General features: G+C 44.3%; 1 protein-coding gene and 3 non-coding genes across 4 annotated transcripts; 2 read left to right on the forward strand and 2 right to left on the reverse strand.

Annotated features, from left to right (window-relative positions):
- Positions 1–3356: 3356 nt before the first annotated feature.
- Positions 3357–3494, reverse strand: LOC114806815. Its single transcript, XR_003754873.1, has one exon. It is a non-coding gene; the product is annotated as a small nucleolar RNA SNORA7 (small nucleolar RNA).
- A 15791-nt stretch (positions 3495–19285) lies between these two features.
- On the forward strand, positions 19286–196699 carry GRIP2 (glutamate receptor interacting protein 2). The gene is made up of 27 exons (XM_039910260.1): positions 19286–19349; positions 21354–21589; positions 22014–22202; positions 24191–24336; positions 38482–38537; positions 88053–88133; positions 97388–97523; positions 99077–99222; positions 104116–104202; positions 104456–104531; positions 105896–106041; positions 115469–115616; positions 116095–116264; positions 126140–126265; positions 126734–126886; positions 129245–129431; positions 136377–136522; positions 139948–140028; positions 150911–150977; positions 151370–151515; positions 151831–151975; positions 166567–166706; positions 172258–172411; positions 174908–175028; positions 193336–193575; positions 195904–196050; positions 196422–196699. Exons 1-27 carry the CDS (start codon positions 19286–19288, stop codon positions 196611–196613), a joined length of 3726 nt encoding a protein of 1241 aa, XP_039766194.1. The 3' UTR covers positions 196614–196699.
- LOC114806885 lies at positions 38623–38760 on the forward strand. Its single transcript, XR_003754940.1, has one exon. It is a non-coding gene; the product is annotated as a small nucleolar RNA SNORA7 (small nucleolar RNA).
- On the reverse strand, positions 85112–85249 carry LOC114806719. The gene has a single exon (XR_003754781.1). It is a non-coding gene; the product is annotated as a small nucleolar RNA SNORA7 (small nucleolar RNA).
- Positions 196700–210078: the final 13379 nt, after the last annotated feature.

Consider the following 210078-nt stretch of genomic DNA (forward strand, 5'->3'; position numbering starts at 1 on the left):
TCACAGTCTTCATCCCCATTTTACAGATGAGGTCACTGAGGCACAGAAAAGTGAAGTGACTTGCCCACAGTCACACAGCTGACAAGTGGCAGAGCTGGGTTTCGAACCCATGACCTCTGACTCCCAAGCCCGGGCTCTTTCCACTGAGCCACGCTGCACTTACTGTGTGCAGAGCACTGTACTAAGCTCTTTGGTGAATATGATGCATGCAATAAACAGACACATCCTTTCCCCTAATGAGCTTACATGTGCAGAGCAATGTACTAAACACTATGGAGGATACAGTGCAATAGAGTTGGTAAACCCAATCCCTGCCTGCAAGGAATTTACAGTCTAGCTCATATGTTACAAACTCACTTTCAGTACAGCTAGTGAGTCAAAAAGTAGCATTCAAACCACTAAGAAGGCTAAATATCAACTTCCTGAATAATAAAGAATTGTGGAAGGCACTGTATTAACATAGTCACAGCAGCCCTAATAGATTTAAAAAGTCCCGCTACAACTACCAAAATGAACAGCATATTTTTTATGGTATTTGTTAAGTGCTTACACTGTGCCAGGCACTGTACTAAGCACTGGGGTAGATACAAACTAATCTGGTTGGACAGAGTCCCTGTCCCACATGAGGCTCACAATCTTAAACCCCATTTTACATATATGGTAACTGAGGCACAGAAAAGTGAAGTGACCTGCCCAAGGTTACCCAGCAGAGAAGTGGCAGAGCTGTAATTAGAATCCAGGTCCTTCTGACTGCCAGGCCCGTGCTCTATCCGCTAGGATACACTTCTTCTGTATGGTCACTTCTCTGAAACACTGTCTATCAAGCAGCCATCAAAAGGATGGATTTGGCGAAGAGACATCATTAAGCCTAATTTGATGAAAATGACTTCGAGATTCAAAAGAACAAAGCACTTGCACCAAACCAAGAAATGCGTCAACATTTCTGACATGGAGAAAACATCAGAGAGTGCTCTCCTAGAGCAAAGGCTTTGTGAAAATAGGGATATAAGGAAGCAGAGTTGAAAACAGATTCTGGGTTTTCAGCAGTACAGATGCCTTATCTAGTTCCAGGGAGCTGACTTGTGTATATGGTTTGTGAGGTCATCTAGGTCCTGGCCAAGGGTTCTGATGCTCAGTTGTGCAGGTGAAAGGGATAAGCATTTTACATTTTCACTTGGCTTTCCCACTGATTTGAAGGCTCCCCTGGGAGAGCATTAAGAAGCAAGCTGCTCTCTAGGCTGCATTTAGCCAGAAATAAACTATGATGACTAGAATCAATTAATCAATTACATTTATTGAGCACTTACTGTATACAGAGACTTGTACTAAGCACTTAGCACTGTTTTTGGCTTTCTCAAGAGCTTAATCTTCCCCTTTATGAAAATAATATCTGTCAGTCAACATAATACTGTATTAGGAGCTTTGAGGTTCACCATTAGGCACCTTTGGTTTTAAGACACTCAATCAGCTCTCTATCGCCTAATTAGCCTCGCTCCTCAACCTCTACAACCCAACTCTTGCACTTCTCTCCCTTAAAGCCAAACTTCTCACTGAATCTTGGTCTCGTCTCTTTGGCTATGTATCCTCCAGACATTCCTCCTGCCTGAAACTGTGATTTATGGATATTTGAAATTTGCTCTACCCTCAACCCCACAGCACCTAAGTATATATCTTTAAATCATGTATTGTAAGTTATTTATTTATATTGATGTCTGTCTTCCCCTCTGGACTGTAACCTCCTTGTGGGCAGGGAACTTGTCTGCCAACTCTGTTGTATTATATTCACACAAGGGCTTAGTACAGTGCTCTGCACACAGTAAGTTCAGTAATTACCATTGATGATGATGATCTGTAATTAATTTTAATGTTTGCTTCCCTGACTAGATTGTAAGCTTCTACAGGGCAAGGATCTCTACACACAGTAAGTGTTCGCTCAATAAATACCGCTGATTGATTGACAAGTGAGATAATTAAGAATTTAACAAAATCTAGATTATTCAGAAAACAACTCCGGTGACCAGGGAAAAATGGGGGCTTGGGACCTAATTTTCCATTCTCTCTAAATATCACTAAGATAAACTCCCTGCTTTGAGAGCAGATCCAGTTAATTGTTCAGTCACTAACCAATTAAACCAAGTAACTATGTAAAAAAAGTTGAAGTTGGCACGGTTAACATGAACCCATGGATAGTGCTTAGGGACTTTGAGAAAAGTTAGTTCATTATTGGGTGAGACCCAATTACATTTCTATTTTTGAAGCTAATTGTTGACCTCCTATTGCCTTACACTTCCTTTCCTTAATGAGTGTCTATGGGGCTTTTAAGCACATGGATTCCTTGGTTGCCAGACATTATGACACAATCACCAGCAAAATCTCTTGTTCAAATGCTAAGCTCTACTAGACTAATAAAGCCTACAAGCTTTGCTTGTAGAAATAAGCAGTAATAGTACACCTATATTTAGTAATTGCTCTTCAAACTTGTAACGTAAAAATATTACAGAATCCTAAATCACAAAGATTCCAGGAACCCTACCGTAAGATTCAGAAAGAATTTTTGTATGTGCATACACCAGTGAACATCGCTTTCCCTTCTGGGTCTCCTATGCAATCTGTACCCTTTAAGCACTCTGATTTTCACCCCACCCCCAGCCCCACAACACCTATGTACATAGCTGTTTAGAGAAGCAGCATGGCTTAGTGGTTAAAGCACAGGCCTGAGAGTCAGAAGGCTCTGCCACTTGTCTGCTGTGTGACCTTGGGCAAGTCATTTAACTTTTCTGTGCTGTGTTAACTGAGATTACCTCATCTGTAAATTGGGGATTAAGATTGTGAGCCCTCTGTGAGACATGGACTGTGTCTAACCTGATTACTTTGTATCTCATACCATGCTTAGAAAGTGCCTGGAATGTATTAAGCGCTTAACAAATACCATAAAAAAACAGCCTTATACTCTGCTGCTTCTTTTAAATATGATTATCCCTCCTCTTTCTTGTTCTTTAAACAAGCATTTTAAAGGCCCTTCCTTTTTCATTGTCAACTCAGTCCTGCAGGGCAACCTTACCTTAGTTTTCCCTGCAGGGAAACAGTTGATTCCCAGGAGGGAAGTTAATTACAAAATCCAGGATTCAGTCTTGTCTTACGCCGTCAGGTCGTTTCTGACCCATAGCAACACCACAGATACATCTTTCCCAGAATGCCCAGCTCTCCATCTGCAATCGTTCTGGTAGTCTATCCATAGAGTTTTCTTGGTAAAAATACAGAAGTGGTTTACCACTGCTTCCTTTCATGCAGTAAAACCTGAGTCTCCGCCCTCGACTCTCTCCCATGCCGCTGCTGCCCAGCATGGGTTACTTTTGACTTTTAGCAGATTGCCTTCCACTCACCAGCCACTGCCCAAGCTAGGAATGGAATGGGTATGCCTCTGCTTGACTCTCCCTCCTGTAGCTGAGACTGGTAGAGTACTGGAAGCTCTCCAGGTGCAACCCTGAGAGGGGACAGGATTCAGTACCTCCTCTGTTTCACTTGTCTACCAGGACTTGTTGCTGCCAATTTTCAATACACACACACACACACACTCATACGCTTACTCCACCCATTGAAAAACATTAGCACTAGCTGTCGAGGCTAGGATTTGGACCCTCAAATTGATTGTCTCTCATAGGAGAATGTGTCAAGGAAACTGAGGGCCCCTTGATTTACACTTCTGAAAAACCTCCCTCCAAATCATGGTAGATCTGCTGCAAATAGAGGGAGAACTTGATTCTGGGGTCAATGTTCTGCTGTCCAACTTTGTGTGCAATTTGGTAATTGGTACACAAAGTCTGAGGTAATGGAAGGGTTGCCAAGTGGGTGCTGTCCAACCTTTTCACACCCACCAGCTTCCCTGAAAGCTGTGTAGCAGCTGAGAGGCATCCCCTGTGTGCAGCTAAATAAAGGCTGTGCTATTTCAACCTCATCCAAGCCCTTCCCCAGGAAAGAGTTAATTATAATGCTTTCCTTCCTCAAAGGTGGCTGGGTGTTGTCATCAGAGCCATAATTATTCATGCTAATTGTCTATTTCGAGAGCAGAGAGAGATGAACAGAGAAAAAACTCCAGCCTCTTTTTGAGTGGGTACAGAGTTAGTCCCCAACCAGGCAGACTAGAGGCATGGAGACAGAGCCCTGAGAAGATGGAAGGTTCACCCTGAACTGCAGAGTGGCTGCAGTCGGGTAAGAAGATCCTCCTGTCAGGTAAACATTCCGCCATCGAGAAGGAACATGCACTTCTTACAGACTATCCTCTGCTGGAGGGCTCTAAAAGGTAATGTCTCTGCTCTGCCTGCTTGGAAACTTAATTGATTGGGTTTCTTTTATGAGGGATCCTGGTGGGCTTCAGAACAGATGGTGATGTTACAGACTTTTATAGAACCTGCTCTACTACACAAGCTCAACTTGCCTTCTTTAAGATTCTTGTGTTATTTGCCAATTGGGAACCTTTTAGGACTTCGATTGCCTGAATATTAATACACTGTTTGAGCTGATGTGAAGGGAGTATGTATCCAGGCTGTTCTTTTCTTTTCTCAGAGAAGTGTGGCTTGAGGACATAATGGTAATAACTGTGGCATTTGTTTGGTGCTTACTATGACCAAACACTGTACTAAACACTGGACTAGATACAAGATAATGTGGTTGGACACAGTCCCTGACCCACAGAGGGCTCACAGTCTAAGGAGGAGGGAGAACAGGTATTGAATCTCCATTTTACAGATGAAGAAACTGAGTCACAGAGAATTTAAGAGACTTGCCCAAGGGCACACAGCAGGCAAGTGGCAATGCCTAGATTGGAACCCAGGTCCTGTGACTCCCAGGCCCCTGCTCTTTCCATTAGGTCATGCTGCTTCTCAGGGATCTAGGGTGGGAAGTTGTTTGGAACCCTGCTGAAGGAAGTGTCTGGCAACGAGGAGAGATGATGAAATGTAAATGGGAGTCAGGAGGTCTTGGACTGCAGTGGATTCTATCTTCTGTCCATTATCCAATCATGGCTCGGTAGCAGGATGTCAATTTTAAAGGTGCCAATGAAGTATTGACCCTCTCTTCCTTCCAGAGGTTTATATATTATCCATTATTATTTATCTTTGGGTTATCTTGCTAAAAGCTAGCTATCATCCTCTCTGTATTCTAATGTATATTGCTTCAAAAAAAAATATCCCCTGCCCAATATTTCAGAGTACTAGGAAAAGTGGCTCACTGAGAGCCCCTTAGTAAGCCATTATCCATGTTCAAGGGCCAGAGGTGGTTTACTCCTAATCCATGTCTCAATTCATTAGTAAAAGGGACACATTGGTCATCACTGATCAAGTACGGCAGACCTGAGATTCTCCTAATTTATTAATTCAGGAGGCTGTTTGCTCCTGGTGATTTTGGATTTGTTTGCTTTCATTACAGCACCAAGACAGCTGGAAGGCAGTTATTAGACAGAGAAATCAAACTGACAAGTGTGAGAAAGGGTGATTTGCAGTGCAAGGACTTCAAATGAAGTTTGGTGCAAATAGAGCGCATCTCTTAGATGCTCTGAAGCCATCAGATAGTTTTGCTGAGGAAAGTCCCTTGGCTGAGAGCCAAATGAATCTTATGTCCATGAACACTCCAGTCAGAGCCAGGCAATGCTGCTACTGTCTTGGTTAATCAATCAGTCGTATTGATTAAGTGCTTACTGGGTGCAGAGCACTGGACTTAGTCTTGATTAAGTGCCTATGAGGTAGATAGGGCAACTTGATTTGAGTTGTGAAGCTATGTAATCATGTTCCACCTGGATGAGACATCAAACTTAAGTCCCAGAGGAATCTAAGGAGAGCAAGGAGCTTTCCACTGAGGTAGTGTAGGACATCCATCCTGAGATTCTAAAGCTCTCCCCAGAGACCCGTATTGACCCAATGGCAAGGTGAGGTTTCAGGCCCTGAGGGGTGGGGGGCGATCAATGTAGTCATTTAAAAATAGAATTTGGAGAAGAGGTGCAGGGGGCACCCATGGCAATCAGGGAGAGGGAGAAAGTTGATCGTGATGATGATGAAGTCTCCTTTAGAAAATGATGGATGAGTCTGCGTCCCCATTTTCAGGACTGAGAGCTTGCTTGAAGGAATTGGTTACAGTGATGATGGTTTGCACAGTGCCACCCACACTCTGTCATCCCTGCCGGGTTTGTCCTTACCAGGACAGACAGTTCTGTTAACAGAGAAGTAGCAAGCAGGGGTGACACACATTGTGAAATGCACTGCAAAGGATTTTTAGGAGCAGGACCCATTTATGGTTGAAGTGAACACAGCATAGTGCAGGTTCAGCCCCTGGCCCTGGCTGTCACAATCCACTAGATTGTATGCTTGATGGCAGGGAGCATGTCTACCAACTCCATTATATTCTACTCTCCTAAGTGCTTAGTACAGTGCTCTGTACATAATAAGTGCTCAGTAAATATCATCAATTGATGAATGGATTGATTGACTGATTCTGTGATCTTTGAAAAGAACATGGAAACATTCCCCTTTCTGCCAGGGAGGGAAAAGAGGGATCCAATAAAGGCAGGGAAGTGTTCTTGTATCCACCCCGGTACTTAAAATAGTGCTTGGTAAATAGACAGTGCTTAAAAATATAAATGTAATAATAATTATGATAATAATAATAATCTAGGCTGATCAAGTTGATCCAGTCCTTCAGGACCATTATTTGTGAGAGCCAAAAGATCCCAGGTAGCTCAGAAACCACAGCTGAGCCACCCCCATCCTCTACCTTCCCTACCAGAAAGGGAATTCCTTTTACATTCACATAATGTCCAGTGTGCAGAATTTTCCTGGGTAGGATTTTCCTTGCTATTGGCCAACTGGCTTTTCCTGAACAGTTTTTAGCTCATTCCTCACAGGGTACAGCTCAGGTACGACCTTATTGAAAAGTTCTGACCCCATAGCCATTTTGCAAAATGCTAGCAAACCACAATGGTGAAAATAGCTGATGAATTGAGTCTTCTTTGGAGAATGATCAATAAAGCCTTGGTCTTAAGACTGCACAAAGGAATGGATTACAATGCCAGGCCAGAGATAAAAGCTGTTCCCTCCTACTCTTGGACCCCTCCATCTCCACCCAGTACAGCACTGTGGTAACAGACGCCTTCCCTCCCTCTCTCAAAGGTCCCCCTACCAGTATACTCCATGCACTCTGGGTCAGGGAAAAAAGCTGTTCCCATTCACCCTCGCACTCCTCCATCCCCACCAAGACTTTGAATTTTGTGTATTTGTTTGCACTGTACCTTAATGTTTCATCATTCCTGATATGTGTCTCTCCAATCTCTTCTTCCCATTTAAATTCTTATACTCTGAGCCCTCCAAGGGACAAGGACTGTGTCTAATCCCCACCTGTGTATTCTCTCCCAGTGCTTAGTACAGTGCTCTGCACACAGTAAGCACATAACATATGCTATTGCTACTACTAGAAGTGGTTTACACAGCGCCACTCATTCTCTTTTGTGGCTGTCGTAAGGATGCCTGCTGGGGCACAGAGTGCCCCAAGCAAGTAGGTGAGCAGGGGAACAGCACATTGTGAAGGGCACAGGGAGGTTTGTGTGTGTGTGTGTGTGTGTGTGTGTGTGCAGAACCCATTTACAGCTGAAATGACCATGGGATAGTGTGAATGCTGTGTGTCTTAGCTTCATAATCAAGCAGCCTTGGGATGCTGAGGTCTTCACCACCCAGGTTAGCAGCTTTATTTTTCAGGTTTCATGCTGAGCCTGTCCACCTTGTAGAACAGCCTAAATGATTCTTCATTTGGAAACCTTCACCACTGATATCCTAGCCCTAGAAGCCATTTCCCTCCTTGCAAAGCCTAGCTTAGGACCCAGGTTTCCTGATTACTAAGAACATGTTCTTTCCACTGGACCAGCAGCTGGGCTAGTGGAAATTTCTAAACAAAGAGACTGCATTTTCAGCCAATTTGCTGCTCGTTGGGAACAGAGCAATATCGATTTGGCCAAATGATAGGCATACACCAGATGACATTTAAAGCCCTATCTTCATGGGACTGCATATCAATTTTGTCTGACAGTGAGAATTGATTTCCAAACAGATCCTTGCACTTCAGCAAGAACTTTTGGTTACTGAATTGGGCAGCATCCCACCACAGAGCTCAAACTCACTGTGCTTCCCACAGTAGCCTCTTTTACCATGAGGCCTTGTTCATTCTTATTTCTTCTTTCCCCAAACTCAGGTCCTGAGCTGGATTTCAGGACTTATAATAATAATGATGATGGTATTCGTTAAGTGTTTACTATCTACCAAGCACGTAGTGGAAGCCATTTATAATAGTATGCTGATTCTTTGTTGGTGGTTTAAAAGGTGATTGCAGGAGGACTGATTTCTCCTCGCTCTTTTATTTGACAATAAAACGAATGCACGGGGGCTATATCTCTGCATAAGACTGATAGCGATCTTTAAAAAGACATCTATAAACCAGCCCGCTGTCAAATGAAAGATCACACTGCTCCCTAGTGGTTTTCTCTGAAAAGTAAGAAAGATTTGGTGATACTGGATTTAAACTTTTAAAGTGCTCTGGATAAAGTTTTGACCTGCCTAAGAGTCATAAAAAATTTAAAACGATGTAATAAGTGGGACATAGATTTCCCCTTTTCTCCCAAAGACTGTTCTGGGTTTACTTCTGGGCTGGAAGAAATTTTAGCTTTGACTTCTTTCACTGACATTTTGTTTGACAAGGCAAAAATCTATTCAAAAGACATATTTTTTATTCTTTTCCAAGTTTTCTTCAAACGGTTGAGTTCTATTGATATTTCTCTTTCAGAGGAGATTGGTTTTATTATCTGTATTGAGACCAATTCTACATCCTAGTACAAAGCTAAGAAATTCTCTTCAAAGCGTTTGGTAGGTTGCACTTAAAATTTGCTGTCTGCTGGTGCTCTTTAGCTATGGACTTCCTCTGTGCATCTTAATGAGATTTATTATTCCTTCAACCTTTGATTTGCTGTTTTCTTAAGGGAAGATTTAGGCAACCAGGAATAAAATAGAATCAGGTATTACCAGAGAATAAATCATAATGGAATGGAAAGGAGCGATGTCCAGAGGTTCCCAGGAAAATAGATACTGCAGACCTTGTGCTGGGGCATGGAGATAGGACCCATTTTAACTAAGTCACACTTGTAGGTGTAACAGTTTCCTCTGACCACATCACCAAAGCAAAGTTGGGCGGAGAGCCTGTTGTTAATAAAGCATCTTGTTCCTTCCAAAAATGCCTTTTCTCCTATGCACTATTCTGGGAAAGTTATTTTGGCATCCCCATATGAACCCCAAGGAGAATAACTCTGTTATATTGTACTCTCCCAAGCACTTAGTACAGTGGTCTGCTGAGAGTAAGTGTTCAATACCTATGATTAATTAAAACCCACACACCTGCCCTGCCCAGGATAATCTACCCCACTCTGCCCATCCACTTCCTTGACTACTAAACCAGAGAGCAGTGCTGGTTCCTCCTACACAACATTTTGGAAATCTACCCCTTCCTTTCCAACATGCTGGTCGAGACACTTGTCATAACCTGGCTTGACTACTGCATCAATTTCCCTGCTGACTTCCCTGCCCTCTGGCCTATATTTCCACTCTCCTGCCTGGATCATTTTTCTAAAATCTGATTGAATGAATGAATAAGTAAAATGCTGTTCTGCACGTAGCTGCCCATTCCTCTCCACATCAAGCAGAAACTCCTGGCCAAAGGCTTTAAGGCACTCAGCACTTTCCTTTCTATTTATCTACTTGCTTTTCCCAGTCATCCAATGAATCTGTGGTATTTATTGAGCACTTTCCTTGTGCAGAGTACTGTATTAAGTGCTTGGAAGAGTACATTGCAAAGGAGTTGGTACATACATTCCCTGCTCAAAAGAAATTTACGGTCTAGAGGGGGACACAGACATTAACTTAAATAAAATAAATTACAGATATATATATAAGAGCCATGGGTCTTAGGGTGGGGTGGATAAAGGATACAAATCCAAGTACAGTGGGAAGCAGCATGGCATAGTGGATAGAGCACGGGCCTGCAAGTCAGATGGTCATGGGCTATAATCCCAGATCCGCCACTTGTCTGCTGTGTGGCCTTGGGGAAGTCACTTCACTTCTCTATGCTTCAGTTACCTCATCTGTGAAATGGGGATTAAGATGGTGAGCCCCATGTGAGACAGGGACTGTGTCCAACCTGATTTGCGTGTATCCATCCCAGCCTTAGTACAGTGCTTGGTACAGAGTAAGTACTTAACAAATACTTATTTTTTTTTTTAAGTTCAAGGGTGATGCAAAAGGGAGACAGAGCAGGGAAAATGAGGGCTTAGTCGGGGAAGGCCTTTTGAAGGAGATGTGATTTTAATCAATTTTAATTAGGCTCTGAAGGTGGGAAGAGTGGTGGTCTGTTGGATATAAAGGGGGAGGGAGTTTCGCTACACCACAGGTCTCTTTGTAGCTCTCAAATTTACCTACTTATTGAGCCTTATATTTGTCTCTCCTGCTGCCAATCTCTTTCTTGTGCCCTTCCTTCTTCCTGGAACTCCCTCCTCATTCACATTCAACATACCAACATGTTTCCCAAATGTAAACCCTTCTAAAATCTAGAATCTAAAATCTAAAATCTCTGTAGACTGTAAGCTCCTTGTTTGCAGGGAATATGTCTACTAACTGTTATATTGTACTCTCTCAAGTGCTTAGTACAGTGCTCTGCACATGGTAAGTGCTCAATAAATATGATTGATCGATTGATTGATTAAAATCACAGCTCCTCCACGAGGCCTTCTCTGATTAATTTTAAATTTTCTCACCTTATGTCTTCCCTACTACCACTTCAGCACTTCTGCACCACCTAAGTATTTTAGTACTTACAACCTCCAGTAGCAGTAATGGATGAATAGTTATACTCTATTAATGTCTGTCCCCACTTCAATCTGTTCTTCACTCTGCTGCCCCGATCATTTTTCTAAAAGGAGGTACAGCCCATATATCCCCACCCCTCAAGAATCTCCAGGGGTTGCCTATCCAACTCTGCATCAAACAGAATAACCACTCAATCAGCTCTCCCCCATCTAACCTTACCTCTCCAATTTCCTACCACATCCCAGCCTGCACACACTGCACCTCTAACACCAACTTATGTGGTGTTCCTCTATCTCATCTATCATGCCACTGACCCCTCACCCCTATTCTGACTCTGACCTGGTACTCCCTCCCCCTTCATATATGCCAGACTATCACTTTCCCCACCTTCAGAGCCTTATAAAAAACATATCTCCTCCAAGAGGCCTTCCCTCACTAAGCCCTCATCACTCCTACTCCCTCTCCCTTCTGCATCACCAATGCACTGGGATCTGTACCCTTTAAGCACTCAATATTTACCCCAAACTCAGTCCCACAGCACCTTTGTTCATAATTGTAATTTATTTTAAACTCTGTCTCGCCTTCTAGACTCTAAGCTCCTTGTGGGCAGGGAGCATGTCTACCAACTTTGTTGCATTGTACTCTTCCAAGCACTTAGTACAGTGCTCTGCACACAGTAAGCACTCAATAAATATCATTGATTAATTTTTTAATGGTATTTGTTAAGTGCTTACTATGGGCCAGTGCTGGGGTAGATACAAGCTAATCAGGCTGGACACAATCCCTGTCCCACATGGACTGACAATCTTAATCCCCATTTTACAGATGAGGTAACTGAGGCACAGAGAAATGGAGTGACTCGCCCAAGATTACACAACAGACGAGTGGTGGAGCCAGGATTAGAACCCAGGTCCTTCCGACTACTGGGGCCATGCTCTATCCACTAGGCGACTGCTTCTGTAATTGATTGATGATTAATTCCTCCTATCTGTTTTTTTCTTTTAGTGTCTGTGTTTCCCACTAGATTGTAAACTCCTTGAGATTAGAGATCATCATATATTCAATTCCATTCTACTCTCCCAAGTGTTGAGTACTGTGTGCCAGACACACGGTAGGTTTTCAACTTTGCTGACTGCTTGACTGACCTTGCTGTTCACCCTAGCATAATATCCTGGCCTCCCGGGCTTCCAGAATGTGGCCTGATTTTATCCTAATCCTCAGGTCTCCTCCTAAGGTAAAAAATAGGTTCATGGTTTAAAGTGATTTTACTTACAGACCACTGGTGAATATCAGAAGCAGCTCTGGGTTTGGAGACTCCGGTGAAGAGGCCAGAATCACCTCTATTTTCATAGACAACTGTATAAGTGGTCAGTGATTGGGTTACACAGAAACAATAAAGCAGTCTTTCTGTCAATATCTAGGGCCCTGTAAGCACAGATCACCTGCAGTGGAGCGGACTCATCCCCTCCACCTCCCGACTGACACCTCCCCATGCCCCTCTTGGTCACCTCCCACCCCTTCATCCATCTGCCGATACACCCCTCCATCTCAGTGGCCCCACTCCCCCATATCCATCAACCTGGCCCCGGACTCACCAGCATAAAGAGATGAAACTGAATATTTTCTAGTCTGTTCAGAAGGCTCATGTGGAAAAGAGTTTGCTTATCTTAATGGGGGTATAAGGGAAAAGGTCACCACTTGTTCTGCAAACTTGTAGTTTAAGAGCATTTCAGTAGGTCACCAAGCTCAAAAACTTGCCAGATCTTGAATGGAGTTTGGCTCATTTCCCACTGTTTCATATCTGTGACAGCTGCACTTGATCTCTGTTTTCTTTTAAACTAGCTGCATCACAAGAGGGCAGAGGGTATTGGTCCTCCCATTATCCTTTAGAATGTCAGCATCAGATCAGAGTGGTGTTCTCTTTTTCTCTGAGCTTACTCTTTGGGTTTTGGTCAGCAAGGGCAGACTCCTGTGATAGGTTGACTGTGGAGTGGTTGCCTGGGGGCCCTGTCCTGAAAGAAGCCATTGCCTAATTAAGAAGTGAAGAGTGAATTTAACCCCATGGAAGCACTGTGGCCTGGAAGGCTTATGCCACTTATGTGGTCAAGGAGAAAATCTCTGGTGACAAAATGATGTGATGATGTAATGTTGATGGTGTTATCTTTAAAAGAGAGGAAGAGAAAGCTTTTAAGTGGCTGTTGATATGCCATAAGAATAAAATAAAAATTAATGGTGGTATTTGTTAAGCGCTTACTCTGTGCAAAGCACTGTTCTAAGCGCTAGGGGATACAAGGAGATCAGGTTATCCCACATGGGGCTCACAGTTTTAATCCCCATTTTACAGATGAGGTAACTGAGGCACAGAGAAGTTAAGTGACTTGCCCAAAGTCACACAACTGGCAAGCGGCAGAGCCGGGCTTCGAACCCATGAACTCTGACTCCTAAGCCCGGGCTCTTCCCACTGTGCCATGCTGCTTCTCTGACAATAGCTTTATATATATGTATATTATAATATAAATCATTATTATTACATACAGTTGTCCTTTGTGTTCAAAGAAGACACCACTGATGGTGAAGTTCACTTTTGAGTGTGTGAGTGGTGGGAAAGACCAATGTGGGATCCATGGTCCAAGTCAAATTGAGCATGCAATTTTGTTATTGTTCTTTCTTTAGGTTTGCAGAGCCTAATGCGGTTTTCCTTTGTCCTCATCCTTGTCTCTCTCTTTCTGTGTGAAGCTTTGGATAAAAGAGCCACTCCCTCCTTGATGGCAGTGCTCCATATTGGTCTAGTCTCAATGACTGACTCGCAGTATGCAGCTGGAGTGCAGCATGCTCTGAGGCTTTGTTTGACCATGTACTTAAAATGCTTCCCTCTGCCCTCGTTTCTTTCACTTTCCCAGTTTCAGCTCTCCATTCGGCAGCTCTTTGGGTATTCTGCCATTACTCATTCTTCTCACATGTCCCACTAAGTGTAGCTGTGTTAGGTGAGTATAGCATCGATACTCAGAGTCTGACTTTATTCCAATCAATCAATCAATCAGTGGCAATCATTTCATGCTGTGTGCAGAACGCTGCCCTGGGGGTTTAGGAAAATACAGTTCCATAGTTAGTAGACATGATCCCTGCCCTCAAGGAGAATACAATCTCTTCATTTTTTGTGATCTTATCTTTTTTATGGTATCCATTAAACACTTACTATGTACCAGGCACTGTACTAAGCACTGGGTAGATACAAGTTAATCAGGTTGAACACAATCTCTGTCCTACATAGAGCTCACAGTCTTAATCCCCATTAAGTTACAGATGAGGTAACTGAGGCACAGAGAAGTTGTGACTTGCCCTTGGTCACATAGCAGTCAAGTGTTGGAGCTGGGATTAGAATCTCCATCCTTCTTCCTGCCAATCCCGTGATCTATTTCCTTGGCCACACTAGTGTGGCCCGTAAGTGAGGCTGGGGGGAGCTGCTCACGGAGCTGAGAGTGGCATCTGTACGTGGTCCAGGTCTCGCAGCCAGACAGAAGGTTGGAAAAAACAAATCCTGTCGGTTCTACTTTCACAACATGACTAAAGTTTACCCTTTCCTCTCCATCCAAACTGCTACTATTCTGATCCAACCACTTATCCTATCCCACCATCAGCCTCCTTGCTGACCTCCCTGCCTCCTATCTGTCCCTACTCCAGTCCATACCTCATTCTGCCTTCCGGATCATTTTTTCAAAAAAATGGTTCAATCCACATCTCCCCACTCCTCAAGAGTTTCCAGTGGCTGCCCATCAACTTCTGCATTACGCAGAAGTCCTTATCATCAGCTTTAAAGCACTTAAGCAGCTCTCCCCATTCTACCTTTCTTAGCCAATTTTCTGCTGTACACACTTTGCATCTCTAATGCCAACTTACTCACTTTATTTCTATCTCGTCTATCTTGATGCCGACCCTTACCCATGTCCTCCTTCTTGCCTGGAACTCCCTCCCCCTCCATATATGACAGATGACCACTCTTTCCACCTTCAAAACCTTATTAAAATCACATCTCCAAGAGGATTTCCCCAACTGAGCCCTCATTTCCCCTACTCTCTCTCCCTTATGTACCACCCTTGCATTTGGATTTATGCCCTTTAAACATTTGGATATTTCACCCCACCCTCAGCTAGACAGCACTTACGTTTTGTCTCATTTTATGCGGTCGAGTCATCTCCAGCCCATAGTGCTTATGTACCTATCATTTTAATGTCTGTTTCCGCTAAACTGTAAACTCCCTGATGGCAGGGAATGTGCCTTCAAATGCTTGCCACAGTGCTGTGCACACAGTAGGGACTCAAATTCCATTGATTGACTGACTGCAAAGAGCTGGTAGAAATCTGTTCCGGGAATTCTGTGAGGTAATAGCTTTCTTGAACCTAATGTTCAAGATTAGTGTATTTCAATAGCAATGGATGTAGGTCGAGTGTTCTCTGTGATATAAAATCTTGGTCTAGAGGACCTCTAAAATGTCCTTCAGCCTGAGGGTGATTCATTTGGGAAGAACAAATGCTCCTTGTGTCATTTGGTTGGCTTCTTTGGAGATGCCAATCTCAAGAAATCCAATCCAGGAAAAAGAGCAGTAATTCCTGTACCATATTGTGATGATGAGGATGAATTCTTCTGTTGAAAATGATGGGTGAGCCTGTTTAGACAGTGAGCCCCATGTGGGACAGGGGCTGTGTCTAACCTGATTATCTTGTGTCTACCCTAACATTAGAACAGTGCCTGGCACGTGGTCAGTGCTCAACAAATGCTGTTATCATCATCATGAGCCTTGGAACTAGCTTCGGGACCAACAATAATAATAATAATAACAATCATGATATTTGTTTAGTACTTACTATGTGCCTGGCACTGTACTAAGCACTGAGGTGGATACAAGCAAATCGAGTTGGACACAGTCCCTGTCCCCTGTGAGGCTCACAATATCAATCCCCATTATACAGATGAGGTAACTGAGGCACAGAGAAATGAAGTGACATGCCCAAGGTCAATCTGCAGGCAAGGGGTAGACTGGGATTAGACCCATGACCTTCTGACTCCCAGGTCTGTGCTCTATCCAGCACGCCATGCTACTTCAAAAACCTATATGAAGGGACTGATTATAGTGATAGCAGATTGTGCTGTGCCATCTGCAGTATTTCATCCCTGCCAGCCATCCCTGCTGTGTGACCTTGGGCAAGCCGCATAACTTCTCTGTGCTTCAGTTACCTCGTCTGTAAAATGGGGATTAAGACTGTGAGCCCTACGTGGGACAACCTGATTACCATGTATCTACCTTAGCGCTTAGAACAGTGCTCGGCACATAGTAAGCGCTTAACAAATACCATAATTATTATTATTATTATTTTCCTACTGGGATGCAGAGTGCAGTGAGGAAGTAAGTGAGCAGAGGAACAGCCCATTGAGGAATTTTGTGTACAAAATGTATTTTATTGTAAACTGAACTTTCTGTGCCTAGCACAGAATAATCACCTAATAAGCTTCCTTTTGAGCTTGGATTCATAGAAATACAATCACTCCATCATATTTATTGAGGGCTTCCTGTGTTCTGTATACTGTAGTAAATGCTTGGGAGAGTACAATATAGCAGAGTTGTGTTCCCTGCCCACAATGAGCTTACAGTTTAGAGGAGGATACAGACATTAATTTAATAAATAAATTACAGATATATACATAAGTGGTGTGAGGCTGAGGGAGTGGTGAACCAAAGGTGCAAATCCAAGTATGAAGGTGACACAGAAGGGAATGGGAGAAGAGCCACTGAGGGCTATATATTTTTATTACCCTATTTATTTGGTTAATGAGGTGTACATCCCCTTGATTCTATTTATTGCTATTAAGTTGTCTTGTTTTCGTCCGTCTGTCTCCTGTGATTAGACTGTAAGCCCGTCAAGGGGCAGGGATTGTCTCTATCTGTTGCCGAATTGTACATTACAAGCACTTAGTACAGTGCTCTGCACATAGTAAGTGCTTAATAAATAATAATAATAATAATAATAATAATAATAATATTGGTATTTGTTAAGCGCTTACTATGTGCAGAGCACTGTTCTAAGCGCTGGGGGAGATACAGGGTCATCAGGTCGTCCCGCGTGAGACTCACAGTTAATCCCCATTTTACAGATGAGGTCACTGAGGCACAGAGAAGTTAAGTGACTTGCCCACAGTCACACAGCTGACAAGTGGCAGAGCTGGGAGTCGAACCCATGACCTCTGACTCCGAAGCCCAGGCTCTTTCCACTGCGCCACGCTGCTTCCCAATACGAATGAATGAATGAATGAATGAATGAATGAATGAAAGGCCTCATACAGGATGGGATGTTCCATTTATTTCCCAAAAATAAATGTCAAGAACATAGCAAGTCATGTCAATGAACCTAAATAGCCATTGGAAAGGAATCAAGTAAATGATGACGATGGTATTTGTTAAGTGCTTACTATGTGCCAGGCACTGTACTAAGCACTGGAAAGTCTCCATTGTTTTCCTGAGCAAGTGTCTCACTAAGATCTTCATTCTGCCACTTTTCTGCTGTGTGACCTCGGATAAGTCACTTAACTTCTCTGTGCCTCACTTACCTTATCTGTAAAATGGTTAAGACCGTGAGCCCCACGTGGATAACCTGATTACCTTGTATCTACCTGTCCCAAGGTGACCCTGGGGTACCGACCATCTCAAGGTCAAATGCTATCTCGTGACCTCCTGAGTCAGCAGGCAGAACTCAGAAGTGAGGGTGGGACACCACCCCCACAACTGAAACGGCCAGATTGACAGCCCAAGCTGGGAATACAGAAGGTGCCCCTCGCCCCCGGTCCAATCAAATTAGGAATGGAGGAGGGGGGAAGCAGAGATTGGATAAACTGAGGCCGGAAGCTGAAATGGCCTAAGGCCACACACAGGTGATAAATACCTGCCACCTCTAACCTTCTGTGCAGAGGAATGGGACTTGCAGCAGCTGGCTGCAGGTCGCCTTTGTCCAGAGCGTGAGAAGGCCGCTCTGCCTGCACCAAGTGAGGAACCGTGGGATGGGTGAGTGTCCCATCCTGCTGAGTGCTCGTGGGGTTGGAAGCCAGATGCTTCACCATGGGTATGTAATGTTTAAATGGATTTGATGTCTAAGTGGGTGCCTCTCCAGTGGGATGTGATTATGGTGAGAGCTAGCCGCCTCACCAAGTGTGAGTAGCACATAAGTGGATATGATGCCTAAGTGGGTGCCTCCCGAGTGGGACGTGAACAGGATGGGAGCTAGCTGCCTCACCAAGTGTGAGGAAAACATAAATGGGTAACACATAACTGGGTTTAATGCATAAGTGTATGTAACTCATAAGTGTATGTGACTCATAAGTATATGTAACTCATTAGTGTTTAACACATAAGTGTATTTAACGCAAAGGTGGATTCCTCCTGGGTGGGGCACGCACATGGTGGGAGCCAGCCGCTTCACCACGTTGTGAGTAAATCACAAGTGGGCTCGGGTGGCAAGCCACATGCGAGTAACATACCAGTGTATTCCTCCCATTAGGGAAGCTTTAACACCATATTTCTCCCAAAAAGGGAAGGCCGATTTGTCGCGTCTAAATAGCTAATTAAATCAATGCGCCCCATGGAATAAATTTTATGCAAACTCAGATTTTTTGTCCCCGGCCTCTCTCTCTCTCTCTCTCGCCGCGCCAATTCCAAAAGAACCTGTCCCCGGTGACGGGTGACACTACCCTTGCAGTTAGACAAGTGCTTGGCACATAGCGCTTAACAAGTAACATTCTTCTTATTATTATTATGTGGGACAGTGACTATGTCCAACCTGATTAGCTTGTATCGATCCCAGTGCTCTGTACAGTGCCTGGCAAATAGTAAGTCTTAACAAATGCCACAGTTATTATTATTATTATTACTGTTATTTGTCTTGAGGCTTCCAATAGTTGGCCTCAGAGCTCTGATATCTGTACCTTCCCATCACCCCTTCTGACTTTTCTAATTTCTCAAGAGCTGATGTTCTGGAGAAGGTGGAGAAGAGGAGCGTCGTTGAGGGGTTAGTTTAATCTCTAAACCAGGAGATGAAGGGTTAGGGAAGTAGCAGTACCCAATACCTTGGTACCCTGAAGCCAGTTCAGTCTTGGGCCACCCCCCAGGCAGTCCACTTCAGGCATCACTCTAGAGTGTCTATGAACAGTTCAGCCCTGCATCAGAATTTCATGGTTATCAATCCTAACTGTTGGTATAGCTACTATCATTACCCAATCAGCTTCAAGCTTGGTTTCTGTGGCAGGCCTTTAATCTGCATTAATGTTAACTTTTCCAAGAGTAAAATAGAGAAGAGGTTCTAGCCAGTCTGTGTGATTTCCAAACCACTGTGCTATGAGAGACTTGTAGGACAAGAATGGGGATCATGGAAGCTGGCCTGCTGGCTTTTTGGCAGGGGAGGGTTGGCCTTATTGTAGCAGGTAAACCTTCAGTGTAGTGTGGAATATTAGGATTGTCTGACTGAGTGCACCCCTTCTTCTCTTTCATTCCTTTTCCCCCCTTCTCCCATGCAACACGTAACACTTTCTTTTTTTCCATCTTAATAAAATTAGCCACATAGGGATTCAGGAATCTGGTAGAAAACTCCTGTGCAATTAGCGAATGTCTTGTATTGTGACACCTCTATTATTAAACTGTCATAAATGCAGGGCTATTACTTTGCTGTCTACTCAAATGTCCCTCCCTTTCTCTTTTACCGTTCCCCTCCCCTGATCCCAAAAACCTGCTTGAATCATCAGAATTTCCAACCTGTTCTGCTTTGGGGAAAATCATTTAGATGGGAACATTTCCCAAAATGCGCCAGCTTAGGGACAGAGCCCAGAGTCACCTGAAGGAATTACATTTATTTTCTTTGTGCATTACTGTGGGGAACTCATTAGAGGCAGAGCTCGGGACTTTGACAATTTCACTGATTATTTTACTTCACAAGGACTGGCTACTGGAAACAGACTCAGACCCGTGATCTATGAAAGTCAAGAAGAGTTCTGCTTTCCAGGGGGCAACAGCCTCTTGACACTGAATAGCAGAGAAAAACCATGCCTGTTGATGAGCAGGTGGTCTTAGAGCCTAGCGCCTGAACTGAACAAGGAAGAGAGTGTATATTTCTGCCAGGGCTCTGGGAGATTAGATACTTATTGTTAATTCAGTTAAAAGTGTCAGAATCTTCCCTGGTCATGCGAGACAAGATAGAAGCATGAGAAAGCTCAACCAAGAACTAAGGTATGACTCTAATTGCAAGGTACTCTCTCCTGGGTTGTCAGACTGGTGAGATGTATCAGACAAGCTACTCCTCAGCCAGCAGTGAGCAGTCTTGGAGGGACTGGCATAGTTCTTTGCCAGAGGCCCCAACATTGGCATGGTCCCAGTTCGACTCTCCATCCCAAGGTTTATCATGCAGCCCTATCAGGCCCCCACCTGCAGGGCATCTGCATTGAAAGTGGACGAAGAGTTCTCTTAGACTGAGAACCCCCGAGGGACAGGGACCGTATCTATTTCCCACCCATGTATTCTCTCCCAGAGCTGAGTATAGTCCTCTGTATACAATAAGTGCTTAGTGAATACACTCGCTACTACTCAGGTCCTGCCCTTGGCCCATTCAATTGAGGCTCTCTTATGAACCTATCCCTACTGCCAATTCCTGATTGCCCATGGCTGGTCCTGACTTCTGCCTGTTTCATCTAATGCCTATCTTGATTCCTTTGCGTCTTCCCCTGGCCTTGACCTCCACCTGTTGGCCCTGGCCCCTGCTTTGCCTGCGGCCTGCCCGGGCTTTGGCCCACCAGGGTCAAGTCAGACCAGTCTGATTCTGGGTCTCGGACTGACCTGGCCCTAAGCTGTGCCGCAGATGCTGCGTTCCATCCATGCCTCTCTACCCAGCTAATGGAGGGGAAGAAATAAATGGGGAACTGAGGATCCCTAAAAGGAAAGCCCCATTTCCTCATCTCGCCTCCTCCCCCTACCAAAGCAGGCTCATCGCTCTGCTTCCCCCAGGGTTCTCCTCCAGGCTTGTCAGAAGATTGATTCTGTCAGCATTTCAGGAAAGAGGAGACTAGAAGAGACAGGAATCCCTCTACTCCCTTCTCCTCTTCTCACATCCTCTAGGCTGTCCCCTTTCTGCTAAAGGTTCTGCAAGCTAAATACATATTAAAAAGTGATGAGAAACAAAATATATTTAGCTTCATGATAACAAAGCAATGCCAATATGAAACAATAAGGAAAAAATACTAATTACAGTTTTTATCTGCAGGAACTTTGGCCTTGTTCACTGGCAAGACAGTAGAAAATGGCACTAATGTTTGAAATGGCTACCAGTCAAGGCAGGAAATTACCCTCCCCAGCTCCCATTGCTTTCTTGTCCCCTCTTCCCCAGGCTCCCCTCGCCCTCCATTATGTTTTGGGTATTTTTGACTTTTATCTCTGGACAGCTGCTGCCACTGCTCCTTCTATCACAGCCACCATTATCTGGCAACACCTGTCCTCCGGGATCACAAAGTTGGGGGCGCTGGATGGGCAGAGATGGGGAAAGGCAGATGATGATGATGGAGGGGTTGCTGCCTTGAACCTTCTTCCCTGTGAACCTCCTCCTTCTCGACCACCTGCCTTCTCCCTGTGTCACCCCCGTTCATCCCCAGGACCAGGTGACAAAAATGCAGCAAGCTGGGTAAGACATTTCTCCTTTATAATAATAATAATAATGTTGGTATTTGTTAAGCGCTTACTATGTGCAGAGCACTGTTCTAAGTGCTGGGGTATATACAGGGTTATCAGGTTGCCCCACATGAGGCTCACAGTCTTAATCCCCATTTTACAGATGAGGGAACTGAGGCACAGAGAAGTTAAGTGACTTGCCCACAGTCACAAAGCTGACAGGTGGCAGAGCTGGGATTCGAACCCATGACCCCTGACTCCCAAGCCTGGGCTCTTTCCACTGAGCCACACTACTTCTTTATGTGTTCCATCTCTGGCCTAATCTAGAAAAGAGGGTTTCTGGGGAAGCATGGTTCTTCTGATCCTGACTTCCTGGTGGTGGGGTGCAGAGTTTGGGCTTTTTATCGTTTTGGGGCTTTCTGAGTTTTCTACCTCAGTCCTTCACTATCTACACGTGCCATTTCCACATCATATTGCTTCTGATCAAGAAGCTGAATGATGAGAACAGTTTTCATCCAGAAAAGATGGCACCACTCATAGCCCTTGTGCTGACTAGATGTGGAATTACTATCACAGCCTTGGACAAAGCTGTGTGGCTGGGTGAAGGCTGGTTTGGGTTCATGGAGGTGGGTCCTGGATGCCTCTTGTTTCAGACAGGAGGGATGTAGGCAGTTACTGGGTCTAGTCCTTCAAAATCTTCCCCAGGGTTAGAAGTGACTGTCTGGTGCCGCACACGGCTCTGATGTTCCTGCTGCTTTTGAGCTCTGATGTGTTTGTATGAGAAACAGTTACTGAATTGACTCACATTGGTTGTCTCCACCCCATAATCATCCCCTTCCTGATTTTTGAGAAGGAAATAAAAGATGATTTTGTAAGCAGTGATAGTAGCCTGTGCCATGGTTGCAAGAAGATTAGGGGTCAGAATGCTGGTGGATACAGGTGCAGACCAAGGGAGATTTTTTGAAATATGGACATTCAATAGAGTAGGAGAAGGAATAGGATTAGAATGCCATGGACACAGGCATGCAGATGCATGCAGATTCCTGGGTATTGAGAGCAGGTCTAGATACAGGGTCAGGGAGGTGAGCAAACTTCAGGGTAGGAAAAGGAGAGAGGAGGGAGTGGTTACACAGGGACTGTCGTCAAACGGCAGGGACTGTCTCTATCTGTTGCCGACTTGTTCATTCCAAGCACTTAGTACAGTGCTCTGCATATAGTAAGCGCTCAATAAATACTATAAATAAATACTATTGAATAATTCGTTGAGTGTTGTACTATTTATTGTATTAAGGACTTGAGAGAGTGCAGTAGAAGTTAGAGACAGTCACATGTGTTTTCTTTTCATTTCCTTCTCCCTTCTTTTATCCTCTTTTTTTTTCTTCTTTTTTCTCCTCTGCCTCTTAATTCCTTGGGTAATAAGCCCCTTTCCTGTTTACACATCACAAAAAATATGCAAACAAAGGGACAATTATGTGAGTAATGTAAATATTTTGGGTAGCTGTTGCTGCTGTGGATGTTGTTCTTTGTTAGGTTTTTCATTTCTTGTTTTCCTAGTTTCCCCCCTGGTTTTTGCAAGAAAGTGTAAAAGAGCCCTCCCCACCATCCTGACTCTTACCAAATTACCGTATCATACTCAAAGATAGCTAAGAAATGGTGGGGCATAGAGAGGGATGGAATGACTTAGAGGTTTTAGGGGCTGCAGCCCCAAGCCCTGGGATAAAATGGGCGTTGGCCACCACCTAAAGATATGCGATCCTACCTGCCACCACTTCAGACAGCAGTTATCTGCCTCCTGATCCTGCCAACATAGACACCACTTGGAACATTACGAAGATGGCGCCAGAATCCAGCCTTCCCAAGATGTCCACCACACGTGCAATGTCAGAGGGGCATGGAACCATATTGGAGCTGACCTGCAGTCCCTGCCATCCAACTTCTCCCCACCTACTCCCTCTGATACTGAGCATGGATGGCAGCTATCTTCAATTTCAGGATAGTTGGTGAAAAAGCCAAGAGCTGAGGTGACGGAGACTGTGTAGGACCATGCATATGGAGCTCAGCTCTCGTACCCCTGCACCGCTGTTCCCACTATCCACCTCCAGTCATGGCCTGGAACTCTCTAGCCACCACTTCCCAGAATCACCATGCTGGGACTGCAGCTGCCTCCCTGTGGCAGGGAAAACATTCTGCAGCTCCAGATTCAAAACTGCCCATCTGTTCTCCACCCATTCACAGAAAGCTGAATTAACCCCAAAAGAAAAGTCAGTGAGCCAGAAATTAGCTCATAAACCTTTCTCGAACATCCTGAAAGATAAGTCATTTTCAATTAAAGCTTTTTTGGTAGAAATAATTTACCAACTAGCCTCTTCCCCTTTTAACCAGTCTCATCAATCCTTTCACTGTTTCACAACTTCTTTCTAAGCTTAAATTCAAACTGGTTGCCTAAAACTATGCTTTCTGTTATGTGACTTCACACTCTACAGGATTCTATGCATTTGCATTGATATCAGAAGTTCCTTCAGTGGTACTTGGAGAATAGAAGTGCAGAGTGGCTTGATCATGCCATCCTCAAGGACCCTCACCCATTCAGCCGTGCTGAATCCTTTCATTTCAGTCTTCTATTTTTAGTTTTACTTGCAGCAATCTTGATAGACCAGGGAGTTCTTATGAGGAGCTACCCAAGGGTGTGGATGACCTCGCCCTCTCCTGCTACAGCCACTGCAATTATTCAGTGGGGACTCCATGTGGAGCTTTCCCCATGTAGGAATGTGGCTAAACAATATTGCCGAAGGAAAATTGTTCTCCAAATACACTTGTCTTTTGTCAATACCTGCACCTAATCTTTAGAGGCCTTCCATTCAAGCTCTAGTTAGGCCTGTGCCTTTTAAACTTAAGATTGCATCAAATGCTGTTTCTCAGTTTTCTTCCCATTGTGTTGATTTGCCAGTACGGAATTCGAATTACATCTGTCTCTGCATGAATTTTCAACTTCATCACAAGAATGCCAAACACTCTCTTCATTTCAGGGGCAGGGGTGGAAAAGTGGGTTAAAAATATCCATCGAATACTTCATATATGCAGTAGCTTATTTAATATTTTGGAGGAAAGCATCTGTCAAATGGCACCAGACTTTATAGCAGCTTCATTAAGTAGAATCTGAATGATCCCACTGAAAACCCCAGCAAATAAAATTCATCTTCATTCATATGCAGGTCAGCAGTGTTTTGAAAAAGAATAGGAAAGCAAAGCATCATGGCTGAAACTATGCAAATATATGTGAATGTGTCCCTTCATCTTTTACTAATGCATTCTTAACAATGTTACTTTGCTGAAAAGCCACTACACACACAATGCCTATTTGAGTGTAATGCCCTGAGTCACTTATCTGTTTGATTTAGCAGCACATTTCTGGGAAGTGTAAAAGTTTCTGGAGAGAGCTAGAGGTTTGTCTGATGTGGGGAGAGAGTTCCAAGCTGGGAGAACAACCTGGGAAGCAGTGTGGCCTAATGGCACAGGCCTGAGAGTCAGAGGACCTGGGTTCTAATCCTGGTGCCGCCACTTGTCCATTGTGTGACCTTGAGCAAGTCACTTAATTTCTCTGTGCTTTAGTTTCCTCTTCTGTAAAATGGGGATTATGACTGTGAGCCCCATGTGGGCCAGGGACTGTGTTCAACCCGATTATCTCGTATCTACCCCGGCACTTAGTACAGTGCCTGCCACATAATGTTGGTATTTGTTAAGTGCTTACTATGTGCCGAACACTGTTCTAAGCCCTGGGGTAGACACAGGGGAATCAGGTTGTCCCACGTGGGGCTCACAGTCTTAATCCCCATTTTACAGATGAGGTAACTGAGGCACCGAGAAGTTGTGACTTGCCCAAAGTCACACAGCTGACAAGTGGCCAATCTGGGATTCGAACCCATGACCTCTGACTCCAAAGCCCGTGCTCTTTCCACTGAGCCATGCTGCTTCTCGAAAGGGGATTAAGACTGTGAGCTCCATGTGGGACAGGGACTGTATCCAACTAGATTTGCTTGTATTGATCCCAGCACTTAGTACAGTGCCTGGCATATAGTAAGCACTTAAAATATACCACAAGTATTATTATTATTATCATTATGAGGGAGGGTAAGGGGGCAAGAGAGTCGAGAGTGAGGGACAGCCAGAAGATTGGCTTGGGAGGAGCAAAGACAGTGTGTGTGAGAATTGTGGATGAAGAGAACAGGTATGTAGGATAGGGGCATGGTAGTGCAGAGCCTTGGAGCCAATCATGAATAGTTTTTGCTTGATATGGAGGGAAATAGGAAGCCAATGGAGGTTTTTGGGGAGTGCTAAGTGACACTGGAAGAAGATAATTCGTTTAGCAGTGTTTCCTGGATTTAGTTGTTAGAAAGTCACTGGTGCAGCATGGCCTAGTGGATAGAGCACGGGCCTGAGAGTCAGAAGGGCCTGGGTTCTAATCCCAGCTTTGCCACTTGTCTGCTCTGTGCCCTTGGGCAAGTCACTTCTCTGTGCCTCAGTTACCTCATCTGACAAAAGGGGATTAAGACTGTGAGCTCCATGTGGAACAGGGACTGTATCCAACCAGATTTGCTTCTATTTATCCCAGCACTTAGTACAGTGCCTGGCACATAGTAGGCACTTAATAAATACCATTACTTTATTTATTTGGGGTTTTTGGTGACCTCAGTGAGTGATGACTTAGTGGAGTGAAGGGGTCAAAAACCTTCTTGACTGCAGTGGGTCAAGTGGAGTGCTGGTATAGAGGAAGTGAAAACCTTGGGTGTGCACAATCTATCTAAGGAGTTTGGACAGGAATGTAGGATAATAGCTACCTAAAGAAGGCTCCTTATCCTTTAAAGGAGATTTGAGCATGTTTGATGACAGCGAGGAGTGAGAGGTTGAATATAGTGGTGTTTTTAGAAGGCAAGAGGGGAATGGAGTCAGTGGCATAAGTAGAAGGGGTGAATTTAGAAGCGGATGGGAGATCTCCTCTTGAGAGTCAGCTGGGAAGGAACAAAAAGAGGAGGAGGAGTGAAGAAGCGATGAAAGACTTTGGGTCACTTCCCACCTAAGATTGTCTATTTCACCAGCAAAACAGTTGGCAAGAGCATCAAGGACAGGGTGGAAAGGTGGTGGGAGTCCAAGGGGCTTCAAGAGAGAGTTAAGGACTCGAAGAGCTGGTAGAGGTTTTGGTGTGAGAGTCAAGGGAGGAATAGAAGAGTTTGGCAAGCAGAAGTGAGAGCTCAATTATTCCAGAAGATAATTTGGCAGATGTTGGCCCAGTGTCTGGATTTCTGCCAGCTGCACAAGTGCAAGAGTGGAGGAAATAGACTGTCGGGGTGATCCAAAGTTGGGGTTTGATGATGCAAGAACAGTGAAGTGGCAGAGCATGGAGGAAGTTGAGTTGGGTGGAAAGGGTAGAGGTAAGGGCATCGAGAAATGGAAGAGTTGGTAGAGGACCCAGGACGGGTGTGATCATCTGAGCCAAGTGGAGGGGATCCAGAGTCCAGAAATCATGATGAGGGGTGAGGACTAAATTTGGAGGAGAGAAAATGTGGTGTGCTGGAAAGTGAGAACTGGCAAGGTTGGAGATGGAGCAATGTCTGGAGATGATGAAATCCAGCATTTGTCTGTGCTGATGCTTGGCTGAGGTGGGGTTTAGTAAAAGATCAGCAGAGTTCAAAAATGAAGGGAAGAGGCTGGCCAGAGGATCAGGAGGCTCATCAATATGGAGGTTCAAGTCCCCGAGGAGTAGATATAAGAGTAGGAAATAAGAGTAGGAAGGAGAGAAAGACATCAAAATCAGTCAAAAATGCAAAGGGGGGACCAGAAGGGTGGTAAGTAGTAGCTGCAGTGGGTGCAAGAGGCACTCCCTTTATTGTGAGACTTAATTCCCCTTGTAATAGCCCCTCTCCTATTTAGAGTTACAAAACTGATATAAAAGTTGACACTCACAAATTACTCACAAATTATGTGAGTAAATATGGTATTTTATTACAGGTTCTATGCTTCCAAACTGGGTGCACTTCACCATCCCTTTCCATCATGCATTATCACTAATTCCCATACCTTGTGTTCAAAGGATAGAAGTATACTTGCTTAAATTGTTAATTACATTTTCCTTTTCTTTTCGTTCCTTTCTTCTCTTTAGTTTTTCTTACTGCATGAGTATTTTTTTCAGAGCTTTCTTCAGTCATTGTCTTGTCTTATGCTGTCGTCATCTCTGACCCATAGTGACACCGTGGGCGTATCTCTCTCAGGACACCCCACCTCCATCTGCAAACGTTCTGGTAGTGTACCCGTAGCAGGTTTTTTTGGGTAAAAGTACAGAAATGGTTTATCATTGCCTTCTTCTGAGCAGTAAACTTGACTCTCCGTCCTCGACTCTCTCCCATGCCACTGTTGCCCAGCACACGTGAGTTTTGACTTGTAACAGATTGCCTTCCATTCGCTAGCCACTGCCAAGCTAGGAATGGAATGGGAATGCCTCTTTTTGAATCTTCCTCCCATAGTTGAGACTGGTAGAGTACTGGAAACTCTCTAGGAGCGATCCTGAGAGGGGTTTCAATCTTTACTATTTGATAAATGAATAATTCATTAGATACAACATCAAAATTGGTTGGATATGATATTCAATGCATTTCAACAAGGGTGTGCTCTGAAATTGTGGACAAAGTTTTTAAGCCAACAATGATCGTATTCATTCTTCTCCTTTGGAATATAGAGTCAGTCCCTCTTTGCTCCTTCTCTTCTGCTTCAAAAACACCCAAGGCTCCCCCCTATTAAAAAAGCCATCCCATCCCATGACTCCACTGTAAACTCCAACTATCTTTCCATTTCCCAGATCCCAATCCTGTCCAAACTCTTTGAACTGTATATAATGAAGTGGTATACTCAAGCTGCCTTCGTTTTCTCTTAACCAACTCTCTTTTCAATCCCCTATGAACCCCTCATGTGATTTCCAGATTTAATAGGCTCTACTTTATCATCATCGATGGCATTTATTGAAAACTTACTGTGTGCAGAGCACTGTACTAAGCACTTGGGAAAGTACAATGCAACAGCTTTGTTAGACACATTCCCTGCCCACAACAAGATTACAGTCTAGAGGAAAAATGGTAATTAAAAGTAGTTATGTGACACTATTGGCCAAGACTTTCTTTGAGAAACACTATCTCACCTTGGTTACTGACATTGGGATGCAGAGGGTTGGGTGGCAGTCATCAAAGCCTGAGGATGGTAAATTCAAAACATAGAGAAGGGAACATTTTTCCACATAACATGTGGTAAGCCCCTTTAATTCATCATCATCATCATCATCATCATCATCATCAATGGTATTTATCGAGTGCTTACTGAGTGCAGAGCACTGTACTAAGTGCTTAGGAGAGTACAGGACAACAGAGTTGGAAGACATGGTCCCTGCCCATAAGGAGTTTAGGAAATTCTGCAGACAGAAAATACCAGTAGGTTCAAGAGGAGCTCAGATCAATTCATGGAGAGGCAATCTATAATTGTTTACTAGAGGAAAAGTTAAGGATATAGAGAGGAACAATTAGAGATTTTAGCTGTCACTCCTGAAGGCAGGAATAATGTCTACCAACTCTATTATACTCTCCCAAGTGATTAGCACAGTGCTCTGCCTAAAGTAAATGCTCAGTAAATACCAGTGATTGATTGAAGGACAGCCATCTTGCTGTTCCTCTGGGTATCGAGTTACCACAGTCATAGGCAACATACTGGGCTGGATGGACCAATGTCTGTCTCCTCCTCTAGATTGTAAACTCCTTGAGGGCAGGGAACATGTCTATCAACTCTGTTATATTGTATTCTGCCAAGCGCTTAGTATGATGTTTTGCACACAGTAAACAACATGGTTTAGCAGCATGGTCTAGTGGATAGAGCACAAGCTTGGGAGTCAAAAGGTTCTGGGTTCTAATCCCAGCTCTGCCACTTGTTTTCTGTGTGACCTTGGGCAAGTCACTTCACTATTATGTGCCTCAGTTATCTCATCTGCAAAATGGGGATTAAGACAGTGTGCACCATGGGGAATAAGTACTGGGTCCAATCTGATTACCTTGTACCTACCCCAGTGCTTAGGAAAGTGCCTGGCACATAGTAAGTACTTAACAAATACCATAAAAAAGAAAACTCCTCACTCTTGGCTTCAAAGCTCTCCATTACCTTGCCCCCTCCTACCTCACCTCCCTTCTCTCCTTCTACAGCCCACCCTGTATGCTCCACTTCTCTGCCGCTAACCTCCTCATGGTCCCCCTTTTGTGCCTGTCCCGCCATCGACCCCTGTCCCACATCCTACCGCTGACCTGGAATGCCCTCCCTCCTCACATCCACCAAACTACCTCTCTTCCCCTCTTCAAAGCTCTACTGAGAGCTCACCCCTCCAGGAGGCCTTCCCAGACTGAGCCCTCCCTTTCCCTCTGCTCCTCCTCCCCTCCCCATTCCCCCTTCTCCCACCCTCTGCTCTTCCAACTTCCCCTCCCTACAGCACTGTGCATATTTGTATATATTATTTATTACTCTATTTTGTTAATATCTATATATTTATGATTCTATTTATCTTGATAATATTTATGCCAGACTACTTGTTTTGTTCTGTTTTGTTTTGTTGTCTGTCTCCCCCGTTTAGACTGTGAGCCCATTGTTGGCCAGGGATTGTCCCTATCTGTTGCCGTATTGTACATTCCAAGTGCTTAGTACAGTGCTCTGCACATAGTAAGCGCTCAATAAATAAGATTGAATGAATAAATGAATGAAAACACTTAAATAAAATTGATTGATTGATCAATTAATCTAGTAATTGCATGCCCTATGTTCTTATGCATGGCACCATGGCTTCCCTTTTTTGATGCCGTTTCTCCCTGCTGGGTTGATGCTACTTTGCTCCTTCACACTGAGTTGCCTGTCTGGCAATGCAACTCCTGTGCTGCTGCTTCTCCTCTGCATGCTATACCCATGGGTCCTAATGACATGGGAAAATTAGGAGAAGTAGATTTAAGAGGGAAAATGAGTGATTGAGTGTTAGAAACGTGAAGTTTTAGGAGCCAGTGAGACATCCAAATGGAGGCGTTTTGTAGGCAAAATGAGGTGTGGGATTTAAGGTTAGATGAGAGGGTTACTTGAAGGATGAGTGTCATTTTGAACTATGACCCATCTGTCAGACCAAGTCTTTCAAGAAGAGCCGATAAGGTGCTGGGGAACCCAGAACAGGGCTTTGTGAAATTAAGAGCTGCAAGGTGGAGAGAGCCAGTAAATTGTGAAAGAGCATTCGAAGAGGTAGGAGGAGATCCAGTTGAGTACCATGTCAGCACATGCAAGTCCTAACAGTGTTTCAGGGCGAAGGAAGTGGTCTGTGGTGCCAATGGCAGCCTAGAGGTCAAGGAGGATTAGGACAGAGTGGCGGCCATAGAATTTGGCTATAAAGAAGTCATTGGTAATAATTGTGGTATTTAATAATTGTGGTATTTGTTAAGTGCTTACTATGTGCCAGGCACTGTACTAAGCACCAGGATGGATACAAGCAAATCGGGTTGGACACAGTTTCTTTCCCATATGGGGCTCACAGACTCAATCCCCATTTTACAGATGAGGTAACTAAGGCCCAGAGAAATGAAGTGACTTGCTCAAGGTCACACAGCAGGCAAGTGGCGGATCAAGATTAGAACCCATGACCTCCTGACTCCCAGGCCCGGGCTCTATCCACTATACCATGCTGCTTCTCTAACCTCAGACTTCAGAGTGCAATCTCAATGGAGTGAAGGGATGGAAAACCCAATTGCTTTCTCTCAGCCTGTGTCTTTCTGAAATTCCATTTGGTGCAATCTCTCAATTATTCCATTATTCAGTGAAGCTGTTTGGTTTTGTTGCTTTGTAAATTTGCGACCAAACTTTACAAACTTTACAAGTGAGCCTTGTCCCACGTTTGAAAACTTGGGTCCCTCCTCCCCACAGCCATTTCTAGCCTAGCTGTCTTCCAGTGTGACAAACAGACAGGGGCCATGGAAAATTTCAGAGGGGTATTGCTTTCCCATAGCCATTGGCACCTCTCTCAGCCACAAGCCCACAAGGCTCCTAGCCCTCTGGCCACTGTGTTACAGTCCCCTCCCCCTACCACCTAGTCCCTTATCACTCAGGCTCCGAGAAGGGAGAGTTTTTCTCCTCCTTGGTTCCACATCACAGTATCCCAGCCCACACCAGCCTTTCTATGATTGTTCATGAGCAGGCAATTTTTTTAAAAAATAACTTGCATTTGCTTCTTTCCTTCTCTTTGAAAGCATATAAAGGTAAATACACTGAATTATCTAGAGAACAAAGACCCAATCTGTTCCAAACAGAGCTTGCAATTTAGTCTGATCTTAATCTTCCTTAATGAACAAAACTTCCAGGCTGCATGGAAAACCTGTAAATGTTAATTAAGAGACCACTTTCATGTTCCCATGGGTAAGAAGTAAGAAAGCTTTATTTGATAAGGGCAACACCACAAGTCAACAGTAATCAAGTTTTGAGCTTCTTTTTCTTTGAAGTAACTAGAAGTGCAATCTTCTGTAGTTGTATGCTTGATATATGTTTCAATACATGTGTTTTTAATTTTCCAATTCGAAGAATGATTTATTTTTAGGATGACTCTCTCCAAGGTAAATGGATGTCCACATTACTTAAAACCCGTGTTTTCCCCTAGAACATTAGTTTTCAATCTAAGAGCTTTTCCTGAAATAGCTGGGAATTTCTGAGATCTGGCTTTGGTATCCTTTGGGGAAAATCTTTATAGCATCCCATTTTCAAACTAGCAACCTTGGTATAAAATTAGGGAAACCAGGTAGCTAATGGATTATTCTATTCCTAATGACCTTCAGAGAAGAGATGCCCCAACCTTCCTTGGTAACTAAGATCAGCATCTAGTTCAGATGTTCCCTGTTGGCCTGATTGGTTTATATTTAAGCTCGTTTCCTGTTATCCCAACTTCAGTCATCAGGGATATTTACCTTTCTCTGTATAAGAACCTTCCATATTCCTGAAATTTAATCTGTTATTAAATTGCCCTTTAGCCTTCTCTTTTCCTTCTCTTTTTCTCATTCCTGTGTTTCATCATTTTCATCATTGAGCCCCCAATCACTTCCTGCTTAAATATGGAACCCAAATCACCCTCTTGTTAATCCTTCCCTCTGCTAGTGAGGAACCCCAGTGCAAAGGAATGAAAAGCAGCATGACAATGAAAAGTGCACAGTCTTGGGAGTCAGAGGACTTGGTTTCTAATCCTGGCTCTGCCACTTGTCTGCTGTGTGACCTTGGGCAAGCCACTTAGCTTCTCTGTGCCTCATTCACCTCAACTGTAAAATAGGGATTAAGACTGTGAGCCCCACGTGGGACAACCTGATTACCTTGTATCTACCCTAGCACTTAAAACAGCGGTCGGTACATAGTAAGCACTTAACAAATACCATAATTATTATTACTGAAAGAGTGAGTCATGGGGACTGTGCGCCCAATGTGGGCAGGGATTGTCTCTATTTGTTGCTGAATTGTACTTCCCAAGCACTTAGTATGGTGCTCTGCACACAGTAAGCGCTCAGTAAATATGATTGAATGAATGAATGAATGACTGATGGGATCTCAGACAAGCAGGCCTCACAAGCAATGCAAACTGAACATTTCAGGAAAAGTTGGTCCAGCAATCAATAAATGGGATTCTTGAGTGCTTACTGTGTGCAGAGCACTTGGAAGAGTACAGTTCCAAAGAGTTGGAGGACACAATCCCTGCCCACAAGGAACTTACAGTCCGACTCCATTAGGAGTCTGAACTAATCAAGGAGTCTCATCTATGCTTCATGTGACTTTTCGTTCAGACTAGTTCAGTCCTTTGGCATTTCAGGATAGCAGTCACTGCAGGGGAAGGTAGCTTTGTCAAGTGGAAAAGGCATGGGGCTGGGAGTTAAAAGAGATGGGTTCTAGTCCTGGCTCTGCCCCTGGCCTGTTGTGTGATCTTGGGCCAGTTGTTTTATGTCTCTGACCCTCAAGTTCCTCATTTGTATAATGGCGATAATAATAATAATTATTATTTGTATAGTACTTGTTAAGTGCTTACTGTGTGCCAAGCACTGTTCTATGCGCTGGGATTGATGCAAGGTAATCAGGTTGTCCCACGTGGGGCTCACAGTCTTAATCCCCATTTTACAGATGAGGTAACTAACTGAGCCCCACAAAAGTTAAGCGGCTTGCCCAAAGTCACAGAGCTGACACGTGGCGGAGCGGGGTTTAGAACCCACAATCTCTGACTCCCAAGCCCATGCTCTTTCCACTAAGCCACGCTGCTTAGATATACCTGCCTCACCCTATCTCAAAAGGATGTTGTGAGATTAAAATGAAATAATTGAAGTAGAAGCTCATTGGAAATTTGAAACTGCTGTACAAAATACAGTGTATTATTATGGCCTGGTGGTTTGGAGCTTGGGTTCTTTGAAGAACACCTTTTTTGGTCACAGTGACTCAAGTTGGTTATAGTGTGACATCACAATGGTGTGCATTTTCTAAAGAAGCATGTGCTTGGCCTCCAGGTCCTCACTGATTTGATCACCCCTACAGACTGCTCCATCCCCTGTCTGGAGTTCCTCTGTGAGGCAGCTCTTCCCTAAGATCAGAGGAGCTGGGAAGACAAGGGGGAAAGCCCAGATTGCACCTCAGCAGTCTGTCAGAGGTAGCAAGAGTGCAGAATCTCCCTAAGGAAAGAATCATGCTGCACTGTCCCTGGCTCTGGACTCTAAACCAGGCTGGACTGGGGCTCCTTCTGGGAAACTGATGATGCTTTTTTACATTGTGGTTCACCACTCTGACCTGGACTGGTGTCCCTCACTGCTGATGTCCTGCTGAATCTTTCTCCTGAATATCTCTCAGAAATGCACCCTTTTTTCTTCTTCAGTCTTTTATCCACAGACTCTTACCAGACCCAAATAACTCATGCCTTATTTACTGCACAGTTTCTTTGCTGAAATCTATGTCTCCATCCAATTCCCCCTCAGGTTCTCCATGAGCTTTGCTCTGAATATGTTTCTTCTACAGAAACTTACACTGACTCCCACTTGATGTTCACTTTATGTTAAAACTTCCGCTTTCCCTGTCAAAGTCATCACAAGTGGATAATCTCTCCCCCGCTTTCCAAACTGAACTGGTCCCTGTCCCACGCAGGGCTCACAATCTAGGTAATATCTGCCCACAGTACCTGTTTGCCAAATCATATCTCATCCCTCCAAAATGCTACAAAAACTCTACCACCTTCATGAAACCATCCTACATTAACCTCGCTGACTCCAAGCAATCCAGTCCCTCCAGGAAATCTTTAGCACTTTCACTAATCCGGACTCCGCCACTTGTCTGCTGTGTGACCTTGGGCAAGTCACTTAATTACTCTGTGTCTAAAGTTCCCTCATCCTGAAAATGGGGATTAAGTTTGTGAGCCCTATGTGAGACAGGGACTGTGTCCAACTTAATAATCTTGTATCAACCCCAGCGCTTAGAACAGTGCCTGGCACATAGTAAGCTCTTAACAAATACCATAATCATAATAATCTCTGTAATTATGTTTATATGCATCTTCTGCTTAGGCACTTGGGTTTATCTTCCTTATTAACAGTGGTGAATTTATATTTCTTCTGCTTTCCCCAGTAGTTGTAGTAGTTATTGTTCTTCATATTCAAAGAAGATTCCATGGATGGTGTAAGAGAAGCAGCATGGCTTAGTGGAAAGAGCACGGGCTTGGGAGTCAGAGGACATGGGTTCTAATCCCACCTCCACCACTTGTCAGATGTGTGGCCTCGGGCAAGTCACTTAACTTCTCTGTGCCTCAATTAACTCATCTGTAAAATGGGGATTACAAGTGTGAGCCCCACATGGGACAAGCTGATTACCCTGTATCTACCCCAGCACTTAAAACAGTGCTTAACACATAGTAGGTGCTTAACAAATACCATTAAAAAAAGATTACCTATGGGTGGGATGGTGGCTGAAAGGGTCCATATGGTTCTGCTAGTTGTGATCTCACCATGCATGGTCTTGTTCCTTATTGTACTGACATGTTTACTGTTGGACTGAGGTTTTTAAATGGCTGGAATTCATGGACTGAATTTTGTACTTCCTTTTTAAACCCCAGAGTGCTTAGTAGAGTGCTGCGCACTGTGCGGAAGAATGATTTTAATAAATGAGGACTGTTTGATTGGCTGACTTTTTATTTTACACTGGGCTACTCCGATGAGATGGAAAGATGAAACTGCTATTTTTATTCCCTTTGTTTTCACAACTTTCCTCTTCTTTTTTAACTCTCAGTTGTTTTAAATGCTTTCATGAGATATTTTATTCCATCTACACCCTGTTTTGAAGCAAAGAGCAAAATTTTAGTAAATGAAGAAGCATACCTCTGCTTCTTGACTCTGAAAGGTTGTATGCCAAAGAGAAAGGGACCTCTCTGTTTCATCTGAAGATAGACTTTCAAAGAGTTTGTTTACAGGTGATTTCAAGATGGCTGGACTGCTTACCCCAGAGTTCAAATATGATTGATGTGTTGTGATCGTATTTACTGAGCACTTACTGTGAGGAGAGCACTGTACTTAGCACTTTGAGAGAGTACAATATAACAGAATTGGTAGACAGGTTCCCTGACCACAGTGAGCTTACAGTGTAGAGGGGGGAGACAAACATTAATTTAAATAAAGAAATTAGGGATATGTACATAAATGCTGTGGGGCAGAGGGAGGGGTTGATAAGGGTGCAAACCCAAGTTCAAGGGTGATGCAGAAGGGAGTGGGATAAGAGGAAATAAGGAAATAAGTCAGAGAAGGCCTCTTAGAGGAGATGTGCTTTTAATAAGACTTTGAAGGTGAGGAGAGTGATCATCTGTCAGATGCAAGATGAAAAAGAAGGAACAGCTTTGTTTGTTATTTTGGAAATTCGTCCAATCTGCGTAGATTGATTCTTCATACTCATTTTGTATGGTAACCTTATATTTTGGTGTCATGTTATATCCTTTCTGGCTTCTTAGTTTGTCTCATGTGTGGTGTCATTTTTTTTCTTACATGGAGTAGATACAAGCTGTTCACTTCTGTAGTAAAATATTGTCACCAGAAACCTCAAACATGAATAGCGTTTATATGCACTGGCTTGGATACATAATGAAAATGCCTGTAATCTGCCATAGTCCTTCACTATGACATTTACACATTTTTGGATAGGGGTGTCTTCAGTGGCCAGCAATTTTAATGATCACCCTTTTTACTTTTGTGTTATATTCTTAAAAGCCTCCGGTGGATGGAGCTGGGAAAGAATTTATTTTTTGTCTCTATGCCATGAAGTTGTAGAGAAGCAGTGTGGCTTAGTGGAAAGAGCCCGGGCTTGGGAGTCAGAGGTCATGGGTTCTAATCCTGGCTCTGCCACTTGTCAGCTGTGTGACCTTGGGTAAGTCACTTAACTTCTCTGTGCCTCAGTTACCTCATCTGTAAAATGAGGATGAAGACTGTGAGCCCTACGTGGGACAACCTGATCACCTTGTATCTACCCCAGCGCTTAGAACAGTGCTTTATACATAGTAAGTGCTTAACAAATACCAACATTATTATTATTAGTCTTAGCAGTATTCATTGAGCACCCACTTGGTGCAGTGTGCTGTATTAGATGCTTGGGAAGTACAGAGTAAAGATGTGACATGTTTCCTGCTCACAAGGAGCTTACACTCTAACAGGGGAGACCGACACAAAAATATTTATGAGACTGGACAAAATAAATATACTGAGCAGATAGAACTGACTTCTTAACCTCTTCTGACCCACTCTCTACCCCCAAAATGTCCCTTAAGACCTAAACAGGGAACTGTTGCTGCTCCCACTGTACAGTCCCACTTGACTGTAATCTTGACCTCATTCCCTACAAGAGAAGGTCCTGGGTTCTAATCCTGGCTCCATCACATGTATGCTTTGTGACCTTGGGCAAGTCATTTATCTTCTCTGGGCCTCAGCTCCCTCATCTGTAAAATGGAGATTGAGAGTATGAGCCCTATGTGGGAGAGGGACTGTGTCCAACCTGATTATCTTGTGCTTAATACAGTGATTGGCACATAATAAGTGCCTAATGAATATTATTACTCTTATGAACAGCCATATCATTAATCCCTTTGACAAAGCTGTCTAGTTGATTCTGGAAATATTACTTGCCAAGTGTCCCTAGGATACTGTTAGTGCAGTGGTTTCCATATGGGGTATTCAAACAAACTGATGTGACTCAAGGACCCCTATATTTTGCCCTGAGAATTTTGGGACACCATCATCTCTGACTTCACATGAACTTCCAGTGCGTAAGGAGCAAAAAGGGAGAAGTAGAGTGCTTCCTATCCTAACCAACAATGACATGGACACATTACTAGAATCTTTCCCATCCACCAAAAATGAGCACATATGGTGACTCTCCCAATCTATCATGTCCTGATTCCCCTGTCCCTAGACAGGTGGACCTTTTGGGGCAGGATGGGCAGCCATAGCTCACCCTATCTACCCTTTGAAGCTAGGTGGTGGCCCGCAGAACTAGAACAGCCAAGATGCCATCTTCATTTCCCAAGCCCAAATTCCAAACCTTGTAGGGACTCTAAGAGAGAGGCAGGACACTCTCTGGGCAGTGGGATTTAACTAGTGTCTCTCATTAGTTTCATCGGGCTCCAGGACCAAACTGTGTGCTCCTCTCCCTCCAGCCCTGGAACCCAGCATATGCTGAGGGAGTAAATTGGGGGCTCACCAGGGCTGGAACAAAGACTCTTCTCTTCTGGCCTGGCTCCAGAGCCTGGTGAGTTTGTTTTGCAACAGGGGCCAGATAAAGCAGGAAGAAATTTTCCTTCTCTTTATTCTTCACCTACAGGCTCCTGGACCAACAGGAAGCTCTTTGGGCCCTTACAGGAAGTAAGGTGACCAGATGTAAGTGGGACAGTCCTAAAGTTCCAGGGTCAAGCCCAATAATTCAATCAATCGATGCTATTTATTGAGTGCTTAATCTATACAACTCCTCTGAGGGTCGCACCTGGAAAGTTTCCAGTATTCTACCAGTCTCGGCTAGGGGAGGGGAAGTCAAGCAGACACATACCCATTCCATTCCTAGCTTGGGCAGTGACTAGTGAGTGGAAGGCAGTCTGCTACAAGTCAAAACTCACCCATGCTGGGCGGCAGCAACATGGGAGAGAGTCAAGGGCAGAGACTTGTGTTTACTGCATGGAAGGCGGCAATGGTAAACCACTTCCATATTTTTACCAAGAAAAGTGTATGGATACACTACCAGAACGATTGCAAATGGAGAGCGGGGCATTCTGGGAGAGATGTGTCCATGGTGTCGCTATGAGTCAGAAAAGACTTGTCTGCATAAGATAAGACAAATCTATGCAAAGCACTGTACTAAGCATTTGGGGGAGTACAATAGAGTGCATGATCCCTGCCCTCAAGGAGACAGACGTCAAAATAAATTATGGAGAGAGGAAGCAACAGAGTATAAGGATATGTACTTAAGTGCTGTGGGGGTGGGAAGTGTGAATATCAGCGTGCTTAGGGGTATGGAATCAAGCTCTTAGGGGTATGGAATCAAGCTCACTGGCAATGGCTAAGGTAGAATAGGGAGGGGAGATGAGAATTTAGTTCGGGAAGGTGCCCTGGAAGAGATGTGATTTCAGTAGGGGAGACTGGTGGTCTGTTGGATATGAATGGTGAAAAGGTTCCATCCCACTTCCCGGTTTAGATTCTTCAGAACATAGTCACACCTAAGTGAACCTAAAGGGAAACGAGAGTCAGCTGAAATGTGTGTATATATCAGCTTATGGGAAGAGGTTGCATAGTATGACCAAGACGATAGAGCACGGGCCTGAGAGTCAGAAGGATGTGAGTTCTAATCTAATCCACATATGTGCTGTGTGACCTTGGACAAGTCACTTAACTTCTCTGTGCCTCAGTTACCTTATCTGTAAAATGGAGATTAAGATTGTGAGTCCCATGTGTGACAGGGACTGTGTCTAACCTGATCCATCCTAGTGCTTAGAATAGTGCTTGACACATAGTAGATGTTTAATAAATACCAACATTGTCATCATTATTATTATTATTATTAATAAAGAAAGAGATGAATGCCCGTGCTTTGACAGGGGAGGAAGTGGGGATGAGGAAGGAAAAGCAGGGTGAAGTGTTTTCCTGAATTTGAGACCCTATGGGTCCAGTTCATAGGGCTACTTTTTTTGCCCACTCTACTTCTTTCTATCTTGATGTTCACCTTCTTCCTTCCCTCTTTTTCTTTGTCTCTTTCTTTTTGATTTCTTCTCTTTTTGGATACACATTTCTGCCTCTCTACCTGTTTCTTTCCTACCCTTTGGGTCCTGCTTTCTGTACCACTTTGAGTTTTCAAGTGTCTGGTATCTTAACTGAGGGCTAGGATCAGGACTTCTGCCCTCCCAGAAGCTATGTGGATGCCCGCCTCCTAGATGCCACATCCCCCTAAAGCCCCACCCCAAGTTAATTGCTGTGCTCAAAACAAAAGTTGGCACCCATACCTGGGGTGTGTACTTCACGAATACTGTAAAAAAACTACAAAGGAAATAATGCTTCCTTTGTTTTCCTCTAGTCCTGATGTCTGATTCTCATGTGAACTTGGTTTTCAACTTGGTTCTGAAGAGAGACACAAGCTAAGCAGCATGGTCTAATGGAAAGTGCACAGAACTGGGTCAGGAAAAGTGGGTTTTAATCCCAGCCCCATCACCTGCTGCTTGTGTGCCTTGGGTAGGTCACTTAATGTCTCTGTGCCTCAGTTTCTTGATCTGTAAAGTGGGGATAAAATACCTGTTCTCCCTCCCTCTTAAACTGCGAGCCTTGTGTGGGGCAGGGAACGTGTGCAGTTGGATTGGCACATACTAAGAACTGAACTAAACACCACAATTATTACTATTATCATTATTCTGGAAGAGGTTTATCTAAATAGTAAGGAAGCAACTGGCCTTTAGACGAGTTTGCAGTTTCATTTTGTATGTGGGTGTGGAGAGAGAGAGAGAGGGAGCAGGCTGCCTTGACAGCAGCTTGACATTGCCTTGAAAGGTACTAGAAGCTCTGCAAACTGTTGCCAAAGTGGAGAAAGCGTGTGTGTGGAGGAAACCAAGCAAAACGGCTGCAGTTGCCGCCACTGCCAGCTCTCCAAATGCTACTCGGCTCGGAGCTTTCCATCAAGCCGTGTTGACGCCCTGCCAGGACAGTATCCAGTTGCAAGAGTGCTTTATAAGGGGCGACAGGGGCGAGGAAGGACACCCAGAAAGACATTCCCCTCCCCTGTCTCCTTTGGGTGGGGGTGAAAGAGGAATTCAACCCTGTAAATTCATTCCAGAGAAGGGGGCACTCTCTGGGATGTTACTGCTATAGAAGCGTTTGACTCACTGGTTGGGATGGCAAGTATGCAGCAGGATCCAGTTGCTGTCCTGACAGCTGTTCTTTCTAATCATTCCTTTCCTAACTTTGGGAGCCTGCAGCCTGCCAGCCCTCTACTCTCACAGGTCTGGGGAATATTTGTCTTACCTTTGAGTTAAATAGCTAAGGATCTCTTCTGCTGAAAGTTAAGCCTGGTTTTTCTCTTTTTAGTCCCTGGTGAGTCAGGACACAATGTCTCTCAGTGCTGGTGCACACTATCCACATTTAGAAGAAGAGAGTGCCTGGGGGCAGTGAAGCCCTCTCTCCCAGCCAAGTCAATAGGACTTTATCCCCTTCAAGTAGAAGAGTACATTCCCTTGAATCCCTGCTCTCTCTGAGGAGGAGTACATTCCCTTGAATCCCTGCTCTCTCCGAGGATTGCTGAAAGTGAGATCCCTTTAAAGTGATTTCAGTGTTTCCAGAAAGAGGGAGAGAAAAAGAGATAGAGAGAGGGATAAAGAGAGAAAGACACACAGAGAGAGAAATCGAACTGGGATTGCAAATAGCCGAATACCTTGATAGAAAATCACAGACATGCTCTGTGGACTGAAAAAGGATTTGCAGCCAGATTTGGGTGAGTGATCTTACACATTTTCCCATTTTTTTCCATCTCTGGTTTACTCTGGTTTGACTTTTCCAGTGAGATTTTTTTTTTTTCATTCAGTGACAAGTGTAACAGAGGACTCTTTCCCTTCTGACTCCTTATTGTTTGATTTGGAATCTTGTCTTTGGCTTTAAGATGTAAAATTGGATCTTTCCCCGGGGGCAAAAGGGGGAAGAAGATAACTGGAGCTGTCTAATCACTGAAAAACCTTCTCTGTCTGAGGTAGCTGCTTTCCAGAGATCCACTAAAATAACATGGAGTTTGTAGCATTTTGCAAATGACTGCTATGATGCTATGTGCGGTGGTCTTTATTTCCTAGGACATCTCCCACCTGAAAACCCCCTTTTAACTGTCTCCTTATTGTTATTTGCTCATGTTTTCCTGCACCTTGATTTTCAGGTGCCCGGGGCATGACTTTTGGAAGGGAAGAGGCTGTCACAGACTGTGGGAAGGAAGGAACAGTGGTATCTACTCTATTTTTTAAGGCTCCCTAGCTCATGTTCGCGCCTCATAGGTCTAAATGAAACTCTGCTTGCTGCAGTGGCTTTAGGGGCATGTGGGATTTTTTCAAAATGGAATTAGCCAAGGTGACAAACCCAGCTTGGGGATGGGAGGAAGGACTGTAAAATGAAATAGAGGGAGAAGGGTGGGAGGAAACAAAAACTACTCTTTTCACAGGAACAGAAATCAGAAAAGCTTAGAAGGCCATTTTGGAGATGAATGGTATCTTTTCCTTCCTTGGGTGGAAAGTTGGCAATGTGGTAGTTAAGGATCTTTTCGTAGTAATAATAATGACAATTGTGGTATTTGTTAAGCGTTTACTATGTGTCAAGCGATATACTCAGCAATGGGGTAGATACCAGATAATCAGGTCCCACATGGGGCTCACTGTGTCTAAGTATGAGGAAAAGAGGTAATGAATCCCCATTTTTCAGATGAGGGAACTGAGGCACTGAAAAGCAAAATGACTTGCTCAGGGTCACAGAGCAGACAAATGACAGGGCTGGCATTAGAACCCAGGACCTCTAATTCCCAGGCCTGAGCTCTTTTTAATAGGCCACACTGCTTCTCCAACAGACCCGATGTTTGCTTTGCTATGCTCCTGCTTTTTCCTCTCTTTTTTCATATCACATAATACACCTCCAACCTTGAGCATTTGAATATGAATGGAGTACAGCCCAGGAATCATTCTAGAAAATTTGTGCTCTCCCGGAAATGAATCCCTCATGGTGCTGCTTTCTAGGAAGGGATAATAGATTACATTGAGGCTGGTGAATTTTGCTTTTGGGGAAGACTGGGGCCCTGGAAGCAGGATCCCCATATACCAGATGTCTGCATCCTATCCAAACATTTAGAACAATTGGCCTCCTATGGAGAAAACAGGATGTTTCAGAGACACTCCAAGAAGGGTGAAAGGGAAGTATATTTAAAGGGCTGCTTTCCCTATTGGAAAGCATGCTGGAAAATTAACCCCCAGTTTGATGAGCCCAGGGAGCCGGAGAAGTCTATTCAAAAAAAGATCCAGTAGAGGCCCCTCCAAAATAATTTAGGCTATTTTGTAGGGACTCAGGTGGCTGATTTATGGATTGGCATTCCTGACCAGTGAACCGGGGTACTGTTCCCTTACTCTGTAAAGCTCACTTTTAGCAGAGTTTTGAAGGAGAGAGGAGACATTATTGGTCAAGAGATGGGGGAAGAGCATCTAACATTTAGCATGTGGATTTGATCCAGGGGTTCACAGAAGCTCTCACACACAGTACACGGTGCACACAGTAAGCACAGAGTAAGCGCACATAGTAAGCGCTCGATAAATACGATTGAATGAATGAGTACTGAGCCCAGAGGGCCATATATAAAAATAATGGTAATAATAATTGTGGTATTTGTTAAGCACTTACTATGTTCCTTACACTGGGGTAAATACAAGGTAATCAGGTTGGCTATAGTCCCTGTCCCACATGGTGTGCACAGTCTTAATCCCCACTTTACAGATGAGGCTACTGAGGCACAGAGAAGGTAAGTGATTTGTCCAGGGTCCCACAGCAGACATGTGGCAGAGCTGGGATTAGAACCCACCTCCTCTGACTCCCAAGCCTGTGCTTTGTCCACTAGGCCACCCTGCTTCCTGTGTTTTCCAGTCTCCAGGACAAGTCCTTAGATGTCCTGCTGCCACCTAAAACTTAATGTTCTTGAAGCTAAACTCATCTTCACCTTCCTCAAACCCTCACCTTCAACCAGTCAATCGATGGGATTGATTGAGTTCTTACTCTGTGCAGATCCCTCTGCTAAGCAGTTGCATGTCTACAGAGGTGGTAGACATTCCCTGCCCATAAAGAGCTTATTGATCTCTTCCCAACATCTTCCTGACAATCACTGGCCTCACTATCCACAAATGCCTCATACCCAAAAGCCCAGAGTAGTCTCTGATTCCCTGCTCTCATTCATCATCTACATTCAATTTGTCAGTAATATTTCCTGGTTCCATCCTTTCCTTTCCAGTGCAGCACCCCATACCACTTCATTCCGGGACTACTGAAACAGCTTCCTGCTCATTTCCCTTATTCCAGACTTGCTTCCAACCCATTTACCCTTCAACCTTATCATCTTCCCCACAGCATTTTCCCTGACATTCCCCAGATTCTACAGTGACTTCCTTTTCTTATTCCTCACCAATAGGAAATCCTATGCATAGACTTTTACCCCCACTCCCTATGATTTTCCTCATTTTGAGCACTATGCTCTAGCTTATTGGCCTCTAATCAACTCCCTCAGCTCTGGGACATTACTTATGCCCCCTCCCCTTGCCTCTTATCCAACGATTCTTCCTTCTTTCAAAACTCTCTGAAAACTTCCTAATGCTTATTTGTGACCCTGTAAAATGGCTGATATATCTTTGTCTTATGTGCTTTTTTATTTAGGTATATGCCTCTGTTAGTTGAACTTTCACTTGTGTATTTGTGTTCATCCCCTTTTTCTCATTAGATTGCAAAATGTTCAAGACAGCATCCAGGATCTTCTCCTCCCTTTGTAATCACCTATAGTGACTGTTCAAGGCTTTTGCCCACTGTGACTAGCAAGATTTTCTATTGATCCTCTCGCATCACTATCGCTTGGAGGTTGGGGGGAGGGGGTGGGGTTGGTAATAGCATGAGAGTCTCTTCCATTTTTGGTGCCCCAACCCCTGAACAAGGGAGACCCTGATAAGAGAGAACATCCTATCTCTTCCTGACTCATTTTCAAGGCTATTGGCAGCTTGGAATAGATGGGTCCCTTGCCTTGCCTAGAATCCTGCCCCACAAAGCCTGACTCTACTTGCCTTGGAAATCACCCACAATGAAGCCAAAGAGAGAAAAAGTCATTGGAACCCAAGTCCTTTCATGCCATAAAGAGATGGGAGGAAGGGAGAGTTGAAGGCAGTAGTGTCTTTCTTAGCCTGGACTTAAGGAGTTGGGTATCTAAACAAGACAAGAGGCAAAGACCCTGCCTGCAGCTAGGTATAGAGGCAGTTGATGTTCAAAGTACCATTCATTCATTCATTCAATAGTATTTATTGAGAGCTTACTATGGGCAGAACACTGTACTAAGCGCTTGGAATATACAATTCGGCTATTGTACAATACAGTACAATATACCAGGGGAATAGCCCCAACACTGTAAACTACTAGAGGGCAGACACCATGTATTCTATTTTTATTGAACTCTCCCAAATACCTAATATATTACTCTGCACATAGGAGGGGCTTAACAAATTCTGTTGATGATGACAATGATTGACTTTCTCTTCATGAGCCCAAACAAAAGGATTTCCAGTTGCCAACAGGAATATTGACTCTTTTCAGTGAAATCAGGATCTAGGCCAGGGTTTCATTTGAGCCAGCAGCATGGCCTACTGGAAAGAGCATAGAGCTGGGAGTCAGGACTCCTGGGTTCTAATCCTGAGTGTGCTACTTGTCTGTGTTACCTTGGGCAAGTCACTTCCCTTCTCTTGGCCTCAGTTCCTCATCTGTAAAATGGGGATGAGGACCGTGAGCCCCATATGAGACGGATACTGCATCCAACCTGATTATCTTGTATCTACCATGGTGCTTAGTACAGTGACTGGCACATAATAGGAACTTAACAAATACCATTGAAAAAAAAAAGAAACTCTGAAGAGAAGCACCCAGAAAGCTAGCAAAATCCACTGCTCCATCGACAGATATCTCCTATCCCCTCTCAAAAGTGATGGGCCTTTTGGGAGAACTGAATTGGCAATCTTTTGAAAATGGCCACTTTCGTGGCCCAAGAAATGCCTCAAAGCATATGTACTGATGAGTCTTGTCCTCAAACTTCCAAGAAATTCCAAGTTGTTTATAACTAATGCCCTTCCCATATCCTTATATCAAACTTCTCTTTTTCCCAAACAAAATCAGTTTGTGGTCAGCACATAAACTCATTCTTTCCAATGGTAATGCAGACTTTCAGAATGCTACTTATGGAGAAGGGTCTCCTTGTTCATCCTCTACATCTGTTAAGCAAACTGAAATGCATCTCTACCTTCTTTTTTTTTCCTAAGAAGATCTTTCTTCCCACCAAAACTGGAGATTCTAGTCTGTTGGGGGCTAGTGCAATTCAGAACATGGAACTGTTACTCCTAATGTAAGAATCAAGACAGAATTGGAAATGTAAGAAACAAGTAGAATTTGTGGCAATTTTACACTGGCATTGTAATTCTATATTGGCAGATCCTCCATGGGAGCCAGGACTGGTGAGGAAAGGATACAATAGGAAGAATGATGTATGTTGATTTGTCTCTTAAACCACAACACCTGTTCTCTCCTAAGCTGTTGAATCTCCTTCTAACTCTTAAACATTTCTAAATCAGTGCTGGATTTGAGTGAGTGCAGTTGTAAGTTTTACATTCCCTCTGTTATCTCCTTATGAGTTCTCTTTCTGCACCATAACATAGCAGAAAAGATTTACAGCTTCACATAGTAATATGAAATGTAATCAACGATGCAAGAGAAAGTGGTGGTTGCACGACACAGTTAAACTGAAAGTTTCTGAGTCACAAGAACCAAGAATCATAAAAAAATGACTTTCTTCCTACAGTGAGATTGCATTGGTTACCCAGACTTTACCCATAAATTATTTAATCTACTGTGTGCAGTCTTGGTGATGATAAAAGGTTGACATTATAAAAAAATAGAAATTTAAAGAGAGTTGGGTAGGTGCAGCTACTTTGTAATTCTTTGGGGCCTCTTAGGCACAAAAGGTACTGATGGTTATGTGGGAGGAAGTATTGAGTCAGAGCAAAGGTATGGGGCAGGGACTAGAGATTATAGTTTTACAGTAGTTTGTTATTTCTTGGGGTGTGTATTAAGGGTATGATTTTACAGCCAGACAATTGCTGAGATTGGGCCTTCTGAATCTGCCCAGAGGTAGATGTCATTGTCTTTTGTAATAATAAGAATAGTTGTTGGATTTGTTAAGCACTTAGTATGTGCCAGGCACTGTTCTAAATGCTGGGGTAGATAGAAGATAATTGGGTTGGACATAGTCCCTGTCCCTCATAGGGCTTGCCGTCTTAATCCCCATTTTACAGCTGAGGTAACAGACACAGAGAAGTAAAGTGACTTGCCCAAGGTCACACATCAGACAAGTGGTGGAGTTGGGAGTAGAACCCAGATCCTTCTGATTCCCAAGACCGTGCTCTGTCCACCAGGCTCTGTCCACTAGGCCATGCTCCTCCTGTTGTGATGCTGTGCTGCACCCTGAAACAACCGCTTGCTTGCAGGTGCCCTGCTCTGCTAGAGCACGAGCCTTGGAGTCAGAAGGTTGAGGGTTCTATTCTGTCTGCCACTTGTTTGCTGTGTGACGTTGAGCAAGTCACTCCTCTTCTCTGTGCCTCAGCAACCTCATCTGTAAAATGGAGATTGAGACTGTGAGCCCCACATGGGACAGAGCCTGTGTCCAATTCAATTTGTATGCACCCACCCCGGTGCTCAGTACAGTTCCTGGCACATAGTAAGTACTTAACAAATACCATTATTATTATTATCATTATTATTAGTCTTCTGCTGACTCGTCTGTCTAGATTGTCAAAAGAAAACTCTATTGTTTCTGATCGTGTTGTTGCTGATTTTTAGTTTTTCATTTCTTGGTTTTGCTTTTCCACTGTTTTTCACGAGGAAGGAAAGGATCTCCCCTCACCATCCCCCAGACCTTTACCAAGCCATTCCATGTGTCATGCTAAATGATGGGTTCTAATATAAATAACTGTAATACTTGTTAAGCACTTACTGTGTTCTTCAGGAATCTGTCCAGAAGTATTATGGAGAGAATCTGGACAGCAATAAAGAGCAGTAAGATACTCTGGGCTCTAGACGGTAAGCTTGTTGTGAGCAGTCAATGTGTCTGTTTATTGTTAAATTGTATTCTCCCAAAAGCTTGCATGACTATAATGGACAGGAAATGGTATTATGTATGAGATACTATTGTTTCGGTTTTGAGTATTTCCATTACAACTTTCTCTCATTTGGAAAGCCAATGATAGAATTGGTAATTATGGGCTGATTTTCAAATACCAGTGTTATTAAGCTTCCTGATCCCTTGAGGTTCAATGACTTCTTTGCATGTTTTAGTATTAATGCTCACCTGCATATTACAATCTGCCAGTTTGTGAGATTTTGGAGCTATGATGATATCTACTACTAATAATAATTATTATGGTATTTGTTAAGCACTTACTATGTGCCAAGCACTGTTTTAAGCACTGGGGTTGATACAAGGTTGTCCCACGTGGGGCTCACAGTCTTATTCCCCATTTTACAGATGAGGTAACTGAGGCACAGAGAAGTTAAGTGACTTGTCCAAAGTCACACAGCAGACAAGGGGCGGAGCCGGGATTAGAATCCATGACCTCTGACTCCCAAACCTGGGCTCTTTCCACTAAGCCATGCTGCTTCTCATTAGATATCTAGATATCTAGATCCTTATAGAATTTTGCTTTTTCTTTAGTGTTATTTTAAATTGATTGTTGAAGCCTACATACTAATGATGGTAGAAAAATACTTTAGAAGAAGGTGTAGAGTTCTCAGTTGCAGACTTTGACCTCTGAAAAGATTTGAAAGTTCAGAGAATAGGACTGTCTAATTGCAAACCCAACACCTGTTACAGGTGATATAATGGATAGCGCACTGAGCTGGGAGTCAGAAGGACATGGGTTCTTATCCCGGATCTGCCACTTGTCTGCTGTGTGACCTTGGGCAAGTCACTCCACTTCTCTGTGCCTCAGTTACCTCATCTGTAAAATGGGGATAGAGACTGTTAGCCCCACATGGGACAGGGACTATGTCCAACTCAATTCGTCTGTATCCATGCCAGTGCCTAGTACAGTGCCTGGTACACAGTAAGAACGTAACAAGTATCAAAATTATTATTATTATTATGTTGCAGTGAAAAGAGGAGGACTTCTAATCCTCCTCAACCTCTCAGCTGTGTTCACCACTGTGAACCACCCCCTTCTCCTGGAAACATTATCTAACATTGGCTCACTGACACTGTCCTCTCCTGGTTCTCCTCCTCTCTCTCTGGCTGCTCATCCTCAGTCTTTCTCACAGGTTCCTTCTCTGCCTCCCACCTTCTAACTGTGGGAGTCCCTCAAGGCTTATTTCTGAGTTCCCTTCTATTTCTATCTACAACCACTCCCTTGGGGAACTCATTCACTCCCACAGCTTCAACTACCATCTCTATGTGGATGATTCATAAATCTACATCTCCATCCCTGGACTCTCTCCTTTTTTGCAGTCTCATGTTTCTTCCTGACTTCAGGACATCTTGACTTGAATATCCCCCTGAGACCTCAAACTTAACATGTCCAAAACTAAACTCCTCATCTTCCCACTCAAACCCTGTCCTTCTCCTGACTTTCCCATCACTGTAGACAGCACCACCATCCTTCCTGTCTCGCAAGCCCATTATCTTGGCATTATCCTCGACTCATCTCTCACAATCAACCCACATATTCAATCTGTTACCAAATCCTGTCAATTCAACCTTCATGACATCACTAAAATCCACCCTTTCCTCTCCATCCAAACTGCAACTACGCTGATCCAAATACTCGTCATATCCCACCTTGATGATTCCTTCTGCCTCCTCACTGACCTCCCTACTTTCTGTCTCTTCTCGCTCCAGTCCATACTTCACCCTGCTGCATGGATCATTTTCCTTAAAAACACTCATTCCTCTAAAATTAGGATTTCCTAAAAATTCCATGCCTCAAGAATTTCCGGTGGTTGCCCATCCACCTCCACATTAAAAAGAAACTCCTTACCATTGACTTTAAAGCATTCAATCACCTTCCCCCTGCCTATCTTACTTCACTGATTTCCTACTACAACTGCTCACTTAACTCCTCTCACGCCATCCTATTGACTAAACCTCTGACCTCTGACCACATCCTCCCTCTGGCCTGGAATTCCCTTCCCCTTCATTTCTGACAGATCACCACTCTCCCCACCTTCAAATCAATCAATCAATCAATCATATTTATTAAGCACTTACTTTGTACAGAACACTGTTCTAAATGCTTGGCAAAGTATGATATAATAGAGTTGGTATTCCCTGCCCACAGGAGTTTACAGTCTAGAGGACTTGTTAAAGCCTTATTAAAAGCAAATCTCTTTCAACTGGCCTTCCCTAACTAATTCCTCATTTCTCCTACCCCATCTCCTTTCTGTCTCACCCTTGTATTTGGATTTGTACCCTTTAAGCCCTTGATATTCACCCCATCCTCAGCCCCACAGCACTTATGTACATATCTATAATTCATTTTAATGTCTGTCTCCCCCTCTACACTGCAAGCTCCCTGTGGACAGGGAACGTGTCTACCAACTCTGTTTTATTGTACTCTCTCAAGTGCTTAGAACAGTGTGCTGTCTGGTTGATCAAACAGTCGTATTCATTGAGCACTGTACTAAGCAATTGGGAGAGTACAGTACAGTAAAAGAGTTAGCAGACACATTCCCTGCCCACAGTAAGTTTACAGTCTAGAGGGGGAGACAAACATTAATATAAATAAGTAGTATATACAGTCAGCACTCAATAAATTCAACTGATTGATTGATTGACTGCCCAGAAGTAGGTGTACCAGCAGGCACCCCCTCACCCTGCCAAACACACACACACGCATATACATACACACACAAACATACACACCTACATACATCGGCAGTCATAGCGCATTTCAGATAATATGTGAGGTGAACAGTTTCTTTAAGGTGCAATATCAGCAGCGGCAGCAGTTCAGGGTTGATTACAGATGTAAAAGTGCTCAGCTCCAGTTGGAAGTGATATCTGTGTTAAAAGGGACATGGTGTGGGAATGAAATGGCTCTGGAATAATCAGGGTGGGTCAAGGGTCCCCCTAGAAAAAAGTGTTCTAGGTTCAGGGGTTCAAATGGGCTTCTGCCTGATGGAGCGCTTCATGCAGGTGCCGTGCAATGAGGTAACTTCTCTGTTCCTCAGTTTCCTCGACTTTTTTATGGACTTGGTTAAGTGCTTACCTTGTGCCAGGCACTGTACTAAACGCTGGTGGAGATACACACTAATGAGGTTGGACATAGTCCCTGCCCAACATGAGGCTCACAGTCTTAATCTCCATTTTATGGATAAGGCAAGTGAGGCACAGAGAAGTGAAGTGACTTGCCCAAGGTCACACAGCAGACAAGTGGCAGAACCAGGATTAGAACCCAGGTCCTTCTGACTCCCAGGCCTGTGCTCTATCCACTAGGCAAAGCTACTTTTCAACTGTAAGATGGGGGTTTGATACCTGTTCTCCCTCCTGCTTAGACTGTGAGTCATCTGGGACAGAGACTGTGTCCAAGCAGATTAACTTGTATCCACCCCAGCGTTTAAAACAGTGCATGGCACATAGTAAGTACTGAACAAATACCATAATAGTCAACTCAGGTATTACAGGGCCTGGAAAATGGAGTCTCTTCAATGCTGCACCTCCAAACCCTGCTAAATTAAGACTTGGGATTTAATGGAAATAGTGTCACAAATTGACTCTTGGGGACTGAACGCTTAAGAGTCAATCATTATTCAATGGATGGTGTCATTACCCCCAACAAATTCTTCCCCTGAGCTATGGCACTGTGGAAACCATCTATACCTCCAAATGGCATCACTAGAAAACCTTCTCTTTCATCAGGGCAGGGCAACTGCTCTGTAATAAATAGCACCCACTTTCCATTTGACATTTAGGCCTTTTTCCCGTGGCTGTCAATTTCCTTGAATCCATTGAAGTTGGAATGAAAGTGTGTTTTTTTTAATTTTGCTTTTAATTGCATCTTGAGTTTAATTGTAATGGCATAGAGGCAGAAGGCTTTGGAATAGTCCCTTAGTTGTGAGCTTTTTGCTGTGCTTAATTGATTGGATTGAGACAGGAAATGCCTAATGAAAGATAATTTATGTACCCGATAGTAGAAAGGTAATTACTAGTAAGTTAGGTAATGCTGGAAATTTCCTTTACAAAATACCTGCTGCTCCTACTTAGGAAATTGGTCAGGTAAGGACCTTCTATGCGGCTGTGAGACACTGAATTTAGGAGCAGTTTTTTGGTTTGCAGCTGTGACTGCCATTTGCGATGTCTATTGTGTTTTTTAACCCTGCCTCTTCGAATCAATTTGTTAAAAGCCTTGCTCAAGCAGAACCACTCCATTACTGCTTGCTGAGTACTAGGCTGTTTGTCTACCACTCATTCCTCCCAGCTTTCTACATCCGTGCCATATTGTTGTAGATTATGCTGGAATTTGCCTTTAAAAGCTTTCTTCTGGCTACTCAGCTCGGGGTTACCCAACTTTAGCTGTCTTATATAGCAGATGTTTAGGTATCCTGCTATCACCCACGTGAAAGTGAAGACATCCAAGTGGAAAGATGGAGGTGTTAAATCTAATTTTATTAAATGTCAAGTCTAATTTTTCTACCAGGGTTACTGATTTTGAAGATGGTGCTATTAGAACATTAGTAGTGATGATGGATTATTCTGAAGTTGGAAGTATTTTCCGCTGGTGTTGGATTACTCTGAATTATCCCTGTGTTGTTAATGAGGCTACAAATCCGAGTTGAATAAAAAGAAAATCAATGATTCAGTTTGGAGAAATTTTGGGAGTCTTGGGGGAAGAATGCCAAACCTAGCTGACCAATATCTAGGCAGGAAAATCCTAGAAATCAGTTTTACCAGAAGAGCCCTAGGGGAAAGAGAAGATAGCAAGTTTTCAGCATGGAAGGATAGCAAAAAAATAGGTCAGTGCTGTACTGGCTCTGGGAATAAGACTCATGCTCAGAGGAGCAGCATGGTCTAGTGGTTAGAGCACAGGTGTGGGAGTCAAAAGGTCATGGGTTCTAATCCTGGCTCCACCACTTATCTGCTGTGTGACCTTGGGCAGGTCACTTCACTTCTCTGTGCCTAAATTCCCTCATCTGTAAAATGAGGATCAAGATTGTGAGCCCTTTGTAGGACAGGGAGTGTGTCCAACCTGAATATCTTGTATCTACCCCAGCACTTAGAACAGTGCCTTGCACATAGTAAGCGCTTAACAAATGCCATAATTATTATGACCAGAACAAGAGTGGTGGTTGTCAACCCCTAACATTGGTGAGTGGGACTGGCACACTAAAATACCAAGCTCAGCTTTGAGGATCTAGTCGACCAAAGAAAACAGCAAATCACTGGGGGAAAAATACAATTAAAAACTCTAGATCAGGGATCTCCCCCAAATGAAGCCCTGATTTTGGGGAGAGACTAAAGTTTCCTGGGTGGAGAAGTCTCCCCAGAAAAGTGTTGAAAATCTGGCTATTCCAAGAAAATTCCACAGGGTGACAGCTTGCAGCTTCAAGTCTGGGAAGGAGCATTTAACTGAACAATCGAATGGACCCTATCTGTGAAGCACTGCATTCTTTACAGGCATCCAAAGGCCAACAGATATGAAAAACCAACCTGAAATTAGGGCTGGCATCATTGGTCAAACTGTTTGCTGGTTAAAATGCAGCTGTGTGATTTGTGAATTTTTTTTTTCCTTCACTTAGGGGCAGAGGGACATACAGGACTCCTTTCCCATTTTATCTTGCTACTTCCTTATATGGGTTGAAGAACAAGTTCATGTCATTGGTCGGCAACATATAAATGAGAGTTGGTTTTGCTGCTCCCCCTGCAGCTGTCCAGACTGAAGTTGGCCTGTGAAGTTTGAAAATCCAGGGAAAATCATTCTCCCATGGACTGTGAGTAATAGTAGTAGGAATGTACCTGTTATATTGTTATATGTATTCTCCCAAGCACTTAGTACAGTGCTTTGCACACAGTAAGAACTCAATAAAATATGATTGATTAATTGAATAGTAGTAATAATACTGAGGTTCTTACTGTGCGCAGAACACTGTACCAAGCACTGCAAGAGAAGACATAGGTGAGAATTAGAAATGGTCCATGTCCCTTTGAGGGTTCACAATCTACTGTGTATGCTCTGGTATTCTGTTCCTCCTCCTCCTCTATTGCTTTCTGGTTACTTTTAAGAAAATAAGATTGTTCTCAACCTTAGAAGGGACTGTTTACCTTGGGCTTTTCTTCTGATCTTGAGATGAATGCACTTTCAGATAATTTTATTTAGAGACAAGTAAAATCTCTTAACTGGAAGTATAAAAGCTATTTCCTTTTCCTCCATTCCAGTTCCATCCCCCCTTGCCATATCTCACCCTCCCCCATCTCTCAGTTTTTTGTAATCTTTTTCTCTCTCCATACTGTATTTTTGCTCAGGGACCTGGTAATTACATGCTGAGAGATGAAGGTTTTTCAAAAAACATCTTTCCTAGCAATTTTCAGCTGGAAATTTGGATAAAAAACTGGGAGATATTTTTATCCACATGTTTTTCAGCAATGGGCAATTATGAGGTTTTTCCATCAGTCAATTCATCCTATAAAAATTTGCTTCAGAGGAAAATTCATTTCCTAACAGTTGTCGATGCCAGTGCCTCTGGCAGATGCAGAAATTGAAAAAAAATGGGGAGTGAAAATTAAAATTGGGTCGAAAATTGTGCTGAACACCTGGTATCCATGAAAGGGTTGGGTCTTTTCCCTTTTGAATTTCCTGGGAATGTTATTGAGGTACATCCAATTCTAAGGAAACCCACCTAGCCATTGCTAGAGTCTCATTTTGTGCGTTTTTCAAATGACATGGAAAAGGTGACATTGATCACCATTCCCTCCCAGGAGGTTTTCTAGTTGCTAGTTTAAAACACTATGTTTAAATCCAACTGTTAAAATCCACTTAGAGCCAATTTGATCTAATGTCTCTACTTAGACCTGGAGCAAGGCTGTTACTCATGGAGACAAGATGGTGAACCAAAACCAATCATGCATGGCGTAGTGGACATAGCCCGGGCCTGGGAGTCAGAAGGTCATGGTTTCTAATCCCAGCTCCGCCATTTGTCTGCTATGTGACCTTGGGCAGGTCACACTCCCAACCTGCTGTCTCTCCCCACTTCGATCTATACTTCACTCCTCTCCCTGGATTATCTTTCTACAGAAACGCTCTGGGCATGTCACGCCCCTACTCAAAAATCTCCAGTGGTTGCCTATCAATCTTTGTATTAAGCAAAAACTCCTCACTATGGGCTTCAAAGGTCTCCATCACCTTGTCCCCTCCTACCTCAACTCCCGTCTCTCCTTCCACAGCCCAGCACCGCAGACTCTGCTCCTCTGCTGCTAACTTCCTCACTGTGCCTCTTTCTCTCCTGTCCTGCTGACGACCCCTGGCCCACGTCCTACCTCTGGCCTGGAATGCCCTCCCTCCTCACAGCCTGCCACACTAGCTCACTTCGCCCCTTCAGAGACCTATTGAAAGCTCACCTCCTCCAGAAGGCCATCCCAGACTGAGCCCCCCCCTTTTCCTCTGCTCCTCCTCCCCTCCCCATCGCCCTACTCTCTCCTCTGGTCTACCCCCTCCCCCGCCCCAAAGCACCTATGTATATATATACATATTTATTATTCTATTTATTTTATTAATGCTGTATATATATCTATAATTCTCTTTATTTATATTGATGCTATTGATGCCTGTCCACTTGCTTTGCTTTGTTTTGTTGTCTGTCTCCCCCTTCTAGACTGTGAGCCCATTTGGGTAGGGATAGTCTCTATTTGTTGCCGAATTGTACTTTCCAAGCGCTCAGTACAGTGCTTTGCACAGAGTAAGTGCTCAATAACTATGATCGAATAAATGAACTTCACTTTTCTGTGCCTCAGTTCCTTCATCTGTAAAATGGGGATTGAGACTGTGAGCCCCACGTGGGACAAGGGACTGTATCCAATCCGATTTGCTTGATTCCACCCCAGCGCTTAGAACAGTGCCTGGCACATAATAAGCAGTAAACAAATACCATCATTATTATTATTAGTTATTGAGCACTTACTGTGTGCAGAGCCCAATACTAAGCGCTAGACCTGTGAGCTCATTGTGGACAGGGAATGTGTCTGTTTATTGTTATATTGCATTCTCCCAAGTGCTTAGTACATTGCTTTTCACACAGTAAGCAATCCATAAATATAATTAACTAAAAGATAGCCATTAGAGCCCTCTGTGCCTTCCCAACTGAATGACAAAAGCATTCAGAGAGAGGATTCAGTTCTGCTGCTTCTGCTCCCTCCTGCTGCTTCTTATTAAAACTGCAAGCTCTGAATTCTAATCCTGGCTCCACCAGTTGTCTGCTGTGTGACCTTGGGAAATCACTTCACTTCTCTGGGCATCAGTTCCCTTATCTGTAAAATGGGGATGTAATAATAATAATAATAATAATATTAGTAATAATCAGCATGACACTTGTTGAATACCTACTATGTGCCAAGCACTGTTTTAAGCACTGGAGTAGACCCAAGTTAATCAAGTTGGACACAGTCCCTCTCCCACATGGGACTCATAATCTAAGAAGGAGGGAGTAGGTTTTAATCTCCATTGACCAGATGAGGTAACCGAGTCACAGAGAAGTTAAGTGACTTGCCTAAGGTCACACAGCAGGCCAGTGGCTGAGCAAGGATTAAAACCCAAGTCCTAGGTGCTCTTTCCACTAGGTCATTCTGCCTCTTCTCAGACTGTGAGTCCTATGTGGGACTGGGACTGCGTCCAACCCAATTATCTTGTATATACCCCAGTGCTTGGTACAGTGCTTGGCACATAGTAAACACTGAACAAAGACAAAATTATTATTATTCAAAAACGAATAAGCCAGAAATCCACCATTTTAGTTCTTTTTTGCCTTGATCAGAAACTTTCAGACATTGCCAGAGACTTGTAATGAACAAGGCTGAGGAACCTTCCTCCCTATAGCCCCTGGAGAGTCGATACCCAAGAGAGGAGCTAATCAGGTTAACTGGCCTAGGACTCAAGCCTCAAGGAACTCCAAAGAGCTGCTGCTGTGCAGGGTGGGGAGAGAAAAGTAGCATACCCAAGTCACTAATGATAATGGTAATGAAAATTGTGGCATTTCTTAAATGCATACTGTATTCTAAGCAGTGTACTAAGTGCTAGGGTAGATACAAGATAATCAGGATGGACACAGTCCCTGTCCCCCATGGGACTCAGGCTAAGTAGAAGGGAGAACAGGCATTTAATCCCTATTGTACATTGAGAAGCAGCGTGGCACAAGAAGCAGTGTGGCGCAGTGGAAAGAGCACGGGCTTGGGAGTCAGAAGTCATGGGTTCGAACCTCCACTCTGCCACTCCTCAGCTGTGTGACTATGGGCAAGTCACTTAACTTCTCTGTTTCTCAGTTACCTCACCTGTAAAATGGGGATGAAGACTGTGAACCTCATGTGGGACAACCTGATGACCCTGTATCTACCCCAGTGCTTAGAACAGTGCTCTGCACATAGTAAGCGCTTAATACCAACATTATTATTATTATATGAGGGAAATTGTGGCACAGAGGAAAGTAAATGACTTGTCCAAGGTCACACAGCAGCCAAATGGCAGATCTGGGATTAGAAGCCAGATCCTCTGATGCCCAGACCCATGCTCTTTCTACTAGGTCCTGCTGCTTCTAGTTCACCTTTGCTTCCTTCTCTCCTCCCTTCTCCATGAGGCAGCAGCTCTCCAGATTCCTATTTGCCAAAAGGGGCAGGGTCTCTCAGCCAGAGTTGTTTAGTGTCCTGCTGAGAGGGAAGGGGCAAGAAGAGAGCACTGGCAGTGGCAATTCCTTGTGATTCTCTCCATGGAATGACATCGATTAGCAGGGAGAAATTTAAAAGCTGAACTCCCACCTTTAATATTTCCTTCCAACCCCATATCCAGGGCAGTCCTAAACCAAGCCAGTCATCCGGGGTCCCAAACATCTCGGATCCTGGCCAAAAAGGTATAAGCAATAACAGGTTTGTTTTACAAATGTTAGTTTACAGGATGATCATTTGGATTCCTAGACCCTCTCAGCCTTCAGCTACATCACCTGGTTTATCCAGTTGATTTCAAAAGGATCTGGATTATTTGGTCATTCCCTAACTAAACAACCGGAGCATCCATTTGCAAAGAGCATTCTTATTTTGTAATGATCCAGCTGTTTCAAGTGGGTCAAGAGGAAAAGGGTACAACAATGGAGACGTGGCAATTTCAGGGGTGAGAAGTCCATTGTTTTGGAGCCACCAGCTTTATTTTTTAAAGAAACTTTGTGAAAATTTAGTGTTCAGCTTTTTTCCCTTCTAGGCTGCAAAGTGGCACTCATTCTTGAAAATTGTCTGAAAACAGAGCATCAGCTGTAGATTTCATAAAATAGATGATAAGTTTCCAGGATTTAACCTAATTTGCATTTGATAAAACAGCTGTTAATTTTAGGATTGCCTATACTCTGTACTAAAGACATTAACTATTGCACAGTTGATGGAACTCACTGTTTTTCATTTTATTAACACATAACCATCTTGTTGAATTTAAATTAAGTGCATATTTGGGAACCATAATCTGAAGCATTATACTTAATGGGGTGTGTTTGGGACTGGTAAAAGTATACTGTAAATACCATGTAAGACTTCCTCTCACTTGACACAGTAGCTTTAAAAGTCTGAGCTAAAGCCATATTTTAAATTCCTAGGCCAAGGACTACCTGGAAGCTATTTGACCCTTTCTTGATCTTTTCAGGTTCAATAACAGTAAATATCTGTCTGTCTGTGCCTTTGGGCATGATCATAATCAAGCTTGAGGAAAATGAGTTCAATTTTATGTAATACAAACAACTTTGAGCAATGTGTGGTTCATTGCCAAAATAGGACTTGAAGCCAAAAGCCAACCAAGAACTAGTTGCAAGTGTATATTGAGGGCCAACTTTGGGTAAAGGCCTGAATTGGGCACTGTGAGGATTCATGAGGAAGTAATTAAGATCTGCTCCTTGTCTTCAAGGAGCTGACATTCTAGAGAGGGGAGGGAGGGAGAAAAGGAGAGGGGAAGGGAAGGAAGGAAAGAAACAAATGGAAAACTTGCAAAAATTCATATCAAAGTTTAACTCCCCTCAAAAATGAATAATCAACAAGAACACAGCAAAAAACGAACATCCCTATCAACTTTCTAAGGGAGGGCTTGGCATTCTTTTTGGAAAGAAGAGCCATACGAAATGAACCTTTGAGCAGTTGACTGAAAAAGCAAATCATAGCATTTAAACACACTTTAACGTGGTTTACTTTATTGTGTAGGTTCAATTATGAAATAATAATTTAAAGTTAATATTGTACTTGCATGCCCTTTTTCTGGTGATACTTCTGTTGTTGCATCAGTTCAGCGCTTAGAACAGTGCTTTGCACATAGTAAGCGCTTAACAAATGCCATCATTATTATTTAAATGTCTTTCACCCCCTGTCTTACCTTCTGTTCTGGCTCCCACTCCCCTTTTCTTTCCCTGCACCTTCCCCAGTCCTGAGCTCATCCAGAGGTGGTATGAACTCCCACAGTGAGGTGCGGTAGGAGGAGAAGCTCTGGGGAGTGACCCAGCTAAGTAGAGGGTCCTTGACCGTGGGGCAGGGTGAGTTGAGACACCCGTGACCTTGACCTATCCATCAGGTCTCCTAGACAGATAATTCTAAATTTCACTCGGTCATGAAAGCTAGTCACAATGTTACAGGAAGGATCTAATGCTACTACATAGTTGGCTAACGAGAAATTTTTTCATTTTGAAGGGAAAACATAAATTGAGTAGGGTTCAGGAGATGGCATTTCTGGTATTTTTATTGGGCTGTCCAAGAGCCCGGAGCTGGAAAGGAAATGAGCATAACGCTTACCATAAAATGTCAATTATTAAGGGAGTCCTTTGTGTTGGGTAGTATGCATTCATCTGCCTAAATGGTCTTACCGAGAAAGAGAGCTGATCTGTGTGGCCTTGTAGTCTGGAGTCTTACTTTTATTTTTGCCCTTCTTCACACCTTTGTAGCCATACACATTATTGCTCTTCACTTTCTTATATTCCACCCTCTCACAAAGAAATACAAGCTGGTTTTAGTATGATCCAAAGAGATGTCCTGATCCCCAGCACCATCCTCATCAGTTAAGAATTATTGATCGCTCCCTGGATACTTCCATGTTGGATATGTGAAAACAAATAAGTTGTACTTCTGTGGAGCCATGCCTTGTCATTTTTATGTTTGCTTTAGTAGCAAATGTCTACTGTGAACTACTTCCACCAAGGGGATAGAAATGATTCTAGTTTTGGGGCCATCCTGACTGCAAAAATGGTAGACTCCTCTTCTGGCTCTTTAATCTCACCTCTCCATGCTAGCTTTTCTATTGGCCAGAAATCCTCATGGGTCATTTTTTAAAATGCTTCTTGTGCAAATACTTTCTTGAAATCAGAATCCACCTAAAGAAATGTTTGTTTTCGTGGCTTTGGTTTCGTCCCCAGGATGTAACTTCTAGCGAAACTACCCTAACTGCTGTACGTCTCACAGGGTCATGACTGTGTCCCATGGGCATTGTGGAATCTGGAGATCTTGAGCTCTGAAAAGCAAACTCCTTGAGAGCAGGGATCGTGTCTACGTACTCTATTGTACTCTCCCAACTTCTTAGTACAGTGTTTTGTGCACAGTAAACACTAAATACATTCCACTGACTGATTGATTGATAGTCACCTCAGCAAGCGGCAGGCTATGTGAACAAGGTGTTATCCTCAACTTCACCTGGGAACTCACTCTAATCTACTCGCTCTACTCACCCGGCCCGCCTACTCACTTGTTGGATTCAGTGCCCCCAGCGGGTACATGACAGGTAGAGATGAGAGAGTGTGAGTGGCACGGAGTAAACTGCTGTCCTTATAATCAGTGTCTTGGTGCAGATTCTCTGGTCTAAAGTCTCTGTGACTGAACTGAGGCGCAGCCATCATTTAAGACAAGAGATTCTTTCAAAATCTCATGCAGTTCCTTTTCTTCCACTCCCTTCTGCTCCCTGACTTGCTCCCTTTCTTCATCTGCCTTCTCAGCCCCACACCCCTTGTGTACATATCTGTAATTTATTTATTTATATTAATGTCCATCTCCCCTTCTAAACTGCAAACTCACTGTGGGCAGGGAATGTGCCTGTTATATTGTTGTGTTGTACTCTCCCAAGCACTTAGTACAGTGCCTTGCACACGGTAAGCACTCAATAAATTTGATTGATGGATTGATTTGTAGAAGAGCCATAAAGAGCTTGAGTTCCTTGTAAGCCCTCAGTGGAGTCATGGAATGAAAAAGATTGAGAACCAGGGCGTTGAACTCTAAATTTTTATTTGTTTTGGTTTCTTCACCTCCCATTTTATGAAGCCTCCACACCATAAGCATACCTACAAGAGAGTTTTGATCAGATAACTCATGTCTGATCTTTGATTTTCATTACATCTGCTGTTGACAGACGGGGTATTGGTGACCAGGAGCAGGAACACATAGTATCTCAGGCAGCTGTGATTACATTGTCCTTAGTGAGTTTGATTTCCTATTAGTATCCGTTTTGGCGGTGCGGATGTGTGTTGTTCGGACACAAACACCTTTCCCCTTAATTAAAAAAAATAACATCACATATAACTTTCCTTGGAATATTTTGCAGCTGACTCATTTGGTCTGTTGTTCCCAGACAATTTTGTGTTTTAAATAATAATCTAAATATAAACCATTTTTGCTTCATAGCTGTGACTTGGCGAATCCAGAGGGTTACCCAGAAACTAGTATTAGGCTGCTCAGCAACCTGATAACACTGCAGGCAATTTAGACAACTGAGATCAATGACTCTGAACATTAGGGTTGGGCCCAGAAGACCTTAGGGGAATGATTTTTGGCCCCTTCTGCCCTGCAGAGGTGGTAAGAGAATCTTTCCTGGCACCAGGAAGCTCAAGGACCTTGAGCCATTCCAAGATCCCCAGTGGGGATTAAATGGAACAGCATCCTTGGAATTCATGGAATCTCCGGTAGGGATTCCTAGAAGCTTGTAGATTAGAGACTCTAAACACTCTAGACTATAAGCTCGTTGTGGGCAGGGAACATGCCTACCAACTCTGTTATATTGTACTCTCCCAAGCATTCAAAATATTATTGATTGCCAAGAGGCACACACTCTAACTGCCATTGGCCCACACATTGGAAATCTCCATGCCACTGGCCTCCATGGCCCAGGTAGGGTATCTAAATTGGGTAATAATAGTAGTAGTTTCACTGGTATTTATTGAACACCCACTGGATGATACACATTATTCAAAGCCCCAAACCTATTCTCTTGAGCTCTTTGAGTGAAGGAACTTTCATTCAAATGGGGAAGACAGATATAAAACTATTTACAAATGGGGTAATTCATTCATTCGATCATATATATTCACCACTTACTGTGTGCAGAGCACTGTACTAAGTGCCTGGGGAATACACTACAGCAATAAATGGACACATTCCCTACCCAAAATGAGCTTACAGTCTAGAGTGGGGGAGGCAAATATTAATATGAATAAATAAATTACAAACATGTACATAAGTGTTGTGGGGCTGTGAGGGGAGAAGAACTAAGGGAGAAAGTCAAAACAGTGTAGAAGGGAGTGGAAGAAGAGGAAAGGGGGGCTTTAGTCAGGGAAGGCCTCTTGGAAGAGATGTGACTTCAATCATGCTTTGAACTGCGGGAGAGTAATTGTCTGTTGTATTTGAGGAAGGAGGGCATTCCAGGCCAGAGGCAGGATGTGGGCAAGGGGTTGGCGGCGAGATAGAAAAGACTGAGGCACAGTGAGAAGGTTAGCATTAGAGAAGCGAAGTATGCAGGTGGTGCTATAGTACGAGAGTATCAAGGTGAGGTACGAGGGGGCGAGGAGATTGAGAGCTTTAAAGCCAATGGTGAGGAGTTTTTGTTTGATGTGGCGGTAGATGGGCAACCACTCGAGTTTTTTGTAGAGTGGGGAGAAGAAGAAAAATTATCTGGGCAGCCGAGTGAAGTAAGGATTGGAGTGGGAAGAGGCAGGAGGCTGGGAGGTCAGCAAGGAGGCTGATACAGTAATCAAGGTGGGATAGGGTGAATGATTGTATTAACTTGGTAGCAGTTTGGATGGAGAGGAAAGGGCAGGTTTTAGTGATGTTGTGAAGGAGGTACTGACAGGATTTAGTGATGGATTGAATATGTGGGTTGAATGAGAGAGAGGAGTCAAGGATAACACCAAGGTTACGGGCTTGTGAGACAGGAAGGATGGTGGTGCATTTACACTGATGGGAAAGTCAGGAGGAGGAGAGGATTTGGGTAGGAAGATAAGGAGTTCTATTTTGGACATATTAAGCTTGAGGGGATGGGTGGATATCCAAGTAGAGATGTCTTGAAAGCAAGAAGAAAAGTGAGACTGCAGAATGGGAGAGAGATCAGGGCTGAAGATGTAGATTTGGGTATCATTCACATAGAGGTGGTAGTTGAAGCCATGGAAGCAAATGAGTTCCCCGAGGGAGTGGGTATAAATAGAGAATAGAAAGGGACCCAGAACTGAATCCTAGGGGCCCTCACAGTTGGTTGGGAGGCAGTGGAGGAGATGCTAAGGAGACTGAGAATGCATGGCCAGAGAGATAAGAGGAGAACCAGGAGAGGACAGTGATAATGTTTCCAGGAGAAGGGGGTGGTCAACAGTGTCAAAGGCAGCTGACTGGTTGAGGAAAATTAGGGTGGAGTAGAGGCCCTTGGATTTGTCAAGAAGTAGGTGGCGAGGTCACCGGGGGCAAGGGACAGGGGAGGCAGGGGACCAGGGACCTGAAAAGGGAGTTAAATATCTGGAAGAACTGGTGAGGGCAATTGGCATGGGTGTCAATAAGCGTGGAGAAATAATTTTGCCAGACAGAGGAAAGGGCAGAGTTAAAGCACGCAAGGATAAACTTGAAATGGACAAAGTTGGCCTGATATTTAGATTTCCATCAGCAGCACTCTGTGGCTTGTTTGCAAGAGCGAAGGAGGCAGAGTGTGCAGGTGATCCAGGGCTGTGGGTTAGTGGTACGAGGTCAACGAAGGGATAGGGGAGTAACTTAGTTGAGTTCAGTAGAGAGCGTGGTGTTGAGAGAGTCACTTTGGTCATCAAGTTTGGGTGTGGAGGCTAAGTGGGGCACGATGAGTTGAGAAAATTGAATGGGGTCAAAAGGTCGGAGGTCACTGTGGGGTATTCATTCATTCATTCAATAGTATTTATTGAGCGCTTACTATGTGCAGAGCACTGTACTAAGCGCTTGGAATGTACAAATCGATAACAGATAGAGACAGTCATGGCCCTATGACGGGCTTACAATCTAATCGGGGGAGAAAGACAAGAACAATAGCAATAAATAGACTCAAGGGGATGAACATCTCATTAAGACAATAGCAAATAAATAGAATCAAGGTGATGTACATTTCATTAACAAAATAAATAGGGTAATGAAAATATTTACAGTTGAGCAGACGAGTACAATGCTGAAGGGATGGGAAGGGAGAGGGGGAGGAACAGAGGGAAAGGGGGGAAAAGAGGGTTTAGCTGCAGAGAGGTGAAGTGGGGCGTAGAGGGAGCATAGGAAAAAGGGGGGAGCTCAGTCTGGGAAGGCCTCTTGGAGGAGGTGAGCTTTAAATAGGGTTTTGAAGAGAGGAAGAGAATTAGTTTGGCGGAGGTGAGGAGGGAAGGCATTCCAGGACCGCGGGAGGACGAGGCCCAGGGGTCGACGGCAGGATAGGTGAGAACGGGGGACGGTGAGGAGGTGGGCAGCAGAGGAGCGGATCGTGCGGGGTGGGTAGTGGAAAGAGATAGGGAGGAGAGGTAGGAGGGGGCAAGGTGATGGAGAGCCTTGAAGCCTAGAGTGAGAAGTTTTTGTTTTGTGCAGAGGTTGATAGGCAACCATTGGAGGTTTTTAAGAAGGGGAGTGAAATGCCCAGAGCGTTTCTGCAGGAAGATGAGTAGTAGTAGTAGTAGTAGAAGTATGTATTTATGGGGAGGATGTATGTGAGAGAGGAGACAGGTGAGAAGGTTGCGGTCAGTTAGAGGGATTTCAGAGTTGGTGAGGGTATAGACTGTTCATTGAGATGATGAGATGGAGTTTCTGTCCAGGTTAGTGAGGGGGTGGAGCAGTAGATCAGTGGAGTTGAGGACTAATGGGAGGTGGTCAGCAGAAGGGTCATCAGGAACATCTATGTGGCTATTTGAAGTCCCCAAGGATCAAAGAAGGAGAGAAGGAATTTGAGAAAGGGATCAAAATGGTTAAAGATGTTGGAGGGGGAACCTAGGGGGTGGTAGATGACAGTGATTAGAATCTGGAGTCGGTGGTAGAGGTGGTTGATGTGGGATTCAAAGGATGTCGTTAAGTTACACTACCTGCCCAATATAACATACACAGCATTCATTCATTCATTCATTCATTCATATTTATTGAGCGCTTACTATGTGCAGAGCACTGTACTAAGCACTTGGAATGTACAAATTGGCAACAGATAGAGTCCCTGCCCATTGACAGGCTTACAGTCTAATTGGGGGAGACAGACAAAAACAATAGCAATAAATAGATTCAAGGGGATGTACATCTCATTAAAACAATAGCAATGAGTAGAATCAAGGGGATGTACATCTCATTAACAAAATAAATAGGGTAATAAAAAATATATACAAAGGAGCAGATGAGCACAGTGCTGAGGGGAGGGGAAGGGAGAGGGGGAGGAGCAGAGGGAAAGGAGGGGAAAAGGGGGCTTAGCTGAGGGGAGGTGAAGCGGGGGGGTAGAGGGGCAACAGAGGAAGCAGAGGGAAAAGGGGAAGCTCAATCTGGGAAGGCCTCTTGGAGGAGGTGAGCTCTAAGTAGGGCTTTGAAGAGGGGAAGAGAATTAGTTCGGTGGAGGTGAGGGGGGAGGGCATTCCAGGACAGTGGGAGGATGTGGCCCAGGGGTCGATGGCAGGATAGGTGAGAATGGGGGACGGTGAGGAGGTGGGCAGCAGAAGAGCAGAGCGTGCGGGGTGGGCAGTAGAAAGAGAGAAGGGAGGAGAGGTAGGAGGGGGCAAGGTGATGGAGAGCCTTGTAGCCTCGAGTGAGAAGTTTTTGTTTTGTGCGGAGGTTGATAGGCAACCACTGGAGGTTTTTAAGAAGGGGAGTGACATGCCCAGAGCGTTTCTGCAGGAAGATGAGCCGGGCAGCAGAGTGAAGAATAGACTGGACCGGGGAGAGACAGGAGGAAGGGAAATCAGAGAGAAGGCTGACACAATAATCCAGCCTGGATACTATGAGAGCCTGTACCAGTAAGATAGCCGTTTGGGTGGAAAGGGCAGATCTTGGCGATATTATAAAGGTGAGACCGGCAGGTCTTGGTGACAGATTGGATGTGAGGTGTAAATGAGAGAGCCGAGTCAAAGATGACTCCAAGGTTGCGGGCCTGAGAGACGGGAAGGATGGTGGTACCACCCACAGTGATAGGGAAGTCAGGAAGGGGACAGAGCTTGGGAGGGAAGATGAGGAGCTCAGTTTTGGATATGTTGAGTTTTAGGTGGCAGGCAGACATCCAGGTAGATGTCCTGGAGGCAGGAGGACATACGAGCCTGAAGGGAGGGGGAGAGGACAGGGGCAGAGATGTAGATCTGTGTGTCATCTGCATAGAGATGATAGTTGAAGCCGTGAATGCGAATGAGCTCACCAAGGGAGTGAGTGTACATGGAGAACAGAAGAGGGCCAAGAAACTGACCCTTGAGGAACCCCAACAGTTAGAGGATGGGAGGGGAATGAGGAGCCTGTGAAGGAGACCGATAATGAACGGCCAGAAAGATAAGAGGAGAACCAAGAGAGGATGGAGCCCGTGAAGCCAAGGTAAGATAAGGTATGGAGGAGAAGGGGATGGTCAACAGTATCAAAGGCAGCTGAGAGGTCAAGGAGGATTAGGATAGAGTAGGAGCCATTGGATTTGGCAAGAAGGAGGTCATGGGTGACCTTTGAGAGAGCAGTCTCGGGAGAGTGGAGGGGATGGAAGCCAGATTGGAGCGGGTCCAGGAGAAAACTGGAGTTAAGGAATTCTAGGCAGCGAGTGTAGATGGCTCGTTCTAGGAGCTTGGAGAGGAAGGGTAGTAGGGAGATAGGGCGATAACTGGAAGGGGAAGTGGGGTTGAGGGAGGGTTTTTTAGGATGGGGGAGACATGGGCATGTTTGAAGGCAGAGGGGAAGAAGCCATTGGAGAGTGAGTGGTTAAAGATAGAAGTTAAGGAGGGGAGGAGGGAAGGGGCGATGTTTTTTAGGATCTCCTCTGAGGATACTGCTGGGAAGGATGGGAAAGTAGGGGAGAGGGTTGCGGGAGGAGGCAGAAGGGGGTGGGGTGACTTTGGGGAGCTCAGACCTGATTGTGTTAATTTTCGTGATGAAGTAAGTGGCCAGATCGTAGGGGGTGAGGGATGGGGGAGGGGGCGGAACAGGGGGCCTGAGGAGAGAATTAAAGGTCCGGAACAATTGGTGGGGGTGACGGGCATGGGTGTCGATGAGGGAAGAAAAGAAATTTTGCCTGGCGGAGGAGAGGGCAGAGTTAAGGCAGGAAAGGATAAATTTCAAATGGATAAGGTTGGCTTGGTGCTTGGACCTTCTCCAGCAGCACTCAGCAGCTCGAGTATAGGAGCGTAGGAGGCGGACAGAGGCAGTGACCCAGGGCTGTGGGTTAGTGGAGCGAGAGTGGCAGAGGGAAAGGGGGGCAAGAGAGTTGAGATGAGTAGAGAGGGTGAAGTTGAGAGCGGTAACCTGATCATCGAGAGTGGGAAGAGAGGACGGGGGGCAAGGGGGGGAGATATGCTTTTGGAGAGATGGGTGGGATCAAGAGAGCGGAGGTCTTTGTGGGGGAGTAGTACAGATTCGCAGGGGAAGAGAGTGTGAGAGAGGAGGCAGGTGAGAAGGTTATGGTCTGAGAGAGGGATTTCAGAGTTGGTGAGGGAGGAGATAGTGCAGCGGTAGGAGATGACGAGATTGAGAGTCTGACCGAGTTGGTGAGTGGGTGAGGTGTGGTGGAACAGTAGGTTGGCAGAGTCGAGGAGAGATAGCAGGCGGGTGGCAGAGGAGTCACTGGGTACATCCATGTGGATGTTGAAATATCCGAGGATCAGAGTGGGCAGAGAGGAGGAGTGATGGAAGATGAGAAAGGGGTCAAGGTGGTTGAAGAAGTCGGAGGTGGGACCAGGAGGGCGGTAGATGATGGCTACAAGTATCTGGAGGGGATGGTAGAGGCTAATGATATGGGCTTCAAAGGATGGGAAAGAGAGGGAAGGAGGAGGAGGGATAGTGCGGAAGCGGCATCAGGGTGAGAGAAGGAAGCTGACGCCTCCTCCCTTTCTGGTGAGTCTGGGGGAGTGGGAGAAGGAGAGGCCTCCGCTGGAGAGAGCAGCGACGGAGACCGTGTCTTCAGGAGTGAGCCAGGTCTCCATAAGGGCGAGGAGGAGGAGAGAGAGCGCGGGTAAGGGGTCATGACATTAGGGAGGAGGGACCATTTTGTTTTTCCCCATCGTAGGGAAGTCAAATGTCTGAAGCTGGCCCTGGACACACACCCAAATACATAAATCACTCACCTTGATGATCTCCCAAATCAGCCCCAGTAGCAGTGGAAAGACAAGGCCCCTCCCTGCTAGTACTCAGTTCAGTGCTCTTTGCACAGTAAGCGCTCAATAAATACCTTTGACTGATTGATTAGTGCCATTGTGTGCTGGAGCCAGGCTTGCTGCCACTTGAATCAGTGATATTTATCGAGCACTAACTGTAAAGAGCACTGCAATCAGTATTTGGGACAGTACGGGACAAATTGAGTTGGTAGACAGGATTCCTCCCCTCAAAGAACTTCCACCACTTTTCAACTCCCAGGGCCAGAGGCTTCACTTAGAACCCCACTCTGGATCAGGTTGCAGAAGCATTACTGTGGAAGAAGCAATCACAGGAACTTGGGGGGGGCGGTTCCCTCCACTCTTCTTTATCTGATGCTTTTATGGCCCTACTCTGGGTTCCTTATGTGCAAACAGGACAGAAGGGAATGTCAGTGCTACATTGGTCTTTTCAGCCACACTGTCAGTAGCATTAGCTTTGAAAATGAAGGGTATGTATACATAAATAGAAAGGGCTGGCTGTCTTAGAATAGAGGTTTGGCCATTATCACAAGACTGAGGGAGAAAACAGCTTCTATGAGTATCAAATGCAAAAGAGCTGCAAGGAACCTTCTCTATGTATACACTCTGTGGAAAATATTGTTAATACATCCATAGAATACCAGGCTGATTTATCGATTGGGCCATAGAGGAAGCTGTTCAGAACAGCACCATCACAGCTGATGGTCAGATGCTCTCCCAGGCCCTCCATGAGCACACCAATGAAAAACTCACCATAAGGAGCATCTTGGAACGTGATGGCCAACACTCTTGCCCATTGTTTTTTTTAATGGTATTTATTAAGTGCTTATTGTCTGCTAGGCATTGTAATCAGGTTAGACACAGTCCATGTCTCACATGGGGCTCAGTCTTAACCCCCATTTTACAGATGAGGAGACTGAGGCACAGAGAAGCCCAAGGTCACACAGCAGACAAGTGGCAGAGCCGGTGTTAGAACCCTGGTCTTTTTGACTTCCAGCTCCATTCTCGATCCACTAGGCCACGCTGCTTCTCTCAGATATCTATCATCCATTTATATGTGATATATATTTATTTTCCCACTTGGCTATTTTTAATTTCCCCAATATTTTATCTTTTATTTTTATCTTCTCCTGGTATTCCAACTATTTCCCTAAATTATCTCATTTCCATTAGCTATTTTATTTTGCCTCATGTGTTTATTGAACATCATCCAACTTTTATGTCGGTATTATAATACCAGAACAGTTGGTATTATAATTGATTATATGCTTCTATTTTTGCTTTTCAGTTTATTTCTCTTTTTTACAATTGTCTTATTAACCCAATAATTCTCCAAGGTGATTCTAGCCACTGCAGATAGCAAAACGTACAGTATTGTAAGAGCTAATCATTACATGTATATAGTATGGAAAAACACTGGAGGTCAACCAATCAGTGCTTTCTGCATGCAGTGCATGTACTAAATCCTTGGGAGAATACAATATGATAGAGTTGGCAGACCTGATCCCCACCCACAAGGAGCTTAGTCTAGAAAAGGAGCATATGTTCTAGGGGATAGTCTACAGTCTAGGTCCTGGGATCACCCACTCGCATGGATGAAATCTCATTATCAGTAGCATCATCTCTGGTCAGAAAAACAGATGCACTCATGGGCTCACACACAAAAAAAACACTAGACTGTGTCCAACCTGATTAGCTTGTATCTACCCCATCGCTTAGTTCAGTGCCTGGTACATAGTAAGCACTTAACCAATAAGATTTTTAGAAGAACAAAACCAAAAACTTCTTCTAGACCCAAGGCTCCCTAAAGCAAAGTTCACCCCCTCTCATGATCCCCAGGGCTCAGACCTTATCTACAAGAAGAAACCTCTCACTCTAATGCTGCAGCAATGGCAGTGGAAATCAAAGTAAGAAAGTAAGGAATAGCATGGCCTAGTGGAAAGAGCACGGTCTTCGGAGTCAGAGGACTTGCTGAGTGTCCCTGGGCAAGTCACTTAACTTCTCCATGTCTCAGTTTCCTCAACCGTAAAATGGATATTAAATGCCTGTTATCCCTCTTCCTTAGACTGTGAGTCCCATGTGGGACAGGGACTGTGTCCGACCTAATTGACTTGTATCTACCCCAGTGCTTTGAACAGTACTCGACACATAGTAAGTGCTTAACAAATAGAACAAAAAAGGGGGAGAAGTAGAAGAGGCAAGTTGATGGGATGATCAGGGTGAGTCCCCCTGATGCCATAGCGGGTGGTAGGTCCTAAGCAGCTGCCTTTCTTGCCCAAATGATGAAGAAGCCTTAGATAGTGTGTGCACGCACCAACTCCTTTCCATCTTTACTGATTTGCCTACTATCCTCACTGTTTTGCATATAGGGAACTTGAAAATAGCCTCCATTTCTACCCATTACCTCTGTTCAGTATTCCCTTCATCATTACTAAGGTGGAAAAGACCACTTATTAAAAACAAAAACAAAAAAACCCAGTTGAAATCAGGGAACATGTAGTGAAAAAAAAATCCAGGCCCAGTGGCAAAATGATAGTGCTTTCCTCTTCGGAAGATGTTTAAGCTATAACTTTTCGAATGGCCTTCAGAATATCTAAGGTGAATTATGTCAGATTCCCTGCCCAGAATACTTTCAAAATAGCAATTCCCTGGATAATTCAACCATTTTTTTCTGGTTAATAAATACCAAATTGGAGAATTCACTCGCACCTGGGGAATTTGGTAGCTCTGAGGTAAAAATTTCACTCTGGAGGATTTTTGCTACCTCACTCTCCTTGACAGAGTACCTATAGCTATACTCCCTACCAGTTTGGCTGTTTGGCCAATGCAGTTGTCTTATCAGGTAGCAGTCTGGTAACACACTAACTCACATTGCTTTTGTGGTTTTATTACTATTAAGGCTAGGGAATGAAATTTAGAGACACAAATTAAGTCCAGAAGCCAGTCATTTGCAGTGCAAAGGGGCATAACCTTGTTATTATACAAGCTGGCAAGTAGTTTCGCCTGTGGCTGATAGGCAAGCAATTGGATAATGCACTATAAAATCACCACTTCAGATGCCATCTACAGTAATGTGTTTCAAAATGAGGGTTGTTTTTTTTAAAGTGTAGTATTTAGTTGAGGGAGCTATATATTTTATTGATCCAGTTCTAGGGTGTAAAACAGCAGGTCTTGCTGAAATACTTGGGAATTGCTAGGACACAGTTGATGTGGAAAGAAAAGAAATGAAGAAAAGGCATTACAAGTAAAAGAAGACACAACGTACGTGTGTGTGTGTAGGCATGCATGCGTGCATGTCTGTAAGAAAGGATGAAATAGATAACCAATTACTGGATAATACATGAAAATGCAAAATATATTTAGTCATTCATTTAATCATGTTTACTGAGCACTTTGTGTGCAGAGCACTGTACTAAGCGCTTGGGAGAGTACAATACAACAATAAACCAGCACATTCCTTGTCTAAAATAAGCTTACAGTCTAGAGGGTGGGGAGACAGAAACTAATATAAATATAAATAAATAAATTACAGATATATGCATAAGTGCTGTGGGACTGAGATTGGGGGAGAACAAAGGGATCAAGTCAGGGTGATGTAGAAGGGAGTGGGAGAAAAGAAAAGGGAGGTTTAATCAGGGAAGGCTTTTGGAGGAGATATGCCTTCAATAAGGCCTTGAAGGAGGGGAGAGTAATTGTCAGATTTGAGGAGGGAGGACATTCCAGGCCAGAGGAAAGATGTGGGTGAGGGGTCGGCGGCAAGATAGACGAGATTGAGGCACAATGAGAAGGTTAGCATTAGATGAGAGAAGTGTGCAGGTTAGGCTGTAGTAGGAGAGTAGCAAGGTGAGGTAGGAGGGAACAAGGTGATTGAGTGCTTTGAGGCCAATAGTGAGGAGTTTTTGTTTGATGTGGAGGTGGATGGGCAACCACTGGAGGTTTTGAGGAGTGGGGTTAGATGTCCTGAACGTTTTTGTAGAAAAATGATCCAGGAAGCAGAGTGAAGTATGGAATGGAGTGGGGAGAGGCAGGAGGTTGGGAGGTCAGAAAGGAGGCTGATGCAGTAATCCAGTCGGGATAGGATGAGTGATTGTACTAACGTAGTAGCAGTTTGGATGGAGCAGAAAGGGCGGGTCTTGAGGAGGGATCAACAAGATTTAGTGATGGACTGCGTATGTGGGTTGAATGAGAGAGAGGAGTAAAGCCCAAGGTTATGGGCTTGTGAGACAGGAAGTATGTGGTGCATCTACAGTGATGGAAAATCAGATGGAGGACAGGGTTTGAGTGGGAAGATAAGGAGTTCTCTTTTGGACATGTTAAGTTTGAGGTGACAGGAAGACATTCAAGAAGAGATATCTTGAAGGCAGGAGGAAATGCGAGACTGTAGAGTGGGAGAGATCAGGACTGGAGATGTTTTTGGTCACCTTATTTCACACCACCCAGTTTACAGCCAGAGGGGCCATGATAAGGCAGTTGAGGCATTGTTAGGCATTTATAGTCCATTCCCACAAACTCAGTAGACCCATAAAGCCCCCCAAGCATGCCCACAACTAAGTTAATTGAGGGATGTTCTCTGAAGGACTTTTACACCCTAATAGCATTTGCTACTCCTCTCAGGGTCACAACCGGAGAGTTTCCAGTACACTACCAGTCTCGACTACAGGAGGGAGAGTCAGGCAGGAGCAGAAGTCATTCCATTCCTAGCCTGGGCAGTGGTTAGCGAGTGGAAGGCAATCTGCTACAAGTCAAAACTCACCCTATCAGAAGACTTGCTCCCTCCTTTCTTCCCTCCCTGACCACCAGCTCCAACTGGTCACTTTCCAATGGCTTCTTCCTCACTGCTTTCACACCTGCCTATGTCTCTCCTATCCTAAAATACCCTCCCCGACCCCATGGCATTAAACAGAAACTCCTTACCATTGGCTTTGAAACATTCAATCACCTTACCCCCTCCTACCTTACCTCATTTAAATCCATAGTTTATAAATATGAGTTTCACAGGCTTATCTGAGACTTCAGAAATTTCTACCCTATTCCACTGATCCAAACATCCAAATTTGATCAAACTACTAGAACCAGTAACTATAAAGTCCCGAGGCAAGGTTGGTAAATTTGGGGGTACGTCAGACAGCATTGTAAACAGAGTTTTCATAGTATAGTATAGTACAGCAAAGTATAGTATAGCTTACTATAACCCAGACCACAAACTTTGCTCCTCTAAAGCCCACCTATTCACTGTACTTTGATCAAATCTATCTTATTGCCAACCTCTTGTCCACATTCTCCCTCTAGCCTGAAACTCCCTCCCCTAATATATATGGCAGACCACCTCTCTCCCCACCTTCAAAGACTTATTAAAATCACATCTCTTCCAAGAGGCCTTCCCTGACTAAGTCTTCATTTCCCCTACTCCCTCTCCCTTCTGCGTTGCCTTTATATTTGGATCTTTACCCTTTAAGCATTTGATACTCACCTCAAGTTCAGCCCCTGAGGACTTACATACATAAGCAGCATGGCTTAGTGAAAAGAGCAGGGGCTTGGGAGTCAGAGGACGTGGGTTCTAATCCCGACTCTGCCACTTGTTTGTTATGTGACGTTGGACAAGCCACTTAACTTCTCTGTGCCTCAGTGACCTTATCTGCATAATGGGGATTAAGACTGTGAGCCCCATGTGGACAACCTGATTATCTTGTATCTACCCCGGTGCTTAGAACAGTGTTTGACATATAGTAAGCACTTAACAAATACGATAATAAATAATATCAATAATTTATTTTAATGTCTGTCTCCCCATCTAGACTGTAAACTCCTTGTGGGTGGGGAATTCTTCTACCAACTCTGCTGCATTGTACTCTCCTAAGCATTTACTACAGTGCTCTGCACACAGTAAGCATTCATTAAATGCCATTGACTGATTGATGGGGCATTCTGCTTGTCTAACTGCAATTATCTTTTCTTATCATAAAGAATGAAATCTGTTTTAAATAATGTGTATATGTGTAAAATGAGTTTTTGGTGCAATGAGCTAAACACAGCATCTAGAATAATAAATTGAAATTGTACTGCAATAGCCCAAAGCAGAAGTGAAATCCTCACTTAAGTCTCAACAGGAATCCATACTCTTTTTCCGCTTGCTGCTGTACTTTTTGCATCTTTAACACACTGCAGAACCATCAACTCTATAGGGACTTATTGGCTAGAAGGAGAGAAAATAATTTAAAAGATTAGAGGACAAATAGAGTTGACAGGGGAGGCAAAATCAAATCCCTGTTTGGTCATCTTGACCAAACAACTGTTAAAATGAAGACTATGATCATCCAAACATCTGGAAAAATTGGAGAGAAGAATGATTTAGGCTCTTGGAGAAAGATGTGACTGAAGAAATGAAGAGAATTAAACAAAGGAACATTTAGGCTGATAGCAGGAAACCTTGGGTGGAAATTTTTATGGACTCATATAATCTCTCCAGAAAGAACTAGCGGAAGCCCATCACTGTTTTTTACTTTTGACTAGGCAAAGGACAAAGAATAGAGTGCAAGGAAGAATTCCACATTAGCATCAAGAGATTCATTATCAGATTCAGTGGGCTTTTTGGGGAGGTGAGAGGTGGTGTTGGTTTTTTAAATTTTATTATTGTTAAATTCAATATTCAGCCTTGTAACAGTTAAATCGAATGCTGTAGGATCTTGTGAAAAGAACCTTCATGCAAGTTGGTATGTTTGAGCTCCTGAATCTGACTCTAACCTCTTCCCCATTCCATCATTTGACTGGGAGGTTTACTGACCATTGATTCTGCCTGGATTTTAGGGGTGGAAAGTCTTGGTGACTTCCTCAGTAATCCCCTCACCTCCTCCCCAGTCCCCTAAGCCTAAGGAAACCCCATGATGTCAAAATGACATTCTACAAAGGCTTGACCCTGTGTTGGTTTGGGATGACATCTCCCCAAGTCCCCTCCCCTGCGCCCCTGGGCCCCCTTCTTCTCTTGTCTTGTCCTCCCCAACCTTGCGGCCCTCCTGAGGGGTCTCAGCAATAGGCCTTGGAATGGACATGGGCCTATCCCCGATCATATTTTAGGGGTGTGTGAGCCCCCAGAGGGACAAGGACTATATTTAATTCCCACCAGTTTAAGTAATTGTGGTATTTCTTAAGCACTTTACTATAATTTAATATTTTAATATATTACTACCACTACTATTACGTTGGACTTGGCTCCAGGATGGCACAGTTGATGGGATCATGGAAGGGAGCTGAGTGCTCCATAACAGTGCATATTAAACATCCTTTAGGGATGAATGGTTTAGATAATCGCCTCCCTGGAAGGAGGAGCCTGGACCTATCAAGGCTTCTTTAAGCCCTAGCATTCTGTTGTTTGTATGTATCTTCAATTAAGTGGTCACCATTCTTAAGTTAACCGAGTGACTTTCAAATGTTTTGTTCCCTTGACCCCACTGCCATACCCTTCCTCCATAAACAAGCAGGATTTCAGTATTATTGAGGAGAGCACAGCAGTATCATCTAGCAGCAGGAATTTTGATTAAGTGCCTACTGTATGCAGACCACCATAGTAAACATTGGAGAAAAATTAGTCACAGTCCCTGGCCCACAAAGGGGCTAAACATCTAATAAGATTGGAGAGAGGGGACTGTGACAGATACTTAAAGGAACAATGAAACAGTAACAGCATGAAAATAATACAAGCCACAAAGGCAATGATAAATACAAGAGGAATAGGGTATTGTGGCTAAAAGAACTTCAGGCTCCTCTTGCCTCAGAGAATTTCAGGCACGGCTGCCTCCAACCACCCTCATAGCCTTCCCAATGCTCCCCAAATCAACAAGGCATGTTGCCCCTGCTTCCTCAACCTCCTGACATCTCTCCTTTGTTAGGCAGAGGAGAGACAAGAGTTACAGGTAGGGATTGATGCATTAGTTTGGATACTTGACATATGTGGACACAAGAAACCCTACTAATGTTGCATTTTTTTTTATAGCATTTGTTAAGTGCATACTTTCTGCCAGGTATTGTACTAAGTGCTGGGGTAGATAATAATAATACTATTGGTATTTGTTAAGCACCTACTATGTGCCAAGCACTGTTCTAAGCTCTGGGGTAGATACAAGGTAGTCAGGTTGTCCCACTTAGGGCTCACAGTCTTCATCCCCATTTTGCAGATGAGGTAACTGAGGCACATAGAAGGTAAGTGCTTTGCCCAAGGTCACACAACTGACAAGCAGCAGAGCCGGGATTAGAACCCATGACCTCTGGAATCCCAAGCCCGTGGTCTTTCCACTAAGCCACGATCAGGATGGACACAGTCCATCTCCCACGTGGGGCTCACAGTCTTAATCCCCATTTTACAGATGAGGTAATTGAGGCAAAGAGAAGTGAAGTGACTTGCCCACTAAATCACTGGGGTATGTTCTCAGTTTTGTTAACCCCCCTCCTCAAATACTCTGACTTACTTTCACCTGCTGCACTTTGCTTCCTGGTTGGAGAGGCCCGTGCTCTATGTTCTAGGCCATGCTGCTTCTCCAGAAAGCCATCCCTGACCAATCGCTGATCTCTCCATCCTATTTTCCCTCTCTCATGCATCACTTATGCTCTTGAGTCCATACTTGCTAAGCGTTAAATACTCACCCCACCCACAAAGCACTTAGGTATGTATCCAAGCAGCATGACCTAGAGACCTAGTGGAAAGAGCAAGGGCCTGGGAGTCAGACGACCTGGGTTCTAATCCTGGATCCTCCAGTTGCCTGCTCTGTGAGCTTGGGCAAGTCACTTCTCTTCTCTGTACCTCAGTTCCTTCATCTGCAAAATGGGGATTTAACACCTGTTCTCCCTCCTACTTAGACTGTGAGCCCATGTGCGACCTAATTATCTTGTACTTGCCCTAGGGCTTAGGACAGTGCTTAGGACAAAGTAAGCACTTAACAAATACCACAATTATTATCCTTATACTCAGTTGCTTCCCTTACCTGTAATGCATTTTAATGTCTGTCTCCACTGCTCCTTGAGGGCAGGATTTTTGTCAATTTACTCTACTGTACTCCATCAGGCTTAGAGTACAGTGCTCTGCACACTCAATAAATACTGCTGATTGATTGATTCAAATACTCCTCTTCCTCCTCTCCAACCATGGAACACCTGTTACAACAGGATCAATTACTCTTCTCTGGGGCAGCCTGCCCATTCACAAACAGTTTTCCGGTTCAGGCGCCCAGAAATAACCCCCTGCTATGGCTGTTGCCTCCAGGACACCTATTTTGAAACAAGCCTGGGGACGCCGCTCTTATCCTTAGTCAACCTTCTTACAGGGTTTCTCCCTCTGTAATCTCTTTACTAAGAAGTAACAATTGCCACAAAAATACAAATTGTCAATTCTATGGTGTTTCCAGTGACAATGTATGGATCCAAAAGCTGGACAGTGAAAAAACAGGATAGTAAGACCATCGACACTTTTGAAATGTGGTGTTGGAGAAGGCTTTTGTTTATACCATGGGCTGCCCTAAAAACAAGGAAATGGGTTTGGGAGCAAATTAAGCCAAGGTGGTCTTTGGAAGGCCAAATGACAACTTAGATTAGCAAATTTTGGACACATCATTGGGAGGATTAATTGTCTGGAGAAGACACTAATACTAGGAAAAGTCCAGGGAAAACATGGAAGAGGCAGACCAGCAGCTAGATGGATAGAAACCATAACAACGATAATAGAAGAACCAATAATAAGGCTATGGATTATGGCAGAAAATAGTACTTTCTGGAGAAAATATATTCATAGTCGCCACGAATCGGAAACAACTCGACAGCATTTGAAAATAATAATAATACCTACCCATTACCCATCTCAAGAATATCTATTTCACCCTGAAGCACCTGAGGCCATATTTCCCCTCCCTAGGACATATCTGTGTCCCAGCACCAACTCTCACTTCCCATCAGCACACGTTTCCCCTGAGATAGACTTCTTTCTCTTGTGGATCTTCTTTTCTTCTGGTCATTCCAGTAAATGTCTTTGAGCTACAGCTTCTTTCAAATAAACATGTACTGACCATCAACTGTGTGCTCAATGTGGTAAGAGACAAGGCAGAGCTTCGTACTAAAAGGAAAAAGTCAGCTCTATGGTCGTGGGTCTGTCCCTCTCCAACCTGGAAGCAAAGTGCAGTAGGTAAAAGTAAGTCATAGTATTTGAGGAGGTGGTGGTTAACAAAGCTGGGAACATACCCCAGTGATTCCGGAATTCAGGTGAGGGCAGGAAATGACAGAAGGTCACTTGGACTTGGAATGAAAGTCAGGCAATTCCTCTCTTCTCTTATAGAGGATGTTGTGGCAGCATGGGGCCCAATATTATACAGACATCTAGGATGAGATGTGTAGGGTGGATGGGCTAGTGCCTACCTACAAGGATGACAAAAGCACAGTGGGTACTCCCCTGAGGGATGATTTAAAAAAAACAAAACTAAGTCTAGCAAGACAGTTTACACACATGTCTAGCCTTCCTGAGGGCTACCAAACTACCAATCATCTTGAGCACAAAAAAAGTGATTAATTTGCTCCATATCTCTCTGTTTAGGTTTAAATGGATCCCACTCCTAGAATAGTAATTGTGGTATTTCTTAAACACTTTACTATGTATCAGGCACTGTACTAAGTGCTAGGGTGAATGCAAGCAAATCGGGTTGGACAGAGTCCCTGTCCCACTTGGGGTTCACAGTCTCCATCCCCATTTTACAGATGAAGTAACTAAGGCTCAGAGAAGTGAAGTAACTTCCCCAAGGTCACACAGCAGACAAGTGGCCGAGGTAGAATTAGAACTCATGACCTGCTGACTCCCAGGTGCATACTCTATCCCCTATGTCATACTCCCCAGCTCTTAGTACATTACTGGGCACACAGTAAGCTCTTAACAAATGTGACTACTACTACTATTATGACTTCTACGTCGGGAGGCGGGCCTGGCAACCTCTCCCTAGGGGCTATGGAGGCACTGCATGCCTGAGGATGAGGGGCTTGGCCCGATGGCCTGCCTCGACCTCCCCGGCGAGAATATCCTGAATTTTCTCTGCTTCGGGTAGCTCTGACCAGCTCCTACCACAGACACAGGTTTGAGGGCGGTGGTCCCCTCGAAGGCCCTCTTCTGCCTCTGTTTATCCATCTGTCCGGGGCCCTCCTACCATTTATGCTTTCCCAAGCATTTAGTACAGTGCTCTGCACACAGTAAGCACTGAATAAATACAATTGACTGAATGCACGAGTCCCATTCTTTACTAAGTCATCATTGTCCGCCACCCCCAAGCCCAGGCCTGATCCAGCAGCCAACTCTGCCACTCTCTCATTCAGCTGTATTTATTGAGTGCTTACTGTGTGCAGAGCACTGTACTAAGCGCTTGGGAGAGTGCAATACAACAATAAACAGACACATTTCCTGCCCACAACGAGTTATGCCAGGGGACCCCAGGAAGGAGAGCACTGGGCCTTTCCTCAGGTTCGCCTCTCTACAAGGCAGCCAGATCCTTCTGCCCAAACCCATATCCTCCTTCCCTGTTCCCGGCCCAAGGGGCACCAGCATCCCTTACCCAAAAGGAGGTGCCCCAGCTCGGGGCATCACTGGACCTCGACCTCTAATCATGTAGCAGAGCAACCGCACCCGCCCGCATGTGGTTTCCCCTCAAGCCGGGGCCTCATAGGAGCCTCTAGACCAGAGAGATCATTTTTTCCTCCATTAATTTGAAAATAGTAACGCCTTATGTGAAGCTCCTGAATATCACGTAAATGGGGGATCTTGTGAAATTTTTACACCTTCTCTTTAACTGCAGAATTTATCTTCCAGGAAAATGACCTTTCATTCATTCATTCAATAGTATTTATTGAGCACTTACTATGTGCAGAGCACTGTACTAAGTGCTTGGAATGTACAAATCAGCAACAGATAGAGACAGTCCCTGCCCTTTGATGGGCTTACAGTCTAATCGGGGGAGACAGGCAGACAAGAAAATGGCAATAAATAGAGTCAAGGGGAAGAACATCTCATTAAAACAATGGCAAATAAATAGAATCAGGGTGATGTACATCTCATTAAACAAAATAAATAGGGTGATGAAGATATATACAGTTGAGCGGACGAGTACAGTGCTGAGGGGGTGGGACGGGAGGGGGGGAGGAGGAGAGGGAAAGGGGGGAGAAGAGGGTTTAGCTGTGTAGAGGTGAAGGGGGGGGTAGATGGAGCAGAGGGAAAAGGGGGGAGCTCAGTCTGAGAAGGCCTCTTGGAGGAGGTGAGCTTTAAGTAGGGATTTGAAGAGGGGAAGAGAATTAGATTGTCAGAGGTGAGGAGGGAGGGCATTCCAGGACCGCGGGAGGACGTGGCCTAGGGGTCGACGGCGGGTTAGGCGAGACCGAGGGACGGTGAGGAAGTGGGTGGCAGAGGAGCGGAGCGTGTGGGGTGGGCAATAGAAAGAGAGAAGGGAGGAGAGGTAGGAAGGGGCAAGGTGATGGAGAGCCTTGAAGCCTAGAGGGAGAAGTTTTTGTTTTGAGCGGAGGTTGATAGGCAAACACTGGAGGTTTTTAAGAAGGGGAGTGACATGCCCAGAGCGTTTCTGCAGGAAGATGAGCTGGGCAGCAGAGTGAAGAATAGACTGGAGCAGGGTGAGAGAGGAGGAAGGGAGATCAGAGAGAAGGCTGACACAGTAGTCTAGCCGGGATATTAGGAGAGCCGGTAGCAGTAAGGTAGCCATTTGGGTGGAGAGGAAAGGGCAGATCTTGGTGATATGATAAAGGTGAGACCGGCAGGTCTTGGTAATGGATCGGATGTGTGGGGTGAACGAGAGAGATGAGTCAAAGATGACGCCGAGGTTGCGGGCCTGAGAGACGGGAAGGATGGTCGTACCATCCACGGTGATAGGGAAGTCTGGGAGAGGACAGGGCTTGGGAGGGAAGATGAGGAGCTCAGTTTTGGATATGTTGAGTTTTAGGTGGTGGGCAGACATCCAGATAGAGACGTTCTGGAGGCAGGAGGAGATACGAGCCTGAAGGGTTGGGGAGAGGAGAGGTGCAGCATGGCTCAGTGGAAAGAGCCCGGGCTTTGGAGTCAGAGGTCATGGGTTCGAATTCCGGCTCGGCCACTTGTCAGCTGTGTGACTTTGGGCAAGTCACTTAACTTCTCGGTGCCTCAGTTACCTCATCTGTAAAATGGGGATTAAGACTGTGAGCCCCATGTGGGACCACCTGATTCCCCTGTGTCTACCCCAGCGCTTAGAACAGTGCTTGGCACATAGTAAGCGCTTAACAAATACCAACATTATTATTATTATTATTGTTATTATTATTATTATTATTAGATCTCTGATTCAGCCTCACAAAGAGTTTTAGTTTTCAATAAATGTTTAATATCTGAGTTTGAGCTGTGAATCTGGTTCTTTTGCATTTTCATGATTTGTTGCCATGGCAATTTTCTTCCATTACCTGGTGATATATGACTGGCTCGCCCACTCTTAGTGATGTATCTCTGCTCACTGTCTCCTTACTTATCCATTCTTCTCCCTCTAAACCCCAGTTTGTACTCTTCAGTTCTCCCAAGCTAATCTTCTCAATGTTCTTCTCTCCATACTCCTATCTCCAACCCATTGCTCAAGTACTTTCCTCTGCTCAGAACTTTGCCCCCATTAAAAAATACCAAAACGAGTCCTGCCCATCTTCAGAGTTTTCCTAACTTCCTTCAGGTGGGATTTCTCAATTTAGCCTCATCTCCTTGATAATTTTTTTTAAAAAACTTTTGCCTACTTTTATTTTTAGCAGTTGCATTGATGCCCTTACTCTTGGTCCAATTTTGTATCTTCTCAATTCTTCCACCTCTCCAATAGACAGTAACTCTTCCGAAGTAAGGGTACATCTTTTATATTCCCAAGAGTCTGGTACACCGTGCTGCAAACACGTAGGCAGGCAATAAATACAGTTCATGATGATGATAGTGTAACAGCCTGAATTTAATAGAGTGAAAGAGACAATGACCATTCATTCTGATAGGTCTACAGAAATGAAAAAGTAATACAGGTATTGGTGAGCTAGACACATAGGGAATATAGATGATTCTTACAATATGTTGAAATATGTGTTCTAATACAACAGTGAGGACAAACTAGAAAGTGAAACTTACCAGACTTGAATTTGACAATCTTCTTGCTTTGGAGAGCCATAACAGGTTGGCAGTTATGGCTATCCTGTTGGCTAGGCCGTTGGTGGTCTGTTATGGCTGCCCCTCTCTAGCCCCTCCCTCCTCCTGCCCCTTCTTCAACTCGCTCATCTTTCCCACCAGTATCTCAAGAGCAGATCTCCCTTCTCTAAAAATCAACCCCTCCACCTGCGCCTCCAACTTCATCCCTTCGCATCTTATCAAAGGGATTACCCCTTCCTTTCTTCCCTCCCTGATCTCCATCTTCAACTGTTTGCTTTCCAATTGCTTCTTCCTTGCTACTTTCAAATATGCTCATGTCACCCCATCCCTTGACCCCAGAGCTCTCTCCAGTTATCGCCCCATCTCCCTCCTACCATTCCTACTAATTCCTTGAGCGAGTTGTCTATCCCCACTGTCTCCACTTCCTCTCCTCCAATTCTCTCCTTCACCCCCTCCAAATCTGGCATCAGCTCATTCACCCCACACATCCAATCCATCACCAAAACCTTCCGGTCTCACCTTCACCACATTGCCGAGATCCACCCTTTCGTCTCCATCCAAACTGCTACCTTGCTGGTACAATCTCTGATAATATCCTGATTGGATTATTGCATCAGCCTCCTTTCTGATCTTCCATCCTCCTGTCTCTCCACACTTCAGTCTATACTTCATTCTGCTGCCCAGATTATCTTTCTACAGAAACGCTCTGGGCATGTCACTCCCCTCCTCAAAAACCTGCAGTTGTAGCCTATCAACCTTCACATGAAGCAAAAACTCTTCACTATTGGCTTCAAAACTCTCCATCCCCTTGTCACCTCCTACCTCACCTCCCTTCTCTCCTTCTACAGCCCACCCAATACACTCCTCTCCTCTGCCACTAACCTCCTCACTGTGCCTCGTTCTCACCTGTCCCGCCATCAAGCCCTGGCCCACATCCTACTCACTGACCTGGAATGCCCTCCCTCTTCACATCCGCCAAACTAACTCTCTTCCCCTCTTCAAAGCCCTACTGAGAGTTCACCTCCTCCAGGAGGCCTTCCCAGACTGAGTCCTCCCTTTCCTCTGCCCCTCCTCCCCTCCCCATCACCCCTACTCCCTCCCTCTGCTCTATCCCCTTGCCCTCCCCACAGCACTTGTGTATATTTGTATATATTATTTATTACTCTATTGTATTAATGATGTGTATATATCTATGATTCTGTTTATCTATTTTGATGGTACTGATGCCTATCTACTTGTTTTGCTTTGCTGTCTGTCTCCCCCTTTTGGACTGTGAGCCTGTTGTTGGGCAGGGATTATCTCTGTTGCCTAATTGTACATTCCAAGTGCTTAGTACAGTGCTCTACACATAGTAAGTGCTCAATAGATATGATTGAATGAATGAATGAACTAAGCCCTCATTTCCTCTTCTACCCAGCCTCTCTGGGTCATCTTTGCACTTGGATTTGCACCTTTTATTCACTCCTCCCTTAGTCCCACAGCACTTAAGTACCTATCCATAATTAATTAATTAACTTTTCATTTTACTGTCTGTATCTCCCTCTAGACTCTAAGCTTGCTGTGGGCAGGGAATGTGTCTACCACTCTGTTTTATTGTACTCTCCCTAGCACTTAATACAGTGCAAAATACACAGTGCTCAGTAAATATGATTGATTATTAGGAATATGGTAAGAGGGGAATGTACTCCTTTCCTTATGATATTTATTTTGCTTACTATGTGCCAGGCTAAGCTCTAGGTAGATACAAGCTAATCAAGTTGGACACAGTCCCTGTCCCACGTGGGGCTCAGAGTCTTAATTCCCATTTTACAGATGAGTTAACTGAGGCACAGAAGAGTGAAGTGATTTGCACAAGGTCACACAGCAGACAAGTGACAGAGCTGGGATTAGAACCCAGGTCCTGACTCTCAAACCCAGGTCCTTCTGACTCCCAAACCCCTATCTACTAGTCCACCCTGCTTCTCTACTCCTGCCCTACAATCAAAAGACATGGGCTTTCTTAGCAAGTGCTTGTCTTATGCTGTCGATTTGTCTCCGACCCATAACGACGCCATGGACACATCTCTCCCAGAATGCCCCACTTCTGTCTGCAATCATTTTGGTAGTGTATCCAAAGAGTTTTCTTGATAAACATCCAGAAGTGTGTTACTATTGCCTCCTTTCGCACAGTAAAACAGAATCTCTGCTCTCAGCTCTCTCCCTCACCATTGCTGCCCAGCACAGGTGACTTTTGACTTGTAACAGATCGCCTTCCAATCGCTAGCCACTGCCCAAGCTAGGAATGGAATGAGTATGCCTCTGCTTGACCCTCCCTCCCATAATCGAGACTGGTAGAGTACTGGAAACTCTCCAGGTGCGACCCTGAGAGGGATAGCAAATGCTATTAGGGTGTAAAACTATTTCAGATACCATCCCTTAATTAACTCACTTGTGGGCATGCTTGGCAGGGCTTGGTATGTCTACTGAGCTTGTGGGAATGGACTGTAAATGCCTAGCTACTAATGCCTCAACTGCCTTGTCATGGCCCCTCTGGCTGTAAACTGGGTGGTGTGAAATAAGGTGACAAAAAACCTGGTCATTTAGGAAGGATAGAAGTGGGACCAACAGGGGCCAGGGGTTTGGGGATCAGATTATGGGGAACCATTAATTAATGGTATTTATTGAGTGCTTACTGTGTGTAGAGCACTGTACTAAGTGCCCGGGAGAGTACAATACAATAGAATCCATAGACATGTCCCCCCAACCACAAGGAACTTACAGTTTAGAGAGGGAGACAGACATAAAAACAAAGTACAGATGTGTACACAAGTGCTGTGGGACTGAGGGTAGGGTGAAAATCAGAGTGGCTCTTTCACAGCAATAGACCTATCAGAATGCATGAAACTTGAAAGTTGAAATGTAGAAGCAGTGTGGCTTAGCGGAAAGAGCACGGGCTTGGGAGTCAGAGGTCATGAGTTTGAATCTTGGCTCCTCCACTTAGCTGTGTGACTTTGGGCAAGTCACTTTACTTCTCTGGGCCTCAGTAACCTCATCTGTAAAATGGGGATTAGGACTATAAACTCCACATGGGACAACCTGATAACCTTGTATCTCCCCCAGCGCTTAGAACAATGCTTGGCACACAGTAAGTGCTTAGCAAATACCATCCTTATCATTATTATTATTACAGCCTGCCTACCGTGTGCAGCATGGTATACCAGGCCCTTGGGAATATAAAAGATGTGCCCCTATTCTGGAAGAGTTTATCGTGCACTGGAGAGGTGGACATGAATTGCAAGGATACAATTGGATCAAGAGTAAGGGCATAAGTACAATTAGTGGACAGAGCATGGGCCTGGGAATCAGAAGGATCTAGGTTCTAATCCCGGCTCTGCCACTTGTTTCCTGTGTGACCTTGGGCATGTTGCTTCACTTCTCTGTGCCTCAGTTATCTCATCTATAAAATGGGGATTAAGAACATGAGCCCCATATGGCATATGGACTGTGTCCAACCTTATATCTACCCCAGCTCTTAGAACAGTGCCTAGCACAGAGTGAGCACTCAACAAATACTATAAAAAAGTACTCGAGAGCATACAGATCCAACTGCTTAGGCAATGCAGTAGGTAAAGAGAATAGGGGGAAAGAGGGCTCAATCAGGTTCAATCAGGGAAGGCCTCCTGGAGGAAGTGTGACTTTAATTACACTTTGAATGTCGGGGGGAATGCTGGTCTGTCATATATGGACATTATATTAAAAACTACACCGAGTGGCTCTTAACGGCCAGTGTTAGTGATAAGGCGGTGGCGTTAAAAGAACTATAATTGTTGTAACAATATTTATTAAACAAAGCTCAGTACTAATTGTTGGGAAAGAATACATATTGAGAATTGGACATGACTCTGGCTCCAAAAGGGCTCACAATCAAACAATAAAATGGGGAGAGGGGACTGGCGATAGACCCATAAGAAATGATAAAATGATATAAAGACAGAAACAACTAAAAGAAAAAGGTAATAAATATAATCAGAGCAATAAAGTACTGTGGCTACAGGAGCAGGGTTTCAGGCTCTTCACGACTCAGGCTCCAAAATCCCCAGTTGCGGTCTTCCCAATGTTTTATGTTTTACAGAAACACTCTCTCCTTTAGAAAAGAAAGCAGAGTGGCCTAATGGGAAGAGCATAGGCCTGGAAGTCAGGGGTCCTGAGTTCCAAACCTGGTTCTGCCACTTGGCTTCTGTGTGTCCTTGGGCAAGTCAGTTAACCTCCCTGTGCCTCAGTTTCCTCGTCTGTAAAATGGGGATTAAATTCTGATCCCTCTGACTTGGACTGTGAGCCACATATAGGACAGGGACTGGGTCTAACTGGATTATCTTCCATCTTCACCAGCACTTAATACAATGCCTGGCACATACTATGTGCTTCACAAGTACAGTTAAAACATGCAGTGCTCTTGAAATCCCCAGTTGCCTGGATACTGAAAGAAAATAAATTAGTGGGTTATTTTTTCTCAGCTGGTGAGTAGACCATAAAGATGAAAGAGTCTGATGAACATATTCTTCTCCTCTAAGATAATAACATATAGCAAAAAAACAAATAATTTTCTGCTCTCGTTGGGTTTAAACCAGGGGGGAGGCAGGTCTCTTTTTATAGCTACCCTTTTTTCTAGTCATTTAAAAATTTTTTATTTAAATTTTCATTTTAAAGTTAACTTTTGCTGTGTAGAGAGGAACCCTGCTCTCTATTTTGGATTGTAGCAGAAGATGTGGCAAGAAAATGTGACTTTGAAATCATAAGATCTACAAAAATAGGCAATTTAATTCAAGTATTATGATTTAGTGCCCTGTTGTATCCCAATGTATTTCCAGAGTCTGTGAGTTTCCTTGCAAGCACCAAGGGTTTAAAATTTTGAAGTTGATATCACAGCTTGCTCTCATCTTAGAGGTTCCACCCTGTTATAGGGAAATGGGAATTTGCTCTATTTTGGAAGATTATTATGTAAGGAACTAAATCTGTTAAATGCCCCATCTCTGTCCCTCAAATGGTGACAATCTAACTTGAAAAAACTTTTGGAAAAAAACAACTATTCAGTGCTAAAGTAGAGAGATGGGGCAAGGTAGACCCAAATATGAGAAGGAGCCATGGAGAATAATTAAAATGACTTTTAACATCTCTTTTCCACTTTATCCCTACAGATGATGGCCCTTATTCAAAGGGGAGCAAAGACTCTGGTGGGCTCGATACGTCTCTGGTTTGCCGAAGACAAAGTATTCCAGGTAAATATTCCTGTCATTCTCATTCTCCTCTTTCACTTCCCTTGTCATCTATGTATTTTTTATATTTTTCTCATCCTCATTTTCATTTGGATTTTCAGTTGTATTTTCTGCTATTTCATCCTGATACAGTTGAGCTACTTTCTTCTAAACACACTCTCGGTCTGTCTGTCTCCCCCTGCAGATTGTTTGAGATTGTCCCACATTTCCTCCCGCCTTCAGGGCTTCCCTATTTGGATATCCTGCTGATGCCTCAAATTAAATATGCCCAAAACAGACCCCCTCATCATCCCACCCAAACACAGTCTTCCCCAAGAATTCCCCATCACTGTAGACAGCACTGTAAATAATACCACTACCTTCCCTGTCTAACAAGCCCATAATCTTGGCACTATCCTCGACTCATCTCACTCGTTCATTCAATCACATTTATTGAACACTTACTATGTGCAGAGCATTGTACTAAGCACTTGGGAGAGTACAATATAACAATTAAGACACATTCCCTGCCCACAACAAGCATACAGTTTAGAGGGGGAGGCAGAAATTAATACAAATAAATAATTACACATATGTACAAGTGCTGTGGGTCTGATAGTGGAGATAAATAAAGTGAGCAAGTCTGGGTGACACAGAAGGAAGTGGGAGAAGATGAAAGGAGGGCTTAGTGTGTTGAGTGATAGAGAGGAGTCAAGGATGAACCAAGATTATGAGCTTGTGAGACAGGAAGGTTGGTAGGTGCCGTCTACAGTGATGGCCTTTTTCTTTTGGCTGTTTCTGCAAAAGTTCTTGTATTCCTTTTTTTAATGCTAGGTGAGTAGAAGCTTCCTTGATGACCTCCCTGCCTCCTGTCTCTCCCCTCTCCAGTTCTTACTTCACTCTGCTGTCTGGATCATTTTTCTAAAAAAGAATTCAGTCCACATCTCCCGGCTCCTCAGGAACCTCTACTGGTTGCCTATCTACCACCACGTCAAGCAGCAACTCCTTACCATTGACTTTAAAGCACTCAATGAGCTCACCCCCTCCTATCTTCCCTCACTGATTTCCTACTACCACCCAGCACATTTGCTTTGCTCCTCTATTGCCAACCTACTCACTGTACCTAGATCTCATCTATCTTGCTGTCTACCAATGTGTACATCCTCCATCTGGCCTGAATCTCCTTCCCCCTTCAAATCTAGCAGACCATCACAGTTGCCTTTAAGACTTTAAAGACTTAATCACATCTCCTCCAAGAGGCCTTCCCTGACTAAGCCCTAATTTACCTCTCCCTCTCCCTTCTATATTGCCTTTGCATTTGGATCAGTGTAATTTAATCACTTGAGATTCATTCCACCCTTAGTCCCACAGCACTGATGTGCATATCCTTAATTTATTTTAATGTTGGCCTCCCCATCTAGACTGGAACATGTCTACCAACTCTATCGCATTGTTCTACCAAGCGCTTAGTACAGGGCTTTGCACACAGCAAGTGGTCAATAAACACTATTGATTCATCGATTGATCGAACGCTCCTTGAAAGCAGGCTCCTTGAAAGTATGTTGTATGTGCCCAAGAAGTTAATACAGTGCTTTACGCTCAGAAGATGCTCACTAAATTCCACCATTCATTCATTTAATAGTATTTATTGAGTGCTTACTATGTGCAGAGCACTGTACTAAGTGCTTGGAATGTACAAATTGGCAACAGATAGAGACAGTCCCTGCCCATTGACGGGCTTACAGTCTAATTGGGGGAGACAGACAGACAAAGACAATAGCAATGAATAGAATCAAGGGGATGTACATCTCATTAACAAAATAAATAGGGTAATGAAAATATATACAAATGAGCAGACGAGTACAGTGCTGAGGGGGTGGGAAGGGAGGGGGGAGGAGGAGAGGGAAAGGGGGGAGAAGAGGGTTTAGCTGTGTAGAGGTGAAGGGGGGGGTAGATGGAGCAGAGGGAAAAGGGGGGAGCTCAGTCTGAGAAGGCCTCTTGGAGGAGGTGAGCTTTAAGTAGGGATTTGAAGAGGGGAAGAGAATTAGATTGTTAGAGGTGAGGAGGGAGGGCATTCCAGGACCGCGGGAGGACGTGGCCCAGGGGTTGACGGCGGGATAGGCAAGACCGAGGGACGGTGAGGAAGTGGGTGGCAGAGGAGCGGAGCGTGTGGGGTGGGCAATAGAAAGAGAGAAGGGAGGAGAGGTAGGAAGGGGCAAGGTGATGGAGAGCCTTAAAGCCTAGAGTGAGAAGTTTTTGTTTTGAGTGGAGGTTGATAGGCAAACACTGGAGGTTTTTAAGAAGGGGAGTGACATGCCCAGAGCGTTTCTGCAGGAAGATGAGCTGGGCAGCAGAGTGAAGAATAGACTGGAGCAGGGCGAGAGAGGAGGAAGGGAGATCAGAGAGAAGGCTGACACAGTAGTCTAGCCGGGATATTACGAGAGCCGGTAGCAGTAACATAGCCGTTTGGGTGGAGAGGAAAGGGCAGATCTTGGTGATATTATAAAGGTGAGACCGGCAGGTCTTGGTAATGGATCGGATGTGTGGGGTGAACGAGAGAGATGAGTCAAAGATGACACCGAGGTTGTGGGCCTGAGAGACGGGAAGGATGGTCGTACCATCCACGGTGATAGGGAAGTCTGGGAGAGGACAGGGCTTGGGAGGGAAGATGAGGAGCTCAGTTTTGGATATGTTGAATTTTAGGTGGTGGGCAGACATCCAGATAGAGACGTTCTGGAGGCAGGAGGAGATACGAGCCTGAAGGGAGGGGGAGAGGAGAGGGGCAGAGATGTAGATCTGTGTGTCATCTGCATAGAGATGATAGTTGAAGCCGTGAATGCGAATGAGTTCACCAAGGGAGTGAGTGTACATGGAGAACAGAAGAGGGCCAAGAAACTGACCCTTGAGGAACCCCAACAGTTAGAGGATGGGAGGGGGATGAGGAGCCTGTGAAGGAGACCGATAATGAACGGCCAGAAAGATAAGAGGAGAACCAGGAGAAGACGGAGCCCGTGAAGCCAAGGTGAGATAAGGTATGGAGGAGAAGGGGATGGTCAACAGTATCAAAGGCAGCTGAGAGGTCAAGGAGGATTAGGATAGAGTAGGAGCCATTGGATTTGGCAAGAAGGAGGTCATGGGTGATACAGAAGACCTGAGTTCTACTCCCAACTTTGCCACTTGCCTGCTGTGTGACTTTGGACAATTCACTTAACTTCTCTGAGCCTCAGTTTCCTCACCTGTAAAATGGGGATTCTCCCTCTTCTTTAGAGTGTAAGTCCCATGTGGGACAGGGACTATGTCTGACTGGATTATCTTGTACTGACCCCAGTGTTTAGTACAGTGGTGGGTGCATGGTAAGCACTCAACAAATACCACTATAACAATGATAATGATAATAATAGCCACTATTATTGTTATCATTATTATTATTACTCTTAATAATAATAATGATAATGGTATTTGTTAAGCACTTACTATGTGCCAAGCACTGTTCTAAGCGCTGGGGTAGATGCAAGGTTGTCCCACATAGGGCTCACAGTGTTAATTCCCATTTTACAGATGAGGTAACTGAGGCACAGAGAAATTAAGTGGCTTGCCCAAAGTCACACAGCAGACAAGTGGGGGAGGCGGGATTAGAACCCACGTCCTCTGACTCCCAAGCCCATGCTCTTGCCACTAAGCCACACTGCTTCTCTTCTTCCCCTGCCTCTTTCCTCTGTTGAGGCCACTGCTTCTGTTGCTAAAAATGGCCCTGGATGAGTTAAGGTGAGGAGCACATGCACAGAGGCAGGGGTTTGCCTATGTTCCATGGAAATGGGAGGGAGAAACCTTGATTTATAGTCTGTCCCACTGCAAGTTCTGTTGGACTATAAACTCCTGGAGGGCAGGAATTATGTCTACCAGCTACGTCATACTTTCCCAAGTGCTTAATAAGGTGTTGTGAATAAAGTAACTGCTCATTAAATACCAACAATTGGTCAATTTATCAATTGACTTGGGAACGCATCCTTGCTTCCGTGTCCATAGATTTGCCAGAGCCTTAATCTGATTTTGCCAATATGTGATACTATAATAATAATATTAATTATGCTATTTGTTAAGTGCTTACTATGTACCAAGCACTGTGGTGGATGAAAATCGGGTTAGGCATAGTCCCTGTCCCACATGGGGCTCACACTTTTAAGCCCCATTTTACAGATGAGGTAACTGAGGCCCAGAGAAGTGAAGTGACTTGCCTAAGGTCACACAACAGACAAGTGGCAGAGTCAGGATTAGAACCCATGACCTTCTGTTCCCCAGGCCCGTGCTCTATCCACTATGCCATGCTGCTTCTCATCATAGTAAGATGGAGAATCGGGTTGTGTTTAAAATGGATGACAAACATACTGTTCTCTGGGAGAACAATTGCATCAAGAGTGTGCACTCTGACTACCCCTAAAATGGCCCAAAAGTTCGAGAGCTGCAAGGCTGTGATTGCAGCAGTCACCACTGCCACTCATTTCAGATGTTATGACACTGGGGGTCATCCAAACCGCTACCTTGTTCATACAGTCTCTCATCATATCCTGACTGGATTACTGCATCAGCATCCTTTCTGATCTCCCAACTTCCTGCCTCTCCCCACTTCAGTCTATACTTCACTCTGCTGCCTGGCTTATCTTTTCTACAGAAACGCTCTGGGCATGTCACCCCCCTCCTCATAAATCTCCAGTGGTTGCCTATCAAGCTTTGTATCAAGCAAAACCTCCTCACTATTGGCTTTAAAGCTCTCCATCACCTTGCCCCTCCTACCTCACCTCCCTTCTTTCCTTCTACAGCCCAGCCCACACACTCCGCTCCTCTGCCGCTAACCTCACTGTGCCTTGTTCTTACCTGTCCCGCCATCGACCCCTGGCCCATGTCCTACCTCTGGCCTATAATGTCCTCCCTCCTCACATCCACCAAACTAGCTGACTTCCCCTCTTCAAAGCCCTACTGAAAACTCACCTCCTCCAGGAGGCCTTCCCAGACTGAGCCCCCCTTTTCCTTTGCTCCTCCTCCCTTCCCCACCACCCCTACTCCCTCCTTCTGCTCTACCTCCCTCCCCCACCCCACAGCATCTGTGTATATATTATTATATTTATTTTATTAACAATGTGTATTATATCTATAATTCTATTTATTTATTTTAATGCTATTGATGCCTGTCTACTTGTTTTGATTGTCTGTCTCCCCCCTTCTAGACTTTGAGCCTGTTGTTGGGTAGGGATTGTCTCTATCTGTAGCCGAATTGTATTTTCCAAACAGTTAGTACAGTGCTCTGCACACAGTAAGTGCTCAATAAATATGGTTGAATGAATGAATGGATGCAATTTCTTCTGTTGCAACCCAACCTGGGAGGTAATGGCAGTTGTGGTGGAACAGAGAGGAGAAAGAGGAAAGAATAGTGCTAGATGGTGATTTAGTAAACAAATCCCCTATCTTTTCCTCTTTCCCTTCCCTTCCTCCTTCTTTCCTCCAGCTCCACTTTTCTCCCTGTCTTTTTCTCTCATGCTTTTCCATCTCTCCTTTCCTTCTCTCCTTCTCCCCATCTCTCTATGTCTCTCTGTGCCCCCCACCCCCTTTTGGCACCCACTCTTCAGTCTTAATTCCTGAAGTCCTCCCCTTCATCCTTGGGAGACCAGAAATTTGGACAGCTTTCCTTTGAAACTCTGACAAAGAGCATACTGTTATAATCATTATTTAAATGAATAAAACAAAACTTTTTAAAAAGGTGATGCGTCATGAGTAAATCCCTGCTTAGTTTTAGTGTTTTAGAGACAACCCAAAATTCATTTTACCAAACATTGCCAGCAGTGGGTTTCTCCTTGATTCCCAAAGATGAATGGACTTGCTATAGGGGTCTTTATTTTAAATGCTTATCAAGGACTGAAATAAAGAACCATTGAGATACTAATCATCTCCCCTTGTGACACCATCTGTGCTGTTCAGTAGGCCCTTTGATGGTGAGAATTTGCAAGATGGCATATCATTTAGAACAGCAGGGGATGGCGTCAAGTCTCTGGCACTGCTTACCAGTTCTGGATTTGTGAATTTCATGCAAAGTTACTATACTTGGCGATTGACCAAAACTATTGGGCTTAAAGACCGAGATCATCCTACAGATACTTACCGAGAAGCGGTGATGTGCTAGTTAAGTGGGGCAGGGAGAGAAAGGGAGAAGGAAACAGTTGAAATTAAGCAACTTCAAATTGAATTTTCCAAGTCAACACACTTTCCTACTTACATTCTGCACACAGGAAAGCTCCGAGTGGAACAGGTACTATGAAATGAAGAGTTGGCCTGGAGAGTCTTATAAAGGAATGTGTGTGTGTGTGTGTGTGTGTGTGTGTGTGTGTGTGTGTGTGTGAATCAAAAACATTAGGGTATTCAAATTGAGCAGATGGGCTATTTGATTAGTTATGTTGTCAAATGGCACTGAATAGCTTTCTTGGAAAGCAGAGTAGGCAAATGGATGGAAGAGCTATATTGGAATAAATAATTGACCAGGTTTCCTGCAGTCCTGGACTAGAATGCAAAGCATACATAAAGTTTAGAAAGTATCCTGTTAAAAAAAGTCTTTGAGAGCTTGATGTATCAGTCCATCCAGATTTATAAACAATTGACTGTTTCCCTGATAGAGAAGTGAGATTTAGTCTATAGCAGCCTTGCTGAGACTCAGCGTGAGGTGCTAGTTGAAATGCATTGCTGATGTCCAAAGTCAATGTCATCTACTTTTTTCTTGTCTCCCACGTAAAGTAATTTTGTTCTTAGCATAAGGTGTAGGCTTGTTTTCTTTGTAAGTGAATTTACTGCACATAGAAAACTAGATTCACACTTTTGGCTGATGGCAGTCATAAATACAAGTAGGTGATTAGCAGGCTGTATATATTCAGCCCCCAACCTACTTCATTTTGACCTGCCCCAGTGCTGGCCATCAGGTTGCAAGTTCTTGATTATCTGGAACCATTTTTGAAGCCTTTTCTATCTTCTTCAGGTTTTATAAGCATTTGATTTCTAACCTCTTACTTTTGGGGTCGGAAAGGCTGAGGCCCAAGAAATCTCTACTTGGATGTCCTACCTACACCTCGAACTTAATGTGTCCAAAACAGAACTCCTCATCTTCCCACCCAAACCCTGTACTCCCCCTGATTTTCCCATCACTGTGGACAATACCACCATCCTTCCTGTCTCACAAGCCCGTAACTTTGTCATGATCCTTGATTAATCTCCTTCATTCAAACTACAAATTCTGCTATCAAACTCTGTTAGTCCTACCTTCACAACATCACTAAAATCCACCCTTTCCTCTCCATCCAAACTGCTACTAAGCTGATCCACTTAACATATTCCACCTTGACTACTGTATCTGCCTCATTCATTCATTCAATTGTATTTAATGAGCGCTTACTGTGTTCAGAGCACTGTACTAAGTGCTTGGGAGAGGACAATACAATTAACAGATGTATTCCCTGCCCATAACAAGCTTACAGTCGGGGGGGGGGGGGGGGGGGGGGAGAGAAAGACATTAATATAAAATTACAGGTATGTACATAAGTGCTGTGGGACTGGGAGGGGAGAAGAACAAAGGGAGCAAGTCAGGGTGATGCAGAAGGGAGTGGGAGAAGAGGAAAGGGGGAGCTTAGTCAGGAGGAGATGTGCCTTCACTAAGACTTTTGGGAGGGAGAGGGGGAGTAATTGTCTGTAGGATTTGAAGAGGGAGGGCGTTCCAGGCCAGAGGCAGGATGTGGGCAAGGGGCCGGTGGCGAGAGAGGCGAGATCAAGGCACATTGAGAAGGTTAGCATTAGAGGAGCCAAATGTGCAGGGTGAGTTGTAATAGGAAAGAAGTGAGGCGAGATAGGAGGGGGCAAGGTGATGGGGTGCTTTAAAGCCAATAGTAAGGAGTTTTTATTTGATGTGGAGGTGGATGGGCAACCACTGGAGTTTTGTGAGGAGTGGGGTTACATGTCCTGAATCTTTTTTTAGAAAAATGATCCAGGCAGCAGAGTGAAATATGGACTGGAGTGGGGCAAGGCAGGAGGCTGGGAGATCAGCAAGGAGACTGATGCAGTAATCTAGATGGGATAAGATGAGCGATTGTATCAACATAGTAGCAGTTTGGATGGAGAAGAAAGGGCAGATTTTAATGATGCTGTGAAAGTGGAATCGTCATGATTTAGTGATGGATGGAATATGTGGGTTGAATGAGAGAGAGGAGTCAAGGATAGCACCACAGGTTATGGACTTGTGAGACAGGAAGGATGGTGGTGCCATCTACAGTGATGGGAAAGTAAGGGGGAGGACAGGGTTTGGGTGGGAAGATAAGGCGTTCTGTTTTGGACATGTTAATCTTCAGATAATGGGAGGACATCCAAGTAGAGATGTCCTGAAGGCAAGAGGAAATGTGAGACTGCAGAGTGGGAGAGATATAAGGACTGGAGATGTAGATTTGGGTTTCATCTGCACAGAGGTGGTAGACCTCTTCACCAATCTCCCTGCTTCCTGTCTCTGCCTACTCTAGTCCATACTTCACTCGGCTGCCCAGATCATTTTTCTAAAAAAAAAAATTCAGTCCACATCTCCCCCTTCTTCAAGAACATCCAGTGGTTGCCTATCAAACAAACTCCTTACCACTGACTTTAAAGCACTCAAACACCTTACCCCCTCCTATCTTACTTTGCTGATTTCCTACTATATGTAAGCCTAGCCAGAACCAAGATTAATACACTTCTAATTGAGATAGCTAAGGTCCCAAGTGAGATGCTCTAAGTGCACAGAGGTGACATAACTAGCTTAGCTGTTTAAACTAACTAATGATAACTGTGGCATTTATTAAGCACTTCCTATGCACCAGTCTAGGGTAGATACAAGATAACCAGGTCAGACACAGTCCTTGTCCCACAGTGGAAAACAGGTATTGAATAATTCCCATTTTCCAGCTGAGGAAACTGAGACCCAGAGACATTAAGTGACTTGCCCAAGGTCACACAGCAGGCAAGTGAAGAACCCATTTCCCCTGACTCCCCGGCCTGTGTTTGTTCCACTAGGCAATGCTGTTTCTCTGCTCTCCCTCTGCCTCTCCACTCTGTTCCCTTGAAAACAGGCTAGTAAGGCATTTTCCCCCAGGGAGTTGTCCTTATCAGGGCATTGAGTCTTGCCTCGCTAGTTGCAGGGTCAAATTCTTCCAACTCTCATGATTTCTATTCTTGGTTCAAGTGAAATGTTCCATTCACAGAGCAAAATAACTTTTTATTTGCAGAGGAATTCAGAGGGGTCACCATCGTGGAGCTGCTAAAGAAAGAGGGAAGCACTTTGGGATTAACAATATCTGGTGGGACTGATAAAGATGGAAAACCAAGAGTTTCTAATCTGAGGCCTGGAGGGCTGGCTGCAAGGTGAGAAATTTGGTTCAAATGGGGTTGGAGAGGAGGGTGTGGTTAGGCAGAGGAGGTGGAAAGAGTAGAAAAATGTAAAACACAATAAAATTGTAGTTTCAAAGCAGAAGAGTTAAAAAAGGAAATTATGTCAAGTGCTGAGTGGATTTTCTTTATTTCATCTGACCAATTTTGAAGAAGTCTGAGTAGCATAGATCTGAGAACTACTGGAATTTTTGCAAAGAGCACAAAGTGCTGTTCTCTTCCATTCTGTACTACCCTTGGGAAGGAGATATTACCATTCCCAGTTTACAGGTGAGCAGGCCTTTATTTGTGCTGGGGTTTTCTGGGATTTAGCCTGGGGACCTTGGAGCAGAATTCTGGAGGCCACAAAAATTCTAGAGGCCTTCCCCCGTCTAGATTGTGAGCTCACTGTAGGCAGGGACTGTCACTCTTTATTGCTGTATTGTACTTTCCCCAGCATTTAGTACAGTGCTCTGCACACAGTAAGTGCTCAATAAATATGATTGAATGAATTAATGAGAAAGTATGAGAATGGAGAGAAATGTTGGGGAGGGGCAGAGGGGTTTGTTAGAAGGGGCCTGGGGCCATTGTTGACAAGGCTAACAGGCACTCCTTGGGATCTTAGAGGAACAGATAAGGAGGTGTGAGAGAGTTGCAGCCTCTCAGTCAGAAAGAAGACACAGTTTCTGCTTTTCAAGCCATGTCCCTTTCCCTCCCTTCCTTCATTTTCTTGAACTTGATCTCAGTTCAAGAGACCACTAAAAGAGGCTAACCAATCATGAGCTGGTGGCAGGATCTGGGTCCTGCTGCTAGAAAGAAAAGATCAAAATTGACCACCTAGTTTACCTCCTTGAGTACTGTGCCTAAACCACGCCAGATGAGAGTAATCTTATCCAATCAAGAAAAATCAGCACATTCCCTACAAGCCCAGGGCCTTAAAGAAATGAGACAGTGTAATAGAAATTTCATAAATCCTGCCTCTACTTTCTATATCCTTTGTTGTTATTGTTGTTGTCGTAATGGTATTTGTTAATTGCTTACTGTGTGCCAAGCACTGTACTAAGCACTGGGGTGGATACAAGATAATCAGGTTGACACAGTCCCCATCCACAAGGGGCGCATAGTCTAAGTAGAAAGGACAGCAGGTATGGAACCTCTATTTTGCAGATGAGGAAACTGAGGCACAGAGAAGTTAAGTAACCTGCCTAAGGTCTCACAGCAGACAAGAGGTGGAGCTGTGATTAGAACCCAGGTCCTCTGAGTCCCAAGCCTGCACTCTTTCCTCTAGGCTACACTGCATGGTACTGGGAAACAATGAAAGTATCTGTGCACATATGTTTTGTGCTGAAAATTTGGGGGAATCTACAAACCTGGGTAGGCTGAGGCTTTAATGATTTCTAGAGAAGATGTTACTACTCCACCCACTTGACAATTTTCTCCTTCCTCTATCCACCCCCCCCCCAACAATTTCATATGGATTAAATGATTAAACCATAGGTACCCATTGATATTCCATCTTTCCTGAATTCTTTTTTGCTATTGCTACGCAGAAGTGACCAACTCAACGTGGGTGATTACATCAAGTCCGTGAATGGGATTAACCTGACAAAATTGCGCCATGATGAGATCATCAGCCTGCTGAAGAACGTTGGGGAGAGAGTGGTGCTGGAGGTGGAGTATGAACTGCCGCCATCTGGTGGGTGTCTTTGAAATAGAACTGTTCTTGAATATCCAGGGACTTGAGCGGCAGTTGCAGTTACTCGGGTTTTTTTGGTTTTTTTGGCCTTCAGCAACTGAGACTTCTTTCTGGGGCAGTACTGCACCCTCATTTCAGTCATCTGTGAAGTTGAGGTGACAGGTTTTCCATTACTTCTTCAAAACACTTCATTCATCCCTACCAGCGGCTTTAAGGTACTCTGTCAGTTCTCTCCTCTTACTTTTCCACTCTTTTCTCCCACTCCACCACAGCTTGCACTCTTTATTCGTCTTGAGCTCACCTTCTCAGTGTGCCTTGTTTTCCACTCTCTTTTCCCTGACCGCCTTGCTCAAGGCCCTTCCTCCTGCCTGGAACTCCCTTCCTTGCAAATTTACCAGACCACAGCTTCAGAGCCCTTTTGAAATCCCACCTTTGCCAGGAGTCCTCCCCTGATTAATTTTTCTTCACCCCAGTCACACCCTCCCAACGACCAATTCAGCACTTTTGTACCACCTCTAAATTTATGTACTCACAACCGCCCATACCACTTCAATACTTATGGACTTGCATACTTTACTCCCAAAGAACTGTCTCTAGAGACTGTGAGCTCACTGTGGGCAGGAAACGTGTCTGTTTATTCTTATACTGGTACTCTCTCAAGTGCTTAGTTCAGTGCTTTGCACACAATAAGCGCTCAGTAAATATGATCGAATGAGTGAATGAAGCTGCATACTTCTTTTTCCATTTTTTTCTCCTAACTAATTATTTTTTGTCTTTCTCTCTCAAAAGATTGTAAGCTCTTCAGTGTGGGGACCATCTCATCTACTGTTTTCTCCTGAGCACTGAGTATAGTGCTCTGCACACAGTTGGTGCTCAATCAATACTATCGTTTGATTGGCTGTCTATTTTCCATCCAGTGTAATGGGGAAGACCCCACTCACTAACACCCATAATGCTGCAGCCTTATAGTTATTATAGTAGTTAAGTGCTTATAATGGGTCAAGTTCTGGTCTAAACATCAGGGTAGAGGTAGATACAAGATAGTTAAATCAAATACAGAACTGTTCCACCCAAGGCTCATAAACTGCATGCAAAGTACAATACATCCCCCTCAGAGGACGCTTGATAAGTATCATTATTACTACTCGGGCATAGGAAGAGCAAGTTATCACATCCCCATTTTACAGATGAATGAACTGAGGCCCAGAGAGATTAAGTGATTTGTCCATGGTCAAACACCAGACAAATGAAAGAGCTGGGACTAAAACCCAAGTCTCTTCACTTCCAGGCCCATGCTCTTTCTACTAAGACACACTGCCCTTGGATCTGGACAGCAATTCAATAGGCTGCTCTAGAGGAGATGGCAGCCTGATGAAAGAAAGATATTTTAGGAGCAACCTCCTAACTGGCTTGTCACCCTTTCTCTTCCCTACCTACACACGCACACACACTGAATTTTCATAGGTTAACTCTGAGTGTGTTTTATAGAGAGGTACATTCAAAATTTTAATTGTATGAGAAATAGTGTTTGGTGCATTTCCACTCCATTCCAGAGAGGAGGGGTTTAGAGCTACACTCATCTCTTCTATAACAGTGGGGTTAAGTTCCCGACAACCCTACGTTAAGGAAAACTCATATTACAGCACGTACACCTTGATCAGCACTGGGCACATGTGTAAAACCATTTCTTCTGATATCTCATCACATTTTATCCAGAGAGACACACAATGTCACGAGAATACAAGTGTAATGAAAGCACATTTTATGGACGAGCCGAGTGTATGAAGACCTGGGAAACTTTGGAAAAGAAACACAGGCCTGGAAGTCAGAAGGACCTGGATTCTAATCCCAGTTCCACCATTGGTCTGGTGTGTGACCTTGGGTGCTTGCTTCACTTTTCCGTGCCTCAGATCCCTCATCTGTAAAATGGGGATTAAGACTGTGAGCCCCATGTGGGACAGCGTGGCGCATTGGAAAGAGCACGGGCTTTGGAGTCAGGGCTCATGAGTTCAAATCCCAGCTCTGCCACTTGTCAGCTGTGTGACTGTGGGCAAGTCACTTAACTTCTCTGTGCCTCAGTTCCCTCATCTGTAAAATGGGGATTAAGATTGTGAGCCCCACGTGGGACAACCTGATTCCCCTGTGTCTACCCCAGCGCTTAGAACAGTGCTCTGCACATAGTAAGCGCTTAACAAATACCAACATAGACTGAGTCCAACCTAATTATCTTGCATCTACCCCAGCCCTTAGTACAGTGCCTGACACATAGTGAGCACTTAACTAATGACATTAAAAAAACCCAAAAAAAACCCTCTGGTGGTAAAGATGGAATTTGTACAGGATGGACAGGCAAAATCTGAACCAAGATTTTAAATGGAAAACTCAGGGAAAGAAGGTTAATGTGGAAAAGCACAAGACCCATAGTGACCCTTCTGGGATGGAGGATCAAAAGAGTCCAGGAGAGTCCAGAATCCAAAGAGCAATTAAGTAAAAGCCCAAATATAGAAATGTTGCTACACTAAAGCCAGAAGCCTAAAAACCGCATGTATGGATCCATCAGTCAGGCAATCGGTAGTCTTTCCTGAGTGCTTATTATGTGCAGAAGACTGTACTAAGTGCTTGGGAGAGTACAATATAACAGAGTTGGCAGACATTTCCTGCCCACAAAGAACATACAGTCTAGAGAACTAGATTGGAATGACTGATGGCTAGTGAGGACTTGGACATAATTGGCATCTATGAGACTTGGTGGAGAAAATCAGTGGGAGATAGTGCTTCCTAGCAATCAACTCCATCAGAAAGACTGGGATGGGTACATGGGAGAGGGTGTGTGACTCCAAATATAAAGACATTCATTCATTCATTCAATAGTATTTATTGAGCGCTTCATATGTGCTTACTATGTGCAGAGCACTGTACTAAGCGCTTGGAATGAACAAATCGGTAACAGATAGAGACAGTCCCTGCCCTATGACGGGATTACAGTCTAGTCGGGAGCAATACAATCAGTGACAACATAAGAATATCACTTGGTAAGAGGAATGGATAAAAATTCCAACCTTAAATAACAAGATCACAGAAGGAGTGTTCTATAGAGTACATGGCCTTGGTTAGGAATGTGTTCAGAAAATGTTATCTGGATTGGTCTGTAAAACTAGGGCAAATAATAATAGTGGGAGACCTCAGTGACCCTCATATAGATTGGCTGTATAATCAACCCTAAGGAAGAGAAGTGGAGGGTAGGAAACTGTTGTTTCTGGAACAGCTAGTCGTAGAATCAACGATGTAGAGAAGGACCTGATCCAGGAGGAATATGGAAGAAAGCCACTCTGCAACAGAGACCACAGATCCTAGTTAAATTTACTATTCTTGCTGTGGGGGAGGGGGAACCCACCTCCCCTTAACCAACACAGCAATATAGCATTTTAGAAACAGAAACTCAGAAGAAACAGGTTAGCGAGACAAAACTCTGCATAACAATATTACACGGATCTGTCCTTTCTTCTCCTTTCAAATAGCCAACACCCTGATTCAAACTCTCATCAGCTCCTGCCTCAACCTCCTCATTGATTTTCCTGTCTCTAATCTGTCCCCTCTTCAGTCTACCTGACACTCTCCGACTTGGATTAGCTTTCGACTTCAAAGCACTCTACCAGCAATCTCCTTTCTATGTATCCTCCGTCTTTACCCTCTACTCCCCAGCCAGCACTCCTTGCTATTCCTCCCGTTACCTTCTTAACATGTCTTGCTCTCAAATCCTGTTCCTCCACTCCATTACTCATATGCTTCCCCCGTCTGTGCTCCGTCTCCCTTCAAACCCACTAAACTCTTAAAACTTATGTAAAATAGCCATCCCTAGAATTTAGCTTCATAGCAGTTCATGTACTGGATTCTTAATTTTCCATTCTCTGCTACCACTTGCATCTGTTTCTTCACACTGGTCCAATTACTTATAAATACTTCTGTACTGTAAGTTCCTTGAGGGCAGAGACTATGTGCTTTTTAATCTGTTTTATTCTTTCAAAATATCACCAACAGAAAGCTGGCTAGGGGTTCAGTGGGTCCCCTTGAGGCCCCAGGGTAAAAGTACACTCAGAGATGAAAAGGAGGTAGTCAGTGAATTCTTCAGGGGTTTTTTTAAGCAGGCAGGTCAGAAGATCTGGGTCAGATTGTGATGAACCCCCAGCACATTTTAGACCAAATTGATCATCTAAATGTAAAGCAATCACCAGGATCAGTTGGCATCCCCAAAAGAAGTTCTGAAGGAAGGTACGGAACTCCTGGCACAAGTGCATAGCCTATTATTACAAATTTCCACTGGACTAGAGGACTTTGCAGATAGTTTCTTTTAAGAAGACACAATCCCTAATGGATACATATGGAAGAATGATGCATAGTTCCATTTAAAATAGACCTAAATTTTTTCAGTCTTTCTTCACACAGAAGCTGCCCCAACCCTTTTCCCTTCTTGAACTTCCTGCAGATCCAAGATGCAACACCTAGGATTGCATGCCACATTCAAGTTTTATATAGAGGCAAAACTGCTGCATACAAACAGGTTCCTGCTGCCAGATGAACGAACTTCCCTAATGCTCTAACAACATTCTAACCAAAACGCACAGTTAAAACACAGATGGCAGAACTGAGTGTAACTGAACTCTTTTATAAAGAAGATACTTACTGTTAGGGTATGAATATTGGGGAAAAGAGGGGACAGGGATGTTGGAGAAAAGTAGCTGCAAAGACAAATTACTTTAAAATTCTAAATTCTGCTGTTATAGGCAAATGATTCATCTAAGTTGATGTGATCTAACTTGGCTTAATCAGGCACCTTCTGAAGTGTTTCTTTTCAAGCCCAAAGGAATGACAATAGCTTTCTTGTTTCTTCCACAGCACCGGAAAGCAGTTCAGGAATTATTCCCAAAACCATAGATGTTTCCCTGTTCAAGGAAGGCAATAGCTTTGGCTTTGTCCTTAGAGGTCAGTGCCGGTCAATGATCTTCTTTGTCACTACTCGGGTAAATTCCTATTTGTTTGGAGAGGGAGTTAGGGGAAATTCTTTGTACCAATAAACCAGTTGTTTAAATGTGCTTCTGACTGGGTTTTCCATTTGTTTGAGGGTGGCAATGGGATTAGGAGGGTGTGGGAAGACACAGTAGTGGTAGAGGAGAATAAAGAGGGAGAAGAAGAAGAAGAAAGAAAAACTCATAGATTTTATTGGGCGTTGTTACAGGAGGAGCACATGACCACTGGCCCAAATCCAGACCATTAGTCCTCACCTATGTGCGACCAGGGGGCCCAGCGGACAGGTAATCTTCCTGTTTTTACCTACTTGACTAAAGAAATCCAATCACAGCCAAGTTCAGCCAATGTAAATTTCCTGACAAGGTCCTTATGGAACCTTCTGGCAATCAAATACCCATGAGAGTTTAAGGAGCAAGTCAGCCTGAAGGTTGGCCCAGACCAGACACACCACTGTAGGCCCTCCTAGAGGGAAGATTTTATGGGGCAAAAGCATGCCAACCTCCTACCTCTTTGCTTTGCTTCCATCCTTTGATCCATAGTTCTGGCTTTAATGTAGAGCCCTGGTGTTGGGGCAGGTGTGCGTGTTTGTGTGTGTGTGTGTCCATGCAGCTGTGTTTAGTGACTCTGGGGGCATCTCCAGAATTTGCCCTAACCTTGGATCATGACTACCTTACCCTTAGATGCCCTTTCATGGAATGGGATAACGTCTGCCCTGCCCAGAAAGATGGCTTTACTAAGGCCGTTAGAATTGTTTGGGTAAGAGGAGATTCCTTCAATATCCTGGAAGCCTAGATGTCATTTCAGGATCATTCATATCCCTGATTGAACATGATGGGCAGCCAGCCACCAAATCTTTCCAGTAGAAGCTCTGACTGGATAAAATGTGCTTTTCACATTCAAGTTCCAAGAATGGAGAAAGGGCTGACTGCTCTTCTGAAATGAGTACTTCTTTCTAAACCTAGAAGGCAATACAGGTCAGAAGTGTATGTTCTGAAAGGGCATTTGGGGAGTGGATTTTCTAGGGTGTGAAAGATTTTCAGTTCTTCAGAAAGAATCCACTCCTCATTCACAGCTAACCTGAATAATGAAATCCACCTCATGACCTTTGAGAGAATAACCGTGCTTTGTTCAATCAAAGCATGGAGGCGGTCTTCCTAAACCATCCTCAGCATGCTTGCTTGGACTGTTGTTTTTGGTATTCTGTTCTTCCTAGAATGCCTCCTACATTTCCATATGACTTGGCCTTTTTTCAGCTAAGCCATAATTCAACTGAAGATGAGCAAAAGGGAACAGCTTAATTGCCCTATTTAGATTTATACAGTGATTGTCTTTTTAATGCCATTATACATTTAGACCCTGGAATTCCAGACTAGATTAAAAAATCTCCCTGTGCTCCACTTCACTGAATTCTATATTAGGCTTGCCTAGAATGGCTTATGATAGATATATTAATAGCTCCTTCTCCTAATAGGAGCTGAATACAGTCTGAATGAGACTTTCCTTATATAGTTGTTGATTTAATTATTTTTCATGGGACAACATATTTATCCTGAGGTCTCTGCTTCGGGGTGACAACAGGCCAGCCATGCAGCCTGCAAACCAGATATGTGACTAGATGACATCAAAGTGTGTCTTTGGTTCCCCATAGGGAGGGGTCCTTGAAAATTGGAGACAGGCTGCTGAGCGTCGATGGAATTCCTTTGCACAATGTGACGCATTCTGATGCCCTGAACATCCTGAGGCAGTGCAACCAAGAAGCACTCTTTCAGATTGAGTACGATGTCTCCATAATGGGTAAGGATGGCTCTCTTGGAGAAGGCCACTAACGAAGTGCAACAGGCCTTTAGAACTCCACTCCCAGGAGTCCTTTCACCAACCACAGCCAGCCAGACAGGATGAGGCAGTATATCCTCTGCCTCATCCATGCATGAAGATGAGATACAGAGGAAGAGTGGAAAGGCACGAGCATAAATTTGCCTCAAGAACCCAGGAAAAATGTCTCAGGAGCCCTGTTCTTTGGGGACTAGAAGAGCCTTACTTATAGAAATCTCCCACTTTACGTCAAGCACTAGGTACAGTGCTCTGCACACAGTAACTTTGAAATTCCAAATCCTTGACCCAGAGTCTTAAGCCAAAGTTGGTTTGGCTGGTGTGAGCTGAACTGGGAGAGCTCAGAGGAATTTGCAGTCCTGTGAAGCCTTTTGGACTCCTTCAACAAACTCTTGCATATTGGTCAGGCCTCTGTAAATGGTACACAAGGCAATAAAGAGAGCTATGGAGAAAACTGTAAACACATGCACCACTAATGAAGGCAGTTGCAAGCCTAGAGTAGGATCTGTTGTTTTGCATACTATTTTTCTGGTTGATGAACTGCGTTAACATACTTGCTTCTCACCTTGTTTCCCATTACCCAGAAGTGTTTCTGAAATTACCATTTCAGGAGGAATTATTCTTAGTGTGGTGAAATATAGATCTCTTCAAATGCATTCTTCATTTTCAAAAATTCAGCCAGTTGAGGTCTCAGCCACTGAAAACCTATGGGCCAAGCTAGGTCACTTTGCATCCGTCTTGTTCGTTTTACTTCAGGGACTTGCATCTCAATGTAGTTAGAGAGTCTCTCTGTCTTTTTACAAGAAATAAAATGAAAAATACATCAAACTCAAGAAAAAAAATCCTATAGAAATTCTATGTTTATGTTTTTCTTTTTTGCTTCTTAAATATAGAATCACTGAGTAGGAACATTCTCATTCTGGCTGCAGTGATAAACACTCTGATGCTGCCAATGCTGGAGAAAGTCTTTGTTTGGAAGAATAGCTGTACCATCTCTCCTGGGAAAAGCTAGACCAGAAATGCTGCAAGCATCTGTGGGAGCAGGGAAGAGGTGCAAAGGGTTATAACAAAGAAACAATACCAAGCGGGACTGGATTTTGGCAGGCAAGGAACTCTACTTGCAAAACTTTGACCTTTTTTTCCATGTCATCTGAAGCTGATTTGTCTCATCCTTTTCTCCCCAATCCCAAGAGGCTTCAAGATCAGTATTCCAGTGAGAGTGCCTGCAAGATTTCTGCTCGGGTTCAGTGTCTTTCTGAGGGATAGGGCTGGGAGTCCTACAGCCACTACAAGGGATCTTCACCTGAATCCAGCCACCTCATAGCCACTGAGGTGCATATTTGGATGAAGAAGAAGGGAGGAAATTAGCCAGGGTAGCCGGGGGGTTCCCGCAACTATATTTTGCTAGGTTACAAGGAATGTGACCAGACATTCTAAAATGGGTAGGGTAATCAAGGATTTGGAGTTCAAAATGGACGATATTCAGATCTGAAGTGAGCCAGGGTAGCAGAGGGGTTCCCTCAACCCCTCAACTATAGAGATAGTCGCAGTGGCAGCAATCACTGCTGCTATCTGCACCATTGCTGCCACGACTGGAATAACTCCTCCCGAGGCGCTGATGATGGAAGTTTCTGGTGTAGCTGAAATGCACTAGATGCACTGGAAACTCCTGCAGGACCTATGTACAGATTCGTAATTCATCTACTTATATTACTGTCTGTCTGTCTCCCCCACTAGACTGTGAGCTTGCTGTGGGCAGGGAACGTGTCTTCCAATTTTGTAATACCATTCTACTGTACTGTCCCAAGAGTCTAGTACAGTGCTGTGCACACATCAAATGCCCAATAAATATGATTGATTGATTGAAATATGGCCCTGGGTAGGAGGCAGGGAAACCACTGAGATCACTAGGGCGAGGGTGAGTACCCACTCTCCTCCCCTCTCTCTCTCTCCCCGTTCCCTTTTTCCTTCACCCTTACATTCTCTCTATTTCGTCTTTTCCTTCATCCCCTGTCTTCCTATCTCAGTTTCATAGTTTCTTGGCCTGAGTTCCAAACTCCTTCAGGGGGCCTTTGGGGAGGGCCCCTGGGTGGTGGGGAGGAAGGGGTAGGTGCAGCAGGCCTGGGAGGATTCCTGTTGAGTCTGTCTGATTCTAATAAGCCAGGAGACTGAGGGCTTCAAGGAGGTGCTCTTGGTTTGCCTTCCAAATTGACACCCCAGGAACTCCCAAAGCTGCCCCAAGGATCCGGCAGGTAGGGTAGGAGTATCAATTAATCAGTCAATTAATCAATCAATCATATTTATTGAGCACTTACTGTGTGAAGAGCACTGTACTAAGAGCTTGGAAAGTACAATTCAGCAACAAACAATCCCTGCCACAAAGGACTCACAGTCTAGAAGGGGGGATACAGGCATCAAAGCAAGTAGACAGGCATCAATAGCATCAATATAAATAAATAGAATTGTAGATATATACACATCAAAACAAGTAAACAGGCATTAATGTAAATAAATAGAATTATGGATATGTACATATATACACAAGTGCAGTGGCGGGGTAAGGGGGCAGAGGAAAGGGAGCGGGTTGGGGCAGTGGGTAGGAAGGGGAGCTGAAGAAAAGGTGGGCTTAGTCTGGGAGGATTGAATCCCCATTTTGCAGATGAGGGAACTGAGGCACAGAGGAAGTGAAATGACTTGTCTAAGGTCACACAGCTGACAAGTGGCAGAGTTGGGATTAGAACCCAGCTCCTTGCCTTCAAGGCCTGTGATCTTTCCACTACACCATGCCTTAAATGCTTGGGGAAGTACAATATAACAGAATTGGTAGACATATTCTCTGCCCACAGTGAGGTTATAGTCTAGAGGGGGAGACACACATTAATAAATAAATGAATTACGGATATGTACCTAAGTGCTATGGGGTTGAGGGAGGGGTGAGTAAAAGGTAAAAATCCAAATGCAAGGGTGACACAGAAGGGAGTGGAAGAAGACGAAATGAGGGCCTAGTCTGGGAAGGCCTGGAGAAGATGTGCTTTGAAGGTGGGGAGAGTTACTGTCTGTCGATATGAAGGAGGAGGACGTTCCAGGCCAGAGGCAGGATGTGGGTAAGAGGTCCGTATGGTGATTAGATTAGCATTTGAGGAGCAAAATGTGCAGGCGGGGTTGTAGTAGCAAGGAGGTAAAGTAGTAGGGGAGGCAAGGTGACAGAGAAACAGCGTGGCTCAGTGGACAGAGCCCGGGCTTGGGAGTCAGAGGTCATGGGCTTGAATCCCCGCTCTGCCACTTGTCAGCTGTGTGACTGTGGGCAAGTCACGTCACTTCTCTGTGCCTCAGTTACCTCATCTGTAAAATGGGGATTAACTGTGAGCCTCACGTGGGACAACCTGATTACCCTGTATCTACCCCAGCACTTAGAGCAGTGCTCTGCACATAGTAAGAGCTTAACAAATACCAAAATTATTATTATACCAACATTATTATTATTGTTACATTATTATTAAAGCCAATGGTAAAGAGTCTCTGTTTGATGTGGAGCTGTATGGACAACCACTGGAGGTTCTTGAGGAGTGGGGAAACATGGACTGAATGTTTTTATAGACAAAATCATCTGGGCAGCAGAATGAAGTATGGACTGGATTAGGGAGAGACAGGAGGCAGGGAGGTCAGCAAAGAGGCTGATATAGTAATCAAGGCTGGATAGGATAAGTGCTTGTGTTTTCATGATAGCAGTTTGGATGGAGAGGAAAGAGTGGATTTTAGTATTGTTGTGAAAGTTGAGCTGTCGGGATTGGGTGGTGATGCTGGTGATGGTGGTGCTGTCTTCAGTGACAGGAAAGTCAGGAGGAAGACAGGGTTTGGATGGGAAAAAGAGGAGTTCTATTTTGGACATGTTAAGTTTGAGGTGTCGGCAGGACATCCAAGTAGAGATGTACTGAAGGCAAGAGGAAATGTGAGACGGCAGAGGAGAGAGACAGGCTGGGGATGTAGATTTGGGATTCTTTCCTCATAGAGATGGTAGCTGACGCCGTGGGAGACCATCTGATTAAGTTAACTGGGAGGAATAAGAGCATCTGTATCCTTTCCTTTTTCAAAAAAGTAAACCACTCCAAGGGGTTTATATCTTTAACTTGATGTGTAGAGGAGCACTAATAATCGCTAAATTTATTTTATGTGGGTTTAATGCCAGCTGATTATCCAGAGAGAAAAGCAAATCAGTCTAATTGTAGCACAGAATCCATGGAGGTCCCCTGGTTGAGGGAGTGCCTTGTCTTTTAATGTTAATCACTTAAGGTGGTCTCTGAAGGGTTACAAGTTGGATTGGCATGCTCTAGAGAGCTTGGTGTTTGTGGTCGGGAGCAATTAAGGGACAAGAGTAATGATAGTTGCTTTTTCTCAGATTTACCTAGCCAGTCAGGGGATTCAGATGGCTGCCATCTAATGACTATTAGTAAGCTATTCAAGGAGATGCAAAGTAGAAGTTCAGTAGAAGTTCCTTTTTCTCAAGTAAAATTTTTACAAAGTTGTACACCATTTGTTGATTATGAAAGCAACTTTATCCACAAATTCTTGAGTAGATTTTTTTTCTTATATCTAGAAATAACACACTACAAAAATTGCCCTCTCTAAATGAATGATTTTAAAGTCTCAGAGATGTACCCATCTTTAGAGATCATAGAAGAAAAACATTCTATATCCCACAATTCTTAGGCACCTTTGATTCAGCATTCCAATGAATTTCAATACAGCTGTGGCAGGTAAACCGGTCTCTATTTCAGCCCAAGCAGCTAAGTTATAGATATAAGGATCATTGTTGTGTCAGAAATATTGAAAGCCAAACTGAGTGGCAAAGATGAATAAATATGAGAATTCATCGAAATCTTGGAAATACCTGGGGTATCATGCTGGCTTTCTTCAGCTACTAATAGTTCTGACTTCTTGTCTAAAATATAAGCCCTGCAAAATGACTGTGCTGGAGAATCTACCCACTGCCCTGTCCTGAGATGAGGGAGGGAGCTTGCTGCTTGCTCTGCAGAAACTGATCCGTGGCATAGCATCTGGACCAGGAAATTGTAGAAGCGTGCTGAGAAGACTCCAGGGAACCCCACTTTTTGGTTGCCATAATGAGAGAGACAAAACTGAAGCAGACAATGAGGCCAGTTATCTCGCTACTCCCTGGATGGCGTCTTAATTTCACAACCTCTACCAGATGTAGTGGCTTCATAGACTCTACTGCCTCCTTTTCAAGTCTTCTCTTTAACTATTTCCTACTAGAACAATTGGAACCTGCCCCAAAGTATTTGTAAACCTGGTATGTACTCACAGATGAGGTATCACTTGGAGAGAGAGAGAGAGAGAGAGAGAGAGAGAGAGAGAGAGAGATGACCATGTCCTATTCCCCTGGAAAACTGGGAAAAGAGCAAGTTGTTCATACTTTTATTTACAGGATAAATGAAACCTGACCTCTCCAACCTTTCAAAATAGACTTAGTATTCTGATTACTTCTTTCTAGAGTCCAGAACACCCAGGTTTCTTTTGTTGAATGACTTGCTGGCCTAAATAGTACAGATGACTATCTCCTCTCCAGTAAATAAGTAGCAAAGACTTTGGTGGCTTTTATGGATGCTCAACAACAGCATCTAAGCTCCTTCTGGTCAGGGGTTGTGTCTTTTACCTCTATTTATTGTACACTCCCTGGCACTTCAATTGATCAGCCAATCAATCAATCAGTGGTATTTTTTGAGAGCTTACTGTGTGCAGAGCATTGTACTAAGTGCTTGGGGGAGTACAAAACAACAGAGTTGGTAGATATGTTTTCTGTCTTTCCAAGCACTGTAGATAACACCGTTATCCTCCCTTTTTCACAAGCCTGTAGCCACGGCACTATCCACAGCTCATCTCTCTCTTTCAAGCCACAAAATCCTGTCACCAAATCCTTTACAACATAAAATCCTCCCTTTCTTCTTCATCCAAATTCCTCCTATGCTAATCCAAGCACTTATCATATTCATTCATTCATTCATTCAATCAAATTTTTTGAGCGCTTACTCAATACACTAAGGGCTTGGAAAGTACATTTCGGCAACCAATAGAGACAATCCCTACCCAACCATGGGCTCACAGTCTAGAATGGGGGAGACAGACAACAAAACAAAACAACTAGACAGGCATCAATAACATCAATATAAATAAATAGAATTATAGGTCTATTATATATATATTATTATATATGAATTATATGGATCATTAATAAAATAAATAGAATAATAATAATAATAATGTTGGTATTTGTTAAGCGCTTACTATGTGCCGAGCACTGTTCTAAGTGCTGGGGTAGAGACAGGGGAATCAGGTTGCCCCACGTAGGGCTCGCAGTCTTAAGCCCCATTTTACAGATGAGGGAACTGAAGCACAGAGAAGTAAAGTGACTTGCCCACAGTCACGCAGCTGACAAGTGGCAGAGCTGGGATTCGAACTCATGACCTCTGACTCCAAAGCCCGGGCTCTTTCCACTGAGCCACGCTGATATGTACATATATACACAAGTGCTGTGGGGCAGGGGAGGGGGTAGAGCAGAGGGAGGGAGACGGGGTGATGGGGAGGGGAGGCAGAACAGAGGAAAAGGAAGTCTGGGAAGTCTGGGAAGGCCACCTGGAGGAGGTGAACGTTCAGTAAGGCTTTGAAGGGGGGAAGTTTGCTACTTTGGTGGATGTGAGGAGGGTGGGCATTCCAGGCCAGAGGTAGGACATGGGCCAGGGATCAACGGCGGGACAGGCAGGAACGAGGCACAGTGAGGAGATTAGCGGCAGAGGAGCGGAGTGTGCGGGCTGGGCTGTAGAAGGAGAGAAGGGAGGTGAAGTAGGAGGGGACAAGGTGATGGATACCTTTGAAGCCAATAGTGAGGAGTTTTTGCTTGATCATATACTGCCTTGACTACCTCATCAGCCTCCCCAATGATTTCCCTGCATCCTGTCTCTCACCACATGCTATTCCTTACTGTTCAGTGCTTTTGCACACAGTAGATGTTCAATAAATACTAGTGATGCTACTGATTCATTGATGAAACACATTAGAACGCAGTAGTGATAGATGTTGGCCTGGAAACACAAAGAAACTGAACCTTCCTAACCCTAACCAACTGTCTCACAATGTGTGATGTAAGTCAATAGGAGTTGAGGCAAAAATCTAGATAACTTGACACAACTCATCTCTGCTACTGGAAACATAACTAAAACCAACATCCCACTAAAAGTGGGATACCACTTATCCTACCTTAAACAAAGTCCTAGGTAAATAGGATATTGGTTATTTGATCACTAAAGAGGCACCAGCATGTAGTGATCCCTAGGGCATTTAAGCATCCCTATTTCTATTCATTTTAATTCACATATTCATACACTCCTCACCCTGAATGGTGAAAGAACTGGGACAGGTGCCCTACAAGCTGTCTGTCTCATGCAAAAAAGACCCTGCCTCATGCGTAAAAGACTCTGTCTGGAGGTTTTCCATTTTACAGTGCCTGAACCACCAGAAAGCCTAGCATGTCAGTCACATGTTTTGGTGTGTATTGTTGGTTCAGGTATTTTCAGCCATACCCACACTCACTATCAATAACAACTTCTTCTAATATAGAGAAGCAGCGTGGTTCAGTGGAAAGAGCCTGGGCTTGGGAGTCAGAGGTCGTGGGTTCAAATCCCCGCTCTGCCACTTGTCAGCTGTGTGACTGTGGGCAAGTCAGTTAACTTCTCTGTGCCTCAGTTCCCTCATCTGTAAAATGGGGATGAAGTCTGTGAGCCTCACGTGGGACAACCTGATTACCCTATATCTACCCCAGCGCTTAGAACAGTACTCTGCACATAGTAAGTGCTTAACAAATACCAACATTATTATTATTAATATTAATATGAGAAGTAGGGTGGCCTAGTGGACAGACCACCGGTCTGAAAGCCAGTAGACCTGGATTCTTATCCCAGCTCCGCCAGTTGGGGGCTGTGTGACCTTGGGCAAATCATTCATCTTCCCTTTGCCTCCGTTTCTTCATCTGTAAAATGGGGATTAAATATCCATTCTCCCTCAATCAATCAGGCAATCTACCAATAGTGTTTATTGAGTGCTTGCCCCTCCTTAGCATGTGAGCCTTGAGAAGGATGGGGACTGTATCAAAGCTGATTGTATTATATCTACCCCAGTGCTTGGCACCTATTCTGCACTTCACATTACCATTATTGTTGCTATTATTAATTACAACTTTGTACTTTGAAGCTTAAAAACTGGAGTGCCTCAGAATTTGAGAAAGTAAAGAAAGTGGAGCTTTTCCCAATCTTTTCATTGCTTTGAAAACAGAACTGGGAAGAAGAATGGCTGTTTTCCTTGCAACTAGAAGGAGTTTCCTCTAGCCTGCCACTTTCTCCTGAATTCAAGAACAGATATTCCCTAGTGTCAACTCCCTTTTGAGTTTCGATTTCAGAACATTGGGCTAATCCCTCAACTAATTTTGCTAACCTAGAAGTATCTGACCCTAATTGGGGGATGTTGTCCTTTTGTAGTAAAACAATAGCAGGAGTCATATTCCTTTGTTGTCATATCCACAAGATTGCTTCCCAAGCAATTCAGAGGTGGCAGAGTTCAGTGACTAGAAATAGCCTGGTTTCTATTCCTCATCTGTAACCTCTGGATGCCAGTTCTAATCCTACTTCTCTATAAGCCTGCCGTGTCACCTTGGTCAAGTCACCTAACTTTTCTGTGCCTCAGTTTCCTCATCTGCAAAAAAATTAGGATAAGATACTTTACCTCCTAGATTTTTGAGCCTCATATGTGACAAAGACTGTCCAATCTAATAATCTCACATCTACCCCAGTGTTAGGAATGTGCCTTTGGCCTAGAGTAAGAGTACAATAAATGCCATAATTAAATGAAAATTAAATTTGTCGCCCTCAAAATTAGAAATTAGAAAATTCGATAGCAAAGTTAGAAAAGGCCATTGCTAGGTCCAGAACTGGTCTTGAGCAGGGGATGAGAGGGATAGGTGCCTTAGCACCGCAATTGAAGACTCCTCATGATTGCCTTCCCACTGTAGCTGAAAATCCAAGAGTTTGCACTGCAGTGATGACCAGTAATGGCCAAGAGCCTCTACTGCCAAGCTTCAAGGAAACAGGAATCATAATGAGGGAGATGTGTCAGCACCCTCAACTCTTCTATCTCAATGAAAGTGTGGGCAGGGTGGAACAATTCCTCCAACCTTCCTTGCACCTCACCTCCTACACATACACCTCACACAGCAGTGAGCCAGTCTGCTAGAAGAAGGGGAGTAGGTCAGCTTGAATGATATTATCTTCCTCTTGTTTTCCTCCTTCCTCCTCCCCCCCCACCCCCCATCCCACCCTCCTCATCCTAGATACTGTAGCCAATGCTTCAGGTCCTTTATTAGTGGAAATAGCCAAGACTCCAGGGTCCACTCTGGGAATCTCACTAACTACTGGCACCCATCGGAATAAACAAGTAATAGTCATCGACAAGATCAAGCCGGCCAGCGTGGTTGACAGGTATATTTGATGCCTTCCCAGCATGCACCACCACTGCATATTTGATTTACATCACCACTCGGGAATGGCCCTCCCTGCCATAAGCCCCGTGACTAAAGTCCAACACAGGATCCCTCCTGGTCCCTGGGGTCATAAATGATAGTACAGAAGGAAGAGGAAAGTGGGTGCATGGCAAGTGGATGGAGAAATGCATGGGATTGCCACAGAAAGTGGAAAATAATTTAGTGTTTGCACTGCTGTGGGGAAGGGAGGGTGCAAGAGTGCAAGATGGAGGAAGATGGTCTGATCTACCCACTTGAGCAGGGACCAGAGTAGCTACCCCAATTTCCCTGCCCCAACGTTGCTCTGCCAGATATTTCCATGAGTGGCTTCTCACTCTCTTCCAACCCCGCCTAGGAACTGCTAGAAAACTTTGTCCTGAGTGGAATTTAGCTGTCTTTGGCCATTTGCACAACTTACTATTTCTTTCTCCTGGCAGATGTGGGGCTTTACATATTGGAGACCACATCCTAGCTATTGATGGGACCAGCACTGAGCACTGCTCCTTGCTAGAGGCAACTCAGCTTCTGGCCAGCACTGCAGAGAATGTCAAGCTGGAGATCCTTCCTGCTCACCAGAGCAGGCTCCCCCTGAAGCCTCCAGACACAGGTGGGTACCTAACATCTGCAGCTAGTAGACCTCCAACTGCCCAGAGGCCCTCAAGTTGCTGGGATGACTGAATCGGCCCCACTGTACCTCGAGGAGCTGAGAGCTATTTTATTGAGACATCTGTCCTGGCATCCTCATGTTCACACAATTAATTTATCATGAACTGAGGTGGAAAAGAGACCAGGTCTACATTGAGAGGAGGTTGTTCGGGGTTACGTGGACCCAACTGCATGTGTCAGTCCTCTATCCCCATGGCTCAGTGGAAAGAGCATAGGCTTGGGAGTGAGAGGTCATGGGTTCTAATCCCTGCTCCTCCCCTTGTCTGCTGTGTGACTTTGGGCAAGTCACTAAACTTCTCTGTGCCTCATTTCCCTCATCTGTAAAATGGGGATTAAGACTGTGAGCCCCATGTGGGACAACCTGATTACCTTGTATCCCCCCAGTGCTTAGAACAGTACTTGGCACATAGTAAGCACATAACATATACCATTATTATTATTAGGAGAAGCAGCGTGGCTTAGTGGAAAGAGCATGGGCTTGGGAGTCAGAGGTCATAGGTTCTAATCCCGGCTCCGCCACTTGTCAGCTGTGTGACTTTGGGTAAGTCACTTAACTTCTCTGGGCCTGAGTTACCTCATCTGTAAAATGGGGATTAAGACTGTCAGCCCCAAGTGGGACAACCTGATTACTTGGTATCTACTCAGAGCAGTGCATGGCACATAGTAAGCGCTTAACAAATACCATCATTATTATTATTATTATCTCTACTGCCCAAATTCTTTGCTGCTTGATCTCGGCATGGACAGAAATCCTAGGCCCAAACCCCCAAAAGATGACCACCCCCCCAAAAGGTGGTTCCTTAGTCAATTTGCAGGCCCAACCCACTTCCAGGTGTGGTTAGGACCATGTTTGACTGTTATGTTGTACATAGGCGTTCCCAGGGACTTCCTTGCCTACTTAATTCTTTCAGACAGGTGCAGTGGCATGACCCTCTTCAAAATGAGGGTTCAAGCACTGGTTTTAGTCTGACCTGAATCTTGCCCTGCCTTGCTGTGGCCTGGCCTAAGCAGGGCTCCTCTAACTATTGCTGCTACTGTTCTGCCCCAGCTCTTAACACTGTCCCCTGTTTTGTTTCCTTTTAAAAACTAAGCTGCAGGGTTCAAATCCAGGGTGTATATTTTCTCTTCCTAAGAGGACAAGTTTAATATTTCTTCAAAAGGAGTTTTGATCATCTTTTCCAGGCTGCATACCAGAAATCAACCTAATAAGTTCTAGGTTTCTTGATCTTTTAAAGCTAAGTTGCCTAGCTTAAATGTGCGGAATCGAAGCTATCTGTGGAAGAGACTAATTAAGCCCAAAATAAATGGGAAGTTAATTCTCTTTACAGAAACTGTTAAAATGAGCTGGGCTCACTCCCGCACTGGTATCTGTTCCAAATTTTTTGCTTCAAGAGGTACGCATTCAGTAGTGGTTTGGTTGTCAATATTTTAAAGATGGAATGGTTTTTGCATATGTTTAGGACTCAAAGAAAATGTTGTATGCAAGGGTAGTCACCAGCTAAATTTTTGACTAGTTTACAGGGTGAACTGTAACAAGTACAAGCTTCTGCACTTGTCTGCTGTGTGACCTTAGGCAAGTCACATCACTTCTCTGGGCTTCACTTACCTCATCTGTACAATGGGGATTGAGACTGTGAGCCCCATGTGGGACAGGGACTGTGTCCAACTCGATTTGCTTGTATTCGCCCCAGTGTTTAGTACAGTCCTGGCATATAATAAGTGCTTAACAGATACCGTTTTCATTAATAATTATCTATTCTGGATTAAGGAGAGCCTCCTCCTTACTTCCATGTCTCCAGAACAAGGATGGGCCACAATTTGGGGCTGATGGCCACTTATTAAATTGGTGAGGCTGTTGCAGGCCACACATCTCTGGTGAGGAGGGGGTAGGGGCAGGAAGAAGGTTGAAGTGCCGAGGTAGAATCACTTTGACCCATGGCCCCTTCCTGTTTCTGAGCCATACATTTAACTCTCATATGCCACTGTTTTCAGTGTTCCCTTGGGCTTGGGGATTGCTAACTGTATCTGTGTCTGGCTTGGAGCCAGGTAAGAGCCACCACAGGAAGGGTTTGTCCCAGAGCTGGATTCGATTTAATTGATTGGCCGGCACAAGCGGTCCTTCTCCGGGGGTTGCTGGAAGAGGAAGAGGTGAATCAGTCAGTCAGTGCTATTTATTGAGTGCTTAATGTGGACAAAGCACTGGACTAAGCGCTTGGGAGAGTACAGAACAACAGAGATGGTAGACACGTTCCCTGGCCATAAAGAGCTTCACTCTAGAGGGAGCTTATCAATGGTATTTATTGAGCGATTACTGTGTACAGAGCACTGTACTAAATGCTTGGGAGAGTACAAGTGAGTTGATAAATATGTTTCCAGCCCACAAGGAGTTTACAGTCTAGAAGTAACTGTGATTTGAGTTGTACACAATTGCTCCTGCACCAGCTCTGTAAAGGGGGCCCATCCCACACAGCCCACACACTCTAGAAGGACCCCAGCTCTATCCTGTGGCCTGCAGAAAAGATGAAGAGGACTCCAGAATAAGTCCAAAATGGGTTTTGATGGTGAGCACTACTGCTTTGGGCCTGGGAGCAGCTATGACCTTGTGAGACTCCAAGGAAGTAAGGCTCATTGGATGGAGTCTGGGATCACATTGTTAAAAACCCATAAACCAGGATCATAATCAGGCATCCTGTATAAAAAAGTATCAAGGGAAGGTTTAGATTTAGGAACTCCACTCAGAATCTCTTTAATAAAAAGCAGTATGGGCCCCAGTGGCCATGATTGAACTACCTCTCTAAACAGGCAAGATAAACAATCAGGATTTAATTAGTGACACCAATAGAGAGATTGCACCAAAGAATACTGAAGGAGGGTTTGCAAGGGAACAATTCACAAGCACTAAGGACTCCGGGGCTGGAGCTGCTTCTGACTGGTCAGAAAAGGCAAGGCTGGGTGGCATGCATGCTGCCTTTCACCCTTCTGGGAAATGGAGTTGCCCTGGCAACCATTTTCCACCCCTCAGAGAACAGGACTGCACTGGGAAGCCGACGTACACACCAAGGGACACAGTCACCAGACCATGGTACAGAGCAAATGGAATTCTTCCTACCGCTACACACCAGCAGCCAGCCGGATTTACAAACATTGAAATAATTTTACGAGTTTCAGGGCCCCAACCAATTTTAACTGAATTTTAGGGACTGTCCTTTAATTTATGGACATTTCGATACCCTGACACAAATAACGCTGAGCAGTTGATTGATTCATTTTCTGCTTCTCTAGTTTCTTCTCCAAAGGATTAGGGCCAAAGCAGTTCCAGGAGCTAGTTTCAATGTACACTAATTCAACTACATTGAACTGGAGGCAGAAATACTTTTGTTGAGAAGGATCATTTGAGTTCAGTATTTTCTGCCCTCTACTTGAATGTGAAAATATTAGTATCCAGGATAATCTATGTCCTCAGTGTAAAGGGAAGCAGTAAGCCCCTAAGATATATCTGAGTAACACAGATCTGGGAAAATCTACTCCCAGAAGACCTGAGAATACAAAATGAGTTTAAATTACAGGAATCTGCAGACCCTGGAGTGATAAGGAAACTAATCCATGTGGGAAAACTTGGTCCACCACTCTATCCTGTCCTCTCCTTAACTTCCCCATCACTGTAGAGAGCTCCACCATCCTTCCTGTCTCACAAGTCCATAACCTTGGCATTCTCCTTGACTCATCTCTAACATTCAATCCACATACTCAAACTGTCACTAAATCCTGTTGGTTCAACTTTTACAACATTGCTAAAATCCACCCTTTCCTCTCCATCCAAACTGTTGCCATGTTAATACAGGCACTTATCCTATCTCGCTTTGCTTACTGCATCAGCCTCCCCACCTCCTGTCCCTTCTCCTCTCCTGGGAGCATTCATGCCCAATCAATCAGTGGATGGTACCAATTAAGTGCTTACTGTGGGCAGGACACTGTCCTAAGTGCTTGGGAAAGTATAATACAAGACAGCTGCCTCTCCCCACTCCAGTCCATATTTCACTCTGCTGCCCAATCATTTTTCTGCAAAAACATTCAGTCCATGTTTCCTCACTCCTCAAGAACTTCCAGCGATTGCCCATCCACCTCCACATCAAACAGGAACTCCTTATCATTGGCTTTAAAGCACTCAATCACCTTGCCCCCTCCTACCTTACTTCCCTGATACCTCACCACAACTCAGCCTACACATTTGGCTCCTCTAATGCCAACCTACTCATCTCAATCTTGTCTTTCTCAATGCCAACCTCTTGCCCACACCCTGCCTCTGGCTTGGAACACCCTACCTCTAAATTCTAAATTCTACACCCTTATAAAAAAAATCTATTGAGCTGCAGCATATCTCTGCTTACTTGCCTACCAGTGACCAACTAATACGGTGATCATTTTGATGTCTCCAGTGGACATTCAGCTCCTTTACCTTTGATTTACCCCATTCCCAAGTGGGGACTTTTCATCCCCCTCGCTTATGAATTCACCACATGGAAATAAGAAATGTAACAAGTGCTGGCTGGTCTTTCAGGGATGAGTCCAGAGATGGGATTTCCCTATCGAGCTCAAACTAAATTCAAATTCTGAGGTTTGGGAAATCAACTGACTTCTCTGAGTGCGTAATGCAGCAGGTAGGCAGGAAGACAATTGGAGTTTTGAGAGTAGGAAAGTCTGGTGGTGCAGTCTGCAGACCAAAAAGAAGCAAACAAAAAAAGTCCAAATGATGAATAAATATTCTAACTCCTCACTTCTATTTGAGCATTTCAATTCAAAGCTGCATTTCTCCAGTGAGAGGGAAATGGATCCTTCCAAATGTGATTCAGGAGGCATCACTCGCTTTCCAAGAACAACTCTTGGGTGTTCATTAATAAGGTTATTTAATTGTTAGAGGCAGGGGGAAGAAAGTTAACAAGAGCAGCTGAGCAAATCAGCTAAAAATCTCTTTGGTGTTTTATGTGTTTGTCTTTCAGTGATGTGTCAATAAATACATTTAGCTTGCAATCTACTCACCTGTTCTATTTAATTGATTCACTTAGGTGTTGGGTCCCACAGATAGCCAGAGTAGATACTAAAAACTGTCTAAAGCATTATTCTATGCACATCTATCCACTTCTCAAAAACCTCCAATGACCGCCCATCCCCCTCTGTCTAAGCTGAAACTCCTCAGTATCAGTAAAGCACACAACTGGCTCTCCTAATTATCCTCACTCCTCTCCCAACATACCCTAGCTCACACATTTCACCCCTCAAATACCAAGCTACTCACTGTACCTCTCTCTCATCCATCTTGCCACCAACTCCTTGCCCATGTCCTCCCTGTGATCTGGAACTCCCTCCCCATCAATATGTGCCACTTTCCCATTTTTCGTAGCTTTATTAAAATCACATTTCCTCCAGGAAGGTTTCCCTGACTAATCTCACATCTTTCTGCCTTATTTCCCCTTTTGACTGCATCATCTATGTCCTTGAGTCCTCACCTCCTAGGATCTTAGGTCCTAAACTCCACCTAGCATTTATGTATATAACTTTAAACTCTGCTTCTTTCCCTATCTGTAATTTATTTTAATGTCAGTCTCTCCCAGTAGATTGTAAACTCCTTGAGGGCAGGAATCTTGTCTAACAACTATTTTGTAGTCTCCCAAGTGCCTAGTACAGTGCTGGGCACAGAATAAATGCTCAATAAAAACTATTAATCTCCTATTCTGGCCCAAAATAGGGGAAGGGGGAGGACACCCAGGGCAAAGTTCACCCCCCCTTCCTTGGAGTATATTTTCAGCCCAAATTTTCCACTTCCCTACTTCTTTTGAAATACTTTTATCCTCCAGGGCTATAGATTGAACTTCATATAATCATCTTTTTTTAGTGATTCATAAATACCAACTTCATATGAAGATAAAACTAAAAATGAAAGCATGAAAGGAACACCCCATAAATCACAAAAGAAATCACAAAGAAAGATGAAAGCAAGGATCCCAGTGAGATATAGTGTTGAGGAAACAAGGGAAATTGTGACCTGTTTTTCAAGGAAACATCTTGATAGCTGCAGGTTTGCCCAAGGACTCCCAAGAGATGGTACCTGCCATGTAAATGTAATTTGTTGCTGATATTTAAATTACCAGTGAAGACAACAATAGATCAAAACTGAAGGTGAAGTAATTAGTAGAGCAGGTATCTATGTCAAAGATCTGTTACTGGATAAGATCTGGTACTGCTTGGACTGCCAGATATTGCACTCTGTGGAGAAAGTCTCAAGAAACTGAATGATTTCAACTGTAAAGGGTGATTATCTGTCTAAGGTTAAAAGAATGTCAGTGTAACTTATGACCACATGAGCTATCTGTAATGGATTGCAGTTCATGCTTGCTTTGAAAGGAAGGACTTGCAAATCCACTTTCAGTCAGAAACTCAAAGGGATCCAGCAGGGATGGAGAGCAGGAAATAAGTCCAGCCCAGAGAATGATGGTGAATGTCACCTGTTGGTTCTGGGTTGCTCTCCTCTCCATCTTATTGGGGCTTCTCCCTTTGGGCTTTCCACACCTATCAATCGATCAATCAATCATATTTCTTGAGGGCTAACTGTGTGCAGAGCACTGTACTAAGCACTTGAGAGAGTACAATACAACAGAGGTGGTAGACATATTCCCTGCCCACAAGGAGCCTACAATTGAGAGGGGAGTTTACAGTTTAGAGGAATATGTGACTGTGAATATTTAACAGAGAAGCTAATCCAGTCCTCAGAAAACTAGTTCAGGTTCTCTGTGCAGTTGAGTTTGAATGAGTCAAGGGAGGCCCAAGGTCACATAGCAGACAAGTGGCAGAGCCGGGATTGACCTTCTGACTCCCAGGCCCGTGCTCTATCCACTACGCCATGTTAAGGAGTCTATTGCATCTTGAGGGGTTGGTTCTGAAGCACAGTTGGAAACTGCTGCCGTTACCATCGGCACTGGCTTTGACCACAGTGAAGAGTGAATAGAACAATGGAAGAGACTAGAAGGGCAATACAAGAGGTGGCTGATGGCATAAATTGAGCTCACTCTGAGAACAAAGTTACCAGATGCCACTGCTCCTCACCTGTGCTGCTTTTACCTCAAGACTCTTGAGTTTAGAGACTCATAGAGGGAGAAGTAGATGGAGTCGTGGGATTTATTTTGCTTTCATATTCTTTCTAGTGGTTTTTCTTGATTGAGATTTACCATGAGAACTCATAACCATCCCAGGCAGATGCACCTGTCCCTTTGTGCTGATAGCTTTGATTTTTCAAGGTAATTAGGGAGAACATTGGGAATGGCTTATGGTATACCCTTAACTATGAGGGTGGCTACTTAGGAAGCCAACCACTGCATTATTCCTTAGAGTCTCCTCATCACTTCACCAATCTCCTTCAACCCCCACTTCCACTCACTCATCCTTTTCAGTTATCTCTCAAGAGACTTTTCCACCTGCTTTTGAAATCCACCCTCCCTATCTGTTCCTTCGATCCCATCCCATTTTGTGTTCTAAAATCACTTGGTCCCAGTCTTCTTCCCCCCAGCTGTATTTTCAATCACTAACTTCCCTGCTGCCTTCCCTGCTGCCTTCAAACATCCCCACATTTCCCTTTTGCTATGAAAACACCTTCCCTGGATCCCACTGCTCCATCCACCTAGTGCATCATCCCTCTATCACCTTGTTTCCCTGCTCCTGTTCCTTTCAAAAGTTATCTAACAAGTTATATGCACCAACTACTTCCTCTGCCTCTCCTCCAATCCTCTTCCTGACTTTCTCCATTCTGGCTTCTGCCCTCTTCACTCTACCGAGGCAACTGTCTCCAAGGTCACCAGTGTCTTCCTCCTTGCCAAATTTACTGGACTTTATCCTAATTCTCCCTCAGATTCTTGACTGTTTCCCACTCTGTGGAACATGCTTTTCTCCTGGAAATACTACTGGACCTTAGTATTACTGATTCAGTTCTCACCTGGTTATTCTCTGCCTCCCACCCACTAAGGCTCTATTCTAGTCCCCCCACTCTTCTCATTCCATCAGCTCTCTCTCTTTCCTACTTATCCACTCTTTCCTCCCACTACTACCCAGCTCAAACCCTTTGCTTCTTTCAAGCAACCATCCTCAGTGTACCTTGTTCTTCTCGCCCCCACCACCGACATCTGACCCACACCTTTCCCTTCCCCAGAACTCCTTCTATCTTCATATCTGTCAGACCACAGCTCTCCCATCTTCCTAACCTTCCTGAAATCACATCTCCTCCAGGATACCTTCCTCAGTTCATTTCTCCTCTCCTCAGGTTATAACCCCACCCCTCAACTGCCACTTCAACTCTTCTGCCAATTCAACATCTGAGCCCTTGGGAACTCTCAAATGTCTGTGGCACTTACATACATATTCTTACATACCCTATTATGTAAGCACTATGTTTTAGAGAGAGAGAGAGAGAGAGATTTACACATATATCTCTTTTACCACCTACCTGTAAATGATTTTAGAGTCTGTCTCCCCTCTAGATTGTAAGTTCTTTGAGAGTAGGGACCAGGACAGTACAGTGCTCTGTATCCAGTAGGTGCTCAACAAATACTATTGATTGATTGCTTCTGCTGAAGACAGGATGTTGGGCTTGCTGGATCATTGATCTAGCCCATCAATGGCTTTGATTGTATTCTTATTTTCTCAAGTATATGGGAAAATTCTGAAGGAGTGAAGATTGAACAATACAGCAGTGTGCAGGGTGACCACTGATGACACTGTAGAATTCCAGACACCCCTTTGCTTACCACCTCCCCCGCCCCATGTGAACTTTGTGTCACTGAATACATAGTGATAACTATTAAAAATAGCAAAAATAAAAACCAACGAGTATTTATTGACCTTGAAGGAATGACTAGTGTTTGTATTTCTGTCCACTCCTTGAAACATTGGTAAAGTTTGTGTTTAGAAGTTGAAAAGAAGAAAACTGCTCTCTGGTTCACTGTGGCTGAAGCAATAGATGCCATGTAACTTTCATTACATTATGAGAGTGAGGGTTTCATAAGGGCATATATGAAAATGGATATTTGCAGAAGTTCTCAGAATCTGGCTGCAACTTCAAATAGAACACTGACCCTCACCATTGCTCCAGACCTGTTGTATCCCCTTCCCTCTCCATCCAGTCTCTGTAAGTATGGCTTCTGTCTCTAAACTGTGGGATGTGGAAACAGGTGACAGGGGCTGAGGCAGAGGGAGGCCGAGTGTTTAAAAATACAGGACATCAAGAGCCTAGTGCCTTCTTAGTGCTGGACAGAAGGCAGACCAGCTGGGTGATGGGTCACCCTAGTACTACTGTGGAGGATCAGTCAGAGGTCATGGGTTCGAATCCCGGCTCTGCCACTTGTCAGCTGTGTGACTGTGGGCAAGTCACTTAACTTCTCTGTGGCTCAATTAACTCATCTGTAAAATGGGGATTAAGACTGTGAGCCTCATGTGGGACAACCTGATTACCCTGTATACCCCAGCGCTTAGAACAGTGCTCTGCACATAGTAAGCACGTAACAAATACCAACATTATTATCATTATTAATATTATTATTAGGCAAAACCTGGATCTGTCTCATATCTTAACCTGAACCCAGACCTCCAGAGAGGGGGGCTCAACTCAGAAAACCCACTCCATCATGTCCCCTTCCTCCCTTTAATCCCTCAACCACTGAAATTGCCTTTATTGGCCAGGAAGGGCTAACAACTGTGCCGTCTTTTTTTCTTCCTTGTTTCCTGTTCCTGCGCCTCTCTCTCTGCTGCCATCTTTTGCTTGTGGGTTGGACACAGTTAAGGTGCAAAAGAGCGACCACCATCACTGTTGGGACCCTTGCATCAGCTCCTGCCACACTCACCATCCAGGCCACTGCAAGACCCCCTCCTGGAACCAAATCTCCAGTCAGGATTACAGCAAATGTAACTATCCACTTGGCCCTTTGGCCACCTCTGCTAACCCTACCTGATCTGACTGCTTGCCATGGCAACACACTTTAGTCTCCCCCCACTCAGCTGTGACCTCAAATTTTAAATGTGATTATTTCCACTAGAAAAATGCATGTAATCCTATTAACGAAAGTGAAAACCCTATTTTTAGAAAGGAAAGGGAAAGAGAGTTATATGCACCCTGCAATAACAAGCCGGAGTGTTCAGCTCAAATGCAGTAGTTTAGGCAGCACTGATCTAAAAGGGATTTTGAATTCCATGGGATTCATAGTTAGATAGGGAGAGACTTGGTAATATGCTGTAAAGAATTTACATAAATCAGGTTTTTAAGTGGATCGACACTTGATATGCACTCGACATATGTAGAAACATGACCAGCTATTTATGCTGCTTTATGGGATGCCGAATGTATTCTAATGGCATTTAATTTTTCTTACCCAGCTCTCATTTCAGCCACTTTCTCCTCTCCAATGATGAACACACAGGGTTTCCCCTGTCAGAACTCAAATACGCTACCTCGGAGTGCCCATCCCATGAGCCCCCAGGCAACCATGATGAGGAGAAGGCAGAGGAGAAAGGAATACAAAAGCTCATGTAAGGAGATTGTGGTGTCGGGCCTTTTTTTTTCCTGTGATCTCATCAGTGCATGCACCTTGTCTTTTCGCCATTTTCTCTAGATTCACTCTTATCTCTAACTTTCTGGAGACAAGGGTAAGAAACTTGGACTTAGATTTTTATGGTCTAGAACTTGACAGGGTAGAATAAAAAATAAAGCATCATGGGAATAATTTTACTCACCACACCACAGTCACATTGGTGGTGCTTTTTTTTCTTGGCTTCTTGAGGTGTTCCACTTTTTCCCAGAGCTCTGTCCATCTTTGGGGAAGTTGAACTTGCTGTCAAACTGACCCTTGGTGGACCCATATACATTATTTTAGTACTATACACTGAGGTTTGAAATAGTCCCTGGGGATAAAAACTGCACAGGAGAGGTCAGCCATCTAGTTGGGATCAGCTACTGACTGTAGCCAATCCTGGTAACTACTAAATTCTGGTTACCATGAGTTCTCACAAGAGCAGGGGTTTATAAACTTATTTAAAAACTGCCCCCCTCCCTCCGCTCCATTCCTTTCCTTCACACTCAACCACATTCCCTGCCCGCCCTTTCGAAGTGAGGGCAGGGAGGGCAGCTAGGCTATATGCTCCTTATGTGCAGGGGATGTGTCTAGTAACCCTGTGGTATTGTACACTCCCAAGTACTGAGTTCAGTGCTCTCACACAGTAAGCGCTCAATAAATACCACTGATTGATAAATACTTGTGGAAGCTGAACCATCCCTCCAATGAACCCCAGACCAGCAGTGGCAATCCCAGCCAGAACAGGTGAGAAGAGACAACAGGTCCTGCCTCAAAACCTCAGAGTTCCAAGCAAGGCACTCTCATCATCTGTTTCTGTTAATGCTTCTTCTTGTTGAGCTCCTTGGGGTTTCTTTTACCTGTCCTCATTGTATACCATCATGACTCACCCACCTCTATGGAACTTTCTAACATTCTCCGCTCTCCCAGATGTCTGCACGGGAGGATGTTCCCTCACCACCTCACCACTGGAGCCCCCAGGTATCCATGTCCAGGGATGAGGAGAACCCAGTTGCTCCTGAACCTCCCATCTACCCTCCATGAACCCCATCTTCTCGTGAAGCAAGAGTTAGGGACCCACATTCACATATGCATGATTGTCTCAGCAAACCTAGGATGTGGGGCAGCTGTTGGGAAAACTTAGTTTGGGTTCATCTGGCCACACATTTATAAAAGACCACTCACGTCAAGAACAATAGGAAAATAGGAAAGTTGGGTGAGATCATTCAGGGTGGCATTTTTCATGCCAGTTCAGACACATCCTATTTGGCAACAAAAATGTTTTGCGTGTATTGCACTTTCCCCCTCCTACCTGCCACGTAGAAGCAGCGTGGCTCAGTGGAAGGATCACGGGCTTGGGAGTCAGAGGTCATGGGTTCTAATTCCGGCTCCGACACTTGTCAGCTGTGTGACTCTGGGCAAGTCACTTAACTTCTCTGTGCCTGAGTTACCTCATCTGTAAAATGGGGATTAAGACTGTCAGCCCCACGTGGGACAACCTGCTAACCTTGTATCTACCCCAGGGCTTAGAAAAGTGCTTGGCACATAGAAAGCGCTTAACAAATACCATTATTATTATTATTATTATTATTACCCCATCTCACTGCTCTCCTATTACAATGCAGCCTGCAAATTTCTCTCTCAAGATCACTGTACCTTGATCTCATCTATCTCAATCAATCAATCAATTAATTGTATTTGTTGAGCATTTACAGTGTGCAGGGCACTCTTCTAAGTGCTTGGGAGAGTACCACACAACAATATAGCAGACACATCCCTGCCCAACAATGAGCTTACAGTCTGTCTCGCCACCGACCTCTCGCCCACCTCCTGCCTCTGGCCAGGAACACCCTCTCTCTTCATATCCTACAGACAATTACTCTCCCCAGCTTTAAAGCCTTATCGAAGGCACATCTCCTCCAAGAGGCTTTCCCTGATGAAGCTCTCATTTCCTTTTCTCCCACTCCCTTCTGCATTGCCCTGACTTGCTCCCTTTATTCACCCCCACCCCTGGCCCCACAGCGCTTACATACATATCCTTAATTTATCTGTAATTCATTTATTTATATTGCTGTGTCTCCCCCTCTAGACTGTAGGCTCATTGTGGGCAGGGAATGTGACTGTTATATTGTTGTGTTGTACTTTCCCAAGCACTTAGTACAGTACTTTGTACACAGTAAGCACTCAATAAATAGAATTGATTTATTGATAGAGGGCAAACTGCTGAATAGGAAGGAAATTGACTAGTAACAACAATGCAGAGTCTTTCTAATTAGTCTCTCTGTTACTAATTTGACTCCTCTTTTCATCTTTCTAGTGTCTTTAGCCTCCAGCACTGTGGGTCCTGGTGGTCAAATTGTCCATACTGAAACAACAGAAGTGATCCTGAGGGGCGATCCACTGAATGGCTTTGGACTCCAGCTGCAGGGCGGGATCTTTGCTACCGAAACCCTGTCTTCCCCACCTCTTATCCGATTTATTGAACCTGACAGCCCGGCTGAGAGGTTAGACCTTGTTTTTGACCCCCTGATGCTGAGGGCACAGAGGGTTCTTTTTCAAGAAATGGCTAGCACCCCAGTGGGCCTTTGTCTTCCCGCAGTTAATATTCTAGATGTAGCCATAAATAGGGCAGTTTGGGGAGTATAGCAAATCGGGCAACTGTTCTGGGTCACCCCCTACACGCTTTGGAGTCTCCTGGCTTCTACTAACCTTCCCCAACCGGGTGATACCCTACTTTCCCCAAGTAAAAGCAGGATCCACACAACTTCTCTTCCCTTTTCCCTCTCTCTCCCCCACATCATTCCTAAACTCAACCTCTCCTCTCTCACTTGCCTGGGGCTCCTCAAAGAGGGAAAGACCCTGGGTCTGCCTTCCCCTCTTGCCCTTTCTTCCTCTCATCTCCTCTCAGCAGTCCTCCTGGGTCCACCCCACCTGTATTTGCAAGACTGTGGGGGGCCCAGACTGATCTATCTGTCCATGTCCCCAAACCCTTTAGGAACGGCTCTGAATATGAGCTGAAAAGCAACCAGCTTAGGTTCATCTGTGTCCCAAATACAAGATGCTCATTAGTATATGCTGGCTGATGCAACATAAATGTTGGGGCAGATGACAGTTAGGCCATGGGAACCTAAATGAGGCCCGAGGTCTTACAGCACATTTTGTGAAATCCGAAGCTGCCTGTGGAACCAGGAATTCATGTCCTGAAACTGGGACCAACCCCACAGCCAGTCACCATAACCAGGGTACCCTACTTTTCACTGTAGCTTGAACCAGTGAATAGCCTTATTTCCTTCTTCCTTCCTGCAAGGAAGATCTTGCTGATGTGGGTAGAAGGTGAAAGACAGAGCCAATTCGTTGGCTTAATCTGAACCAGACATTGATCCTCCCTGGTGTCTAGATAATGCACTTAGGCTTTTGTTCTGCTTGGAGCTAGACTCCAAAATGAGTGTTTTGGAGACTTCCAATCAGAGAAGCAGTGTGGCTTAGTGGAAAGAGCATGGGCTTGGGAGTCAGAGGTCATGGGTTCGAATTCTGGGTCTGCCACTTGTCAGCTGTGTGACTGTGGGCAAGTCACTTAACTTCTCTGTGCTTCAGTTCCCTCATCTGTAAAATGGGGATTAAGACTGTGAGCCCCACGTGGGACAACCTGTTTACCCTGTATCTACCCCAGCGCTTAGAACAGTGCTCTGCACATAGTAAGCGTTTAAATACCAACATATATTAACATTTACCTACATTGCAATATGGACTTAATTCTACCCAGAGAAGACCCCAAGCTTTTCAAGTCTTGCATGAGCTCTGTAGCAACAGACTGCACATCCTTGTTTAAAGACATTGCCCAGCTCTAGGAAAAAGCTGGGTTATGAACTTCATTTTCATGCTATTGTGCCATTGCCTATTAGTCACTGGGGAAATATTTGTTTTCTGGGATGTATTATTCTAATTAGGTCAGTTTAAACCTTTATTCTTCAGGAATGTGGGCTAAAAACCAAATCTCATGCTCTGTGCTCTCATGTCATCTCTGGAAATCTAGATTCAGATAGCCAGAGTTTGTGGCTGAATGGTGAGGGAAATGACACTCTGTTGCCCTAGGAGAAATAAGTGGATGCTTGCCAAGGACTTTTGCTGATGGCTACAATGCACAGTGGGAAGAGGGGAGGCCTTTTTTGGGGAAAAATCCCTTCCCTGACAGCCAAGATGTAACTAGTTCTCAGAGAGTAGTGCCACAGCTTCAGAAACCAACCTCCCACTCCCACATCTCCATTGTAATGTATCCCCCTCTGCTTGCCTGGAAAGAGGACTGGCGCCTTTGCATTATTCTGGCTGGAAAGGAGCTCAGGAATCATGCCATGTAACTGCTGTAGATCCTGTCTCAGCCCGGACCAGTTCCAACTCTCCTGAGGATGGATAAACGTCCTGTTTGGTGGCAATGCTTGGATTTCTGCCTGGGGGATATGCAAGCTTTAACCTCTAGCTCTTCGTCATTACCTTTTGAGCTGTAGAGAGACAGGCATTATAGGTTTTTAGCTGAGGAGGCATGTGACAGGTCATATGTCACTTCTGTATCTCTGTGTCAAGCATCCATTCTTTACATTAGCCCCTTTTGCCCACAATGACAGTAGATTGGTCTGCGGTTTTGAGGCCTACCCTCTGCAAGTGGTTGTCATTTTCCTGGGCCTCTCTCAGCAATAATCTTCTAAGCAGGAACTTGTTGGGACAGAGGCCCTATTGTTGAATTAAAATCCAGATCCAGAAATGTAATGAGGCTGTTCTTTTTCAATTAAATTAGATGTCTTTGAAGGCTGCTGAGTCTCCTTTGAGAAAGAGACTTTAACTTGACCTTGATTCCAGGAGTACTCCCTTCCCCAGCTTTCCCAGCCTCACCCACCCTGGAACAAAGACAGAGAATTGCTAAGCAAGTTTGTCAGTGAGGAAGACAGTATGTGTGTGTGTGGAATGCGTGTGTGTTTGTGTGTGTGTTTTTATCCATAAAGTCTTGGACAATCATTCTGATTAAAAAGAGTTGACTGTTTCTAATTTGGACCAATGGCTGCAATATGCTCCGACTCACGTCCCTGGCCCATAAGTTGCCAGGAAGTCCAAAGCCTGAATTCTGAATCCCCCACTGGGGCAGTCCAACAGAAAACCTTTGTGGACCCATCTGAAAGGAACTGTAAATCACGGAGCATTAAGCTTGACTCCTAGAACTGGTATGGTTCTTTGAAGTCATCTGGTCTATCCCCTCAACTTTATGGGCAGCATGGCACTCAGGCCATCCCTAACATACTGTATCTATCCCAGCCATTCAAATCAGCACTACCTCTCAGCAGAAGCCTAAATGAATCATTTGGACGACAGTTCAAAATATGACCCACTGCATTAGCACTGTGTTTTTCTGGGGACTGCTGCTCCCTTCCATTCAATCCATCATCTCTACCATCCTGGAAAGAACTGGAGAAAGCCAGTCAACATCTGATGGACCAGTACTAATTTTTGCAGGTCTAGACTTATTGAAATCTTACCTACAAGGCTGATGCAGCCTGTTCTTTTGGTAAATGTCTTGCATGCCAATATTGGTACATGTTGGCTGTCTTATAAACAGGGGTCTCTCCTGCTCCATTTTCTTTTTGCTTTATTTTTAAAAAAGGAGGAGGAGGGGTAGCTTTGGGATGGAGAAGGAAGAGGGCGAGAAGATCGACAAGACTATGAATTGGGAGTTGGTTCTCTTCTCCGCCATACTGCTCTGCCCTGAAAACTCCTTTAACCATTGTTGACTAGCTACCAGGGGAGATGGAAACTGCTCTTGGTTCACTCATCATCTTTATGGAATGGACAAAGCTTCAACACCACTAGCAAGGGATCAGTGAGAGTTCATGCTAAGAGGTGTGGATTGTGTATTCCCATTTCCTTCAGGGGCCTTCTATTTTAGATCAGCACCTGGCACCAGGAAGTGTTTAGAGAGCTAATTTACTGAAGCATCAAATAATTTGGGGGAAGAGCCTGACTCCATTCTTCTTGTGAAGGTTAATTTGCTATTCACTGAGTGTTGGACTCAAATGACCTTGGTGACCGATGCTTTTTATGTCAAGCACTGCTCTCTTCCAGGGATTGGTTGAACAGTTTTGGAAAGCTTCAGCACAGCCTCTTCCCTGGCCCACTTCCCTCTCTCCACCCCAGCAAGCTTCTGGCTAATGAGAGCAGGTTAAGGTTACTCGAAGGAGATTATGTCATACCTCACGTCCTATATCCATCTCCTAAGGAAAGAATAGAGGAAAGACTCAAAAGGACTGAGTTGGAAGATTTATTCTGAAGGGAAGAGTAGGGGAAAGACTCAAAAGGACTGAGTTGGAAGATTTATTCTGAAGGGCCAAATTCATGTCTTGTTAGGTTGAGGTGGTGCAGTTCAGTGGGTCCATCAATAAACTTATGACCAGGAAGTCCTTTCATTAGATCCTATAATGATGTTTGGATTTATCCTGGATTTATTAACAGCTTCCTGATCTTCCTGGTACTTATCTAACTTATTAATAAAGAAAAGTCCTCTAGACAGTAAGCTCATTGTGGGCAGGGAATGTGTTTACCATCCCTGTTGTAATGTATTCTCCCAAGTGCTTAATACAGTGCTCCACATACAGTGTGGAAACAGCGTGACCTAGTGGAAAGAGCATGGGCCTGGGAGTCAGAAGACTTGGGTTCTAGTTCTGGCTCCACCACTTGTCTGCTGTATGACCTTGGACAAGTCATTTGATTTCTCTGTCCCTCAGTTACCACATCCATAATAGGAGGATTAAGACTGTGAGCCCTCTGTGGGACAGGGACTGTGTCCAATCCGTATCTACCCCAGCACTTAGTACAGTGTCTGGCACATAGTAAGCACTTAACAAAGGCCACTGCAAAGATAAGCATTCAATAAATACCACTGATTAAAAAGTAGACCCATCTCCTCATGGTAAAATGATTTCATCAGTTCAGCATCGGAGCCATAACAAAGAACAATCTTAATGAATGGTGGAAAAGATCTCACCACAATGTGAGACTGTGAGAAGAAGCATGGCCTAGTGGAAAGGGCATGGGTCTGGGAGTCAGAAGATAGGGGCTCTCATCCCAGCTCTGCCTCTTGTCAGCTGTCACTCACTTCTCTGTGCCTCAGCTTCCTCATCTGTAAAAGGAAGATGCAATACCTGTTCTCCCTCCTGTTTGGACTGCAAGCTCCCAGATTGATTATCTCATATACACCAAAGTGCTTGGCACACAGTCAGTACTCAACAAATACTACAATTACTAGTGGTGGAAGCTGGAGCACCTGCAATATTTTGAAACTCCATCTTCTGATGTCTTGTCCAGATGGTTGTAGAGAGCAGGTCTGCACTGGAACAAGACAAGGGGTAGCTACGTGGCTAGGGATAAGGTTAGGTCTTTTCCTGTCTTAGATATCTAGGTGCTTGGGATGACCCTGTGCACCTCTTTAGATGAGGAAAACAAAGTAAAGTACTCATCGATGGGGCTCACAAAGGGTAGGTTCAGAGGCAGTTGAGCAGTCAATCAGTGTTCTGGCCTGAGGACTACTTTCCAGGTTAGAATCTAATTTAGAAATTTCAAGAGAGAATTGGAAATGGTTAGGAGAGATTTATTTATGCCATAATTCACATGTTAATTGGTATGAATTGGCTGGAGAGAAGGGAAGAGAGCAAATAGGAAATGTGGATTATCCCATCCTTACATCTGGTCCTCCGAGGGCTATCCATTCTGCACTGTGCTTATTACAAGTTGGATGGAGCTATAACCACTCTAAAGCCAAGAAAAAGGTGTATGTTAAGGTCAGTTGGGGCACTCAGTTGAAGGTCCATTTTAAAATCAACCCATCAGTCAATAAATGGTATTTATCGATTGCCTTCTGGTTGTACTGTTCTGAACACTTGACAAAGTACAGTACAAAGGGATCTAAACCATCACACCCAACACAAGCAGCAGAGGCCTCTTCTCTCCCTCTCCCTGCCTGGCTTCCCTTCCCTTCCTTGTTCTGCACAAACTGTGGGAGAGGAGAGCGAAAATTATTGGAGAAAAAAAAAAAACCTTCTCTTTTAGCCTTTGCCCTGGGTGTCTTCATCTCTATATCACTTCTCTGTGTTCTGCCTCCATTTCTTTCTGTTTTAGAGAGGGTCTCTCCTAGTTTCACTGAAGCAGAAGCATCCCCTGCTTCCTGCTTAGATTACTGTAAAAAAAAGTGTGATCAGGAATAGGGGGAGGTAGGATGTCAGTGAGAGAAAACAAGGGGAGTAAGGTAAAGAGAGGGGTGACCCATCTGATGCTTTACAGAAAAAGGGAGACACAGGACAAACACACAGATGTGAATGAAGAGATGAATTCTTCTTCCATTGTAAAGTATCAGACTTAACCACAACCCTGTTGCCACCCTGGGCTTCTTCACGGTTGCCTCCTGAGTCTGGACAGGCTAGTGAGTGACAGGATAGGAAGGGCAGTGTATATCTGCACCCCTGATCAGCAGTTGTCAATCAGGAGGACTAACCCAGCTGATCCAGATACAATCTCATAGAATGAATACCCTGTCTGCACTACCTCAGCCTAATGCTTTTCAGTCTTTCTGTGCTGAGTTGCTACACTGGTGTCAAGTCCCCTTAATGTTAGCTGGCTCATGGGTGTATTGTTACTTATGTTAAGACATAGGTGGATGTTGCAGTATTTTTACATCCCACTTTTAGGTTTACTCATGAAGACACAGCTATTGACTTTTGTGTGGCCACAATTTTGCAATAGATGTGTTTGGTGATTTTGTTTTCCTGGAGTTATACTGCAAACAGATTTCTTTTGGAAAATTGCTGGCTGCAGGCCCACTTGGAAGGCATTTTCCAATAGGCAATATGAGACTGGCAGGGCAATGAAAGTAGCAATGTTCAGTTGACTTCAAGAAACGGACTACCTATGGATAAACTGTTATCCAATTTGTAGAAGCCTTTTCATTGGATTGGAGCTTTGATATTAGCAATGCATTAATCAGAGACTTGTCCATTTAATAGCCATCCGTCAGGGTTCTGTTCTGGCATGCCTACGCTCTGGCTTGGGAAACAAAATGGAACCAGGCCAGTCAGACTGGAGAAGGAAAATTCTCAATTTCTCCAATCCTCCAGAGCTGTTCAGTTGTTTTCTAGAGAGATTTCAGTATCTGTCTTTGAGGAAATCTCTTTCTTGATGACAGGAATTGACTCAACTAAAAATCTACCCACAGAACCTATCCATATAATGTTTCCTCTCTGTCTTCTCTGACCCAGCCAGCCTCAATGTCTCAGGGCTGTAAGTCACTTACCTTTAATCTGCCCATTTATCTGCTGGGCATTTTCAGAATACTGTGACTAAACTGTTGGGCGGAGAAGTTCATGGCCTCCTTTGCTTTCCCTCCGCCCCACCTTTTTTCCTTCCGATGGGAATTTCAGATGTGGACTGCTGCAGGTCGGAGACCGAGTGCTTTCCATCAACAGCATCGCCACTGAAGATGGAACCCTGGAGGAAGCCAACCAGTTGCTGCGCGATGCAGCTCTCTCTAACAAAGTCGTACTGGAGGTAGAATTTGACGTGGCAGGTAAAGATTCTGTGCTCCTCTCTTTTTCTTTCTTTCACCTCCAACATAAGAAGAGGGCTGATCTTCATTTCTATCGGTCAACTTCCCAGCCAGCACAATACTGTTCAGGACAAAAATGGCCTCCAGGTAGAGGCATGATTTGCTATTAGCCAAGGTTTGACCATCCAATTAAAATATTGGTGGCCCAGTCCTACTTCTGAGTCTCTTGGGTCTAAAATTAGTCTTAAAAGGCAAGGTGGCAAGTGGGCTATATTTAAGTCCTAGAGGATTCAACCATGGGGTTTGGGGGCAGGTCTGAAGGTGTGGTGTGCAGGGGTTGCTGCTGAACTTCCAAACACCCCGGGGGCTGTATGTAGTCAAACTGTCACTTGAACAAGTGGCCAGTAAAGACCTAGAGGAGGCGAGCCCACCAAGAAGGTAATGGGGAGGAAATAATGAGGAGCAAATGAGAAAAGGTGATGACAGTGGGGATTTCTAGAATGTGGAAGTACTGGAGAAGGTGGTAGGAAAGGGACAAGGCCAGTAAACCAGCAGTATTCAGATTGCAGGCTTTAATTTAAGAGACGCGTAGGAATTTCCACCGCCACCCACGGCTGTTTTCGATGAGGCTTGGAAGTTGTTCTCGAGACCTTATTTGTTGCAAATCTCCTCCTTTGAATTTAGCTAGAGTCCAAGACAATTGTTTCCATGTGAAGTTGAGACACATATCCCTTTGATGGCCATGGATCATGGTCATTTTCAAACACCCTCTTTTCGATTTCCTTGATACTTCAAAGTCACAGCATGGATGGCCCTAGGCTGAACTCAACCCCTCAGATGGATTTTTACATCAGTTACATATAGTGACATTGCCTCATTTTGTACCACCAACCTTGCCTACCTAAGGTCTTAGTGGCAGTGAAAACAAAGAACAAAAACCAAACCAACAAACAAAAACAACAACTGGATTTATCCATCTCACAGCAGTTTTTCTACTTAATGAGGTCCTTCATCTTTCATTGTTTCTGAAAGAAAATGGGATAATTTCAGATTGAGGATGCATTCTGGAGTGCTGGTTGAGGCAAGAGCAGAGTAGACGAAACAAGCAAAGGACTAATAGGGCAAAATGTATTACAATTTCACAAGAAGGCATTGCCAGATCAATGTGGATTTGACCTAGCATCTGTGTGGATCGGGGACAAGAGAGCTGATCAAGCGTCTTAGGCATTTTGCAAAATGCTTTGAAATCCTTGCACAAAGAAGGATAATGTGTAAAGGTGTAATGAAAGATACATTATCTATCCTCCTCCAATACGTAGGGGAAAGAAATTGAAATTGAGGCTTCGGGTAGGGGGTGTAAAGGAAGAGGTGGGACATCCCCTGTAGAAGAGAGTTGTGTTTCAATGAACTAAGCTGCTTAGCCCTTAAACCAGACGTGGATGGGGCTGGGGGTAGGACAGGAAGAAGATATGACAGCATGGCTGTAGTGATTCACTCATCTAGAAGCCCTTTTGCTGATAACATCACTGTAGGGAAAGAGCGGCCAGAACTTTAAAATAAATTCTTAATTTGTACAGCTCATAAATCCTTCTAACTCTTGTTCTGACCTGTATTTGTTTATAATTTTACAACCTCCATTACTTCTGAAAGTTCATTGGCTGAGGTCAATGCTCTTTCAGAAGATGCTGAAAATAGTGCTGTGCTCAGCAGGGAAAGTTTGGTGATGGAAATGAAAATGGCTTTGTTTCCTCTTAAGGGGCAGCTGCACTGGCACAGCACTTGCTTATTTTTCATGGAAGTTTTCAAATTGCCAAAAGTGTTTGAATCTGCCACGTAGGGGAGATGGCACCAAAATCCACAAAAGAAATTAAACTAGCATGGCAGCCTAGGACCACTACACCCCACACCTAGTCCACTCCCTCCCCTCCCTCTCAACCTACAACGTTTTCCTCAAGTACCGAACTCTTCCTCATGTGTAGACACAGATTTGCAGTCCTTGAAATAGGAAAACTAGCAGCCTGGGTGCCCTAGGGTACAAGATAACTAGAATTCTTCCCTTTCTATTTTGTGTCTCCCTTTGCCTCCCACCAACCCCAGAATTGCTGGCGGAGGGCAAGGCGAATGGGGGTGGCTTCCTACACTAGAGTGGCAGTGGGCAAAACTCATTGAGAGAGCAGCGGGGATGCCAAGCAGCCATTTGTCTAGCTCCCTCTAGTTGCTCCATGGTCAACTGAAGGAGGCTTTGGAGATCTGGGTGAGGGGGTGGCCAGTAGCCAAGCATCTGAGCCGTAACCCTCATTCCTGGCTCCCTATTCCTGCTCTCCATTTCCTGCTCGGGGGAAGCAGAGAAATGGAGTGTGAGGAAGGAAGACTGGGAGCCACAGAGCCAGGTAGTTCCCAACCCTGGGGCTGCTTCAGGTTGCAACTCCCTACCATCCTCAGCCTGCTTCCCGCCTTCTCTATGACAATCCCAACTCCAGGGCAAGAAGCAGGAAAGGGGGCAGGGAGCCCAAGGGCAGTGGGAATGAGGTACCTCAACTCCAGGTCTCTGGGAAGACCACTCAGACTTCTTTCCCGCTTCCCAGCATGCTGCCAGGACCCCATTCCCTTTCTCCACACCCGACAATCCAGGGAGCCAGAGGAGGAATGGAATCTGACAGTAGGAGGAAAAAAAACAGACCTGTTCCCTCCACCAGGCACTGGAAAAAGGAACGGGATCAGGGATGTTGAGAGAGCACCAGCATCCAGGGGAGGGAATGAGGTTGGGAAAGCTAAAACTTGGGTACTCTTGACTCCTTCTGCTTCCAGACTCCATTCCCTCCCTCTCATCCTAGCAGTGGAGAATTTAGGCTGGCAACAACCAGGCATGGGGGAGGGTATCCGGGCCCCATTCCTTGCACCCAGGTCCTGACATTCTGTGACCAGCCAGACCCCATCCCTTTCCTCAGTAGTTGCGTGGGGGAATTGGGTCCAGATCTCCCCTCCGCCCCTCCCCTCACCTGATTCCTTTTGCCTCCCCAACCCCCTGATATTGATAGGGATGAGGTGATAAATTAACAGGGTATGGGGTTGGAGAGTGCCAAGGCACAGGGAAGGGTACCTGTACACCATTCCCAGCCTTGGTGTGCCTTGACTATCCCTGACCTCCATTCCTTTCTCTGTTGGCCTGAGGTATCTGATGTCAGAGTTGGAGATGGATTGTTATAATTCATTGACATTAATTCCTGTCACTGCTGCTGCTTTGGTGATGGAGTGGAACCAAAGACGGGCACAGTACCTGCATCCCTCCTGCCAGTGGTGCCCCCTAGTGGCTGAGAACCTAGGGCCGAGACCCCTGGTGCCTTAATGGTAGTTCCATTTCAGATTCCCCTTTGCCTCAAGAAAGTAGCTGAATCCCAGATCCCCACCCCTCCTTCTCTCTGTGTGTCTGTGCTTTGGTTTTCCAGAATCTGTTATACCAAGCAGTGGGACCTTCCACGTGAAGCTACCCAAGAAGAGAGGAGTGGAACTAGGAATAACTATAAGCTGTGAGTATCCCTTGATTGGCTTCCATATATATGGGCTATAGCAAGCTGCAGCAAGAGCTGGGACACTGATCCCTCAACTCTTAATTGAGGAGCCAGGAAGAGCATAAACTAAACTCAGGCCTGAGAGTCACTGGACCTGCTCCATTTTGTTACTTGGTAGGTGATTTGGGGTGATGGTCATGTATTCCTTCTGAGTCTCAGAACAGGCCTGCACCCAACCAGCAAATAGTTGGGGAAGAAATTAGCCAGCATCCTTTGGCAAGAGTTTTAGTGTCTTATCAGTTGCCATCTTGCCAAACGTATTTCCAACTGTAGTGTTCTGAGGTATTGAGGGAAGTTTTTTAAATAAAAAACCTTGATTAATTGTCAGTAGTCATGTCTAATAGTAATAATAGTAGTATTTGTTAAGCACTACTAAGAATGGGGTAGGAACAAGATAATCAGGAAGGACCCAGTCCCTAACATGGGACTCACAGCCTAAGTGAGAGAACAGGTATTGAATCCCCATTTTACAGATGAGGCACATCTGACGCACAGAGAAAGTAAGTGACTTGCCCAAAGTCATGCAGCAGGCAAGTGGCAGAGCTAGGATTAGAACCCAGGTCCTCTGACTCCCAGGCCTGTGTTTTTTCCACTGGACTACTTCTTCTTAAAATGTCATCAAGTTGTTTCCAACCCATAACAACTCCCCTGGCACACCCGCTTCAGAATGTCCCATCTTGTGTTGTAAGGTCATTTGGGTGTGTGTATCAGTATAGTTTTCTCGATAAAGATACAGAAGTGGATTACCATTGCCTTCTTCTGAGCAGTAAAAACTTGAGTCTCTGCTCTTATCTTTGATCAACATTTTAATCACTTTCATTCATTCATTCAATCGTATTTATTGAGCGCTTACTGTGTGCAGAGCACTGTATTAAGTGTTCGGAGAGTGCAATTCAGCAACAGAGACAATCCCTACCCAACGGGCTCACAGCCTAGAAAGTGGGAGGCAGACAACAAAACCAAGCAAAGCAAGTGGACAGGCATCAACAGCATCAATATAAATAAATAGAATTATAGATATACACACATCACTAATAAATAGAATAATAAATATGTACATATATACACAGGTGCTGTGGGGTGGGGGGTGGGGTAGAACAAAGGTAGGAAATAGGGGCGATGGGGAGGGGAGGAGGAGCAGAGGAAAAAGGGGGCTCAGTCTGGGAAGGCCTCCTGGAGGAGGTGAGCTTTCAGTAGGGCTTTGAAAGGGGGAAGTGTGCTAGTTTGGCGGATATGAGGCGGGAGGGCATTCCAGGCCAGAGGTAGGACGTGGGCTGGGGTCGACGTTGGGACAGGCGAGAACGCGACACAGTGAGAAGGTTAGCAGCAGAGGAGCGATTGTGTGGGCTGGGCCGTAGAAGGAGAAAAGGGAGGTAAGGTAGGGGGGGCAAGGTGATGGAGAGCTTTGAAGCCAATAGTGGGGAGTTTTTGCTTGATTCAAAGTATGATAGGCAACCACTGGAGATTTTTGAGGATGGGGGTGACATGCCCAGAGCGTTTCTGTAGAAAGATAATCTGGGCAGCAGAGTGAAGTATAGACTGAAATGGGACGAGACAGGAGGTTGGGAGATCAGAAAGGAGACTGATGCAGTAATCCAGTCAGGATAAGATGAGTGATTGTACTAACAAGGTAGTAGTTTGGATGGAGAGGAAACAGCGCATCATGGTGATGTTGTATAGGTGAGACCGGCAGGTTATGTGGGGTGAATGAGAGAGCGGAGTCAAGGATGACACCAAGGTTGTGGGCTCGTGAGATGGGAAGGATGGTAGTGCCATCCACAGTGATAGGAAAATCAGGGAGAGGACAGGGTGTGGGAGGGAAAATGCAGAGCTCGGTCTTGGATGTGTTGATGCTGCTGCTGCCCAGCACAGGCGAATCGACTTTGTCTGATGTTTCGGCTTAGAACTTTCCATTATGGGTAGCCCTGTATGTCATAGTTCTAAGCTTCATCAGCTTATACAGACTCTCCTGCCACTGAGTCACAGTGCATTGCATTGTATTCTGCTAAGCACTTAGTACAGTTCTCACCAGGACCTGGCTCATTCATAGCATTGTACATTTTAGCTTTGATTCCGTACAGGACAAACCTAAATCCTAGCCCAACTTACTGCTACACTGCAACTCACACTCTTCACTCCTCTAAAGCTAACCCACCTACTCACTGTGCCTCATTCTCCCCTTCCCCACCACTGACCTTTCCCCACTGCCTGGAACTCCCTTCCCTTTCATATCCAATTGTAACCACCCTGTATCAATCAACCAATGGTGTTTTTGAGTACATACTGTCTGCAGAGCACTGTACCCATCTTCTCCCCAACTTTGATGCCACCTCCCCTCCAGAGATCAGAAAATATACTCAATTATTATTCATGTTTTAACCCAGATTCAGTATCCACCTGCAAGACAGTTAATATATTCTCTTAAAACCTGGGAAATGTGATGGTTCATCAGAAGGAGGGTTTTTCTCTTTCTGCCAAGACTGTGAAATGACTTAGCCAAGGGCTACTTGTGATAGGTGTGTTAAGAGGGTGGGAGCAAAAAATAAAAAGGCGTACTGAAATATTCTCACCATGAAAAGTATTAGAAAGCACATGTACTTGGGTATCTCGGGAATAAATACTACAAAACAAGTCAGACAGACACAATATCTGCTGTCTGGATACTTCATGTAAACTTATGAACTCATTTACTTGGACCAATACCTAAAAGTAGCTTAAGTGATACTGTCTAATTCCCTCTGATCAATTCCTCTTTACCAGGTAAGAGGCATGTATTATTGACCATAATTTTACAAGTGGGAAATCCGCAGCAGCAGAATCACAGTAAATGCTAGCAGTGGAAGTCGGGGTTGATGTTTGCTGTTCATACCTCCTTTCTCCCGCTTGTCGCTACCACTGGGCAGCAGAAGCCATAAATCGCTCTATGCATGTTACAGCCTGGAGCAAGGCGGGAGTGGAAAAAGATGGGGCCTTCCCCCCTTCCAGCCCCCCCCCCCAGGAGAGCACAAAGGTGTGTTTTTGATCTGCTTGGAGTGGACCACTTTCACCTCACTTCACTTCATGTTGCCCTTGTTCTCCCTTAAGAGGTGGTTTATTTACAGATGGGTTTTTCCAGTATCATTACCATTAATTCAATTACATTTAAGCAAAATACTCCTCTTCTCAATCAATAAAGAAAAGCATTTCTAATCAGTGGAACCATTGGTGCATATGGGCTTTATGTTCAAATTCCTCCAAGGACAATAATTTCCCAATACGAGTCGTTTCACATTCTATTAAAACACCACTAATGGACATCTCTTTTGAGTCTCTTCATCCATCATATTGCAAAAACAAAGAGCCCCCAAATCCCAGAAGGACAAGGGTGAGTGCTTGAAAAGCAATTTATAAAAAGTAAATACTGGCATTGATCATTCTCAGATTTTGTCTTGATGCTTTCAGTAGGGCATGCATAACACTAATTCTGTCTTGTTTTCCTATAGTCTCCAAGAATTACTTTATTGAATTGTTGTGGTCAGGGAACATGTCTACCAACTCTGTTATAGTGATATATTGTACTCTTCCAAGCACTTAGTACAGTGCTCTGCACACAACTGATTGATTGATTGATTGTTTCATATTTTTAGCCAGTGACACCCATAGTATCCTACTCCATCCTAATCCTCCTCCACCTCTCAGCTGCTTTCCACACTGTCGACCATCCCCTTCTCCTGAAAACATTATCCAAACTTGGCTTCACTGACACTGTCCTCTCCTGGTACTCCTCCTATCACTCCGGAAACTCATTCTCATTCTCCTTCATGGGCTCCTCCTTTGCGTCCCACCTCCTAACTGCAAGGTTCAGTTCTGGGTTTCCTTCTATTCTCTATCTACACCCACTTCCTTGGAGAACTCATTCACTCACATGGCTTCAACTACTGCCTCTATGCAGATGATTCCCAAGTCTACATCTTCAGTCCTGATCTCTCTTCCTCTCACATTTTTTTTGCCTTCAAGACATCTCTATTTGGATGTCCTACCATCACCTCAAACTTAATATGTCAAAAACAGAACTCGGCCCCACCACTCTTTCCCATCACTGTAGGCAGCACCACCATCTTTCCTGTCTCACAAGCTCATAACCTTGGCATTATTCTTGACTCCTCTCTCTCATTCAACCTGCATATTCAATCCATCACTCCTGTCTGTTCCACCTTCATAACATCACTAAAATCCCCCCTTTCCTTTCCATCCAAACTGCTACCATGTTAATACAATCACTCATCCTACCCTATCTGGATTACTGTATCAGTCTCCTTGCTGACCTTCCAGCCTCCTGTCTCTCCCCACTCCAGTTCATACTTCATGCTACTACCTGGATCATTTTTCTAAAAAAAAATCCAGGATGTTTCCTCACTTCAAAAAAGTTCAGTGGTTTCCCATCCACCTCCACATCAAACAAAAACTCCTCACCATTGGCTTTAAATCACTCCATCACTTTGCCCTCCCCTACCTCACCTTGCTATTATACTACAATCCAGCCCATACACTCCACTCCTCCAATACTAACCTTCTCACTGTGTCTCAATCTCATCTATCTCGCCGCCGATCCCTCGCCCATATCCTACCTGTGGCCTGGAACACCCTCCTTCATCAAATCTGACTGACAATTACTGTCCCCCCTTCAAAGCCCTACTGAAGGCACATCTCTTCCCAGAGGTCTTCCCTGACTAAGCCCCACATCCTCTTCTCCCACTTCCTACTGCATCATGCTGACTTGATCCCCTTTTTCATCCCCCCTCCCAGTCCCACAGCACTTATGTACATATCTGTAATATATTTATTTTTATTGTCTGTCTCTCCTTCTCTAACTTGTTGCGGGCAGGGACTGTGTCTGTTATTTGTTGTATTGTAATCTCTCAAGCGCTTAGAACAATGTTCTGCACATAGGAAACACTCAATAAATACAATTGATTGAGTGAATAAATCAATTCCAGGGAAAGACCCCATGGAAAGGTCAAGGAGAACTTCCCTCTCATACAACTATGCTATATTCATTCATCATTCAATAGTAGTTATTGAGCGCTTACTATGTGCACAGCACTGTACTAAGCACTTGGAATGTACAATTCGGCAACAGATAGACACAATTCCTGCCCAACAACTGGCTTACAGACTAAACGGGGGATACAGACAGCAAAACAAAACAAAACATGGTTCCTGGGTTGTAGTTTGTAAGTTGCTGGTGTTGGGCTGAGAGGAAACCATTGGTGCAGTGTAGCTGAGAAGCAGCGTGGCTTAGTGGAAAGAGCAGGGGCTTAGGAGTCAGAGGTCGTGGGTTCAAATCGTACCTCTGCCACTTGTCGACTCTGTGACTTCGGGCAAGTCAATTAACTTCCCGGTGCCTCAGTTAACTGATCTGTAAAATAGGGATCAAGACTATGAGCCCCAAGTGGGACAGCCTGATAACCTTGTAACTACTCCAGAGCTTAGAACAGTGCTCAGCACATAGTAAGCGTTTAACAAATACCATCAGTAGTGCAAAACCATGGTCATTGCGGTTTGGTTCCCACCAGCTCCTCTCATGTGCTCTCTCCCTCCACCCTGTGGAACTCCATGCCACAGACTGGGAGAAAGAGAAGAGATCCACCTCCCAAGGAGGCCCCTACCCATTAGCGAGGCCTTTGCAGTCTGGTTTGAGTCAGAGACAATGTTGAAATCCCCCCTAAGAACCAGGCTATATGAGGATGCGAGTGTAGCCACTGGGACCCTCTAAGTGCTATTTCTCTCCCTGTTCCATATTTTTCCTCTTCATGTTGATATTTTCAAGTTGAATGGGGTTAAAAATGTAATCATTCTTGTTTCCTGCATTAGTTAATTCCCTTGATTAGATACTGAGCTCCTCAAGTGTAGAGACAGAGTCTTCTACCTTTAGTGCAAGCTCCCTGAGAGTTTAATAAATGACTGATGATGATCATGCTAATCTTATGTGCCTTCCTGTGGGCCTCTCTTTGCAGTTTGGGGTTATTTTTTTTCTTTAGCCAAGAATAAACTTAGACTTGCCTACTTGACCCCTCACTTTCCTCTGCCTCACTCCTACACAAAAACAGGCTTGAAGTCTGAGTTTTCCAGGACTCAAAAGAGAAAGCTGAGCCCAGTATGTGACCCTTTTGGTGCATTATATATAACCTTGGGACCACTCCTTCATATTATAATAATAATTTCCCCCACTTCCCCCTCCACTTCCCCACTTCCCCACTTCCCCCTCCAGTTATCGTCCTATCTCCCTACTACCCTTCCTTTCCAAAATCTTAGAACGAGTCGTCTACAATCGATGCCTAGAATTCCTTAACTCCCATTCTCTCCTAGACCCCCTCCAATCTGGCTTCCGTCCCCTCCACTCTACCAAGACTGCTCTCTCTAAGGTCACCCATGACCTCCTTCTTGCCAAATCCAATGGCTCCTACTCCATTCTGATCCTCCTTGACCTCTCTGCTGCCTTTGACACTGTCGACCATCCCCTCCTCCTCCATACCTTATCTCACCTTGGCTTCACGGACTCTGTCCTCTCCTGGTTCTCCTCTTACCTCTCTGGCCGATCATTCTCGGTCTCCTACGCTGGAGCCTCCTCCCCCTCCCATCCTTTAACTGTTGGAGTTCCTCAAGGGTCAGTTCTTGGCCCTCTTCTGTTCTCCATTTACACTCACTCCCTCGGTGAACTCATCCGCTCTCACGGCTTTGACTACCATCTCTACGCAGATGACACGCAGATCTACATCTCCGCCCCTGTCCTCTCCCCCTCCCTTCAGGCTCGCATCTCCTCCTGCCTCCGGGACGTCTCCACCTGGATGTCGGCCCGCCACCTAAAACTCAACATGAGCAAGACTGAGCTCCTCATCTTCCCTCCCAAGCCCGGTCCGCTCCCAGACTTCTCCGTCACCATGGATGGCACGACCATCCTTCCCGTCCCGCAGGCCCGCAATCTCGGTGTCATCCTTGACTCGTCCCTCTCGTTCACCCCACACATCCTATCCGTTACCAAGACCTGCCGGTTTCACCTCTACAATATCACCAAGATCCGCCCTTTCCTCTCCACCCAAACGGCTACCTTACTATTACGGGCTCTCGTTATATCCCGGCTAGACTACTGTGTCAGCCTTCTCTCTGACCTCCCTTCCTCCTCTCTCGCCCCGCTCCGGTCTATTCTTCACTCCGCTGCCCGGCTCATCTTCCTGCAGAAACGATCTGGGCATGTCACTCCCCTTCTTAAACAACTCCAGTGGTTGCCTATCGACCTCCGCTCCAAACAAAAACTCCTCACTCTAGGCTTCAAGGCTCTCCATCACCTTGCCCCTTCCTACCTCTCCTCCCTTCTCTCTTTCTACCGCCCACCCCGCACGCTCCGCTCCTCTGCCGCCCACCTCCTCGCCATCCCTCGGTCTCGCCTATCCCGCCGTCGACCCCTGGGTCACGTCCTCCCGCGGTCCTGGAACGCCCTCCCTCCTCACCTCCGCCAAACTGATTCTCTTTCCCTCTTCAAAACCTTACTTAAAAATCACCTCCTCCAAGAGGCGTTCCCAGACTGAGCTCCTCTTCCCCCTCTACTCCCTCTGCCATCCCCCCTTTACCTCTCCGCAGCTAAAGCCTCATTTTCCCCTTTTCCCTCTGCTCCTCCACCTCTCCCTTCCCATCCCCACAGCACTGTACTCGTCCGCTCAACTGTATATATTTTCGTTACCCTATTTATTTTGTTAATGAATTGTACATCGCCTTGATTCTATTTAGTTGCCATTGTTTTTACGAGATGTTCTTCCCCTTAACGCTGTTTAGTGCCATTGTTCTTGTCTGTCCGTCTCCCCCGATTAGACTGTAAGCCTGTCAAACAGCAGGGACTGTCTCTATCTGTTGCCGACTTGTTCATCCCAAGCGCTTAGTACAGTGCTCTGCACATAGTAAGCGCTCAATAAATACTATTGAATGAATGAATGAAATATTATTAGGAAGAACATGGACTGTGGCCTCATTCCAGACCGCTGTTTCCCCAAGAGCCTGAGTCTTCAGGGCAAACCCACCAGTTCTTTCATTATCATGAGCTGTTCTCATTCATTCCAGAATATTTGCTTTAAAGGTAATAGAATAATTATGGGTTGCCTAACAATCGATTACCATGCCATGCCGGAAAGTTGCAAATTGATTTTAAATCACTACTTTCTCAGCATGTAATTAACAAGCTGTGCAAAAAAGTTCCCTGATTGATTCTAAATAGATACTATAATAGTGAGGAAAAGATGTTAGCCAAACACCAAGACTTGTGTCCTAGTTAAATGGTTATTTACAGGCACAGGGGGAAGTGGCAGACAAGGCCCTATAAGAGGACCCCATATGGGGGATCCCCTAGAAGGTAACTCCCCCTCTCACCATCAAAATAATAGACTGTTCATTTCTCATTAACATGGGATAGTTCTTAGGAGATCTGTCTGCCCCCATCATTTACCTCTAAAAGAATTACTGATCCATGTCACCTGCGAGTGGTTGATTTCCCTAAAGGAAAATTAGTCCGTTGTTTAAGGAATGCCCATTTGAGGGATTGACCTATTTTGTTTCAATCATCCCAGTCCACCACAACCATCCTGAACTTCCACCCCTGCACTGGGAGACCAGCTCTCAGCAGCCAGGTTCCAAGTTTCCTTTACTTCTTCAATCAATTTGATCAATCAATCAGTTGTATTTATTGAGCACTTACTGTGTGCAAAGCACTATACTAAGCACTTGGGAGAGCACAACATAACAATAAACAGATACATTCCCTGCCCACAATAAGCTTCCAGTTTCCCTCCTTTACACCTTTCCCCTGTCCCTCCCTCCCCTTTACACCTTTCTCCTCCCCTGTTGTAAGCTACCTACTGTATTGGACTCTCCCAAGCATTTAGTACAGTTCTCTGCACAAAGTAAGTGCTCAATGAATACCATAGATTTATTGATTCATTCATTCAATCCTATTTATTGAGAGCTTACTGTATGCAAAGCACTGTACTGAACACTTTGGGAGAGTACAATAAACCAATAAATGGACACATTCCCTGCCCACAATGAGTTTACAGTCTAAATTGCCCCACCCCATTTTTGCCCCTCTTCTCCTTTTCTCTCATTTGCCCCTCTCAGCCTTCATCCCCTTACCCTTTCTTTTTCTTTTCTTCATCTCCCTCTCCAACCCACACCTGGCCATACACCCTTTACCTGACCATCCCACCCTCTTTTAGCCCTACCCTGCTCCAACTTAAGTGATCCGGTTTCAGGTGGCCTCATTCTAGAGCCTCTTGGAGATTCAATCCCCAGGGTAGCAAGGTGGGCTAAGGTCAGCAGGGCACCATTAGTATTTTACTGCTTCCATTTATAGAAGGCACAGGTCCGGTTCTCAAGGAGCTTACTCCCCCAGACTGAAATCTCCATAAGGCCAGGATCATGTCTGCGAACTCTATTGTACTCTTCCAAGTGCTTAGTACAGTGCTTTGCACACAGTAAACACTCCATAAATACTATATATTGACTGGTGAGGCAAGAGCAAAATGGAGAAATTACTTTGTATGAGTTAGTTTATGTTTTTCTGTGCATTTAAAGCATGTGGGAATCTGACTGGGTGGGCTTCAGCTAATGTGAGCTAGCTGCCTCCAGATGTATTTTCAGAAGGGGTGTCTGCTTTGAAAATTTGAAATCCCCCAGCCTCCCTCCATCCAGGTTAGAAGTGGCACCTGAATTAATTGTAATTGCCCTGGAGCTAGGGATCTCCCCAGCCATTCAGGACAGACTTGGGCAGACTTGACTATGATGTCATTAAGGTACCCTGTGCTTGGCAAAAATTCACACAACAGCACCTATACTGGGGCAACTGATCTAGGGAGGGAACATTCTTTTCCCCACCTCATTTTGTCTTTTCATGGGGAAGACATCTTGGAGAAGGAAGCAAGGGTGTCCAATCAATCAATCATTGATTTCTTGAGCACCTACTGAGTGCAAAGCAATGTATCGAGAGCTTGGAAGAGTACAGTAAAAACGAAACACATGTTCCCTGCTGTCAAGGAACTTACAATTTAATGAGGGAGACAGACAAAAATTGTTTACAAATAGTGGGAACAGTGGGGAGAGCAAATGCACATCAGGAAGTAGCCCAAGTATATCAGGATGCAAAAGTGGAATAAATAATTGAATATACAAGGAAATATATACTTACATATCTATATGGTGGATGTAGCACATCAGGAAGTAGCCCAAGTATATCAGGATGCAAAAGTGGAATAAATAATTGAATATACAAGGAAATATATACTTACATATCTATACGGTGGGTGTAGAAATAGAGTAAAATGCACATTTACTGTCAAATAGTAATCTCTATAATGCGGACATTCCTGAATATGACTGGACTGACCTCTCCAGCAAAGGAAGGCTCATCTGATGGCCCTCAGCTAGTGATCAGAGGAAACATTTCTGTAAAAAGAAGGACTATTTTTCCCATGGTCCTCCCCATCCTCACACTCCAATCTTATGGATATATGTGGGCGATTTATGTATGTTATCTTTGAATTGGGAGGACAGATTATATACACAGCTCGTGTGTAGCAGCTAGAAGACTCTACCACTAGTCCTGACACCTAGACACTTGAAATCAAAGTGTAAAAATCTTTCATGATAGACAAATACAATCAAAGCTAATTCTACAGATGCCAAAGTACACTGGGATTTCTGAGTTCATATTTGAAGCTATACTGTGTACTTTTTAATTTCTTCAATGTCTTCTTCCAACATATGGGTGCAGCAGACAGAATTGAGAAGTGCCTTTTTTTCTGTCATTCTCTTCCTCCAGCTGCATGCAGGAAGGCTGGTGATCCCTTAATCATCTCTGACATCAAGAAGGGAAGTGTGGCCCATAGGTGAGTTAAGTGGAGAACTGTTCCAGTCTTGGCACTGGTTTTTAGCAGATTCAGCTGGCTTTTAAGGGAAGTCTGGGCGTGTGTGTGTGTGTGTGTGTGTGTATAATATATGTAAGTTAATGGAGGACAACTATATATATATAGATAGATAGATATGTCTATCTATATATATACACATATGGATGGAGGACAAATATAGTTGTTCTTCATGTGTGGATGTATATGTGGCTGAAGAGACCAATGGTTCAGGTCCTGGTCCTGACTACATAGTGCAGACACAGAGGCTGTTCCTTGCTGTGCTGTCATACTTATTCTTTGCAACCTTTGAAAAAGGTCTAGAAGTGGGCCCTAATGGCTCATTCCTATTTTCTTTCTTTTCTCCCTATACCCAGAACTGGCACCCTGGAGCCCGGGGATAAGCTGTTAGCCATTGATAACATCCGACTTGACAACTGTTCCATGGAGGATGCGGTCCAGATTTTAAGGCAATGTGAAGATCTGGTGAAGCTGAAAATTAGGAAGGATGAAGATAACTCTGGTATAAAGCCCTGCTACTGCATGCTCCTGACCACACAAACCATAGACAATTCCCATAGGTGGCTCCCATGGACAGAGCAGATCAGTGTTTAGAATAGTGCTTGGCACATAGTAAGCACTTAACAAATGCCATTATTATTATTATTATTATTATTAATAACAAGTGGGTGTTTTCTCCCACTAAACCCAGTGTAGTAAAGCACGTATGTGCTTTAGAATTATTCCACTGAGCCTTGGAGGTTTCACTTCTCAAATTTGTGTGTTGCTCCTGATTTTCTACTTCTTGAATACTCGGATACCCCTTTGACTATTTCAGATGAGCAGGAAACAACAGGCGCCATCATCTACACTGTGGAGCTGAAGCGGTATGGGGGCCCATTGGGGATCACCATCTCAGGAACAGAGGAGCCTTTTGATCCAATTGTCATTTCGGGATTGACCAAGCGAGGACTGGCAGAAAGGTGAGGTCCAGAATTCACAGTGACAAAGAGCTATGGGTACAGCAAGATTCCAGGTTCATTATGGCTGTGGTTCTCCAAATCTCTGGTTGGAGGAAAGAGGGATGAAGTCTTACGGGCAGTATGCTGGAGTGGGGTTTCAGAGATGAGTTCCATTATGAGCTCTAGCCCTGGATTCTATATGACTTGGGTTCATTAACTGCTTCCTGGAGCTTTGAGTAATATGTAGTACAAATCATGTTTTCCTCTTACCTCCTGGAGTTATTATTGAGGGCTCTTGCTTATACCCTATGGCCAGGCAACTGGGGGGCTTTGGAATAATTGTTGGCATTACATCAACATAAAAGGTCACAACCTACAAATGCAAGTATGTAAAATTCATCCAGCTTTGAGTAAAGTTTATTTATGCTGACTGTTCAAACTTTGCCAGTCATTCCATCCAGTTTATCTGCTCCTCCTGCTCTGCTCAGGTACAAGCCTGGCCAGGGAAGGAGGAGGGCTAGCCCAAGCCAATTAATTGAGTAGGTTGCAGACCACTGCAGTAGCCTGCATTTGTTGCTCAAAGAAAACAGGTACATTCTCAGTTGTATCCGCAGGTGCTCTTGGCCCTTGGATAAAAGGAACTTGGAAAGGTCACAGGCACTTGGTTCATTCATCTAAATTCACTATTACCTGAATCTCAGTCCTAACTAGTTTGGACAATCAGAGTTGTTCCATGCTACACTTGAATCTACACCCCTTTGGGCGCTTGGTATTCACCCCCACTTTAGCCCCACAGCACTTATGTTCACATCTGTACTTTATTTATATTAATGTCTGTCTCCCCTTCTAGACTGTAAGCACCTTGTAGTCAGAGAATATGTCTACTAATTCTGTTGTATTCTTTGAAGCACTTAGTAAAGTGCTCTGCACACAGTTAAGTGCTTAGAAATACCACTGATTGATATTTTTAATACTCCTTGAGGCTAATTTTGGCTCACCCTTATGAGCATTTGTAGTTCCAGGGACCAATTTAAAAAACAAACAAACCAAAAAAAGCAGCTCTTGTTTCACCTGCAGGAAAGTAGAGCACCTAGAAGCCCACATCCTTAAGGAAGTCTTTTATCTGTCTGCCCTCCCTTAGCACCCCCCTCCCAAAAAAACTCCTCCATGAAGTTTTCTCAGATTAACCCTACCTAACTAGTAACTCAAATAGTTTCACTGATAACCTCATAGCACTTACATATATCTCTAGAAATGTTTAGATGGTTCTACAGTCTGTATTATGTCCTTTCTATGATTTCATACTTTTGTTATTTATGTTTTATGTGTAGGTTAATCACATTATCATCATCTGTTTAGCATTGAGTCTGTTCTTTCTAGCATTAAGGTCTTGAAGAGTACATTAGTGAATTGTGGTATTTATTGAGTAAGTACTATGTGAAAAGCACTGCAATAAGCACTGAGGTAGATGCAAAATAAAAGATCAGGAATAACCCCTGGCTCACCTCAAGGCTCACAATCTAGATGGGGTATAGAAAGATTTCCAAAGAACTACAAAAAGCAACAGGATAAACAAAGTAAGACAACAATGTGAAGACAAACAAAGCACTTGATATTCACCTCATCCTCAGCCCCACAACACTTAAGTACCTATCTGTAATTTCATGATTGAATTTAATGTCTGTCTCCCCCTCTAGACTGTAAGCACCTTGTGGGCAGGGATAATGTCTACCAGCTCTATTGTATTGTACTCTCCCAAGTGCTTAGTACAGTGCTCTGCACACAGTAAGTGCTCAATGAATACCACTGATTGATGAACAGTTTTTAGCAGTGGGAGCCCTCAGAGACCCTATCTCTCCAGGCTAACAGTCTTTAGCTACAAACCGTCTCAGTCTTTCCAGAATCCTAAAGGATGTGAGAGTAGTTTTACCCTCAGTCTATGTCCTGATCCTAGAGGCCTAGTCATAAGGGGGCTCTGAGCTACTGCATGTTCTAACTTTGGAACACCCCCCAGTGCCTATTGCAGGTTTTGTACTGTGTATGCTAAATTAGTACTATTGACTGGCTGACTGACTGACTGACAGTGGAAATTGGAGCATCTTTGTCAGGAAGCTTGTCTTTTTATCCCTGCTTCACACCTTTATGGGGATATTGTTGGGATGAATGTAACAACACCTTCATTATTTGGTGCAATCAATTCTCTAATAATGCAAAATTCTATTCTTGAAGAAGCTTACGTTAAGAGTGTTGCTGTAGAACACACACTAAGATAGACACTCCATACATGGGCATAAGTTTTTCTCCTGACATCCGCTTCACGTTCTATCCAGATAGATGTACATTTTAGGAAGAACATAACCTAATTGCCAACCTTTTTCTATCTCAAGTGTATAATGAAAACACACATTATGGGGCGACTGACTATTAGACAATTCAAAGTATCTCCTCCTGCTAAGTAATAAATGTTCCCAAGATGATGAGATTGTCTTTTAGGTGTTGCAATACGGCAATTCCCAAGGACCAACTATTTTGTAAAAGGCATTAAATGCTTTATCCCTTGAGCCATGGACTCTTAGGAATGTTTATTTTCTTCCAAGTGAATTAACCATTTTGAAAAGCACTGCTTTGCTTAAGAACAGAAGAGGGAAAGGATAAATGGAAAACAAGGTAACTTTTTCATTTCTCCACCCAATTCCGCCTTCTGCTTCCCCTCCCACTATTGGAAAATAACCAGGGATGCGCTCAGGAATTTTGGTGTCACAAAAGATCATGCATTTTTTTAGTTGATTTTTTTTCTCTTCAGAATTTCAAATTGATGAGATTTTACCACAGTGTTTTGGAGGCAGGTGGTCCATAAACACAGTACATTAGCAGTAGCAAATCCTAAACTGAAAATCACACCTCTTCCTTTTCTGGTTGCAACTTTTGTGTCTAATTCCAGGACGGCTTGGGGGGTATGGAAGGAGTTGGTATTATTTCCACTGATGTGTAATGGATATCCTTGTAGGTCAGGGTAAGAACTGGTTCCTATATTGCTGAGAGAGAGATGGTCGAGTCAACCCATGGACTGTAATAGAATTTGGAACTCATGTGTAAGTGCTCCACAGAGTTTTCTCTTGATTCTTTAACTGGGTTCTGCATCGCCACTAACCTTGCAATGGAACTCTAGCACTTTCTGCTGTGCATTGTTATGATGTACAGGGAGCTTCAGAAGAGTTCTGTTCGGATGGGCAGAAAACGTGTCTACCACTCTGTTGTATTCATTCATTCAGTCATCTTTACTGAGCGCTGTGTGCAGAGTACTGTACTGAGTGCTTGGGAAGTACAATTCAGCAACATATAGAGACAATTCCTTGCCCACAACGGGCTCACAGTCTAGAATGTATTGTACTTTAGAACAGTGGTCATCACATACTTTTTATTGCTGTATTGATTTCTGGCCCATTCATCCTTCCTTCTAGCTGTGAGCCTTTCTTAAAACTGTAATGGCTAAAGTCAAAGCCTTAGAGAAACAGTGTGGCTTAGTGGAAAGAGCATGGTCTTAGGAGTCAGAGGTCATGGGTTCTAATCTTGGCTCTGCCACCTGTCAGCTGTGTGACTTTGGGCAAGTCACTTAACTTCTCGGTGCCTCAGTGACCTCATCTATAAAATAGGGATTAAGACTGTGAGCCTCACATGGGACAACCTGATTACCCTGTATCTACCCCAATGCTTAGAACAGTGCTCAGCACATAGTAAGTGCTTAACAAATGCCAACATTATTATTATTATTAGAATTTTTTTCTTTCCTGCTTTTTTTGGAATAACAGACTGTAGACTCTAGACCCTAGTAATAGTCTGTAAGCTTGCTGTGGGCAAGGAATGTGTCTACCAATTCTGTTGTGTTGTACTCTTCCAAGTGCTTAATATAGTGCTCTGCACAGAATGACAGCTCAATGAATACCATTGATTGTTTTTTTTTTCCTTTTTAGATGAGAAAGATTTTAAAGTGTCAACTGATCAGTTCTAAGATGGGTTAACATTTGCAGGGAGAATTCAATTTCATCTTATTTTTTATATCTGTTTTCTCACACTTAATAATGGTATAATTTCTATCAACTCTGCCATTTTAGATGGTAAACTCCATGAGTGCAGAAATTACATCTCATTTCTTTTGTATGTTTTCTAAGAGCTTAATACAGTGCTCCAAACACAGTAAAGGCTCAGTAATAACTGCTGACACTGAAAAACTCTGAAGACACACATGAGAATGTAATCTTTTGGAAAAATATTCTCAGCCTAATGATTTTCAGTCCTGTGCTGAATTTATAACAGAGGCTCTAGTAGCAAAGTACCATCTCATTTGCTGATGTACAAGGAAGATTTTGTTGTGGCTAAGAAATTGTGTCATTTTTTCAAACTAGGATTAGGTTTCTCTTGTGCATCCTTAGCCATAGGCTGAACCCACGACTGATACCATCCAAATATAATTGATTTTGGTAGTAATTCTAAGTTGAGATGACTTCCCCTTTGGATTTGGTTTCTGCGGGTATCTCCAGAGATGAAGAAATCAGTTGATGTTTGCTTCAATTTACAAATGTAGTAGTGCTATATGAATACTTCTTTTTCAGAAATGAGCTACTACACCTATTATAATAATATAATAAGAAGAAGAACAGGAATGGTGGTGGTATTTGGTAAGCACTTACTATGTACCTAGCACAGGGGTGAATACAATACAATCAGTTCGGGTGCAATCCCTGTCCCTCATCGGGCTCACAGTCTTAGAAGAGAAAACAGGTATTTAATCCCCATTTTGCAAATTAAGAAACTGAGGCACAGAGAAGTGAAGTGACATGACCAAGCTCACACAGCAGACAAGTGGCAGAACTAGGATTAGAACCCAGGTCCTCCGACTCCCAAGACCATAATCCTTCCACTAAGAAACACTACTTTCTAGTAGTGATTTTGCAATTGACAGAGTCGATCAGAAAGTTTGTGATGTTTCTGACATCCAGGGTTCTTGAACGTGCAGGTCCCCCTTCCCATGCCATCCTTTCTCCCAATGTATCAGAAGAGGGTTAGTGGGTCAGAAGAAACAAAAACTATTTAAAAAGACTTGGTGATGCCTGGAATGTGCATTCAATCAATCAATCAATCAAGGGTATTTACTAATACTAACACTAATATAAATAATCACATAAAATATGTCTATGTACATGAGTGCTGTGGGGTTGAGGGTGGGGTACACTGTTCAGAAACAGAGAACTCCAGGGCCTCACCCCTCCAACTAATGAGGGGGTTGCAGGCTAAGCCTTAGCTTTGTCTGTTTCTGATGAATATCATCCTTTCTTTCCAGGCAAGTACAGCCACTTATTTGTTCTAGGACAGAAGGAAATTGTTCGAGCAGCTAAGAGAGATGACTTCTCTCTTTCTTTTTTTAATGGTATTTGTTAAGTACTTACTATGTGCCAGGCACTGTTCTAAGTGCTGGGGTAGATATAAGCTAATTAGGTTGGACACAGTCCATGTCCCTCATGGGTTCACAGTCTTAATCCCCATTTTACATAAGAGGTAACTGAGGCACAGAGAAGTTAAGCGACTTGCCCAAGGTCACACAGCAGACAAGTAGCAGAGTCAGGATTAAAACCCAGGTCCTTCTGACTCCAGGCCAAGTATCCACTAGGCCAAGCTGTTTCTCTTTCTGCCACTTCTCTGCCCCATCTCTGGGAAAGAGCTCCTGACTACAGTACCTCTAAAATCATAGGAACTTGGAGTGTGGGGTCCAGATGCAGTGAGCTTTTTCTCTCCGCCCCTTTCAGGAGTTGGGTTTGATTTCCTTTTTCCAGGAGTTATTTGCTGCTGATGGTTCTTTAGAAAATCAGTTGCATGGGGGAAGGCCAGCACAGTGAGAAACTGAATTCTGAGCTGCAGCTTCCACAAAGTGGAATAAAAGGCTTTGGAATAGAGCAGCTTAATGACAGAAAATGGAATCACTTAAAAATTTGGCGCTTGGACTCAAACAAATATATGGATGCTATCATCTCAGTGAATTATGATAGAGTACAGGTATACTACCTGGCTGCAAACTTTGGGCACGGGAAGAGAGTACTATTTTATTTATGATGCTTTTCCTCCTGCTGACACCAATCCCTCCCATCCACAATCCTTCTTATTTTAGGGATCAAGAGAGAGTTCAGGGCATAGGTGCCAACTCCTTTTGGTCAAGGTGCAGGGGTGGGGAGGCACCATTTATCCCATAGTATTAGCACCAAGAGGGTGATGCCATTTCTCTCCCCCAACAGCTTCACCTTCTGCTTCCTATTTTTTTTTTGGTATTTGTTAAGCGCTTACTATGTGCAGAGCACTGTTCTAAGCGCTGGGGTAGACACAGGAATCAGAAGTGGCTGCTACCCCCACCACAATTTCTCTCACCCTTAACCGGGCTCTGGGACCAAACTGGGCACTCCTCCTCTTCCCCCGTCCCCCCCGCCCTACCCCTTCTGGGAAGCTCCTTGAATGAGTTGTTCACTTGCCTCATCCCTGGTCTATTTAGACAGTCTAGGGTATCCTTTGGGCACAAAATTGGGAATAGAACTCTTGGTCTGCCTTTGCCACATTAACAGATTCTGTACTACTTCATGATTCAAGGTCACCAGCTCCACTGATGCTTGTGCATTAGCTGCAGTGGTTGGAAACTTCAGGCTGGGAAGTGATAGACTGCCTCTCTGTGCAGTTAATGCTGACACAGCAGCTCCAAGATCCTGACCCCACCTTATCCCTTGGAGAATCATCTGGGATGCCTAAAACAGGACTTCTGATTACTGGAGCCACTGGAGCCCAGCCCTGGAAGCTGACAAAATCAAAGTGCTGACAGAAGCAGCCGTGATGACTGGATGACAGGCTGTGTGATGAATTTCATGTTCCTCTCCCTTTCATCCTCATCTTCTCCTCCATTTCTCATTGTTCCCTTTTCTTTTGTTTTATATGGTATTTGTTAAGTGCTTACTTTGTGCCAGGAATTGTAGTAAATGCTGGGGTATTCATTGAGTGCTTACAACATGCAGACCTCTATACTAAGCACTTGGGAGAATACAGGACAACATAGTTGACAATCATGTTCCCTGCCCACAACGAGTTTACAGACTAGATACAAGAGAGTCAGGTTGGACCCAGTCCCTGACCCACATAGGGCTCACAGCCTTAATCCTCATTTTACAGAGGAAGAAACTGAGGCACAAAAAAATTAAGTGATATGCCCAAGGTCACACAGCAGACAAGTGGAAGATCCAGGATTAGAACCCAGGTCCTCTGACTTCCAGGCCCACCACAATCTTTCCACTAGGCCACACTGCCTCCTTTTTCTCCTCATCCTCCTCCCCCAGACCTTCTGTTCCCTTTCACTCTTCTTTTTTCCCTTTTGCCCCCTCTCCCCACTTTTCCTTCCCCCATTCCTCTCGATGCTCTCCAACACTCTTCCCCCAGTTCAGCCCTGCTCTCGAAATGAAAAGTTGGCATCTTCTGCTGAGGTATTGCTCCCTCAATGCCAGCTGATTTAAGCTGGACAGGTCTGCTCTTTGAGGGCAAGGATCATATATACCTACTTTATTATAGGCTCACAGTAAGCACTCCATAAATACCATTGTTTGATTGACTGACTGGCACCCCAGTGCAGGGCAATCTGATGTTCTGCAGAGGCTTTTCTGTCCATTTACTGTGATCATGGAGTTCAGGTCAGTCCTGACTTACCTGAGCCACATCTGTGATTGATGGATAACTCCCTACTTAAACTCCTTGTCCCACGCCTTCTCCATCCCTTGCCCTTAATGACCTGGCCACGAACTTTATTGTGAAAATTTAAACCATCAGGTGTGATTTCCCTAAAATCTTCCATGCTCCTCTCTGGACCCTCCCTCCTCCTGCCCCTTCTGCAAATCTCCCATCTTTCTCGGAAGTATCTCAAGAGGAGATCTCCTGCCTCCTCTCAAAATCCCCAATCCACCCCTTACACCTGTGCCTTCTACCTCATCCCTTCTCACCTTATCAAAGCACTTGCCCCCTCTCTTTTTCCCTCCCTGACTGCCATATTCAACTGTTCACTCTCCAGTAAAAGTGGGGCTTTTTCCCCACTGCTTTCACATATGTTCATGTCACCCCATCCTAAAAAAAACCCCTCCATCGAGTTATCACCCCATCTCCCTCCTACCATTCCTCTCTAAACTCCTCAAATGAGCTGTCTACACCCACTGTCTCCAATTCCTCTCCTCCAAATCTCTTTTTGAACCCCTCCAATCTGGCTTCTGCTCGCCCTTCACTCCACAGAAACTGCAGTCTTTGACCCCCATCTAATTTAGAGAAGCAGCGTGGCTCAGTAGAAAGAGCACGGGCTTTGGAGTCAGAGGTCATGGGTTCAAATCCAAGCTCGGCCACTTGTCAGCTGTGTGACTTTGGGCAAGTCGCTTAACTTCTCGGTGCCTCAGTTACCTCATCTGTAAAATGGGGATTAAGACTGTGAGCCCCACGTGGGGACAACCTGATTCCCTTGTGTCTACCCCAGCGCTTAGAACGGTGCTCGGCACATAGTAAGCGTTTAACAAATACCAACATTATTTTCTCAACTCGTCATGCCCCATTTAGCCTCCATACCCACTACTCTCCCTTGATGACCAAATAGACATTCTCAACACCGCCCTCTCTACTGAACTCAACTCACTCGCTCCCCTTATCCCTTCACCGATCTTGTACCACTAACCCACAGCCCTTGATTGCCCACACAGTCCACCTCCTTCACTCTTTTGCTAGAGGCAAAGAGTGCTGCAACCCAGCACTCACTCCTCTAATGCCAGCCTACTCACTGTACCTCCATCCTGTCAATCTCACCACCAATCTCTCATCCAGGTCCTGCCTCTCTGGCCTGGAACATCCTCTCTCTTCATATCTGACAGACGATCATTCTCCCCCCCTTCAAAACCTCACTGAAAGCACAGCTGCTCCAGGAGTACTTATAATAATTCCAGTACTTGTTAAGCACTGTACTAAGGTGCTGGGGTGGATACAAGCATACAAGTCCCTGTCCCACGTGGGGCTTACAGTCTCAATCTCCATTTTACAGATGAGGTAACTGAGGCCCAGAGAAGTGAAGCGACTAGCCCGAGGTCACACAGCAGAAGAGTGGCAGAGCCAGCATTAGAACTCATGACTCCCGGCTCATGCTGTATCCACTACTCCATGCTGCTTATCCGATTAAGCCCTCATTTACTCTTCTCCCACTTCCTTCTGTTTCACCTTTGAATTTGGATTTGCAGCCTTTATTCACCCCTCCCTCAGCCCTTCAGCACTAATGTATGTACTTACGTACTTATGTACATAGCCATAATCTATTCGTTTATCTATTAGTGTCTGTCTCCCCCTCTAGCCTGTAAGCTCTCTGTGGGCTGGGAATGTGTCTACCCACCCTGCTATATTGTACTCTACCAAATGCTCAGTATAGTGCTCTGCACATAGTAAGTGCTCAATGAATATGATTGATTGATTGATAGGGGAAGCAGCATGGCTAGGGGAAGCAGCGTGGCTCAGTGGAAAGAGTCTGGGCTTGGGAGTCAGAGGTCATGGGTTCGAATCCCGACTCTGCCACTTGTCAGCTGTGTGACTGTGGGCAAGTCACCTAACTTCTCTGTGCCTCAGTTCCCTCATCTGTAAAATGGGGATTAAGACTGTGAGCCTCACGGGGGACAACCTGTTTACCTTGTATCTACCCCAGCTCTTAGAACAGTGCTCTGCACATAGTAAGCACTTAACAAATACCAAGATTATTATTGATTGACCGATTGACTGACTGGGTAGCGCTGCTACCAACTACCACCGGGTGGCCTGGAATAGAGACTTATCCCCAGCTCTTTTGAGACTGCATCTTTATTTAGGAAAATCATGAGAAACAATGTGGCCTAGTGGAAAGATCACAGCCTGGGATTCAGATGTCTTGAGTTCTAATCTCAGTTCTGCCACTTGTCCGCTGTGTGGCCTTGGACGAGTCACTTAACTTCTTCATGCCTCAGTTTCCTTATCTGTAAAACAGAGATTAAATCCTGCTCCCTCCTCCTTATACTGTGAGTCCCGTGTGGGACAGGAACCGTGTCCAACCTGATTATCTTGTATCCCGGTGCTTAGGACAAAGTGACAAATAAGTACCATACCAAAAGCAAACTCATATGCTGGCCATGGTTCGAGCTGTTTAATTTACCCTGTATGGGGGCGTAGGAATCAGGTTTCCACAAAATATTAATTCAGGACTTAGGTTGGCCATTAATATGCAGCATAGAAGTTAGCCAAAACAGCAGTATATTTGAAAAGTGGAATTTTAAAGTAAAATCCTGTTTCAAAAAGTCTCTTCCTAATGTTGGTAACTTTGCAGAAGGATTAACTATTCCCTCCCACAGGACCTGGGCACTTCCCTGCAGTGGTTCTGTTTGTTCTGCTACTCTGTTTTCCCCACTCATCACAGCCCTTCTCTTGGAACTCCAGTTTCCAGACTCGCTCTCTCTAGGTCCCTCCCTCAAGACGTCTGGCTAACAGCTGAGCTCTGCTGCCAATCCTCAGGATTGCGTGATCCCACCTCAACTTAAGATGGTCAGGGACTTCTTTTCCCCCAGATAGCTGCCTCCTCCTCCTTCTTTCCCTAATCCTTCCCCATACGTGATTGTTTTCCAAATGGTGCCACAAGAAAAGTTATGGACACTTGATATAGATGATTTCACTTTGGGAAGGAAGAATTCAATGTGAGTGACTTCCTGTTTCAGAAACCTCTGAGTGTGCTTCTCCTCTATCTCCAGGTGTGGGATAACTTAGCTTGATTGGCACAGAAGGATGAAGGGGTGCTGACTGGTTAAAAAAGCAATTTACCATATATGCTGGCAAGTAGAGAGAGAGCTGGTAAATAGAGGTTTTAATGGGATTGATAGATTCAGTGTGAATATCTGCATGAGTTGGATGGGTTTTAAAATATTTTTTTCCCCTATATCTACCCGGAAAAAGATTAAGCACCTAACTAACATTAGCAGTGGAAACCAAACCAAGAGTAAAAGAGCCATGTACCACCGATCCTGCTGCTGAGCCCATCCCAGAAGCTACAGTTTTAGGTAGGATCAGGTCCCATCACCTCGATTCCCCAAATTGTGTCCCAAAAAGCTCCCACTTTTGGCTAGGGTGTTGGGCGGTGAACATCTCAGCCTCAGTGGTCATGATGGTGGCAACAGCTACCAAAGGGAAGAAGAAAAAGGAGGAGGGGGAAGAAGAGAAGGAGGAGAGGGCTGAATGGACTGGCTGTTTTCCATTGCTCAAATTTACTTACGACTGTTAGTCAAGCATCTCCCAAGAACAGAAGTCATTAACTTGAAAGTTCTCAAATTCTAGAATGTCTTTATTCTGGGTGCTGGCAGGAGTTCAGACATATATTTGCTTCTGAGTATTCGACAACTATCAACTCTCACAAGGAAACGTCCCTCTGGAATTTAAAGAAACATATCTTCCCATGACTTCGAGTGGTCCAGTGGTGCCATCTAGTGGTAGTGCCTAGAGGTTAATTGCAATAGACATATGAGCTTGGAAAAATACTTTTCAGTCGAGCTTTTTCCCCATAAAATGCCGTCTTAATTTACTGTGAGATCATTTGGCGGCCTGATGAAGGTTTTCAAACTGATAAAATCCGTTAGGGGTTCTAATTTTGTTTACACCGGGTCATTCATTCATTCATTCAATAGTATTTATTGAGCGCTTACTATGTGCAGAGCACTGTACTAAGCGCTTGGGATGAACAGGTCGGCAACAGATAGAGACAGTCCCTGCCGTTTGACGGGCTTACAGTCTAATCGGGGGAGATGGACAGACAAGAACAATGGCGATAAATAGAGTCGAGGGGAAGAACATCTCGTAAAAACAATGGCAACTAAATAGAATCAAGGTGATGTACAATTCATTAACAAAATAAATAGGGTAATGGAAATATATACAGTTGAGCGGAGGAGTACAGTGCTGTGGGGAGGGGAAGGGAGAGGTGGAGGAGCAGAGGGAAAGGGGGAAAAGAGGGTTTAGCTGCAGAGAGGTGAAGGGGGGGTGGTAGAGGGAGTAGAGGGAGAAGGGAGCTCAGTCTGGGAAGGCCTCTTGGAGAAGGTGAGTTTTAAGTAGGGTTTTGAAGAGGGGAAGAGAATCAGTTTGGCGGAGGTGAGGAGGGAGGGCGTTCCAGGAACGCGGGAGGACGTGGCCCAGGGGTCGACGGCGGGATAGGCGAGACCGAGGGACAGTGAGGAGGTGGGCGGCAGAGGAGCGGAGCGTGCGGGGTGGGTGGTAGAAAGAGAGAAGGGAGGAGAGGTAGGAAGGGGGCAAGGTGATGTAGAGCCTTGAAGCCTAGAGTGAGGAGTTTTTGTTTGGAGCGGAGGTTGACCGTGATTAAGCCATGTGATGGAGGATGTCTGATGTGCTGTTTGATGTTGGGCCAAGCAAAGAAGTCAGGAGTCTAAGTAAGCTAGCATCAGAAGGGAACTTTGAAATTACCCACCATGACCTAGAGCAGATGAGATCCAGTTTGAAGAAAAACAATGTTTATAGTATCTGAACGAGTTGCAGAACAATTTGAGTCTTTGCCCAGGGATTCAAGATACTGAACAGCAGGAGAAAGAGTGTTTTGATTTTTGCCTCTTGGTGATCTCTATGTGTAATTGGAGTTAATTTATGTGTCGTCTACTGGATTTTGGGTCTGACCTCGCTTTGATTCCCCTCCCCAACTTCCCAAGGAACTGAAGCTCTTGGCTGGTCTGTGAATTGGGTAACCATAAAACAAGGATTCTTCGTTCTTGTGGACTATTTAGGAGATCATAGAGAAATAAAATGGAATTGGCTAGATTACCCAGAGATAATTGCATCCAGTATGCATTTTTACTTCACAGTGGATAGCCATCTGACCTGAGCCCACACACTGAAAACTTACAAGTTGGTCTTAGTCCAAGGCCAACATCCAGAAAGGATGTTCACCTACATGCCAACCCATTTGATCCACTTCATGACTTTACCATATAATTGGAGAACCTATAAGAAGAGACTGGCTGAAGTTAGGACTGCATTAAGAGAAGTCAAAACCTGGACTGGATCGTCTAGTGGGGTACCTCTTCACATGATCCTCGATGATGTCATTACAGTCCCTCCAGCTACTCTGGCTCCAGGTTCCCCCTTTCAACCCCCTTCTCAGCCACCCCCCCTCCATAGAATCACCTGGAAAAGGGGCTGCATGTTCATTCATTCTTTCAATCCTATTATTGAGCAATTACTGTATGCAGAGCTACTGTGTACTAAGCCCTTGAGAGAGTACAGTACAACAATAAACAGACACATTCTCTGCCCACAATGAGCTCCCACACAAACAATTGTTAAATCTTCACGCTTAAACATCAAACACACTTTTGCCTTTTATATTCACTATCAGCTAAATCACCTTTCCCAATCAGGGAATGAAGATAAATGTTAATGCACTAACTGAGGCTGAGGCAGGAGATTTTGAAAAAAAACTCCTGGGGACAAGCTGACACCTCTCTGGAACTGCTCCATGCCCTGCAATTTAAAGTGCACTGCCCTCTTGAAAATCCAGGACACAGGGGTCCAAGCTTCCTTGTCAGCAGGTGTTTTGAGAAGAACACCACCTTCATAATGCCCCAGCTATGTTGGCAAGGTCAATAAGGGCCAAGATTTGCAGGGGATTGACCAAGGCCCTGGTAAACCAGAGGCCCTGGGTTTAAGCCTTTTGAACCCCTGCATTAATCCAGCCTTGGCTTTAACCCATCCCCTTTCTCAATTAACCTTCCTTCTGGACCTGGGAGAAAGGTGCAGAAGGAGGAATTTAGTTAGAGTTGTTTAATAACACAGCAAGTTCCTGACAGAAATGGTAACATGTTCTTCCCTGGAGATGGTAAAAAATAAAAATTTATCTATTAGTCAGGATGATTGAGATGAGCTACCTGTAGTCTAGGACATGGAATTGCTGGCTTTGAGAAGGTTCCTTTCTCTCTAGGAGTCTTTAATTCAAACTCCTTTTGTTCATATTCATTAATCATTCAACATCATTTTTTTGTTAACCTGAGTATGGTTTGAATCTCACCCAGATCTTTTGTTATGTGTCTAAACTGGAATTAAGATGAAACTAGAGAAGAAGTCCCTAGAAGAGATTAATTAATTAATTAATTCATTCATTCATCATATTTATTGAGCACTTTACTGTGTGCAGAGCACTGTACTAAGCACTTGGAAAGTACAATTTGGCAACAATTAGAGAAAATCCCTACCCAACAATGGGCTCACAGGGATAAGATCAGAGGATTTCAAGTTTTGCAGATGGGAATCCTAGGTCCCAAAGAAATGATTCCCAATTTAATACAACCCTCACTCTCCTCTACTACCCTGAACATCCTGCCTTCCTCTTTCCCCTCCACCCAAAAAAGAGGCTTACCAGGAGATGCCTCCTTGCTATTTGGACCCCTCCAACCATAAATCTAGCCACTGTGAAGTGTGAGAGGTGGCACATAATCCCTTTGACTCTAGAGAAAAATAGTTCTGCCGGCATCTAATTTGTTGTTTTTGTGCTATTTCTCTAGGACTGGAGCCATCCATGTGGGTGACCGCATATTAGCCATTAACAATGTGAGTCTTAAGGGCAAACCCCTAAGTGAAGCCATCCACCTTCTCCAGATGGCTGGGGAAACTGTTACTCTGAAGATCAAGAAACAAATGGAAAGTGAGTACTGTGGTTTTCCATCTGAGGAGGAGGAACTCGGGCATATTTGAACAGTGGTGTAGTGGTTCAATCATTAGGGAGGATATGATTGTTTCCTTCTGACTTGGACCTGGACCTTTTGGGGGAGATGAGGTCCTACTAAGAGCATATGACACATATAGGAAATAACATAGAGTCTCTAGGAAGTAGACTTTATAGCAAGGGAGAAAATGGAAACGTAGGCAGGAGATCTGGGTACTGATTCTGGATCTTCCACTTGCATGCTATATGATCTTGGAAACATCACCTACCCTCTCTGTGCATCAGCGGTCTCATCTGTAAAATGGGGATGATGATTCATATCCCATTTTTGTCTTTCAGCGATGTGGTAAGAATGAATGATACCTATATACAAATTGCTCTGGATCCCTGGAAGAAGGCACTATGTAAATTTAATTTATTATTAATACTTTATGAACTGAAAACCTACTCTTTCCAAATAGCCCTTTAGGCCCCTTGACTGTCATGTCTTCAGTTCAGTGTGTAAATGGCTAAAATGTTTTATAGTTCTCCTGCCACTGCGGGGTAGCATGGGCAAAAAGGAGATGAAGTCCTATTTGTTTAATTTTTGTTCCACTTAGGAAGGGTTTGCATGAGAAAACACGCAGGAGCCTATTTCATCAGAGCTATTGTGAGTTATTCAGCTGCACACATATTTACCTCTCCCATGATGAGCAGAGCATATGGGATTTTCAATAGCTGGTTTCCTTTATCTGGAGACCCTCTTTTTCTGCATGAGCACCCTCAAGCAAATTCAGGGAAAACAAACTCTGTGTTTTGATTGTAGGGGGATCTTATCCCAAAAAGTCAGGAAGTCTGAGTGAAGTGAGTGATCCAGAAGAAGAACTGACTGACTCTCAGAAAACGAGTAAACGCTCCGAGATCTATTCCACCACACTGCCCAGCATAGACAGTGCTATGGAATCTTGGGATGGGTCAGGCATTGATGGGATCTATGGGAGCCAAGGTAAACCCAGTAGAGTTGTGCTGTCTGACTGTGGATGTGCTGAGTGAGTATTGACACCAACTGCCACCTGAAACTTGAACTGATCCACCACCTCCCTTTTTTCTAGTGTCTCTACTTAGTATTGGCTGGGAGGAGGGTCAGCTAAAGGAACATCTCACATGAGCTGATTCTGGCTGATGTCAGAGGCTGAAATGTCAACATGCCGGTCATGGAAAAAGGGATTTGCTAGAGATCTATGAGACTTCCACCTAACATTTGGGTGAAATCTAAGACAATATTCTAGAATATACTGATTCGTAGAGACCTGGTTGGTTGTATCTCTTTCTTCTCTCTTGTTTGGATTTCCTCTGAGTCCCTAGATAAGGCTGTCCCTCTCTGCCAGCTCTGCTGTGGCACCTTCATCCCAACTGCTAGCAGTCTCTACCTGGGGGACCTGTCTGAATAGGCACATGAGCCAAAGACTTCCTGTAGAACTTGATCGCCAGGTAGACAAGCAGCCTACAAAGAAAAAGCTCTGGTCAGAGCCCATAGCTCTGGAGGCCAGAAGTTGCAAGAACAGATCTCTGGAGAGTCTGAGAAAGCTGCTTTCCGGAGCTCTGGCCAGAAATCGTAAAAAATTTTCGTTGCTCTCCCACTCTATTGCCACCCCTTCTTTGAACCATCCTTCAAATAGTTTAAACATCACTGTGAAATATCCATTATCCCCTAGCCAGTTCATACTTAAACCCCACATAGCATGTTCAGAACATCTGCTTTTTATTTGCCAGCCCAAATTGCATTGTTCCCTGCAGGTCTGGCTTTGGAAACCAAACAGTGCTGGACTCTTTATCTTTGAAACCTTTGTTTCTTCCCTAAGCTGGAGAGAAACAAAGTGACCTTGACAGTTTCAAAGAATGGCATTGTCTACAGGCATTTCCACTGCTCCACTGTTTCAGAAGGGGGCCTACCTCTACCTCTCTACCTCTTCCTTTTGCTTTACCAGGGCAGCCATGCTAGTGGGTGACTTTGTTTCTTTCTTGGAAAGGCTAATCTAATTTCTCCAAAACATAAGTGAGTGGAAACACAGGGGAGGGTGGGGAATGTTGTTTCCTCTGCAGATAGCAATTAATGACCCATGTCTGTTAGGCAGATACAAATTGATCAAGTCCCACCTAGGGCTCACAGTCTAAGTAGGAGGGAGACCAGGTATTTACTCCTCATTTTACAGATAAAGAAACGGAGTCACAGAGAAGTAGAGTGACTTTCCCGAGGTCAGACAGCAGACAAATGACAGAGCCAGGATTAGCTCCTAGGTCTGTGCTTTATCCACTAGGCCATCCAGTTTTTTGGGTTTTTTTTCATCACATCTGTTAAGCACTTACTACTTGTCAAACACTGATCCAGGCACTGAGGTAGGTAGAAATTAATTAGGTCAGACAAAGTCCCTATCCTGAAAGGGGCTCACAGTCTAAGTAGGAGGGACCACAGCTATCCCCATTTTGCAGTTGAGGAAAGTGAGGCACAGAGAAATGAAATGACTTGCCCAAGGTCACACAGCAAGCAATTGGCAGAGCTGGGATTAGAACCTAGATCCTTCTGACTCCCAGGCCCATGCTCTTTCCACCACATCACACCACTTCTCCACTGTTTTCAAGACCTTCATGGCACAAGCAGGACTGTGACTGAAGAGTTTCTCTCTGGAATTTGTACTTTTTCTATGCTTTGTTCTTCAGGGGAAAATTGCTGGCCATGAATTCCCCTGCTTGCCTCCTCTCTTACTTTTAGGAATGGAGGTTCTCTGCTTTGTGTAGACTTTATTTGGGGCCTGGACAGGCTCTCTCCTTATTCTATGCAGAATCTGTTTGAACCTCAGCTCTGGTTATAGGAGACACCTCCTGGCAGGTGTAGGCAGGTGAGATGGGTGAGTGAAGGAAGGGAAATCTTGCCAGGCCTCTCCCATCTCATTTTGGTGAGATGGAGGTCTCTAACCTTCAGACAGAAACAATCAGTGGTAATGGGTTTTTGCAGTTCTGGTCCTTGTCTGGAGAGAACTGAGCCTCAACTCATTAGACTCACAGGCCCACTCAAGTGGCAATCTGGGGACCGGAGGGTTTTCACATTGCTGCTTCAGTTATTCTCACTTCAGTGGACAACTTCGCTTTCCTCATCTGTACAAAGGGGATGACTGAGGAGACCACACGGAGCCCTTATGGAGCAGTAGGGAGAATAATGAGTTCAACTCGGTTGTCACAGTAGCCACAAAAAGTCTGTGTGAGAGGCAGAGGTAAAGCTCAATGGCCTCCCATGGGTGCAGAGTGAATGTCCTCCATGTTGGAAGTTGTCTCCAGACCTTGATCTGTTGAGTGCCTCCCATCCCAAGCTGTCATCGGCTGTAAAATCACCTCCTCCAAGAGGCCTTCCCAGACTGAGCTCCTCTTCCCCCTCTACTCCCTCTGCCATCCCCCCTTTACCTCTCCGCAGCTAAAGCCTCATTTTCCCCTTTTCCCTCTGCTCCTCCACCTCTCCCTCCCCATCCCCACAGCACTGTACCCGTCCGCTCAACTGTATATATTTTCGTTACCCTATTTATTTTGTTAATGAATTGTACATCGCCTTGATTCTATTTAGTTGCCATTGTTTTTAGGAGATGTTCTTCCCCTTGACGCTGTTTAGTGCCATTGTTCTTGTCTGTCCGTCTCCCCCGATTAGACTGTAAGCCCGTCAAACGGCAGGGACTGTCTCTATCTGTTGCCGACTTGTTCATCCCAAGCGCTTAGTACAGTGCTCTGCACATAGTAAGCGCTCAGTAAATACTATTGAATGAATGAATGAATGAATCATCCAGTCAACACTTCCGGAAGAATGTTCGACTCTCCAACAGCCACTCTGTAAAAGCTGCTGCCGGAAAATACATGCATACTACTTTTCCACTACTGTCTCCCTGAGCTTCTGGATCTGGTAAAGAGTTGCCGTGAATGTGATTGTTTTTTACTTCACCAATAATGAAATATTGATCAATCAATCACTTTTATTTATTGAGCGCTTATGGTGTGTAGAGTACCGTACTAAGTGTTTTGGGAGAGTACAATATATAACAGAGGTTGTAGACATGTTCTTTGCTCACAAGACGCTTACGCTGTAGAGGGGGAGACAGACATTAATATAAATAAATTACGGATATATACGTAAGTATGTGTGGCTGAGGGAACATTGAGTAAAGGGTGCAAGCCTGAGCAGTGAGGGTAACGCAGCAGGGAGTGGGAGAAGAGGAAATGAGGGCTTAGTCAGGGAAGGCCATTTGGAGGAGATGTGATTTTGATAAGGCTTCGATGGTGGGGAGTGTTAACATCTGTTCAGCATGAAGTGGGAGGGAGTTCCAGGGAAGATGCAGGATGTGGGTGAGGGGTCAGTGGCGAGATAGACGAGACTGAGGTACAGTGAGTAGATTGGCATTAGAGGAGTGAAATGTGTGGGCTGGGTTGTAGCAGGAAATCCGGGAGGAAAGGTAGGAGAGGGGAAGGTGATTGAGTGCTTTAAAGTCTATGGTAAGGAGTTTCTGGTTGATGTGGAAGTGGATGGGCAATCACTGGAGGTTCTTGGGAAGTGGGGAACTATGGACTGAACGGTTTTGTAGAAAAATGATCTGAGCAGCAGAGTGCTCCAACTTGCCCTACCTATCAGGACCTAGTCCTACAGGAAAAGCGGGCTTTGAGAAACAAGATGAACCACTGACTAAAAGTGGAAGAAAAGAAAAACTTTTCTTAGACAGGCACTCCGTGCACTGCAGATCTTAATAAGGGTTGTTTGATGATGATGGCTTTTAAAGAGGAGGTTGCCTTAAAGGTAACCATTTGTGCTGGGGAAAGCTTGCAGTTAATGGAGAGATCAATCGGGGTTGGTTTGCTCAAAAGGAGTACCCAGCTTCATCAGATCCTACGGTATAATGCAGAAGCGACTTCAATGCTTCCATTTTCCCAGGCCTAGAATCTTAGTTCCTTGGGTTTTCCATTTCCTTTTGGCAGCCTCCCTCGGCAGTCAAAGGGGAAAGAAAAGCTTCCCTGTAACGAAAGTGGTAAAGTAGCATCCTCCTGTAGTCTCCCCGAAGACCTGCAGGAGGCACAACAGCTCTCAACTTCTCTGGCGAGGGAAATAGGAGGAGGATGAAGGAAAGGCCATGCAAATAAGCTCGTGCCCCGATTCCCGAGGCGGGAAAGAAACAGGACTGGCCTGAAAGAAATAAGGTAGAGGACAAGTATCCATACCTCTACAGGACTAATACCACTTGAGAGCCCTGATGCCCATTCTATTAAACAAATCGCTAGGGATACTGGTAAGAGGAGGAAAGTCTATGGAATGGTTGTAGATGTGTAAACATCTGTGATGGCTGGGAGAGTGTTTGAGCCCGGCTGCAAGGTTGCCTATGAAGGCCTTTGACTCCCAGAAGCACAAATGTCCCAAAACCATTCAAATAGGAGGAAGAAAGCCAGATGCAACTCATGCTAGGTGTGTGTCATGCCATCGTGCTGATTTTACAAGCTTTCTGTCTCTCCTCTGCTTCCTCTGCAGGTTCTTATGTGCCTCAGGCAGTTGGCATCACCTTACACCCCAGTGAATGGAGGTCCAGTAGGCCGAAGAGCAGTCCTCCCCCGGGGGAGCCGAGAAAAACTTATCCCTATCCAGATGGGGGCTTCAGTGAAGATGAATGGGACAAACCCACTAGGTCTGTAGGAGCTGGGGGAAGAGATCCCAAGAGAAAATGGAGTTCTGTTTTCTTTGGTTGGCAAGAGCGAGGGCTCTGGGTGGGGATGTTTCATGTTCAATTCTTTTCCTAGATCAAATTTAGTGGATATTCCATAGCATAGGGAGTGGGTAGAAGAGGTCAGCCTGTGTGGGTTTTGTTTTGGGCCAGGGTGTGAGTGCTTTTTACATCCCAGATGTTGGCCAATCTCTGGGTAAGGTGCCACCCACCTATCCCTTGATGAACATCATCCACAAAGATGCAAAGAGAAAGACTCATCTCCCCTGGGAGGAACCAAGAGAGTCAGCCTGGCTGCAGAGCAGGATTTCCAAAGTGTAGCACTGAGTCAAGAAGAAACAATCTTCCTCAGAGAAGGGCTGCTAATCAAGCAGGGGTACTTGTCTGGGCTCCGGTCGTGGTACTTGGCTGGAAATAAAACTGGGGAAAAGTAAGATAAATACCCCTATGTTGTTTCCTCACTGCTGTTGGCCAGAGAGCTGGAGTCATGTGTGCAGCTGCGAGGTTCTGCTGAGTGGGGAGTTAGTGTCCAAAAATAGCCAGGGAAGTATGAGCAAAGGAAAGGGAGATGGGATCCACCCTGCTTATTGTGGCTCTGTCCTCTGAGATGTCCCTTGGCTCAGGACTACTCCCCCAAGAGTGCAAAAGTGCAAGAGTGCGCTATCCCCTCTCTACACTGTGACTCTCCCTTCCCCCAGATGGTGAGTCCGTTGTAAGCAGGGAACGTGTCTACCAACTCTGTTGCATTGTACTTTCCCAAGTGCTTAGTACAGTGCTAGCCACACAGTAAGTGCTCGATAAATACAATTGATTGATTGCAAAAGCCCTGAGCTAGGTTGAGATCTATGCCCAGCCCCACCCTTTAGTTCCCCTTCCCTTCCTCCCCCTCCCAATGCTTTTACAGTCCCGAGAGTTTTGTTTTGTTTTTTATTTTATCCTTGTCCGTCTAAAGGAACACCCTTTGGACATTTCCTGACATTGAAAAAAGTGAGTTTAATTGTCTAGAGAGAAAGCCTCTGAGCCTATGCAGTAATACAAGAGCTAATACTGGACCTAGTGAGGGCAAAATGGGTCACTCACAAGGCAGTGCTGACAGGATGGCAACAGATAACTGAGACAGATTCCTAACCTCTGTTGACTGAAACTTTGAATAGGAAAATATCAATTAGACGTGGTGTCATTCTGAGGTGGATTTGGGTTTCTCCAGGTGTTTCAGAAGTCTGGGAAACTAACATTTAAAATTGGTGTGTTGGCCCCCAAAGGAATTACCCTACCAACTCCCTTCAGTCAGTGTACAGAATCTCTTCTGTCCTGTAACTCAAAGAAAATGTCTGTCAAAATGATTTTCAAAGGGACAAGAGAGGGGAGAAGAGAAGGAAAAGGATATAAGGGGCTGGTCTGGAGAACTGAGTACTTGTGGGTTTTTTGGTGGAGTGAAATTTGGCCTGTGGTGCACTAGCTGGGAGTGAAAGAGGCAATCCCTGATGTTCCAAAGACACCAGGCCAAATGTCCATGTGACACAAACAGAGAGTAAGAACTAGTTTTTAGTTCTTTTCCCATGGCGATTGCTTTCTTGGATGGGTCCCATATTAAATGGTGGGCACTTCAATCAGTGGAAGGAGACATTGGGTTGGCAAAGACTCTTTTCAAGTCACAAATTTCCTAAGCCACTTCAGAGGCTTAGCTGTCAAAGATATCAGAGTGCTGATAAAGCTTCTTGCTTTAAGTGAACCCAGTGCCTGCAGCAGATTTAGGAAATTTCAAAGATGTGCTTTCTGTAGTACTTGGGGCCTAAACTCTGGCAAGGGAACATTAAGGGCCATTGTCCTTCACTTCCTAACTAGCGCTCATTGGAAATAGGGAATGTAACATCTAGGTACACTTGCATAGCCAGCTGCTTAAGCAATATTGGAATATGCTTGTGTGTCTAGGTAAAAGCCACCATTTTATATTACATCCTTTACATTACTGATTCCCAGAGATCTAATGTATTTATCATTTTTCTCACCATGTCTGTTATCCTCTGTGTTTTTCTCTCTCTTCTCAGGTGTTCTGTGTCTCAGATCTGAGCACTGTCTCATCCGCCTTTGTACTAACAGTCTTTGAGGCTCCTGATTTACCCATAATGCATCCTTTTCCTTTCACTTCTCTATTTCACCAAAACGTCTTCCTAAGCCTACAGTATTCCTTCAGGCATATTTTTTTTTCTTTATTGTTTCGAACTTGAAATTGCTACACCAACTTAATCCTTCTTCTGCAGGGCTGGCTGCCCTGTTAGTAAGTGCATGGAGGTTTTATATTTGGGACTCTCTTGCCTGATGCAAAGCTCATGTTGTTTGCTTTTGTATATGAAGACTCTTCAAGTCTCTGCTTAACTGGTGAGCCCCTTGATGTAGCCTTTTTGGCTTCCACCTACCCCAGAAGAGTGATGACAATCTTTGATTCCTACGTTACAACAGATTTCCCAGCCGCCAAAATGGCCTGGAGACCACTCACGAGGACAATTTTTGGCGTGTTTTTGGAGAAGCTTTGGAGGACTTGGAAACATGTGGCCAGTCTGAGCTTTTGAGGGAGATTGAGGTAAATCTCTTTCCAATTCAGAACTGTATGTATTGCCTGTTCGGTTCTCATCCTAAAGAAGACTAAATTTCAAAAGCTTTGCACTCAAGGAGGTGGGGTGTGCGTGTGTGTGTGTGTGTGTGTGTGTGTGTGTGTGTGTGTGTATGTGAGAGAGCCATTTTTCAAATTTCACAAAATACTTGAATTTTAAAGAAGGAACAACAAATCTGACTTGGAAGTAAGTTTTATGTCACTCTCCACAGACTTTCTAAACAGCACCTTACAAAATGAGTTGTTATTTTACCTAGGGTGGCATAGGGTGCACATATATGGTGGATCTATATATCAGGTTAATTACCAATATTATCCCCCAGATGCATCATTTCCCCCCACTTTCTAAAGGGGGCCTGGCCACAAGATCCTCTGATCTAGCAATTCTTGATCAAGCTACAATCTGGTGACCTCCAGAAACTCCACTGCCTGGTCAAGGAGCAGTGACTCTCATAATTCATTGGGGCATTTTCCTACTCTGATGTCAAAAACAAGGGACTTTAGCTCGTTGTGGGCAAGAATGTGTCTATCTGTTGTTATATTGTACTTTCCCAAGCGCTTAGTACAGCACTTACACAGCAAGAACTCAATAAATTTAATTGAATGAATGAATGAATGAATATCGTTAAGTGAATATTTGCCCATTATAGAACTGGTCCCAAGAATTCATTTTAGGAAAGGTAGACATCCCTTTCCCATTTGTGTTTCTCATGGATATGATGATTTGGGACCTACAAGCTGTTACAGATGCACAGCTAAGGATATAGCTGGCCATGACCCGTAGGAATAACAAATAGGCTTCATGTGTTTGCATGGCAATGGATTGTTCCACTAAAGGACTTGTTATAATCCATCAACTAAACTAGTTCTGAAATGGGAAGAAAAAAACAAAAACATGGAAGTTTCTTGGGTGCTGTGACGTATGTGGTACCTGAGTCGATTACTTGGTTAATTGGGAAGTTTTAGCCTCAGACCATGAGAAATCCTAGATCCTTGCCCTATATGCAGCACTGGGTCCTTTGATCAAGCCCAATTCTCTTCTAGCACTTAATACAGTGCTCTGTAAAGAGGAAGTGTGTAAGTAATAAATACTATTGTTACTAGAGGATTACTGTCTCCCTAGGTAAAAATGCATGAAAGAATTTAATGATTTAACTAGCAAAGTAGTCTGGGCCTTCCAGTTCAGTCTCCTTGAAGACCTCAAAAATCAGTTGACTTGGAATTGTTTAGTTCAGGTACACCTGGGAATAACACCCAAATCAACTGCAGCTTAGAACAGAGGATTGCTTTCCTTGAGTTGAGGCTTCATAAAGATCACAACACCAAGAGGCAGTCTGGAAAACAGAAGCAGATATTGAATGGGACTAATGCATCACCATAGCAAGCAACGATCTTTATGTGAACACATGCAGAGGGGAGTGTTGGTGTTTATGAATATGTTTATGCATTAATCCACACACACAGTAAATTTCATTATCTGGCTGTGGTTCATCCTGGTTGTCAGTTATTTATGCACTATCCTCTGCTATGGGGGTTTGAGGGGAGGGCAGCGGTCATCGCCGGCCGAAAAGAGAAGTTTTTGGTCTCTGTTGCAGTAGTCATGAAATTGAACAGGGCCTGTAATAATAATGATGATAATACTAATAATAATAATGATAGTATTTGTTAAGCACTTTCTATGTGCCAAGCACTGTTCTGAGCATTGGAGTAGATACAAGGCAATCAGGTTGTCCCATGTGGGGCTCACAGTCTTAATCCCCATTTTACAGATGAGGTAACTGAGGCCCAGAGAAGTGAAGTGACTTGCCCAGGGTCACACAGCAGACAAGTGGCAGAGCTGGGATTAGAACCCAACACTTTCTGACTACCAGGCCCATGCTCTATCCACTACGTCATGCTGCTTCTCAATGAGTATGGTTTGGGATAAATCAAGCCTTGGAATATCTCTGGGCCTGGGATGTCCAGACCTGCTCGAAGCAGCAGTGCTTGCAGGAAAGGTTGGAGATTTTTTAGCTTGGACACATCACTGCCCCATTTTTCCCGACTCTCCACCCCTGACTCCCAGTGGGAAGGTGGGAATCCCCCCTCCCAATTGCCTGCACAGCTACTGTGTTTTCTCACTGTGGAGTGAGTCATGGGGGATGGATGAACAGCCAATCAGGAGCAAAGGTTTTGAAGATCTGTGCAGTGACATTTGGCAGTTTCTTAACTCTAACTCACCACCTGGGAGATGGATATGGTGACACATAAATCCTAAAGCTAACGTCCTCCCCATAAGACTTATTTTGGGAATATCAATGGTATTCAGTTTGCTTGTTCACTTGAACCAGAGGTTGAACTGGTTAGTCAAGAGTTTATGTTAAAATGGGGGTTGGGTGGGGGGGAGAGAGATAGAGAAGCAGCGTGGCTCAGTGGAAAGAGCACGGGCTTGGGAGCCAGAGGTTATGGGTTCGAATCCCGACTCTGCCACTTGTCAGCTGTGTGACTGTGGGCAAGTCACTTAACTTCTCAGTGCCTCAGTTTCCTCATCTGTAAAATGGGGATTAAGATATGAGCTCCTGTGGGACAACCTGATTACCCTGTATCTACCTCAGTGCTTAGAACAGTGCTCTGCACATAGTAAATGCTTAACAAATACCAACATTATTATTATTATTATATAGTTTTCAGAATCCTTCAGGCTGAAGTTTCTCCACATCTGCACGAGTCTCCCAAGTGGGTGGGGAGTGAGATCAGGCAGGAGGTTAACAGTCAGTCATTTCCCCATTATCAAATTCCCATTCCTCTGCACCTCCTTCCACCATTTGTCCTGTCCCTGTCCCTCAGTGTTAATTTTATCCTGAAAAATATTGTTTATGTTTTATAAAGTGCAATATATCATTTGGCCTTCAATTCCCTGCCCTCTTTGGGGTCATTCAACCTTCTGCAGGAAAACCACTTCCAAAACCACTCAGTACATCATCCTCTTTGAGAAAACCATTCTGGAGCATCATTTAATGAGGATAACTAAAAATGAATAACAAGGAAAGCTCATCCAGTGCTTTTATTTATTTGCTGAGAGAAAAAGACCTTTGTATCAAAGACAACCACGCTTTTCTGCTTTTTCAGTGTGCAGACTGAGAATCTATTCTGATACTTTTTTCTATTAAGTTTTGCAGCTGGTGCATATACACTTTTTATGGTATTTGTTAAGTGCTTTTCATGTGCCAAGCACTGTACTAATGCTGGGGTTGATACAAGTTAATCAGGTTAGACACAGTCCCTATCCCACATAGGGCTCACAGTCTTAATCTCCATTTTACAGATGAGGTAATTGAGGCAAAGGGAAGTTAAATGACTCACCCTAGGTCACACAGCAGACAAGAGTTGGATCCGAGGTTAGAACCCAGGCCAGATTCCCAGGCTCTTGCTCTATCCACAAGGGCTTGCTACTTCTCTCTATTAAATAACAGGCAGACTTGATAGACTTGATATCCCTGTTGGAAACCCAATGGCAGGTTTAAAGCCTCCTAAGGGAAAGATCTCCCCTTATCCAATTCCTTTACTCTCTCTTGCTTCAAGAAAGATACCTTTGAGCTCTGATCGGCTGATTTTCTTCTAATAGTACCACATAGATGAATAAGGAGTTGAACTTCCCAGAGTTTCCCCATAATAATAATGATGATATTTGTTAAGTGCTTACTATGTGCCAACTACTGTTCTAAGTGCTGGGATAGATACAAGGTTATCAGGTTGTCCCATGTGGGGCTCACAGTCTTACTCCCCATTTTACAGATGAGGCACAGAGAAGTTAAGTGACTTGCCCAAAATCACACAGCTGACAAGTGGCAGAGTGGGGATTAGAACCCATGACCTCTGACTCCCAAGCCCAGGCTCTTTCACTAAGTCATGCTGCTTCTCACCACTCTACTACCCCTTCCTCATCCTTATTCCATTTAGCTACTGTTTTCCAAGAGGTCTTCTGCCTACTCTATAAATCCACCCCCTCTTCCTGAATCTCTGACCCTAGCTCTTACACCACCTAAAAGCACTTACCTGACTCTTCTACCCCCGCCCCCACAGCTTTAATTCTGCCCTCTCCCCTGCCTGGCAACAGTATCTCTCCACCCTCATTGACTCCCATACCCACTGCCCACATCAGCTGTTTCAGATGCTTAACTCCCTCCTCAAACCTTCTGTTCCCTCCCTCCCGCCTACCCACCCCCAACCTTTTGCCCCTTATAACCTGGCCACACACTTTATTGATAGAACTGAAACCATCAGGAGTGATCTCCCTTGCTCTTCTCCAGTCCCTTCCTCCTTCTGCCCCTTCTTCAACTCTCCCATTTTTCCCACTTTCCCTCCCACTCTGTCCCAAAATTCATCCCTCCACCTGCACCTCCGACCCCAGGCCTTAACACCTTATAAAAACACTTGCCCTCTCCCTTCTTCCCTCCCGAGTCTCTATTTTCAATCATTCACTTTCCAATGTTTTCTTCCCCACTGCTTTCAAACTTGCAAATGTATCCCCTATCATCAGTGGTATTTACTATGCACAAAGCATTTTACTAAGCACTTATCCTATCCTCCCTTGATCCCACAGCTCCCTACAGTTATCACCCCATTTCCCTCCTACCTTTCCTCTCCAGACTCCTCGAGGGAGTTGTCTACATCCATTTTCTCCACTTCCTCTCCTCCAATTCACTCTTTGACCCTGTCCAATTTGGCTTCTGCCCCCTTTACTCCACAGAAACTGCCCTCCCGCTGGTCACCAATGACCTTCTTCTTGCCAAATCCAATGACTTCTACTCCATCCTAATTAATCCTCCTCAACCTCTCAACTGCCTTTGACATTTGGCCACCCTATTCTCCTGGAAAAATGATCTAACCTGGCTTCACTGACACTCTCCTCTCCTGGGTTTCCTCCTATACCCACTGCCCGCATCATTCTCAATATCTTTTGCCAGATCTTCTAACTATGGCAGTCCCTAAGGGCTCAGGTCTTGGTCCCCTTCTATTCTCCATCTACATTCATTCCCTTGGAGAACTTGTTTGCTCCCACAGCTTCAACTACCATCTCTATGTGGATGATTCCCAAATTTACATCTCCACCCCCATCTCTCTCTTTCTCTGCAACTTCACATTTCCTCCTGCCTTCAGGACATCTCCATTTAGATGTCCTGCCAACATCTCAAATTGAATATGTCCAAAACAGAACTCCTCATCTACCCATCCCAATCCTATCCTCCCCCTGCTTTTCCAATCACTGTAGACAACACTACTATCCTTATCTCATAAGCTTATGGCCTAGGCATTATACTTAACTCCTCTCCCTCTATTTCTACCCCCATATTCAGTATGTCACCGAGTCCTGTCAGTTCTATCTTCACAACATTGCTAAAATCTGCCCTTTCCTCTCCAACCGAACTACCACTATGCTGATTCAAGCATTTATCACATCCTGCCTTGACTACTGCTGCTGACCTCACTTTCTCCTATGACTCCCCACTCCAGACCCTACTTCACTCTGCTTCCCAGATCATTTTTCTAAATAAAAGTTCAGACCACATCTATTAATTCCTCAAGAAACTCCAGTGGTTGCCAATCTACCAGAAACTCCTTACCATCTGCTTTAAAGCATTCAATCATCTTGCTCCCTCCTACAACCCAGTCCACACTCATCTCCTCTAACTCCAACTTTCTCACTGTGCCTCAATCTCATCTATCTTGCTGTCAACCCATTGCCCACATCCTGCCTCTGGCCTGGAACTCTCTCCCCCTTCACGTACAGCAGACCACCACACTTCCCACCTTGAAAACCTTATTAAAATCACATCTCCTCCGAGATGCCTGACCCAACTAAGGTCTCATTTCCCTTACTCCCTCACTTCATTCATTCCATCGGATCTGATGAGCACTTACTATGTGCAGAGCACATCCCTTGGAATTAGAGAAGCAATTAGCAGGTGAATACTCTATGCATTCCCATGAACCAGCAAAGCTTTCAGAGTAGAAAATTTAATTTTAAGTCTAAAAGATTTGTACAATTTAATCTGATTTCAAATCATTTAAAAAAATTCATGTTAAACCCCAAATCCCCAAAAGAAATTGTTACTTTTTAAAAAAGTTTTTCTTAACATTTGCACTGCTAAAATGGAATTACATCAAGTTAGGAATCCAACCTAATTCAGCCCCTGGTTTTTGATGAACTCCGCTTTAAGGAAAGCTTGCATTATAGTACATGTGCCTTGACGGATGCCACATATACACATCCACAAACTTTTCTTCTGACCTCAAATTGCATTCTATCCAGATAGTGTATGTTATCTGAAGAACTTTCCCTATCAATCAACCCATGGTATATATTGAGCACTCCCTGTGTACAGAGAACTGCACTAAGTGCTTGGGAGAATACAATACCACAGAATTGGTTGCTATGAGTCCTACCCACAATCACATTCTATCTAAAATGCTTACTGAAAAACATAGCATGAACTAACTGAATGTATTTGACTTTTAGGCTCTGCTCTAATTTACTTGCGGTTTTGTCAATAAATTGCCTTTCCAACTCTTCCCATGAAGATTAGGTTGCATAATGGGATTTGATGCCTGGGGACAGGCATGACTGAAATGTGTTTTCTATAGCCACAAATGCCAAAATTCAAAACCTTCTGCCATTTCCTTAAATTCTGCCTTTAGTGGCTTTTGGGAGGTGAGAGCTCCTGATTGAAGCAAATTTAAACCAATTTAAGTTGGAACCCTGTCCCAGCATAAAGACCGTGAGCTTGGGAGTCAGAAGACCCATATTCTAGTTTTAGTTCTGCTGGATGACATTGGTCAAGTCACTTAACCTCTCTGAGCCTCAATTTCCTCATTCCTAAGGGATCTATCCTGGATACACTAATGGATTTGCCACAAACAGGATCTGTGGTGTTTTTTCGAGCCTGCCTCTTGGTCTCCAAATCTTCATGAAGCTCTTGCTTAAGGAGAGAGACTCCCATCCTGATTGCTGCCCATAGGCCTGATCTGTCTGCTGGAGTGACTTCCCAATAGTCCACTGTTATGTTTCATTGCTTGAGACTGTGCTTCATTAGGTCTTCAAATGATTTATTCTGCCCTCCTGGTTTGCAGGTGCCCCCTTTCATTTCACCCTATAAGCAATCAGTTATGAATCAGTCAGATGAATCAGTCATTCATTTTATGGAAGGCTGTGTGCAGTACACTGTACTAAGTGCTTGGGAGAGTACAAACAACAATATAATAGACACATTCCCTGCCCACAGTAGCTGCTTAGTTATCTTGCTGTCGTTGATTCTCCTCAAATGTCCTACCCAATAGAACTGTGTTGTTGTGGGAGTTCCTTCAATACTGGTGAGTTGAATGCATTCCAGGACAGCATTGTTGATAATCTTGTCCTACCATTTAATAGTATGATTTGTTGATGGTGCTGGTGAAACTGCTTTAGGAGATGAATATGTTTTCTGTTAGAAGTCCAAGTCTCACAGCCTCATACGAGGTTAGACTTTCCACTTGGTATGGAGTATGATGCTTCTTCATTGCCATACTCTCTTTTGCGCTCTGCTGAAAACCTTGCTGGCCTTTTTTATTCTGTTTTCTATCTCTTTATCTCACCCTGCATCACTGAACAATGAACTATCTAAGTAGCAAGATTCTGTAACAACTCTGAGTTCTGTTTTGCCCATTTAAATCATTGTGTGGAGGGTTCGTCAGATAGGCTTGTATGTAACAGGGGTCTTTTTCTGTTGTCAGACCATAGCATTGTCCTGAATCTGCAAAGCAATTCATATGCATTTGTAAGCCTTCTTGTGTATGTGATTCTAGAGCCCAGTCATCTGAACCTCTGTCTCAGGGACCTTTGATGATGCTTATAGTCTGTTGAACTGGAGTTTCTTAGTGGATCAGAAGTGTATTCTGACGCCAGCTCCCAGACTCTTGCTACATCCTCAAGCAAAACAACATTAACTAGGTTGAACAGGACTGGTCATATGATCCAGCCCTGCTTAACTCTGATGGTGATGGAAAAAGTAACACACAGGGCACCTTCAACTATATGACCACCACTGAGGATTTTCATGGACTGAGAATCAGGTGAATTTCTTAGAATGGCAAAATGCTTAGTGACTCCCAGAAACCTGGTCTATTGATGATGGCAAATGCTTTTGTAATAATTGTGATAGTGTGATATCTGTTGAGCAAATGTGTCAAAAACCATTCTAAGCACTGTAGAAGAAGCAAGGTGATCGGGTCAGAAACAGTTCCTGACTCACCCAGGGCTCATAATCTAAATATGAAGGATAACAGATATTGAATCCCCATTTTACAGATGAGGTAGCTAAGGCACAAAGAAAAAAGTTAAGTGACTTTCCCAAGGTCACACAGCAGACATGTGATGGAGTCCGGGCCCTCTGATTCCCAGGCCCGTGCTCTCTCCACTAGGCAATGCTGTCCCCATTGTACAGGTAACTTCAGTGAATGCCAGTATAAATGTCTTGATACTGTTATCATCACTTTTCTTGTATGTGTTGTGCTGCAAAGAGAAGTGTGGCCTAGTGCAAATAGCACGGGACTAGGTGTCAGGAAAATTGGTTTCTAATCCCAGTTTTGTCAATGTCCTGATGTGTGACTTAAGTCACTCAACTTCTCTGTGTCAGTTTCCTCAACTTGAAAATTAAGTTGAGATACTCAGTCTTGCTACTGCTTAATCATAGTCCCTGAGGGACAGAGACTGTCTAGTCTGAATATCTTATTTCTACCACAGTGCTGGGAATAAAGTAAGTACTTAAATATTATTATTATTATTATTATTATTGTTATTTCACCAGACTCTGAGGACACAAGCGTTTGCCTGTCCTTACACCTGTGACTCCACCCCTTCATGACTTATAAAATTACTTGCCCTCTCCCTGACTACTATCTTCTACTGTTCACTTTCCAGTGGCTCCTTCCCCATTGTTTTCAAACATGCTTTTGTCTCCCCTATCCTAAAAAAACTCTCCCTTAACCCAACGACTCCCTCCAGTTATCGCCCCATAATCCTCTTATCATTCCTCTGGAGACTTCTTGAGCACTCACTTAATCAATCCATCAATCATATTTATTGAACACTTACTTTGTGTAGAGCACTCTGTGAAGCACTTGGGAGAGTACATTATAGCAGAGTTGGTAGATACTTTCCCTGCCCACAAGGAGCTTAAAGTCTAGAGGGAGAAAGAAGCTTTCACTTCCTTTCCTCCAATTCTCTACTTCCTCCAATGTGACTTCTGTCACCTTCACTTCACTAAAACTACCCTCTCAAAGGTCACCAATGACCTCTTTTTGGCCAAATCAAATGGCCTTTACTCCATCCTAATCCTCCTCGACCTTTCAGCTACCTTAGATACTGTGGACCATGCCTTCTTCCTGGAAACATTATCTAACCTTGACTTCACTGACACTGTCCTCTCTTTGGTCTCCTCTTATCTCTCAGGCCTCTCAGTTTCAGTCTCTCTCATGGGCTCCTCCTATGGCTTCCACCCCCGAACTGTGGGAGTCCCTCAAGACTCAGTTCTGGGTCCCCTTCTATTCTCCATCTACACCCCCTCCCTTGGAGAACTCATTGGCTCCCATGGCTTCAGCTACCATCACTATGAAGATGATTCCCCAAACTATCCCTGATCTATCTCCTTCTCTGTAGTCTCATATTTCCTCCTGCCTTCAAGACATCTCTATTTGAGTGACACCACTGTCTCACAACTTGTAACTTTGGCTTATCCTCAACTCATCTCTCTCATTCAACCCTCATATAATAATAATAAAATAATAATAATGTTAGTATTTGTTAAGCGCTTACTATGTGCCAAGCACTGTTCTAAGTGCTGGGGTAGATACAGGGTCAACAGGTTGTCCCATGTGGGGCTCACAGTCTTAATCCCATCGACCATCCCCTCCTCCTCCATACCTTATCTCACCTTGGCTTCACGGACTCTGTCCTCTCCTGGTTCTCCTCTTACCTCTCTGGCCGATCATTCTCGGTCTCCTACGCTGGAGCCTCCTCCCCCTCCCATCCTTTAACTGTTGGAGTTCCTCAAGGGTCAGTTCTTGGCCCTCTTCTGTTCTTCATTTACACTCACTCCCTCGGTGAACTCATCCGCTCTCACGGCTTTGACTACCATCTCTACGCAGATGACACGCAGATCTACATCTCCGCCCCTGTCCTCTCCCCCTCCCTTCAGGCTCGCATCTCCTCCTGCCTCCGGGACGTCTCCACCTGGATGTCGGCCCGCCACCTAAAACTCAACATGAGCAAGACTGAGCTCCTCATCTTCCCTCCCAAGCCCGGTCCGCTCCCAGACTTCTCTATCACCGTGGATGGCACGACCATCCTTCCCGTCCCGCAGGCCCGCAATCTCGGTGTCATCCTTGACTCGTCCCTCTCGTTCACCCCACACATCCTATCCGTTACCAAGACCTGCCGGTTTCACCTCTACAATATCGCCAAGATCCGCCCTTTCCTCTCCACCCAAACGGCTACCTTACTATTACGGGCTCTCGTTATATCCTGGCTAGACTACTGTGTCAGCCTTCTCTCTGACCTCCCTTCCTCCTCTCTCGCCCCGCTCCGGTCTATTCTTCACTCCACTGCCCGGCTCATCTTCCTGCAGAAACGATCTGGGCATGTCACTCCCCTTCTTAAACAACTCCAGTGGTTGCCTATCGACCTCCGCTCCAAACAAAAACTCTTCACTCTAGGCTTCAAGGCTCTCCATCACCTTGCCCCTTCCTACCTCTCCTCCCTTCTCTCTTTCTACCGCCCACCCCGCACGCTCCGCTCCTCTGCCGCCCACCTCCTCACCGTCCCTCGGTCTCGCCTATCCCGCCGTCGACCCCTGGGTCACGTCCTCCCGCGGTCCTGGAACGCCCTCCCTCCTCACCTCCGCCAAACTGATTCTCTTTCCCTCTTCAAAACCTTACTTAAAAATCACCTCCTCCAAGAGGCGTTCCCAGACTGAGCTCCTCTTCCCCCTCTACTCCCTCTGCCATCCCCCCTTTACCTCTCCGCAGCTAAAGCCTCATTTTCCCCTTTTCCCTCTGCTCCTCCACCTCCCCCTTCCCATCCCCACAGCACTGTACTCGTCCGCTCAACTGTATATATTTTCGTTACCCTATTTATTTTGTTAATGAATTGTACATCGCCTTGATTCTATTTAGTTGCCATTGTTTTTAGGAGATGTTCTTCCCCTTGACGCTGTTTAGTGCCATTGTTCTTGTCTGTCCGTCTCCCCCGATTAGACTGTAAGCCCGTCAAACGGCAGGGACTGTCTCTATCTGTTGCCGACTTGTTCATCCCAAGCGCTTAGTACAGTGCTCTGCACATAGTAAGCGCTCAATAAATACTATTGAATGAATGAATGAATGAATCCCCATTTTACAGATGAGGTAACTGAGGCACCGAGAAGTTAAGTGACTTGCCCAAAGTCACACAGCTGACAGCTGGCAGAGCTGGGATTAGAACCCATGACCTCTGACTCCTAAACCCATGGTCTTTCCATTGAGCCACGCTGCTTCTCTGTCATATTCAGTCTGTCACCAAATCCTGTCAGTTCTAGCTACACAACATTGCCAAAATCTGTCCTTTTCTCTCCATCCAAACTGCTACTCTGCTTATCCAAACACTTATCATAGCCTACCTTGATTACTGCATCAGCCTCCTTGTTGACTTCCCTGCCTCCTGTCTCTCCGCAAGTCAGTCTATACTTCACTCTGCTGCCTGGATCATTTTTCTAAAAAAAGTTCACATTTCACATTAGAGAAGCAGTGTGGCTCAGTGGAAAGAGCCCGGGCTTGGGAGTCAGAGGTCATGGGTTCGAATCCCAGTCTACCACTTCTCAGCTGTGTGACTGGGCAAGTCACTTCACTTCTCTGTGCCTCAGTTACCTCATCAGTAAAATGGGGATTAAAGCCCCACGTGGGACAACCTGATCACCCTATATCTAACCCAGTGCTTAGAACAGTGATGTGCACATAGTAAGGGCTTAACCAATACCAACATTCTTGAGAAGCAGCGTGTCTCAGTGGAAAGAGCACGGGCTTGGGAGTCACAGGCCATGGGTTCAAATCCCTGCTGTGCCACTTGTCAGCTGTGTGACTGTGGGCAAGTCACTTAACTTCTCTGTGCCTCAGTTACCTCATCTGCAAAATGGGGATTAAGACTGTGAGCCTCATGTGGGACAGCCTGAGTTTTTTGTATCTATCCCAGTGCTTAGAACAGTGCTCTGCACATAGTAAGCACTTAACAAATACCAACATTATTACTATTATTTCCCCATTCCTCAAGAACCTCCAGAGCTTGCCCATGCATTTTGCATCAAACAGAAACTTCTTAGCACTGGCTTTAAAGCACTCAATAGCACTGCCCCCTTCTACCTTACCAAGTGGATTTCTTACTATAAACCCAGCCCACACCCTTTGCTCCGCTAATGCCAACCTTCTCATTATACCTCGATCTCAGCTATCTCGCTGCCCTCTCACCCATGTCCTGTCTCTGGCCTGGAACTCCCTCCCCCTTCATGTCTGACAAACCATCACTTTCCCCACCTTCAAAGACTTATTGCAATCACAGCTCCTCCAAGAGGCCTTACGCAAGTTCTCTAATCCCTTACTCCCTTCTCTCTTCTGCATCCCCTACACTTGAAGTACTTGACATACACTCCACCCTCAGCCCCTTGGGCTTAAATGTCTAGACTGTAAGCTCCTGGGGGCAGGGATCATGTCTACCAACTCTGTAATAGTATACTCTCTTAAGTGCTTAGTAGAGTGCTTTGCCCACATTAAGTATTCAATAATGTGCAAGATGCTCAGAATTTCCTCAAGGTCACAAGCCTCCATGGCAACTAAACATAAGAGAAATGTCAGTGGAAGAAATAGTGAACTGTTCCCTTCTAGACCACCTTGACTTGTTCCCTTTATTCATCCTCCCTCCCAGCCCCACAGTAATTATGTACATAGTAATTTTATTTATTTAATGTCTCTCTCCTCCTCTAGACTGTAAGCTCATTGTGGGCAGGGAATGTGTCTGTTATATTGTTGTATTGTACTCCTCCAAGCACTTAGTACAGTGCTCTGCACACAGTAAACACTCAATAAATATGATTGATTGACAGTAAGCATTCAATAAATACTATCAAGTGATTGTTGCAAACTCCTAGTAACCTTCCAGACAAAGGACTCCTCAAGTTGCAAAATGTCCTATAAGACTAGCTCTTCCTATTTTAATTGTTTGGGAGCACACTAATCAGGATGTCTCCATCTTAGATATCACCACAGAAAAAGTGGCCCTCTATCATAGTGAAGAACACAGTTGCTCCTGCACTGTGAACTCTCAGATGGCATTGCCTTGAAAATGTAGGAGCCTGCTTGAAAGCTCAACCCCACTGCTGCACCACGGTGCACACACGTATGTTGTAAAGTTCTGCTCTAAGAGAACCTGGGAACTTGGAAGTTTTGACATGCCGGTAATAGGTACTGCCCACTTGGCTCCTCTAACGGCGACCTACTCACTGTACCTCGATCTCATCTATCTCGCCACTGACCTCTTGCCCACGTCCTGCATCTTGCCTGGAACGCCGTCCCTCTTCATATCCGACAGCCAATTACCCTCCCCACCTTCAAAGCCTTATTGAAGGCCCATCTCCTCCAACAGGCCTTCCCTGACCAAGCCCTCATTTCCTATTTTCCCATTACCTTCTGCATTGCCCTGATTTGCTCTTTATTCACCCCACTGTTCAGCCCCACAGCACTGACTGACATATCTGTAATTTTATTTATTTATATTAATGTCTGTAACCCCGTCTAGACTCTGAACTCATTGTGGGTAGGGAACTAACAACTCTGTTATATTGTTCTCTCCTAAGCACTTAATACAGTGCTCTGCACAAAGTAAGTGCTCAATAAATATGATTGATTCTACTTGGACCGTGAGCCACATGTGTCTGACCTGATTCTCTTCTATCTACCCTAGTGCTTAGTACAGGGTTTGGCACATAGTAAGTACCTTCTTAAAATGGTATTTGTTAAACACTTACTATGCATAAAGCACTGTTCAAAGTAGATACCAGCTAATTACATCCCACGTGGGACAGTCAAGTAGGAGCCATTGTTCTTGTCTGTCCGTCTCCCCCGATTAGACTGTAAGCCCGTCAAACGGCAGGGACTGTCTCTATCTGTTGCCGACTTGTTCATTCCAAGCGCTTAGTACAGTGCTCTGCACATAGTAAGCGCTCAATAAATACTATTGAATGAATGAACGAAGGGAGAATAGGTATTGAATCCCCATTTTAGAGTTGAGGAAACCGAGGCACAGTGAAGTTATGTGACTTGCCCTAGGTCTCACAGCAGACAAATGGCAAGTTCAACAACATTTAAACACTTACAAAAACCAAGACCTCAGAAATAGTTCTCTGCCTTTTTTCAGATTAAGAAAGGAAAAACTTTAAGTAAATATGGAGAAGTGATGATCATCAGCAATCTGGGACCAAGGGTTCATGCCCTGGCTTCCATTCGTATACTTGGAGAAGCTATAGATGTGAGTGGCTTAGGTGTGCGAACAACGCTGATCTGCCAGTACAGAAAAAGGTTTCCTGAAAAAAGATCCTTCCTGCCAACTAAGGAAGCAAGGCAGATAGGGGATAGATGCCCTTACGTTTTAGGGTCATGTTTGTGTAAGTCGGTCAGGAATTTCCTTTTTTTCATATCATCATCATCATCATCATCATCATCACTGATAGTATTTATTTAGTGCTTACTATGTGCAGAACACTGTACTAAAGTGCTTGGGAGAATACAACAGAGTTGGTAGACATGTTCCCTGCCCACAATGAGGTTACAGTCTAGAGGGGGAGACAGACATCAATATAAATAAATAATTTATAATACATGATTTTTATATATGTACATAAGTGCTGTGGCGTTGACGGTGGAACAAATTTCAAATGCCCCTAGGTCAGATATACAAGTGCATAGATGACGCAGAAGGGAGAGGGAGTCGGGGAAGAAAAGCTTAATTGAGGAAGGCCTCTTGTAGGGGATATGACTTGAATAAGCCTTTGAAGGTGGGAAGAGTGGTAGTCTGGCATATATGGAGGGAAAGGGAGTTCCGGACCAGAGGGAGGACGTGGGAAAGGGGTCGGCAGCAAGATAGATGATAGATCGAGTCCCAGTGAGCAAGCTGGTGCTAGAGGAACAAAGTGTGTGGAATGGGCTGTAGTAGGAAGTCGGGGAGGTGAGGTAGGAGGGAGAGAGCTGATTGCGTGCTTTAAAGTTGATGATGAGGAGTTTCTGTTTGATGCAGAGGTGGATAGGCAATCACTGGAGGTTCTTGAGGAATGGGGAAACATGGACTGAACTTTTTTTATAAAAATGACCCGGGCAGCAGGCTGAAGTGGAGAGAGACAGGAGACAGTGAGGTCAGCAAGGAAGTAGATGGTAGCTGTTTGAATGGCGAGGAAAGGGAGGAATTTAGCAATGTCGTGAAGTTTGGACTGACAGGATTTGGTAACAGATTGAATATGTAGGTTGAATGAGAGAGACGAGTTTAGGATAATGCTAGGGGTATTGTGAGACAAGGAGGATGGGAGATATTATGTGTGAGACAGGAAGGTGGTGGTTTGGTAGTGTTGTCTACACCAATGGGAAAGTCAAGGTGAGGGTAACATTGGGTGGAAAGATGAGGAGATCTGTTTTCGACATGTTTAGCTTGAGGTGTTGGTGGGACATCCAGGTAGAGATGCCCAGAAGGCAGGAGGAAATGTGAGACTGCAGAGAAGGAGAGAGGTTAGGGCTGGAGATGTAGAATTGGGAATCATCCACATAGATATGGCTGTTGAAGCCATCGATCAATCGATCAATGATATTTATTGAATGCTAACTATGTGCAGAGCACTGTACTAAGCATTTGGGTGAGTACAATACAACAAAATTTGCAGACACTTTCCTTGCCTATAGAAAATTTACATTCTAGAGGGGGGGAGACAATTTAAATAAATACAAAACTTATAATATGTAATTTAAAGATATGTTCATGGGAGCGAATGAGTTCACCAAGAGAGTGAGAATAGGTGGAGAATAGAAGAGAACCCAGAACTGAGCTTTAAGGGACCCCCACTTTCAAAGGGTGGGAGGGCAGAGAAGGAGTCTGTAAAAGAGACAGAGAAGGAGCGATCAGAGAGTTAGGAGGAGTACTAGGATAGGACAGTGTCAGTGAAGCAAAGGTTTGATAAAGTTTCCAGGAGAAGGGGATGGTCAACAGTTTTAAAGACATCTGAGTGGTCTAGGAGAAGTAAGGTAGAGTAGAGGCCATCAAATTTGTCAAGAAGAAGGTCATTGGTTACCTTAAAGAGGCTTGTTTCTGTGAAGTGAAGGGAGAAGAAACCAGATTGGAGGGGATCAGGAAAAGAATTGGAGGAGTGGAAGTGAGAAAAGTGAGTGTAGACAACTCTACCATGAAGTTTGGTGAGGAATGGTAGAAAGGAGATAGGGCGATAACTGGAGGAGGTGGAGAGCAGAAGGGTCGTCGGGGACATCCACATGGACATGGAAGTCCCTAATTGAAGTGTCCATCCTGGGGATTGAGAATGAGAAAAGTAATACCTCAAACACAAATCCCTACAGTCTGCAAACCCAAAAGTCATGCATAAAATTGGGCTGTAATGCATCTCTTAAAAATCTACTCCTGATTCCTTGAATTACTTGGCTCTTACTCATTATAGTCTGTTTCTACTGGATATATCACAGCAATTAGAAATGCCTACCTCCTTCCCACCACCTTTCCTGAAAAATAACAATAATAATGATATTGATGGTATTTGTTAAGCACTTACTATGTGTCAAGCACTGTTCTAAGTGCTGGGGTAGATACAAGGTAATCAAATTGTCCCACGTGGGGCTCACAGTCTTAATCCCCACTTTACAGATGAGGTGACTGAGGAACAGAGAAGTTAAGTGACTTGCCTAAAGTCACCCAGCTGATACGCTGCGGAGCCAGGATTAGAACCCACGACCTATGACTCCCAAGGCTGTGCTCTTTCCACTAAGCCACACTGCTTCTCAAACCAAATGCTCAAATCCCATCATCACTATTATTATTGTTAGAATGTGAAAGGAGGCATGTGTTTGAGGCAAGGCAAACTTTGCATGAGCTGCAAGACCAGAAAGTTAACATGAAGTGAGAAGGTGCAATAAGAAATACCAATATTAAAATTCAGTAGCGCTCTCATGAGAGAGCACTAGATCAAGAGTATTATTCTGTTGCTGAATTGTACATTCCAAGCGCTTAGTACAGTGCTCTGCACATAGTATGCATTCAATAAATACTATTGAATGAATAACAGGGGAATCCCTGTGCATGTACAACTTTAACTTTATGGTTTAAGCAAACTTGTGTTTAGTGAAACAGGTAAGTTTTGCTCGCAATTTAGGATAGGGTGATGGGTATGAATATATCAGGAGTTTGAACTGAAGGAGAGCATGATGGTGAATGCACTGGCACTCTAAGAACATATGCAGGGATGACATGTTAGTTCATGGATCGGATAGAAGAGCTGGAACAAATGTGAAGATTGAAGCACAGCACTGTACATCTGTGCTATCCTGAAGACTGGAATGGGTCCATATATTTTATTTAAACCTGGGGAATTCACTGACCTCAATTTAACAGGTGGTACTTTTGGATACCTGTCACATAGCAGGGGTTTTTATCTCAATAACAGATCATTATAATGCTCCTATTGTTATGATGTGTTCATATCAGTTTCACTTGAGAAATCAAGATGCGTGATAATGATTTGCTAATAATATTTATATTAGACATTGGGATAGGTGGAGGACAATTGTTTTTTTGGAACAGACTTCAGCCAAACCATCATTATTAGCTTGAGCTTATTTGCCCATTAGAGATCATAGCTTTTCTCTGCTAAGGAAACCCCCTTGCGAAAACCTGGTGTAGTTCTCTGGCTACCATGCTGAGGATAGTTTTGGACTATGGGAGTCTGGATTTAACACACAGTCACCTAGAATTCTTAGGGTCAGTTGCCCTTCTAAATGCAAATGAATGATTTCCTCAGTTCTTATCATTACCCTCTCCATTGCCCTGCTTCCTGAGTCTTCTAGTCCCTTCCAAAACAGTCTTGTCTCTTCCCATCCAGTCCTTCCCACCTGCTCTCCTGTTTCACCTTTCCTTTGTTCAGCTCGGTCTGGTCTGGCTCTTCTCCGTCTCAGTTTGGTTAACTTGCCACCTTCTCCACAGGCATCCATCATGACAGGGAGTGTGCACAGCTTGGGCCTCGAAGGGAGCCCATTAATCATGGATTCGGTGGGACAGCCAGGGCTGAGTTCCCTGAGGAAAGGGATTTCCCACCACCGGGCCAAAGGGCAGAGCAATGACCACGCTTCGCCCCCCAAGAAAAGTGAGAGGAGCTTGGATATGAAGATGATCAAGGAAGAGATGCAGGAAATCATGTCTCCGACCCCCCTTGAATTACACAAGGTCGGTGTCTGGAAGTAGTGCAGTGTCCTGAGGCGGATTTGGGTAACAGAGAGCATCTGACCATTCTGCATGTTATCATGGAGAGTGTGGAAAATCTGGTTTGATTGATCAGAATAAATCTCTTCTTCTTAACCCGTATCACTCATTCCCATCATGTTTTTCACCGAGAGGGAAGAGAGTTGTCCGTGCCTTTTCCCATTCCCACATCTCCATCCTCTTGATTGGTTTTGTGGACTTGTCTTTCACTGTTGTATCTCAATGCTTCAATGGAACTAGGCCAGATGAAGCAAGCAGAAGGATGGTGCCTTTCCAACTTCTCTTCCATTTGAACCATATGAGGTACAACTGGAAGAAAAGGAATTTGAAAAAGAACAGTTTAGTTCAAGGCCAAGCAGTTTGACCTACCACTCACTCCTTTTCACGGGAAAAAGGGGTGGGCAGACATTTCAGGCAATTCTGATTTACACCAGAGGACTGCTACAGGATGCACAAGGCACCTAAGAATATCTTATACAAGATATGCAAACTCCTCATCACTCCTCTGGAGGAGATAGCACCTGGTTGGGTAAAAGCGTGTGTGTGAGAGATTCAGAAGCTACCTCAGGGCTGCTACTTAATGTCATTTTCCTCCCTCACTGTCCTTCAGCCTCAATTTGCATTGATTTACCAAAGTTGTGGGGAATGCAGGTTATCCACTCTGTATGTACTGAAGAATTTGTTCCTCAAGTAAACACCTCCAGCAGAAGATCTATGTGATAAGTTGTATAGCAGCATCTTAATTATCAACACCTACGTGAAGACTGTCGAGCCATATCTGAAATGACAGTAGATGCCATTGCAAGGCAAAAGAGGCGTGATACAATAAATTAAGTGTGAACAGTCACGTGTCCCTCCTCTTTAAACTAGATGCCACTGGGAGAAGACTCGGACCTAGGCAATACTGTTTTGGAAGTTGAGCCAGTTGAGAAATCCTTAGCCTAGCTCTTCTAGGGTTCCAAGGAGTTTGGATGGAACCAAGATTCCTAGGATCCCCCTTGGAGCTCATTGGGATACTGGGGGGCCCAGAATTGCCCCCACCCCCTTGGAAGAGCTCTGCTTGTCCCGGAACAGCCCAAAGTGAGCATCAAATAGTGGTTCTTGTATACCCAAAAGCCACTTCATTGTTTAGGACTCTGTAGAGCCAGCAAACAAGTTGGTGGTGGTGGCTTAGACTGTGACAGCAGTTATACCAACCTTAGAGAGTAGCAAAGCCATCGCTGCCCTCCCCAGGAAGGTACTTGGATCCTCCCCAAGGTGCTGTTTGTGACTGATATTCTAAAATATTCTAGGAGGTTCTCATTGCCTGTACTTTTTTTTAATCTTTCTTTCCAGAAATCTGGGGGGAGGGCCGAATATGAGAACATTTTTTTCCTCAACCTTCATATCTCGAGATGAACTACTCCTCGTGTTTAATTACTCCTTAGGGGATTGATAAATTTCAATGTTTGTGACCCTCTAAATCCATCAAGGAGGCGGAGAAAGAGGAAATCTCTTAACTTCTTCCTTCGGGTTCGATTCTAGTTATTTGTGTTCACCTCAGCCAGGTGTAAGAAAAGAAGACTGTAGGTTGCCTTTGCACTGTACACCTACAAAACAATACTGTTTTATGAGGAAAGAGAATGGGCATGCTGATTCTAGGAGTCTGGCAAGTAATATCCTAGCTACCCTGGTTATGTTCCTCTTGTTTGTAATCCAAATTGCATAAGGACACAAAATATTGAAGAGATCATTCCTTGCATCTGAAAGTCCTGGAAACAATTTCAGGGCATTCATTTCTTCCTTAGCCACTTATACCAAAACTCCTCTTAAGGGCATTTCAAGGAAATTTGGGGCAGAACTCATGTGATTACTGGTGCATTTCAAGAGCTTGTCCTAATGACTTCTATGCTTTCCATTTCTGTTGATGCCAAATGGAATCCAAGTAAATACACCTGGCTGTTCCATACCATCCCCTGTGTTACTGATGAGTTTCTCCCCTATTTCTTTTGTCATTCATATTGCTACCTCGTCTCCTCATCCTTTGAGAAGCAGCGTGGCTCAGTGGAAAGAGCATGGGCTTGGGAGTCAGAGGTCATGGGTTCAAATCCTGGCTCTGCCACTTGTCAGCTGTGTGACTGTGGGCAAGTCACTTCACTTCTCTGTGCCTCAGTTCCCTCATCTGTAAAATGGGGATTAAGACTGTGAGCCTCACGTGGGACAACCTGATTACCTGTATCTACCCCAGTGCTTAGAACAGTGCTCTGTACATAGTAAGCACTTAACAAATACCAGTTATCATTTTTTTTGTAGATGACACTTCACAAGGACCCAGTGAGTCAAGACTTCGGATTCAGTGTCTCTGATGGCCTGCTAGAGAAGGGTGTCTATGTCAACATGATTCGTCCAGATGGTCCAGCTGATCAAAGTGGCCTCAAACCCTTTGACCGTGTCCTTCAGGTAATGTGCATTCCAGTACAAAGCTATGGGGGCTACTTTGTGATAGTCACGATGATCTTGATCAAGTGACTTTTCTTCTGGGAAAAGAGAGAAACAAACGTGTGATCTCTAAACTTGTGTCCTAGAATGAAAACAACCTCTGGACTTAATCAGTTCAATGAAATAACACTTAATTTCTAGAACACATACAAATCTCAGCCCCTAATATTATGAAAATACTTTAAAAATCTACTTCACTTGCAAAGTAATTCAACATGCCACCCAATGATTTCTCTTCATCAAAGTTCCACTCCAAGACTAGTTTAATTCTCATGGTTCTTGATGGTCAATGAACTGCTTTTTCCCACTCCGTGTTCTCTTACGTACATTAGGTAAATCACATCCGAACTAGAGATTTTGACTGCTGCCTGACTGTGCCGCTGATTTCTGAGGCTGGAGACAAATTGGATCTGGTCATCAGTCGAAACCCTCTGGCACTTGCTGCTCAGCGAGTGGAAAACAGACAGGGGTCTGACCATCTCTTCTTGGGTTTTGAAAGCAAGAACAGCACACAGATGCTCTGAAGATTAGAGCTACAGGTGGAAGAGCTCTTCAGCTCCTTCTGTGGCAGAGATTCTGGTGATGTCGAATATGATTTTTCCTTTCTGCACTGGTGTTTGGGCTGTGTAACGTCTGAAGTCATGGGACATGTCTGCTGTGAGTGGAGGACCATGAGATCTGGATTGGGGTAGCCAAGGGATGCCATAAGCAGCTTGGACATTGATGAATGTAGACAAGAGCATGGCGTTTTGAGCTGCTGAGAAGTGTCCAAGATGATGGCTTATTTGGCAGGGTGTGCTCCATCCATCTCTCAATCTGGTCTGCCTCTGTATAGTTTAAGGGGTTTTTAGTGGTCATTTGTGACTGTCCTCTCGGCTCCCATTGCCCTTTCATACACATGGTGCTAATTAGTTTGTGGTGTGCCGTGGAAAAGAAGCTCTTCCCAGTATGTGGGAAGAGTGATCCCTACAATTTTTTGGACCTTTCAACCCTGCTGCTCCATTTGGTTCCACTCCCTTTTTCCCAACTGACCAATCCCTTAAGCAGATTCATCCAATTCTGGGGTCGAGTCCCCATTTAAACCGTACTCCTCAAGTTAGCGTGGCTGATGATTTTCAACCTTTCCCCCTTTGAAATATCCCATCTTTAATGGATTACCTTTTGTCTCCAATTCAGAGACTTTCCCCTTGTCAGCCAATGACCCATTTTTCCCTTCCGTCAACATGGAGCGATGAAAGGGAGTAGAGAAGGAATGACTCTTTTCCTCCCAACTTGGTTTTAGGCTGTAATCTTAATGCTTTGATTCCTTCCCCTTTCTCAACCTTTCCGTTTTCTTTTTTTCTGTCTCTTTCTGAGTCTCGGTTTTTGCGTCCCTCTCTCTTGCTTTCTTTCTCCTCTCCCTTTCGCTTTCACTCTTTCTCTTTCTCTCCCTCTCATTTCTTTTTGAAGTAGCACCAGCTTAAAAAGAGGACCAGGGTAAATGACTAGCTCTTCGGATTCAGTAGTTGTACTAGTAGAAGTGTTCTGCGGGTTGCAGACAATGCTGCCAAAGGTCAGTAGCTATTTCTGCCATCATCCATTAAACCACACTTGGACCACTTAGGAGTAAAGATACCCTCAAAATTCTTTCTTGGCCCGACTCCTTTTGATGCTCCCTGTAATGCAAACCTCAGCACCCTTGTCAAATGCTCGTATGATGAAAGATATTTCCCTCTTTAGTGGACCTTGAGCAGGCCCCCCCCCCCCGCCCCGCCAGCGCACGTGCACTCTGTGATAAACACTGATGCTGAGTTTCTATATTAGCCCTTAGACTGCTCTTTGCCGCCTTTGTTTACCAGTTGTTGGCCTCTCAGTGATTGTAAGCAAGATGCCTTTTGGCCCCTCCCCACTGGCCCTGAATGTCTTCCTCCCTACCGCAGCGCTCCTGTTGTCAAAGATCTGAGTGTGAGCCGTACCTGTATACGCATTGGTTTTTGTGATCTGCCTGCTGCCAAGTAGTTATTGCAAGTGAAATCATGATGTCTCCCCCCCATCTCTCTGGACACACAATCACCAATGTTCCACTCTCTCTACCTTGGCCAAATTATAATGTCACACTCAGCCCCCTGAGTACAAATTTGTTAGCATTTTATTTTGGTCAACTCCGTTTGTTTTGATTTCATTTGGGCCTCATTTTAAAGGACAAGATTGGTATTATAAACTCTTAATTGAGAGATTTTTGTTGTTGTTTTTGTTCAATCATTACGGTATATTGCAGGAGGCCTCTGTGTCTTATTGGCTGGCTTCGAGTGTTTTATGTTTCCTCAGCCTCTTTCCCCTGTCCTTATTCTGGCAGAGTAGCATCTGTGTCACCTGCCCATCCCTGAGACTGAGACTGTGTCTACAAACACAAATGACCTGGGAAGTTCAGGCCTCCAAATACACTCTAGCCCCAAATTATCCAGATATCTCAAGATGATAGGGGTTTGGGGCCGGAAGGCCCAAGTGTACTTTTAAGGCTTAAATTTTCCAGATAATTGGCCAGCATGGACTCAGACTCAGAGTAGAGCTGAGGTGGGATGGGGCGGGAAGGGGGGGTGGGGAGTCCCCTCCCATATTGCTTTGGGAACACCACACACCCATCCAGCTAACTGTAGCAGTAGCCACTCTTCTCTGAAGTCTGCAATATACCACACCATTGCTGCCATACCTTGAAGACGTGCCATACCTGATACTGAAGACATTGACATTGACAGTACAGCTGAAGTGTTGTTTTTTTTTTATATGCAATATTCTAAACAGTAGGAGTTCACTGTGGCTTCAAATTGGATTTTTAAATAAAGACTTTTAATAAAGGCTTTAAAACAATGGTCCTTGTAATCCTGGCCTATGCATTTTAAAGAATATTCCAATGAAATGCATTACGTAGATGTGTATTTTTATCCATATAAGATTAGAGTGTATTCCTTCTAAAGTATTTTTCTATGCTAAATTTTCTATGTTATCTATGAAAGCACAATATTTAAGGAGACAGTGTTTCAAAGACTATTTTAGTCCTATTTTGGATCTGTTTGTAAATCTCTGTACTGAAATGGATTGCAGCGACGTTGGGTTTTTGGTTTTAGGTTTTTTGGTGTGTTTTTTCCTTTTTTAAAAAATAAAACAATCAAAAGAGAGCTGTGATTTAGCTGCCTCTCATTCCAGTGAGTCAATTACCTCGACAATAGACTTGGCAGTCCCGTGGAAACCACAAAGATCAGGTCTACACAAACAGAGTGAAGTTGAAATGAGGCAATTTCAGAGATAAGGACCCCTAGAAATCATCTGGCCCAGCACCTGACTCCAGTAAACCCTGCTTGCAGGGCTGGCTTCAGATGGTAAGCGAGATAAGGAGTTGCCTCAGGGTGGCATGCAGCGGAGGTCTTCTGCCTGCCCCATCCCCAGTCCTGGGTCTCCCACTCCAGCGATGGCTCCAAGTCCAGCTTGCGCTCGGACTTCAGGCCCATACTGTCCAACACCAACAACTCTTAAGGGGATGAGGAGAGCAGTGAGGAATCATAATCCAGTGAGCAGATGCACATAGCCTGAAGTGATGGGAGTGTGATTAGTCACTTGATTAGTCATGCCGGGATAGGCAACATCCTGAGGTCAATCCTGCACATATGTGATTGCCATCTTAGGAAAGTACATCATGGGACACTTGTGGGGGTGGCACTGCCAGCTCTTGCCTCCCACAAAAATCTGCAGAGAAGGAGACTCCCTGAACCTCCCTAGTTAGCTTCTTCCACTGTTTGAGATCTCTCTGCTTTAATTTAAACCCATTTCCACTGACTGTAACCTCTGGGGATGTTTAGCCAGCCAATTTGAGAAATTCAGCCCCCAAAGTGGATTTTTGGCCGGTACTAGCTCATTGAGCTGTACACAGAATTCAAATTAAATGGCTCATTGCTAGCATTCCTTCTGCTTCTACTTCTCCCCCTTCAAATGGAAAGGTGAACGTCAGTAACAATTCAGCATGGCCCAGAATAGGTAAAGGCCTGCGAACCATGCTTCCTCTCCATACTTCCCACTACAGCTCAGCCTGCACACTTCGCTCCTCCGCTGAGATGCAGCGTGGCTTAGTGAAAAGAGCATGGGCTTGGGAATCAGAAGTCATGGGTTCTAATCCCCACTCTGCCACTTGTCAGCTGTGTGACTTCGGGCCAGTCACTTCACTTCTCTGTGCCTCAGTTACCTCATCTGTAAAATAAGGATTAAGATTGTGAGCCCCACGTGGGACAACCTGAATATCTTGTATCTACCCTAGAGCTTAGAACAGTGCTTGGCACATAGTAAGCACTTAATAAATACCACAGCTTACTCACCATGCCCCAATCTAGTCTATCTCGCTGCCAACACTTTTCCCACAACTTCCCCCTACCCTGAAACTGCCTCTCCCTCCATATATGCTTGGACCAACACTTTCCCCACCTTCAAAGCATTATTAAGGCCTCGAAGAGGCCTTCCCCATTTAAGCTCTGCTCCCTCTCCCTTCCATGTCATCTATGCACTTAAATCTGTGACTGCTGAGCATTTGGTATTCACCCCACTCCCAGCACTATGCTCTTAGCTATAAATTATATATTGTAAATTATTTCTTTTTACTGATGTCTGTCTCCTCCTTTAGACTATAAGCTCATTATGAGCAGGGAATATATCTATAATACGCTATTGTACAGCATATACTCTGCAGTACTCTACATGCAATAATTGCTCAGTAACTGCCATTGAAAATGACTGATGAGCAGAGGCATGTCAAGGGCCTTTCCAGGTAGGAGGGAAGGAGAAATTGATAGCCTCATGTACTTGCTCTCTCCCTTCATTAAAATAACACTGATGCACCTACAACACACAGTAGATTAGTAGATATTTTGGCTGAATCTGTGTAGTCAAAGTAGAGTAATAATAATAATGATGGCATTTGTTAAGCACTTACTATGTGCAAAACACTGTTCTAAGTGCTGGGGAGGATACAAGGTGATCAGGTTGTCCTACGTGGGGCTCACAGTCTCAACTGAGGCACAGAGAAGTTAAGTGACTTGCCCAGAGTCACACAGCTGACAAGAAGAGTAGTGATTTGACAGCTATCTGTTCCCTTTAATCCACACAGACAGCGATGCTGGATAACTCAATACTAAAAAATCTGCGCAACAGGCCTCCAATTATCCAGCATTGCTGCCCACATAGATCAAAGCAACTGGATAATTGCCCAAACTCTTTTATTTTATGCCTTATAGAATTCTTCTATGATGTCCAAAACTCCTGAGAAGGAAAACCAAAAGTGAGTGAAGCCATTTACATTTCACCTATTAAAAACTCAACTGAAGACATGGAAATCATGTCCCCTGAAGAGCTATTTGGAAAGAGTAGTGAAAGCCAGAGGGAGAAGTAAGATGAACCAGAAGGCAGCACAAACATATCTGGCTGAAACAGCTGAACAAATGGCGTAGTGGATATAGTATGGGCCTGGGAATCAGAAGGTTGTGGGTTCTAATCCTAGCTCTGCCACTTGTCTGTGTGACCCTGGGCAAGTCATTTCACTTCTCTGTGCCTCAGTTTCCACATCTGTAAAATAGAGATTAAGACTGTGAGCCCTATAGGGTACTAGGACTGTGTCAAACTCAATTTACTCCTGTCCACCCCAGCGCCTGGCTAGCACAAAGTACAGTGTACTATACGGTACCTAGCATACAGTAAGTGTTTAACAAATACCACAATTATTATTATTAAATTAATTCATTTATTGAGCACTTACTGTGTGCAGAGCACTGTATTGAGTGCTTGGGAAAGTGCAACAGTAAGCAATTGAATGACTGAATAGACAGATAAATCTGCAAATATGAAAGGAGATTAAAAAATGTACATAGGTAGCCAGGAGTTGACGACAGGAAAAAGCAGTCAGAGTAGTAGAATTTGTGGAACACCCACTTTAAGAGAGCACTTGGAAAGTACAGAATAACAAAGTGATACTTTCCCTGACTCCAAGGATCTAAGGAGGGCGACACACATAAAAATATTTACAATTTAAGTGGTCAGAGTATAGAATGCTCTTCTTTACTTACTGCATCTTGATCTTGCCTTCCTAACCATCAGCCCCTTGCCCACATCCTCTGACCTGCCTGGAATTTTCTCCCACTTCGTAGCCAACATGCCACCACTCTCCCCATTTTCAAAGTCCTACTGAAATTGTATCTTCCAGGAAGCCTTCACTGACTAAGCCCTCATTTCCCTCTAGATGGTAAGCTCACTGTGGGGAGGGAACATGTCTACCAATTCTGTTATATTCTCCCAACCGCTTAGTATGGTGCTCTGCACACAGTAAGTGCTCAATAAATACGATTGATCGATTGATCCCCCACCCTCTTTGCTCTCCCTTTTGCACTGACTATTCACCTAGGTCTGTACACCTTAAGCACTCTGATACTCATCCCAACCCCAGCTCCATAGCACTTTTGTCCATATCCTTATTACTCTAGAGCAATGTATTTTCCCTAATCTGTAATTTATTTTAACATCTGTCTCCCCAACTCGATTGTAAGCTCCTTGAGGACAGGAATCATTTCTATTATCTGTATTGTATTGTGCTCTCCCAAAAGTTTAGTATAGTGATCAGCGTAAAGTGAGCACTCAATAAATATCACTGATTGTTTGATTAAGTACACATCTATGCATGAGTGCTGAGGAGGGTGTAAATAAGTTAACGAATGTTAGAGATGACTGAAGGTATGATATGGCTCATGGTTCTGAGAAATTAACTGGGGAAGAAGGTGAGATTTTAGGAGGGATTTGAATGTAGGAAGACTTTGTGGTGTGGGGAAGGAGGGAGTTTCAGGTCTGGGAAACAGTGTGAACAAGGGGATGAAGACATGAGAGTCTAGAGTGAGGTACAGCTAGAAAATTGGCTAGGGAGGAACAAAGACAACAAGTTAGGAAATATCTGGTGAAGAAAACAGATAGAAATAGTGGGGCCAGATGGCAGAGAGCCTTGAAGCTAATTGTGAGGAGTTTATGTTTGAGGCAAAGAAGCATGGGAAAACAGTGGAGAGTTTTAAGGAGAGGAGAGATGTGGATTGAGTGATGCTTTGGGAAGATGATCTGTGCAGCAATGGGGAGTACCGATTGGAGGTGGTAGAGGCTGGAGGCTAGGAGACCATCAAGGAGTTTGATGCAATTGTCCAGTAGTGGTAAGACCGGAGACTGTACTGAGATGGTAGCAGTTCAGATGGAGATAAAGGGGCAGATGTGGAAGATGTTGTGAAGGAAAAGCTGGCAGGATTTGGCAGTACAAGCAAGTGCTAAAGGTAGTTGGGCTGATGCAACTGAAGTATTGTGAATTAAATGGAGAAGACTTCTCGGAGGAAGTGGGATTTTTAAAAGGTCTTTGAAGATGGGGAGAGGTTGGCTTCGTGAATTTGGAGGAGGAGGAAAGAGGGAGTTCCAAACTGAAGGAACCATGAGAGCCAGGGGTCAGAGGCAGAAGAGTCAAGAGTCGTGGATGAAAAGAGCTGATATGTAAGAAGGAGAGAGCTGGAGGAGAGCCTTGAAGTCAGTGATGTTATGAATGTTTGACTCTGGGTAGTGGCTATGTGTTGGAGAGGAAGCAGCAGATCAGAAAAATCTTATGGGGGTAGAATGGGTAAGATTAAGTAGCTCACTAGATGTGAGAGCTGGAAGATGATCCCAAGGTTGTAGACTTCTGGTACAGAGAGGATGGTGGTATTATCAACAGACACAAGGAAATCAAGAGGAGGACTAGAATTAGGAGGAAAGATGAGAAGTTCAATTTTGGACATGTTGAATTGGAGGTGTTTACAGGACATTCATGCGATATGCTATTGATGCCTGTCTATTCGTTTTGTTTTGTTTTGTTTTGTTGTCTGTCTTCCTTCTTCTAGACTATGAGACCCTTGTTGGATAGGGATTGTCTCTGTTGCCGAATTGTGTTTTCCAAGTGCTTAGTACAGTGTTCTGCACACAGTAAGTGCTCAATAAATATGATAGAATGAATTAATATGCCTTGGAGGCAGGAGGAAATGCAGGACAGTATATTAGCTGAAAAATTGGTGTTGGAGAGGTAGATTTGGGAATCGTCTCCATAGGGGTGGTAATTGAAGTCATGTGAGTGGATGAGCTCCCCCAAGGGAATGGTTGTAAAGTAAGAAAATGCTAACTTTCTCACTGTACCTTGTTCTCATCTATCTGACCACTGACCTCTTGCCCACATCCTGTCCCTGGTCTAGAATGCCCTTCCTCCTCATATCAGACAATTGTTCTTCCCTCATTCAAAACCTCATTGAAGGCACATTTCCTCCAAAAAGCCTTCCCTGACTAAGCTCCCCTCTCCTCTTCTCCCACTCCCTTCTGCATTGCCCTGACTTGCTCCCTTCATTCATCACCCCTTCCAGCCCCCCATACTTACGCCTATATCTTTGATTTATTTATTTATGCATATTAATGTCTGTCTCCCCCTCTAGACTGTGAGGTCATTGTGGGCAGGGAAAGTGTCTGTTTTTTGTTATATTGTACTCTCCCAAGCTCATATTGTAATGCTTTGCACACAGTAAGTGCTCAATAAATACGATTGCATGAATAAATGAATGAATGGATAACAAAGAAGATCTGTGAAGGGTTCATTGGTGACTTTGGAGAATGCAGTCTCAATGGAGTGAAGAGGTTGAAAAACCAAGATTTTAGTGGATCCAAAAGAGAGTTAATGGAGAGTAAGGGAAGGCCATTGGCATATACAAATTATTCAAGGAATTTAGACTCATGAGCTAGACCTGAGCTTTCATGATTCCATATGTGATAATCGAGCATAGACACCCATTCTGTGGGCCAACTTGGTATTTGTGAAAGTGATGCCATTATCTTCTCCCACACGGCTTTCTGGGCAGGAGGTAGCATGTCCTCCCACCCTTTTGATCTGGAAAAGGGCAGAAAGGGACTAAAGATGGCAGCTCCATTCCTTGGCCTCAGTCATCACCGGACAGCAGGGAGAGTTGGAGCTGCTCTTGCTCTTCCCCTACCTGAGTCCATGTAAGGAACAGCAACAGCAGCACTGAGCAGCAAGCTGGCCAGAAAGGGAGATGCTCAATCCTCCCTCCACCACTCCCCACAGGCACTGGGCCATCACACAACCCGGAGGCGGCAACGGTTAGCTCTCATGTCAAGCTTGAAAATGCAGGGGCAAGAATAGCCCCCACACCAGGTGTCACCCTCCCCAGTCATGCTGGTGAGGGTATGGTGAACTGCATGCTGGGAAGGGGGAAAGAAGAGCCTCAGTGCCAGGTTCCACACCCCTCAAACACCCTGGAGGAAAAGATTAATCGCTCATATGAACCAGGTTCTCAACAACAGCAGCAGTGGCAGCACAGGAGGAGAAGCTGGAGAAAGCAGAGGAGGTGAGTGAATTGGGACAGTGCTTTGGCATTCTAGTCCTGACCATCCCCCAGGAACACGTTTCTTTATATGCCAACAAAGGTTTCATTGTATTCGGTTCTTCTACATATGTAAATATCTGGTGGGCAGGGAATGTGTATACCAACTTTGTTTTATTGTACTCTTCCAAGTGTTTAGTACAGTGCCCTGCACACAGTAAGTGCTCAATAACTACCACTGATTGACTGACTGACAATGTTGTAGACCTCTGATCTAGTCCCTGTCATTGGCCAGAAGGCAGGGTGAGAGACAGGACCTTCTTAAGTCAAATTTTATCCATACTTGTTTTCTGTTCTTCCTCCCAACATTATTTAAGATCAAAGAAATATTTGCTAAAATTTTATGACGATAATTAACTAGATGTCTTTGAACAGTAATGAAGAATTCATTGACTCAAAATAACAATTAATTTCCCATAGATCAGCATAGACAAAAGATTCTTTCCTTCGTTAACTTTATGTATCCAATTATACGGAGTGTATAATTCAATTCAAAAATGGTTTGTTCATTTGATCTCTCTTGTCTGTTAAAGCTTTCCTTGACTAATGGTATTTTCTACATACATAGCTCAAGCATTCATTTTTGGAACTTTCTCTGTGTCTCTAGTCTGGGGCTGCACACAATTAATGATCTCCTTTGTTCCTCACAATAATTTCTGCTACAACTCAAGTTATCTGATCTGGCCTCCCTGAAGAAACTCCCTACTCTGAAGACATATGCTTTTTAAATTTTGCCTTTGGCTCTCAGATTAGGATGTGACTATTCACATTTGCACGGTGTGCCATTGCACAGTTGAAGTAGCATGGCCTAGCAGAAAGAGCATGGACCTGGGACTCGGAGTCTAATTCTAGCTCCACCACTTGTCTACTGTGACCTTGGGTAAGTCACAACTTTTCTGTGCCTCAGTTTTCTCATCTGTAAAATGGGTATTAAGACCTACTCCCTCCTACCTAGACGATGAGCCCCATATAAGACAAGGACTGGATCCAACCCAATTGTCTTGTATATTCCATAGTGCTTAAAACAGTGCTGGGCACATAATAAGCTCTTAACAAACACCATAATTATTCATTATTATTATTTGTGTGATATGTACATGGACAGTCTGTATTTCAATCAATTAAGCAATCTTATTCATTGAGCATGTACTGTGTGCAAAGCACTGCACTAAGCTCTTGGGAGAGCACAATATAACAACAAACAGAGAGTCTCGGGGGGAAACAGACATTAATGTAAATAAATAGATAGAAAAATAAATGAATAAATTACAGATATATACATATATGCTGTGGGGATTGGAGGCACGATAAATAAAGGAGCAACTGAAAGTGGCACAAAATGGAGTGGAAGAAGAGGAGAGGAGGGTTTAGTCAGGGAAGGCTTCTTGGAGGAGTAGTGCCTTCTGTAAGGCTCTGAAGTGAGGGAGAGCAATTACCTGTCTGATATGAGGAGGGAGGAGGTTTCAGGCCAAAAAGAGGATGGGGGAAAGAGGTCAGTGGAGAGATAAATGATATCGAGGTACAGTGAGAAGGTTAGTATTAGAAGAGTGAAGTGTGCAAGCTGGGTTGTAGTAGGAGAGTAGCGAGGTGAGGTGATCGAGGGGCAAGGTGATCGAGTGCATTGAAGTCGATGTTCAAGAGTTTCTGTTTGATGTGGAGGTGGATGGGCAACCAGTGGAGTTTCTTGAGGAGTGGGGAAACATGGTCTGAACATTTTTGAAGGAAAATGATTCGGGCAGCAGAATGGAGTATGGACTAGAGTGGGGAGAGACAGGAGGCAGGGAGGTCCGCAAGGAGGCTGATACACTAGTCAAGGTGGGTTAGGATAAGTGCTTGCATTAATGTGATAGCAGTTTGGTCCGAGACAAAGGGGCAGATTTCGGTGATGTTCTGAAGGTAAAACAGGATTCAGTGATGCCTTGATTATCATATATCACAAGCAAGGTTACAGGCTTGTGAGACAGGAAGGATGGTGGTGCTGTCAACAATGAGAAAGTGAGTGGGAGGACAGGGTTTGTGTGGAAAGATGAGAAGTTCAGTTTTAGCCATATTAAGTCTGTGATGGGAGGACATCCAATTAGAGATGTCTTGAAGGCAGGAGCAAGTGCAGGACTGCAGAGAGGGAGAGAGATCAGGGCTGGAGATGCAGATTTGGGTGTCGTCAGCATAGAGGTGATAATTGAAGCTGTGTGAGTGAATGAGTTTTCCAAGGGAGTGGGTGTAGATGGAGAAAAAAAAGGGGAAACAGAACTGAACCTTGAGGGACACCCACAATTAGAGGATAAGAAGCAGAGGAGGAGCTGGCAAAAGAGACATTGATATAAATAAATTAATTAAATTAAGGATATGTTTACAAGTGCAGTGGGACTAAGGAAAGAGTAAATAAAGGGTGCAAATCCAATTGCAAGGGCAACACAGAAGGGAGTGTGAGAAGAGGAAATGAGGGCTTGGTCAGGGAAGGCCTCTTGGAGGAGATGTGCTTTTAATAAGGTTTTGAAGGTGGGAGAGTGAACATCTGTTAAATATGTAGAAAGAGGGAGTTCCAGGCCAGAGACAGGCTGTGACCGAGAGTTTGAGGCGAGATAGATGAGACTGAGGTACAGTGAGTGGGTTGGCATTCGAGGAGTGAAGTGTGAGGGTTGGATTGTAGTAGGAGAGCAGCAAGGTGAGGCAGGAAGGGGGCCAAGGGGATTGGATCCTTTAAAACCTATGGTAAGGCATTTCTCTCTGATGTGGAAGTGGACGGGCAACCACTGGACATTCCTAAAGTAAGGGGAAAGATGGACTGAACAGTTTTGTAGAAAGACAATCTGGGCAGCAAAGTATGGAAGAAGTGGGGAAAGCCAAGAAACAAGGAGATCAGCAAGGAGGTTGATGCAGTAGTCAAAGCGAGATAGAATAAGAGCTTGGATTAACGGGGTAGCAGTAACGTGGATGGAAAGGAAAGGGCAGGTTTTAGTGATGTTCTGAAGGTAGAACTGACAGGATTTGGTAACAGATTGAATATGTGGGTTGAATGAGAGAGATGAGTCAAGGAAAGAGCACAAGCCTGGGTGTCAGAGGGCATGGGTTCTAATTCTGGCTCCTCCAAGTGTCTGCTGTGTGACCTTGAGCAAATCACTTAACTTCTGTGTTCCTCAATTACCTCATCTGTAAAATGGGGAATAAGACTGTGAGTCCCATGTGGGACATGGACTGTGTCCAACCTGATTATTTTGTATCTATCCTAGTATTTAGTTCACTGCCTGGCACATAACAATCATAAAAAAAAGAAATTATTGTGTTCAGAGCACTGTACTAAGAGCTGGGAAAGAACATGCAGGTGGGAATTAGACATGATCCCTTGCCCTTGGGTTTTTTTGGCTAAAGTTAAAAAGCCACTACCGTAGAAGAGCAAGTTTCTACTTATATAGTTTCCTGCAAAGACTCATAATCATAATCAATTAATAAAGCACTTTACCATGTTCTTGGGAGAGTACATTTTAACAGAGTTTTATGTTACATATTACAACTCGTTATCTAGTTAATATTGTGTTGGTACTCTATGAATGATTTCAACAGAAAATAAATAATGGCTTGGTGATGTTCAACATTACAAAATCTTGGGTGTTAAGGAATTTCATATTATTTTTCCATAGGTTCTTTAAAGGATACCAATTTATATCATAAACTGAGACTGTGGGCCCTATGTGGGACAGGGACTGTGTCCAATATGATTAACATATATATCCCCCAGGACTTAGAACAGTGCTGGACATGAGAAGCAGCATGGCCTAATGGAAAGAGCACAGGAGTGGGAATCAGAGGACCTGGGTTCTAATCCTGTCTCTGCCATTTGCTTGCTATGTGACCTTGGGCAAGTCACTTCACGTCTCTGTGACTCAGTTCTCCAGTTCTCCATCCTACTTAGATTTTGAACTCTATGTGGGGCCAGAATTGACTTGCATCTACCCCAGCGATTAGAATAGTGCTTGACACATAGGAAGTGCTTAACCGATACCATAACAATAACAAAACAAACAAACATACCTTAACAAACACCATGATAATAACATGTCTGTAGGAAAATCAATCAATAAGTTAATCAATGGTATTTATTGAGCGCTTACTATGTGCAGAGCACTGTACTAAGCTTTTGGGAGAGTACAGTACAATGGAATTAGCAGACACATTCCCTGCCCATAATGAGCTAACAATCAACTGACAACATATTCCACTGTATGGCCATTCATGATACATCCACATTTTTGAGGGACATTATTATGGTTGTATCATGGGATGTGCCTGTAATCAATTCCTCTGGTGGGGTTTTGGTCCATTTCTATTGCATTATAACTCCCAAGCGCTCTGCACACAGTAAGTGCTCTAGAAAAACCACTGATTAACTGATCATCAGTTGTTCTTGACGGGACGCTCTATCCGTCCATTCTAATATATCCATTGTGGGTTCTAATCCCTGCTCTGCTACTTGTCAGCTATGTGACTTTGGGCAAGTCACTTAACTTCTCTGTGCCTCAGTTACCTCATCTGTAAA

This window comes from Ornithorhynchus anatinus, chromosome X1, assembly GCF_004115215.2.
Source record: "Ornithorhynchus anatinus isolate Pmale09 chromosome X1, mOrnAna1.pri.v4, whole genome shotgun sequence".
In the NCBI taxonomy this organism is placed as follows: Eukaryota; Metazoa; Chordata; class Mammalia; order Monotremata; family Ornithorhynchidae; genus Ornithorhynchus; species Ornithorhynchus anatinus.

What these genes read in the sequence shown, in the direction of transcription:
- GRIP2 (XM_039910260.1), top strand. Translation starts at nt 19,286, where the DNA reads ATGGGGATCATGGAAGCTGGCCTGCTGGCTTTTTGGCAGGGGAGGGTT. An exon ending in GCTGGTTTGGGTTCATGGAG is followed by an intron (nt 22,203 to 24,190) that starts GTGGGTCCTGGA and finishes CTTTCATTTCAG; the next exon opens with TCTTCTATTTTTAGTTTTAC. An exon ending in CCTTTGACCGTGTCCTTCAG is followed by an intron (nt 196,051 to 196,421) that starts GTAATGTGCATT and finishes TACGTACATTAG; the next exon opens with GTAAATCACATCCGAACTAG.